This window comes from Lissotriton helveticus, chromosome 1_1 (genome assembly GCF_964261635.1).
Source record: "Lissotriton helveticus chromosome 1_1, aLisHel1.1, whole genome shotgun sequence".
Taxonomy (NCBI): domain Eukaryota; kingdom Metazoa; phylum Chordata; class Amphibia; order Caudata; family Salamandridae; genus Lissotriton; species Lissotriton helveticus.
The window spans coordinates 1738623263-1738911620 of NC_136057.1; the positions used below are offsets into that span (position 1 = coordinate 1738623263).

Consider the following 288358-nt stretch of genomic DNA (forward strand, 5'->3'; position numbering starts at 1 on the left):
AAGTTATGGTTACTGGAAAAGTTACTCAGGGTATATGGCTTCGGCAAATTGGGGTTGCTGATGTGGGAGGAAGTGGGACTAGTTGGGGTTTAGTTAAACCGACAATGCCAGTATGTTTGAGACGCATCGCTAATTCCCGAAGTAAATTAAAACAGTATGACTACAATACTCCGAAATGTCTAGTTACGAATTGTGCACTTCATGACTTTCAGCTCAAACGTATATGGTTATGTATTACTTCACTGTTGCAGAATGGCTAGAAATGATGCACTAAATCTGTTGACGTGGAACGTACGGGGAATTGTTAATCCGAAGAAAACTAGACAAATTTTTGCGAGTCTGGATAGGCACCGCATAGACATTGCATTACTGCAAGAAACACACATAGCTCCAACTATGTACAGAAAGATTGGGTCCAGGTGGGCGGAATCATGCCATTCATCCTCATACTCATCCTACTCTAGGGGAGTTATGACGCTGATCAGGAAGGGGGTTAACTACAAAATTGACAAGTCCGTTTCGGACCCCAATGGTAGATATGTAATCGTGTCCGGGCTATTGCGTGGTCAGTCTATAACACTAGTGAATGTTTACGGACCCAATGTGGACTCCCCCGACTTTTATCAGGAGCTATGGAATAGAATGGTGGAATTCACTAACACGACCATCATCTGGGGTGGGGATTTAAATGTCGCACTGAATGATACCCTTGACCGTTCAGGGACCACCGTAGAACCACACAAGCAAACTAGAGGCAAGATACACGACATGATGAACGCTTTCCCATTGCACGATATCTGGAGAGCCAGGAATCCAGGTATGACTGCTGCCACCCATATTAACGCTATGTACGGTAGCTGGTCGCGGATAGACTACTGGTTGGGGTCTGATAGGACACTGCTATGGACATCCAACATTACTATACTCCCCAGGACTGTATCGGATCATAACCCGATCAGGTTACAGATCCGGGTTCCACACTACACACCCCCACCGTTCAGCTGGCGCTTTAATGCCAAAGCACTTCTAGACCCCCTATATGCGGACAAAATAGCGACGGCTGTCACAGAATTTTTCCAATTCAATGTGGCATCGGTCGAAGACCCGGGCATACTTTGGGAAGCTTTTAAAGTGACACTGAGAGGGGTTTGCATAAGCACCAAAGTGGGGATACTGCGAGACATTAGAGACCAAATAAAGAAATGTGAAGCGACGATAAGGGCGCTTGAAATGGAATATGATAAGACACAAGATGTTAATGTGCTAGGGGAGCTGAGGAGGGCATTCACTGAACACCAAACATATGCAACTGATGAACTGAAACATATCACTAAACGACCCTTGGCCAAACAATATGGGGAGGGAGGAAGACCGGGCAGGATACTTGCCTCGAAAATTTGTGAAGGGAAACCCCCTCAATACGTCACACAGATTAGGGGCGCTGCGGGGACCCCTCTGACACAACCTGAAGAAATACTACAAAACTTTGTAGATAATTACAGCACACTGTACACATCCAAATTAACACCGCCCCAGGCAGAAACATTGGACTACTTAAATGATACAGCCATTGCCTGGCTATCGGATAGACAACGTGAATACCTAGCTATGCCGATTACAACAGAAGAGGTGACAGACATCATTCGCTCATTGCCTAATGGCAAAGCGCCAGGCCCGGATGGTTTTACCTGCGAATTTTATAAAACATACGCCGACATTTTAGCACCACACCTGGTTGCGATGTACGGAAATGCATTTGACCAGGCCACACTCCCACCATCCCTGCGAGAAGCGGTACTAATACCACTACTAAAACCCAACAAAGATCCTGACTGCTGTGACTCCTATCGGCCCCTATCGCTCCTGAACGTAGACTCGAAGATACTGGCCAAATTATTGGCAGTCAGGCTACAGCCCTTGATGACGAATTTGATATTGCCAGACCAAGCCGGGTTCATACCCACTAGGGCAACCTCACACAACACAAGAACGTTGTTCGCACTGTCCCACTACTTATCACCTGACACCAAAGCAGTAGCGGTCATGCTTGACGCTGCCAAAGCATTTGATTCAATTGAATGGCCGTACTTACTTACAATACTCCAACGCATGGGGTTTCCACCACGATTTATACTGTGGGTGCAGCTCCTGTATACCGACCCTGTAGCCAGGGTGCGGGTAAATGGTTATATTTCAAAACCTTTCCGCATTGGCCGTGGCACAAGACAGGGTTGTCCTCTATCCCCATTATTATTCGCGCTCGCGCTGGAACCACTAGCATGCATCATTCGACAATCATATAACCACTCAGCTCTGCATTTCCCGAGTCGCCCGCTACACATTTCTATGTATGCAGATGACATGCTGTTATACATCAGAGATCCAGAACAAAACATGAACCCGATTCTGCGCGAATATATTAAATTTGGTAGACACTCCGGGTTGCAGATTAACTGGGACAAATCAGTAATAATCCCTCTAACGGACACTACGGTTTGTCACACCACAGATTTCCCATTAGATTGGCAAACGGATCCGATCAGATACTTGGGGATTTGGTACAGCAGGAACCCTGAGGAGGTTATCCGCACAAACTATGGCAGAGTACTAGATAAACTGAAAGGGCAGGTGGAACGTTGGATACAGCTACCTCTATCGCTAGCTGACCGCATTGCCATAGTCAAGATGAATGTCCTCCCCAAACTCCTGTACTTGTTTAACAACATACCTATCACACCCCCAAAGGCGGTGTTTAAAAATATAACTTCGATGGTTCTCAAACTCATCTGGGCGGGCAAACAGGCGCGCGTAGATTTGCGCACTTTGACTTTGCCCTATGAAAGGGGCGGCTTCTGTGTTCCTGATTTTTATTTATACTACCTCTGCGCCCAGGCACAGTATATCACATACTGGTATCACACAGTTCCTTATCTCACGCACACAGCGGTGGAGGAAGGGGACGCCTTTCCGACACCCCTCACTGCGGTGCTCACGCACATACGCCCACCGTTACACGCGGCGGACATTAACACAGTGGACACGACAGTGGCAGCGTGGCACTCCATTGGCCGTCTGACGCACAAAACACCTCTCTATGCACCCGCGATGCCACTGCACCACCACCCCCAACTATCTGTCACTAATGAACAAGTAGGTATGGGGCTTCTTAAACAAGCAGGTATTGACAAGTTTGGAGATCTCTATCATGATGGCGGTTTCAGGAATATAGATGACTTATCATACATTAGCAATCAAACTGCCATGTTCCGTTTCACGTACTTTAGGTTGCAAACAGCAATCCGTGATCTGTTCCCGAACTACCCGACTGAACCCCCCTGCTTGGACGCTCTGCAAGGCATCATCACATCTCCCAATTCCACACACCTAGTTTCCCGGCTATACAAACAGATCCAAAGCGAGATCCCGTTCACATCCAATAAGGCATGGGAGCGCTGGAATGAGTCCCTATCGGACCCACTAACTGAAAAAGAATGGTACACCACGTGCACACTGATCAAGCTGCTCACTTCCAATGGCAACTTACGCATTCTGCACCTAAAGTACCTCCATCAATCATACCACACCCCATCACGCTTACACAGGTTTGGGCTGCGGGAGGATGCCAAATGTAAAAGATGTGGGGAACAGGATGCAAACTTCATTCACCTGGCCTGGTCATGCCCGAAAATCCTAGATTATTGGGGGCAAGTGGTTATAATTCTTAAGAAAATGGTGGGAATAGAGTTTGACTGCACTGTAAAACTGTGTCTGCTGGGCCTGCTGCAGGGGGTCAAGGCGGGGAAACGTAAATTCTGTGCAATTTCCTTGTTGTTAGCCAAACGGCAAATATCGCAATGTTGGGGCGGCACAAGAGTTCCGAACACGAAACAGTGGCTAAAAGACCTAGCGCACTGCAAGACTCAATTGCTGACTTATGAAGAAGAGCTACCGGCAAGGTCTAGACCGAAAGATTACTGGTCTTATTTAACGAACTATTTGCAAAATATGGAAGACTCGGACTCTCAGTAAATCCTAATGCTATTCGCATGAGTTAACTCAGGTTTCACATATGACAACATGTGCACTAATTCAATACTACCGAGTATACTGTTAGGACTAAAGTAATGTCTTATTGCTATCATACATGTGGGGAGGAAGGATGCAGGAATGTACTGGTATTTGTTGTATTACCATGTTGAATGGTTGTACTTATTTGTTTTGAAACTCAATAAAAAGAATTTAAAAAAAAAAAAAAAAAAAAAAAAAAAAAAAGAATATATGCATGCACCAGTCTTAGTGTCCAGTAGCCTTTGCTCTGATAACTTTTAGATTCTATCGACATGTACTCCAAACACAAGATACCAGATATGCTATAGGTACATGTCGTCCTGACATCGCAGACTTCTGTCTCCTCTTCTAGTGCAGAAGTCATAGCCCCCAGTTCTCCCCGGTAACACGTCATGGCCCGTTTGCGCACACCACTAGGTAAAAGGTTCCAGCTGCCCAAGTAGCCCCCTCCATGCATCCACCCACTTTTATGACACTTCTGTGACGTTCTCATCACATGTCCACGTGCACGCCCTGTGCACGCCTTCTTTTCACGCCCATGTGTTCTTATCTTACGCTTGTCACTTGTTACGCCTACAGTATGTAATGCAATTATAATGTTTTACTATATATACCATGTACTGTCAATGAGACGTGGCAGCTGCCACTTGTGCCATTCTATTTCAGGCTGTTCCGATCCTGTCCCTTCCCTTGTGCCTGATTAAAGCCTGTTAGACTCAGATACATCGGATCTTGCCTCTTATTTATTGAGCTATCTGTTTTATTAATGTATTCAAAAATAGTACCGGTAATTAATTATTTATTTACCACATAATGGCGCCCGAATAGGGACGAGCCCCTTCCCCACGCGCCGGCGATGTAACGCAGGCCCCCTGACCCTTCTACAGCCGTGACGGAACTCTACCGTGCACGTGCAGATATTTCTGCTTCATCAAGTCTCCCTCAGGCTCACGGAGGAGACGGAGACTGCGGTCCGGCATCCAGACGAGGCGGTGAGGAATGCGGTTCGTCCCGACCAGAGCCCAAGCCGAGAGAGCAAGGTCCGAGGTATCAGGAGGCCCACCTGTAACCGAAGCACCGAGGTCCGAAGCGCATGCGTAGTAACCAGACGTCGTAGCAGTCCAGTCCAAGGCCTTCAAGTTTTGCTTCCCGGTGAGTACCGTTGCTGGGGGAGTATCTAGACAGGTTCATTAGTTTGTTCCTGGTCCGATGGGTTTGGGTACGCAGATCCAGTCCGACGTGTCCACCTAGGTGGATACGGTATGACGTGTCTCTTTATGAGACCGGTATGTTCTGTACTGTTTTAGCAGTGCATCCAGTAATTCTAGTAAGTCCGTTCTCGAGAAATTCAAGTGTTATGTTTTCAGTGTATCAGGTAGTATTCTGTTCGAACTGTTATTAATGTATTTCTATGTCGTGGTATGAGTGATTTGTTTGCCATTTCATTACTGTGAGTATTGTGTTTAGTTTAAGTACGACCCGATTATGCCTCTGTTCTCGAAATTACGTCAGATCAAAACCAGAAAAGGGTTACTCGAAGAATCAGTTCCTGTCCCTCCTAGGGACAGTCCTGGACATTTTATGTATCACAAGCATGGCTTAGATGCCATATTATATCTAGACTTATGGGTGGATTACACCAAGGATCTTGAAGAGAAATATAGATGGCCTGTATCAGGTACATGGGATGCCGAGTGCATCATGCGAGTAGAAGAAGCATTATGGAAAAAGAAAGCCAGACAGTCCCAGAAAGATGCCATCGAGTTATGGCGCAAAGAATCTCATAAAAGAACCGAAAAAGAATTCAGAAAAGCAGAGTTAAGTAGGGAATCCGCAGAAAAAGCCCAAGAAAGGGAATTAATCGAAGAAGGTGAACGAGTTAGAGCAGAACAGTCAGACAGACAGAGAAATGCCCTTATTAAAGGTATGTATCCTCTTCTTGCCGAGGGTTTGCCGAAGGCAACCCCGGAAGCACCCTGTAATTTACCGCCACCATTGGTCCCGATTAAGCTACGTCATAAACCGACTGCAGCTGAAATTTTTCTTTCGTCCTACTTGGACGATACAGTCCCAGAATATGCAAATCCTATTCCGCCTGCTCACCCGCAGCACCCTGTCAATAATGTAATTCCTGCTCCTCCAGCCACTGGTCCCGGGGACCAAGTTAATGTGCCAGTGCCCCCGGACCAGCCCACATTAGGTGTGCCCGTTTTGCCAGCCACTCTACCAGCACGTACAGTATTAACTGACGATTCCAGTTCAGGAGGTGCGGGGGGAGGTGCTCCTATCACCCCGCCTCAAGTAAGACGACTGACACCGCGAGAAGCAGCGTTACAGCGTACGCCAAAAGTGGCTACATACGCAGACCTCAAGCGACTTCTTAATGACTGTATATATGATCCAGTTCCAGGCGAAGACCACATGGTATTATATTCAGTACGTTTAAGACGGGTTGCCAACTTTTTGGCCACCCTGCCTGACATGAAAGAACATCTAGACAGAATATATCATTTTGTCCGTACAGGGGAGAATCCAGGAAGTATCCACGAAGCTATGGCACACAGAAAAGCCGAGATTCAAAATATGATTTTACAGTTCTTGATTAACTGTTTAATAAGAGAGCAAGATCATCCTGATAAAGACCAAGACGAGATGAAAGGCCCGACTAGGTGGAGTGACAATATAGCCGAGGGAAAACACAAGACACTAGGTAGTATAGAAAGTATGTACAAGAAAATACGTAGGGAAATTATAAGTATACACCAAAAGGAGGAAGCAAAAAGAGCAACCGAGAAAGAGAATGACTCTTCCAGTGAAGAGTTAGACAGCGAGAATCCCTCCAGAATAGCGTATGTAGGTAGAACTAGACTTTCCGACCGACATTCACGTCTAGATTACAAGAAAGTTTTTCCTCCTCCCGTACCAGAACAGTGTTCTCTTGAACAAGTATTCCAGGCCACCGATAAAATTCTGAAATCACGAATAGGTTATAGTGAGCTTAGTACAATGCATGAACAAGAACTAGCCCGATCAGCAGTCCGTTGGACTAGTGATTCTACCACGTTTACAGATTAAATAGTGGCCCAAACGTTTCTGAAACTGCCCCCAGCCGAGCAGCGTCTGGTGGGTATGTATATGATCCAACACCTCATTACATTGTATGAGGGTCAGCATTCTGATCCAGGTCCTTTACATGATGTGTTGAACGAGTTACTCTTAAACAGATGGAAAGGTCTAGGTACCGATTTAATTAGTGTCATACTAGAACAGCGCCACAAATACAGAACGTTCCCGAATCCACATTTTGTTCCTGTCCCACCTCCAGTAAGAAAATCATTCTACATAGACAGACAGAATCCGTTACGAGAAGTACATCCAGTTAAGGGAGAGGGGGGTGATCTAGAACGAGTATTTGTTTACACCCCTATCACGAAAATAGAACTTCTGGAAATGAAAAAGTTAATACCCTGTCACGATAAAGATCCAGCAGGGTTCCACCGTGAATTAAAGGACATGCTCCGTATGGGAGAATACACGTATCCTGATATCATTAAAATGTTAAAGGTCCTGTTGCCTGCGGGCATATATGAAAAACTTAAAGAAAAAGAATGGGAGGTGGGAGAGAAAAAGATAGATTGGACCGCATTAGAGACTGAAGATAATACACGAATTCCAGGTACCGGTCTTGGGGAAAAAGCTAAAGCATTGCCCGAGTTACTGATACAAGTCTTGCCAAGATTACTAGCCACGAAAAGGGAAGACTGGGATGCCATCTCAGCATGTAAACAGAAACAAGATGAAGACACTAGTGATTTTTATTCTAGATTTGAGAAATGTTTCATTATTAATAGTGGTCTGAAAACAAGTAGTGAATCGTATCCACATCTTTTTGTTACCAAACTAGTCGAGAATTCTTTACCACAAGTTAAAAATCGAGTACTGAAAGTCGAAAGTACCTGGCAAGCTAATACTCCGTCACAAATGCTCCAGATGCTCCAGTATCACCAGAACAGAATTAGGGAGGAGCAGGAACATGAAAGGAGACGTATGAAAGACACGAAAATGAAAGTACTAGTTGCACAGTCTGTTCCACAAGACAGTCAGAAGAGGGGTCCGAATCAAACTAGTCACCCTGCAGCTCCCGTTAAAGGGACATGCAATTACTGTAAACAGTCAGGTCATTATATAAACGAATGTGCAGTTCTGAAACATAACATAGCTACTGGTAAAACGAAAGAGAGACCACGTCCGCCTAGACAAGAACAAGTTTCACAGAATTTTCAGCTACCGCAGAACGCACAACAGACAGTTACAGTACCGCAGCCTATAGCTGCCACACAGCACGTTACACAGCAGATGTACCAGTATGCACAGTCAGAGTATCCAGATTATCAGCCGTATTCATGAAACAGCCTAGAGAGGGAGGTTGGCTTGCCTCTCATCGAGATTCCTGTAGATCAAGAGGGTCCCTATGTACACAGTCAAGTATTAGGGAAAGACAGAAAGTTTCTGATTGATACAGGGGCAAGTAGGACTACCATCAGTCATGACGAGGTTCCAGGGGCTCCGCTCTCAGGCTCTAGAAATGTTTCCCTTGGATTTTCAGGAAAGCCTATTGTTAATGAAATATCGAAACCAGTTTCCCTAGAAGTTGGTCCATTGTCCCGAACTACAGACTTGTTACTTACGAAATCATGTCCAGAAAACTTACTGGGCATCAAGACACTGAAAGAATTAGGAGCAGTTATATGCTGTTCCCCAGAAGGAGTACGATTGTTTTTAAGAGATTTTAAAGGTCATTATGTATTACGTGATTTCGATCCAAGATTATTGAATGTACCTCTGAGAAGTTGGCCTGATGTGCAGTGCTCACTATTCTAGTGATCACTATATATCAGTCCAAACAACCCTTATTGATGATTGGTTGTAAGTCAACCTTATAGACCAGCTATCCTAGTAGCATGGATACGAGCAGTCTAAGGCTAAGACTCTAGAGGGCGTGTTAAGCCAGCTGTTTTACCATCACATTACCCCTTGAACACCCAGTGAAAGGACACCACACAAGTTGTTATGAAAATAAACAGTGTATTTATTTATAACAAGACTACCCTGGCTCTTTATGAGACAGGGAGCTAAGCACACAACAAAACTCTTACGAAAATACTTTTAAGTTAGCACGTTACACAAATGCCCGAGGGGCACGAAAAACCATATACGCTAAAAGTGGAATGCGAATTACTAGCAGGTAAGTAACAGTTCTAATAGGCTTTGGAATCGCTAGGACTGGACTAGGGAATCGTTAGATTACTACTAGGAGGCCCAGGGGACTCGGGTGCAGAGTGTGCACTCTCACGCGGGATGCGGGACAAAGTCTATGGAAGCTAGAATTCACAAAGTTAGTGTTCACGGGCGAACCCGACCTGGTAGGGAGAAAACGACAGTGGATCCTGACCCTTGGATAGTGAGGCTATGCTGGGGCACCGGAGTGCCGAAGTTACCTAGCCCAGGGGCTGCAGCTGCATAGGTCTGAAAAGACGTCGGGGATCTCGTTGCCGGACCAGGAGCCTGGAAGGAAGAAGTTGCTGGCAGGCGACCAGTGAAGGAAAGTTCGATGGATCCAAGCCTGGATCAAGGAAGAAGAAAACCTGAAAGCAGAGGGGACCAAGTTCTTGAATCACTAGCCAGTGATTAAGTGGGCACCAGGATGGCACCGGGCGAAGTCACCGCAGTCAGGTGAGTGGGCGCTGCTGGGCTCTGCAGTCTCTCGGACCAGGAGGCGTTGTCGGCGACCAGGATGGAGGTGCGAGCTGTCCCACGAAGGATGAAGTCGTTGGCGTCGAAGTTACCCAGGATTGGGCAACAAGCCTTGGCTAATTCAAGCCCACGCGGTGGACTCAAAATGGCGTCTTGAGTGGACCAGGAGGGTCCGGGGTGCTCCTCTTCTGGAAGGGAGCAAGGGCCAGTCTGGAGCAACCAGACCAGCAGCAGAAATGTCGTCGGGCGTCGTCAGGAAGGCCACAAGCCAGCGGGCTAGTAGCCAAACAACGCGGTGAGCAGAAAAAAAGCAGAAGGGCCCCACGCAGATCGTGGAGATGCTGGGGGGCTGCTCTTCGGTGCTGGAGCTGCTCAGGGTGGGGGCTTCTCGGGCCCCAAAGCACTCACCAGGAATTCACTCGGCGGGCTTGCTGTTCAGAAGTCGTGCAGTCTTGAAGATGGCCGGTCCCTCGAGGTCTCGTCACACCCACGAATCTCAGCGTGACTGATGATGCAGGTAGAGGTCAGAGGTGCCAGGGAAGCCGGTTCTCGTCGAGCTGGGCAGTCGGATTCCGGAGGAAGGACTTGCAGCAGACCGCAGTGTTCTGTAGATGGTGCCTGCGGATGCAGGGTGACTACTCCTTAGTCACAAGGGAGAAATCTTAGGAAGAAGTCTTGAGTTCCTTTCGTGGAAAGTAGTTTCAGGATTCAAAGATGATCTGATTTGGAAGGGGGCCAGTCTCTACCTTTATCCTGTAAAAAGGGGCTGGCACGCGACTAAGTCCTGCCCTATGGGTGGGACTAGGAGGGGGGTGGTTACACCCACTTCCTTGGCGGGCTTTTCCCCAGCACAGGGTCTGGAGTGACCCTGGAACTGGTTCCAGCCAGCCTATGCACAGTGAGCACCGGGGTGCCACGTGCAGTCACCTTCCTCTAAAGCCCTGCCTACCTACAATACACAAAACCCTGTCTGGGACGGTGCTGGCACCGCCCCTGGCAGGAAACCCTTTGTCCTTATCTCCTGCTCTGGGAGGACTCCCAGCAGCAGGAGGGCAGACTTGTGTCTCGGTGGCAGCATCCATTTTGTGGATGCTAAGGCTCTGTCTGACTTTTAACCGGGTTATAGGTTACATGCATGTCGTGTCCCTCTAGAAGGGTGGAATGCTAACCCCGTCGCCAGAATTGGCGAGGGGTTAGTATTCCAATTCGTATGACACCTTACTCGACATGTTTTGATAAAGCGATACCAGAGTTGGCACATAACCGCGAGGATTATAATGCACTTAAGAGTATATGGTATGCGATATCCTGGGAACGGCTAAGGGATAGATCCCGAAAGCCGCAGACAGGCTCAGCTCATGCCAGAGCACCATCTCACACGATTCCAAGCACTCTGCCTTCAGGATTGTTAAGGCCTGCCATAGGAGTGACTGATAGGAGATCTGTGTGTCCATTTTAGGGTTAGATATAGGTATACTATATCTAAAGCAAAGGGTGAGTACACCACCTTGCCCCAGCTGTCGTGCAGCCAGTTGTGTCAGTTTTAGTTAGTCAATCCAGGGGAGGCACAATACATGCTTCAGCCCCTGGGAGACTTCTGGGTGCACCTCAGCCCTGGGTACAGGGACTTGGAGAGGGCCCAGTGCCAATTCAGTACCTGAGTACAATTTGGATAGAGAGAACAGCTAGGCTGTGGGTCTGATTAGCAGGCCCACAGCCAGGGAAAGTCGTAAACCAGTGCAGCAAAAAGCAAAAAAATCTGGGTGATCATAGGATTGCAGACCCTACTCTCCTACATGACCCCCCCCCAAACTTTGGGACAATAAACTAACCTTGACCAGGTGAGTCTTCTTGCTCTAAGTGGAAATACCTGGAGAGCCCATCAGCATTGCTGTGATCAGTCCCAGGTCTATGCTCCACTGTAAAATCCATCCCCTGTAGGGAAATGGACCACCTAAGCAGTTTGGGGTTTTCACCCTTCATCTGATTTAGCCACAAGAGGGGCTTATGGTCTGTCTGAATGGTGAAGTGAGTGCCAAACAAGTAGGCCCTCAGCTTCTTCAGGGCCCAGACCACAGCAAAGGCCTCCCTCTCAATAGCTGACCAATTTTTCTCTCTGGGTGTCAACCTTCTACTAATGAAAGCAATAGGCTGATCATTACCATCAAAATTCAGTTGAGACAGAACAGCTCCCACACCCAACTCAGAAGCATCTGTTTGGACAATGAATGGCTTGGAGTAATCTGGACTCTTGAGGATAGGTGCTGTGCACATGGCCTGCTTTAGGTCATTGAATGCTTTCTGACAGCTTGCTGTCCACTGAACTTTCTTTGGCATCTTTTTGCTTGTCAGGTCATTAAGGGGGGTCACTATGGACCCATAATTTCTGACAAACTTCCTATAGCACCCAGTCAGGCCCAAGAAAGCTCGAACCTGAGTCTGGGTGATTGGAGGAGTCCAGTCCTTGATGGCCTGTATCTTACTCTCCAGTGGCTGAACCTGGCCTCCACCTACGAGGTGGCCCAGGTATACAACCTGTGACTGCCCTATCTGGCACTTTGTGGCCTTGATAGTGAGGCCTGCCTTTTGCAGGGCCTCTAACACTTTCCTCAGGTGGACCAGGTGATCCTCCCAGGTGGAGCTAAAGACAGCAATATCGTCAAGATAAGCTGCACAGAAGTCATCCAGCCCAGTGAGGACTTGATTCACCAACCTTTGGAAGGTGGCAGGTGCATTTTTCAGTCCAAAGGGCATTACCACAAATTGATAATGCCCTCCAGGGGTAGAAAATGCTGTCTTAGGTTTGGCTTCCTCAGCTAACCTGATTTGCAAATACCCAGCTGTCAAATCAAATGTGCTTAAGAAGTTGGCAGAAGCCAATCTATCTATAAGCTCATCTGCTCTTGGTATTGGGTGGGCATCAGTCTTAGTGACTGCATTGAGGCCTCTGTAGTCTACGCAAAACCTCATCTCTCTCTTACCACCCTGGGTGTGAGGCTTTGGCACTAGAACTACTGGGCTAGCCCAAGGGCTATCTGAGGGCTCAATGACTCCCAGTTCCAACATTCTCTGCACTTCAGTTTTGATGCAGTCTCTAACATGATCAGGCTGTCTGTAGATTTTACTCTTGACAGGCAGACTGTCTCCAGTGTCAACATCATGGGTACACCAATCAGTTTGGCTGGGTGTCAGAGAGAACATATGTCGAAAGGATTGCAGAACTTGCCTGCAATCCTGTTGCTGATGTTCAGTGAGGCTGCCACAAAAGACAACACCATCAACTGACCCATCATCAGGATTCTGAGTGAGCAGGTCTGGGAGAGGGTCACTCTCTTCCTCCTGTCCCTCATCTGTGGCCATGAGCAAGCTCATGTCCTTCCTGTCAACATATGCCTTGAGCCTGTTAACATGGAGCACTCTGAGAGGGCTCCTGGGAGTTCCAAGGTCCACCAAGTAGGTAACCTCTCCCTTTTGCTCAATGATGGTGTGGGGCCCAGACCATTTGTCTTTCAGAGCTGCTGGGGCCACTGGCTCCAGCACCCACACCTTCTGTCCTGGCTGGTACACAGTCAGTACAGCCTTTTGGTCATGCCAAGCTTTTTGAAGTTCCTGGCTGGCCTCAAGGTTTTTAGATGCCTTTTCCATATACTCAGCCATCCTGGAGCGGAGACCAAGTACATAGTCCACTATGTTGGTTGCAGGCTTTTTGAGAGGCCTCTCCCATCCTTCCTTCACCAAACACAGGGGTCCCCTTACAGGATGCCCATACAGAAGCTCAAAAGGGCTGTAGCCAACCCCCTTCTGTGGGACCTCTCTGTAAGCAAACAAGAGGCAGGGGATCAGGACATCCCATCTTCTCCTAAGAGGTTCAGGTAGTCCATGAATCATCCCTTTCAGGGTCCTGTTGAATCTCTCAACAAGCCCATTGCATTGTGGATGATAGGGTGTGGTGAACTTGTAGTTCACACCACACTCTTGCCACATGGCAGTCAGATATCCTGACATGAAGTTTGTACCTCTGTCAGAAACGACCTCCTTAGGGAAACCCACTCTGGAGAACACTCCAACTAGGGCTCTTGCCACTACAGGGGCTGTAGTGGTCCTAAGGGGAATAGCCTCAGGATACCTGGTGGCATGGTCCACCACCACCAGTATAAACTTGTGTCCTGATGCTGTCTGGGGTTCCATTGGACCAACAATGTCAATCCCCACTCTTTCAAAGGGAACCCCCACCACAGGTAGTGGTATGAGGGGGGCCTTTGTTGTGCCACCTGACTTACCACTGGCTTGGCAAGTGACACATGAGCGACAAAACTCCTTGGTATTCTCATTCATATGGGGCCAGTGAAAGTGTGAGACAAGCCTGTCCCAAGTCTTTGTCTGACCTAAATGACCTGCAAGGGGAATCTCATGGGCCAAGGTGAGAAGGAAACCTCTCAGAGACAAGGGGATGACCAGCCTCCTGGTTGCACCAGGCTTGGGGTCTCTTGACTCAGAGTACAGGAGTCCATCTTCCCAGTATACCCTGTGGGCACCTGTGGCATTCCCTGCAGCCTCAGCAGCAGCCTGCTGTCTGAGGGGTTCAAGGGAAGGGCAGCTCAACTGTTCCTTCCCCAGGTCTGCTCTGGAGGGTCCCCCTGAGCCCAGAAACTCAACTTGATCAAGTTCAAGCTCTTTAGGCTCAGTTTCCCTCAGCTCTTCTAGATCAGCCTCCTCAGAGACTTGATCCTCAACCTGGGGCAAGGGGGAAGGCAAAGCCTTACCCTTACTGCTCTTCTTCTTGGAAGGTGTCTGGTCCATAATTTCAGGATCCAGCACCTGTTCAGTGGGGCATCTTCTGGCCTGTGACCTAGTCACAGCAAGCACATGTGCTGGCAAGCCTAACATCTCCATGTGAGTCCTCTGCTCCACTTCTGACCATTGTGATGACTCCAAATCATTGCCCAACAAACAATCAACTGGGAGGTCTGAACTGACTACAACTTTCTTTTGTCCCTTCACTCCACCCCAGGAGAAAGCCACAATTGCCACACTATGACTAGTAGTGACATTGCTGGCATTGGTCACCAGGAAATCAGTACCTGGCATGATCTGTCCAGGGTCCACAAAGTTAGGTGTCACCATGGTGACACTGGCACAAGTGTCCCTATAGGCCTGAGCCATTTTGCCATTAATCAAAGGTGTCTGCCTGTATTTGCCCAAAGTATTGGGACTTATTTCAGGGGACATATCCATATCCCCTGTACAGACAAGGACAGCCTGAGTGAGTGTGCCAACTAAGTTGTCAGACCCCTCAGTACCCAAGGTTAACCCAACTAATGCCTTGGGAGTGACACTACCACTACTGACTGTACTAGGGGGTGCAGTTGCTTTAGGAGCTGTAGTGGCAGGAGTTTGTCCTCCTCCTCTTTTGGTGCACTCACTAAACCAGTGAGATTTACTTTTGCAGTACTGGCACCACCTTTTTGACTGGCCTTCTTGAGTCTTCTTCTTCTGGGAAGCCTGACCCCCACCCTCTTTGGTTTGTTGGGGACCTGGTGAAGACTTCTGGTCATTTTGATCATTCTTAACATTACCCTTCTGGTCTGCTTTCTTCTGACCACCCTGGTTCTGGTTCTGGTTCTGCTTGATCCTTGTCCTGACCCATTTGTCTGCCTTCTTTCCCAATTCTTGGGGAGAGGTCAGATCTGAATCAACAAGGTGCTGGTGCAGCAACTGGTTCTGACAATTGTTTAAAATTTGTTCTCTCATCATTAGATTATACAATCCTGTGTAATCTGTAACCTTGCTACCCAGCAACCAGCCCTCCAAAGCCTTAGTGGCACAATCCACAAAATCAGACCAGTCCTGAGACTGAGTTTTCTGGGTGTCTCTGAACAGCAACCTGTACTGCTCAGTGGTTAAACCAAACCCATCAACCAGTGTATTCTTCAGGACCTGGTAATTGTTAGCATCCTCCACTCTTGTAGTGAGGAGCTTATCTCTACCTTTACCATCAAAGGAGAGCCACAGTATAGCTGCCCACTGACTCTGGGGAATGCCCTGCACAGTGCAGGCCCTCTCCAGAGCAGCCATCCATTTCTGGATGTCATCCCCTTGCTTAAAGGGGGGCACTATTTTAGTCAGGTGTTTAGTATCTAAACCCTTCTCTCTATCTCTTGGGAGATTGCTGCCACCAGTGGGAGCTAGCCCACTCATCTGCTGCTCTCTTGCCAGGGCAAGCTTCTCTTTGGCCAGGGCAATTTCTTCCCTTTCAATCCTCAGTTCAGCTTGTCTCATCCTAGCTTCATGCTCTTTTCTCTGAGGGGAAGTAAATCTCCTCTGTGGAGGATTCCTTCTTCCCTGAGAAGAGGCATTAGAGTGCAGAGATCTATTGGAGTCCCTAGAAAGAGATCTATCTCTCCTAACTCCAAGGTTAGGCCCACTTCGGGTTAGTACTGGGGGGCCCCCAGATCCTAGCCCAAGCAAGTCTAAGTTGGTCCTAGTTAGCCTTCTGACTACCTCAAGACCCTTGTCTACCTCATCCCCAGAGAGTACCTCCTGATCCTCCTCCTCAACTGCTGAATCAGTGTTGTGGAGATCTGGATCCCCAGAGGTTCCCTCTAAGGCTGGCATGTTCTCATGTAACTGAGAAAGCTTTCTGGCATCATATGTCTCTAAGAGACCTATCAGAAAGGAAGTGGTGGGGTTAGACCCCTGCTTCAGTTTTCTGGAGACACAGATCTGTCTCATCTCATGAAAGCTGAGAGCTGCATATCTTGAAGTGACCTGTGGAGGGTCAACACTGACCAGGGGAGTCTCAGTAGAGTCCCCCTGAGTCGACATGCTTTTCTAGTGAGGTGTAAGTGGTGCACTTACCTACACTATATGTTTGCCTACTGATCCCTTGCTAGAGTTGTAGTTTAGGGTGTGCTAGGCCCTAGGAGCTACAACAGCTGGTTCAGTAGAACTCAGAGTATTCTAAGCTAAGTTATATGTACCTTTAGTACTTATGTGATCTTTCACAAGATATTCTTAGGGCATGTGTGGTAAAACAACAGCAAGCTCAAATCCCAACCGCTGCTCACCAATGTGAGAAGTTGGCCTGATGTGCAGTGCTCACTATTCTAGTGATCACTATATATCAGTCCAAACAACCCTTATTGATGATTGGTTGTAAGTCAACCTTATAGACCAGCTATCCTAGTAGCATGGATACGAGCAGTCTAAGGCTAAGACTCTAGAGGGCGTGTTAAGCCAGCTGTTTTACCATCACATTACCCCTTGAACACCCAGTGAAAGGACACCACACAAGTTGTTATGAAAATAAACAGTGTATTTATTTATAACAAGACTACCCTGGCTCTTTATGAGACAGGGAGCTAAGCACACAACAAAACTCTTACGAAAATACTTTTAAGTTAGCACGTTACACAAATGCCCGAGGGGCACGAAAAACCATATACGCTAAAAGTGGAATGCGAATTACTAGCAGGTAAGTAACAGTTCTAATAGGCTTTGGAATCGCTAGGAATCGTTAGATTACTACTAGGAGGCCCAGGGGACTCGGGTGCAGAGTGTGCACTCTCACGCGGGATGCGGGACAAAGTCTATGGAAGCTAGAATTCACAAAGTTAGTGTTCACGGGCGAACCCGACCTGGTAGGGAGAAAACGACAGTGGATCCTGACCCTTGGATAGTGAGGCTATGCTGGGGCACCGGAGTGCCGAAGTTACCTAGCCCAGGGGCTGCAGCTGCATAGGTCTGAAAAGACGTCGGGGATCTCGTTGCCGGACCAGGAGCCTGGAAGGAAGAAGTTGCTGGCAGGCGACCAGTGAAGGAAAGTTCGATGGATCCAAGCCTGGATCAAGGAAGAAGAAAACCTGAAAGCAGAGGGGACCAAGTTCTTGAATCACTAGCCAGTGATTAAGTGGGCACCAGGATGGCACCGGGCGAAGTCACCGCAGTCAGGTGAGTGGGCGCTGCTGGGCTCTGCAGTCTCTCGGACCAGGAGGCGTTGTCGGCGACCAGGATGGAGGTGCGAGCTGTCCCACGAAGGATGAAGTCGTTGGCGTCGAAGTTACCCAGGATTGGGCAACAAGCCTTGGCTAATTCAAGCCCACGCGGTGGACTCAAAATGGCGTCTTGAGTGGACCAGGAGGGTCCGGGGTGCTCCTCTTCTGGAAGGGAGCAAGGGCCAGTCTGGAGCAACCAGACCAGCAGCAGAAATGTCGTCGGGCGTCGTCAGGAAGGCCACAAGCCAGCGGGCTAGTAGCCAAACAACGCGGTGAGCAGAAAAAAAGCAGAAGGGCCCCACGCAGATCGTGGAGATGCTGGGGGGCTGCTCTTCGGTGCTGGAGCTGCTCAGGGTGGGGGCTTCTCGGGCCCCAAAGCACTCACCAGGAATTCACTCGGCGGGCTTGCTGTTCAGAAGTCGTGCAGTCTTGAAGATGGCCGGTCCCTCGAGGTCTCGTCACACCCACGAATCTCAGCGTGACTGATGATGCAGGTAGAGGTCAGAGGTGCCAGGGAAGCCGGTTCTCGTCGAGCTGGGCAGTCGGATTCCGGAGGAAGGACTTGCAGCAGACCGCAGTGTTCTGTAGATGGTGCCTGCGGATGCAGGGTGACTACTCCTTAGTCACAAGGGAGAAATCTTAGGAAGAAGTCTTGAGTTCCTTTCGTGGAAAGTAGTTTCAGGATTCAAAGATGATCTGATTTGGAAGGGGGCCAGTCTCTACCTTTATCCTGTAAAAAGGGGCTGGCACGCGACTAAGTCCTGCCCTATGGGTGGGACTAGGAGGGGGGTGGTTACACCCACTTCCTTGGCGGGCTTTTCCCCAGCACAGGGTCTGGAGTGACCCTGGAACTGGTTCCAGCCAGCCTATGCACAGTGAGCACCGGGGTGCCACGTGCAGTCACCTTCCTCTAAAGCCCTGCCTACCTACAATACACAAAACCCTGTCCGGGACGGTGCTGGCACCGCCCCTGGCAGGAAACCCTTTGTCCTTATCTCCTGCTCTGGGAGGACTCCCAGCAGCAGGAGGGCAGACTTGTGTCTCGGTGGCAGCATCCATTTTGTGGATGCTAAGGCTCTGTCTGACTTTTAACCGGGTTATAGGTTACATGCATGTCGTGTCCCTCTAGAAGGGTGGAATGCTAACCCCGTCGCCAGAATTGGCGAGGGGTTAGTATTCCAATTCGTATGACACCTTACTCGACATGTTTTGATAAAGCGATACCAGAGTTGGCACATAACCGCGAGGATTATAATGCACTTAAGAGTATATGGTATGCGATATCCTGGGAACGGCTAAGGGATAGATCCCGAAAGCCGCAGACAGGCTCAGCTCATGCCAGAGCACCATCTCACACGATTCCAAGCACTCTGCCTTCAGGATTGTTAAGGCCTGCCATAGGAGTGACTGATAGGAGATCTGTGTGTCCATTTTAGGGTTAGATATAGGTATACTATATCTAAAGCAAAGGGTGAGTACACCACCTTGCCCCAGCTGTCGTGCAGCCAGTTGTGTCAGTTTTAGTTAGTCAATCCAGGGGAGGCACAATACATGCTTCAGCCCCTGGGAGACTTCTGGGTGCACCTCAGCCCTGGGTACAGGGACTTGGAGAGGGCCCAGTGCCAATTCAGTACCTGAGTACAATTTGGATAGAGAGAACAGCTAGGCTGTGGGTCTGATTAGCAGGCCCACAGCCAGGGAAAGTCGTAAACCAGTGCAGCAAAAAGCAAAAAAATCTGGGTGATCATAGGATTGCAGACCCTACTCTCCTACAGTACCACAGCATTTATGGGCGCAAGGTCCAACTGATGTAGGTTGTATGCACATTACACCCTATCGTGTTACCCTGAAGAAAGGTGTTGTATTACCACGAATCCGACAGTACAAATTGCCACCTGAGGCTGTAGCAGCCTTATCCAAAATTATTGACGAGCTTATTGCTCAAGGAGTAGTTGTAGAAACTGACTCCAATGTATGTAATTCTCCTATCATTCCGATTCTGAAACGTACTGATCTCAATGCACCTCCAGTTTATCGACTAGTGATTGACCTTCGAGAACTTAATAAATGTATCATACCCCAGTACCCAGTGGTTCCAGATATTTCTTCCCTTTTGACTGCCATTGATTCCGAAGCTACGTTCTTCACTGTTATTGATCTCAAGAACGCATTCTTTAGTGTCCCCATTCATTCAGACAGCCAATTCCTTTTCGGATTCTGTTTAAATGGAAGGAGCTATAAATTTACACGAGCTCCTCATGGTTTCACAGAAAGTCCTAGTATTTACAGTCAAGCACTTAAAAGACAACTAGACAATATTCATATGCCAACTGACAATGCCCTGCTCCAGTATGTCGATGATCTACTGATCACAGCCCGTTCTGAACGTGACTGCGAACGTGCGTCACTTAGTCTTGTATTTCCTGGCCGAGATGGGGCACAAGGTGTCCCCTTCTAAATTGCAATTCTGTGTCCAGCAAGTGGTCTACCTAGGACACTTACTGTCCAAGAGGGGTAGGCAGTTGACACCTGACCGTATCCAGTTAATAGCACATCTTCCACAGCCCAAGACTCAGAAGGAGGTACGAGCTTTTATCGGCCTCACTTCTTACTGCAGACAATGGATTCCTCAGTACGCATATCTAGCCAAGCCACTGATACAGTTAACGACACAGGAGGCAGCCGTATCGACTGTCCTCCCTTGGACCCAGGAACATACACTTGCTTTTAATGAATTAAAGAAAGCTTTATGCCAAGCACCTGTTCTAGCGACACCGAACTACAGTAAGCCTTTTACACTTTTTGTCACTGAACGTGATGGTACTGCATTATCTGTTCTCACACAAGATCAAGCAGGACAATACAAGCCCTGTGCTTATTTCTCTAGCACATTAGATCCGGTGGCCCAGGCTCTGCCCGCGTGCCTCAAGTCAGTTGCAGCCACAGCTCTAGCGATCAGACAAAGTGATTCCATAGTGTTAGGACACTCCCTGACAGTACAAGTTCCACACTCTGTGGAAGTTCTGTTAAACCGAACACAGACTCAGCACTTGACAATTGCACGTTTAACAGGTTATGAACTGACATTGTTTCAGACACACATAGAAATCAGACGCTGCAACATTTTAAATCCCGCTACACTGTTACCTTCAGTTACTTCAAATCCTGCCACACATGACTGTGTGGAAGTTGTTAACACCATGACGAAGCCAAGACAAGACTTGACAGACATTGCATTACCTGATCCCGACCTGACACTTTATGTGGATGGTTCATGTATGAGAACAAGTACAGGAGAACTAGTCGCCGCATATGCAGTGACTACTGAGACTGAAGTTATAGAAACACATCGTATTGACACCCTGTCTGCTCAAGCAGCAGAGCTCGTCGCTCTGACCCAAGCCTGCATACGAGCGAAGAACCTGAAAGTAAATATATACACAGATTCACGTTATGCATTCGGAGTCGTACACGACTTTGGAGTGCTCTGGCAAGAAAGAGGTTTTATGACTTCTCATGGAACCAAGATTCAGCATGGCCCCATCATTCAAGCTCTGTTAGATGCAATACATTTACCGACAGCTATCGCTATCATGAAGTGCAAAGCACATACGAAAGTCACTGACATCATTTCCCAGGGTAACGACCTGGCAGATCGAACAGCCAAGCTTACAGCTCAGACTCCAGACATTCCAGTTAACATGACGCAGACAGACATTCCAGATCAGACTACTTGTATGACAGTTAAGGACCCCACACAAGACGTACTAGATATACAGTCACATGCTACTCCCGATGAAATCAAGAAATGGTCTGAACAAGGAGGGGTCCAGACAGATCAAGGATGGTTGACGAAGGGAAAAGCCACATGGTTTCTCCCCAACTCTATGGTTCAAGTCATTATTAACACCGCACATAGTCCAGCACACTTGGGAGAAAAAGCCATGATAGACAGTATTCAGAATCTCTGGTTTAACAAGCATTTACGAGCAGCAGCCAAGCAGAAAGTATGTACCTGCATGATCTGTTGTCAGTTCAATCCAGGTAAAGGTGTCCCGGTGGAACAAGGTGGATTCCATCCTCCTGACCACCCTTTTGAAGTCCTCCAGATGGATTATATTCAGATGGATCGATGTCGAGGTTTCAAGTATGTCCTCGTAGTTGTATGCGCTTTGTCCAGGTGGACAGAAGCCTATCCAGTCCCAGATTACACTGCTGCGACCACTGCCAGGCAGTTGGTTCGTGAGTTTTTCCCACGCTATGGATTACCGAGGGTCGTGTATTCGGATAACGGCCAGCCATTCTCATCCGAGCTTATGAAACAAGTATCCCTTCTGTTAGGGTACCAGTGGAAGTTCCACTGTGTACGACATCCCGAAGCAGCTGGTCTCGTAGAAAGACATAATCAGACTCTGAAAATCCGCATTGCCAAAGTATGCGCAGAAAAAGGCGTAAATTGGATGGTAGCCCTGCCAGTCGCTCTTTTTTATATGAGAATGGTCGCTCACTCCCGTTCAGGTCTGTCTCCTTATGAGGTAGTGTTCGGTCGTCCCCCAAACATGTGGGGTACACCTAGACCACGTACAATAATTGATGTTGACAGTAATATGCTGACCGATTACCTGGCTTCCTTGATGTCTGCACTACTCTCTTGTCGTTCACAGGTTGCCGCCGCTTTTCCAGACAACACTCAAGTGAAACCGCACGAGGTCATACCAGGCGACCTCGTATTGATTAGGAACTTTGATCGTTCAAGTCCGCTGGAGCCCCGGTGGAAACAACCAAGACTTGTATTAATGACAACAAGGACGGCGGTCAAGATCGAAGGTCGCAAGGGGTGGTTGCACTCCAGTCATGTGAAGCGATTTCATGGACTTCGGCCAAAAACTGTTTTCAAAGACTGCCCCGTTCTCAAGGACTGCCCAGATACTGACTCTAAACTTCCCCTGTTAGAGAAAACTCCGCAGCAGGAGTATAAAGAAAAACTGAGGTCTAGTAAGTCAGCCAGTTTAATTGTCTAAGTCCCTCTCGGGTGAAACGGTTAGACAGGTTCCTGACATGTATGAGATAGACCCACACAGTGAGAGAGTTAGTCAAAACTCTAAGAGAATACGATACTGTAAGAATGTTCGAAGTCGATGTATTATTACTTTATTACTTTTGTTATTTCTGAGTTTTATGGTTACCTGCATAAGTTATGCCTTACATTTATGTTTTTTCAATTAATTCGCATGTACATTTTTCCTCTAATGCTACAGTAGAGCACACTTTTAGCGACCTGCCTCCTCACGAGTTATCCTATCGTCTTGCCATGCGCAATAATACGTTTATCCGAATGTTACACTATTCACATCAGACTAGCAATGCCACTAATTGTTGGGTGTGTGGTCCACTCCCCCCTTTCCAGACACCGAAGGGAGTTCTGCCACTCTTTCCCTACCCGTTTTCACAAAATGGTTCGTGTGGAGCATGGTCCACGTTAACGTCATCCTCAAATGATATGTCCCTTCTGAATAGAACATGTTTTCCAGACAAGGAAGGTCCTTCCCATAGAACAGGGTTAGATCTAGAAAATGAAGTATATGATCTAGGTAATTATTCCTCGAATTTCATGGTTTTGAATGTTCAGTCCGAAACTACTCCAGATTTGCCTGCTATTTCAGTTCTACCAGTGAAAGGTGAATTCTGTGTCAGAAAGAATGGTTCCGCACATGTAGGTCATAATGATTGTACTACTGTGGTCGAGTATAGTGACAGTGGGAAATCTACTTTCAAAGCCTCACGTCATTCGTATTTTGTATGTGGTCAGACCGCATATGTACGTCTGCCCCTCGATTGGGATGGAACATGTTACCTTGCCTTCCTACTGCCACCAGTTTTCCTAGCCCCATCCGATTATCACAGAAACACACATCTAGTGCATGTTAGACATAGAAGGGAGATCGAGTCTCCGATTGTCGATCAAACTGAAACTGCCTTAGAACAGTATCAAGATTTCAATAAAGGTTTCTTTTTCTTCATAGGTCCTGTCCAGAATAGTAAACTGATACGTAGGCTAACCAGAACCCTTGAAGCAGTAGTGAATGAGACTACTTCTGCTCTAGGTAATTTAACTGAAGAGCAATCTGCTATGAGATTTGTCGTGCTCCAAAATCGTCTCGTCCTTGACGTCATACTGGCCGATAGGGGAGGAGCTTGTAGAGTCATCGGATCTAGTTGCTGCATTTTCATTCCTAATAACGCACCGTCTGTTTATTCAGCTATAACCAGACTTCATATAATTGCCCATCAGTTACACCAGAATCCAGGCACCTGGACATGGTCCGGTTGGCTCTGGAGTATAGTATCTGCCTGGGGATGGAAAGTATTGTCATTCCTGAGTATAGCAGTAATGATCATATTCAGTTGCTGCCTCTGTTTACAATGTGGCCCTGCGATTTGCGGCTTGTGTGCTACCTCTTGTAGTCCTAGTCCTAAGTCCCGTTCCAAGAAAATTCGAGACGAGCAAATGATGCTATATGAACAGATAGATGGTATCATGAATATTGATGTTTCCTGATGGAAACGTAGGGCACAAGGAGGGAATGAGGAAAATTGAATTTTGCCTTGTTATATGTGCCTACGTGTTCCCCATCCTATGATATATGTACATGATCGATATGCATATATCCCCCTATGATCGATTAAAGACGCAATTATAGTTGTGTCCAACGTTAGTATGCCAGTTTCCAGTCCCCGTGAAAGCAACGAGTATTAGGCCTATGTTGCCCACGTTTTACATTATGCACGTTAATTTATCGAATTGTCCCCGTTACTAGGCCTCAAAGGGCCTGAACACCAGATTCAAGCTCCAGTCTCCTGAAACCACTCCGAGGAGCGATGCAGCCCCCACCTGCATCCCTGACCCTTCACTTACTTCCTGCCGCGCAGCGCGGTGCCCGGCCTGGCTCTGCCTGCCTGTCTGCCAAGAATATGTTATGCCTCTAGTTATCAGTTCAGCTCTCCGTCTTCACATTCCTAAGCTAACGAACCGCATAAACAGCTTCAGCTATAGTCTAGTCTTTCTGTCTCGATGTAAGAGAATTAATTAATATCCATAGAAGATTCATAGCACACATAATACATGTAGAATATATGCATGCACCAGTCTTAGTGTCCAGTAGCCTTTGCTCTGATAACTTTTAGATTCTATCGACATGTACTCCAAACACAAGATACCAGATATGCTATAGGTACATGTCGTCCTGACATCGCAGACTTCTGTCTCCTCTTCTAGTGCAGAAGTCATAGCCCCCAGTTCTCCCCGGTAACACGTCATGGCCCGTTTGCGCGCACCACTAGGTAAAAGGTTCCAGCTGCCCAGGTAGCCCCCTCCATGCATCCACCCACTTTTATGACACTTCTGTGACGTTCTCATCACATGTCCACGTGCACGCCCTGTGCACGCCTTCTTTTCACGCCCATGTGTTCTTATCTTACGCTTGTCACTTGTTACGCCTACAGTATGTAATGCAATTATAATGTTTTACTATATATACCATGTACTGTCAATGAGACGTGGCAGCTGCCACTTGTGCCATTCTATTTCAGGCTGTTCCGATCCTGTCCCTTCCCTTGTGCCTGATTAAAGCCTGTTAGACTCAGATACATCGGATCTTGCCTCTTATTTATTGAGCTATCTGTTTTATTAATGTATTCAAAAATAGTACCGGTAATTAATTATTTATTTACCACACCCAGACCTCTCCGACCTTAACCTACATCTACAGTAAAGCTGAGACCCGTGGGTGCGACGAGACACGTGGGACCGGCCATCTTGAACGAACCTGCACTTAGCTTCCAGCACGACTCCCGAGGTAAACTCGACCAAGTGCTTTGGGGATTGAGAAGCCCCAGCCCCGAGCAGCCCCTGCACCGAAGATCAGCCCTCCAGCATCCACGAGATCTGCGTGGGGCCCTGCTGCTTGTTTGCTGCTCGATGTGTTGTCTGGTCACTTGCCGGCTGGCTAGTGGCCTCCTAGACGACGAACCTTTGAATCTTTGCTGCTGGTCTGGTTGCTCCAGACTGGCCCTTGCTCCCTTCCAAAAGAGGGGCACCTCGGACTCTCCTATTCCGCACCAGGCGTCTTTTCCCTTCACCACGTGGGTTGCCTTTGCCAAGTCCTGTTGAGTCCAATCCCGGATCCGACACCGCCGACAGCGAGAGCCTGCGTGGGACAGCTCGTACCTCCATCCTTGTCGTCGAAGACACCTGGTCCACGTGGCTGCAGAGTCAAGCGTCCACTCTTCACCTGATCGCGACGACAGCACCTGGTTCCTTCCTGGTTCCACACCGGTCACTGGCTAGTGACTTTGAACACTGTCCCCTCTGCTTTCAGGTCCTCTTCTTCACCGATCCACCCTTGGATCGCACCGGACATCTTCCTCCTGGTCGCCTGCAGCATCTTTTCTTTCAGGCTCCATTGACTTCAACGCGAGAACCCGACACACTTTGGCACCTATGCACCTGCAGCCCGTGGGTGAGGTAACGAGAGCATTTCGGTGCTCAAGGGTAGTCTAACTGTCCTAGTGTCCAATTCCACAGTCGTTGTTGTCCTAACTAGTCAGGATTGTCCGTACTTACCTTTTTCTTGAACTGTACTGTCCATAGACGTTGTTACGCATCTCGCGTGTGAGTTCACACTCTGCACACGCGTTCCGTGGGCCTCCTATTACTTACCTAGTGTTAGTGTAGCGTGTCCCAACGATCCTACAGCCTCTGGACAGCTCCATTCCTTTTATCGACTTTCACATTCCACTTACTTAGTATATGGTTTGTCGTGCCCCTAAGGCACCATTGTAATTTTGTGCAACTTGTAGTATTTTTCGTAAGAAATTGTCCTGTGCTTAGCCCTCTGACCTCATAAAGAGTTCAGAGGTGTTGTTATTAATAAATAGACGGTTTATTTTCATAACAACCTGTGTGGTGTCCTTTCATCTGGTATTCAAGGGGTTATATTGTGGTAAAACAGCTGGCTTCACATGTCAAAAGAGTTTGGCCTAAGACTGCTTTGTCCATGCTACCATTAGGATAGCTGGTCTATAAGGTTGACTTACAACCAATCACCATAAGGGTTGTTTGGACTGATACAAGGTGATCACTAGAACTAGTGAGCATCATATATCAGGCCAACTTCTCACACTCTTTTCATAAGATTATGGAAACGCCCTATGTCTGCTGGAGGTGAATCCACAGGGTACAGAGATGGTGAAGTCGGATCTGGGATAACAATCGTCCCATTCTGAGTCAGGATTTTGGAAATCTTCCACATTCTGGTCCTTATCTGATGAATCATCATCATCATCAGGCACTGTAACCACATCATGCCCTTCTATCAAAGGCTGTTCTCCCGGCCTTTGAGAAGTTGATGCCACAGAAGTAGAAGGAGGTTGCCGAGGTGGTGGCGGGGGAGGTTGCCTGGTTTCGGAGGTTTGAGATGGGAACCTCTTCTTGCAATCCAACATCAGCTGTAGGTCCTTTATTAGTGAAGACGGCATGGCCACCATACCTTGACCTGATGGTTCCTGAGATGTATCACGAGGAGTGAGGAATATGCTACTTACCAGTATGCATCTGTTCTTGGCATGTAGGGCTGCTGACATTCATATCTGTGCATAGATCGCCGCCTAGTGTTGGGTCCGGATGATTGCACATTGTTGTCCTGGAAGAGTCTTCGAAGTATCACGAGATAGGTGGCTCCTCCCTTGGACTACAATGCGCATGGGCATCCTCTCCATCCTCAGATTGTTTTTCGCCATTGTGGCAGAGATGGAGTGTAGTACAGTAAGAGATGTCCATGCAAAGAGTGAATGCTACAGCTGCGACAGGCACCGGGGAGGTGGGTGGGTGATATGGATGTCAGCAGCCCTACATGCCAAGAACAGATGCATACTGGTAAGTAGCATATTCCGTTCGAGGCATGTGGGCTGCTGAATTCATATCTGTGCATAGAATGTATAGCAGTATCTCCCTTAGCGGTGGTTGCCCGTGCCAGCTGCAGCAGTCTGAAAAAGAGTTTTGAGAACAGCCTGACCTACAGCAGCTTGCTGTTTGGAATGTACATCTACACAATAGTATTTGGTAAGTGCATGTATGGTTGACCATGTGGCTGCTCTACACATTTCGTGGAAAGGAATATTTCCTAGGAAAGCCATGGATGCCCCTAGCTTGCGTGTAGAATGCGCCCTAGGGGGAACTGTTAAGGCGCGTTTTGCTTTTAAATAACATATCTGAATGCACTTAACGATCCATCTGGCTATGCCTGATTTTGAAATAGGGTTACCTTTGTGTTGCGGTGAGAAAGCAACAAACAACTGTTTTGTCTTTCTAAATGCCTTAGTTCTATCTATATAGTATAGCAGAGCTCTCTTGACATCTAGAGTATGCAAGGCTCTTTCAGCTACTGTCTGCGGATTTTGAAAGAACACCGGCAGTTCTATTGTTTGATTTATATGAAAATGGGATACCACTTTTGGCATGAATTTAGGGTTTGTTCTGAGAACAACTCTATATGCATGTACTTGAATGAATGGCTCTTAAATAGTTAGGGCTTGCAGCTCACTAACTCTCCTAAGTGAAGTAATGGCAATAAGGAAAGCCACCTTCCAAGTAAGAAACTGTATCCCGCATGAGTGTAGTGGCTCAAAAGGTGGTCCCATAAGTCTGGTTAAAACGATGTTTAGATTCCAGACTGGTGAAGGTGGGTGTGTTGGAGGAATTACTAGTTTAAGTCCTTCCATAAATGCTTTAATTGCTGGCACTGTAAACAGTGAAAGGTGTTGCCTGTTTTGAAGATATGCTGCTAGCGCGGCTAAATGTATCCTGATGGATGAGTAGGCTAAATTGCAACGTTGTAGGTGCAAGAGAGCGCAAATGATGTTCTATGTAGAAGCATCTAATGGGTTTATATCGTTGTTACGGCAGTAGATGACGAAACGTTTCCACTTTGCTGCATAACATGCCCTGGTAGTGGGTTTTCTTGCCTCTTTGATAATATTCATGCAGTCTGGAGGCAAGTTCAGGTATCCAAACTCTAGGATTTCAGGAGCCAGATCGCCAGGTTCATCTGTTGCGGATCTGGTTGTTGGATTTCTCCATGGCTCTGAGTTAAAAGACTGGGTGTGAGTCGCAGTCTTTGATGAGGCACCACTGACAGTTCGAGGAACGTTGTGTACCATGGTTGCCTTGCCCATATGGGAGCAACAAGGATTAGCGTCAGCCAGTGTTGGCGCATTTTGCGTGCCACTAGAGGTATTAATGGAGCTGGGGGAAAAGCGTACGCAAATTTGCCTGACCAGTTCATCCATATCCCATTGCCCTGCGACCGTGGATGTGGGAACCTGGCGGCAAAGTATTGGCATTTTGCGTTTTCGCATGTGACAAACAGATCCATCTCCCATTGTCCCCACTGCCGGAAGAATGGTTGGAGCACATTGGGGTGAATCTCCCATTCGTGCATCTGTTGACTGTACCTGCTGAGCAGGTCGGCTATTTGTTTGTCCTTGCCTGGGAGGTGTTCCGCCATGAGGAACATGTTCCTTTGAATGGCCCATTTCCACACACTTTGAGCTAGATGCGATAGCTGTGGGGAATGTGTTCCTCCCTGTTTTTGAATACAATACATAGCTGTCATGTTGTCCGTTCGGATCAACACAGTCTTGTTGCACAAGTGTTTTTTGAACGCTATTAGTGCTCGAAAAACCGCCATCAACTCTAGATTGATGTGCATCTTTTGTTGTATTGTCCATTGACCCTGGACTGTGTAATGCAGGACATGGGCTCCCCAGCCTCGCAGGGATGCGTCCGCTGTCATCACTATTTGTGGGACAGGCTCCTGGAACAGTCGTCCTTTGCAAAGGTTTTGTGGATTCCACCAATGCAGAGTTGTATGCCCGACTGGTCACCAACACTAGGTCTTTTAATTGTCCCTGAGCCTGGTTCTACTGCTGTGCTAGGCACTCCTGTAGCGGACGCATGTGTAGTCTGGAATGAGGGACTATGAATATGCACGAGGCCATCATGCCGATTAGTTGCATAAACACTCAAGCTGGCAATGAGTGTTGTGGTTTGAACCTTTGGATTAACGTTTGCATTCCGTTGATCCTTGCTGCATTTGGATATGCCTTTGCTGCTAGCGTATTTACTGTCGCTCCCAGGTACTGTTGGAAGTGGGAGGGTTGCAGGTGTGACTGGGTAGTTCAGCGAGAAGCCTAGACTGTGCAGGAGATGAATGGTCTTTGATGTGTGGCTGGCACATTGCTGGGTCGATGGCGCTTGTATTAGCCAATCGTCCAGATATGGGTATACATGAATGCGTTGTCTCCTGAGATGTGCGGCCATTGTTGCTAGACATTTGGTGAACACCCGTGGAGCTGTCGTTACACCGAATGGTAGGACTTTGAACTGGTAGTGTTGCCCTTGAACAGTAAACCTGAGATACTTTCTGTGAGCAGGGTGTATTGTTATATCAAGGTATGCGTCTTTGAGGTCTAGAGTTGCTAGGAAGTCTCCCTGCCGCAGCAGTGGCAAGACTTGTTGGAGAGTGAGCATGTGAAAATGCTCTGATAAAATGTACTGGTTGAGGGGCCTGTGGTCCAATATTGGTCTGAGAGAACCGTCCTTTTTGGGAATGAGGAAGTATAGTGAATATACTCCTGTTCCTTGATGTTTGAATGGGACTGGTTCTATGGCCCCTTTTTGCAGCATACTGATGACCTCTTGCTGCAATAACGTGATCTGTTCCTTTGACATTGGACGGTGTACGGGTGGTATGTTGGGTGGTGTTGATATGAGTTCTAGGCAATAGTCATGTTGGATAATTTGCCTGACCCACTTGTCTGTAGTGATGTTTAGCCAGACTGGTAGGAACTGTTGCAGTCTTCCCCCGACCAGTGTTGTATGGTCTGGGATAGTGCCAAGAAGTCACTGTTTGGTGTTAGTGGAGGATCTATTTGCATTGCCTCCACGACCTCTGCCCTTGTTATTATTTCCTCGGTATCCACCCCTGTTTGTGTTTTTATTGTATGTGGATTGTGTATTAGTCTTGTATGTGGAGGATTGCTGCGATGTGTTACCTTGCGCTCCTCCTCTATAGTTGGAGCGACGAAAGGAGCCTCTGTGTTGTTGGGACTGAAGATCTCCCATTGACTTTGCAGTCTGTGTCCTTTTTCATTTTGTCCAGAATTGAGTCAACTGCTGGACCAAATAAAAAATCTGGGTTTATTGGCTGGTTAAGAATTGTGGCCTGGACTTCATTTTTAAAACCAGATATGCGAAGCCATGCGTGTCTCCTAAGCAGTACGCTTGTGTTGATAGATCTGGCAGCTGTATCTGCCGCGTCTAGAGCTCACTTAATGGAGGCATTGGTGATGAGCTTTCCCTCCTGTATAAGTTCATCTGCCTGCTCCTTGAAAAGTTCAGGTAAGTGTTGGAGAAGTACTTCTAAACTGTCATAGTGCGCTCTGTCATATCTAGCCAGTAAAGCTCGAGTATTGGCTATTCTCCATGAGTTTGCTGCTTAAGCAGCTACTCTCTTGCCTGATGCTTCTAAAATCTTGGACTCCTTATCAGGAGGAGGAGCCTCTCCAGTAGTTTGGGAATTAGCACGCTTTCGTGCGTTGGATACCACCAATGAGTCTAAAGGCAATTGTCCCCTGATGTAAGTAGGGTCTACTGGTGCAGCCCTATACTTTGTCTCAATTCTAGGGTTGATGACACGTGCCCTAGCCGTGTCTTTGAATATGTCATTTGCGTGCTTGAGGACCCCTTTTAACATTGAAAGTGTTTTGACACTTTTTTGATGTTGCAAGCGTATCAAACAGAAAATCTTCCTCTATAGCATCTGAATGCATATCTACATTATGGTAGAGTGCTGCTTTGTCTATTAATGAGTTGAAAGCCACCGTGTCTTCTGTAGGTGATGGCTTAGCTGGGTATACATTTGTGTCTGTAATGGGTTGAGCGCCATCAGTGTCTGGGTCATCCCCCCCCATGGCTGTGAGTTGGGGTCTACATATGGGTTTTGTGGATATCCAAAGTCCACATCCGCGTCCTGATCTACATCTGGGTTGTAGTCAGAGCGTGCAGGTGAGTATGGTGCATATGGAGTAGCAGGCATAGCTGGAGAGATAGGTTGGAAAAGAATAGGAGAGGTTGCACAGTCTCTTTTCTTTTTGAGTGGTATTTTAGAAAAGTCTTCAGCAGGCACTGGTCTTTTCTTCCTTGTATAAACAGTCACTTTCCCAGTATTTGGGTCAATATATATAGTTTGGACTGATCTTCTGTAGGGGGTTGGATGATCACCTCTTCCACAGTCTTTTGCCTTGGCACCATTGTTTTAGGTTTGACCTTGTTCGGTTCGATGCCTTTATTCGGGTCGACTGTTTTTGGTGCCTGTATCTGCTTTTGAGGCTTTAGTGTCTGTCCGACAGGTTTTGTCGGTGCGACGTCTTTTTACAGGTTGCACCACTTTTTTCGGACAGATTGGTTTTGTCGGTTCGATAACCTTTGTTGGGTGTCCTGACTTGTCCGGCTGTGGAGGTGCCTTCGGAGCCTGTGGCTTTGGCTCGATGCCCTTCTTTGGATGGATGGGCTTCGGTTCGACCGCTCTCTGTTGGTTTCGCTTTAACGACCGCCTTGGGCGTAGTCCTTTTGCCTTCGTAGACAACCTTTTGTCCCTTTTCGGCTGTCGATTTGTTCGAGTCGACGGCCTTTGGCTTCGAAGGTTTATATGGAACGCTGGCCTTAGGCTCGGCGCCCCTTGTGTTTATCACCTTCGGTTCGACGACGTTTGGTCCGAAGACTGTCGTGTCGATGACTTTCGGTTTCGATTGAACCGGCTTTGGATTACGTGTCTTAGAAGGCTATTTTTGTATATTCTTAGCCGGGCGGTATTGCGGGGCTATAGAACCAGTATGTAGATCTTGGCTAAGGCATGTTGGCGATGCCTCGACCTGAGTCTCTGATATTGGTGTAGTGTGTGTGTGTGGGGCGGTGTACTCACGGTTCGCCCCGTTGTCATAGGAGTCGTCTTCGACAGCTACGATGTCTTGGTCGTATCCCTCGACCTCGACAATTTGTTCTTACTCGTTGATATAATATTCAGAGTCGTGCTCGGAGTATTGATCTTCCTCTTGATCAGAGTCTTCGGCGTCAACTAGTTCTTCCTCATCGTCGAAGATATTCTCGGGCTCCGGTGCCGACCTCTGCATTTTTTGCCTTGCCGCCCGATCGTCTTTTTGGACCGGAACTGGGCACAAGCTAGGCAATTATCTTCATTATGATCTGGTGATAAACATTTGTTGCACACAGGATGCTTATCTGTATGCGGGAACTTTGAGTTGCACTGCGGGCAATATTTGAATGGACTTTGTTCCATCGACCGTCGGTCCACGTGGCGTCGAGAAGGCCTAACGGCCCGATTCGACGAACGGAGTGCAAGTAAATTATGAAGAAAGCTTTTCGGTACCGATTGAAAACAATACCGATGAATCCGAAGGCCTTTTGGCCTTTTTGAAAAGTTTATTTCGATTCCGAACTTGGAGTGCTGGAAAGTGCATCCGAACCCAATGGCGGCAAAAACAATCTGAGGATGGAGAGGATGCCCATGCGCACTGTAGTCCAAGGGATGAGCCACCTATCTCGTGATACTTCGAAGACTCTTCCAGGACAACAATGTGCAATCATCCGGACCCAACACTAGGCGGCGATCTATGCACAGATATGAATTCAGCAGCCCACATGCCTCGAACATAGAGTTTCTGGATGATGTCGACCCAGGTAATCATCCGAATCAGAGTCCTGGTACGTCACCTGAAGTTGAGAATGACTATAAGCATCTCCATAGGGACTTTCATCCTAGTCAGAATATTCCTCCTCCAGAATAAGAGGTGGAGGTAATGGCGTTACCCTACGGGGGATATCATTTCCGGAGTAATTAGTCTGTCTGATACAAATTTTTACTTTTTGGATTGTCGACTGTCGTCGACGAAGGAATAGTCAGCGAAAGAACTGTCAGACGGTGGAGTGGCCGTCGACAGTGGGCTGATAGTCGACGGTACAGTCGACGTCAATCATCGTCGCCGTAGTCATCAACATAGTAGTAGTCTTCGTCGCTGGCTACACCATCGTTTGTGTCATCACCGTCAACGTTGTCAGACTCGTCGACGAAACAGAGGTAAGATGTATCGTTGACGAAGTCGTCGACGATGCCGGCGAAGCTCTCGACGACAGGCCCGTCGACGGTGATGAAATTGAAACCAATTGGGTTTTTGACGTTGTCGTCGAACCTCAGGAGTTTGTCATCGACGGACGGATTTTCTTCTCTCCTTTCGCCTCCTGAGGTGTACTTGAAGGTTTCCTAAAGATCTTTTGTTTTTCCGATGAAGAGGTAACAGAAAGGCCTTGGCTTGCCTTTTTTCCAGATGACACCTCAGGAAGAAGTCCCTCTTTCTCCTTTGAATGGGGAGGAGATTTTTTGGGACTAAGCCTTTTAGACCTTTCAGAGGTCTTTTGAGAGGCCTTAGCAGGAGGTTCGGCAGATGTAGAAGGGGAAGACCTACCCCTTTTTGTAGACCTCCTCAAAGATGTTGTTGAGGAGGAATTTTCACTATCACTAGAAAGAACCTCCTTTCGAGACTTCATCTTCTGTAGCCAAGTCAGAAGTCTTCCTTCCGTGTCTCTCAGAGTCTTGGTTGAGAAGGTCCTGCAGATCTTGCACTCAGTGGCCTTGTGATCTGGGTATAAGCAATAAATACAATCTTTATGCTTAATTTCGACATATAGCCTCTTCTTCGAGCAAGTAGCACAGGCTTTGAATAAAGCTTTCTTTTCTGACATCCTGAAGAGAAATAGGTGCAGAAATCCAAAGTTGAAGAGAAAACTGAGCAGAGCTCAGTGGAGACTCCCTTAGCACAACGTGCAGTAGAAAATCTAAGGCTCTGAGGCTCTCTCAGGAGGGTTCTATGGGGTGAGGCTAATCTGATTGGTTGTTGCAAAGTTTTGGTCTCTTTTACAAAAAGAGGTAGATAGGCTACAAAATGAGATGAGGCCTAGGCCTTACTTTCTCTTTTGTACATACTGTTATGGTATTTTCTATTTACCGAGGCTCCCAGGCTGACGACGGGGAATAATACAAAGCATGAGAATCTATGAAAGTTCCAATACTGGGTCAATGATTAAATCCTCCGCAGCAATATTCTCATACACAACCAAAGCAATGTCATCTTGATCTTTCAATTACATGGCAGCTTAGTAAGCTCAGCAGAAAACAGAATGTAAAAGAGGGTCTACAGGGGAAATTTATTTAGAGACCTATTAGCATCCTATCCCCCCCCATCTAACTAGCTACAAAAACACACAAGGGATGCTAAGGGTCTAAGCATGACTATATCTACTTGTTAGAAAGTGAGTGCATGTAAAGACAAAATAGGTGAAAAACTGTGTGGGAATATAATGTGAAAAAATACCCATCAGCCCACCAGGTGGCGGAAACTCATCATCTGGGATTTTGATCAGACTGGTATCTGCTCGGTAGCTCACTTTTAGATATAGTGAGGGATCCTAAAGCAGATCCACCAGTGATGGAAGCCACAAAGTTGTGGTACAGGTGCTGAAGTGGAGAAAGAAGTTGCAGTGATCAAAAAAGTGTAAACCAAATGTGAATCAAAAAAGGTGTGACTTAAAATTGCCTAGTGTGGTGCCAAGAAATAACTTTATTGAGAGAGCCACCACAATGGCAAGGTTAAAAGCAGAGTGTGGATAGTGCCAATAGATACTACATCAATAGATGGAACTGGTCGACATGTTTCAGCCGGAAAAGGCTTTCTTCAGGACCTACTAATATTCAAACACTACTGCAACAAGTGAGGACAGAATACATATTATCTATTCACAAATCAAAAATGTACCATGTAGGAGGAGCTACGCGGGCGTCCTATATGGTCGCATGAGCAGAGAGCTCCCGGGACCCGCGCCGCTCTCTCGCAAATATCCTTATAATATCCTGGTTCTACTGATGGGTTTTTGAAGATCTACTCTTGCTGATCCTGATATCCTTTCAGAAATCGAATTTGGACGTCGGGAGCAGATTCTATGCAGACTTAAGCTATCTGGGCCCACCCCAAGCGTAACCGGGGACTTGGCTGCTTCCTTGGGCCGGGGAGTAATTCAACAACAGCGGCCGGAGGGACGTCTCCCTAGTCGGCCTGATTGTCACTTTCAGTTTCGTTTTCTCCCCGGACCCTCGAGTGATTGCTCTACAGGCGGATCGTCCCCCACGGTGGTGCAACTTCACCGTAGCAGTGCCCGGCCACATCCCCACTTCCTCGGCCTACTGCTAAAGCTGCATTTTCCAGTTTTGGCCCTGAAATTTGGACTTGGTATCCTGCGGGCGTCGGCCATTTTTACCAGGTCAAGAAGGCCCCTTCGGGGCGCTGATCCCAATATGGCCACCAAACCTGAGTCCGAGAAGCACAAGACCAAGACTCCGGTCCGCGGGGGACTCACTCAGACTAATGTCATGGATCGGTAGACACAACCGAAGGGTTCCCCCGGCGGTCCCAGCCGCGCTTTTGCTGACCCCAGGACAGACTCTGTCGAGCCTTCAGAGGTCTCTCTCCAGGACTTGATGAGTGCCATCACGGGAATGAAAGCGGATATGGGACAACAATATGAAGCCCTGGCCTCCAAGATTGATACTGTGGCGGTCGACGTTACACTCATCAGAGCGGACCTCGCCAAAACTAATGAGAGGGTCAAGGCATTGGATTTGAAGACCTCAAGTCTTATCACAGATGTGGCGGACGCGCAGTCGGAGATTGGCAACCTGAAAGCGTCGTACGACTCGATGGCTTGAAGACTGGAAGAGCATGTGTGAGAAGTTGGCCTGATGTGCAGTGCTCACTATTCTAGTGATCACTATATATCAGTCCAAACAACCCTTATTGATGATTGGTTGTAAGTCAACCTTATAGACCAGCTATCCTAGTAGCATGGATACGAGCAGTCTAAGGCTAAGACTCTAGAGGGCGTGTTAAGCCAGCTGTTTTACCATCACATTACCCCTTGAACACCCAGTGAAAGGACACCACACAAGTGTTATGAAAATAAACAGTGTATTTATTAGAATCACAACAACCCTGTACTCTTTATGAGGACAGGGTGCTAGGCACACAACAAAACTCTTACGAAAATACTTAAGTTAGCATGTTATACACAAATGCCCGAGGGGCACGAAAAACCATATACTTTAAAAGTGGAATGCGAATTACTAGCAGGTAAGTAACAGTTCTAATAGGCTTTGGAATCGCTAGGACTGGACTAGGGAATCGTTAGATTACTACTAGGAGACCCAGGGGACTCGGGTGCAGAGTGTGCACTCTCACGCGGGATGCGGGACAAAGTCTATGGAGGCTAGTAAAGGCAAAGTTAGTGTTCACGGGCGAACCCGACCTGGTAGGAAGAAAACGACAGTGGATCCTGACCCTAGGATAGTGAGGCTATGCTGGGACACCGAAGTGCCGAAGTTACCTAGCCCAGGGGCTGCAGCTGCATAGGTCTGAAAAGACGTCGGGGATCTCGTTGCCGGACCAGGAGCCTGGAAGGAAGAAGTTGCTGGCAGGCGACCAGTGAAGAAAAGTTCGATGGATCCAAGCCTGGATCAAGGAAGAAGGAAACCTGAAAGCAGAGGGGACCAAGTTCTTGAATCACTAGCCAGTGATTAAGTGGGCACCAGGATGGCACCGGGCGAAGTCACCGCAGTCAGGTGAGTGGGCGCTGCTGGGCTCTGCAGTCTCTCGGACCAGGAGGCGTTGTCGGCGACCAGGATGGAGGTGCGAGCTGTCCCACGAAGGTTCTTGCTGTCGACGTCGCTGGACCCAGGATTGGGCAACAAGTCTTGGCAAATGCAAGGCCCACGCAGTGGCCCTAAAATGGCGTCTTGAGTGGACCAGGAGGGTCCAGGGTACTTCTCCGATGGAGGGAAGCAAGGGCCAGTCTGGAGCAACCAGACCAGCAGCAGAAATGTCGTCGGGCGTCGTCAGGAAGGCCACAAGCCAGCGGGCTAGTAGCCAAACAACGCGGTGAGCAGCAAAAAGCAGAAGGGCCCCACGCAGATCGTGGAGATGCTGGGGGGCTGCTCTTCGGTGCTGGAGCTGCTCAGGGTGGGGGCTTCTCGGACCCCAAAGCACTCACCAGGAATTCACTCGGCGGGCTTGCTGGAAAGAAGTCGTGCAGTCTTGAAGATGGCCGGTCCCTCGAGGTCTCGTCACACCCACGAATCTCAGCGTGACTGATGATGCAGGTAGAGGTCAGAGGTGCCAGGGAAGCCGGTTCTCGTCGAGCTGGGCAGTCGGATTCCGGAGGAAGGACTTGCAGCAGACCGCAGTGTTCTTAGATGGTGCCTGCGGATGCAGGGTGACTACTCCTTAGTCACAAGGGAGAAATCTTAGGAAGAAGTCTTGAGTTCCTTTCGCAGAAAGTAGTTTCAGGATTCAAAGATGATCTGATTTGGAAGGGGGCCAGTTCCTACCTTTATCCTGTAAAAGGGGGCTGGCACGCGACTAAGTCCTGCCCTATGGGTGGGACTAGGAGGGGGGTGGTTACACCCACTTCCTTGGCGGGCTTTTCCCCAGCACAGGGTCTGGAGTGACCCTGGAACTGGTTCCAGCCAGCCTATGCACAGTGAGCACCGGGGTGCCACGTGCAGTCACCTTCCTCTAAAGCCCTGCCTACCTACAATACACAAAACCCTGTCTGGGACGGTGCTGGCACCGCCCCTGGCAGGAAACCCTTTGTCCTTATCTCCTGCTCTGGGAGGACTCCCAGCAGCAGGAGGGCAGACTTGTGTCTCGGTGGCAGCATCCATTTTGTGGAGCTGAGGCTCTGTTTGACTTTAACCGGGGTTAGGGGTTACATACATGTCGTGTCCCTCTAGAAGGGTGGAATGCTAACCCCGTCGCCAGAATTGGCGAGGGGTTAGTATTCCAATTCGTATGACACCTTACTCGACATGTTTTGATAAAGCGATACCAGAGTTGGCATATAACCGCGAGGATTATAATGCACTTAAGAGTATATGGTATGCGATATCATGGAAACGGCTAAGGGATGGATCCCGAGAGCCGCAGACAGGCTCAGCTCATGCCAGAGCACCATCTCACACGATTCCAAGCACTCTGCCTTCAGGATTGTTAAGGCCTGCCATAGGAGTGACTGATAGGAGATCTGTGTGTCCATTTTAGGGTTAGATATAGGAATACTATATCTAAAGCAAAGGGTGATTACACCACCTCGCCCCAGCTGTCGTGCAGCCAGTTGTGTCAGATTTGGATGGCCAGCCAAGGGTGGCATAATACATGCTGCAGCCCCTGGTAGGCCCTGGGTACACCTATGCCCTGGGTACCTAAGGTACACTGTACAGGGACTGATAAGGTGACTCAGTATCCAATTAGATATGTACCTAGGGTACATGGAATCCATTTTACAGAGAGAGCAGTAGGCCTGAGGTCCTGAATAGCAGGGCCTCAGGTCAACTAAGTCAGAAAACCAGCAAAACACCAGGCAAAAAGTTGGGGGCAACCATAGTCAGGGATCTACCTTCCTACAGCATGAAAATAGGGCCCGGCGCAACAACATTCGCTTGGTGGGAGTGCCGGAAAAACCCGATAGCACTACTGTTGACCTGCTTGTCGAAGATCTGATCCTCAACCATCTGGCCCCGGCTGGACTCACCAAATTCTTCGCTGTTGAGCGTGCATACAGTTTCCCAGGCGGGAAGATTCAACAGCCCCCCCCCCCCCCCCCCCAAGGCCCATCATCACTAGGCTTTTTCACTTTCGTGATAGAGACGCTATCCTGCAAGCCTCCCGAGGTCCGGGCCCCTTGAATATTGACAATTGCACAGTCAACATCTATCCGGACTTTACTCCGCAGGTCCAGCGGCAGAGGATAGGGTTTCAGGGGGTCAAGAGGCGACTACGATATCTTGGATTTAAGTACGCTATGTTGTTTCCGGCTCGACTGCGCTTCGAACATGAGGAACGGACCTTTCTCTTCGATCGACCAGACTGCGCCAGTGACTGGCTTGATTCGCTGCCTAAACGAGACGATCTGAACGGACGCCCCGGTGGAGCAGAGGGGGGCACCTCCGATCGGGAGTGACATTGTGGTTCCTGATGTCCAGTTCCATTTACTTGCTTATCAGCTGAGCTATTCCATTTGTCACATTGTCATACGTGTTGAGCCCGAGGGTGGTTCGGGTGTACGGGGACTCCTCTTCCTCCTCCTGGGTTCTTTGTGTAGTGTAGTTATGAAGGGGCGACAGGCACACTGCATGTTGGGGTGGCTTTCGAGTCGTATGCAGGGATGCAGGGTGGGGGGTGTTGGAACCGGGGGTGGTTGGGGGGTTGGGGAGTGTTAATGTTTTCGTTTTTGTGTTTGTTATTTTCACATGGCATTGTACACGTTGCTTTTATCCTACTGACGCTGGGTGTCTGGGGGGGAGGGCACTGGTCCGCTTCCGGGATGGGGGGTGGTGAGTTGAGGTTGCTGTCCTGGAACGTTAACGGGTTAGGTGATAAGATAAAACGTGGTGTTGTCTCAATTCCTTAGACGCCACTCCCCTGATGTTGTATTGCTGCAGGAGACCCATTTGATAGGGAACGCTTGCCATGCAATTGAATAGGCGTGGCTACAAGTTGGTTGCCCATGCTGGTTTCACTTCTGGCTCTAGAGGGGTGGGCGTTCTGATCCGATCCTCCCTGGCCCTCGAAATAGACAATGTAGCGCTCGATGACAGGGGTCGATATGTTGCAGTCTCGGGGAGTTGGGAGGGCAAAAGGCTCTCTATAGTTAACCTGTATGTCCCCCCGGGTCTGCAAGCTACTACCTATGCCGACCTTGGGCGGCTTTTGCTGAAGCTTCCCGATGGTCTCCTTCTTGGGCGATTCTGGTCGCTTCCCACCCAGGGCCTTACTGAACTCCCAGAGGTGGCTCTCTGAGCTCATGGACACTTTTGGGTTGGTGGATAGTTGGAGGATGCTACATCCTGTGCAATTGCAATACACTTTTCACTCTGGGGTCCACGGTAGTCTTTCCAGACTTGACTACTTATTGCCGTCGGCCCAATCTTCATCAGTGCGAGAAGTTAGTCATCTCCCGAGGGGTATTTTTGATCACTGTCCCTTGTGGCTAAGTGTTGCTGTTAGTGCGGGTGGTGCAGGGAGAGTGGCTCCTATTAATCCCTGGCATTTAAGAAATCCCAAGACACGTTCTGAGCTGGTCAAGGCTATCGATTGCTACTTTGATGTGAATGTGGGGTCTGTTTCCTCCTCTGTCTCACTGTGGGAAGCTTTCAAGACTGTAATTCGGGGTTGTTCACTGTCATCGATTGCAACTGTTAAAAAGGCCAGAAATGGGGAGCTGACGCGCCTTGAAGATGAAATAGGTGTGCTAGAGGGCGCCCTGGGTGGGAATGATACCCCTGCCACTCTTCACTCCCTGGCTCTGAAACAGGCTGATTATAGGGCCCTGGTTACCGATGCTGCTCGGGTTATGTGCAGTGAGCAGCAGGGTAGACTATGATGTGGGTGATAAGGCGGGTAAACTCATTGCGTGGCTGGACAGGAAAGAGAGCGAATCGAGTGGTGCCGTTGATTGAGACGCCGTCTGGGGATTGTGTGTCTGACCCTACTGGAATTGTGGACTGTTTCGTGGACCACTTCAAGACGGTCTATGCCTCTGTGAGCGACAGGGATGAATGTGATTCCCACCTACTGTTACGTGATATCGCTTTACCCAGCCTCTCTGATGAGGATAGATCCTTGATGGACGCTCCCATTACAGTGGATGAGATCGCCGGTGCCATCCGCGCGCTTCGGTCGGGCAAGGCCATGGGGCCCAATGGATTACCCATTGAGCTGTACAAGCTACGGCCGGACACAATGGCGCCTTATTTGAGAGATATGTTTGTCGAGGCTCTTGATAATGGTGTCCTTCCTGCTGATCAGCGTCTGGCCACCATCGTTGTCATTCACAAGGAAGGTAAGCCGCGCGATCGATGTGCCTCGTACCGGCCCATTTCGCTGCTCAATGCCGAACCCAAGATTCTAGCTAAATTGCTTGCTAATCGCCTGGTTAAGGTAGTTGGAGACCTGATCCATCCGGATCAATCCGGTTTCATCCCGCACCGGAATACCGCCCTTAATCTCAGGAGACTCCATGGGGTTCTCGCGAGAGCTGGGACTCTCACGGAGTCGGCCACGGCCATTTTGGCCTCCCTCGACGCTACTATGGCCTTTGACACGATAGAATGGCCGTATCTCTGGGCGGCTCTCGCTAAGTTCGGGTTAGGCCCTCAATTCATCGCCTGGGTGCGGCTTCTTTATGAACGACCACTGGCCCAGGTGGTAGTGAATGGCAGGGTCTCTGGCACTTTCGCGCTCGGACGTGGCACCCGCCAGGGCTGTCCACTGTCACAGTTACTATTCGCCCTTGCTTTGGAGCCGTTGGCGGTGTGGCTTCGCTGGGAGCCCTCCATTAAGGGCATCCGGTGGTCCCCGGACTTTGAAGATTGTGTCTCGCTATACGCTGACGACATTCTTCTGTACCTCACCTCTCCCCGAAAGTCTCTGAATGTGCTTTTCGATGTTCTCACCTCTTTCGGTAAGAACTCGGGGCTTGTCATCAACTGGTCCAAGCCATGCGTTTATGTTTTGGCCGGAGATCTCCCCCCGGTGCCCCGTAGATGTCCAATACAGGTGGCTGAGTCTGGATTTGGGGATTTATGTCTCGCTAAACTCCGATGTCAGTTATGAACGTAATCTTCTGGCCCCTCTCCAGAGGCTCAAACTTGATGTTCTACTATGGCGACGACTTCCCCTTTCCCCATTGGGCCGAGCGGCTGTTTACGATGATGTCGCTTCCCAGATTTCTTTATGCACTGCAGAATTACTATGATCCTATACCTTCAGCGTATTTCCATGCGGTCGAAGGCCTTCAGAGGCGGCTGATCTGGGATGGGCGTGCTCGTATTTCCTTACCCAAGCTCACCTTGCCGTGCTATGATGGTGGCATCGCCCTCCCTGATATCAGACGCTATTACTGGGCTTCACAGCTTAGCGCCGTTAATCACGTGACTTACGCCCCTGGCTATACTCCCGCCTTTTCAATGGATAAGCATCTTTTAGCAGGGCGCTGTATTCCACGAAGCCATTGGGAGACCTGACTGGCCCTACAAGAATTGCTGTGCGAGTGTGGCGAGATGCTACTGCTGCTACGGGATGGAGTGATAGACTGACTCGTATGACCCCGCTGTATGATTGGAGGATCTCTGGTCCAAAGGGCATGTTAAGACTTTTGAGGCGCTTAAGCTGGAATACAAGCTCGATGATAAGGAATACTTCAGGTATATTCAAGTGCGACACGCATTGCTCTCGGTTTTCCCCCCCGGGGACTGAGATTCCTGAATCGTCGCCTTTAGAGGACCGCATCCTAGATGGCTATTTGCCTGACAGTACCATATCCCTGTTATATAAGAAGCTCATCAATAACAGAGCTGACTTGCTCGGGCGTCTCAGGACCTCGTGGACCGCAGATGGCCTTGAACTGGATGACGAGGATTGGCAAATGGCAGTCTCCTCCCCTAAGGAGGTGGCCGTACCCGCTCGTCTCCGGTTTGTCCAGCTGAAGATTCTCCACTGTGTGTATGTAACGGGTCCGCGTCTGGTACGGATGGGTTACTCTCTTGATGGACTATGTAAGCGCGGCTGTGGTATGAGTGGAACTTTTTTGCATATTATTTGGGAGTGTCCTGCTGTTGCTGCTTTCTGGTCCAGAGTGCATGCTATCATGGAAAGGGTCACTGGGGTATCCCTCTTGCCCGGTGTCAGAAGGTGTCTTCTTAATGTCTGGGAACCCACAGACTATAATACGGCTCAGACTCTTTGGGCAATTCTTGGTAACATGGTGGCCAAGAGGGATATTGCGCAACTCTGGGGTTCCCACAGACCACCTACCCGATGTCCCAACAGCATCATCTTTTGGACGACCAGGTTACCCAGAGAGGATTATTAATTTTTTGTGTGGGAGTTGACTTACTCCTTCTGTGGGATGAGTGAGACACAACTTGGTCCTTCTCTAACGTTAATATCACTGCTCTCTCCCGAGTATTTGGAGCATGTGGACCTCATGATCAACATGTCTTGTATATTACATCATTTTTATATATGAATAGTGACTTTATTTTTTATTTTATTATTTATTTATTATTATTTTATTTGAAAGTTTTATATAGCGCGAACAAGATCTTTGCAGATATCAGAGCGCTTTACATAGAGAGAGTACAAGATCCTAATCAGACAGCTAAGTCAGTAAAGCTAACAGCACAAATCGATGTAGATCACAAATACAGATAATACAGATAAACAAAGAGGTCGAGTAGGGAGTAAGGTCTGTGCATATTCTTTAAGAGTCCGAAGTAGTGGTTCAAGTGTAATTAGTACACTTGAACTACTTGGTGGGTTGAGTTGGGTGAGAGTTGTATGGGGTTTGTGCAGAGAAGTTCTTTGATGATGTGCAGTTCTTCTTTGACCTGGATGAGGGTGGCCATGATCTTGTCCAGCGTGGGGTATGCGATGGCGGTGTGAGCGGGGATCAGAGGTGCATGACTGACCCGTGAATTAGGAGGGGGGGTAGGCTGGTGTTCGTGCAGGGCTCCATTGTGTCAGTGTCCATGTACGGGCCGGAGTTAGGGAGGAGAGAGAGTTTGGGCGAGGGCGGTATGGATGAGGTAGAGAGGGGGTTGGTGGAGGGCGGAGAGAGCAGGGTGGAGGCTGGGTGTAAGTTAGTGGTGGTGGGGGTGCAGTAATGGTAGTGAGGACTGAGAGTGGGGGGGGGGGGGGAAGTGGGATTGATGGTGGACCTGTTGAGAGGTGGGGGAGTTAAGTAGAGAGAGGAAGTGTGTTCTGCGTATTTAGTCAGAGGGTAGTGGGGGCTGAGGATGGGTGGGGATAAAGGGTGGGAATTGTCGTTGTGTGTGTCGTTCCGGAGCTGAGCTAGGTTGTGGGTGGGAGCTGTGATGTCAGGGGAGAGAGGAGTGTGGGTGGGAGCTGTGATGTCAGGGGAGCGAGGAGTGTTTATGGAGTGTGTAGAGGTCCGAGGGTTGGTAGAGGCAGAGTTGAGGGTGCTGTCAGGGGAGAGAGGAGTGTGGGTGGGAGCTGTGATGTCAGGGGAGAGAGGAGTGTTAATGGTATGTGTGGAGGTCCGAGGGTTGGTTGAAGGGGAAGGGGTGGTGTTGAGGGTGATGTCAGGGGAGAGAGGAGAGTGGGTGAGAGCTGTTGTGTCAGGGGACAGAGGGGTGTTAATGGTATGTGTGGAGGTCTGAGAGTTGGTAGGAGGGCAAGGGGTGGGGTTGTGGGTGAGAGCAGTGTGGGTGGGAGCTGTGATGTCGGGAAAGATGAGTGTTAATGGTATGTGTGTAGTTCTGAGGATTGGTGCGTGGGGAGGGGGTGTGGTTGCGGGTGAGGGTAGTGGAGTCCGGGGTGAAGGGGATGGCGGTGAATAGAGTCATCGGTGCATTACAGGAAGTTAAGAATTAAAAGTTAAACGGGTGCAGTTTGCCTAAATTTACCGAATACAGGTAGCTGTATTGTGCTGTCAGTATACTGGAGCAAAATACAACAGCAACAGTAAGTCACATGAATCGCAAGTGACATTAGCGAGCAACCAAAAGATATATGCGGTAGCAAATGTTGCAGTACAGGAGTTAAATGTACCAGGTGATACTAGTGAGCACCCATAAGTAAATATGAGGTAGCAGTCGGTGCATTACAGGTTATAATACCAATACATAAAAACAGATAGTTGTGGATTATGAGCACCTAAAAATATATGAGGTAGCAGTCGGTGCGTTACAGGTAAAAACAATTACATGACAACAGGTTATAGGACCAATACATAAGAAACAAATCGTTGTACACTGTGAGCATCCAAGAATATATGTTGTAGCAGTCCGTGCATTACAGGTAAAAAACAATTGCATAAAAACAAAATAGATGTAAAAATGCTGCAATAGAAGGCATACACTATCACAAGAGCATGTCGATATAGGCTAAGTAAGGTGCGCGGTAGTGGAACTTAGTCTATGTGTCCGGTTCTCAGGTCATGCTCCAATAGTGAGATTGACTAGTCCATGATGGCTGCCACTGAGAAAGATCAGTCTAAAGTGGCCGCCAAGAAGGGGAGTCGGAGACAGTAGTCCTCCGTTTGTTGTTCTTGCTTTGAGAGCAGGGAAGGGCCTTCTGGGAGGGAGTCTTATCTCTATTTTGATGGACCTGTGTGGAGGAGTTATGCCGAGGAGCCTCGTGGGCGTCTGGAGGTAAAGGCAGAGATTTATGGTTTCAGTTAGTGACCCCTGCCCTTATGAACAATGGCAGTTTAAAAATGTGAGACGAGTGGAGTAAATAAAATACCTTATGGTTATTTTCAACTCTGTGGCGCCTTAGAGTTGAGATTGCAGTATTATTGCCGATATCTCGCTTTGCAGGCATCCAGGGTCTAGGCAAGAGGTGAAGCAAGCAAGATGCGGTGAACTACTGGCAGGCTGCGTGCAAGACCCCATGCCCGATCCTCGGTCCCCGCCAGCACCGCAAGAAGGCTGTAGGTCCGCAGGCCCGCTCCTATGGCCCTTGCAGCAGCATGAGAGGGGGGCCACCGGGAGTCACGTCTGCCGAAGGAACCTCGCTGTTGCCCGCCAATCCAGAGCTCCTACGCTGCAACCCTTCCCGCCTCGCTAGGCGATGTCGTGTGTCTCCCGCTTTCCTCGCCTTTAGCCTCGGGACTCCACTCTTACCGCATGAGCCCGGGTAGAATCCGCCGAGCAATATGAGGGCAGCTCCCTCGCAGATCCTCACAGGGGGCGTCTCTGCTCCCAGTCAGCGGTCAGGCATCCCCTGCTGGCTCCGGTCAGCGCCCCATCAGCCAGTTCCTGCCGTCCATTGTGGTTGGGGGCCAGCTCAGTCCACCCCACCGAGCCTGAGCGCCCACTCTCCAATGGGCGCCGCAAGAATCCGGGCAGAACCGCCGCGCAGCAAGAGGGCAGCTCTCTCGCAGTCCCTCACGAGGGGCGTCTCTGGTCACAGTCTGGTATCCCCTGCTGGCTCCGGTCAGCGCCCCAGCAGGCTCACAGCGGATGTCTCGATCCCAGTCTGGAATCCCTTGCCGGCTTCAGTCCGCGCCCCAGTAGGCTCACAGCGGGTGTCTCTGGTCCCAATCTGTTCTCCCCTGCAGGCTCCAGTCAGCACCCCTGCAAGCTCCAGGCAGTCAGCCATCCGTTCTAGGCGCCTGCAATGGACAGTAGCAGCCCGGTGTCCGGTAAAGGCTGGGGCGATTAGGTCCTCTCCCGCGCCGATAAGAATATGTTCCAGTTACTTGAGTTACTGTTGTAGTTACATTCAGTTGCGTAACTACGGATACCCGGGATACTGAGTGCTAACAGGGATTAAATCCAAAATTGGAATCCCAAGCACTCGGAGCTCCGACGAGGAGCTCCTACCCGGCGGCCATCTTACTTTACCATTTAATAGACTTATGTTTTCATTTCACGAGTTTGGGGGCTGTTATCCCGACCGAGTATCAAAGAGACAGTTTTCCTTTCCCGGCTCCCGTGGCTGTGCGAGTAGCCAATCATAAAGGAGCAAGCTTGCTCTCCTTTCTGGTCTGCAACAATTGTCCGTAATGTTTGTCAACTTCCGGTTTCCGGCGTTGTGGAAAACCAATCAGTTAAGAGGAGCCCTGTCTCCTATTTGGTTCGTAGTCAAATCTTGAACTCTTATCACTTTCATACTTTTACAAGATTTAGCCGAGATTTAACCTCTATGTGGGCGTCTCTCACCAACCACACACTTGTATTTGGTCACATTCTTTGATTTTGGTTCCATCTCGCCGCGCTAATTACCGGAGGGTTGTAGTTTCACTTCCGATTTTCCAGCTTAGCGGCCAACCAATCATACAAGAGTAGTCGTGTCTCCTCTCTGGTCCGCAGTCTCTTGTTTTATTTCCACCGCGCCACCTACGCCCATACCTTCCCCTCGGCTCAGTTACAGCCGGAGGTACTGTAGGAGAGTAGGGTCTGCTATCCTATGGTCACCCCAAATTTTTGCTTTTTGCTTCACTGGTTTTCGACTACTGAGGCTGTGGGCCTGCTGATCAGACCCCCAGCCTGCTGTTCTCTCACTAAATTAATGACACATGTGCTATAGGCACATACCAATTGGAAATGGACTCCTTGTCAGCCCCTGTAGAATGCACTATAGGTGCACAGGGCATAGGGGCCACTAAGGCCTACCAGGGGCTGCAGCATATCTTTTGCCACCCCTGGCTGGTTCTTAAATTGACACAACTGGCTGATCACTCAGCTGGGGTAAGGTGGTGTACACACCCCTTGCTTAGATATAGTATACCTATGTCTAAACCTATATCTGGACACATGTAAACCTGTGAGCCACTCCTATAGTCAGGCCTCACCAATCCTGGAGGCTGGGTGCCTGGTTTTATGTGAGATGGAGCTCTAGCATGAGCTGAGCCTGTCTGCAGCCGTCGGGAACAAATCCCTAAGCTGTTTCAGGATAATGCCATACCATATACTATTAAGTGCCTTATAACCCTCGCGGTTATTTAGCAACTTTGGTTTGGCTTTATCAAAACATGTCGTGTAAGGTGTCATACGCTTTGGAATACCATCCCCTCGCCAGTTCTGGCGACGGGGATGGCATTCCACCCCTCTAGAGGGGTAAGACATGTTACTTCACTTTAATGCGGTTGATTTCTCCAAAGGCCTTAAGATCCACAAAATGGATGCCTCTGCCACAGACAAATGTCTGGACCCCTGCAGTCGACCGAAACTCGACCAAATGGGTCCTGGACAAAGGGTTTCCTGTCACAGGAGGGTGTCACCGCCCTCCAGACAGGAGATAGTGTATTGTAGCAGGGAGGTTTGAAAGAAACCAGACACTGCCTGGGGCGCACAAGGCTGCCCCTTGCATAATCCGGTTCTGGGGCACTCCAGCCCTCGTGCCAGGGCGGCCTGGATCAAAGGAAGGGGGTGTATCCACCCACTTCCTGGGTCCCACCCATAGGAGGGGACCTAGCAGGTAATCACGCCCACCAGATTCGAATAAGAGTGGGAGTAGTGCCAATGCACATCAGATTTCCTGGAAGAAACATTTGAAACGATATTCTGGACCCTTCGCCCTCCATCTCAACGTGGAAGCCCGAAGAATCTCCCTTGTGGTCAAGGAGTGACCACCCTGCAGCAGCAGGCACCATCCAGCCCTCGACGTCTACTTAGTTGCAGTTCCCGCCGGAACTCGAGCGACTGAGATCGACGAGATCAAGCCTGCCCAGCTTCTAACAGCCCGATCCACAGTCCCTGCAAAGCTGAGACCCGTGGAGGCGACCGGAAGCGTGGGGCACGCCATCTTGAAGTGACCACGAGACGCTGACCGTGCAGCCCACGAGTGACCCTCGAAGCTGTGCACCGGGGTTTGAGAAGCCCCCACCCTGAGCTACTCCTGAGCCGAAGTTCAGCCCTCCACACTCGACGAGTGCTGCGTGGGGCCCTTTGGCACGATTTGGCTCAACGCGTTGGCCCGGTCACTTGCCAGCTGGCTTGTGGTCCCTGTGCCGACGAACTACCTAAGAAGACTCGTGAATCTGGTTGCTCCAGATCCACACCAGCTCCCCTGAAAAGGAGCCCCGACTCTGACCTTCCTGGTCCGAGTGAGAAGCAATCTTCCGATCCTGCGTGGATTGCTCTTACCAAGGCTTGTTTGCTCCAAACTTGAAGCCGACTGCACCGACGGTGAGAGCCTGCGTGGGACAGATCGTGACCTGCTCCTGGACGTCGCAGATGCCCCAGAGCCCACGTGACAGCGGAGAGAAGCTCCTCGACGACCACCTGATTGCGCCCGACATTGCCTGGTTCCGTCCTGGTTCCACCCTGGTCACTGCTGAGTGACCCAGACTCTGTCCCCTCTGCTTTCAGGTACTCTACAACTTGAGTCCACCCTTGGACTCCACCGGACACTTCGTCTTCACCCTGCCTGCAGCCCTTTCAGCTTCAAGCACCAAGAGCCTGCATGTCAAAACCCGACGCCACTTCGACCCTGTGCACCCACTTCCTGTGGGTGAGGTAACTTTGCTCCGCCGGTGTTCCCACACTGGTGCACACCTCTAGGGTCTGTGTGTTAAGTTTTGTTCCTCTAGGTTCAGCGGAAGTGTCCTTAAACTTTAACTCTTTGACTTTTACGCACCATTGGTTAACATTGGTGCATGCGTGCGCTTTCCGCACATCTCCCGAATCTCGAGGGCCATTCCCGACTTCAGCATTGCTTGTCCTGACTGCTCCCAGCGATTCCCTAGGCCCTAGGCCTAACCACTGTTCGAGTGGCCTCTCTTATACCACTTGTTTAGTATATGGTTTGAGTGGCCACCCGCCCTCATCCATAATTGTGCAACTTGTATGTTTAAACAGTGCTTTTTGATTTAACGCTTGTGCCCCTTTATTCATAAAGAATACTGGGGATTGTTTTTAGTAATAAAAACATATATTTTTATAATATATACTTGTGTGGTGTCCTTTCATTTGGTATTACAGGATTGTATGTGGTAAAACAGCTCGCTTAACACGACCTCTTAAGTTAAGCCTTTAGGCTGCTTAGTCCATGCTACCCCTAGGATAGCTTGTCTAATAAGGTTGACTTACAACCAGACACCATAAGGGATTGTTTGGTCAGGTAGTAGGTGGTTCCAGAATTGGAAACATCCCCTACCAGGCCAACTTCTCACATTGGTGAGCAGCGGTGCGGATTTGAGCTTGCTGTTGTTTTACCATTGCAATCTTTATATCAAATTGAAAGATCACATCAAGTACCTCTAGGTACATATAAAATCAAAAGCTTAGCATATTAAGTTCTACTGAACTTAGTAGTTGTAGGTTGAAGGGAGTAGCACACCCCTGACTACAACTCACTAGCAAGGTCCAGTAGGAAAACACTTAGTGTAGGTAAGTGCACCACTTACACCTCACTAGTAACCATGTCTGACACAGGAAAAACCTCAGGGTCTACTCCTGTGACAGTTGACCTTACCCAGGCAACTTTTGGATATGACAAATTAACCCGCAGAGACTTGATTGCCTTGTGCAAAGCAAGAGGGTTAAAAAGGGGCAGAAGCCCCACCTGCCTAATCCTGGTAGAAATCCTAGAACAGGATGACTTAGAGAAGGCTAAAGCAGCTTCCCTAGACACAGGAAATGGAGGGAACCCCCCTGTAGTTGATCCCCCTGAAGAGGAGGATGATGATGACTTGGATGAGGACTCAGATGTTGAGGACTTAGAAGTACAGGATCAGGGTAGCCAGGTTCCAGTTGGTAGGCTTAGCCAGGCCAACTTGGACCTACTGGGGAATGGAGAGGGCCAGCACCTCCCCAGAACCCAACATGTTATTCTCCCAGGCAACAGAAGAGTGAGATCTCCCTCAGGGGACTCTCATCTTTCTAGTGCCTCCAGAGAATCACAGAGAGGCATGAATGCTTCTCAAAAGCTAGAACATAGGGCCAGAATGAGGGCTGTCAAACTCCAGATAGAGAGGGAGGAGGTAGCCTTGGCTCAAGCTAGACTTGCCTTGGCAAGAGAGCAGAAATTAAGTGGCTTAGATGTCACTGGTGGCAGCAATTTTCCAAGAGAAAAAGACAGGGCCTATGATAATAGAAACCTGACCAAAATTGTGCCCCCCTTTAAAGAAGGGGATGACATCCACAAATGGATGACTGCTCTTGAGAGAGCCTGCATGGTACAGCAGGTTCCTGAGAATCAGTGGGCTGCAATTTTGTGGTACTCCTTTTCTGAGAAAGGGAGGGACAGGCTCCTCACAGTTAGACCTGAGGATGCCAAAAACTACTCTGTTTTGAAGAGTGCTCTCATTGAAGGGTATGGCCTAACCACTGAGCAATACAGGTTGTTGTTCAGAGACACCCAGAAAGCACAGACTCAAGACTGGACTGATTTTGTGGAGTGTGCCACTAAGGCTTTGGAGGGTTGGTTGCAGGGAAGTAAAGTTTCAGACTATACAGGATTGTACAATCTTATGATGAGAGAACAGATCCTTAATAACTGTACAAACCAGCTGTTGCATCAATACCTTATTGACTCTGATCTGACCTCTCCCCAAGAATTGGGAAAGAAGGCAGACAAATGGGTCAGAACAAGGATTAAGCAGAAACCCCAGAACCAAGGTGGTGACCAGAAGAAAACAGACCAGAAGGGTGGTAATCAGAATCAGAAAGATAAAGAAAAAGACCAGAAGTCTTCAGGCCCCCAAACTAATAGTAAGGAGGGTGGTTCCCAAAATGGTAACAAGAAGAAGAAGAACAAAGGTCCAAAGACACCTTGGTGTAATACCTGCAAATCAGTTTCACACTGGGGCAGTGAGTGCACCAAGGCAAATCCAGTTCCCACCACTACAGCTCCTAAAGCAACTGCAACCCCAAGTACAGTAAGCAGTGGTGGAACACAGTCCAAGGGTGTAGCTGGGTTGACCCTGGGTATTGAAGTAGGATCTGGCCTAGTCAGAGTCCCTACACAGGCAGTTCTCCTGTATGATGTGGACATTGAGTTGCCCACTGCAGTAAGCCCCACTAACCTGGGCAAATACAGGCAGACTCCCTTAATTAATGAGAAACTGGCTCAAGCATACAGGGACACATGTGCCAGTGTCACCATGGTGACACCTGACTTTGTGGACCCTGGACAGATTGTACTAGGAGAGAGCTACCTAGTAACCAACGCCAGCAACTCCACTACCTCCCATAGTGTGGCAGTTGTGAACTTCTCCTGGGGAGGGGTTGATGGCCTAAAGAAAGTTGTGGTGAGTGCAGACCTACCAGTAGACTGTCTGTTAGGCAATGACCTTGAAAGCTCAGCATGGTCAGAAGTGGAGTACAGGACTCATGCAGAAATGCTAGGGATTTCAGAGCATGTCCTTGCCATGACAAGGGCTCAGGCTAAGAAGTGCCTTCCTGAACCAGTGGTGGATCTTGAGACAATAGACCAGCCACAACCCAAGAGAAGGAGCAAGAGAGGAAAGGCCCAGCCTTCCACCTTGCCCCAGGTTGAGGATCAAGTTTCAGAGGAAACTGATTCTGCAGTCCAAGAGGAGACTGTCTCAGAGGAACTTGAACCTGACCAGGTTGAGTTTCTGGGGACAGGGGGACCCTCAAGGGCAGACCTGAGGCAGGCTCAATTAGATTGCCCTTCCCTTGAACCCCTCAGACAGCAGGCTGCTGCTGAGGCTGCTGGGGATGCTAAAGGTACCCATACTGTGTATTGGGATGAGGGACTCCTTTACTCAGAGGCTAGAGACCCCAAGCCTGGCATGACCAGGAGGTTGGTCATACCTCTGCAGTTTAGGGGATTCCTCCTTACCTTGGCCCATGATATTCCCCTTGCAGGACACTTAGGCCAGAACAAGACGTGGGACAGGCTTGTTCCACACTTTCACTGGCCTCACATGTCAGAGGATGTCAAGGAGTTTTGTCGCTCCTGTGTCACTTGCCAAGCCAGTGGTAAGTCAGGTGGCACAACAAAGGCCCCCCTTATACCACTACCAGTGGTGGGGGTCCCCTTTGAGAGAGTTGGAATTGATATTGTGGGTCCAATGGACCCCCAAACAGCATCTGGGAACAGATTCATACTGGTGGTAGTGGATCATGCCACCAGGTATCCAGAGGCTATTCCCCTAAGGACCACCACAGCACCTGTGGTGGCAAAAGCCCTCATTGCAGTTTTCTCAAGAGTGGGCTTTCCTAAGGAGGTACTATCAGATAGAGGGACGAATTTTATGTCCAGCTATCTAAAAGCAATGTGGAAGGAATGTGGAGTAAACTATAAGTTTACCACCCCATATCATCCACAATGCAATGGGCTTGTGGAGAGATTTAACAAGACCCTTAAAGGCATGATAAAAGGATTACCAGAGAAGCTCAGGCGGAAATGGGACATTCTTTTACCCTGCCTGCTCTTTGCTTACAGAGAGGTCCCACAGAAGGGGGTTGGCTACAGCCCTTTTGAACTTTTGTTTGGCCACCCTGTGAGAGGTCCATTGTGTTTGGTGAAGGAAGGCTGGGAGTTACCTCTCAAAAAGCCCAAACTAGACATAGTGGACTATGTACTTGGTCTCCGCTCCAGGATGGCTGAGTACATGGAAAGAGCATCCAAAAACCTGGAGGCCAGCCAAGAATTACAGAAAGCTTGGCATGACCAAAAGGCTGTACTGGTAGAGTTCCAACCAGGACAGAAGGTATGGGTACTGGAGCCAGTGGCTCCAGCAGCACTCCAGGACAAATGGAGTGGACCCTATCCTATTATTGAGAAGAAGGGGGAAGTCACCTACTTGGTAGACTTTGGAACACCCAGGAGCCCTCACAGGGTAATCCATGTGAATCGCTTGAAAGCATTTGTGGACAGGGAGGACATGAGCTTGCTCATGGCCACAGATGGGGAACAGGAGGAAGAGAGTGACCCTCTCCCAGACCTGCTTTCTCAGAACCTTGATGATGGTTCAGTTGATGGAGTAGCCTTGGCAGGCAGCCTCACTGACCAGCAACAGAGGGACTGCAGACAAGTTTTGCAGGCTCACAGGCAAATGTTTTCACTCACACCCAGCCAAACTGACTGGTGTACCCATGTTGTGGACACTGGTGACAGTCTGCCTGTCAAGAATAAGATCTACAGGCAACCTGATCATGTCAGGGATTGCATCAAGGCTGAGGTGCAAAAGATGTTGGAGCTTGGAGTGATTGAGCCATCAGAGAGCCCATGGGCCAGCCCAGTAGTCCTGGTGCCAAAACCTCACACCCAAGATGGTAAGAGAGAATTGAGGTTTTGCGTGGATTACAGGGGTCTCAATGCTGTCACTAGGACAGATGCTCACCCCATTCCAAGAGCAGATGAGCTCATTGACAGATTGGCTTCTGCCAAGTTTCTGAGCACATTTGATCTGACAGCTGGCTACTGGCAAATCAGACTAGCTGAGGAGTCAAAAGCCAAAACAGCATTCTCTACCCCTAGTGGACATTATCAGTTTGTGGTAATGCCCTTTGGTTTGAAGAATGCACCTGCCACTTTCCAAAGGTTGGTGAACCAAGTCCTTACTGGGTTGGATGACTTTTGTGCAGCTTATCTAGATGATATTGCTGTCTTTAGCTCCACCTGGGAGGATCACCTGATCCACCTGAAGAAAGTTTGAGGCCCTGCAAAAGGCAGGCCTAACTATCAAGGCCACAAAGTGCCAGATAGGGCAGAGTAAGGTTGTATACCTGGGCCACCTAGTAGGTGGAGGCCAGGTTCAGCCACTGGAAAGCAAAATCCAGGCCATACAGGACTGGGCTCCTCCAGTTACCCAGACACAAGTCAGAGCCTTCTTGGGCCTGACTGGGTATTACAGAAGGTTGGGAAAAACTATGGGTCTATAGTGACACCATTAAATGACTTGACATCCAAGAAGATGCCAAAAAGGGTTCAGTGGACAGTTAGCTGTCAGAAGGCATTTGAAGACCTGAAGAAGGCCATGTGCTCTGCACCTATCCTAAAGAGTCCTGACTACTCCAAACAGTTCATTGTTCAGACAGATGCTTCTGAGTTGGGGGTGGGAGCTGTGCTCTCACAACTTAATCAAGATGGTCAAGACCAGCCAATTGCTTTCATTAGCAGGAGGCTAACCCCAAGAGAAAAACGTTGGTCAGCCATTGAGAGGGAGGCCTTTGCTGTGGTTTGGGCATTAAAGAAGTTGAGGTCCTACTTGTTTGGAACTCACTTCCTGGTGCAAACAGACCATAAGCCCCTCTTGTGGCTTAATCCGATGAAGGGTGAAAATCCCAAACTGCTCAGGTGGTCCATTTCCCTACAGGGGATGGACTTTACAGTGGAGCACCGCCCAGGGACTGACCATGGTAATGCAGATGGTCTCTCCAGGTACTTCCACTTAGAACATGAAGACTTATCTGGTCAAGGTTAGTTTAATGTCCCTGCGTTTGGGGGGGGGGGGGGGGGGTTGTGTAGGAGAGTAGGGTCTGCTATCCTATGGTCACCCCAAATTTTTGCTTTTTGCTTCACTGGTTTTCGACTACTGAGGCTGTGGGCCTGCTGATCAGACCCCCAGCCTGCTGTTCTCTCACTAAATTAATGACACATGTGCTATAGGCACATACCAATTGGAAATGGACTCCTTGTCAGCCCCTGTAGAATGCACTATAGGTGCACAGGGCATAGGGGCCACTAAGGCCTACCAGGGGCTGCAGCATATCTTTTGCCACCCCTGGCTGGTTCTTAAATTGACACAACTGGCTGATCACTCAGCTGGGGTAAGGTGGTGTACACACCCCTTGCTTAGATATAGTATACCTATGTCTAAACCTATATCTGGACACATGTAAACCTGTGAGCCACTCCTATAGTCAGGCCTCACCAATCCTGGAGGCTGGGTGCCTGGTTTTATGTGAGATGGAGCTCTAGCATGAGCTGAGCCTGTCTGCAGCCGTCGGGAACAAATCCCTAAGCTGTTTCAGGATAATGCCATACCATATACTATTAAGTGCCTTATAACCCTCGCGGTTATTTAGCAACTTTGGTTTGGCTTTATCAAAACATGTCGTGTAAGGTGTCATACGCTTTGGAATACCATCCCCTCGCCAGTTCTGGCGACGGGGATGGCATTCCACCCCTCTAGAGGGGTAAGACATGTTACTTCACTTTAATGCGGTTGATTTCTCCAAAGGCCTTAAGATCCACAAAATGGATGCCTCTGCCACAGACAAATGTCTGGACCCCTGCAGTCGACCGAAACTCGACCAAATGGGTCCTGGACAAAGGGTTTCCTGTCACAGGAGGGTGTAACCGCCCTCCAGACAGGAGATAGTGTATTGTAGCAGGGAGGTTTGAAAGAGACCAGACACTGCCTGGGGCGCACAAGGCTGCCCCTTGCATAATCCGGCCAAACCGGTTCTGGGGCACTCCAGCCCTCGTGCCAGGGCGGCCTGGATCAAAGGAAGGGGGTGTATCCACCCACTTCCTGGGTCCCACCCATAGGAGGGGACCTAGCAGGTAATCACGCCCACCAGATTCGAATAAGAGTGGGAGCAGTGCCAATGCACATCAGATTTCCTGGAAGAAACATTTGAAACGATATTCTGGACCCTTCGCCCTCCATCTCAACGTGGAAGCCCGAAGAATCTCCCTTGTGGTCAAGGAGTGACCACCCTGAGGCAGCAGGCACCATCCAGCCCTCGACGTCTACTTAGTTGCAGTTCCCGCCGGAACTCGAGCGACTGAGATCGACGAGATCAAGCCTGCCCAGCTTCTAACAGCCCGATCCACAGTCCCTGCAAAGCTGAGACCCGTGGAGGCGACCGGAAGCGTGGGGCACGCCATCTTGAAGTGACCACGAGACGCTGACCGTGCAGCCCACGAGTGACCCTCGAAGCTGTGCACCGGGGTTTGAGAAGCCCCCACCCTGAGCTACTCCTGAGCCGAAGTTCAGCCCTCCACACTCGACGAGTGCTGCGTGGGGCCCTTTGGCACGATTTGGCTCAACGCGTTGGCCCGGTCACTTGCCAGCTGGCTTGTGGTCCCTGTGCCGACGAACTACCTAAGAAGACTCGTGAATCTGGTTGCTCCAGATCCACACCAGCTCCCCTGAAAAGGAGCCCCGACTCTGACCTTCCTGGTCCGAGTGAGAAGCAATCTTCCGATCCTGCGTGGATTGCTCTTACCAAGGCTTGTTTGCTCCAAACTTGAAGCCGACTGCACCGACGGTGAGAGCCTGCGTGGGACAGATCGTGACCTGCTCCTGGACGTCGCAGATGCCCCAGAGCCCACGTGACAGCGGAGAGAAGCTCCTCGACGACCACCTGATTGCGCCCGACATTGCCTGGTTCCGTCCTGGTTCCACCCTGGTCACTGCTGAGTGACCCAGACTCTGTCCCCTCTGCTTTCAGGTACTCTACAACTTGAGTCCACCCTTGGACTCCACCGGACACTTCGTCTTCACCCTGCCTGCAGCCCTTTCAGCTTCAAGCACCAAGAGCCTGCGTGTCAAAACCCGACGCCACTTCGACCCTGTGCACCCACTTCCTGTGGGTGAGGTAACTTTGCTCCGCCGGTGTTCCCACACTGGTGCACACCTCTAGGGTCTGTGTGTTAAGTTTTGTTCCTCTAGGTTCAGCGGAAGTGTCCTTAAACTTTAACTCTTTGACTTTTACGCACCATTGGTTAACATTGGTGCATGCGTGCGCTTTCCGCACATCTCCCGAATCCCGAGGGCCATTCCCGACTTCAGCATTGCTTGTCCTGACTGCTCCCAGCGATTCCCTAGGCCCTAGGCCTAACCACTGTTCGAGTGGCCTCTCTTATACCACTTGTTTAGTATATGGTTTGAGTGGCCACCCGCCCTCATCCATAATTGTGCAACTTGTATGTTTAAACAGTGCTTTTTGATTTAACGCTTGTGCCCCTTTATTCATAAAGAATACTGGGGATTGTTTTTAGTAATAAACACATATATTTTTATAATATATACTTGTGTGGTGTCCTTTCATTTGGTATTACAGGATTGTATGTGGTAAAACAGCTCGCTTAACACGACCTCTTAAGTTAAGCCTTTAGGCTGCTTAGTCCATGCTACCCCTAGGATAGCTTGTCTAATAAGGTTGACTTACAACCAGACACCATAAGGGATTGTTTGGTCAGGTAGTAGGTGGTTCCAGAATTGGAAACATCCCCTACCAGGCCAACTTCTCACAGGTACCGACGGATAGGTGGGTGGCGTTTCCATTCGGCGTCTGTGAACATTGGAAGAATGCCGGTTTGATTTTGTTCATCTGGGGGACTGCTTTTGCATTCTCACTCGTGCAGCAAGGTTTCCCTCATTCCATTCGGAGATTCTTTATCTTCTAGAAGAGTCTGTTACTTAGAGGTTATTGCATCTTTTTTCCACTGTGATATGGATAGTACCTTCCCGCCGGCATTATTTTTATATCTGAGACCTGTTAAGTGCCAGTTGGGAACCCCCTTTATCAAGAGTAGTTCAAATGTTATCTTTTCCATAAATCTGAGAATTAAGCACAGTCGACCATCGGTTCCGTTGGTCTGCTGAGATCGCCATGTCCATCCCACACTAAAGATAGTTAGGGAGACATTGTCATACATATGAGTTGCAATTGCCAACACGTGGGATGAAATTAATGTTTTTCTTCCCTTTTCTCTATCCTTATAGAGCGGGGCCTCTTCAACCTGAGCGAGTGCGAGGTGAGGCTTCTCCTCATCAAACCTTTGGGTGAGTCTTTCCCCCTTTTTTCCTAAAAAACATGGAACACTGGGATGAATGAAGTCTTGATCAAAAGCCTAAATTTGTTTAAAATTGTATGTGCATGCATTTATTATTTTTTACAGGTGACAAACTTTGGGTGACCATGTTATCGCCTTACCGTTAAACACCGATATACGGTAGGTTACACTTACATGGTACATTTTTGATTTGTGGATAGATAATATGTATTCTGTCCTCACTTGTTGCAGTAGTGTTTGAATATTAGTAGGTCCTGAAGAAAGCCTTTTCCGGCTGAAACATGTCGACCAGTTCCATCTATTGATAGTAGTATCTATTGGCACTATCCACACTCTGCTTTTAACCTTGCCATTGTGGTGGCTCTCTCAATAAAGTTATTTCTTGGCACCACGCTAGGCAATTTCAAGTCGCACCTCTTTTTTGATTTACATTTGGTTTACACTTTTTTGATCACTGCAACTTCTTTCTCCACTTCAGCACCTGTACCACAACTTTGTGGCTTCCATCGCTGGTGGATCTGCTTTAGGATCCCTCACTATATCTAAAAGTGAGCTACCGAGCAGATACCAGTCTGATCAAAATCCCAGATGATGAGTTTCCGCCACCTGGTGGGCTGATGGGTATTTTTTCACATTATATTCCCACACAGTTTTTCACCTATTTTGTCTTTACATGCACTCACTTTCTAACAAGTAGATATAGTCATGCTTAGACCCTTAGCATCCCTTGTGTGTTTTTGTAGCTTAGTAAGCTCACCTGCAATTACCACAGTTTAGAATAATTCATTTATACTTTAAGTGCTGCAACATAGAACATCTTTCTTCGAGTTGATACAGGAAGGGACAGATTATAACCTGACAGACTGAATTTAGCAAAGTTTGTATTACAGAATCAAAACAACATTTTCCATCCAAGGATTTATGGCTCTTAAGGGAAAGTGTGCAGGACTTGCCAATCAACCCTTCCTTCAGATTTCTGGGAATCAGTTGGGGAAGGAAATAAAGAACAACCAAAATCAGCCCTCCCTCCTACAAAATCCTTTTACCAGTTTAACACAAACCACTCAGATTCAAGTGCAAGAGACACAGGTGTGAACATTACCTACCCCAGAAACATCAGCAAATAATGGAGACACAGTCACAAGAAACATTTTTTAGTCAACAAAAAAATAATTGTACATAAAATGAGAAAAATCTCATTGCGCAAGGTGCAAGCAGCCGCTTTAACACTAATACATTGCTGTTTTACCATAGGAAACATTACGGAACATTTACAAATATACAAGTCCAGGATTAACAGACAGGCTAAAACTACAGAAGTAGTTGTACAAAAACAAGGAAGTCAGGAGGCAGCTTGGTCAAGTAGCTTAAACTTCACTGTGAAGACAAAAATGGAATTAAAATCAACCTGATGCAAACTTACTAGCCCAGTCAGTCACGGTCACGGTCACCAAACCCCAATGGTAAATTGCTCAGTCCCTCCCACTGAAAGCAACTGATTTCAGTGAAATTTGTTAAATTATGAGCCAGAGTTAATTTTTCAAAGGTGGATTAAAATATTTAAAACCCCTACCTTGTCGACATTACCACAGGCTGCTACCACATTGATCTTTGGCACCAGGAAGAACCAGGGGAGCAAACATACTCCATGGTGTCAAACTAAACTTTCAACCACCCCCCAGCTGCCGCTTTTTTATTAAATATATACGACTCTGGGATCCGTTCGATCTGGCTCTTGCAAAAGCTAAAATGTAGCCAAATAAATTTTATTTAAAAATGCAGAGATGGCTTGCTTTCCTAACAGCTCTGAGGCACTAGAACAAGTGAAAGACACAGAAAAAAACATAAAAGGATGCCATCTGTAACCCCAAAATTTGATTACGTTGCTACTCAATGGGACTTTGGTGAAGTCCTCCTTACTCATATGGAAGCCAGCCACTACAAACTCATTTTTAAATCAATCTTGCCTTTAATGTCCCTCCAACTGTCCCAAATCTCAATAAAAGGAAGTAGTGGATGCTCTTCAATTTTTAAGAGCAGCCTGGTGCTTTGAGAGTTAAATAGATCACCAGGAGCGGGTCTGCGTCACATTAGCCTTTTTCACAAGTGAACTTTAGGTCACAGAAGGTATCAAAAACTCACAACATGCTCATGAGTGTCTTCTAGAACCCTCAAGCTGAGGACTATCAGGATGACACCAAAACGAACGTCAAAGGTCCACCATAATACATGACTTGTCAGCTTTCATTCAGGATTTAGAAGTCCGCTTAAACCGATACCACCTTTTACTGTCCAACAAACTACAACTCCTTCCTGTAGTCCAAAGGTTTTTGCTTTGCAGTCTAATTTTCAAAGTTACCACCTGCATTGCCCTTCAAGGGAGCTGCGTTGTATTGGGCAGGTGGGCGGCTCATACATTCGGAGGATGAAATGCAGACTTGAATGGACTCTTGAGCTCAGGGGCAGTTGCCTCAGAAATCATCCAGCCAGTGAAATAAGCAACAAACAGAACCCACAAACCCTCTGAGATAAGGCCGGGGGTGGTGCAAGAAGTTTAAGCCACTGGACACAATCCCCAAATATTGAACAAATTGTTTTAGCAGACAAAACTGAGGGGGTCAACCCACTTCACTTGCAAAACAAAAAGGATTCCATCTAGTCTGTTGGTGCTGAATGGTGGCGGAGAGGTCTGTAGCTACAATCAATCATGTGAAGACAGCTTTGAATCCCCCCAGACCATCATTTTCCAGTAGACCGGAATAGCTTTTTAAAACACAGCAGCTCTGGCTAAGATTGCCTGGGTACTTACTGCACCCTGGTGTATTCAAAACATACAAGCACATCATTAAGAATGTGTGCTTCGACTCAATATCAGATAAGACATAAGCAATAAACTTTCATTCCAGCATCTGCTCCTTTAACTGCACCACCACTGAAATTAATTCTACTCAACGACTTTTGCGGTGGAAGGAGTGTCAGAAACCAAAATCGGACTGTTACAATCTGCTGACTCTGCACGCAGGAATTTGGTGTGCTTGCCCGTGGCACCTTCCCAATTTCATTGGCACTGGAGCATGTAAACAGTTTTATGGGTGCACCCCTCCTCAGAACACATCTTACAAAACTTACAGTCAAACTGGAAGCTAGCCCCACATTTTTCAGTACACAAGTTCAGACTCACTGACAACCTGCCATTGGCAGGGACAAAAAAAGGCCTCAGAACGAACCGTTGTTGCAATTAAAACAAGCAAGTTTCACTCGCTTGCGAGCACTGCGATTGCTCTTTAGAGATGCTTTCCCCACAGTGGAGGGTTTGGGCAGAAAGTGCACCTACAGATTATTCCACGCACACCACAAGGACATAGAAAGCCTTATTGTCAGTGTTCCCCACACGCTCATAAGTAGGACGCAATTAGCGGTCACAGAACACAAAGGCTCGCAATTTAAAGTGACTAAAACATGCTTCTACAGTTTTGTTACGACAGGACCCTCCCGTCCCAGAAGCCCTCCCCTTCCCTATTAAGCTAATTTGGCCCCCCTCCATGACTCCCTTCCCCAACTGCTTGCTGGGCAGTCCAAGCTTTAATAGCACAGAGAACAAGACTGGTCCCTACTGCAGCATCAAGAACAGGTCCTAAATGAAATGTTGAACATCTAATGGCTGACCTTCAGATGGCTCTCTAGCCCATTATCTCATGCACAGTACCTTCCCCGTCTCTTCTTCACCCACCAAGTTTGGGAAGAAGAAAGCAAGAAAGTAGCAGCCTCGACAGAACAGTCTAAAGGTCCTGTCCCTGATTGCTTCAGATTCTCAGATCCTACGCTTAGTACACTGTTATACTTCAGACATTCTGGTTCACCTTCAGTGCTTCCACTGGATGCGTTTAAAACTAGTCACATGTACCTCCAGACAAACCAGGCACATGCTACACCTCCCTCCCTGGCCCGCACTAGACATACCACCCTAGTATGGCCACTGCTAGACTTACCCTCCCTGGCCCCTGCTACACCTCCCTGAAAGGCCCCTGCTAGACCTCCCACCCCAGCATGGCCCCCACTAGACATATCCTCCATGGCACTTCCCGGTGGACCTCCCATCCCCCCTCCTTCACGGCAGACTGGACACTCACCCCTATGACAGAGGATAGTGTCCACTGCGCCAAGCAAAGGCCATCTTTTCATGAAATTCACTTTGCTTGTTAAATTCCCTGGTTTAAAAATGACATTGAGGTCCTCCTTCACCTCTCTTCCACCTTAAAATTTGCTGAACACGAGGTGAGGAAATGATAGGGGGACGGGAAGTCTTTTGTCCCACACTCCTCCCTAACCCCAATTGGTTGGGCAGTGCGACACATGGATGTGGACGAGCTCTCCCAGAAATCCCTCCCAGGACACACAGGAACCTGCAGGAGAAAAAGAGAAAGAAAATGTGAATTAGCCTCACTTGCTAGCACCAAAGGACCATCCAAAAGCGACAAAGGTGCAGCATGCATTAACATGATAACTGGATAACAACAAAAGCTGCAATACCTCAGACACTCTTAGCTCGCCCCTACCCACATTCCCCTTCATTGTGTGATCGTTGTCCCCCATTTTCCCTGTAGCGGCTAGGAAATTTGATGAACACAGAAACCTAGTAAGAAACAACTTAATAGAAAGAAAAACTTTGCTTGACGAACTAGACTTTAATCTTGCCACTAGCATAATGTAATGCAACAAAACAAAAATGCTTTGTGTACTTCAACTTTTCCTATGTTATATGCTTTGACATTCATTATGTCTGGCTCACACTACATAAAAGTAAAAAAAAAATAAAAAAAAATTCTTTAGATCAAGAATAGTCTTAAGACCTCACACTTACCTAGCATGGTCTGTCCCTTTTGTTAGACCCCGTAGAAGGCCGCCAGCCTCTCTTTCAACAGAGGGGGGAACTGCTCCGAGAACTGCTGCCAATTCTCCTCTCCCACCTGGTCCTTAAAACCATGGAGAATCTAGAATAATAGAGTATGCATTCAGTAACCGCACCAGAGAGAAAGTGCAAATGCAGGGTTGAAAAGGCACATGTACAAGGTCAAAGATGTCACACAGCTCTGAGGGTCTTGGGAAACTAGTAGGCATGTCACCAAAAAGTATCTTTGGTTTTAGGTTAACCCAACTCTAACATCTATTCTAAAATGACAGTAAGTAGTGTTTTGTCAATGACCAAATTAAGTGTAGGAGAAGATCTTTATTTCTTGGAGAACTGCTAGACAGGCAGGATTCTACACAGTCTTTGTAAAGCAGAGTGCAGAAAGTGAGAGCCCTCAGCGTCTGGCAACAGTAACCATTTAACAAAGCTACAACCTACCTTATACTCATTTCTTTAATTTATCCCCCCCCCCCATCGTTTTCCAACTTAGTCTTGCCTTGAACTTTATTCTTTAAATGCCAGAAGTTAAAGATTAGAAAATTGGTATGTGAATAGCATGGTAACCATCAATAGTGCCAACTGTGGTACAGAGCCAATACAACTGCCATGGAGGGTAAGGAGAGCATGGACGATTAAAAACGGCTAAAAGATAGCCAGCAGGAAGCTTCCTAAATGGACAGTGGGGGTGTGGCAGGATCTGTTAGCAAAATAGAAAAAGCTGCTTCGTTACATTTAAGCACCCAGCATGGATTACCCATGGTCACAACTCAACTCTGCTTGTGTATTCAGAAGACTGTCAGCAACTGAGCACTCGAAGTCTAAATGAACCCCGATGAGAACGGTGCTTATGATGGTAGAGCAAAAGCTCATACTGACAAGGGAGACTGAACAACTCACACCAGTTAATATTGAAGTAAAAAGAATAGTTGAGGTCCAAAAGTACAAAACACAGAACTATAAATTGAAATGCAGGGCTTTGATGGCTTGCTGTGAAACATAAGCACGAGACCTCACCGCGGAGGGATGGGTATTTTCACAGATTGCATCAGTGGCAGGCATTAACAAGAAGTGCTCCAGTGAAATAAAGTCAAGCAAACAGACTCCACAAGTCAAGCACAAAGTATTCGCAGCAAACACACAACCCATTGGTTATTCACCTTATAAAACATCTCCCGAAGATCATCCTTCGGGCTCACCCAGGAGGCCACAGCATCACAGAAGAAAATGAAATCCTGAAAAACAAATTGTCAGCTATTCAAAAAAGGTGACATTTTCTTTAGGATATTATGGCTGAACTTTACTCAAATGGCAGCTAAATCACAAATTTAAGATTGTTACAGACTGCAAATCAGTTACTATGTCAAAGCTTTGCTGTGAAATTGCACTTTGTGTATCAAATCTGAGGGGGTTAGATTAAAAAGAAAAGTGAAAGTTAGAGGAAGGAAACAGTAGAAAAGTAAAAATGCAGAGGTATAGGAGGGTTGGTTAGGAATGGAGGAGCTTTGGTAGCAATGGGAAGTGACGAATATAGCAAAAGGGAAAGAAAAAAGGGAAACCTGAAGCAAGATGGCTAAGAAGTAAGGATCACATTAATAGAAAGACTTGGAATGAAGATGGAAAGGAGGGGAATGGAAAGGAATTGGGGAGCAGGTATGCGTAGTGGGACTATGTGAAATGAGAAAGTGAAATCGAATGCGAGAAAAATGGCGAACAAAAATGTATAAAGTTGAAAGAGGGAGCTAGAAAGATGCAATGGGGAAGGGGGAGGAACAGTGGGAGAGTTTCACAGCCGTGAGGGGCACAAGGAAACAGGGTGAATGAAAGTGGAAAAGAATGGAAGGGAAAGTTAAAGGGAATTTAAAAACTGAGGAAAATTGAGGAGAGTCAGGGAAAGGTGCCAATGACAAGTGGACAGAACAGAGAAATGTGAAAGAATGGAGAGAGCAAATGACTGCTAGAGGAGATTGATAAAAAAAGAAAATGAAAGGTGGTGACTAGGAATTCAGAAAGCTTTAGAAATGGCAGGCAATATTAAAAGAAACGCTTAACACATGATTGCAGATGTGAGCCATGCAAATGTATGGTTGCTATCTCCATGGCAAGAAGACCTTCTGAAGATCGGTCTTTCAGTGTGCTGCAACGGGGATTGTGTGTGCATTTGGGAGGTGGGGAGTCAGCAGGGCTCCCCATGGAGGAAAAAAAAAGAAAGCAAAAGCATTTGTACTAAATTGCTCTTGTGTTATTTTGGATGAAAATGTAATTCACGAACGTTTCAGACTGACCTTTAGATAAGCACAAGTATTTCCTGGCATACAGAGACTGCTGGAGATTTGTTTTGAGACCTGATCAGATGTCTCTGCAGCACACAGGTTGATTAGTACTGTGTGATCATCAACTGGGACTGACTGTCCACAAAACGAAAATCTACACATACAGTGCCTAAAACTGGTATCCCACCTATTCCAAAATATTTAATTTGATTATCCAACTGCTCTGGTTAGCTTAGTGAAGTAATTAATGTGCCTGTAGCCGTTTTTGGCCAACTTGCAAGTCATTAAATCAAGGATGAAAGAAAAGGAGTAGGGAGATACTAAAACTTGCTGATTTTAGAGTGCTTTGGAGCTGCATGCCGGTGGAAGTGAAAACCGCAGGTTGGCTCAGTTAACACTGGTGAAAAATAAACTAACCTCCAGTCAAGACCCTGTATCTTTAGCAAGGATGAAACCCCTCAATTCCCAATGTAGATAAATGAAATATATAAACAATATGACAAGACGGGCGGGGGAATTGCATGCATTTTTAGGAGCAACCTCTCCGTTACACAAGTCACCTCCCCCTCCCTTTCCTCCTGTGAACTCCTCTGCCTCGACATCACCAGCGAGGGCAAACAAGTTTGTGCTCTACATCTCATCTATCACCCGCCTGGTGACAATCTCTTATTCACCCAACAACTCATGGATCTTCCAATGCCGGTCGGCAGACCACCCAAGTCTACCTAGGTGACTTCAATCTCCACTGGAACGATAAGAAAGACAGTAGTGAATAGTCTCAAAAGCTTCCTCAATGCGCTTGACCTCACCCAAATATGCGATAGACCAACACACGACAAAGGCTCGATACTCGATCTCATCATTGCCAAAGAGAACACGACACAACTGGAGGCGATCCAACCCTGCGACTGGTCAGACCACCACATTATCACCTTTTTTATCAATGAAAAAGTTAAACTTAACCCGGCTCAACCAATCAAATGCAAAACATGGAAAAGGGACATGAAGAATCTTCACCCCTCAACCCTACCTCCCCACATCGGCAGTCTCCTCGTTCCCCCCTCAGGCGCCTCGGAAGTTCAATCACTGACCGATCACTACCTTGACTCTATGAATACAATAGTCAATGAAGTCGCCCCACTGCAACTGAAGAGACTCCACCAAAATTTCTAACCCTTGGTATGACGATAGACTCAATGACGACAGGCGTTCTATGCGAATGGCAGAGCGCACCTGGAGATCGGACCCTTCAACACTGCACCTCAAAAGGCTTAAGAGCAAGAGAAATGCCTACTTCAGGAAAATAAAGCGCACAAAGTCGGACTTCTTTAGCCGTCAGTTGGACCAAGCAAAAAACAGGCCAAGAAAGCTGTTCGAGCTAATCAAGACCCAAACAAAGTCACAACCCTCACAATCAAACAGCACAACAAGCGACACCCCACACTGTGAAGCCTTCTCTGCTTTCTTTAAGCAAAAGACTGACAATATAAGAAATTACCTCATCATGGATGTGAGCCGACTCCCCAACCACACCAGAATATCAAACACTCAACCTAAAAACAAGGCATCCTGGCTGTACTTCGATACCTACTCGGAAGAAGCAATACACAAACTACTCTGCACCGTGAAGCCCTCTAATCACCTCACAGACCCTCTACCTGCTAATGCTGTAAAAGACTTCATCCCCTTGCTCCTCCCTCTCTGGACCAAAATCATCAACAGTTCCCTACAACAAGGCCTCATTCCAGACTCCCTCAAGGTGGGGCAAGTCACACCTATACTCAAGAAACCTACAGCAGACCCATCTGACCTCAACAATTACCGGCCCATCACCAATATCCCCACCCTGGCCAAACTGCTGGAGAAATGTGTCCAACTCCAGCTAACAAAACACTGACCAATTTGACCTCCTCAATCCTCATCAATCAGGCTTCCGAGCGAAACATAGCACGGAAACAGCTATGACACACATAATTGATGACGCCCTCCAAATTCTTGATCGCAATGAGTCCTGCCTCCTCATCCTTCTTGACCTCTCATCAGCATTTGACACGGTCAAACATGAGAACTTGCTGGAGCTGCTAAGCACTAGAATGGGTCTATCGGGAACTGTTCTCAAATGGTTCTCGTCCTTCCTTCACAACCGGTCTCAGAAGTTCAAGATCGACAATGTGCTATCTACACCTGTGCCTGCAGATCTAGGTGTTCCACAAGGATCCTCCCTCTCCCCCACACTGTTCAACCTCATCATGGAAAGGCTCGCCACCTTGCTCCAAGCTTCCAATGTCCAATTCCATATGTACGCTGACGAGACACAACTTTACCTAAAACTACAATCCCCGGAAGATATCAAACACCTGATTTCCACGCTTATTAACACTCAATCTTGGTTGGCCGATAACCACCTCAAACTAAATGCTCTGAAAACTGAGTTCCTACTCATCTCACCCCCGGCGAAAATTTCCACCACCCAAACCTGGCTCAATAACCTAACAGCATTCAACGTCCAACCTACCATCGTGGATTCGGCGAAATCCCTAGGCATCACACTCGACGCCAAGCTCAACATGCAGCAGCACGTTAGCAAAGCCACAAAAGGAGCTAATTTCCAAATCAACACACTGAGGAAAATTAAACCCTTCCTCCCTGCCGAAGACTTCCGAACTGCCGTACAAGCCTTAGTCATCCCCAGAATAGACTACGGGATTGTGGCCCTCAGCGGACTCCCGCTATCCACAACAGCACCCTTAAGAGCCTCCCTGAACGCTGCCGCGAGACTCATTACTGGCTCAAGAAAACATTCGCATATTTCCCCAGACCTAAAGTCTCTAAAATGGCTGCCATTTGAAGCCAGAATACAACTAAAAATTGCAGTTATGACACACGCGGCCGTGCACCACAATGCACCCAACTACCTCGCGCAAAAGTTGTCTATATCAGGAGGTTCTAGAGCCAATAGAAGTACAAAAAATCTACTCCTGAAACCTTGTAGATTTCGGAAAGAGAAAACATACAAGCGCTCCTTCTCAGGAATGGCACCCAGGATCTGGAATGCGCTCCCTCCTGAAACTAGGCTTATCTCCTCCACTGCACTCTTCAAAAAAGAGGTGAAAACCTTCCTTCTGGCCAAGATCTCCTGAACATTATAGGTACTGGATCAGAGACTGTAGGAAGGTGGCTACCTGACTATGGTTACCCCAGATTTTTTGCCTGTGTTTAGCTCGTTTTTTGACTTAGTTGACCTGGTTACCTGCTAATCAGGGCCCCAGGCCATCTGCTCTCTCTGTAAAATGGATTCCATGTACCCTAGGTACATACCACAATTGGAAATGGACTCCTTGTCAGCCCCTGTATAATGCACTATAGGTGCCCAGGGCATAGGGGCCACCAAGGCCTACCAGGGGCTGCAGCATATCTTTTGCCACCCCTGGCTGGTTCTTAAATTGACACAACTGGCTGATCACTCAGCTGGGGTAAGGTGGTGTAATCACCCCTTGCTTAGATATAGTATACCTATATCTAAACCTATATCTGGACACATATTAACCTGTGAGCCACTCCTATGGAAGGCCTCATCAATCCTGGAGGCAGAGTGCGTGGTTTCATGTGGGATGGAGCTCTAGCATGAGCTGAGCCTGTCTGCAGCTGTCGGGAACAACTCCCTAAGCTGTTTCAGGATAATGCCATACCATATACTCTTAAGTGCCTTATAATCCTCGCGGTTATATAGCAACTCTGGTTTGGCTTTATCTAAACATGTCGTGTAAGGTGTCATACGATTTGGAATACTATCCCCTCGCCAGTTCTGGCGACGGGGATAGCATTCCACCCCTCTAGAGGGGTAAGACATGTTCCTTTACTTTAATGCGGTTAATTTCTCAAAAGGCCTTATATCCACAAAATGGATGCCTCTGCCACAGACAAGAGTCTGGACCCCTGCAGCTGACCGAAACTCAGCCAAATGGGGCCTGGACAAAGGGTTTCCCGTCACAGGAGGGTGTCACCACCCTCCAGACAGGAGATAGTGGATTGTAGCAGGGAGGTCTGAAAGAAACCAGACACTGCCTGGGGCGCACAAGGCTGCCCCTTGCATAATCCGGCCAAACCGGTTCTGGGGCACTCCAGCCCTCGTGCCAGGGCGGCCTGGATCAAAGGAAAGGGGTGTATCCACCCCCTTCCTGGGTCCCACCCATAGGGGGGGACCTAGCAGGTAATCACGCCCCCCAGATTCGAATAAGAGTGGGAGCAGTGCCAATGCACATCAGATTTCCTGGAAGAAACATTCGAAACGAAACTCTGGACCCTTGGACCTCCATCTCAACGTGGAAGCCCGAAGAATCTCCCTTGTGGTCAAGGAGTGACCACCCTGCAGCAGCAGGCACCATCCAGCCCTCGACGTCTACTTGGTTGCAGTTCCCGCCGGAACTCGAGCGACTGAGATCGACGAGATCAAGCTTGCCTGCCTTCCAACAGCCCGATCCACAGTCCCTGCAGAGCTGAGACCCGTGGAGGCGACCGGAAGCGTGGGGCACGCCATCTTGAATTGACCACGAGACGCTGACCGTGCAGCCCACGAGTGACCCTCGAAGCTGTGCACCGGGGTTTGAGAAGCCCCAACCCGGAGCCACTCTTGCACCGAAGCTCACCCCTCTACACTCATCGAGTGCTGCGTGGGGCCCTTCTGCTACTTTTGGCTCAACGCGTTGGCCCGGTCACTTGCCAGCCGGCTAGTGGCCCCTGTGCCGACGAAAACTTGAAACCGACTTGTGAATCTGGTTGCTCCAGATCTGCACCAGCTCCCCTGAAAATGAGCCCCCACTCTGACCTTCCTGGTCCGAGTGAGAAGCAATCTCCCGGTTCCGCGTGGATTGCTTTTGCCAAGTGTTGTTTGCTCCAATCTTGAAGCCGACAGCGCCGACGGTGAGAGCCTGCGTGGGACAGATCGTGACCTGCTCCTGGACGTCGTAGATGCCCCAGAGCCCACGTGACAGCGGAGAGAAGCACCGCGACAGCGACCTGATTGCGCCCGACATTGCCTGGTTCCGTCCTGGTTCCACCCTGGTCACTGCTGAGTGACCCAGACTCTGTCCCCTCTGCTTTCAGGTACTTTTCGACTCGAGTCCACCCTTGGACTCCACCGGACACTTCTCTTTCACCCCGCCTGCAGCCCTTTCAGCTTCAAGCACCAAGAGCCTGCGTGACGAAACCCGACTCAACTTCGACCCTGTGCACCTGCTTCCTGTGGGTGAGGTAACTTTGCTCCGCCGGTGTTCCCACACTGGTGCACACCTCTAGGGTCTGTGTCTTAAGTTTTGTTCCTCTAGGTTCAGCGGAAGTGTCCTTAAACTCTAACTTTGTCATTTTTACGCACCATTGGTTAACATTGGTGCATGCGTGCGCTTTCCGCACTGCTCCCGAATCCCGTGGGCCTCTCCCGACTTCAGCACTGCTTGTCCTGACTGCTCCCAGCGATTCCCTAGGCCCTAGGCCTAACCACTGTTCGATTGGTATCTCTTATACCACTTGTTTAGTATATGGTTTGAGTGGCCACCCGCCCTCATCCATAATTGTGCAACTTGTATGTTTAAACTGCTTTTGATTTAACGCTTGTGCCCCTTTATTCATAAAGAATACTGGGGATTGTTTTTAGTAATAAACACATATATTTTTATAATATATACTTGTGGTGTCCTTTCATTTGATATTACAGGATTGTATGTGGTAAAACAGCTCGCTTAACACGACCTCTTAAGTTAAGCCTTTAGGCTGCTTAGTCCATGCTACCCCTAGGATAGCTTGTCTAACAAGGTTGACTTACAACCTGACACCATAAGGGATTGTTTGGTCTGATAATAGGTGGTTCCAGAATTGGAAACATCACCTATCAGGCCAACTTCTCACAGAGACTCTGCATTGTTTTGTATCACTGTTCACCTGTCCACTGGCTCTATACTTCTACTGGATGGGGACACCCCTACGCTACTCTCTTACTACAGACCAATATATGATTCAATGGGGTTTACTGACTCGCTCTCCCGATGCCCCCACTCAGTGTTCTCTCTATACTACGACATTGGTGTGAACCATCCACACACCCAGGGTGTACCTGAACACCTCTGTAGTGGGATCAATGACTTGTGCCTTCTTATATTACTTGTTTACCTGATTGTATATTGATATGTTCTATGTATGTTATTATTATCTTACCATGGTAGTGACTATTATACTGCTCCCATTTTCTCTGTTCTTTCCTACTGCCCCTACACTGTCTCTGTGAAGCGCTCTGATATCTGTAAGGATCTTGTTCGCGCTATATAAAACTTTGAATAAATAAATAAAATAAATAAGGGTCGTAAAGGTTTAGCCTCAAAGGTACACGGGGACAGGCAGAGAAAACCAGGTCCGCCTACCCCCTTTCCACATTTGAACCCAGGCTTAAGGAAGGATCGTGTAGCTGTTGGGAGAAGGGGGGGGGGTTGAAGAACGAAGATGGGGTGGATGATTCCGATGCCCTGGCAACCAAGGTCTTTATCACCACGCTTTTCACTTCTCATGGTGATGCAATCCCAGTTATCAGCAGACAAGAGGTATAAAAAGACCTTGATGAAGTTGGAGACCGGTTCACGACCTTGGAAGAAATGGATACCAGCAGAGATGAAGAGCTGGAGATGCAGCAAGAGATCCTACGATTAAGGGAGCAACACACTGATTTGCAGGCTCAGGAAAAAAATAAAAAATAAAATAAAAATCGCTAAAGGAGAAAACGTGCGCATCCGGGGAGTATCATTACAAGCCGAAGGGGATGACATAAAAGCGTACGTCCTTGCTCTATTCAGACATGTGTTGGGAGATGAGAGCCCCTCGGGTATACAAAATCGACAGGGTGCATCGTGTGGGACTGCCTAGAAGCAATAAAACTCCCTACCATCTGGCAAGCGAGAAATGCCAACCCAGTGCAGTTCAGGGGCCATATGCTGCTCTTCCAGGATCTTTCCTTAACTACACTATTCAAGCGCAGAGAATTCCGACTGTTTACCACGCACCTTAGAGGAAAAGAGATCTCGAACTCTTGTCTACCTCCTTTTCGCATAATATTTAGACATGAAGACAAGCTTTGGCAGATCAAATCTCTAAAAGAGGCCTGCGAGGTGCTAAGACTCAATACAGAGGCCTCCCAGGAGGACCACAGCAGACGCACGAGGAGGGACACCATGAAAGTCTCTCGTTGGCGCAGGATCGGGGGCACTCCCGCCAACCACAAGCCAGATCGCAAAACGATAGCAAATGAGAGAAGCAGTGATTGAAGCTTTGGCCAGCTCACCAGAGCGTCCAGTTTCCCCCTCACCGGTTACATTGGGGGCCCAGGAGCTCTTGGGCAGGTGTGCGCCGGAGGACAACCCACAGGCAAGTCCGTTCCTTAGTGTCAACCAGGCGATTCGAGAAACCTTTATCAAGCGGACGACAGAAAGAAACTGGTGCACTACTCCCGAAAATCCTTTTACACTTAAACAGTCGTTGCTTGCTGTGTTATAAAATGTTTGTTAGTTTAGGTTGGGAAAAGATTTATTGGGGTTTGTTTGGTATGGGGTCTTATTTGAGTTCACGTTCTCCTCCGCACCAAGGTCTGATAGTATGGTATAGGGGGCACGGTAGGGGCTATGGGGGCCTATTTAGAGCTAGCGATATGCAGGGCATTGTTGGTTACAAGCACTTGTTCCCCATTATACACAACACATGGGTAGGACCCTGAAGATTGTAAAACTCAATGTCCGAGGCCTTCACCATCCGGTAATGAGTTCCGCTATCCTGTCCCCGTTCGAAAATTCAGGGGGGGTAGCCTACAGGAAACACCTCCTGCAGCGAGAAACATCGCATGCACTCCCAAAAGTTTCCCCGCTGTAAGAAAGTGGCTCTATATATATACTGGACCAAAGTAAGGTACAGTGTGTATAGATTCCCCAGTCCCCAGAGGTATAACGGAGGTTAAAATTAGATATAACCTTGCTCTCTAAAGGGGTAGCTTGGTCGAGCAGTAAGGCAGTATCAGAGGACAGTGTAAACCATTTGTTGTACACAGTCAGCAAAAGGTTTCACACACTCAAGAACTGAACTCTAGGCCAATTGTTTTTATATCAAAAGATATAGTTTTATTTTAGAACCAACAGGCATCAAAATATACTTTTCTCAATATGAGTGACTTTAGGTAATTACTTTGCAGAAAGGCAATAGACTTTGTAAGTACAATAGCTACAGTGGTTGCAATAGGCAACACAATTCTAAACACAATTTAACATTGAGCTGAATGGGTTTTTCTACATAAATGCAGTGGATTACTTTAAGGATTATTTTTCTAACCACAGGACTGAATCCTGGATTCAGTCCCGGGACCTACGCTGTAAACAGTTAAGTAAGAGCGTTTTGGATACAGTTGTGATTTTTAAAGAATATAAATGTATTTTCAAAGTTGACACTTAGAAACTTTTCAGTGAATAACAAGTGTTATCCTATGGAAGTAAATTCAAGTCACAGGTAAAGTAGGTTCTCGTTACTTTTGTAATCCAGTACTGGACTCCTAGGTTCAGCACTGGGACCACTACCTAAGACAGGTAAGTAATTACGGTTTGATAGTTGGTACGATTTTTAAAGAATATTTCTAGTTTGCAAAAATCGACAGAAGAAATTTCACAGAAAAACAGTCAATGGTTTCCTTTGGAAGAAAATTCAGGTTACGGGTAAGTACAATTAAGATTATTTATTTATTCAAAGTTTTATATAGCGCGAACAAGATCCTTACAGATATCAGAGCGCTTCACAATGACAGGGTAGGGGCAGTAGGAATGAACAGAGGTAATGGGAGCAATGTAGTAGTCACTAACATGAAAGGATAATAATAAAATACATAAAACATATCAATATACAGTCAGGTAAACAGGTAATATAAACGGCACAAGTCATTGATCCCATTACAGAGGTGTTCAGGTACACCTTGGGTGTGTGGAAGGCTTATACCAGTGTTTTAGTATAGAGAGCGCACTGAGTGGGGGCATCGGGAGGGTGAATCAGTGACCCAATGTGTCTCATATATTGGTCGGTAGCAAGAAAGTAGCGTAGTAGTGTCTCCATCAAGTAGAGGTATAGTGCCAAAGGACAAGGTGAGCATTGATACAAGGCAATGCAGAGTCTCTGATCCGGCACCTATAAGGTTCAGGAGATCTTGGCCAGAAGGATGGTTTTCACCTCTTTCTTGAAGAGTGCAGCGGAGGAGATACGCCTGGTTTCAGGCGGGAGCGCATTCCAGATCCTGGGTGCCATTCCTGAGAAGGAGCGCTTGTAAGTTTTCTTTCCTGAATCTACGGGGTTTCAGGAGTAGATTTTTTGAGCTTCAGATTTTTTGAGCTTACTTTCTCGGTTCAGTACTGGGGTAAAAGGTACAGTACTGGCTTCTCTTCAGATCACATATGAGTAATTCGGAATTCAGCTGATTTTAGATGAAAATTTTAAAGTTTCAAAACTGCACACTTAAGAGATTTCAAGGGCACGTCCTTGTGGTCTTGGGTCACTCAGACACAGGCTGGGCTTGCCGGGCGCAGAGTGGGCTGGATTTGCAGTTCCTGGCTGGCACCAGGGGCATTGCTGTTGGAGCAGAACCACTGCTCGTGGGAGTCCCAGTCTTTCGGAATGTTCATGGCAGGCAGGTCCTCCAGGGTTGTCGAGGTTGCTGTCCGCAGGAGACGCCGGAGTTTCACAGTAGCAGGTTAAAGGAGCAACAGGTCTGTAGGGTTCTGGGGCCAAGTCAGTGGGCGTCGTCCTTTTGTTAGCAGCTGCGCAGCAGGTCTTCTGGTTTCTTGGTCTTGTTGTTGCAATCGTGATCTGAGGAAAGAAGGTTCAGGGTGCCCCCTAATACTAAATTTAGGGGCGTTACAGGTAGGGAAAGGCAGGGACCCATTGGTCCCTGCCCTGGGGTGGGTACACCCTCAAGCCTGCTCCTTTCCTGTTGGAGGGGGGCAGGAGTCCTGCTTCACATCGCCTCTCCCACCTGAGGGGTGGGGTTGGCAAAGGCTGACACACCCCCTTTCCTCACTTAGGGTTTCCCGTCGTTCTTCTCGCCAGAGTGGGGGTCAGAGCCGGTGGGGGCCAGTTGCTGAGTACAGCAAGTGGCCTGGAGAAGCTCACAAAGGCAGTATGCCTTTGAAGCTTCCCCTGCCCATCCTGGGGGAGGATGCTTGGCATCTCTTCCCAGGATGTACATTGTTTCAGGCCCCAAAGAGCGGCAAGGTCTCGACCCAGGGGTCCAGAAACATGTCTGGTGGTGGCAGCCTCGGCAGCCACACTGGGAGTGGGCTAGGTTTCAGGGGGAATCTCTAAGATGCCCTCTGTCATGCATTTTACATTAAATCCCACACGGACATCAGTGCAGGATTAATGTGCTGAGAAGTTTGATATCGAACTTCCCAGTCTTCAGTGAAGCCATCATGGTGCTGTGCAGTTCGTAATGACGACCTTCCAGCACCCTAAACTCTTAATGGCAGCACTGCACTTACAGCGCCCAGGAATGGCCCTGGGTACTGTATGGGCACAGGGCTCATACACCTGTGCCCACACCACTGGCATAGAGCACCCAGCTAGAGGGGTGACTGATGGATGGCAGGGCAGTGAGCTTGTGGGCATGGCACACAGGGATGTGTGCCATGTCGACTCTCCGTTGAGCTCTGTACTTAGACACTCAGCCTGCAAAGGCAGTGTGTGGGTGTCAGGGTACAGGGCCCCCAAGGGAGGCACAATAAGTGCTGCAGCCCTTAGGGGTCTTCTCTGGTCACCATGCCCGGAGCACCTAGGGTACCATTTACTAGGGGCTGACAGGTGGCCAGAGATGCCAATTGGGTTTTAGTTTCAAGACAGGTTTAGGGAAGGAACACAGGCCCTGGGCACCTGGTTGGCAGGAGCCCGGGGGACCCTCAGTCAAAGCACATAAGCAATTCAACCAAAGGTGGGGGCATACTCATGCAAGAAAAATTGCACTCACACACCCAACTATGGTCCTCCACCAGGTCTCAAAAGACTAACGGGGATGCATCCTCTTCAGCGCAAAGTTCAGCGGTAAATTAGTCGCTACACTTGCAGAAATCAGAGGACGATTACTGGCAGTCAGAATACAATGGGAATCTGTCCACTTCACGCTCGCTAGCATATACACTCCTAACACACAACAAGAGCCCTTCATACGCAAAGCCCTCGGAGAAGCTATGGCATCCCCAGATGGAACTATTTTAATAGGTGGGGGCGACTAACCTGGTTATGGATAATGCTCTAGACCGGTTGGGGCAGTGCCACACGCAGACAGGGTATTTTTCGGCAGACAGTTTGCACTGGCTCACAGAATCAAAGACATACGGCGCAGTCACCACCCAGGCATAAGAGACTACACACATTACTCAGCAGCTCACAAAACAAACGTCCACATAGATCACTTTTTGGCTACGCCAGCCTGGCCTTGAGCATTTCTGACCCTACCATCGAGCTGCGCTCTCTCTCGGATCATGCCATGATCACAGTGTCACTACACCAGAACACACACCCTCCTAATCCTGCAGGGTGGCATCCCGCTCAGCAGCACATAAAAACTGTCTTCCTGAATGACATTCTACCACACGAGAAGGAAAACTTCGACAAAATGTTGAAAAAAATCCAGCCACAAAATTACAGAGGGAGCTCTTGTCCTGGATCAGAGCTGGCTGGCGTGGAAATCAAAGTATTGAAATCAGTGCGCCGAGATGGCGCCTGTGTACGTGTCGCAGAGGTCACTTCTGGCACAAGTGACACAGACGGCACGCAGATCCAATAGACATCACACACTGGCGCGAAGAAGTACTGCTCACAAAAAATCTTCCATATCTAATTGTACGCCTGGGGAAATTCTAAGGTAAGGATTTCGCGGCAAGAAGTCTCTATCAGAGTTGAAAAACTAAGTATGCACATCTCGCCACCGAACACTACCTTAAGATGCAACAGCCAAACCCAGGTTAAGATTCAACAGGTCCAAGCCATGCAATCTGTTCATCTAGTCCTCAACAAGTACTAACAGCAGTTAATTCTGACCTCAGGGGGACCTATTTTGTTTAGTTATACTGAGGGGTAACGGGGGAGACAGTAGTCACAGGTGAAAAAGTGCACCTCATGATTCAATAAGGTGGAGTCAGAGAGCACCATTTACTAGCGTGCAGGAGTAATTGCTCTGAAAATTCAGATCCAGTCTGGTTCCTGGGATTATTCTCAGAGGTGAAGAATCTGTTAGGAGTATTCACATTGATCACCATAAAATGAGCGAACCAGCATGGGATGCACAAGGGTGAAAGTAGGGGGACTGACATCTAAAGCAACCACTTAGATAAGCAGATTTCAGGTTCATCACTAGGTGACGGGGTAGAGTTCAGTGGTTCAGGAGTGTTAAAATGAGGGAGTAGCCAATGCTTTTATTTCATGCAATTAAGCTGAATATTTAAAATAGTACACCTTCTCAAATCCTCGCACTCCAATATTAATCATATACTTGAAGCCTGTGGGGAGCAGAGAGCCACTACCACATGGCAGTTTGTTTTCCTACTGTGGTGTACTTTTGGCCACCGCTTAGCTCGATGCGGTTACATTTTAGAAAGATTTCTCAATCAGCAGGTTTTGATGGCATTCTACATGCAAGCAGGTGTAGATAAATGTGGCAAACAATTAACTTTAATGCAACTATATGACTTTGGGAGGTGTTGTACACAGTAGACACATTTTGACTATGGTGTTCATCTGGAGGCCGAATAGGTGATGAGCGATGCTGAAGCCCTATGACAGCTACTTACACCAACACAGCTTGGGTTTGCTTTATCTGTTAAGGAGTACTATTAGGCTACCTATGGGGCTATAATTATACTCCTAACCCAACTCCGCATCCCAGACAGGTTACCATACAAATAAATTCCATACCCAGACAGTCAATCCTTCTTGGGTATGCTACCATACAGGAAATAAATAAGCCAAACTGTCTTTTCTATTGTTGCAAAAATACGTATACGTGATAGGTTTGTTCTCTGCATCAGCCTAGGTTGAACAATGAGGCTGATATAATGCAAAAGGTGCCATGTTAAATTAGTGTGAGGGGTTGTGAGATAAAAAATGTTATTGACTGACTATGAGAAAGGACATTTTACTCAGGCACTGCAGCCCCTGATGAATGAAGCCTTTCAAGAAGTAGCCCACCAGCAATGAAGGACAGGAACTCCCAAATTCATCCTTACCTGCACCACACCACTAGGATTCACTCCGATCATCATGCAGATTCCACGAAATGCAGAGTCCTTCTCCTCGTTGTCTCTGATATTCCTCAAAGATGTACACCTGAGAAAAGTCATGTTTACTTATCGAAAATTAAAGGCACCAAATGCCACCCTTTCTCCCACCACTCCCTGAAGCAGACAAAAATCAGTCTCAAAGCACTCGTTGCAAGATTCACGTCACGCTTTCTTTCGATGTCTGTGTAACAGGTGTGCAGTTTTCAGATTCAACACTTAACGATTGGAAAATATGCTAAGCTTAGCCACAGGGGAAGAAAATAAACCAGCATAGCTCTGCTGCAGAGTGTAGCGGAGTTCCAGGAACAAACATTACCAGAGCATGTTCACAATATTCAGCAGTGTCACCAACATGGTAACTAGTAAACTTTTATTCTAACAGATCAGTAGTAACATCCTAGCTCTTCCATAGTAATCAGCAAATTGGACAATTCAAGCCCCAAGTGGTCTCCAAGAAACCAACCCTTTAAGCCTGCAGTGATTTTTGCCATGCTTCTCTTGTAACTTACCAGGGTCTTATAAACTGCTGCAGCATCGGAGAAACTTCCTGGGGGCACACACACCCCAAACGCCCAATGGTGATTGCTGCATTTAAAATAAAAAATAACATTTTAATAAGGGAAGGGGGAGTTCTGCCATGCCACCCCTCCCACATGTAGCCACATTGACCTCTCCGGTAATCTAAACTACTAAGAAGCACCAATACAGTGTACTGCATTCAAGCCAAGGGTGTTTGATAAAAAGGAGCACGGTTTAAATTGATAAACACAAAATAACAGTAACTTAAGTGTGGTGAAACTGCTGATCCAATAACTGTCCCATGGACACGTCAAAGAAATTGAATATGCTACTTACCAGTATGCATCTGTTCTTGGCATGTAGGGCTGCTAACATTCATATCTTAGCATTAGATCGCCGCCTAGTGTTGGGTCCGGATGATCGCACATTGTTGTCCTGGAAGAGTCTTCGAAGTATCCTGAGATAGGTGGCTCCTCCCCTGGACTACAGTGCGCATGGGCATCGGCTCCATCCCCAGATTGTTTTTCGCCATTGTGGCAGAAGATGGAGTGAAAAGTGTAAAGGATGTCCATGCTAATGATTGAATACAATAGTATATCTGCAGCTGCGACAGGCACCGGGGAGGAGGGTGGGCGATATGAATGTTAGCAGCCCTACATGCCAAGAACAGATGCATACTGGTAAGTAGCATATTCAGTTCGAGGCATGTGGGCTGCTAAATTCATATCTTAGCATAGAATACATAGCAGTCCCTCCATTAGCGGCGGTTGCCCGTGCCAGCTGCAGAAACCTGAAAAAGTGTCTTGAGAACAGCCTGTCCTACAGCAGCTTGCTGCTTGGAATGCACATCAACACAGTAGTGTTTTGTAAAGGTATGTGGTGTAACCCACGTGGCTGCTCTGCAAATGTCCTCTAAAGGAATGTTCCCTAGGAAAGCCATGGATGCCCCCAATTTGCGTGTGGAGTGCGCCCTTGGGGGTATCGTTAACGTGCGCTTGGCCTTTTGATAACAGATTTGGATGCACTTAACAATCCACCTGGCTATTCCTGTTTTGGAAATAGGGTTGCCTTTGTGTTGTGGTGAGAAGGCAACAAAAAGTTGTTTTGTTTTCCTAAAGTGTTGTGTTCTGTCTATGTAGTACATTAACGCCCTCCGTACGTCTAACGTATGGAGCATTCTTTCCGCTACCGTTTGTGGGTTTTGGAAGAATGCCGGCAAGTCAATAGTTTGGTTGAGATGAAACTGTGACACCACCTTCGGAAGGAATTTGGGGTTAGTACGTAGCACTACCCTATTTGGATGAATCTGAATGAATGGCTCTTGGATTGTGAGCGCTTGTAGCTCACTAACACGCCTCAGTGACGTAATAGCAATTAGGAAAGCCACTTTCCACGTTAGGAACTGGAGTTCACACGAGTGCAGTGGCTCAAATGGTGGTCCCATCAGTCTGGTGAGGACCACATTGAGGTTCCACACCGGAGCTGGCGGTGTTCTTGGGGGAATGACTCGTTTCAGGCCTTCAAGGAAAGCTTTAATAGCAGGCACCCTGAAAACAGAGAGATGCTGCCTATTTTGAAGATAAGCTGCGATGGCGGATAGATGTATCCGAATAGAAGTGAACGCTAGATTGCACTTGTAAAGATGTAGCAGATAGCAAATGATGTTAGGGATAGATGCATCTAGCGGGTTGATGTCATTGGCTGTACAGTAAATGACAAAACGCTTCCATTTTGCAGCATAGCATGCTCTGGTAGTTGGCTTCCTTGCCTCCTTGATGATGTTCATGCATTCTGGAGGTAGGTTAAGGTATCCAAACTCTAGGACTTCAGGAGCCAGATCGCCAGGTTGAGCTGTTGCGGATCTGGATGCTGAATTTCTCCATGGTTCTGCGTCAAGAGTCTGGGCGTGAGGCGCAGTCTTTGATGCGGCACCACTGAGAGTTCGAGGAACGTGGTGTACCATGCTTGGCGCGCCCACGTTGGAGCAACCAGGATGAGAGTCATCGCGTGCTGCCTTAGCTTTCTTGCCACCAGCGGTATCAGAGGGGCTGGCGGAAAAGCGTACGCAAATTTGCCTGACCAGTTCATCCATATCGCATTCCCCTGCGACTGTGGGTGAGGGAACCTGGCGGCAAAGTGTTGGCATTTTGCGTTTTCTTTTGTTGCAAACAGGTCTATCTCCGGATGACCCCACTGCTGGAAGTACGGGAGGAGTACTGACGGATGTAACTCCCACTCGTGCATTTGATGGCTGTATCTGCTGAGCAGATCCGCCATCTGATTGTCCTTGCCCGGGAGGTGTTCTGCCATGAGGAAGATGTTCCTCTGAATGGCCCACCGCCACATGCCCTGAGCCAGATGACAGCTGTGGCGAGTGGGTGCCCCCCTGTTTTTGAATGTAGTACATCGCGGTCATGTTGTCCGTCCGGACTAACACTACCTTGTTGCACAGATGTACAATGAAGGACTTGAGCGCCATGAAGATTGCCATCAGTTCCAGATAGTTGATGTGCATCTTCTGTTGCTGCGTCGTCCATAGTCCCTACACGGTGTAAGTGAGCAGATGAGCTCCCCATCCCTGGAGAGATGCGTCCGTTGTCAGGATAATCTGTGGCACTGGCTCCTGGAACAGTCGGCCTTTGCAAAGGTTGTGTGGAGTCCACCAATGCAGAGAGTCGTATGCCCGACTGGTAACCAACACTAGGTCTGTTAATTGTCCCTGAGCCTGTGTCCACTGATTTGCTAAGCACTCCTGGAGCGGGCGCATATGTAACCGTGCGTGAGGGACTATGAAGATGCAGGAGGCCATCATGCCTATCAACTGCATGAACACTCTCGCTGGAAATGAGTGTTGTGGTCTGAACTTCTGGATTAGAGACTGCATGCTGTCTATCCCGACTTGGTTTGGGTGAGCCATGGCCGTCAGGGTATTGATCGTCGCACCCAGAAACTGCCGGACATGTGCCGGCTGAAGATGCGACTTTGGGTAGTTCAACGAGAAGCCCAGATCGTGAAGGAAGTGAATGGTAGTCGACATGTCCGCGGCACACTGGCTTGGCTTGAACGAGCCAGTCGTCTAGGTAGGGGTAGACATGGATGTTCTGCCTCCTGAGGTGCGCCGCCACTGTCGCCAGACACTTGGTAAACACTCTTGGGGCTGTGGTCACTCCGAAGGGTAGGACCTTGAACTGATAATGTTTGCCTTGGATAGTGAATCTGAGGTATTTTCTGTGGGACGGGTGTAGTGGAATGTGGAAATAAGCATCCTTGAGGTCTAAGGTTGCTAAGAAGTCCCCTTGTTTTAGCAAGGGAAGAATCTGTTGCAGTGTAAGCATATGGAAATGTTCTGATAGTATATACAGGTTGAGGGGACGCAGATCTAGAATGGGTCTGAGAGATCCGTCCTTCTTTGGAATAAGGAAGTACAGGGAATATACCCCTGTGCCCTCCTCCTCCACCGGCACGAGCTCGATAGCGCCTTTTTGCAGCATCACCACTACTTCCTGCTGCAATAAGTGCAAATGCTCTGCGGACATAGGCCGTTGCCTTGGTGGAATGTTGGGTGGAGTGGACTTTAACTCTAGACAATAACCGTACTGGACAAGTTGTCGCACCCACCTGTCTGTGGTGATGTTTCTCCAGACGGGCAGGAACTGCTGTAGTCTCCCCCCCGACAGGTGTTAGGTGGTCGGGGGGCAGTGACAGAGAGTCACTGTTTGTTTGGGGCAGAGGAGCGGGAGTTGTTGTTTCCTTTTCCACGTCCTCTGGTACTGTTTCCTCGGTAACCCCCTTTGTTTTGCTTGGGGTACGAGGATTGTGCTCCACCTCTGGAGAATTGTGACTGTTGACCCATCTGTCCTCTGGTGACTCCACGTGCACCTGAGCGACGAAAATTGTTGCCACGAAACTGTTGTGATTAAAGGGCCCCCATAGACTTAGCAGTTTCGGTGTCTTTCTTAATTTTTTCTAGTGTGGTGTCCACATCTGGACCAAACAGTCTATAAGGATTGACTGGCTGATTAAGAATGGTTGTCTGAATGTCAGGTTTAAACCCCGATATGCGGAGCCACGCCTGTCGTCTGAGCATGACGCTAGTGTTAATGGCCCTAGCTGCTGTGTCTGCGGCATCTAGTGCACACTTTATGGCTGCGTTGGAGATCAGTTTTCCCTCTTCTATAAGCAGTTTGGTGCCCTCTTGAAACTGCGAAGGCAGGTGTTCTAAAACCCGCTCTAGGGTGTCGTAATGCGCCCTATCATAACGTGCCAAGAGAGCTTGCGTATTTGCAATACGCCAAAAATTGGCAGCCTGTGCAGCTACTCTTTTGCCTCCTGCCTCTAGCACTTTGGACTCCTTATCCGGGGGAGGAGCTTCACCCGTTGTTTGGGAGTTGGCCCTTTTGCGGGCATTTGCGACCACCAGGGAGTCAAGCGGCAACTGTCCCCGAATGTATGCAGGGTCTGCAGGTGCTGGTCTGTACTTTTTTTCGATACGTGGATTGACCACTCTCGCCCTGGTAGGTTCCTTAAAGATGTCCGCAGCATGTTTGAGGACCCCTTTGAGCATAGGCAGTGTCTTTACTGTCCGTTCAGAGACTGAAAAAGTGTCAAATAGAAAGTCTTCTTCTACTGGGTCAGCATGCATGTCCACATCATGATTAGCAGCTGCCCGTTCAATGAGTGCATGAAAACCTGCAGAATCTTCTGTTGGGGATGCACGTGCAGTGAAAGGCTGTGGGTCTTGCCCCACATCTTGGGTGCCTTGGTCACCAATGTCATCATATGAATCCGGTTGTGCATCTGGTTCATTGATGGGGAAAGTGTATTGGTCATCTTCAACATATCCTTCACCCTCAGAGTGTTCTGGGGAAGGAGTTGGGCTCCTTCTTGGAGGAGGCTGGATAGGTTCCATGAGGCCTGAAGCGTCTTCAGGAAGCCTTTTTTTCTTTAGGGGGATGACATAGGAGTCCACTGGCTGTGAAGTGATCCTCCTCTTGTAAAGGGTCAATTTGCCCGTGTCTGCGTCGATAAAACGCTCCGAATCCTCTTCAGAGTCGAGTACCCGACTCGAAAGTGCCCCTGCCGTCGAAGAATCCGACTTCTTTGGCGTCGATTTTGTTGAAAAGGCCTTCGGCGTCTCTTTTGGCGGCAGAAGGAAGAGAAGTTTACCCGCAGGCTTCACCGGAATGTCCATCGGCTTCTGTGGCGATGGCATCGGAGCCGGCGTAGCAGAGGCCTTCTCCCTGATTCTCTGTAGTGAAGCGGCGACGAGGGACGCGTCACTTACAGCGGCCCTTGGCGCCGACGAGGTCTTGACCTTGCCCTCGGATCCGACGTCCTGTTGGCCCTTCTGAGTCTTGGACGACGATGCCGCAGCCGCCGACCCAGAGTCCTTGGACCGATGCGCAGATGTACCAGCTTTCGATCCGTGTGACTTTGTCGGCTCCGTCTCCACCACGCGTCCGACTAACGGAGTCCCAGTCGGAACCGGAGCCGTTTCGCTGGCTGTTGCGGGCTTTGACGGCGCCGCAGCGGTTGACCCGTGCCGACCACCCTTCTTAGAGGATCCCTCCTCTGTCGCCGATTTTGACACTGTGGAATCGACAGATTTCTTCGACTTCTGTGGACCGGAGGTCGACGGAGTCGATGAAGCAGCGTGTTTGGTCGTTTTAGTTGGTACGGCCGCCATTTTAGGTGTGCTCGAATCCATAAGTTTCGGTTTCGATTTTGGGTCGGCCATTTTAGGTGTAGTCGATACCGTAGGTTTCGGTTTCGATAAGGGCTGCCCAGCAAGTTTGTCCGTGGCCGGGCCGAAAGGCGGGGCCGTGGATTGCGGTACGGGGTCTAGGGTAAGGCCGACAGGCGATCCCGTGACCCGATCCCGATCTTCGTAACCTTCGGGGCATAGCTCGTCCCCTGAGCTATCTTCCGCGGCCCCATAAACCTCTTCGACGTCCCCTACCTCTTCGACATATTCAAGGCCTTGACCCCCGACTCCGTCGTCGTGTTCCGGATCTGCCTCGACCTCCGTCTCGGGCGGGGAGATTTGAAGATGATGGCTCTGGTCCTCGTCTTCTTGGTCGCCGAAGATGTTTTCTGGATCTGGGGCCGCTTGTCTGGCTTCAAGGCGCACCGCGCGCCGAATCTTGAGTGTTTTCTTGGACCTGAACCTTGCGCAGGCCCTGCAGTTGCCGTCGTCATGGTCTGGCGAAAGGCATTTGTTACAGACCGGGTGCAGGTCTATATGTGGGTATTTGGACCCACAGAGCGGACAGAGCTGACACGGACTCCGCTCCATGCTGTAAAGTTGCAGTCGTGTCGCGATGAGAAGGCCCCGATGTCCGAAGAGTGCAAGCACTCTGCTGATTCCGACTCCAAGAGACGCCCCGATGTCCGAAGAGTGCAAGCACTCTGCTGATTCCGACTCCAAGAGACGGAAGAACTCGAGACCGCACGCAAACAATACCGACGCAAAGAATACAAGGCCTTTTGGCCGTTTAAAGTTAGTTTTTCTCGGTTCCGACAGAGAGACGTCGAGACCGCATCCGAACCCAATGGCGGAAAAAAACAATCTGGGGATGGAGCCGATGCCCATGCGCACTGTAGTCCAGGGGAGGAGCCACCTATCTCAGGATACTTCGAAGACTCTTCCAGGACAACAATGTGCGATCATCCGGACCCAACACTAGGCGGCGATCTAATGCTAAGATATGAATTTAGCAGCCCACATGCCTCGAACATGTCTGTTTCTGTAGCCCTCAACTGACGTCAGGGATGTTAAAAGCTTTATTAGTACTATTATAATAAATACCGTGCATTGTGTTTGTTAACCTTTCTTAAACATCATAACACCACCAAGAGCGTTCAGATATGAATGCAACTTTTATGATGGAGTAAAAAAAAGTCACAATTTCCTTTGACTGAAGTACTTTTTCAGACACCAAAGTTACTGCAACCAAAAGGTTGGGAGTTGGCCTCAAATTGGACAAGTTAAAAAGTACGAGTTACTTACCTTCGGTAACGATGTATCTGGTAGAAACGATTCTAGCCGCAGATTCCTTCAGGTAGAATTATCCCCAGGCGTGAGACTGGATCCGGAAACTTTTTTGCCACAGCATCCCTGCGCGCCGGGGGCGGGGCGACACAATGTGACCCCGCCCAGGCGTCGTACAGGCACGTGACATCAGCGAGGTTACTTAAGACCCGCCCCGGCACGCCTGCGTCAGTTCTTCGGAGAACGTTTCCACACCACAACGCGGAATCACCAGATAAAAAACTGTGAAGCATGGGAACAGTGTGCGAAGAGCAGAAAAATTGGAAGAAGCGGTAACTAACACACAGAATAATGGCAACACCGTTGAACCCAAAGACAGGAAAGAAGAAAGAGCAAGCAGAGCCCTGCGCAGTCACTCTGTCAGCCCATAGACAACCTCCCACTCCCGTGCCCCAGATGCAAGGTTCATGCGTAAAGTCATGGTACCCGTAAAAAACCTACCACCCCATCCAGAGAAAACGGGACCAGTCCCAAGACAGACAGGGACAATAACCCTCCAAGCCACCGTAACAGAGGGCAAGCACCCATGAGGGACAAGGCAAGACATGGCCAGATGAGCCTTAATCAGGGGATATCACTGGAAGGAAGGGAGGGAAGGACAGGGATAGAAGCAATCTCCACCAAACCTGGAGTAGCCAGAGCAGCAGGGCACCAGAGCATCGGAACCCCATCCTCCAAGAAGCAAGGAGGAATGAACCGCCCCCAGACAGAGCCACCCGTCAAGAACAAGGAAGGCACTCACAGGAGACACAGCTTCCCAAAGGGGAAAGGGGAAAGGGGAAAGGGGAAAGGGGAAAGGGGAAAGGGGAAAGGGGAAAGGGGAAAGGGGAAAGGGGAAAGGGGAAAGGGGAAAGGGGAAAGGGGAAAGGGGAAAGGGGAAAGGGGAAAGGGGAAAGGGGAAAGGGGAAAGGGGAAAGGGGAAAGGGGAAAGGGGAAAGGGGAAAGGGGAAAGGGGTACACAAATGCCATGGAGAACAGGCACCCGAAGGCCACCAGAACCCTCCAGCAGAGCGCAAGCCATATGACCTAGGGTACGATAAGCCCCAACATGGGAACCCTCTTTGGAAGAACTTCTACAGCAGAGGAACAAACAAAAGAGCCACGGGGGGAAAAAAACACCTTGTGAAAGGTTTGACAAGCAGCCCAAGCAAGCAGAAGGCCGAACGTCAGGGCTAAGTCTGTGCAACAACTCCAACACATACACATATTCAAGAAAGGGGCCGCCCAGCAGCCAACAATGCCAAGGTCCCAAGAAACACCCAAGGGCCAGAAAACTCACTCCACAGCCAGAACAAGCGGCCTAAGAAGGTCCAGAATCAACCCGACTCAGGAATCACTGAGGAGGGGACGATGGATGATAAGGCGGAGGAAGAGGAGGACGACGGAGCACTGACAAGAGCCTCTGGATGGCGGAGTCGGCCGGGGCATGGAAGGAGTAGTTTCTGTCCTGTAACTTCAGTTCTGTAGTAGGGGTATCTCTGTTATAGTCATAATCTAGTGAATAGTCCCGCCCATGTGCGTGGACCCCGGAGCAATCAAAAATAATCTTAGTGTCAAAAAATGCAGAAATGCATAGACACTTAAGAGAAAATTTTAAAGACAGATAATGCAGCCTAAAAAGGATACACTGTCCAGTACTTCAACTAGAAATTCCACCATAAAATCCACAAAACAGCACAAGCCTGTACAGATTTCCATTGCTTTAATAGCAAAACTCCCTCAGGAATGATAGAGAGAAGAACCTGGACAGACAAGCCCCATAGGCTGCCATTATGTGGCTCAAAACAGGATACTGTGCCTTTAAGAGAATCTTCCAGAACCTTCTCCCAGTATCCCAGAATGCATAGCAGGTCCAACTTACTTTCAGTTCTTTTTGAAGGCGTAACACGCCAGACCTGTAGCATTCCTTAAAGGAATATGTCTCTCTCACTCTCCACCGGGGAGGAGGGAGGGCGCTTATGACTATAACAGAGATACCCCTACTACAGAACTGGAGTTACAGGACAGAAACTACTCCTTCTGTAGTAGGGGATCTCTGTGTATAGTCATAATCTAGTGACTAGAATGGCAAGCCCATCCCCACACCAAAGCGGCGGTGGAGAAAAGAGAAGCAACACCACTATAGTGCGAACAGATTTCGCAGCGAAGCCTGTCCAACCTGAGCATCTGCCCTAGCATCAGTGTCCAGGCAGTAATGCTTAGCAAAGGTATGAACCGACTTCCAAGTGGCCGCCTTGCAGATCTCTGCAATCGGAACATTACGGAGCAATGCTGTCGTGGCAGCCTTGCCCCTGGTGGAATGAGCCTTAGGCTTACCTCCTAAGGTCTTATTAGCTTTTTGGTAACACAACTGTATGCAGGACACAATCCACCTAGAGGTAGACTGCTTAGAGGTCGCAAGACCCGTCCTGACTGATCCATAATTGATGAACAATTGGTCTGACCTACGAATATCTCTGGTCTTGTCCAGATAGAATTTCAGCACCCTCCTAACATCCAGGGAATGCAAAGACCTTTCCGCTGGAGATGAAGGATTCTGAAAAAACGTAGGTAAAGTGATAGTCTGATTGATATGAAAATCAGAAACAACCTTAGGAAGAAACTTAGGGTGAATACGCATAACAACCTTAGCAGCATGAAATACAGTATAAGGTTCTTGGCAACACAACGCCTGAATTTCACTCACCCTGCGGGCCGATGTAATGGCCACGAGGAACGCCGCCTTCCAGGACAGGTGCTGCAACGAAGCCTTATGAATTGGTTCAAAAGGCTCCTTCATCAACCTGGACAGCACCACATTCAAGTCCCATGAAGGCGAAGGAAGCCTGACAGGAGGGAATACTTTCTTCAAGCCTTCCAGAAAATCTTTGATCACAGGGATCTGGAAGAAGGAAGTCTGTGAAGGGCATTTCCTGTAGGCAGTCAAAGCAGCCAGATGAACCTTAATGGAATGGACATTAAGGCCAGACTGCGCCAGATGTAGCAGATATGCAAGGAAGATGTCATCCTTCCATGTCGTAGGGTCATAGTTCTTAGACTTGCACCAGATGCAAAACCTCTTCCACTTGTAAGCATAAGAAGTCCTAGTGGAAGGTCGCTTAGCCTCCTTCAGTATGTCCATACAATCCTCTGGGAGATTCAGATGGCCATATTGCACTATTTCAGGAGCCATGCCGCCAAACTCAAAGACGAGAGGTTGGGGTGCAACATCCGCCCCCGAGCTTCGTGAGAAGGTCCGGCCTGCACGGCAGCTTCATGTGAGGAAGGAGAGACCGGTGAAGCAGGTCCGTGAACCACCACTGCCTGGGCCATTCCGGGGCAATCAGAATCATCTTCGCCCTGGATTGGGACAGCTTGATGAGAACCGCCGGGATCAGGGGAATGGGTGGAAAAGCGTACAGAAAGCTGTTAGACCAGTTGATCCATAACACGTTCCCCCAGCGTCCCTGGCTGGTAGTACCTGGAGGCGAAGTCTCGGCATTTGCTGTTTTCGGCGGTGGCGAACAGATCTACGTCTGGAGTTCCCCACCTTGCGAAGACTTCTCCTAGTACTTCGTCGTTTATGACCCATTCGTGGTTTTCCTGAATCAGCCTGCTCAGCTCGTCCGCCTGAACATTCTGCACACCTGGCAGATGAGCGGCCGTCATCGAGAGACCTCGAGCCAGAAGCCAATGCTAGATCGCCTGCGCCTCCTGAGACAGAGTGCGCGATCTCGAGCCTCCCTGCTTGTTGAGGTAATACATCGTGGTCGTATTGTCCGTCTGTACAAGCAGAGAGTTGGTCCGGAAGGACGGTCGAAAGGCCTTCAGTGCCAAGTGAACAGCCCTGAGTTCCAGGAAATTGATGTGGTACGTGGACTCCGACGGGGACCACGTCCCTTGAATCTGCAGGTCTCCGGAGTGCGCTCCCCATCCCAGGAGAGAAGCATCCGTCACGATAGTCTGTGTGGGAATGTCCTTGTGGAAGGGAACCCCTCTGAGGAGATTTTCCGCTGAACACCACCACTTCAGAGACTGAAGAGCATGTATAGACAGTCGTATCCTGTCGTCCTAAGATCCTCTCCTCCCACTGATCTTCCAAGCACTCCTGCAGCGGTCTCATGTGCAGCCGCTCATGTGGCGTCAGGAAGATGCAAGAGGCCATCGATCCCAGCAAAGAAGACACCGTCCTCACTGTCGGGGATGGAGTAGACATGAGAGCCTGAGCCTTCCGAAGGAGTGATAAACGTCGCTCTTCCGAAGGAGACACGCTTGCTGACAGCGTATCGATGGAGGCTCCCAAGTACTGGATGCACTGGACCGGAGTTGGAACAGACTTGGACATGTTGATGTGCAACCCCAGTTTGTTCAAGAGAACGCACATCTTCTGGAAGTGTGCTTGAGCTTCCGAGAAGGAGGAGGCCTTGATCAACCAATCGTCCAGGTATGGGTAGACAAACACCTTGTTCTTCCTTAGGTGTGCCGCTACCACTGCCATGCACTTCGAGAATGTCCTGGGCGCAGACTTCAGCCCGAACGGAAGTACCGTGTACTGATAGTGATTGGTGCCGACTTGAAATCGCAGGAACTTCCTGTGTTTGTGTGCAATGGGCACATGGAAGTATGCATCCTTTAGGTCGATGGCGCAAAGCCAGTCCCCCTGTTGCAGCTGAGGATAAATCTGATGCAACGACAGCATGCAAAACTTTTCTCTGCGAATCCACTTGTTTGCCTGTCGCAAGTCCAGAATGGGCCTGAACTCGTTCTTGTCCTCCTTGCGGACCAGAAAGAACCGAGAGTACAGACCTCTTCCTGTTTGAGAAGGAGGTACATCTTCTATAGCCCTTTTCCTTAACAGGATGTCGGCCTCCGCCTGAAGCTCGCGCAGTTGATACTGCGAGCTGACCGGAGGAATCGATGGAGGAGGGCTGGTGAAACGAAGACTGTATCCATTGCAAACAATATTCAGCACCCACTTGTCCGGAGTAATTTTTCTCCACTCTGCCAGAAAAAATTGAACGCTTCCCCCCACCGGAGCGGGTAACGGACGAAGGGGAAGTAACCGCTCAGGGTCGAGACCCAGCCGGGCCCTTGTTCGCAGTGGAGGACTGCTGTGCACCTCTACCCCTCTGACGTTTTTGGAAGGGTCTTCTGTACTGCTGCTGTTGTTGCTGCTGCTGATGTTGCCCAGGAGACTGTCCCCTTCCTCGACCCTGCGAACCGAACCGTCGTTGGAACTGGCGGTAGGGTTTCTTTTCTTTGGGCTTCTCCAAGCCCACCGCCGTCAGGGTTTCAGCCTCGGCCTTCATCCTGGCCATTTCGTCATCTGCGTGTTTCCCAAAGAGGGTGTCTCCGGAAAACGGCAGATTTGCCACTCGTTGTTGCGCTTCAGGCTTAAGCGACGTCAACCGGAGCCAAGCATGGCGTCTCTGATTGATACCGTGGCAGTATCCATGCGCGGCCAGCAGGGAGATATCCGCCGCGGCGCTGATGGCCTGGTTAGAAACCAGCATCCCTTCCTGGACGATCTCCATGAAGCCCTCTCTCCGTTCGCGCGGAACGAGGTCCGCAAACTGTTCCATGGAGTCCCACAGGGCACGGTCGTATCGTCCCAACAACGCCGAGTCACTGAGGCCTTCATCGTTGTGGAGGACGTCCCACACGCCTTCCGTCCAGCAGAGTCAATCCAGCGGCTCTCCTTATCCGGAGGCACAGTGGAGGCAGGAGAGGTGGCATGAAGCTTCTGAGCCGCCGTCACAATCACCGAATCCGGTGCCGGGTCCTTTCGCAAGAAAGCCGGGTCCGACTCTGGAGCCCTGTATTTCTTGACGAGCCTGGAAGGCACAGCTTTCACCACCGCCGGCGTAAGGAAGAGCTGTTCAGCCGGCTCAAGTAGTCCTGGCACCAAAGGCAGTAGGGGGCGAGACAGGTGTTTCTTATGCAATGTCTCAAAGATCACAGAAGTTGAGGGCGTAGGTGCCGTAACCTTGATCCCCAACTTCGCCGCCCCGCGCAGGAGAACCTCCTGGAACGTGCCAATGTCATCTATCGGGGACACCCTCGTCTCCGGTGAATCTGACAACGTAGGTGAGTAGGAACGGGTCCCAGAGGCAGAGCGGGACCTGGACCTATGCCTCCTATGGCGATGCCTGGATCTCGAGGAGGATCCGTGTCCACTCCTAGACCTATACAGAAAAGGGGGTGGTGATGAACAGAGTGTCTGAATTAAGCAGACCACTCTTACCCAGTCCAAAGATCAGGGCTTGATCCATCACCGTTATTTATCTCACTGCCCCATCCCAGCTCAGAACCTGGCTATATGCAAATTAGTCTGTCCCTGGCCCAGTGCATCATGGGAACAGGGCAGACCAAACTACCAAGCCAATTCTTCACCAGAAAGGAGACAAGCTACCGGGGACCGGTTTCTGGCATTTCAGCCTCTTCGGCCCGGCTTGCTTGAATCCTGATGGAGCAGTGAGAAAGGGACTCATGTCTGAGTATACCCTGCCACACCTATAGTGGCCAAAAACGATTCAGAAAAGGGGGTGGTGATGAACAGAGTGTCTGAATTAAGCAGACCACTCTTACCCAGTCCAAAGATCAGGGCTTGATCCATCACCGTTATTTATCTCACTGCCCCATCCCAGCTCAGAACCTGGCTATATGCAAATTAGTCTGTCCCTGGCCCAGTGCATCATGATTTTTGAATCGTTTTGGCCACCACAAGTGTGGAAGGGTATGCTCAGATGTGAGTCCCTTGCTCACTGCACCATCAGGATTCAAGCAAGCCGGGCCGAAGACGGCTGTAATGCCAGAAACCGGTCCCCGGAAGCTTGTTTCCTTTCCAGTAAAGAATTGGCTTGGTAGTTTGGTCTGCCCTGTTCCCATGATGCACTGGGCCAGGGTCAGACTAATTTGCATGTAGCCAGGTTCTGACCTGGGATGGTGCAGTGAGCTAAAAAACGGTGATGGATCAAGCCCTGATCTTTTGACTGGGTAGGAGTGTTCTGCTTAATTCAGATACTCTGTCCATCACCACCCCCCTTTTTGAATCGTTTTGGCCACCACAAGTGTGGAAGGGTATGCTCAGATGTGAGTCCCTTGCTCACTGCACCATCAGGATTCAAGCAAGCCGGGCCGAAGACGGCTGTAATGCCAGAAACCGGTCCCCGGAAGCTTGTTTCCTTTCCAGTAAAGAATTGGCTTGGTAGTTTGGTCTGCCCTGTTCCCATGATGCACTGGGCCAGGGTCAGACTAATTTGCATGTAGCCAGGTTCTGACCTGGGATGGTGCAGTGAGCTAAAAAACGGTGATGGATCAAGCCCTGATCTTTTGACTGGGTAGGAGTGTTCTGCTTAATTCAGATACTCTGTCCATCACCACCCCCCTTTTTGAATCACTCCTAGACCTGTCCCTTCTCCCTGAGCGTGACCTCGATCTTTTGGGTCTGGGACGCTCCGCCGGCCTCCCCGGGTCGGACGCCCTGGGCTTAGGAGGAACCTTCGACTTAGGCGTCTTCTTCGGAGGTGTCGGAAGCTTGGGCATTGACACCGATCTCGGTGGAACCGGGGGAGGAGGAGTAGCCGGCACCGGAGCCTGCGGAGCCAGTAGAGGAGGCAATGGAGGAGGAGGGGTCGAAGCCCTCGGAGGCGGGCCCCTAGGCAAAGGAGGCAGAGAACGCGGTGCAGCAGGCTTCTTCGGGGTATACACCTCGGAGCACGCCGTGCCCGGCGAGCCACCATCCTGTCCAGACTGCGGGGAGCCCCCCACAGTCCTGGGCCTGTCCTTACGACCTCCTGACGTCGAAGATCGGTGCCCAGACGTCGACCGTGGTTGCTTCGACGGCGAGCGGCCCTTCGGCGTCGACCGTTACACACTCTTCGGCGTCGACCGGCTTCTATGCCTCGACGTCAACCCCGACCAGATGGACGAACCTCTAAACCTCGACGACTGGCGATGACGCCTCGACGTCGACCTCTTCGATCGCCTCGACGTCGACCTCTTCGATCGCCTCGACGTCGACCTCTTCGATCGCCTCGACGTCGACCTCATCGGCGCCCGAGACCTCTTCAGTCTCGACAGCGACCTAGACGACGAGGATCCCCTCGACGACGAAGATGTCCTTGCCTTCGACGGCGAACGGCGGTGTCGCCTCGACGGCGAGCGCCGACGCGGGGCCCTCCGATGCTGTCCACTCGACGCCGACATCGACACCGGGTTCGACGGCGGCCTGTAAACGTCCCTTGACGTCGACGGGCGACGTTTTCTCAACCCAGAGCCCTGGGGAGACCGGGAACTGGCCGTGGACCTTCCTCTCGACGTCGTGGTCATAGCAACTGATCCAGACGGAGACCTTGGACGTTTGCTGGACTTCCTGCCCCGGGGGAGCCCCCCAGAGGCCTCAGCATGGGCAGCAGAAGCCCATCCAGACCCACCTTGAGCCTTCACTCTTCTTTCTTCAAGTCCCTGAAGTCTGATCTTCCTCCTGTCCTTCAGGGTCCTGCCAGAGAAGCCTCTACAGATCACACACTCCTCTGGGATGTGGGAAGAGGGAAGGCAGAGGATACACACCTCATGGGGGTCTGACTTGGCCTTATTCCTGGAGCACTCTGGGCATTTGTCAAATAATGCAGGCATTATGGACAACAAAAGAGTGCAGAAACCCAAGAAGAAAGTCACCAAAGTACTTTAAAAGTACACAAAATCGAAATTAGTGAAAAAACACCAACAAAACCCTTGAAAAGGGAGAGCTCAATGCTCCAGGGTCCTGCTTGCAGGAGCCGGAAAAAAGAACTGACAGTAAGTTGGACCTGCTATGCATTCTGGGATACTGGGAGAAGGTTCTGGAAGATTCTCTTAAAGGCACAGTATCCTGTTTTGAGCCACATAATGGCAGCCTATGGGGCTTGTCTGTCCAGGTTCTTCTCTATCATTCCTGAGGGAGTTTTGCTATTAAAGCAATGGAAATCTGTACAGGCTTGTGCTGTTTTGTGGATTTTATGGTGGAATTTCTAGTTGAAGTACTGGACAGTGTAGCCTTTTTAGGCTGCATTATCTGTCTTTAAAATTTTCTCTTAAGTGTCTATGCATTTCTGCATTTTTTGACACTAAGATTATTTTTGATTGCTCCGGGATCCACGCACATGGGCGGGACTATTCACTAGATTATGACTATACACAGAGATCCCCTACTACAGAACAACAGGTTGCCATCAAACGGAAGATCAATGAGTCGCTCCTGAATATTCTCAGGGAATACTCCATCCCAAAGCCAAGCATGGCGACTGAAAGGGACCGAGGTAGTCATGGCCCGGCCCAACACCTCTGAGATGTCCAGGGCGGAACAGAGAATAAACACCGGCAGCTCCCTACCATCCAATGCACGATGCCTCAAGTCCACTTGACCACTCTCCGGGGACGTCGCGGATCCCAGACATTCAGCTGAGTCCCACAAACAAGAGGAGGCTCGAGCCAGCACACACAGGTATTCAGAGCCCGCAGGGCAGCGCTGGTCGAGGCAAACATGTTGCGCCCCCAAGAGTCCAGCCAGCGGGCCTCTCAGGACGGCGGGTCAACAGTGGCAGCAGGGAGGGAAAAGCAGTCAGCAAAAGGGGACTGGAGACCGAGGGGTGGAGGGAAAGGCATTCCAGGTCACGCGGCATCGGGAGATGCCGGTGCATAAGATGCGGAGGCACCGGGTCCGCCGAGGCAGGACGCCACCAAGCCCCTGTCAAGGAAGAAAGGAGGGAACCTTCAAAAGGGGAGCAAGATCTCCCTCCCACCAGAGCCCTGGTGGTGGACCTCCAATAGCTGGTCCGCTGGAAAACTAGTCCCGGGTCACCCATACGCAGGAAGCCCACAGCCGTGGACACCGCTTGAGCGAAGGCCGCACCCGCCTCCATAGGGCCCCGTAGCGGGGAAAGCAGCTCCTTTGTGGGCGACAGCTGCAAACTAAGGCGGCCGTCCCAGAGGACAAGCGGGGCAGGCAAGGGCCAAACCTGGAAATTAGAAGGAGCCGACGAATGAGGGACCTGCCGCTCTTCCGACAAACACCTCTGCCTCCGGAAGGGCGGGGAGTCGTCCTTAGACGCCTGTGAAAAAAATACCACACGGCGACCAGTCTCAGAGGAGGATGACACCAATATTCAGGCTGCCTCCAGAGAAGAAGCGTCGAAGACAAATCCGCAGCATGACCCCTGCGGAGCCGTAGAGTCCACTGCCCAAGCCGGAGTGCCAGCACCATCCGGGGTCGCTGGACAAGGTTTCTCCCAGTCGCCCCACACCGGAGCAGGGGCTGGAGCCAGGGATGGAGCCAGACCGGAGCGGGGCTGGGCTGGAGCCAGACCGGAGCGGGGCTGGAGCCAGACCGGAGCGGGGCTGGAGCCAGACCGGAGCGGGGCTGGAGCCAGACCGGAGCGGGGCTGGAGCCAGACCGGAGCGGGGCTGGAGCCGAACCAGCCCCGGGGCGGCGCCGACCAGACCTCCACCGAGGTAGCCCTCCGTGTGGGGAAACGAGACTGGCCTGGGGAGTGACACGAAGCCCTCCGCGGCCAAGAATGAGGCATAGATCGCTCGGCAACCCATGAGGCGGTGCCAGGGACGATACCACCTTCAACTCGCCCCCCCCGTCGAGACGGCCGCCTGCAGGGAAGGACGAGAGGGGCCCGGAGAGGGGTCCTCACCCAGCCTCGACCCGGAGCAGGGCGAGGAGGGTTCCACGACCCCTGTGGCTCCGCACGGTCCAGCTGCTGCCGGCGCCGTAGCGGCGTCACCTTGGCCTTAGACAGGAGCACCCTGTCAAGGGACCGAGAGGGGCTCGGGGATGCGACCCGAGCCCCGGCGAGTTCCCGCGACACCACAGGGACTCCCGCAAGAGTTTGCGGCGAGGAAGAGACGCCGTGGCCTGTAGAAGGTGCCCCAAAGGAGCCGCACCCCAATAGCCCCACACCCTCCAGGCCTGGATCCGAACCAGTCGGCGCCGGGGCCGTCGGCGCAGCCGTGTGGGCCTTGCGCAAGTCTAGGGGTCCACCGACGCCCCAGGAGGGGAAGACGGCAGCGAGGCCTGCAAAGCCGCTGCGCATGTCTCCATCTGGACTCTCGACGCCCCAACACCAGATAACAGTGGATAGGACGACACGCGGGGACGCATCACCCGTGGAGAGTCCACGTCCCGGGTTGGCCGGAACCCAGCCCCCGGGGACAAACTGCAACACTTACCCACCGGGGAGCGACGCTCACGTGACATCGGAGAAGGGCGAGGACGACGACCACGGCCGAACCTGAAGCCGTCCGCCGAAGCAGACCGAGGGGAGGATGTCGACCTGGAAAGACGCGTCAAGAGAAGTTTCATGTGGCGCTCCCGCCGCAACTTCGGCTTCAACTGTTGACGGTGGTGCCATGATTCTTCCCCAGACATAAGATTTCACTAAATGTAGAAGTTTTGAAGCACAAAGGCATGAAATAATAATAATAATCCACATTTGTATAGCGCACAATCACCTGTAAGGGTCTCTAGGCGCTGGGGGCCATCGGGAAGATTAAGCAAGCTATTGCCCAGAGTCACATGGTGCTGGGCTAACCTGCGGCCGGAGCTCGAACCCTGATCCCCAGATTCCAGCGTCAGTCGCCCTGGCCGCGGCGCCACACCTCTCCTGTTCCACCAAAGAAATGGAGAAAAAAGGGCCCGAAACAGGCCCGTAGCAAGAACCGGATCCGCGTTGCACGAGGAAAAGGAAATAAACTGACGTAGGCGCGCCGGGGCGGGTCTTAAGTGACCTCGCTGACGTCACATGCGCCGACGACGCCTGGAAGGAGTCGCGAGATGTCACCCCGCACCCAGGGATGCTGTGACAAAAAAGTTTCTGGATGCAGTCTCACGCCTGGGGTAATTCTACCTGAAGAAATCTGCAGCTAGTAGTCTATCAGATACAGTTTTCACAAGCAAACTCACTGTTCTCTTAAGAATACAGAGAGCAAAGGACTGGAGGCCATCATGAGGTTTATTTCAGCTTGTCACCCACCTGTGTTCTCCAGGAGCGTTTTGGGAGTGTTTGGCCGATTGATTATCTCCACCAAGTTGTTCAGTACCATCTGCACATACGGCTGCATTTCAGCACCTGAGCAGAGTAATGAAAAATATGGAAAGGTCACGCCTTCAGGCAAAACAGCAATTTTATAGAGAAGATCCATCAGTCCAGCAATATTTTAAAGGGTTTAAAATTGTATAAACATGACTACTTAAATACAAAGCACACACCACCTTTATGGAGTGACTAAAAGCCTAGGGAAAAGGGAGTCTTCAAAAACTGAAGTCGTTTGACTGAAATGGAATTCCAGAGGCAGGGATCTACGCAGGTAACACCCGTCCTCCTTTGAACCTCTGAATTGAGGACCAGACAGGTGGTCATGGTCTCTAATTCACACTGTTTACACTAAGGTTCAGTGGTGTATTGGTTTTACCAGGTATTGTGGTACCAGATTTAAGCATCTTTAATTATGCATTTAGTTAATAAAATCCCACTTCGGATTAAAACCTTTTAAAACCTTTATTGAACTTTCACTATGATGCGCTGTTTACATTAAAGATTTAAAAAAATAAATCCGAGAATGCAGCAATATTGCCTCCTCACCGCCATCCTCTCGCCCCCCCCACCCCCCACTGAAACTGATCTTTCTTGCCTCTCACAAGTAGGTAAGGAGTTTACTGATCAAGCAGCATAAACTGAACTCCACCCTGCCAAGTCTTCAAACATGTAGTACATTTTGTAGAGGAATGAATATCGGCACAGTGTGTTTTGACTGGACTACTCACCCATTTGCATGCAGATCTCGCCAATGGCCCAGGTGGCATTATTGCAGACTGAGATGAACTCTGGATTTAAGTTTGTACCCAAGATTGGCATAAACTCCGCTGGAAGGGGGGGGGGGGCAATGGAGGGAGGAAAGAAGGAAGAGAAAAAAAGTGAGGTTTTCTATTTTCTGACCATCTAAAACGAATAGTTTTCTTACCTGTCGGTGTAGTTTTGCAGCTTGAAGATCTTTCTGGATTCACTATGCTGTGCATTATTCCGCGGTCTTGTGGTTGGGTCCGGATTCGTAGTCTTTTCTTTGTTTTTTTTTTTTTTTTCTCTTTGCCCAGGTGGGCGTCGGCGTCACACCCCCTTTGGGTGTATTTCCGGTGACGTCGGCATGCTTCCTGCGGAAGCTCCCACTCTTGGGCGCCATCTTCGGGTTCTTTTTTTTTCCGTGTTTCTTTCGTTTCCGAAGTAATGGCAATGTTCTTCTTAGTTTGTATTTACCGCTTTGTATTTTCAAAGTCTATTCTTTAGTTAACCACCTCTTCTCTCTCCAGCCTCATCTTTCTGGCGGAGGTGGGTGGGTTCGCTAGTGAATCCAGAAAGATCTTCAAGCTGCAAAACTACACCGACAGGTAAGAAAACTATTCGTTTTGCAGCGTGAATCTTTCTGGATTCACTATGCTGTGCATAGATTTTGTAGCGGTTTCTCATCTCTGTGGCGGCTGGGTGGAAGATGAGCGTTGGGTGTTGAATATGTGCTGTAGCACCTTCTGTCCCACTTGAGCTTCCTTGTTCATTTGTATGTCCACACAGTAGTGCTTCGTGAACGTGTGCACCGAAGCCCATGTTGCCGCCAGGCATATGTCCTCTATGGGTGTGTTAGCCAGGAAGGCTATTGTAGCGCCCTTCTTCCTGGTGGAGTGGGCACGTGTCCCCTCAGCCAGTTCCTGTCCTGCCCGTTTGTGGCAGAGTTGGATTGTTTGTGCGATCCATCGTGCAATGGTCCTTTTGGTTACTGCTTTGCCCATGAAGCTGTTTGCGAAGGACACAAAAAACTGTTTCGTTTTCCTGTGCCCCTTTGTCCTTTCAATGTAGTGCATGACTGCCCTTCTGGCGTCCAGGGTGTGCAGAGCTCTCTCTGCGCTGGTTGTGGGTTTTTGGAAAAAACTCGGTATCTGTATAGACTGGTTCATGTGAAAATTGGATACCACCTTCGGCATGAAGTGTGGGTCAGTCCTCATCACAACTCTATCGTTGTGTATTTGTATGTATGGTTCTTGTAGCGTCAGCGCTTGAAGCTCGCTTACTCTGCGTAAGGACGTTATCGCAACCAGGAAGGCTGTTTTCATAGTTAGCATCTTTAGGGAGGCCTTGTGAAGTGGTTCAAAGGGCTCTTTCATGAGTTCCGTTAGGACTGTGTTCAAGTTCCATGCAGGTGGCGGCACCCGCTTGGGTGGTGCGATCCTTTTCGCTCCTTCTAGGAATCTCTTCACCACCTGTGATGTGAAGAAGCTCCTGCACGTTTCTCCCCTTGTGTAGGCTACTATCGCTGCCAAGTGAACTCTTAACGAGGATGAGCTAAGGTTCTTCTCCAGTAAGTGCGTCAGGTACCTTAGCACTGTGGAGTCCCTCTTCATCTTATTGTGGAGTCTTTCCTGTCTGCACCATATTGTGAATCTTTTCCATTTCGCAACGTAGCACTTTCGAGTGCTGGGCCTTCGTGCCTCCCGAAGTACCCTCAGGGTGCTTTCTGGTAGTCTCAAATGTGCGAACTCTATGTCCTCAGGAGCCACGCTACTAGGCTCATGCTCTCTGGCTCTGGATGCAGTACCTCTCCGTTCTGCATGGACAGTAGATCTTTCCTCCTGCTGAATCTGTGGGGTGCACACTGTGTCATCTCCATGATCTGCGAGTACCAGGTCTGCCTCGCCCACTGCGGTGCGACCAGTATCAGTGTCATGTTGCTCGCTCTGCACTTGCTCAGTACTCTGTGCATCAGTGGTATCGGGGGAAAGGCGTAGGCAAATGTCCTTGACCAATCTATCCATAGGGCATTCCCCAGTGTCCCCTCCTCGGGCTGCCTGGATGCGAAGTTTTGGCATTTTGCATTCTGGCGTGTGGCAAACAGGTCCACCGATGGTGTCCCCCACCTGTCGAACAGGTATCTTGTCTCCTGAGCATTGAGCTCCCACTCGTGGGATGCCGATGTCTGCCTGCTGAGCCAATCGGCTTGTATGTTGTCCTTCCCTGGTAGGTGTATGGCTAGCAGGTCTATCTTGAGAGGGATGGCCCATCTCCATATCTCCTGCGCCAGCGTTGAAAGCGGTGCGGACTGTGTGCCCCCCTGCTTGTTGATGTAGAACATCGCAGTGGTGTTGTCTGTTTGTATCAATACCCTGTGCTTGTACAGTCTTGTTTGAAAGGCCTTCAGTGCAAGGAAGATTGTCTTCAATTCTAAGTAATTGATGTGCTTTGTGGCATCCGTCGGTGTCCACAGTCCCCTCACCTTGAGCTCCTCCATGTGAGCGCCCCATCCCTTCAGGGATGCGTCTGTGGTGATGGTCACTGTTGGCGTTGGGGGCGTTAGAGGCTTTCCCCTTGCTATGTTCTCCATGGTCCACCATGTCATCTCCTTCTGCACTGCGTGCGTTACAACCACTAGATCCTCCCAACTGCCTGTAGCTTGTGACCATTGCTCCTGTAGCCATTCTTGAATGGGTCTCATGTGGAGTCGTACATTCGGTACCAGGTGGATGCATGATGCCATCATCCCCATGATCTTGCTCGCCGTCCTCACTGTCCGAGCTTGTCCCTTCCGGTAGAGGCGAGTTTCCTTCACCAGCGCCCTCGCCCTCTTCTCGCTGGGGAACACCTTGCCCTGTAAGGTGTTGATCTGTGCTCCCAGGAAGATCTTCACTTGTTCCGGCTCCATTGATGATTTCTTCCAATGGATGGAGAACCCCAGGTTTATGAGCGTGCTGGTCACTGTATGTGCGTGCAGCTTGCATTTCTGGTATGAGTTTGCTTTCACCAGCCAGTCGTCCAGGTAAGGGTATACATGTATTCCCTGCCTTCTTAGGTGCGCTGCGACTGCTGCGAGGCACTTTGTGAAAACTCTTGGTGCCGATTTTAGACCGAAGGCCAGTGTCGTGAACTGGTAGTGGCTTTCTCCGACGGTGAACCTGAGCATGTGCTTGTGCTTCCTGTTCATTGGGATGTGCAGGTATGCGTCTTTGAGGTCTATAGTGACCATGAAGTCCCCGGTCTGCAACTGTGGGAGCACCTCTTGCAGGGAGGTCATTTTGAATTTTTGCGTTCTTATGAATTTGTTCACGAACCGTAAATCGAGAATGGGCCTCATTGTCTCGTCTACTTTTGGTACCAGGAAGTATGTTGAGTATACTCCTGTGTTTCTTTCCTTGAAGGGTACCCTTTCTATGGCCTGCTTCTGCAGGAGTTCTTTTGCTTCTTCCTGAAGGCACTGCAGCTGCTTGCTTGCTAGCGGCTTTCTTCTTGGTTTTCTGTTTGTTGGCCTCGCCTCCAACTCTATGCAGTATCCGAATTGGATAATGTTGAGGATCCATTTGTCTGATGTGATTCCTCTCCACTCCTGGAGGTGGAATCTTAATCTTCCTCCCACTGGTGTCCTGTGGTCGTAGGTGTCTAGTTTGTCTTGACCCATCTGTACGTGCTGCCCCCTGGGATCTTTTTTGTGGGTGGGCACACGGATTTTTTTGAAGTCACTTGGAGGTGGGCTGCTGGCCCCCTCTTCTATTTTGTCCCCGTCCATTTCTCCCTCGAAAGGACTGGCCTCTTTGTTGGTACTGCCAGGGCTGTTTCTGATGGCCCTGCTGACCCTGCGAGTCTGCCTGGTGCGTTTGCTGGAAAGCCTGGTGTGATGTACCTGGCTGGTTTCCGCCTCTTCCGCCGGGCCTCCGTGACGGGGTGCCCCTCTTGTTCCCTCTGAACTGCAATGCTCCCATGGATCTTGCTGTTTCGTTATCCTTCTTAAGTTGGCTGAGTTGCTCATCAACTGTTTGTCCGAAAAGCGTACTGCCGTTGAATGGTGTGTTCAGGATGCTGTGTTGCACCTCCGGTTTGAAACCGGATATCCTGAGCCAGGCGTGTCTCCTTTCCGTGACGCCCATCATCATGAGCCTGCTGGCGGTGTCTGCCCCATCCAGGGCCGTCTTAAGGCAAGAATTTGCAGCATTCTTCCCCTCTTCAATTAGCTTTTCGGCTTTCTGCTTGGCATCCTGGGGCAAGTCCTTCACCAACTGCCCCAGTCCCTCCATGATTTGGTACATGTGTCTGTTTACCAGGGCGTTGGAATTAGCCATGCGCCAGTGGGTCGCGGCATTCCGTTCGATCCTTCTGCCCACCAGATCCATCCTTTTGCTCTCTTTATCCGGTGGCGGGCCCGAGGTAGTGGGTACGTTAGCCCTCCTCCTTGCTGTGGCCGTGATAATGGAGTCTGCGGAGACCGTGCCCTGAATGTAGGCCGGGTCCTTTGCGGCATGCTTGTACTTCTTCTCAGTTCTGGGAGTTACTGCCTTGCATGTTGCGGGCTCCCTGAAAGCTTCCTTCCCCTGAGCCAAGACGCTCTCGAGCATCGGGAGGAACTGGCTCCTCGTTTGTGTTGGGAGCAATGTTTCCAGAAGGAAGTCTGCTTTCTGCTTCTCTTCGTCGAGCTTGAGCTTGAAAGCTGCTGCGGCAGATTGTATCACCGCGTTGTAGGCCCCGATGTCGTCCGGCGGCGAGGGCCTCGAGGGGTAGGTGTCGACCACCTCCTCCGGGCTGTCGGTGTCGACATCGATGTAATCTACCTCCTGAAGGTCATAGGGCGCCGACTCTGTGTCTGTCCTGCCCTCATCTTCCTCCCCATAGCTGTAGCTCTCGTGGGGATTCTCGTACTCCTCCTGGTCGTCGAACACCTCGACGTCCTGGTCTTGCTCGGTGACTTCGGCGACCTCTTCTTCTTCCTCCTCGACCGCCTCCAGCACTGGTGGCTTGGTCTTGTGAGGGATCGTGAAGGCCTTCATCCTTGCGTCGAAATCTTTTTTCCGCTGCATGAAGTTCTCCATTTCTGCCTCGAGGCGCCTTCTTTTCTTTTCCATCTCGGCCGCGTGTTCCGCGTCGGATGGTTCCGCCGCTCTCTTCGACGGATGGCTCGTCGCCGTGCCTCTCGGAGTCGAAGTTTTCGACGTCGAACCGGATATCGGGTCTCTGGTCGTCGTCGACAGTTTCGGGTCTTTCTCCCTCGTCGATCGATCCTTTTCGGGGACGATTTTCGACGTCTTCTGCTGATCAGCAGCTCTCGGCGCCGGGGACTCCTTCTCTGAGGATCCGCTGGGCCTGGGAGTAGTCGCGGACGCCGCCTTTTTTGGCGTCGGCGCTTTCGGGGTCTTGCCCTCGATTTTTCGAGACTCAGAGTCTCTCGGGTTCTTGGGGGCCGAAGAGTCTCCTACCTTGTCAGAAGTCTTCGTGTAATCGGTCTCTACGACCGTGTAGCTGTCGTCTTCGGCGGCAGCGTTGTCTTCTTCCTCGGAGGACATCCCCAGCTCGTAGAGCGACGGGGTCGGGGCCTTCCCCTGCAGGGCGGCGTGTGCTACCCTCTGCCTCTCTCTCACACGAAGGGTCTTCGGGGTGAAGGCGGAACAGGCGTTGCAGTCTCCGCTTTCGTGGTCCACCGGTAGGCAAAGGTTGCATACCGGGTGCTGGTCCTTCTGCGCGTACTTGTGGTGGCAGTTACGGCAGAACTTGAACGGCGTGTTGTCCATCCTCGAGCGTCCAGGGCCTCTCTGGTCGCGTGTTCGTCGACGGTCGTCGAAGATCTGGATGGAAAACGCCTTATCTTTGCTTGTCTTTCGTCGGTGAAGTCCCCTGGAGTCTTCAGATGACTTCTCCTCGTCTTTTCTGTATTTTCTTTCTTCTTTCTCCAAAAATGTCTGGAGCCCAAACGGGAACGATCCAGACCCGACCGCGGAAAAAAAGAATCTGAAGATGGCGCCCAAGAGTGGGAGCTTCCGCAGGAAGCATGCCGACGTCACCGGAAATACACCCAAAGGGGGTGTGACGCCGACGCCCACCTGGGCAAAGAGAAAAAAAAAAAAAAAGACTACGAATCCGGACCCAACCACAAGACCGCGGAATAATGCACAGCATAGTGAATCCAGAAAGATTCACGCTGCAAAATTTAAATTTCTAGTTAATAAAATTGCTGTGCCCAACAGCAGAAGCTTCCCAGAGATCAAACATTAACTCCAATAATTCTGCATCTTAAACGTGAGCAATAAGAGCTTCAGAAACCTTACAAAAGACATAGCTTAGACTGCCACTATTCCGCAGCTGGTCCAAAAGACATCTGGGACATTTTGAACATGCTGTGGTTCTCCAGACAGAGGTTTTAAAACCTCAATTTCTAAAAGGAGTCACATACTTGCTCTCCTGCAGACCTTCCTTACCGAGCTGTTGCATGAAACATCTCTCTACCTCTGGATCAGACAGTATGAATAAATTAATCACTGTGCAATCAATGTTCATGGACTCTGCATCACATCCAGAGAGAAAAGCACCAAGAAACTAGCTGGCTGCTGCTCACAAAAGCAGTCACAAGAGGGACAGGAACAGCAGACTACTGCTAGTGGCAGAACACAAGTGGAATCACACTGAAGGGAAAGCACTCACCGATACAAGGCTTGACATGCAGGAAGCAGGCTTTTGTGAGATCGCCTAATAGCGCAAATGAACTTTGCCGCACTTCTGGCATGGTGTCCTAAAAGAAACAAAGGGATGAGAGAAACAATGAGCAGACGTAACGCAGGAACAAGGAATCTAAAGGCCACAGGGATTCTGCCTCAAGGCCTTCCTTCCCACACAACAGCACAAGGCTGTACTGTGGTAAGAAATTAAAAAGAAGAAAGCTTTAAAAAGTACATATTCTTTTGAAGGAAATATGATAAAAACGTTTTAAGAGATGGTCTTTTTGAAATGCCAAATCTCGGCGCAAACTAAAGGCACAAACCTTCCTACATGTAACAATCTGGAATCCAGCAAGTTGCAACCACTGCACTCACCTGCATGCACTGAAAGAGCAGGGTCATGATGTTGCTCCGGGCCACAAGCTGTTCCACGTGGCCACCCAGGCCCTCAGCTAAGCCACTGAGGAGATCAAGAGCCACAATCATGAAGTCCTTATCAGGGGCCTCATACTGCTCTGGGTGCTGGCTATACATCTGCAGGAGATATGAATTCCACAAGAAAGGCATAAAACATTAGAACCTGTACAGTAGTCTGTGACTAGAAGCACTCCCTCAACCCAAAACCATCCCACCCGCTTCCCAAATCCACAGCAACTGTTGATTAGCGAGGTCCCAGTTTCAACTCACGCAGAGTTGGACTGGTTTATTAAATGTTTAATGGATGGAGAGCTAGTCCGAATAACCAATCTTTGAACTGGCAGCACCACCTCCTGCTAAGTCACAGACACTTTCCAGCCCTGCGCTTTTGATTAACGAAAATTGTTGATGAGTTAGTCCGATTGCTTTGACGGTCCTAATTAGTCTAACATAGGACAGCAATTGTGTTTGTTAGAAGATCAGGACTAGAAACAGTGTCCCAGAAGAGTTAGCGATTAAATGGTTGGCCTGCTGTGATATTCACACAGGACTAGCTCAAAGACCAGACAAAATGACGCAATAGAGACCCAACTTCCTTGGGGACAAAGCATTTTCTCACACTGTTGCATCAAGTCAATCACCTTAAAACAGAGGCGGCCAGACCAGCCCTTCCTAGAAAACTCTTGAAGCCTTCCCCCTTCACAGATATTTGTTGCTTATTCTTTCAATAACTTCCATCCCTAAAGATATCCGATGCCACTGGGCGACGTTTTTACGGAAATCTCGTGGAATCTAGTAGCCCTTTCCCACCGTACACTGGAATCACATACAGCATAGTTCTGCCATAAGGAACCTTACTCGCCAGAACCTTCTTAGTACATACCATGGCTTGTGCAAGTGTCTTCTGCACGAGTGTGACACATCGCTGGTAAACAGGCTCACAATATGGCAGGAATCCACTCTGAAGGGCAGTTGCCACAGAAGACAAACACTGCGAAGAGAGCAAATGCAGAACAGCAGACACTCAGAAAACATGAACCACACTTATTTGGTTGAAGTTGCGCTTCAGGTCATGCTGAGTACATAGGCTGGATCTAACATCTCCAATTCACTGAATGAACGTTTCCATTCATTACATATACTACTACTGGCATCATATACAAAATCCAAACAGAAGGTAAAGGAGAAAAACTGTACCCTGTTGAACGCCATCATATACTTTCCCAGCACCCAACAAGCAACACACACACCCGATAGAAAATTTAAACAAAAAAAACCCCGCACTATTCCCTGGTTTAGACAATGTGAATAAGGAAAATTATAGTGAGTCACATGACAAAGGTCTGCATCATGTCCAGAGAGCAGTGTGCACCCTGGTAATCGCAGCCCTAATACCATTCAATGGCAACTCCTGACCCTCTACACATAAGCAAATCCACCTGTAACACATTCTATCTAAATGAATAAATATCAGTTTAGGACCGCACACCTGCTCCCCCAAATATCTCCAGACTTTAAACTATCACTCACTTCCAAAAGGGGGAAGAGATCTTTGTCTTCGTCTTTCAGGTCATTCCATTTCTGGATGAGAGGCGGCATCAGTTTTTGGATGTACTCCTGTGGCAAAATGTGACAGAGGTAGAGGTCAGAGCAGAGAATAAGAACTTGAACTGAATAGGAAGACTCATGAATGGTGCATCAGGACTGAAGGAGATAAGAGTGCACAGCATGGGGCCCACCCACTGAGCAGAGTACAGCAAGGCGGGACTGAACAGGGAAGCAGAGTTCAAACAGAGGATTGGAAACAAGCAGAGGAGGACCATGGCCTGGCACAGATTATGGCCGGCGAAAGAATAGAGCTCTAGGCACTAAACCAGAGAACAGTGAATGCAACGTTTTAAACATCAGTGCAGTTTAATAAAGTTCTAGTTTTAGAAAGAACACAGTACTAACCTCACACCACAGAAAAGGCCAACAAGCATTTGCAAATCAAAAAAAACCTACACGAAGAATTGGTTTGGTCAAGGATTTTTTCAGCCATGTTGTACAGCAGCACCATGCTTTGCAGCATGGCTAGAAGTTAAGGAAAAAAACAACACTGGAAGTGGGAGGTTGGTGAGCATGGCAAGACAAAGGGATGGAGTGTGGTTAGCATGACAACACGGATAAAGGGATTGAGGGTCCTCATCAGGGCAACTCGGACAACAGGTGGGAGTAAAGCAATACAGAAAACAGGAGGGAAGGTGGGAGCAGGGCAACACAGAAAGGGAGGAGGGCAGATGGTGCAAGCCAACACAGACAGTGAAGAAACACAGAAGGGGGTGCGGGAGGAGAAGAGTACATGAGGGAGCCAAGTGAAAGGCGCACTCAGGTAGAGAACTTAAAGAAAAAGTTGGCGCCATTTTTTTTTTAATGAGCAATGGAAGGAAATACGTAATGGATCCATGCCCCCGGGGGAAGGGGCGTTTAGTGGCAATTAAGTCAGCCATGGGTAAGCACTAGATGGAGTCTAAGCCCACAGACCGAAAACAAAAGGCCTTGAAGATATAGAGGATGCAGGTATAGGGGAGAACCAACAATGGACCGGTCAGACCATAACGATTAGTATGAAGGTACTGAGCTGAACCCAGGGAGGCAAGCAATGACTTTGGACCAAAGACAACAGGGTGTGGGTTCAGACCTACACCAGCAGAAGCACTAATGCCAAAATAATCTTTAGAGAAGCACAAGCAATCCAGGGACTAAACCTTTGATGGTACTAGAAGTCCAGTCTAGGATGGTGGCAAAATTCAAAGCAATGCTCTGGCAAGAACAGCAATCTTTAATTGAGCTTGAACATATTGCAAATGCTAAGGCTTCTGTAGGGTGATCTGCAGCCCACAGCAGTCAACCCACAGGAACTGGAATGATTTTCCTTGAGAAAATTAGTTTCGACAACTGCAAGGGGCTGTCTCTTATGTAAAGTGGCAAGACAGTTGCAAGGGAGAAGGACAGCTTCCACAATGTTAAATCCAGCACCATCCAAACCACAGCAATAAAAATCAGAGTACATATGAACAGTCTTGAATGGGGCAGTTTGAGTAACAAGAGCATAGGGTCACAGAGACTAAGGACAGATTCCTCTAGATAAGCTCCAGGGAATAGAATGAAAAGGAGCAGAGAGAAGGGAAGCGGGGTTCAGGCGTAAGAGGGTGTAGGATTGCAGGGACTGTACTTGGATGCATTGGGACTACAAAGTCGAAAGAAAATCAGAAACAAGGACAACTAAACAAAGAATGCAAGGAAAAAAATGCAGCAGAGTGGGGGTATACCAAAGGACCAGGCTTCAGTAAAATATGAATGGAGGCAACACAGGGAAAGAAAGCCTGGCTAAGGGAACACTGTACAACAACATGCACTGCAATCAATAAGGCACTTTGGTTGTGGGGCAGTCTGACGATCACAACAGAAGCAAGTACTCACTGGCTGGTTTAAATGGTGTCCCACGGAGTCAGCAAGGGTGCCGATGGCATCGTAGAGGATCAGCAAGTTTTTGTGCTGGTACTTGCCGAAAGCAAAAACTAATGTATCCAGGATGAAGCTGAGATAGGGAACAAGCTCTGTGCAAGCCTCCTCCTCCAAGGTTGCAAAGGCACTGCGATTAGATAAGAGGAGTGTTACCGCCAATAAAGCAACAGGATGCAAGCATGACAATGCAAGTGCTCAAGGCTACACAGCTAAAGATCAGGCCAGCATACAAGCCTTTACTGGAGGGGTCTGGTGTCAAACACTAAGTATATGATTAAGTGTATGAGCATTATACAGAACAGGTGACTTCAACCAGTGAATCGCAAGATACCAGTAGCTCCAAAACACCTTCGATGTAGTTTGCAGCCATGAGTTTATTCTTAAGTAAGCACAGGGTCAAATTTTCTTTTAATGTAAAAGGAAGGCTGCATTTACTTTACATGGTCAGGCTGCAGACAGACTGAAAATGAGCAGTTCTCAGGCAGATTTATGGGCCAGGCAGGGTCACAGAGGTGAAGAAATGAAGTATGTCAACTCAATATTGGAGCGCGAGAACAAAATGATGCTTCTGAATGGTAGAAAATGTAATGAAGTTAACTTAATGATTAACTTTTAATTTTATCCCATCTCAAAGTGTTGCATTCACAAGCAGCAGACCTTTTGCTACAAGTGGACAGCAGGCACTGTGCCATATTCATAACAGAAAAAGCTATTTTTTCAAATAGCAGAAATTTAAAGTGAAGACATTGTTTTCTATGAAACATTAAGCATCAAGGTATTTCTCCACTTGCAATTAAGCCAAGTAAGTCGTAATGTTGAATAGAGCCTGCTTACTTAAAATTCCTCCCATTTAAAACAAAGGTATTTTTCAGTTTTAAATATGGCACCATGTCTACAGCCCACTAGGAGCAAGATACACAAGTTACTACTTGTGTAACAATATATCTGTAAGAGACATTAGTTAGTGATAGATTCCCTACCTTAGACTATCCCCCAGGTGTCAGACTGAATCCGGAAAGTTTTCTGCTTAGCCGTACCCCTGCGCGCCAGTAGGTAGAGTCTTGCGGCTCCGCGCTCGTCACTGGTGTCGTAAGCGCCGGGATGATGTCACAGAGGCTACTTATGATCCACCATGCACGCTGACGTCAGTTCTGCACACGCCTCCGCGCCGAAACGCAGAACCATGCAAGACACTGACCATTGGTGCATAAAACTAGGGCCCTAAAATGCGATGACCTTAACCCTAGTAATCAGTTCGCAGAACGGGGAGGATGGGTGGGGCGGTAAGGAATCTATCACTAACTAGTGATAGATTCCTTACCTTGGAATAGATACTTCAGCAATACCAACCCCAGTGGAGGGTCTGCGAACAAGATTACACCAAAAAGTCACGGAGCACCGAACGGCCAAAGAAGCAGTCTCTCCGTACCGGACGGTCATGGCAGTAGTGCTTGATAAACGTGTGCAGCGAGGCCCACGTAGCTGCTTGACAAATGTCCTGCAAGGGAACGCAACATCCCAAGGCAGTATTAGCTGCTGTTGCCCTGGTCGACTGGGCAAGCTGCCTCACAGGAGTTTCCTTCTTGGCTTTGATGCACAGAACGACCCACCGGGAAATGGTCCGTTTGTGCACAACCCGACATTTTTGGGCGCCCACGAAGAGAACAAAGAGTTGATCATCCACCGGAACGGTTGTGTACGCTGCAGATAGAAAGCAAGCGCACGTTTTGGGTCCAGACGGTGGAGCCTCTCCTCCTCCATGGAAGGATGTGGAAAGAAAGTGGGCAAAGTGATGGTCTGCCCGATGCGGATGGGCATGTCAACCTTTGGCAAGAAAGAAGGACGGGTCCTTAGAACCACCTTGTCCGGATGAACTGAAAGGAAAGGAGGTTTGGAAGAAAGAGCCTGAAGCTCATTCACTCTCCTGGCAGAGGTGATAGCAACCAGGAAAGCAGTCTTTAGAGTGAGAAGACGTAAGGGACAGTTATAAAGAGGCTCAAAGGGAGCGCACATCAGAAAAGTCAAGACAAGATTTAAGTCCCATTGAGGCATTATGAAAGGCATGGGAGGAAACGTGTGTGTAATGCCTTTGAGAAAGTGGTGAACAACCGGAGACTTAAAAAGAGAAGGCTGCAATACACATGGCGGTGGTGTTGTCCGTGAACACCTGCACTACACTTCCCCGGACGGAGGGAAGGAATGCCTTCAGTGCAAGCCGGATCGGCCGCAGCTCCGGAAGGTTGATATGGAGCCGGAAATCGCCGGAGACCAGAGGCCTCTGATCTCCGCCTCTCCCGTGTGGCCTCCCCATCCCAGGAGGGACGCATCCATCACCACTGTGTGCTCCGGTTGGGGAAGAGAGAGGGATCTGCCACTGACCCAAACGCGGTTCGTAAGCCACCACTGCAACGGTCGTGCAGCGCCCTCCGAGATCTGGACGGAATCAAACAGTTTTCCCTGATGCTGTGCCCACTGGATCTTCAGGTTCCACTGCAGAGCCGCATATGCCATCTGGCATGTGTCACCAGCAGGATACAGGAGGCCATCAGGCCCAGAAGCCGAGGGTCAGAGGCTGAATGAGCGGAATCATAGCCAGAATATCCCGGACACGCTGCTCGGGAGGATAAACCTGAAACAGTGTCGAATCCAGAACCGCTCCGATGAAGGGGAGCCTCTGAGAGGGACTCAGGTGCAAACACAGCACATTGATGGAGAACCCCAGCAAATGCAGGAGGTCGGCCGTAGTCTGGAGGTGGGAGACTACTGCCTGGGGCGAGCCCGCCTTCAACAGCCAGTCGTCGAGGTAGGGGAAGACCGACACCCCTGACCTGCGCAGGTGAGCTGCGACCACCGCCATCACCTTCATGAACACCTGAGGGCCACTGGTAAGGTCGAAGGGGAGCACGGCAAACTGAAAATGCTCCTGGCCTATCATGAACCGCAAGTAACGCTGGTGGGCTGGCAGGACGGGGATGTGAAAATCAGTGTCCTGCAAGTCCAACGCTACCATCCAGGGTCCATGGCAGTCAAGACCTGAGTCAGAGACAGCATCTTGAACTTCTGCTTCCGGAGGAAGTGATTCACGTCCCCGAGGTCCAAGATGGGGCGCAAGCCCCCCCTTTTCCATTTTGGGAACCAGAAAGTTGGGAGAACAACCACCACTTCCTACTTCCTGATCGGGAACGTACACGATGGCCCCCTTGGCCAGGAGGGCCGTGACTTCCTGACAGAAGAGCCAAATGATCCCCCGACATGCGGTGGCACCGAGGTGGCATGGCTGGAGGGGAGGACAGAAAGGGGAGCGAGTAACCTAGACAGATTATCTGCAGCACCCACTTGTCCAATGTAACTCTGCAAGTTATGATGAGATAAAATCTCATCTAGTTGCGCACAGTTCACCTGGTGTGATCCTACACCTTAAGCATTTATACAATGTCAACTCAAAATGTAATAATCAGTTATTTAATTTCATATACTGATTCTTTCGATCATTCACAAAATAAAACATTCCATATTTTTATGCAGTCGTGATTTCACAATATATCACATTATTTATCTTGATGCAATATGTTCTGTATCAACAATTCATAGTATAACCATTCATAATACATGACATTTCACATTTATTTACTAATGCCCAATGCATTTCGGCACCAGTTAGTGCCTTCATCAGGGGCTGATCTGAAATGAAAAATAAAAACAACAAGACTATAAGTATACCCTAAAAGGAACTCTGTCGAGGCCTGAATGACCAGACTCTCAGACGTGGGGTGAGTGGTCAAGAAGGCAGAATCACCAGGCGCCGGACGATGACGCCTAGCGACGTTCTTATCCACTGGTGCCTCCAGAGGCCGGCCACAACCAAGTACCCAAGAGGACTTCCGTAAGGGCCTCATTGAAAGGGAGCAGCACCTCAGACTACGTAGACGCCGTCTGGAGCACCTCCATAAGCAGGTTGGTCTTAAAGGGCCAACATAGGAAGGTCGAAACGGAAGGCCTCCGCAGAGCACCATAGCATAAGAAGCACCCTCCTCCATAGTAGGCAGAGGCGCGGCAAACCCTGGGTAAGAAGACACATCAAGGTCATCCACCCAATCCTGCTAGTAGTCACACTGCCACGCAAGTGGGTCCTCATGGCCATCCCAATCGTAGTCTGGCTGGGGTAGAATGAGCCAGCCACGGCGGTAGGGACGGACCCGGAGACTGGGTCAGCGGCGGCACCGGTAGCGACACCAGCCAGGCCCGCATCACAACGTGGATCCCAGGCCGGAATAAAATGGTCCGGGAACTGGGGCAGGGGCGGGATAAATGGCACCCAGTGCGGCACCTGTGGCAGAGCTGGGGCTGGAGCCAAGGGCGGGGCCAGAGCCAGCAGTGCTGCACCTTGTGGCACCGAGGCCGTAGCAGAGGGCGCTGGATCCTGTGACTCCAGGGCTGGCGACAGAGGCTGTGCCGCCGGGCCAACAGGATCTGGACACGGGACCGCGGGGCCCAAAGGCGCACAAAGGTCTCAAAAAAGTGGTCAAAAAATGGCCGAGGTACGTGCTCAATCCGGATCTGCGCTTTCGGCGCAGAAAAATAAAGAACTGACGTCAGCGCGCATGGTGGCGCCTAAGTAGCCTCTGTGACATCATCCCGGTGCTTATGACGCCAGTAACGGGAGCGGAGCCACACGATGCCACCTACTGGCACACAGGGGTACTGCTAAGCAGAAAACTTTCTGGATGCAGTCTGACGCCTAGGGAATATTCTAAGGTAAGGAATCTATCACTAACGTGTCTTTTAGATGCTTGGTGTTTATAAATGTGACGCTTGGAAATGGGAGAAAATTTAAATGATGAGCTTTCTGGAATCCATATAAGATGCTTGGTGTTTATAAATGTGACGCTTGGAAATGGGAGAAATTGTAAATGATGAGCTTGATGGAATCCATACAAAACGCTAACTCTGCTAGATACAGCGCCATATTTATAAGTGAAAAATGTTGCCACCATATTAGATTGGAGAAATTTAAAATGCAGAAAATGTTAACTTAATCTGAACATTTTTGCATAACATTTTTCGCAATTTATAATGTTGCCTAATGGTGTTATACATGTAACGGGTTCAATGTGATCAGGTATGTCCTGTGCCATAAGTATATTTGACTGTCACCCGTAGACACATCCCACTCATATGCACACAAGTTCATTCGTCTAAGGACACATGTGAATCCTATTATAGTGCCCATGTCAAAGTATTTTGTTCAAACCATAGCATCTGGCTCTATCGACAGTAGGCTTACAGTTAATTAAGCTGGGTGTGGGGGCGCCTGGTAACAATGAACAAGTTGCTGAGCATTCAGTAGCTTCCAATGAGTTTCACTGATCAGAAGTAGCTCTCACAACAGAAAAGTTTGGAGACACCTGCTATAGAACGTTAATGACTGCAGGCAACACCTTGTGTGTAAAGCATAGGTTTATATATACCTCGCTATATTACACCAGTATACTCTGTGTGCTAAATTTAGCCACCTCCTGCAGCACCCACTTCTTACACCTCGTGGTCAAGCACAAACCATTTCTTCAAAAGCTCAGCCACAGACCCTAGCACCCAGTGCCCCATCACGTACAGTATTTACTAATCCTGTAACAACCCTCCAAACAATAGAGTATCATGCTACAAAATATTAATCATTTGGACATTCAGTAGGAAAATTAAAAATTACATTAACAATAAAGTGATAAAAGACACCTTCAAAGGTGCTTGGAAAGCATGCAAACAGAAAACTTGGAAGCTTCAAGTGAAAAAAGAAGCCTGGAAAACAACTAACTAAAACAAGAAAACAAAAAACGGATCCACTCCATAATGTGATGCCACTAAAGAACCAGATAAAACTTGGAATGGAAACAAAAGTTCATTGTAACACCGCTTACACTATCAACTAGACTGCAAATTCCTAAAAAAAAAAAAGAGCTGAGAGAAGTTTGGTAATGGGATTAGGACGTGGTCATGGGGTGAGGTTAGGGCACGGAACAGAGTTGGGCAAATCAACATGTGTTGAAGAATCAAGATCCTCCATGCAATATTTACAGATTTAAAGGGATGTCCTAAAATGACAATTCAAGAAATGCCATATGGAGAGACCTACCCTGAAACATTTGCTACGATCTCCATATTTGAATAAAGTTATTGATGAAGTAACACACTGCTCTCGGTAAGAAAAAAAAACGTTATTGAAGGAAGAGCTACAGGGGATAATTGAACAAGAAATTCATAAGTGCATACTGAAGCAGTGTTAGGCAAGGGGGGCTGCAAAGAAAACTGGTTTGCCAACTTAGTGACACACCCTTCAGATTTCTCTTTTAATACGCAGAATACGTTGAAATGTCAAAATAACTTCTGTAACAATGCTCAGATATTACTAAAACCCACTTGACTACTCAGGCAGTTTGTGAATGATTTACTAGGTTTGTACCAACTTCCACCAAAGACCCCCCCCCCATCTCTCCCACAAACCTACCTGCAAGCCGCCTCTTGAACCCTCTTGTTGCTGTCCAGTATTCGCTTCAGCAGCTCGGTCATCAAGGGCTTCAGGTACAGGTCTGGGGGCTGGCTCACCACCCAATGGGCATATCGGCTAAGGGTCCAGCAGGCAATTGAGCGCACGAGGGCCTTCTTATCGGACAGGCACTGGATGAGATGCGGGATTAGCTCAGGGAGATAGGGCACCATGCCCTGCATGCAGCCTGGATAAACCATAGACAGAAGTTACGGTTTGAGTAATTAGAGCTCAAACAAAAAGCATACAAATGACCTGGGCTGTTCATGGAGTAATGCACAAACAGCACATGCAACCCACCAGAAGCCATATACTGGAACTTATGGCACCAAACTTGCAGAAGCTCCTTTTTAAGCCAAAACTTTGTCACTAAAGTGATATCCTGGTATTAGTAAGGATAGGCATTACAACCCCTTACCACCCTCCACCTCAGGCAGCAGCCTAGCAGACAGGTCAGCGTTCCTTGGATCAGACAGTATGAATACAATAACCCCTCATTTAGTCAGGCTAGATCAATTGCATCACTTCCAAGGCCAACCCTTACTGCAGAAAAACAGCTCCTGGTACTAGATTGAAACTTATATTAAGCAACCGTAATTTGGAGAGAAAAAAAGCGACCCTTGGGAAGTGTTAAAATATATGTATTTGGTAGTTAGATGAAAGTCTAGATTTGGTGACTTGCTATATCAATATTTTCAATTTAGTAGAAATCCCACGCAGCAGGGTTACTACCATAGACCAATGCAAAGGTCTCTGACCATCTTTGTATATTTGTAACTTCATAAACCTGGGAGGGGAAAGTAAACAGGCAAGGAACTGAAGGAACGCAATTAAATGATGTTTTTCCAAAAAGATACAAGTTTAACAAGCACATCATGCCCAGAGTATTTTTGATAGATGCCTTTAATGAATGAATAAAACATTTCTTCAAACCACTTTACATTGACCTGCAGCTTCCTTAAAGCAGTTTCTATAAAAACGGCTGAAGTGCTTACATTTAAGAATGTGTAACAAAAATATTGTTTTGAATCATGCTGAAAAACTGATTGCCAGACATATTGGTTAAATGTTAATCTTTGATACCATATATAGACAAACTGCAACTGAAAGAAGCAAATAGTGATGCACAAACATGGATAGTATTTTCTTTTTTCCAACTTCATTTGCAGAGCACAAGCGGGCACCCACCAACAATGGTGTGAAAGGGATTGCCTCCAGAAAAGGGTCCTTTAGAGCAGGAATTGAAAAGCAAGGTCTTAAATGCCTTACAAAAGCCCAAAAGATGTGATTCAAGCAGCAACAAGTGCCAGTGCTTGGAAGCCAGGAAAGAGTAGGAGTGACCTCACCACTGGGAAAAAGTTTTCAGAAGAACGAGGAGCACGAGACTGTATCAGAGTGGCCATGCCAGTAAGTACATTGCTTTGGGGTGTAAGATGAATATCTTCAGACTGAACAAGGCTTTAGAAGGACAATGTTTAAAGTCATGGTTTGAAACTACAATTCAGTTTGTGTTGCTATACCACCGGGCCCATTTGAGGGAGGCTGCTCCTACAGCAAGGAATATAGATTGGACAGCAATGTTCACTGTATCCATACTAAGGTTGCACAGCAGACCTACCTTCAGCAATAGCCCCAAGGACAAGAATGCCAGACTCCTTGATGACCCACTCAGGGTGGAAGAGCAGACCCTTGAGGAGTGGGAGGAGGTGGGGCAGCAAGTCTTCCCGAAAGACATTAGCAAGAACATCAAGTGCAGCAGCCGAGCACTTTCCTGCATTAAGAAAGAATATAATCACTGTAAGGACACCAATCAAACGTTTAGTCATATTAAACAGACTGATCAATACAAACTAGATTGCCAATTCGATCCTAGAAATCAGTCACATCTTGAAATTACCTAGCAAACTGTATTTTTCCCTGCTGCTTTTTGGGCCCTTGGATTCAACAATTGCTGGATGCGATAGCCATGGTAAAATACTCACAACAAAGCTAAGGTGAACAAAGTTCAAACTGGGGATTGGCTGCTGTCGTTTATTTAAGATTCAGCAAAGAGCTTAACACGTGCATTTCTAATAGCGGAGAAGTTGGCATCAAAACATCTTAGAGGGAACCATGTCTACACAAAGGGGGACACAGCATTTCACTGGCACGTCGGATTCTGTCCAATACTTTCATTACATGGGCACAGCAGTTGCCCATGCACTAAGTAACCCACTAGCCACATTAAACTGCATATTTGGGAGATGTATAAAGATTAACTCAGTCAACCGTGGCCATATAGTGCCTACCCAGCACCTACTCAGGTTCCAGTCCGAGAGAGTATCATCATCGTCGTCTTCATCATCCCCGTCTTCGTCATCTGCAGTGCGATCCTCCTCGTGCTGCAAGGTGACCGTTCTTGATTTGTGGAAGCGTGGCTTGATGTCCTGCTCGCTATCTGGGACAGTCTCATCTTCTTCAACGTCCCCCTGAACAAAAAGTAGAGCTGGCAATAATTAGTACAAAATACAAGCTATTTAACCTTCTCAACTCAACCTTGCAGAATCCAACATGTCAGAATACTGTGGCTGCAATCAGTTTGCACAAGAACAGAGACACTAATCAGGGAAATCTATGTAGAAGACTGCCTGCACATTTCCAAGGAATATTGTAGCACCTGGAGGATCTTACTTAGCACCTTGCTTTGCTACTCCTACCTCTACAGCCCCCAAAACCTGAACACACTTCACAGGGAGAAGAGAAGGTGTTAAATGTAAAGCAGCAGAGGGCTGGGTACAGCTCCCACCTCAGCCACAATATCAAAGGATTACTGCAGCTCCTTGAATCAGACAGTATGAATACAGTGACCACATCATGAGTCGGGTCAAGGTTTATGCATCACTTTCAAGGAGCTTACAGTACGTGTAGCCAAGGGACCATAGCATAATAGGAAGGACAGTTAGCAACCCAGATTTCCAGTCTCCATATAAAATCAAAAGTACCCAATTATTAACAAAACAACCAATAAAGTACTACACTGCCCCCTGCCAAACATCTCTAAAAGCAATCTAAGAGACTCCTTCACCCACCCTCTTGGTCTTACTTTACTATTCAGCATAAAGTCACACAAACATTTGCTGCACTGAGTTTCTTCAAACCTTCTAATAACGCCTGCCACCAAAAAGATACATCACAAAGAACCAGACATCTACATATTGAGATCACAATAAAGCACACAAAAAAGCAATCACAAATTTAGAAGTACCTTTCACAAGATGTCCATCTGAAAATATTTCATACCATCCCCTACCCCGGTTTACCAAGGACATGTCACACTATTAGACACGGAGGGCATAAGATTAGAACAGAAAAAAAGATGGCCACACAGGACGACATACCTTTAACAAGATGATGTCTATCTCAGAGTACTTCATGCCGTTCACGAGAATGGGAATTAGCCTGTGAAAGTAAAAGGTCTGGTGTGAAAGTGTGATACACACATCCAAAGACAACGGACATGTAATGACTAAATCACATGCTGGAAAAATGACCTGAAATTGATGAATGCGAGGCATGTGCTTTAAAAGCCTACTTCCACCTGCTTCCCCCTTCACACACATCCATCTATTACGCTCTTTGGGGTCTCTACATGCTGAAGAGTTTGCAACACATGCCATGACTACACAAATACACCACAAGCCGCAGCAGACAAACTTCAGTTCATGCACTGGAAAAATGGATACAGGTATGGTGCCCAACTTTTACGCTTGCACTTAACCTTAATCTACTTCGAGACTAGGGGTTCATGGGGGGTGTGCGTGCGTGTGTGTATCCGTTAAAGGCTTAATTGTATAAAGGTGGTTATGGATCTGCATCCTTTCTAATGTTGAGGAAAATGATATTTTGCCTGACCAAAATGTCCACTACGTACACCCTATGTTACATTCATGTCACCCATGCATATTCCTCGTAGTGGCCTGAATCACTAGGCCTCTGCAAACATGTCCTGCAAGTCGAGTCATCAAGTCTCCCAAACATTAAGCTAACATGAAGGCCCATGTTTTTGCATTTTGCATTGTGCACTTTTAAAATAAATATCGTACTGAACCTTTTATTTTGTGGTTGAGCCTGAAACCACTTTCTGAAATATTGTTTTCATGACTCCTGGCACACTGAAAACTGCAGTCACGTCAGCAAGAAGCCTGCCAAGACAGTGTTATGAATAACAGTTATCTGTTTTCAGTACAGAGTGGCATCCCTGCCCGGTGAGGAAAAGCAAACAGAACCCGTCCGCGACCGATAAGGCCTAGCCCTCTGTCTCAGCCCCCATGCAATGAACGGAGAAATATATGCTTTTTCTGATTCTTAGTGGTGAACAACCTTTTGCTTCAGACAATACATCCCCTATCATATCAGATTGTACAAGATGTGCTTTTCGCCCTGACACAAGAGATTTCTCTGCTAGGCTGGAAGTCAGCTCTCCTCCCAGTTACACGTCAATTGCACGCCATGCTCAAAGTTGCACAATTAGGGCAGAGTTCCAGCTGTCATGCAAACTCCTCCTCTAAGTACCCACCCACCTATGACACCTACCTATCACCTACCTATGACTCATCAAGTGTACACCCTCATACACGCCCACATGCTCTTATCTCTTTCTTTCTTGCTCTGCCTGGAGCGCTCCTCCCTATGTACAAGGAGTAAAATGTATATATTCTGTTCATTGTTATTAAATGTTGGATTACTCTTCCTGAACCTCAGTGGTGATGGAACATATTCTCCCTTTGACTCGAGTTATTGGAATAAAGCCCATTTTAACTTGGACACCACGGATCCTGTCTCTCATTTGATGCATGATACTTTGTTAATGCCTAGAAATTCTGCCAGGGTAATATTTTATTTACCACATTAATTGGCGCCCTTGAACAGGGACATGTCCCTTTCCCCACTCGCCGGAGTTTGTAGGTCTAGTCTTTGCCCCCTTCCACAGCCGTGACGGACTTTAAAGTGTACACGCCATTGGGATTTCCCGCTACTCCCTCAGGCCCAGGAGGAGGACGGACTGCGACAAGGCATCCATGTGAGGCGGTGAGGAACGCGGATCGTCTCAAACCAGAGCCCAGCCCGTGAGAGAGCAAGGTCCGAGGTCTCCAGAGGTCCACCTGCTCCAAGGCGCATGCGTAGAAGTTCGAGGCCTTCAAGTTTCAAGTCCTGCTTCCCGGTGAGTACCACTATGGGGAATGCATCAAGTTTCAAGACGGGCCCATGGTAAACGTGGGAACGGTAAAGACGTGTCTCATTTTTGAGACCGGTATGGTTGTACTGTATTTCAGTGCATAACGTTTTTCAAGTACATGTTTAGCTCTCTGTATCAGTTTAGGTTGTAACTGTTTTAGTGTTTAATATTTGTTTGTGTGTGAATGATTGTTGATTGTTTCAGTCTATTTTTGTGAATATTGGTTTCAAACATGCCACTGTTTTCAAAGTTACGTCAGATAGGGACCAGAAAAGGTATACTAGAAGAGTCAGTTAACATCCCGCCTAGAGACACACCTGGTCATTATATGTATAATAAGCATGGATTAGACGCCATTTTGTTTTTAGATTTATGGGTAAACTATACAAAGGACCTGGAGGAAAAGTATAGATGGCCAATCTCGGGAACATGGGATCCTGAATGTATTATGAGGGTGGAGGAAGCGCTATGGAAAAGGAAGTCAAGACCCTCTCAGAAAGATGCCATCGAATTGTGGCGCAAAGAGTCACATAGGAGAACAGAGAAAGAATTGAATAAAGCAGATAGAACTAGACAAGCTGGGGAAAAAGCCAGAGAAAAGGAACTGCGGGAGGAGGGGGAACGTGTCAAAACAGAACAGACTGATAGGGAAAGAAACGCCGTTGTTAATGGTATTTATCCCGTTCTGTCAGAAGAACTAGCTAAAGTGACCACCTCAGAAAGATCCAGTAGGCCGCGAACGCCACCACCTATACCATATAGAGTACATAGAATAAAGCCGACAGCATCAGATGCGTTCATTTCCTCGTATCTAGACGAGTCCCTTCCAGACTACGTTAATGCAGGTTTTCCTCCACCCCCACCAGCAGATCAACTCCAGCAACTTCAGCAGCAGCCCGTAAAAGATGACGTAGGTCCCGGGGCAGTGGGAGGGGTGCCTACTGTAGATGCAGCCATTCCATTTTGTGTATATGATCCAGAACCAGGAAAGGGTTCAATGGTCGTTAATTCACGTAGACTAAGACAAGCTGTTGCATATCTAGAGACATTACCAGACATGAAAGATCACCTAGATAGCATGTATCGTTTTATTAGAACGGGGGAGGGACCAGATAGTATAGCACAAGCCATGGCACAAAGAAAGGTAGGGGTTAAGAATCATATCTTACGTTTTATTATTAACTGCCTGATCAGGGAACAAGACGAAGGAGACGGAGATGTAAAGCCAGGTTTGATAGAATGGAGTGATCACATAGATGCCGGTAGACATGAGAAACAGGGACAGATAGATGCCATGTACAAGAAAATACGAAAAGGAAATAATAGAAAGGCACAGAAAAGAGTCTGAGGAGAATGGTGAGTTATCAACAGAAGTAGATGAGCCAAAAGACAAAATGAATTATGTAGGAAAAGCGCGACAGTTTGACAGACCCAAGTGCCTTGATTACTGTAAACAAGGGCCAGCTATAAAAGAAAGGTATTCCCTTGAAGCATTATTCCAGGCTACTGAAAAAGCACTGAAACGATGGATAGGGAGTGAGAGACCTCCCACACAACACGAAATAGAGTTGGCCCGGTCAGCCACCCAGTGGGTGTCCAATGCCAATATATATATAGCAGTGATATAGTGGCTCAGACCTTCTTAAGCCTTCCACCGAACGAACAGCGTTTGGCTGGTATTTACATGGTCCAACACTTGATAACGTTGTATGAAAGTCAGCATTCTGATCCTGGTCACTTGCATAAATTACTAGACGACATTTTACTAGATAGATGGACAGGTTTAGGTACTGAATTAATTAATGTAATCCTGGATCAACGACATAAGTACATAGATTCTCTGACCACATGCATGCCTCCAGTCTTACACCATGACAGACATAACGTACACATAGACAGACAGAACCCCCTACTAGAGGTTCATCCCGTCAAGAATGCGGCCAATGAGTTACAACGGGTGTATGTTTACACCCCCTTAACGAAATTAGAGATTCTTGAAATGAAAAAGATGTTGCCTTGTCATGATAAAGACCCAGGGGGATTTCACCGTGAATTAAAAGACATCCTCCGCATAGGAGATTATACATACGCTGACATTCTGAAGCTATTAAAAGTACTGTTACCTGCAGGGATTTATGAAAAGCTTAAGGAAAAAGACTGGGAAGTGGGTGAGAAAAAGTTAAGTTGGGATGCATTGGAAACAGAAGAGAAGGGCAGGCTCCCAGGAGTTGGTCTTGGAGAAAGAGCTAGAGAACTACCTGAATTTCTGATACAAGTTTTGCCAAGATTATTGATTACTAAAAAGGAAGACTGGGATGCCATTTCAGCATGTAAACAAAAGCAAGACGAGGACACAAGTGATTTCTATTCTAGATTTGAGAAATGCTTCACTATTAATAGTGGCCTTAAGCCAGGTAGCGAGTCATTTCCACATCTTTTTGTGAGCAAATTAGTTGAGAATTCCTTACCCCAGATCAAGAATAGAGTACTGAAGGTTGAGAGTACTTGGCAAGCAAACAGCCCTTCACAAATGTTACAGATGCTACAGTATCATCAGAACAGAATTAGGGAAGAGCAGGATCATGAAAAGAGACGCATGAAAGAGACCAAAATGAAGGTGCTGGTTGCCCAGACGGTACCGGCGACTTCAAACAAACATAACACGACACCAGTTAAAGGGAACTGTAATTATTGCAAACAACCAGGTCACTTTGTAAAGGACTGCACTGTCCTGAAACACAACATTGCTACAGGCAAGACAAAAGAGCGACAGTACACTCCTAGACAGAATAACACTCAACAGAACACGCAACAGACAGTAGCGAATTATCCTCCACCACCGCCTGTTAATGCCACACCACAAATGTATCAGTACACACAGTCTGACTATCCAGAATATCAACAGTTCTCATGAAACAGCCTCGAGAGGGAAGTAGGCTTGCCCCTTATTGAGGTTCCTGTAGATCAAGAGGGTCCGTATGTACATAGTCGTGTTCTAGGTCAGGATCGAAAGTTTCTGATTGACACAGGGGCGAGCAGAACTACCATCAGTCATGACGAGGTTCCAGGGGCACCTCTCTCAGGCTCAGAATGTTTCCCTGGGATTTTCAGGAAAGCCTATTGTTAATGAAGTATCAAAACCAGTTTCCCTAGGGGTTGGTCCACTGTCACGTACCACTGACCTGTTACTTACTAAGTCATGTCCAGAAAACTTACTTGGTATGAAGACATTAAAAGATCTAGGAGCAGTTATCTGCTGTTCTCCAGAAGGAGTACGCCTGTTCTTACGTGATTTTAAGGGACATTATGTACTGACTGATTTTGACCACAGACTCAAGAATGTGCCACAGACACTATGGGCACAAGGACCGACTGACGTAGGTTACATGGACATAACGCCGCACCATGTCACACTCAAAGCAGGAGTGGTACTTCCACGTATTAGACAATACAAGTTACCACCTGACGCCGAAACAGCCGTATTGAAATTAGTTGACGAACTTATTGCACGAGGAGTAGTGGTAGAGACAGTCTCTAATGTATGTAACTCGCCTGTCATTCCTATCCTTAAAAGATCTGATCCTAGTGTACTGCCAGTGTACCGATTGATTATTGACCTACGAGAATTGAACAAATGTGTAGTACCACAATATCCAGTGGTGCCAGACATTTCTTCATTATTGACTGCTATCGATTCAGAGGCTACTTACTTTACTGTTATCGATTTGAAAAATGCTTTCTTTAGTGTTCCCATCCATCCCGAATGCCAGTACCTGTTTGGATTTTCATTAAAAGGTCGTAGCTTTGTCTTTACAAGAGCTCCACAAGGTTTTACAGAAAGCCCTAGTATATACAGTCAAGCATTAAAAAGACAGCTAGACAGTGTTCACATGCCTACTGACACTGCCCTACTCCAGTACGTAGATGACATCCTAATTACAGCACGTTCAGAAATAAAATGCGAAAATGCTTCATTGACAGTTTTACATTTTCTGGCAGACAAGGGGCACAAGGTGTCGCCTTCGAAGTTGCAATTCTGTGAAAAGCAAGTGGTGTATCTTGGACACTTGCTTTCCAAAGAGGGGAGACAGCTAACACAAGCACGTATACAGCTCATTGCTAACCTTTCACAGCCCAAGACACAAAAGGAAGTACGTGCCTTTATTGGCCTCACTTCATACTGTAGGCAATGGATTCCCCAGTATGCCTTTCTAGCCAAACCACTCATACAGTTAACTACACAGGAGGCAGGGGGGACTGTCCTCCCTTGGACACAAGAACACACCTTGGCATTTGAGGAATTAAAAAGAGCTTTATGTCAAGCGCCAGTGTTAGCGACTCCATGTTACAGCAAACCTTTTATGCTTTTTGTAACTGAAAGAGAAGGAACAGCGTTATCTGTTCTCACACAAGATCAAGCAGGAAAACACAAGCCTTGCGCTTATTTTTCCAGTACACTAGACCCTGTGGCCCAGGCTCTGCCATCATGCCTGAAATCAGTTGCAGCAACAGCCCTAGCCATAAGACAAAGTGATTCAATAGTATTGGGCCACCCTCTGACAGTACAGGTTCCACATGCAGTGGAGGTTCTCTTAAACAGAACACAGACACAACACTTGACTGTAGCAAGACTGACAGGATATGAACTGACATTATTCCAGCCACACAGAGATCAGACGTTGTAACATTCTGAATCCTGCAACACTTTTGCCCTCAAGTACAGTAAATGCACCACCACATGACTGTGTGGAACTAATGAATATAGTGACGAAACCAAGACAAGACCTGACAGATATTGCACTTTCAGAACCAGACTTAACGCTCTATGTAGATGGATCATGCATGAGAACGAGTGCAGGAGAGTTAGTAGCAGCCTATGCTGTGACCACTGCTACAGAGGTCATAGAGACACAGAAAATAGACACATTGTCAGCACAAGCAGCAGAGCTCATCGCTCTGACACAAGCCTGCATAAGAGCTAAGCACTTGAAAGTAAACATTTATACTGATTCACAATATGCCTTTGGCGTTGTTCATGATTTCGGGCTACTATGGAGGGAGAGAGGTTTCCTGACCTCCCATGGGACCAAGATCCAGCACGGCCAGCTTATTCAGGCCCTGTTAGAAGCCATACATTTGCCTACAGCCATTTCTATCCTGAAGTGCAAAGCTCACACCAAAGTTACAGACACCATTTCCCAGGGTAATGACCTGGCAGACCGAACAGCTAAACTTACAGCCCAGACACCAACAGACACGACAAGGACAGAGGTACCATTACTGACAACAAGTATGACAGTCAGGGATCCCACACAAGATGTACTTGACATACAGACACATGCCACCACAGATGAGATAAAGAAATGGACTGAACAAGGAGGGGTCCAGACTGACCAAGGTTGGATGACTAAGGGAAAAAGCTCATGGTTTCTCCCAGATTCTATGGTACAAGTAATCATAAATACAGCCCATAGTCCAGCACACTTAGGAGAAAAAGCAATGTTGGACAGCTTACAGAACATCTGGTTTAACAAGCACATGCGTGCAGCAGCGAAGCAGAAAGTACGAACATGTATGATCTGTTGTCAGTTCAATCCAGGTAAAGGCATCCCGGTGGAACAAGGCGGATTTCATCCTCCTGACCACCCTTTTGAGGTTCTCCAGATGGATTATATCCAAATGGACAGATGTAGAGGTTACAAGTATGTCTTGGTAGTAGTGTGCGCACTATCTAGATGGACAGAAGCTTATCCAGTTCCAGATTATACTGCTGTAACAACAGCCAGACAGTTAGTGCGCGAGTACTTCCCCAGGTATGGATTACCTCGGGTGATCTATTCAGACAACGGCCAGCCATTCTCTTCTGAATTAATGAAACAAGTGTCTCTTCTGTTAGGTTATACATGGAAGTTCCATTGTGTCCGACACCCAGAAGCAGCAGGCCTTGTAGAAAGACATAATCAGACCCTCAAGACAAAATTAGCAAAGGTCTGTGCAGAAAAAGGCGTGGATTGGATGGTAGCCTTGCCGGTTGCCCTCTTTTACATGCGTATGGTAGCACATTCCAGAACAGGCCTATCTCCGTATGAAGTGGTTTTCGGTAGACCGCCAAATATGTGGGGTACGCCTATGCCCAGAAAGATAACTGATGTTGACAGTAACATGCTGACTGATTACCTGGCTTCCTTGATGTCTGCACTACTCTCTTGTCGTTCACAGGTTGCTGCCGCCTTCCCTGACAACACCCAGGTCCAGGAACACGCCATAGTCCCAGGGGACTTTGTGTGCATCCGGAATTTTGATAGTTCCAGCCCCCTCGAGCCGCGCTGGAAGACCCCAAAATTGGTGCTTCTTACCACGAGGACCGCGTTGAAAGTGGAGGGACGCAAGGGCTGGATCCATGCCCATCACGTTAAGCGGTATTTTGGACAATGTGGAACATTTGCAAAGAACATTGACTTTAATGACAATACAGACTTTGTGCCGCCTTTGCTTGAAAAGACCCCTCAGCAAGAGTATAGGTCTAAATTAAGATCTAGTAAGTCAGACGTAGTTTAATTGTTTAAGCCCACCCGGTGGTGAATCGGTTAGACTAGTTTCTGACATGTATAAGATCACATATGAGAATAGCAAGAAGAGAGATAAAAAGGAAAAATACTGCAAGACATTACGCAGTAGATGTATTGTTACCTTGATCATTATTTTTATTCTGTGCATTGTTATAATCTGTGTCAGTTTATTGCTACATGTTTTCTTTCCCATTTCTTCACATATATACTCTTCCAGTAACAGTACCATAGAGCATACATTTAGTGTATTGCCACCTCATGAATTGTCATATCGACTTGCCTTGCGTAACAATACTTTTATTCAAATGTTACACCATTCTCACCAGACCAGCAATGCAACTGATTGCTGGGTATGTGGCCAACTACCCCCTTATCAGAAAACAAAGGGAGTTCTGCCGAAATAATTTCTCGAATTTTCTGAACAAAACGCCCATTGGATAACATGGCAAATCGCACCTCCGCACAAAACATGCTTTTTCCACCACTTCCACAGCTCAGATCCTTTTCAAATTTGGCATCACAGTAGTCCAAGCGATGCCCTAAATCCTCACCAAAAAGCAACCAAATCCCTCCACTGGAACGGGTACGAATTTCCGCTCAAAAACACGCCCCCCCGCAAACGCCAAACAACGCCAAAATCCCTCAACACCTTGTTAAACAGCATGTTAAAACAAACACTGCCTTCTCAATACAAGATATCAACTCTTTGGCAGCTGAAGCACAATCTTTCCCCAATGACTGCTGTACATGGGAAAGTCATGAACTCATCTCTCCACGTTATCACATAACACGTACGCACATCTTCAAAACGTTTTCTCCAAACACTTGAAAGAGATCCAGCTCTCTCCTGCCTAACGTAATGTCAACATACTCTGCACAAACCATATCCACATGGCGCTATTCACAAGCCATATTTACAAGAAACTCAACAAGATATAATAATGACATGCTTTTCATAAACCATATTTACAAGGAGCTATTTACAAGGAACTTCACTCTCAGAAGGACTTTCTTCTTTCATAACGTCACGCCATACCTATTTCATTTGCGGTCAGACAGCTTATGTACATCTGCCCTTAGACTGGGGTGGGACTTGTTATATAGCATTCCTATTGCCACCTGTTTCCTTGGCCCCATCCCATTATCACAGAGATTCACAACTAGAACATGTTAGACAAACTCAACTAATACGCGAGTTAACAAGAACCCTTGAAGCAGTAGTGAATGTGACTGCATCTGCCCTGGCGAACTTGACCCAGCAGCAGTCCGCCATGATACTATCTCTGTCCGCAGTGTGGCCTGGCGATTTGCAGCCTGTGTGCAACTGCTTGCGTTCCCCATCCACATGTACAAAGGATAAAGATGAAGAACTGATTCTGTATGATCAGCTATACGGTCTCATGAATATAGATGTATCCTAAAGGGTTATGTAGGAGACAAGGAGGGAATGAGGAAAATGATATTTTGCCTGACCAAAATGTCCACTACATACACCCTATGTTACATTCATGTGCAGGTCACCCATGCATATTTCTCGTAGTGGCCTGAATCACTAGGCCTCTGCAAACATGTCCTGCAAGTCATCAATCTCCCAAACATTAAGCTAACATGAAGGCCCATGTTTTTGCATTTTGCATTGTGCACTTTTAAAATAAATATTGTACTGAACCTTTTATTTTGTGGTTGAGCCTGAAACCACTTTCTGAAATATTGTTTTCAGGACTCCTGGCACACTGAAAACTGCAGTCACGTCAGCAAGAAGCCTGCCAAGACAGTGTTATGAATAACAGTTATCTGTTTTCAGTACAGAGTGGCATCCCTGCCCCGTGAGGAAAAGCAAACAGAACCCGTCCGCGACAGATAAGGCCTAGCCCTCTGTCTCAGCCCCCATGCAATGAACGGAGAAATATATGCTTTTTCTGATTCTTAGTGGTGAACAACATTTTGCTTCAGACAATACATCCCCTATCATATCAGATTGTACAAGATGTGCTTTTCGCCCTGACACAAGAGATTTCTCTGCTAGGCTGGAAGTCAGCTCTCCTCCCAGTTACACGTCAATTGCACGCCATGCTCAAAGTTGCACAATTAGGGCAGAGTTCCAGCTGGTCATGCAAACTCCTCCTCTAAGTACCCACTTACCTATGACACCTACCTATCACCTACCTATGACTCATCAAGTGTACACCCTCATGCACCCTCATACACGCCCACATGCTCTTATCTCTTTCTTTCTTGCTCTGCCTGGAGCGCTCCTCCCTATGTACAAGGAGTAAAATGTATATATTCTGTTCATTGTTATTAAATGTTAGATTACTCTTCCTGAACCTCAGTGGTGATGGAACATATTCTCCCTTTGACTCGAGTTATTGGAATAAAGCCCATTTTAACTTGGACACCACGGATCCTGTCTCTCATTTGATGCATGATACTTTGTTAATGCCTAGAAATTCTGCCAGGGTAATATTTTATTTACCACAATGTTGTAATCCTAATGGTGCAGTAGACCCTAAATGATGCTCTTAATGCCTTAATACAAGCTTTTCCAACGAGCAGCTCGTGAGCTACTAGTCGCTTTCGAGATACCTGCAAGTAACTCTCCTGTGTGCAATCCAGCTCACTAATTTAAGTTACTACTTGGTTTAATATATTTGACCCAAAGTTGACAAGTGTCTACGAGACAAATCTATCTTTTCAGAACTTATGGTGAAATTTGGAAAAGAGCGGTTGTAGTTCCAGAATATATTTTAAGCATTTGAGTGATAAAGAACAAGTTACTTACCTTTGGTAATTATGTATCTGTAGGAGACATATATTCGTTATAGATTCCTTACCTTAGAATTATCGCCAAGCGTCCAACTGTATCTGGAGAATTTTTCTTCAGCAATACCCCTGCACGTCAGTAGGTAGTGCTGGTCAAAAGTGCATTAGTGCGAGAACGTGCCCTCTTTCTGCATGGTATGCCCCCACTTTTTGCTGATATTCTTTGACTGAGTGCGCCCTGGGCTCCTGCTAATCAGGTACCCAGGGCCGATGTTACTTCCCTAAAATGGCATTGACGCCTAAATCCAATTGGCATTGCTGGCCACAGGTCAGCCCATGTTAAACGGTACCACAGGTACTCAAGGCACTGTGACCAGAGAAGGCCTCTAAGGGCTGCATAACTTATTGTACCACCCTTAGAGGTCCTGTACCACTACACTCTCAAAGTGCCCTTGCAGGCTGCGTGCTTTGGTGAAAAACAAAAGTGAAGAGTAGACATGGCACACATCCCTGTATTCTTGAAAAATCGTACGAATTACCAAAATGCATTTACTTACCTGGTTGCAGGAAATGTCCCAGTGCTGAATCTAAGTATCCAGCACAGAGTTAGAAAAGTAATGTGAAAAGTAACTTACCTGTAATTCATTGAAAAAGCCTATTCATTTCAATGAACTGTATTTGCTAAGTATTGCAACTTACTGCATCCCCTGTAAATCAAAGTACAATTCCTATTGCATTTGCAATCTGTTCTACATTCAGCAACTTATTACTGTATTTAATGCTTACCTGTGCCAGGCTTGCTTGGTTCTAAAAATAAATTAGTATATATATATATATATATATATATATATATATATATATATATATATTTTTTTTTTTTTACACAAAAACAATTGGTCTAGAGTTCAGTCTGTGTGTGAATTCATTTGCTGACTGAGTGTGTGCATCAAATGCTTAACACGGTCTTCTGATACGGTCTTACTGCTCGACCCCAAATAGAGAGTAAGGTTCTATCTACCTTTAACCTCTGGGGTCACCTGGACTCTTGACAGACAGACAGACAGACAGACAGACAGACAGATCTATATATCTATATATAGATATATTAGATATATTAGATATATTAGATATATTAGATATATTAGATATATTAGATATATTAGATATATTAGATATATTAGATATATTAGATATATTAGATATATTAGATATATTAGATATATTAGATATATTAGATATATTAGATATATTAGATATATTAGATATATTAGATATATTAGATAGCCAGTTTCCTACAGTAAAGGGTGTCCCTAACTCTAGAAGTCAGTTCGCAGAGCAGGGAGGATGGGTGGGGCAGGAAGGAATCTTTAACTAATATAGGTCTTACAGTTACATCGTTACCGAAGGGAAGTAACGAATAGTTTTCTTACCTGTCGGTGTAGTTTTGCAGCTTGAAGATCTTTCTGGATTCACTATGCTGTGCATTATTCCGCGGTCTTGTGGTTGGGTCCGGATTCGTAGTCTTTTCTTTGTTTTTTTTTTTTTTTTTTCTCTTTGCCCAGGTGGGCGTCGGCGTCACACCCCCTTTGGGTGTATTTCCGGTGACGTCGGCATGCTTCCTGCGGAAGCTCCCACTCTTGGGCGCCATCTTCGGGTTCTTTTTTTCCGTGTTTCTTTCGTTTCCGAAGTAATGGCAATGTTCTTCTTAGTTTGTATTTACCGCTTTGTATTTTCAAAGTCTATTCTTTAGTTAACCACCTCTTCTCTCTCCAGCCTCATCTTTCTGGCGGAGGTGGGTGGGTTCGCTAGTGAATCCAGAAAGATCTTCAAGCTGCAAAACTACACCGACAGGTAAGAAAACTATTCGTTTTGCAGCGTGAATCTTTCTGGATTCACTATGCTGTGCATAGATTTTGTAGCGGTTTCTCATCTCTGTGGCGGCTGGGTGGAAGATGAGCGTTGGGTGTTGAATATGTGCTGTAGCACCTTCTGTCCCACTTGAGCTTCCTTGTTCATTTGTATGTCCACACAGTAGTGCTTCGTGAACGTGTGCACCGAAGCCCATGTTGCCGCCAGGCATATGTCCTCTATGGGTGTGTTAGCCAGGAAGGCTATTGTAGCGCCCTTCTTCCTGGTGGAGTGGGCACGTGTCCCCTCAGCCAGTTCCTGTCCTGCCCGTTTGTGGCAGAGTTGGATTGTTTGTGCGATCCATCGTGCAATGGTCCTTTTGGTTACTGCTTTGCCCATGAAGCTGTTTGCGAAGGACACAAAAAACTGTTTCGTTTTCCTGTGCCCCTTTGTCCTTTCAATGTAGTGCATGACTGCCCTTCTGGCGTCCAGGGTGTGCAGAGCTCTCTCTGCGCTGGTTGTGGGTTTTTGGAAAAAACTCGGTATCTGTATAGACTGGTTCATGTGAAAATTGGATACCACCTTCGGCATGAAGTGTGGGTCAGTCCTCATCACAACTCTATCGTTGTGTATTTGTATGTATGGTTCTTGTAGCGTCAGCGCTTGAAGCTCGCTTACTCTGCGTAAGGACGTTATCGCAACCAGGAAGGCTGTTTTCATAGTTAGCATCTTTAGGGAGGCCTTGTGAAGTGGTTCAAAGGGCTCTTTCATGAGTTCCGTTAGGACTGTGTTCAAGTTCCATGCAGGTGGCGGCACCCGCTTGGGTGGTGCGATCCTTTTCGCTCCTTCTAGGAATCTCTTCACCACCTGTGATGTGAAGAAGCTCCTGCACGTTTCTCCCCTTGTGTAGGCTACTATCGCTGCCAAGTGAACTCTTAACGAGGATGAGCTAAGGTTCTTCTCCAGTAAGTGCGTCAGGTACCTTAGCACTGTGGAGTCCCTCTTCATCTTATTGTGGAGTCTTTCCTGTCTGCACCATATTGTGAATCTTTTCCATTTCGCAACGTAGCACTTTCGAGTGCTGGGCCTTCGTGCCTCCCGAAGTACCCTCAGGGTGCTTTCTGGTAGTCTCAAATGTGCGAACTCTATGTCCTCAGGAGCCACGCTACTAGGCTCATGCTCTCTGGCTCTGGATGCAGTACCTCTCCGTTCTGCATGGACAGTAGATCTTTCCTCCTGCTGAATCTGTGGGGTGCACACTGTGTCATCTCCATGATCTGCGAGTACCAGGTCTGCCTCGCCCACTGCGGTGCGACCAGTATCAGTGTCATGTTGCTCGCTCTGCACTTGCTCAGTACTCTGTGCATCAGTGGTATCGGGGGAAAGGCGTAGGCAAATGTCCTTGACCAATCTATCCATAGGGCATTCCCCAGTGTCCCCTCCTCGGGCTGCCTGGATGCGAAGTTTTGGCATTTTGCATTCTGGCGTGTGGCAAACAGGTCCACCGATGGTGTCCCCCACCTGTCGAACAGGTATCTTGTCTCCTGAGCATTGAGCTCCCACTCGTGGGATGCCGATGTCTGCCTGCTGAGCCAATCGGCTTGTATGTTGTCCTTCCCTGGTAGGTGTATGGCTAGCAGGTCTATCTTGAGAGGGATGGCCCATCTCCATATCTCCTGCGCCAGCGTTGAAAGCGGTGCGGACTGTGTGCCCCCCTGCTTGTTGATGTAGAACATCGCAGTGGTGTTGTCTGTTTGTATCAATACCCTGTGCTTGTACAGTCTTGTTTGAAAGGCCTTCAGTGCAAGGAAGATTGTCTTCAATTCTAAGTAATTGATGTGCTTTGTGGCATCCGTCGGTGTCCACAGTCCCCTCACCTTGAGCTCCTCCATGTGAGCGCCCCATCCCTTCAGGGATGCGTCTGTGGTGATGGTCACTGTTGGCGTTGGGGGCGTTAGAGGCTTTCCCCTTGCTATGTTCTCCATGGTCCACCATGTCATCTCCTTCTGCACTGCGTGCGTTACAACCACTAGATCCTCCCAACTGCCTGTAGCTTGTGACCATTGCTCCTGTAGCCATTCTTGAATGGGTCTCATGTGGAGTCGTACATTCGGTACCAGGTGGATGCATGATGCCATCATCCCCATGATCTTGCTCGCCGTCCTCACTGTCCGAGCTTGTCCCTTCCGGTAGAGGCGAGTTTCCTTCACCAGCGCCCTCGCCCTCTTCTCGCTGGGGAACACCTTGCCCTGTAAGGTGTTGATCTGTGCTCCCAGGAAGATCTTCACTTGTTCCGGCTCCATTGATGATTTCTTCCAATGGATGGAGAACCCCAGGTTTATGAGCGTGCTGGTCACTGTATGTGCGTGCAGCTTGCATTTCTGGTATGAGTTTGCTTTCACCAGCCAGTCGTCCAGGTAAGGGTATACATGTATTCCCTGCCTTCTTAGGTGCGCTGCGACTGCTGCGAGGCACTTTGTGAAAACTCTTGGTGCCGATTTTAGACCGAAGGCCAGTGTCGTGAACTGGTAGTGGCTTTCTCCGACGGTGAACCTGAGCATGTGCTTGTGCTTCCTGTTCATTGGGATGTGCAGGTATGCGTCTTTGAGGTCTATAGTGACCATGAAGTCCCCGGTCTGCAACTGTGGGAGCACCTCTTGCAGGGAGGTCATTTTGAATTTTTGCGTTCTTATGAATTTGTTCACGAACCGTAAATCGAGAATGGGCCTCATTGTCTCGTCTACTTTTGGTACCAGGAAGTATGTTGAGTATACTCCTGTGTTTCTTTCCTTGAAGGGTACCCTTTCTATGGCCTGCTTCTGCAGGAGTTCTTTTGCTTCTTCCTGAAGGCACTGCAGCTGCTTGCTTGCTAGCGGCTTTCTTCTTGGTTTTCTGTTTGTTGGCCTCGCCTCCAACTCTATGCAGCTCCAAAAATGTCTGGAGCCCAAACGGGAACGATCCAGACCCGACCGCGGAAAAAAAGAATCTGAAGATGGCGCCCAAGAGTGGGAGCTTCCGCAGGAAGCATGCCGACGTCACCGGAAATACACCCAAAGGGGGTGTGACGCCGACGCCCACCTGGGCAAAGAGAAAAAAAAAAAAAAAAAACAAAGAAAAGACTACGAATCCGGACCCAACCACAAGACCGCGGAATAATGCACAGCATAGTGAATCCAGAAAGATTCACGCTGCAAAACTTGTTACTCTGAAAGAGACTGTTATAGATTCCTTACCTTTGAATAGATACGCCAGCAATACCATCTCCGGAAGAGGGTCTGCTAACTAAGTGACACCAGAAAATCCTGGAAGACAGAACGGGCAAAGTAGCCGTCCCTTCGGACTGGACTATCCAGGCAGTAATGTCAGGTGAACATGTGTATAAGCCCACGTGGCCGCCTGGCAGATATCGAGGAGTGGGACTCCCCGCGACAAAGCAGTGGTTGCTGCCACAGCTCTAGTGGAACTAGCGCGCAGCCCCAATGGAGGTTCCTTTTTAGCCAAAGCGTAACAAATCTTGATACAAAAGACCACCCATCGAAAGATAGTACGCTTTTGCACAGCCCTACCTTTTTTGACACTGACACAGACAACAAGGAGGTGAAAGTCCACCCAGAACTCCTTTGTGCAGTCAAGGAAGACAACGCACATTTTGGGTCCAGAAGGTGGAGTCTCCTCCTCCTTGGAAGGGTGCGGAAGCGAGAAAAAAGGTGGGCAGAGTAATAGTCTGCCCGATTTGAAAGGGAGTGAATACTTTAGGCAGGAATGACGGTCTCGTTCGAAGCACCACTTTGTCCAGATGGACTGAAAAGATAGGAGGCTTAGAAAAAAAAAAGAGCCTTAAGCTAGCTCACTCTGCGAGCTGAAGTGACGGCAACGAGAAAGGCAGTCTTCAGAGTGAGAAGCCTGAGAGGTCAATTGTGAAGAGGCTCGAAGGAGCACACAAGTTACGTCCAGACAAGATTCAAGTCCCATTGAGGCATTATGGAAGAAGATGAAGGAAGGAGGAATAATGCCTTTTAAGAACCGACTTACAATAGGGGACTAGAATAAAGAGGGCTGATCTGGCAGCCGAAGAAAAGCATAAATGGCTGCCAGGTAGCCCTTTACAGTGCCCAGAGCAGAGCGCTGCTGGGGTAAAGAAAGAAGGAACAAAAACCTCAGCAAGAGGGGCAGAAAGGGGCTCCACGGCCTTTGCTGTGCACAATGCCACAAACTTATTCCATCGACAGGCGTATAGTGTCTTAGTGGAGGGACGCCTGGCTTACAAGCTAACATGACAGACTTCAGAAGGAAGGTCAAAAGCTGTCAACTGTTTCCGCTCAATATTTACGCAAGGAGGTGGTGAGTGGACAGGTTCGGGTGGAGGACCATCCCCTGCTGTTGCGACAGAATAGCCTCTCGAAGGGGCAGTGTGGAGTACGGGGTAACAGACCCTTCGTGCCCAGTCCGGTGCTACAAGAATGACTTGGGCTCGGTCTCGCTTTATCTTCAGCACTCAGGGCAGCAGTGGTACATGCGGAAAAGCCTACAGGAGGCCACAGCTCCATTCGTGACGAAATGCGTTGCAGAGCGAGTGCCACCTTGGAAACTCCAACACGTAGAACCACTGACATTGCACATTCTCTTCTGTGGCGAACAGATCTAACAAAGGCCCTCCCCGCTGCTGAGACCATGCACCACCTCTGAGCGCAGACACTATTTGTGATCCCCTAGGCACCTGCGGCGGAGTTCTTCCCCCATGGCATTCAGAGAACCTGCCAGGTGTTGAACCTCCAGGGTTATGTCCTGGTTTGAGCCATGTCTAAAGGCGAAGAGACTCTTGACAAAGGGTCCATGACCCCACCCGCCTTGTTTGTTGCAGTACCACATGGAGGTGATGTTGTCCATGAACACCTGCACTGCCTACCCCTTGAGGGAGGAAAGGAAGGTCTTTAAGTGCCAAGTAAATTGCACAGAGCTCCAACAGGATGATATGGAGACCAGACTCCTCGGATATCCGCCTCTCCTAGGTGGCTGCCCCATCCCAGAAGTGATGCATCGGTCACCACCGTGAAGTCTGGTTGGGTAAGGGTTCAGCCTCTGACCCAATCTTGGTTCGTCAACCACCACTGCAGCTGTTGCCCAGTTCCCTCCGAGATCTGGACGCAGCCAGCAAGATTACTCTGATGCTGCGTCCACTAGAACTTCAGGCCCCACTGCAGAGCCAGCATACGCCATCTAGTATGATCCACCAGCAGTATGCAGCAGGCCATGAGGCCCAGAAGTTTCAGGGTCATTCTTACCGAAATCCGGGATAGAGGTTGAAACATCGGTATCATAGCCCGAATATCCCGGAAACACTGCTTGTGAGGATATGCCCGAAACTGCACTGTGTTCAGAACTGCCCAGATGAAAGGGAACGACTGATAGGGAGCCAGGTGTGACTTTGGCATGTTGATAGTGATCTTTAGAAAATGCTGGAGGTCCGCCATAGTGTGGAGGTGGGAGACAACCGCCTGGGGCAAACAAGTCTTCAACAGCCAGTCGTCTAGATAGAAGACAAACACCATCATCACTTTCGGGAATAACCGAAGAGCACTGGTAAACCTTTCAGTTTCCGGGTTCGAGATAGGACGCATGCCTTTGTCCTACTTGTGTACCAGAAAGTAGCAGGAATAGCGACCACGGCCTACTCCTGGCACAGGTACCCTCTCAATAGCTCCCTTGGCCAAGATATCCGAGACTTATTGGCAGAGAAGCACCAAATCCTCAGACATGTGATTGAGAGACAGTGGCATCGGACTATCTGCAAAATCCACCTGTCTGACATGGATTGCCAGTGGGGGAGGGGATGGTGAATCAGCTTGCGTGGGCCAGTGGCTGGACTGGGTCGAACGTGGTGAGGAGCCCCTTCTATAGCCACGGAAGGGACGATAGGCAGACTGTGGGGGACAGGAGGATACAGCAAGGCCTAAGGATCTGTCCGTAAGTCAGAGAATCCTTAAAACGCTTGAGAGCAGAGTGCCTTTTCACCAAAAAGGCGACAGCCACCGAAGGACAGGTCCAACAAGGTTGCTTGAACATTCCCCTGAAAAACCAGACGTCCTTAACAAGGCGTAGCGTTGATGGGCTACCGACATGGAAATCGTTCTGCCCAGTAAGTCAGCGGTATCCAGTCCACAGCAGATAGTCAATTTGGCTGCATCTCTCCCATCCTTCACTGCCTGGGAGAGAATGCCTTGGGCCTCCTCAGGGCACTAGGGTAGCACCTGCGCAACCGTATCCCAGACTGTATGGGTATAGCAGCCCATGAGGCATGCAGTATTCACATACCGCAGCGCCATGCGGGAGGAAGAGACCGCTTCCCAAGATGATCCAGCTTCTTGGATTCCCTATCCTGGGGGTGCGGAAAGGAATGAGCATCTGGATGAAAAAGCTTGGACCACCAAGCTCTCGGGGAGGGTGTTGGGAGAGGAAAATGGGATCGCCCGGAGCCGTGCGGTGGCAGCAGGAATTAGTCTGTTCCACAGGAGCCCCTGTGCTGGGCTTGGACCAAGTGCCCAGAAGGACGTCCTTGAGGGCTTCATTAAAGGGCAAGAGGGGTTCCGAAGAAGTTGTCGCCGGTTGAAGCACCTCTGTCCCACTGTAGGGAGCTCCAGGACCAAAGCCTCTGCTGCCCTATGCACCAAAACTGCATAGAACGCTCTCTCCTCCATAGCCAAGGTAGCGGGAGATAGTATGCTAAGGTCTAGGGAGGTATCCAGACCACTAACATCAACCAGTTACTCTCTCCAGCCCGGCTTACCAGCCGATCTGTGAAAGAGTCCAACGACCCCTCCTAGTCCTCATCAGCACCCTCAGGGCGGTGGGGAACACCTGGGATGAGCAAGGGCACAAAAGTACAATCCGGCGTCTGATTCAATGTCCGCTGTAGTCGATCCAGCTTCGGGTCCATCACGGAGACGAGGACGGGGACAGTGTCTGCCGGCAGCACGGCCAACGCTGGGGGCAAATAGTCAATGAGATCCGCACCGGGGAAGGTAGAGTAAGGTCAACTGGCATGGATCCGGATCCAGGCCTGGATCCATGGGGACCCTGCGGCGCCGGAGCCGCCGGCATCGAAGGCCCAGGTCCCCCAACTGGCTCCACGGGGTCCAAAGAAGTGTCAGCTGAGGCGGGCTGCCCAAAGATGGAATGGAGGGCTCCGTAAAATGCACAAAGTTGGTCAGGGGGACGCACTGGCTCCCGGAAACGGGGTGAGCACAGTGTCACTCCTGAATCAGGCAACTGAGACGGGCCTTAGAGCGACGATGGTCCAGTTCCCGCGTCAGCCAACCGATGGGGAGAAGGCAAAGAGCAACAGTGTTTCTTCACCTTCGTGTGCTTTGACTTACCCGAGGAGTGCAAAGAGGTGGACGAGGTGTAGTGGCTCTTCAACCCATCTCGAGACCTTCCATCGAGCGAGAGCGACACAGAGCAGACTGCCGGACCTCCAAAAGCTTTCAGGACTGCTCCGCAAAGACTTCAGATTCATGGCCAGACAGTCAGAGCACGACTTCAGGTCGTGGTCGCGCTCCAGGCACCAGAGACACACGAAGCTTGAATCCAGCCTGACAATGAGACATCCGCTGCGCACCAGGACTCGAGAAAAAGAAGTCGACAAAAGTCGAATAAAAATGTCAAGAAATGACTATGGGGCAAGCTCTCTCCGGATCTGCGCTAGGCTGGGATGTTGTGTCGGCACCGATGCGGTGTCAAGTAGGCACTGCGATGTCACCCCGGCAAAGGAGACGCCGAATGCGGAGTCGACTGACGCCACCTACCGACGTGCAGGGGTATTGCTGAAGAAAAATTCTCCAGATCCAGTCTGACAATGGGGGTAATTCGGAGTTAAGGAATCTACAACTAATAGGCTTTCAGATTCTTGCGGCATTGGAATGCTTACAACTAAGGCTATGTGTTGCATTACCCAGCTTGAGGAATTCCAAATTAACCAAGCCTTTTTGACATTACAACTGGCAACAATGCCCAACACATTCACTGCTGGTTATGTTGCATGGGATGGCCAGGAAGGTAATCTTGTCAAATGCGGTCACTATAACAACACTACTGCCATTAGCATCCAAGGATTATTTTTCTTTGCGCGCAAGTTGCTCTTTTTACGAAAAAGGTTGTCAACCCTTGCTACTTAGTACCATGCATATCGCAAGATTCCCAGGTCATATTGGTTGGGGTCAAGGACAGCAGGTTATGGTTACAGTGTTAAATGAGCCCCCCTACAATACAAACCCTTTGGATACCAGTTTACAGTACACAAGTATGGATCTGTAAAAAAGGATTTCCTGCCACTGAGGCAAGCTGTGTATCGAGCAAATTCAAACCTGTATACATAATTCCTGACGCAAAACCTTCACTATTAGGCTGCACGTTTCAAGGAAATACAGTGAGCTCTCAACTCAAGTTGTAGCACTGACAGGGTTCCACTATAAAAATGTCTACACAAGTAGAACAATTAACCGTTGGAAGGCTCCCAGATTACTCCCCGATTATATGAAAATACATGCAGAGGCCAAGAAAACAAGATTGAGGATTGCTTTCAAAATAAAAAAAGGTACACATAAAACTGCAACACCAAATAAAGTTTGGGTCAACTACAGTGCAGCTTAAGGAATCATTTAATAGACAAAGTATTTGACGCACACCAATTTTTTTGTTTGTTTTAAAGAAAGCCACCTAAATGCACTGCTGGTACACGTCCTTGCACTATTGCCGATTTACGACGGAGGAATCACAAGAATTTATAGACCAAGGCTTGCAAACCATACTTCTCATAAAAGTAATATCGGTGTCCTTGTTAACAAATATACATGCATATTGCTGCTTTTGGAGGAAAAAATAAAATAAAAACCCACACAAACGTTCCTCCTGCCTTGGGCAGGAGTACATTTCCAATTTTTTCCAGCATGCCTAGGAAATTGATCATAGCTACATTGCAGGCAGTAACAAGTATTGTTTCTGGACATTTTCAAGCAGGAAAAATCTGTTCTTTTGTTCTTGCAATCCGGGTGCAAGTATCTTGGTGCAAGAACAGCCCACTCATGACTAAGCAGAGTGGAATGCATAACGGAATTCCGCTCCTCCCAATTCCAAATCGCAGTCTGTAGAGGTTTACAGATTTACTGAAAGGTGGTAAAAATTAGAACCTTGCTGGAATCTAAACCCAATATTACCCATCGCATTTTCAGAGAAGCTATTTGCTAGTTTTTATATAATGGGAAAGCAGTCGTAATTTGGAATCTGTGCATAGCAGCAAAAGGGACAAGTGGATTTATTATTATTACAGTATAGGTAGATTTTAGAAGCGTCCTGTTCCACGGCCAAATAAATATTTGATAACATTCCATACCCTTAGTCTATAGTAAGTAATATACTGGCTGAAACTTTTACAAAAGTAGCTTATAATGCATGGTGCCAGTGGGTCCTCGACTTGGGAGGCAGAGCACAAGGCTCAGAACTTTAACCACTTTATTTAATGTGTACATGACATGATCCAAAAGCAGCAATCATTTGATCATGTGGGTTTTCTGTATTCCAACAGAGATGATACCCAAATCCTTTAAAGGAACCTTTCGCTTACAGCCTCATACTTCAAAAGTGTTTTCCCAAGGTTCATAAATGGATGGGTGCCCCATGGCTCACATTGAATATATTGGCAAAACCAAAATAATGATCACTGATGCCAATTTGAAAGCAATACCCCACTGACAATTTAGCTAGTCAGAGTTCAGGCCCGGTCAAGTGATAAAAAGCAAGTAGGTAAAAATGAATCCCAATTTACAAAAAGGACTTTAAAGTGTGATCTGGGGTTTCCTTACGTACTTTTCAAAGGAGGGAACTTCACCAGATTATCACCTTTCTTTCCCCTGAGAACAGAAAAGCTTCTGTATCTGCTCTCTGAGGACCCGAAAGGGGTTATTGTAACACCCTGTATCTGGGCACTGAAATCACACTAATGTGCCAGTCTTAAGCAACTAAACACCAAGTGGCTAGTCTTGCTGTGCTGGGACCCCCACCTGGGTCACTTCACCACTTTAAGTCTTATGCAGGCTGCAGAGTCAAACCGACATCCCCACACCATTAAGCACACAGTCAACATGGCACACTGCCAATCTTTCCAACTAAAACACACTGCCTTTTTAGATGTGTTCCACAGACCAACTAGTACTCTATATACATAGATTTCACAGAGCACACCCCAATGCTTGTGCTTTTTGTCCATACTACCTTATTTAATCAGTTACCACCAAACCTAAAATCTTATTTAGGGCCACCAGTGCTTCAGGAAAACACATAACCTGGTTGTTTAACACCTGACTCAATTTTGTCAACCTCCAAGAGAATCTTTGGGTTAAAGTGAACTTAATTAGGTCTAAATGTATCATCTTGAACAACATACAGGACACTAGGTCTACATGGTCTCTCACTGATCACTCATGTCCATTCCAGATCTTTCAGAATTAGTAGTTACTAATGTTCACTCCAGCTAGGCTACTGCAAGAACATACAAACCCTTTTATATTCAACATTCTCATTGTGCCGCAGAGTCTAGCCCAACTAAAATTGTACAACCCAGTTAATGCTTAGGCTGCAAAAACATGCAGTCAACATGCATGTACAGACTCCGTGCTTTTTTTAAATGTAAATACCCAATTTCTATGTAGGAACCAGCTTTACCCTCCCAAACTTAATTTCCCTTGCATTGTTGGTTGCATGCTTTCTGTGATGCTTGCTTCTAACTGCTTTTGATCATTTTTCTGCCAACTTCACAGGGCAAGAGCGAGAACGTCTACATCTTTTAGTGTCTTTAGAGCATCCTTAACAATTCCAAACAGTATGGTTTTGTACACAGATGTGTAAATCATATCTTAATTAAATCCCTTCAATTTCTGTTTGCATTGGAAATACGAATAATGTAGCTTGGTCAATTTTATTTCTTTGCAACTACTGTACCAGTCCAGAAAACGGAACGCAGATACTCACTGAACAAGGTGCCCAGACAAAACCTCCTTGCAGATGGGCTGTTCAGCCAGCGTGAGCCAGAATTCACAAGCTTCCAGTGCCACGTTCTCATCATTGTCTTGGGTCCTCTGCAGCATATACTGAGAAGAAGAAAAAACAAGCATTTGCAATGCAGTAGGTCTCGCATTTGCGAGAGTTAGAGCTATTGATGTAAATGACAATGTCTTTTACCTATGTGTTTTGGTTTGGAGTGGATGTGGGGGAAAAAAATGGAGTACTTGGCGCTTTTTGTAAACAAAAAACTATGAAAGGGGAGAATTAAACTAGTGCACACAGTGGATTCCTAGGACCGGCTGGCCTCCGGTGATCTGTTTGTGTTAAACTCCCTAAATAACAGACCGAGCGAGCCACAGAACCAGACAGAGCGAGCCAGAGGGTGGCTCAGTCTTGTTAAGCAATAATACAGTCACAGGATTTACTTCACTTCTCTTGCAGTTTTTATATAGTGCAAACTCGACTCCTAGGTCAAAATTGGATCACTTTACATGAGCACCAGTTACATTACACAAGGACACATTCATTTTTGGGAGGTCTGGGGAGATCAAGTGATTTGCCCAGAATCACATTATGTTGAGCCCTGTTGCCCTCATGGTTGACTGCACGTTTCAATGTACACATTGTTAGAAAGTTATCGTAAACGAGCCCCCTGCCATCCAAAGCTGTCAAAAAGAAAAGCATGCCTGCCGAAGCTGAAAAGAGGCAGTATGTGCTGTGGGTGGTCTTTGGAGCAGGACCTAAGTAAGGATTTAAAGAGGAAGGAAAATGGCCAATTTGAGGAGCGGGCCAGGGCGACAGCCTGCATCTTAAAAGGACGGTGAGCTGCCGACAAGAGGCGCACGGCCGCCATTGTTAAAGTGTGGAAGGGCGCACTGTAGAAATACAAAGTAAATAAGGTTTTAAAAGTTGTCAGGCAAGCCACACAGCGCAAAAGAATGTCATGGTCAACAAAGCATGGTGTGGCGCATTCTAACAAAAATAAATTGAATGTCCGTAGTAAGTTATAAAAAAATGTTTTTCACTATATTTAAAGGTAAAGCGCAATGCCATGGGGTGCGGCAGGTACTTTTTGTAAATCTAAAGGCGGTGTTTGCTTTTTGTAAATATAAAGCATCAGTAGTAGCACCCAAATAAGTGCCCATCAGTAGTAAATTGTAAACAAGAGGTTGCAGATTGCAGGAAAGCATAGTGCATGTGAGAGGAGAAAGTGATTTAAAAAAATGGTGCCCACAGACTTAATGAAACCTGCAGAGTAACATCACAAGTAAATAGGTGGCTGGTGGCTCTAGAACTACTAGAAGCACAAACAATCTTCTGCTGAAGCCTCGAAGATTTCGGAAGGAAAAAACCTATAAACGCTCCTTTTCAGGAATGGCACCCAGGATCTGGAACTCACTCCCTAGTGAAACCAGGCTCATCTCCTCCAACAAACTTTTAAAGAAAGAAGTAAAAGCGATCCTCATGGCTAAATACACATGATCTATTATTCTGTATTTCTCATGATTCCGCTCTGTACTACCTGCCTGACCCCTTGGTCTATTTGTATTACTTGTATTATCGACTTACTTGATTGTATACGTTCCCACTTTGTATATTTTATATTGTTGACGCACCTGTTTGACTTTGCACACTCTACCTACACCACCTTAACCCTACTCTCGTACTACTGATGCACCTGTGTGACTATACACCCTGCACACACCTACCTCAACTATGCCTTTATGCTATCTCCAAAAGCATTTTAAGCACGCTTAAACAAGTATATGCTCCTTATTTTTGTACTGTTATACTATTGGCGCAACTGTTTGACTATGCTCCTTGGACCGACACTACCTCACCTGTGACCTACCCCTTGTATTTTGACCTACCTATGTAACTATGCACCTTGTACCTAATTACCTCAATTACTACTCTATCACCCCCTTGTACTTGTAAAGCGCTCTGATATCTGCTAAGATCTTGTTCGCGCTATATAAAAACTTTCAAAATAAAAATAAAAAATAAATAAAAATAGGCCAGTCTCATGGGAGGTTACAAAAGTAGAAAAGGAGGTACTAAGGAGAGACTACCAAGCCAAAGTATGAATCAAAAGCAAGCATTTAGAAAGGACAGTAACAGGAGCCAATTGAAAAGATGGGTGGAGCTTCAAGACCATACCCGAATACAGCATGTATCAGACAGCGCAAGCGCTGCCTAAGCGGGACCTTAAAAAGGTGTAGGATAAAAGTACAGGGCCGGACTGGGAAACACAACCAGCCCTGGTAAAGTGCTCGCCAACCCCCACCTCTCCCCACTTGGGGTTGACGTTGGAGGTGCCGCCGATCTCTTTGCCGGGGCCGGGTTTCGGCCGATTTTGGTACAGTGCCGATTTTGCAGCCATGCTGCAAAAACAGCCCCCAGGGGCCCAAAACCGGACCCCACCCGTGCGGCGCACCGGGGGATTGCCCGGTGCCCGCTATGGCCAGACCGGCCCTGGCTATGCAAAGAAACGTTCAAAGGAGGCAGGTAGACTACACAACAGCATAGGGAAGACAAAGTGAGGAGTTAGTCAGAGAAAAGGTTCACATGGAGAGTAAGCGGGAAGGAGAAAAGGCATACAAGGAATGCACAGCAGAAACAGCAGCAGGCTTAAGCCACATAAGGAGATTACATTTGGCCATAAAAAAGCAAATTACTAATTAGAGAATTAGTAAAAGAAAGGTAGCAAACGAAAGATGATCCCACAGTGCAGAACAAAACAAAATTAAGGTTTCGGATTTCCAGACCCAAGGCAGGAAAATAATGCATAGTCTGTGAACCTAGAATAGGCTTATGCTGAAAAGGCAAGTCTACTAAACAAAGAAATGCTGTTTTGTTCTCGGGAACGCAGTGACTCATTGTCAAGTATCAACATGAAGATTCTCTTAAAAATGATAATGCTACTCATACACCTGCCTAGCCTGGATTTCAGAAGAACGCTGCTTGGCCAAGCATGGGTGAAGCATGGTAAATGTGGAAAGAGAATCCTCAAACAGAAAAGTGGTCAGGACAAGAAATCAATGGGCGTGGAAGCCCTGAGGTAAACAACCTGAAATTAGTGGAGAAGCCAGACCGGCATAATGTACTTGGAAACAATGCTTAAGCTCTTACAAAATGATCCAGCCCCTATTCAGTTCTGGAAGTTGATAGAGGGGCGTAGTTTGCAGCCAGGGCAACCTCTCTGGACCTTCAAGATAAACTTAGGATCCATACTTTGCAAACCACGTCCAGAAAGCTACAAAAGCCAACATGTCCACCATGGACAGTGCAAGGGGTGTGCGTTTTTAAAAGTTATTTATAAGAGTTTCTGCTGTTTCAAGATTAAACCAATTTAAGCATCACCAACTTAGGGCAGTCGTACAGCTTCATAAACGTCCCATCCAGGACATCGGAAAAGTGGGCCCAAGAGTCTCCTCTGGGGGACACTGGAGTGATGCAGTCACTCTAGATGAAAGATGTGATCAATCCACAAAAACATGAAATTCAGTCCTTGGTGGATGTAGGAAGCTGGCTTTGTACATGTAATACCACCAAGTGGTTATATCATGCAGAGTCTAGAGATTCCCCTAGAAGTGTATAGGGCCCCATTTGTGGTAGTGTGGGCAAGAGGCCTAACATATAGGAGTTCAAGGCATTTGTTACGCACATTAATAAATGACAAACAATTTAAAAATGATACACCACAATTTTAGAAAACTAAGCTTCATTCAGGATTTGTTTTAAGACCAAGATGTTCGCGAAAAAAGTAAGAACGTTTTTCAGGAATAAGTGGACACAATGCAATGTTCAAGCGTTAACCTATAGAGGAAAACAAGAATGCGGTTTCACTCTTCAGATCAACACCATGCAAGGTTCAGATTGGCACCAAAACTGCACAACCAGTGGCACAGGGGCAGTCCAGTGCAGAGGTCAGATGTGATCAGTGCCCAATAATAACCAGTGGAGACTAAGATGTGTGGGGGGATTTGGGGCATGAGACTCCATGATGCACTGCTCATGGGTGAGTATTGCGGTGCAGGGGGGGGGTCCCATCTCCTGGAGTTAAGGTAAGTACAAGGGGGCCCACAAGGCAAAACCAAAATACACCCTCAGCAGCACAGGGGCAGCTGGGTGCAGAGTGCCAACACAGCATCAAGCACACACTGCAGTTTAATGGGAGGGATAGAGGTTGAAGAAAGGCTGCAGGATCAGGCGAGGAGGCCTAACTGAGAAAACCCATAGATGCCCAGACGGTCCTAAGGGACATAGGGACACGGTCAGGATCCCCAAGGCCCAGGGGCTTCGGGTGAAGGGGTGTCCTTAGGCATCCGAAAACCGCTCACTGGGCAGGTCCTGGTCAGGGGACTCTTCGAGCTGAGGCTGTCAGCAGCAAGGGGCAGTCCAGCAGGGCCAGCCCATGGTGGACTTGTGCTCAGAAGCATGTGGAACCTTCACAGGACCAGTGGGCCACTTGGACTGACTGTAGGCGTCTGGTGCAGAGGTGGACCTGGAGGAGAGTTCACTGTTCCTCAGGGCAGAGTCCTTTACTATGTAGACTGTTTCTTCTGGACAGGTCTGATGTCCCCTGGAGACTTAGAATCTTTATCCAGGGCAGGCAGTCCTCCAAGGGCTTCGGAGGTCGCTGGGCCTGCAGGACAAGTCGTCTTTTTGTAGCAGAGGCGAAAGGCAGCAAACAAGCCGGCAGGACTGGTGAGGTGTTGGTCACTAGTCCTTCTCTCGTGCGGGTCTTCGATGTCTGGGCTTCTTATGTATTCATAGATCTGATTTCAGGGTCTGGGGATGCCAACTAAATACTATATTTAGGTGCATTAAGGAGGAGTAAAAGGTGGGGACCTGGGGTGTCTACACCCACTGTGCCACTCTCCTGTGAGAGGGGGCATAGCCCTAGCCCAGACTTGATTAGTCACACCATCTTCAAGATGGCAGGCACTGAAAAATGTGCTTTACTTCGCCTCCAGCACCTGAGGGGTGGAGTTGGCGAAAGGGGGAACCTCTCCTATAAGTTATCCCGCCAGTCCTCCCGTCCAAAACTGGAGGTTTAAACCAGGGGCTGCCATCTGCTGCTGTCAGCAGAGGCTGAGGTCGCGTTACAGAGGCTGAGGTCGCGTTACAGAGGCTGAGGTCGCGTTACAGAGGCTGAGGTCGCGTTACAGAGGCTGAGGTCGCGTTACAGAGGCGGCAAGCCTTTGAAGCTTCCCTCTCGAGCATTGTGCTCATCCTAGGTGAGGAGGTGAAACCCCCTGTGCCCAGGATGTGCTTTGCTTCTGGCCACAGGGGTCCAGAAACAGGTCTAGTGGCAGGTTGCCTGAAGCCAGTCAGACCACACCAGGGTTGGTAGGTTTTCAGGAGGCACCTCTGAGGTGCCCTCTAAGTTTCAATAAATCAAACACTGCCATCAGTGTGAGTTTGAGAGGAGTTGTTTAGTATCAAACACTCATGGGTTCATTGGGTCATCATGGTGCAGGGGAACTCGAGTTGTCGAGTTTCCAACCCATGTACTTTCTATGCCTTCCCTGGCACTTACAATATTAAGAATAGACCTAAATACTGTAGGGGCTTATCTGCTCATAACATTACGCCCACACCTGATATAGTGCACGCTGCAATAAGACTTTTAAGGCCTACTAGAGGGGTGACTTACCCATACCTTAGGTAGTGCTGCTTTGACATGGCACACAGGCAGTGTGCCATGTTGACTCTGTCGCACCATGACATACAGGCTAAAGTGGCAGTTAGCATGGCCCTGGTGAGGGGTCCCTAGGGGATCATCTTCAGCCCAAATGCTCAGGTACCAGGGTACAATCTACTAGGGACTTACAGGAGTACCTGAAGTTGCCAGTCGTGGTACAGTTTTAGGGAAAGAACACTAGTACTGGGAACCTGGAAAGCATGATCCCAGTACACTTCAGTGAAAGTTCCATCAAAAGCCAGGCAAAAAGTGTTTTTGGGGGTGGTGGGTTTACTGCAATAGAAACCCATTTACTCAGTGGAGAAATGTGCCTCCATCAGAGAAACGAGCCACAGTTCGAGAGAGGGGGCTGCACAGTGTCCACCTTGAAATGTGAGGTACTGCAGGACCTACAAAGCAGCTGCCCAATCCTTATGCAGAAGGCCGAACTAGAAACTTCGATGAGCAGATCTGATCTTCTTGGACACAGCAACCAGAATTATTCCAGCCTTACTGGCCATAAAGGTACTGACCGCTTCTCCCCTGCCAGCATTTTGAGAATCTCTGAACAAGGGACTAGACAGGTGTAATGCCTTCTTGTGTGAGAAACGCCACCAATTCAATTCATAAAGAAGTCTTGAGATGCTACATAGGACTTGAGGCAAACCCAGTGTACAGTCCTGTGGCTAGATCTTGTAAAGTGAAAGGGCATTACCTGAATTGAAGACCTTTGCTCAACGTATGCTCCTTGTGAAACATACCATAAGAACAAAGACAGAGGGTAGGGAGAGCAAGAAGAGACAATTGAGCTACAAACTTTGGTGACAACAATACACAACTACAGAGATTAAATGCGGAATGCAGACAATTCAGTCTCTCTGATGAGTACATCTTGCGGAGGATTGGCACACAGGTTTCTCCTTGTATTGCAGCACACTATGGCAGAATTATAAATGAAGGCCGCAACTACAACAAAAACACAAATGGACTTTATTTTTTTCTGGTTTGTCAGGGCTAAAGAACTACCCACACTTCAAGAGGAATAGGCCACTCTTCACTCCCATCAGTCAAAATGTGTCGACCTCCGCCCACTTACTTCGGAAAACCTACTCTCCTGTCTGACATATATGCAAGAGAAGCTAGGGAAATCAGTGTTTGCTTTTGAGTAGTTATGAAAATGCAATATATAGATTAAGTAAAACTGCCCTCCGCATGACAGGAGCGAATTGTGAATATTCACCTGTATAATGCTGTGCATGTGGGGGATCAGTCGGTCTATCCGGACCTCCAAGAGCATCACCAGGGCCCTGCAAACATTCTTCCGCACCTCTGGATCTTCATCAACCGCCAAGGCAAACAAGTGCTAGAGAAGGAAGAGAATCAAAAATATCGTCAGTAGCCTCTTTCGCAGGAAGGCAAACTGAAGACGCAAGCTTTCTTAGCACACCAAAACAAGATAATCCAAAAGCTAACCTTGGACTGGGAAAAACGTTAGATTTATATAGTCAACAACCCCCAAAATAATGTTTCAACTACTCCAACCCCCAATTTGCCCTAAATATCAAGAATACAAATGCAGTCAACTACAGAAAAAGATTCCAAAACATTCCTCGATCATTCAAGATAAAATGACTAACTAATAAAGTCCACGAAAGTTTAATTACACAGGGAACGCTCTTCCAGCCTTGACATCCCAATCAGGCAGACTCCTAATAAGCTACTCACCTCAATAAATGTGTCAATATTGTCCATCAAAGCTTGGGCCCGATCCATGATGAATTGGTTCACACATGCAACAGCGTGGGATCTACTCATAATGGAAGAAAGAACAAGGACAGCAAGTCAGAACCACCACTAAAGCAAAACAAATCTAGATAAAGTAATTCACAGCCTTGAATAAACTAGGGAACAGCCAACACTCAAGTTCAGTCCCAGCAAAAAAAAGTGTGAATATTGCCATTGAAAGCTGTTGGCTATAGATGGGATAAGAAGAGTGCCAACACCTATTAGAACAGAGGTCTTCAAACATTTGAAGGTTGAGCCCCCCCCAGCTGATTTTTTTTAGATGTTGGGAAACCCAGCACCTGACAGAAATTTCCGGAATCGACCGCCATGCGCACATTCCGGGCATATCCAGCAAATGATGTTCAATACAATAAGAGTGTTTAGTAGACTGCAGGTTTGTGAGTGAGTGTGGTGAAATACCAGAGGCTTATTACGCAGCCTAAAACACCACTTTCCAAGATAAAATGTTCATAAATTCTTCATAGATGTTTCCTTTTGTAATTTAGGACGAAAACCTTAATGGGGCACAATATGCCTATACTTGTGTACAGGGGTGAGTGAGGTGACCATATGAATTTGGGTGCGCATGTTAGTGCAGTGTGGGACGAATTAATGTATGGTTAGTGGTGGGCTTATTGGAGTGAGATTGCAGATTGAGCAGTGAGGAGGACAGGTGAGTAAAGTGTCATGACATTGTGAGTGCAGAGTGATCACTGTGAGTGGAGGGTAAGTGGGTGAATGGTGTGAGTGCAGGATGTATGTTACAACGCATGCTTTTACAACGCCTGCCATTACGATGCAGGTTTTACAACGCAAGTCGTTACAACTACTTGCGTTGGGGGGCACTGGATAGTGAAGAGTTTAATTTACTATTCCAACTCCAGTCCCTGTGGATATTAGGGAAGGTGTTGGATAGTAATTCAATCAATCAAAGCATTTGTATAGCGCGCTACTCACCCGGAGGGTCTCAAGGCGCTTGGGGAGGGGGGGTCCGCTACTGCTCGAACAGCCAGGTCTTGAGCTGCTTCCTGAAGGCGAGGTGGTCCTGGGTCAGGCGGAGGTGGGTCGGGAGGGAGTTCCAGGTCTTGGCGGCGAGGTAGGAGAAGGACCTTCCCACTGTGGTGACTCTTCGGATGCGGGGGACGGCGGCGAGAGCCTGGCCGGTCGATCGGAGCTGGCGTTTGGGAGCGTAGAAATTGAGGCGGCTGTTGAGGTATCCTGGTCCTTGGTTGTGCAGGGCTTTGTGTGCGTGGGTGAGGAGACGGAAGGTGATTCTCTTGTTGACCGGGAGCCAGTGCAGGTCTCGCAGGTGTCCTGAGACGTGGTTGCGACGGGGGATGTCCAGGATGAGCCTTGCTGAGGCGTTCTGGATCCGCTGGAGTCTCTTCTGGAGTTTGGCGGTGGTTCCGGCGTAGAGGGCGTTGCCGTAGTCCAGTCGGCTGTTGACGAGGGTCTGGGTGACCGTCTTCCTGGTCTCGGTGGGGATCCACCGGAAGACCTTGCGTAGCATGCGTAGGATGTTGAAGCACGACGAGGAGACGGCGTTGACTTGTCTGGTCATGGAGAGGGATGAGTCCAGGATGAAGCCCAGGTTGCGTGCGTGGTCTGTTGGTTTGGGTGCGCTGCCCAGGGCGGGGGGCCACCAGGAGTCGTCCTAGGCGGAGGGTGAGGATCCCAGGATGAGGACTTCCGTCTTGTCCGAGTTCAGTTTCAGGCGGCTGTTCTTCATCCATTCGGCTACCTCCTTCATCCCTTCGTGTAGGTTGGCTCTGGCGGTGGCGGGGTCGTTGGTGAGGGAGAGGATCAGCTGGGTGTCGTCGGCGTAGGAGATGATGAACAAGTTACTTACCTTCGGTAACGATATATCTGTAAGAAACAGTAGTTAGTATTAGATTCCTTACCTTAGAATATCCCCAGGCGTCAGTCTGGATCCGGAAACTTTTGCGTAGCAGTACCCCTGCGCGTCGGTAGGCGTCGTCTGCAGGCGTCCCCTGCGGCTCCGCGTCGTCGGCGTCGTGCGCCGTGATGACGTCGCTGGAGTATATAGACGCCGCCTCCGCGCGCTGACGTCAGTTCTTTGCACACAGCTTTTCCGCGCCAGAACACGCAGAGCCATGTGAGAACTAACACTGGTGCCATTTGAAACTAGGGCCCTGAAAGGGATGTCCTTAACCCTAGGTATCAGTTCGCAGAACGGGGAGGATGGGTGGGGCGGTAAGGAATCTAATACTAACTACTGTTTCTTACAGATATATCGTTACCGAAGGTAAGTAACTTGTTCATCTGAAAGAAACAGGTTAGTATTAGATTCCTTACCTTAGAATAGATACCCCAGCAATACCAACCCCGGTGGTGGGTCTGCGAACCAATACAAACCTACACCAGAAAGTCCTGGAGGACCGAACGGCCAAAGAAGCCATCCCTCCGGACTTGACTGTCCAGGCAGTAGTGCCTCGCAAAGGTGTGCAGCGAGGCCCACGTGGCCGCCTGGCAAATGTCCTGCAAAGGGACTCCCCGGCCCAGGGCAGTAGTAGCCGCCGTGGCCCGAGTGGAATGGGCCCTCAGCCCAACAGGAGGCTCCTTCCGAGCCAAAGAGTAGCATGCTTTGATGCACAGGACGACCCACCTAGAGATGGTTCGTTTCTGCACCGTCCTTCCCTTCTTCTCACCCACGTAGCCAACAAACAGTTGGTCATCCACCCGGAACTGGCGTGTGCGATCCATGTAAAACGAAAGCGCACGTTTTGGGTCCAGACGATGGAGCCGCTCTTCATCCTTTGAAGGATGCGGAGGCGGGAAGAAGGAGGGCAAGGTGATGGACTGCCCAATGTGAAAAGCAGAGACTACCTTGGGCAGGAAAGAAGGTCTAGTCCGAAGGACCACCTTATCAGGATGAACAGACAAGAAAGGAGGTTTAACAGAAAGAGCCTGGAGCTCACTCACTCTCCTGGCAGAGGTGATGGCCACCAGGAAGGCCGTCTTTAAAGTGAGAAGACGGAGAGGACAGGAATGAAGAGGCTCAAAGGGAGCGCACATCAGGAAAGTCAAGACCAGGTTCAAGTCCCACTGAGGCATCACGAACGGAGTTGGAGGATACATGTGCGTGATGCCCTTCAAGAATCTTAACACAATAGGGGACTTGAATAAAGATGGCTGATCAGGTAGCCTCAAGAAGGCGGAAAGGGCAGAAAGATAGCCCTTGATAGTGCCCAGAGCAGAGCCCTGCTGGGCAAGGGAAAGGAGGAAGAGGAGAACCTCAGACAGAGGGGCAGAAAGGGGATCCACAGCCTTTGCTGTGCACCATGCCACAAATCTGTTCCACCGGCAGGCGTATACCGACTTCGTGGAGGGACGCCTGGCTGCCAGAATTACATCACAGACTTCAGGAGGCAAGTCAAATGGCCTCAGCTGCCGCCGCTCAATCTCCAAGCATGGAGGTGGAGACTGGACAGGTTCGGGTGGAGGACCGTCCCCTGCTGCTGCGACAGAAGGTCCTCCTGAAGGGGCAGGCGGATCGAGGGACCGACTGTCATGCTGAGTAGCTCGGGATACCAGTATCTTCAAGCCCAGTCCGGAGCCACAAGGATAACTTGGGCCCGGTCGCGCCTGATCTTCTTCAGCACTCTGGGCAGAAGTGGTATAGGCGGAAAGGCGTACAACAGACCGCAACTCCACTCGCGCCGAAAGGCGTCGCCGAGCGAGTGCCGTCTTGGAAACTCCAACGCGCAGAACTGATGACATTGCGCGTTCTCTTCTGTGGCGAATAGATCTAACCAAGGCTCTCCCCATTGCTGAAAGAGGCCTCTCGCCACGTCCGAGTTCAGACGCCATTCGTGATCCACCGAGCACCGACGGCTGAGTTCGTCCGCCCTGGCGTTCAGAGAACCTGCCAGGTGTTGAACCGTCAGAGTCACGCCCTGACGTTCCAGCCATTGCCAGAGACGCAGAGCCTCCTGGCAAAGGGTCCACGACCCCACACCGCCCTGTTTGTTGCAGTACCACATGGCGGTGGTGTTGTCCGTGAACACCTGCACTACACTCCCGTTGACAAAGGGGAGGAATGCCTTCAGTGCTAGGCGAATCGCCCGCAGCTCCAACATGTTGATATGGAGCCGGGACTCCGCCGGAGACCAGATGCCTCTGATCTCCGCCTCTCCCAAGTGGCCACCCCAGCCCTGGAGGGACGCGTCCGTCACAACCACGTGCTCCGGTTGGGGAAGGGAGAGGGATCTGCCTCTGACCCAATCGCGGTCCGTAAGCCACCACTGCAACTGTCTCGCAGTGCCCTCCGAGATCAGGACATGGTCGGATAGGTTGCCCTGATGCTGGGCCCACTGAAACTTCAGGTCCCACTGCAGAGCCCGCATCCGCCACCTGGCGTGATGCACCAGTAGGATGCAGGAGGCCATCAGCCCCAGAAGCCGCAGCGTCAACCTGACCGAAACCCGGGATAACGGCTGAAAGATGGGAATCAGAGCCTGAATATCCCGGACCCGCCGTTCCGGGGGATAAACCCGAAACTGCGCCGAGTCGAGAACCGCTCCGATGAAAAGGAGCTTTTGAGAGGGACACAGGTGTGATTTCGGCACATTGATGGAAAACCCCAGCTCGTGCAGGAGGTCTGCCGTCATCTGAAGGTGGTGGACGACTGTCCGGGGCGAGCCCGCCTTCAACAACCAGTCGTCGAGGTAGGGGAAGACCGAAACCCCTAACCGGCGCAGATGAGCTGCGACCACCGCCATCACTTTCGTGAACACCCGTGGGGCGCTGGTAAGGCCGAAGGGGAGCACGATAAACTGAAAGTGCTCGTGGCCTACCGTGAACCGCAGGTAACGCCGGTGGGCCGGCAGGACGGGGATGTGAAAATACGCATCCTGCAAGTCCAACGCTACCATCCAGTCTTGTGGGTCTAGAGCAGCCAAGACCTGAGCCAAAGTCAACATCTTGAACTTCTCCTTCCGGAGGAAGCCGTTGACGTTCCGTAGGTCCAAGATAGGACGCAGGCCTCCTTTGTCCTTCTTGGGCACCAGAAAGTAGTGGGAGTAGCAACCACACCCTACTTCTGGCCCAGGAACGCGCTCGATGGCCCCCTTGGCCAAGAGGGCCGTAACTTCCTCCTGCAGAAGTGTCAAGTGGTCCCCCGACACACGGTGGTTCTGCGGTGGCATGGCTGGAGGAGTGGACTCGAAGGGGAGGGCGTAGCCCCTTCGAACGAGCTGCAGCACCCACCTGTCCGATGTTATCGCGCGCCAGCGGGAGTGGTGATGGCGAACCCTGCCACCCACTGGCGTCACGTGAGCCCGAAAGCTCGGACTAGGAAGGCTTGGATGCAGCAGCGGGGGGAGGCGTGGACTGACCTCGCCGCTGGCCTCTACCGCCACCACGGCGGAAACCACGGCCGCCACCGCGCTGGGGAGCGTTCTGCGGCGCGTGGCTGGCAGCACGTGTGGGACCGCCCCTCCCTTGGCCACGAAAGGGGCGAAACTAACCCGTCTGCTGGCGCTGGGTCGAAAGACCCAAGGACTTGGCCGTGACCCTGGAGTCCTTGAAGCGCTCCAGCGCGTGGTCCGCTTTGTCACCAAACAGGCGACTGCCATCAAATGGCATGTCCATGAGTGTATTTTGGACGTCTGGCGAGAAGTTGGCAGATCTCAGCCAAGCATGGCGACGAATCGCCACCGTCGTGGACATAGCCCGTCCCAGCGAGTCGGTCGTGTCCAGACCACAACGGATCGAGTACCGCACCGCATCCCGGCCTTCAACGAAGGCCCGGGTGAGCTTGTCCCGCACTTCCTGGGGGCATTGCGGCAAACACTCCTCGACCGTATCCCACAGGGAGTGGGTGTAGCGGCCCAAGAGGCACGCGGTATTACAAGACCGCAGTCCAGCGCTCAAAGAGGAAAAGACCTTTTTACCAAATTGGTCATACCGCTTTGATTCCCGATCGGGCGGAGCCGACGGGAACGCGGACTGCGAAGTGGAGGCCTGGATCACCAGACTCTCCGGGGAGGGATGGGTGGATAGGAAGGCAGGGTCGTCCGAGCACGGACGGTGACGCCTGGCAACGTTCCGGTCAACCGGTGCACCGGAAGCGGGCCTGGACCAGGTGCCCAAAAGGACATCCGTCAGGGCCTCATTAAACGGCAGCAGAGGCTCCTGGGGGCATGACTGCGGTTTAAACACTTCGGTCAGAATGTTCGGCTTGACCTTCGCGACAGGGAGCCCAAGGCTCAAGGCCTTGGCAGCCCTCATCAGGACCACCGAATAGGCAGCACCTGCCTCAGACGCCACAGGGGTCGGGGAGACAAACCCAGGGTTGGGCGACTCGTCCAGACCACTGGCATCACCCAGATCACCTACCCAGTCCACATCATACTGGCAGGCACGGGATAAAGGGTCCTCAGACCCCTCCCAACCCTCTCCATACTCGTCCTCATCGCCGTATTCTGGATCGACGATATAGACCTCGGGGTCAATGGGCCCCATCGGCGCCGAATCCGGCGTCGGACGACGCCGGTCCGACTCCGCGTCAGGAGTCAGAGGGGGAATGGGGGTGGCGCCGGGGACCCGACGCCGGCCGGAACCGACGGCGGAGTCGCTGCACCGCGCGGAGGCGGTACCACGGGTTGGCCCAAAGGAACCGACGCCAGAGAGGCCGGTAGACCAGCCGGCGACGAACCTGAGGGGCCCAGCAGCGCCGAGGCCGGAGCCACCGGCGGCGTCGAGGCAGGAGCACCCGAACCGCTCGGGCCCCCAGACGGGACCGACGGGCCCGCAGGCACCGTAGGCCCCGCCGGAGGAGACCTCGCCCTCATAGCGATGAGGAAGGCCTCGATCTCCTCACGCGACGCGCCTTCCCCAGGGACCGACGGGTATGGGGGCAGACGGCGTCGGCAACCCACGCGGGGCCACCCGAGCCCCCGGCCGCATCACGCGGGCGTCGGGGGGAGTCGGGGGTACGATGACGACGCCCCGACTTCTTACGCTTACCTGACAAACCGGAGGAATGGTGGCGACTCCCGGAGCGCTCATGGCGGCTCCGCGATCGTTCCTTCGACCGCTCCCTCGACCTCCGACCGGACCGGGACCGCTCTCGACGCGGGGCCGACACACGGAGCTCGAGAAGCTTGCGGGACCGCTCCCGCCTAGCTTTACCAGTCAAGGCCCGACAGTCGACGCAGGACTCCACGTCGTGGTCCGCGCCCAGACACCGGAGGCAGAGTCGATGGTGGTCGGTGACCGACATCAGGCGGTCGCACTCGTCGCAACCCTTGAAACCGGGCATCCTACCGGCACCGTAGAAGATTAAGTAGTTAACAATAAACTTGGTCAAAGACCGGAGTACTGCTCTTCGGATCTGCGCTAACTGGCGCGGAAAAAAGAAGAACTGACGTCAGCGCGCGGAGGCGGCGTCTATATACTCCAGCGACGTCATCACGGCGCACGACGCCGACGACGCGGGGACGCCTGCAGACGACGCCTACCGACGCGCAGGGGTACTGCTACGCAAAAGTTTCCGGATCCAGACTGACGCCTGGGGATATTCTAAGGTAAGGAATCTAATACTAACCTGTTTCTTTCAGATGTTGAGGTTGTGCTGTCGTGCGATGGCTGCGAGGGGACTCATGTAGACGTTGAAGAGGGTTGGGCTGAGCGAGGAGCCTTGAGGAACGCCGCAGATGACTTCGGTGGCTTCTGATCTGAACGGTGGGAGGCGGACTCTGTGTCCTTCCGGCGAGGAAGGAGATGGTCCACTGCAGCGCCTTCTCCCGGATTCCGACATTGCTGAGGCGCTGTACTAGGGTACCGTGGCAGACGGTGTCGAAGGCCGCGGAGAGGTCTAGGAGGATGAGGGCCGCTGTTTCTCCGTTGTCGAGCAGGGCTCGGATGTCATCGGTGGCTGCGATCAGGGCGGTCTTGGTGCTGTGGTTGGTCCTGAAGCCAGACTGCGAGAGGTCGAGGGATCCGTTCGTCTCGAGGAAGGCGGCCAGCTGCTTGTTGACGGTCTTCTCGATGACTTTTGCGGGGAACGGGAGCAGCGAGATGGGTCGGTAGTTCTTGAGGTCGGAGGGGTCGGCTGATGGCTTCTTTAGTAGGGCGCTGAGTTCAGCGTGCTTCCAGCTCTCCGGGAAGGTAGCGGTGTCGAAGGAGGTGTTGATGATGTCCCGCAGGTGGGGTGCGATGACAGCGTCGGCCTTGTTGAAGACGTGGTGAGGGCAGGGGTCTGTCGGAGATCCGGAGTGGATGGTGTTCATCGTGCGGATGGTGTCTTCGGTGCTGATCGGGGTCCAGGCGCGGAGGGTGGTGGTGGGCGGTGGTTCGGTCGTGGCGTGCGTCGGTTGAGTGCTGAAGCTGTTGTGTATGTCCGTGATCTTGTCGTGGAAGTATGAGGCGAGGGAGTTGCAGAGGTCCTGCGAAGGGGTGATGTCGTTGTTTCCGGCGTTGGGGTTGGAGAGCTCCTTGTTGTGTGCGTTGTTGTCCAGTCGTTCCTTGAATGCAGTTTTCTTGGTGGTGTGGATCAGTTGGTGGTGTTTTCGGGTGGCGAGCTTGAGGGTAGTCATGTTGTCCGATGTTGGGTCTCTGCGCCAGGCTCTCTCAAGGGCTCTGCAGTTCTTCTTCGAGTTCTTGAGTTCGTCGGTGAACCATGGGGCTTTTTTGCTGCCGGGTCTGTTAGGCGGGGTCCTCAGAGGGGCGAGGTCGTCTGCGCAGTCGCTGATCCACATCGTGAGGTTGGTGGCCGCTTGGCTGGGGTTCGCTGCGCTGGTGGGTGGGTTCCTGCTCAGGGAAGTTGCGAGTTGATCGGCTGTGATCTTGTTCCAGCTTCTGCGTGCAACCTGTTGCTGGTGGTGATGGATCGTGGTCCTTTTGAAGCTGAAGTGGACGCAGCTGTGGTCCGTCCAGTGGAGTCCGGTGGCGTGGCTGAAGGCGATGTCCTTGCTGGAGGAGAAGACGGGGTCGAGAGTGTGTCCGGAATTAAACTATTCCCTATCCTAGAGCGCCCTCCAGCGCAATTTGTTGTAATGACTTGCGTTGTAAAAGTTGCGTCGTAATGGTAGTGCGTTGTAAAAGTTGCGTTGTAAAGGATGTGTCCCGTGAGTGCATGGTGATAAGTGTGATTGCAGGGTGAGCGGGTGAATGGTGTGCGTGCATGGTGATCAGTATGAGAGCATTGTGATTGCTGTGAGTGCAGAGTGATCACTATGAGTGGAGGGTAAGTGGGTGAATGTTGTGAGCGCTTGGTGATCAGTGTGAGCGCATGGTGATCACTGAGTGCAGAGTGATCACCGTGAGTGGAGGGAGTGGGTGAATGGTGTGAGTGCATCGGGATCAGTGTGAGTGCTGGGTGAGGGTGAAAGTGAGGGACGAGAATGAGGAGTGAGTGGTCTGAATGCAGGGTGCATTACCAGACACTTGAAGTAACTCAGCATGTTATTGACTGCAGCGAAGGGTTTCAAATGTGTTAAACTATTGCTATTATGGCAGTAACCAGGGATCAGGGTGGAGGAAATAAATAACGTGCTGATCCCTCAACAAACTTCCAGTCTCATGATTAGGGTTGCCAGCTCATTTTGATGTCACAGATGGTATAAAAATAAGCAGTCACCTAAAATTGTATTTTCAGCACTTGTCTGTGCAGACTTTGAACAGCAAATATAAATTGAAAGAACTTTTAATTGTTTTCTAGAGCTGCCTGAATGATCCATGACTGATAATAAAAGGGAATAAAGACAGAAAAGTAACATTAAAAATGAATACATACTTATTTATAACCATATTTAGCAATTTGCAGGCTGTTTAAACACATGGTTGGCTGGCATTTTGCGCACCTGCCAGTTTAATTTTAAAAGAAACTTTCAGGGACGTTTTAGGGATTTTGGGGGCTCTGGGCGAAATGTATTTTGGGGGCCCCTGTTCGGACCAGCTTTGATTTTATGATCCAGTCTCAGCTCTTTCATGCCTTCTTTGTTCAAATACTAAATGTGTGTACATCTAATATTCAGGGATAATGGTGTGTGTTTTCAGTATGTAAACACAACAGCAGTTCACTAATATTACTGCAAATAATCTCGGTCACACCCTCCCATTTCTCATATGCGAGGACCTGTATTGAGCTATAATAAACTTTTTTAATGGATGTTGCATGACAAACACATTTTGTCTGCAAAATGTCTAATAGACTCTTACACATTAAAAATGAATGATAGTAAAACGCTATTTACAACATTGTGTTAAAAAAATTATTCAAGGTAATGAGGGCAAGACTCTGCAAGAGCTGGCTCTTTCAACAACCCTCCCTCCCCCCCCCCCCCCCCCCAACCCCCTTTGAAAGGCTGGGGCCCTGGCCCAGAGCCCGCTTTGCCCATGCTTAAAACTTCTATGGAAACTATCTCCTTTCTGGGAAGAGCTAACTCTCACAGGAGGGGGTTAATTCCTACAGTTGAAATGCTTCAGCTGCAGTGGGAGGCAAGGGGTCTCCTCTGCTAAAACTGAAAGGGTGTCTGTTTTCTTTCGGGTTTTAGCAGAGGAGACCGACCCCTTGCCTCCCACTGCAGCTCGAGCAGGTCAGCGACTAATTAACCCCCTCCTGGGAGAGTTATCAAGACACAAGAATAGGTAGATTTCCCCTCCCTCCCCCCTCCAACCATCCCGGAGTAAATGCTAAGAAGGCTTGGAACGGACGTAGTAAACAGACGACTGGAGTGGAGTTCGCGCCCCCCCCTGGGCTGGTGTCGCGCCGCCCCAGGGGGGGCGCGCCCCACAGATTGAGGAACTCTGTATTAGAAGAATGAAAAAACAATGGTGTCCTTTCCCCTACAAAAACATGGATCCGGGTATTTCAAAGGGATGGATCTCTGCATAACGCAGCAGGTGAACAGATGTGTTAGTGTAGGAAGATGGCTCTGTATATACTATACCAAAGTAAGGTATAGTGTGCATAGAGTCAAGTGAATCCCCAAAGGTATAGCAGAGGCTAAAGTAGAGAATACCTCACTCGCTTTTGTGGTAGTGTGTAGGAGAGTGACTGTATATATTGTACCAAGTAAGGTACAGTGTGTACAGAGACCACAGTCCCCAGATGTTTGGCAGAGGCTAAAGTTAGATATAACATTACTCTCTAAAGTGGTAGCTTGGTTGAGCAGTAAGGCAGTATCAGAGGACAGTGTAAAGCATTTGTTGTACACACTCAGTCAGCAAAAGGTTTCCCACACAAGAACTGAACTCTAGGCCAATTGTTTTGTATCAAATGATAGTTCCCTATGGGGAGAGGCGCCACGGAGTCAAAGAGGTTACGATATTCCGGTGGCCTCACTGGGCTTCCGTTATCTAGGAATCTTTATCACTATCAACCCCACACTTTTGACAGAAACCTGCTTGAACTGTCAAATCCCTGGGCATCAGCATTGATAAGAATCTTACTCTCATCCCTCACATTAAAAATGCTGCAAAAGGTGCTCTCTTCTCCACCTTAAAAAAATCAAACCTTTCATTCCAGTGGATGACTTCAAAATCGTTGTCCAATCTCTTGTACTTTCCAGAATTGACTATGGCAACGCCACCCTTCTAGGCACCCCAAAAGTCCACCTTGCCCCGATTAAATCGGTTCTCAACCTGGCTGCCAGACTTGTCTCCGATTGTAAACGATTTGATCACATTTCTCCTATCCTCAAAAACCTCAACTGGCTCCCGATTGAAGGTAGATCCACCTTCAAGATGGCATGTATTACTCACAAAGCCCGTCACCAAAACACCCCCTCTTACCTCTGACAAACTATAAAAAGCTGGTTGCTCCAGGTTCTTGAGAAGCAATAACTCCCTTGTCCTCATTCCCCCCCGAGACTCACATGTAAAAAGACTCAATCACTTGCTTTCTCTGGTAATGCCCCTACGATTTGGAACTCTCTCCCCAAAGATCTCCGCTGCAACCCCTCCTACACTCTCTTCAATAAAAGACTCAAGGTGCTTCTTCCCAACAAATATTGGGGTACCTAACGTTGCTATAATGATTCAGTCCTCTTTATTCTCCTCATCCCACCCCTTCTCTCTCCGTTTCCTATTTTCTCTCCCCCTCTCCCTCTACCCTTTTCTCTCCTATCTTTCAACCGTACCCATCTCCCTTAACTATCCCATAATTACTCTTTCCTCAATTCCCTCGTCTAACTGAAATGCCTTATCCCATGCTAGTTTTTTATTTTTTATTTATTCACTTTGTAATTTTGTTTCAAGATGTTTTACCTGTCTGTAAAGCGCTCTGATACTCCTGGGTCTAGTAGCGCTATATAAAACCTTTTTAAATAAATTAAAAAAATAAACCGCTGCAGAGGTTTCGCTTAGATGTCAAACATTGGAAAACGCTTCCCCATACCTTGTTAGGACGTGCATCCTTATTTAAAATGCTTGCTCTACTGTGGTTTCTGTATGTGTTATAAAACACGCCCAACCAGGTACCGGATTCCTATTTTTCGCAGATTGATGCAACGATACGGGATTTATTGTGGGACAACAGATCTCCCCGCATTGCCATGGCCAAGCTTACTATGGGATGGTACGATGGAGGGATAGGTCTGGCGGATGGCCGCCTCTACTATCAGGCCTCACAACTGCCTGCCATCAACCAGTGGGTCTTTGGGCGCCATGAGAACCCCAGCTATCGCACTGGCTATTGGGGAAAGGGGGCTACAATAGAGCACTGTATACGAACCACAAGAAATGTTTGACCGGTTCTACGGGGCGTACGGTAGAGGCGTGGCATGGAGCGCAGAGGCGTATGGGATGGCAGGGCCGCCTTACAAATGCTACCCCCCTATGGGAACCAGATATTATGGGTCGACTCGGTACCTGTGCTGGCTTTTGAAAGTGGGATATGATCGGGATCGCCACGGTGGGCGATCTGGGTTTAATGTGCTGAGAAGTTTGATATCAAACTTGTCATTCTTCAGTGCAGCCATTATGATGCTGTGGAGTTCGTAATGACAACCTCCCAGGCACCACATACTCTTAATGGCATCACTGCACTTAGTGCCCAGGAATGGCCCTGGGTACTGTAGGGGCACAGGGCTCATGCACCTGTGCCCCCACCACTGGCATAGGGCACCCAGCTAGAGGGGTGACTGATGTATGCCAGGCCAGTGGGTTTGTGGGCATTACACACAGGGATGTGTGCCATGTTGACTGTTTAGTTCTGCACCAGGACACTCAGCCTACAAAGGTAGTGTGTGTCAGGGTGCAAGGCCCCTAAGGGTGGCACAATAAGAGCTGCAGCCCTTAGGGGTCTTCTCTGGTCACAATGCCTAGGGTACCATTTACCAGGGGCGGACATGTCACCAGAGATGCCAATTGGGTTTTAGCTTCAACACAGTTTTAGGGAAGGAGCACAGGCCCTGTGCACCTGATTGGCAGGAGCCCAGGGCACATTCAGTCAAAGTGCATCAGCAATTCAGCAAAAAGTGGGGGCAAACCATGCAAGAAAGATGGCACTCACACACAGTGTGGTTGAACCGTCAGGCTTATCAGTGGGTAGTGTTAAGCATTTGTTGTACACACTCAGACAAAAAATGATTACACACAAAGAATGAATCCCGGCCAATGTCTGTAAAAAGTTATTTTAATTGCTAGAACCACAACAGACTCAGTAGCAGTAAGTTATCTTCATACAATTTTACTTTGAGAAATACAGTAAAGACTGGATTCTATGTCAGGACCGGAGGCGAGGATTATGCATAACTTTCTTCACTTTTTAATAACAGCAGATTCAAAGTCAACAAATGAAAAAATACTAGCCACACTACAACTCCCACGAGCCCCTTGGAAGGAGTCTGTGGAACCTGACAAGGGGTTTCCCGATCCGAGGAGGGTGGTACGGTTGAGACGAGGTCCTCGGCTAGAGGGGATTATGGCATGCCTTGGTGCCCCAGATCAGCAGCTTCTGGCTCCTTCAAAGGGGACACCACCATGTGACATGTTCAAGCCAGAGGGGAAATATCACTCGAGAAACTCAATGTAGCTCCCAGACCCTAAGGTGGCGGTACGTGTGGAATGAAAAATAAATGCACCAGCTGATAGACAATGAGGTACGGTTTCAGCCCTGGATAAGGCCCAGTCCTCCACTGAAAAAAAGATTTCTGGGGAAGGTTTGCGCCGGGCCAGAAGAGGTTTGAAGAGGTTGCGTGGCAGGGGGGGGTTGCTCCTCCGGCCGTGGCTTCCAGTCAGGCTCCTACAGAGGCCAGGCCTGCAAAACAGCTGGAATGATGGCAGACAGGGACCTTCTACCCTAACAGAGGAACCGGAAGAGGCAGAGTCAACTGGGCCAGAGGCGGAGCTTATGCCCCAGGAGGTTTTAATGGTAACAAAATAGCCTCTCTTTCCCTCAAGAGTTCGAATGGAGACTAAAGTTGTTCGCCCACAGACAGGAAGAAATCATGTCAGACCTGTGCGTCCTGGAAACAGTAAGGGGCTATCGCATAGAATACTACAGAACTCCGACATCCAGATTGCGACCTTTAGTTTCTCAGAGGCAGATATGGGGCTGATCGACTCAGAGGTGCAGGATCTTCTCTCCAAGGGAGCGAATCAGATCCATCTTGCACCCTCGAGGTTTATTGTGCAATCTCTTTCTGGGAGAAAAGGAGGAACAAGGGTTTCGACCAGTAATATACCCAAGAAACTTTGAGTAACTAGTTTAGGACCACTTCAAAATGGAGGGTTTCCACCCCCTAAGTGATCTGCAATTACAGAACAACTGGATGGTGCGTGTAGACTTCAAGGAAGCACATCTGAAAGTTCCCATTTCTTCACCTAAGCGCTGGTTCCTTCAATTCACCTCGAGGGACCAGGTGTTTGAGTTCCAGTCTCCACCTTCTGGCCTTTCCACTGCACCGTGGTGCTTTACAAACTGATCAAGCCAGTGGTGGAGATCCTCCAGACAAATGGCATACGGTTGATCTACCTCGACGATCTTCTCCTGATGGACCAATCGCGATCGCAGCTAGTGTCCCATTTGAGAACAAATGCAATACTCCAGGAGTTGGAGTTTGTGACCAACGAGCAGAAGTCGGAATGGACTCATTCTCAGAACTTGGATTCCACAACAGAACTTGGATTCCACAACAGCCACAATCTGCCTAATGGAGGTGAAGATACAAAAGATAAAGAAGGAGCTGACCACAGTCCTACACAGGGACAGGATCTCCCTCAGGCAGTTATAGCCAGGATTTTTGGCTTATTATAGTCTTCGATCCAAGCCATATTCCCAGGCCTGCTGCACTATTGAGCATTGCAGCGACTGAAAGCAGCTCATCTCCGGAAAGGAATACCATACTCCAAACTGATCTCGCCGACAGACGAGGCCAGGACGGAATTGCAATGAATCACATGGAAGCATGGAAAGGGAGGGCGATCTTCGGGTCCCTCCCAGACTTGGTGATCGAGTCAGATGCCAGCTGTCTGGGCAGCCAGATGTGGGGGATGTCTCCATGGGAGGTAGATGGACAGAGGGTGAAATGGGCCTACACAATTGTGTGGAACTCACACGACCTCAGTCCAGTACATCAACCAACTGGGGAGTACCAGAAAGAGGGCAGTCTCAGAGATGGCCAAGGACTTCTGTACTACTGCTTTCAACGACAGATCTCGGTGACAGCAGAATAACTGCAGGGGTCTCTGAATACAGTAGCGGACTGGAACTTCAGACTCTTCAGGGACGCCAGCGATTGGCAACCAAATCCAGTAGTCTTACGGGCCCTGATGGACCAGTGGGGTCTCCGCTCGGTAGACCTGTTTGCATCCAGACTGAACGCATAGATTCCTCTTTATGTTAGTTTGAAACCGGACCTGGGGGCCGTGGCAATGAATGCTTTTCAGTAGAATTTGACAAGGGGGCACGCTTATGCGCTCCCTCCTTTTCTCCTAATACCCACAGTAGCAGCTCAAGTCAGACGGCGTCTGATTCTGGCGACACAGACATGGCGTTCTAAGGCATGGTTCCCCTTCCTCCTGAAACTCTTATGGATGGCACCACTTCGACTTCCATCGTTTCCAGAGGTCCAACGGGACTCCTAGGGCTGCCTGCATCCTATGGTGATACAAGGCCATCTACATCTCATGGCGTGGAGGATTTCAGGTGACTGACAAAAGGGAAGACTTTCGGATGACTCTGGGGACCGCCAAGCGATACAGATCGGCTTGGAGACGATGGGTTCATAGATGTGTGGAGACACACCTAGATCCCGTGGGTGCGCATATTACAGATATCCTGAATTTTCTAGCAGAGCTAGCTGGCTCCGGCCTAGCTTACTGCACAGTCCCTTCCTTACACTGCCATTTTGGCAAGTAACGTACCCATGAAGAACACCCCAGTTGGAGATCACCCATGGGTGTGCAAACTGCTGAAGGGTATTCGGATGTCTCGCCCCCCCCAGAGCCTAGATATTCAGGCCTGTGGGTCGTGAACCTGGTGCTGCCCCTTTTGATAGGCTGGCAAGTTAACCAATATCTTTCCAGAAATAAGTCTTTGCGAAGCGGACTATGCTCCTCGGTCTTGTTTCTTGCAAGAGTATCTTATGTCAGAGCCCTAGACATCACAGCACGAGTATTTACCCCAGAAAGGGTGACATTTATCTCTAGGAGGACCAACTCTAATACCAGGTAGGTAAATTATCCTGCTTTTGAAACTGCCCCCAAGCTTTGTGTAGTAAGGTGTCTTTACAGCTACAAAGAGTTGACGTGGAGGATAGACCTCCAGGTGAAAGACAATTACTGATTGCACTTCAGAAACCATTCATGGCCATATCTTCTCCTTCCATTGCCGGGTGGGTAAGATGGATTATGGCAGAAGCCAAATTTTCTGCCATACACCACTAGGAAAGCAATGGCCTCCAAAGCCGTTCAGGTGGGAGATAGGTTGGAAGATATTAGGAATGCGACTGATTGGTCTTCAGAATCCACCTTTAAGAGGTTTTACTTCAAACCAATCCAAGAGCCACATTGCTGGTAGTAAGCATGCTTTGAACATGCATAATCCCCGCCTCCGGTCCAGACATAGAATGAGAAATTTCCTAGCTGTAGTAAAGGAAACTTTAAATTCTATTAAGGACGCAGAGGCCAGGATTATCCCACCCAGATCATATTGAGAATATTCTACCCGCCGAATGGTCTGCGTTACAGGAAGTAAATATTGGAACCACTGGTGATTTATAGGAGGCATCATTCTGATGTTCAATAGGTTTGTACTGGTTTTACTATGTTTCATATGTTCTTTATGGCGTTCATGACAGGTAACGCATGTTGGAATCAAGCTTTTGAGTAGATGTTCTGAATTGCTTATCATGCGTAGATTGCATTTCATGGAGATGTGAATAATGATCCTTTGAATGAATGAATGAGCTTAAGTGTTTTATTCCTAGGCTCGGATTCCAAAACGGAGTGACGTCGCATAACTTCCGCAGCATGAAAGACGAAGGACTCGAACAACACGGATATATATGTTGGGACGGACTGTACTACTATTGGCTCGTGGTTACCATGGACGTCTCCCAAGGATTCATCCGAGTTGTAGTGTGGACAGTTTTTCAATTTGTTAACTTTGAACATGCTATTAATAAAAAGCGAAGTTATACACAATCCTTGCCTCCGCATCCTTAATAGAATTAAAAGTTTCCTTCACTACAGCTAGAAAATTTCTAATTTGTAGAACATTCAGATTACTTTTTTAATGTAGGAAACAATTTGTGTACTGTTAAAAAATGCTTGTAAATACTTTTAGACTACTGTTCTAGTTTGGTATGAAACAATCCTAGCAGTTTACTCCACACCGGACATTTGCAAGTAGGTTAACTCTTGTGCAAGCAGTAGGTTACTTTTTGTGCAGTACAAGACTGTTCAACCCTTAAAAGAATTTTCATAGAAAACCACCATCAGGGCTCGACAAATCCACTCGCCCGCTCACATTTGCGAGGGGGAATGGATGAGGACGAGCTATTTTTAGGTCCTACTCGCCCTTTCCGGCAAGTAGGAAGACAAACTAACTCTTGTCCTCGGTCTTTGAAAACGGAGCAAAAGTGACAAGGTAACAAGATTTAAAGGCATTTTTATTGCTCACAAAGGGACTGAGCAATGAAGGTGCCTTTAAATGTTGTTAACTTGTCACGTTTGCTCAGTTTTCAAAGACAGAGGTCAAGTAGGTTGCAGTTGGTTCGAGGGGATTTTCCAAGTTACTAGACCTGCAGGACTAGTACAATTTTTCAGATTTGTTGAGCCCCGACCATTTAGTCCAATGGGGAAACACGAAGTGTTAGGTTTGCAGGTAAGGAAATGGTTTCTGAGTTGGAGTTTGAGGGTAGAACCAAGGTTCCCCAAGGTTCAAGTTGGCACTCAAGGGCTAGCATCAGCTGCACTAGGGCAGCCGGGTGCCAATGTTAAATAGGGAAGCTTGGTTGGGGACTGCTCAAAGGCAGGCCACTGTCTCAGGAGCCAAGCCCCTAGGGTTAAGGTCCGGGCAAAGGGAGAGGGGTCCAGGTTAGCACCAAGTCCACACCACCAGTGGCGTGGCAGGCCAGGTGCAGGGTGCTCAGGTGGTGTCGGGAGACCAATGCTTTCCAATGGAGGACGTCTGTCAAGGAAAAGGACTGTAGGCTGGAGCCAGAAGATTGTTTGTAGGGAACAAACGACAGGAGGTGAAGTTGTTGCTGGAGACGATCGGTCGAGCACCTCAGTTCTAAGGAGCTGCGGGTACAGGGGTGTTGTCGCGTGTCAGATTCTCACCAGTTCCGGTGACCCTTCAGGGTGAGGCTGCAGGTTCAGAGGAGAAGGCAGTCTAGGTCAGCCAACACTAGCACTCAGGTCAGGATCTTCGGGGGTGGGGGGGTCTCGCTGGGGTGTTGGGCGACTCGGGCTTTGGGTGTCTGGTGCAGCGTGGTGAAGACTCGCGGATCTGGCTGCATATGGAGACCTTCTTTGGGTTGGTGTTGGACAAATACGGGGTCCACAGGCAATAAGAGTTCTTTTAGAAAGCAGGTTAGGTCCCCAGAGTTCTTGGGAGGCTGCTCGCTACAGGACACGGGCTTCGCTCGCAAGAGACAAGTCGGTAGGGCTGGGACCAAAGCAGTTGCCCTCTTCTGCAGTACAGCTCTTCGGTCCTCCTTGTCCTGTCAAATCTGTAGACGGTAAAGGGGCACCCCCAAATATTTGATTTAGGGGCGTAATAGGGGTGTGCAGGTTGGGACCAATGGGTCCCTACCCTGGGGTGTCTACACTCCTTAGTATTCCACCCTCCAGTGAAGGGAGGGGGCGGGGCATGGCAGGGTGGGGTGGGGGTGTTGAGGTGAGGGATCTGAGGGTGGCAAAATACATGCTACGGCCCTCAGAGGAACTCTTTGCAAGGCCTTGGTACAAGGATACCTTTTACAAGGTACAAAGGTACAGTTTTAAGAAAGAACACAGGTGCTGGTGACTGGTTAGCTGGATCCCAGCACAATCAAGTTGGCATCAGGCAAAAAGTTAGGTGGTAACCATGCAAAAAGGGGCACTTTCTAACAGTTTTCCAATACCATCTTCCAGATGGTGTGGTGTATACATAGCCTGGCACTTAGAGACCAAGGACTGTCAAGCAAACTGACCTGAACTTGTAGCGACACAATGGATTGGAGAAGCGGTCATAAGCTGAAGTTTCCTTAAACTCAAAATCAGTCTACCAGCGGTCTGCCTCTTGTGTAGGCAATCCAGCAAGCTCCAGAAAGAAGCTAAACCAGCGAGATTTACCAGAATGCAAGTTATTACATAGAAGCAGTACAGAATAGATTGTTTTCTATAGGGAACAAAAAGACAGTCAACCATGGGAAACAAAAGGACATGGACGAAGTGCTGAAACTTTTCAGACATTCACAACCCAGTCACAGATCTGGGTTGAATCAGCGTTCTTTAGTTCACTTTGCCACCTCAGTTCAGACCCAGCTATATGCAAATCAGTCTTGATCATGTGCCTTATGGGAACAGTCCAGCCCGAACTTCCAAGCCAGCTCTTCCCTGAACCGGAAACCAGCATTCTGTGACCGGTTTCGGGGTAACACCCATCATCAGCCAGGCTAGCTTGAATCCAGTGGCAAAGTGAGGAAGGGACCCACGTCTGGGCATACCCTGTCAACTTAGGGAGAACAAGGCAAACACAAGGAGATGGTGGACAGAGCACTGAAACTTTTCAGACACTCACCCCCAGTCAACCACAGCAGCTGCCAGACAACTAGGCGCTTTGCAGAAAAACCTTCAGAATTAGTTACAAAAAGAATCCATCTTGGCCTCTGTGTGCCCAGTTCAGGACTTACTTGGATCTGCATCATAGCTAAGCAAAAAGTCAAACGAAGCACCTAAATGTACTCAAGTTGAATAAAGTAGTAACAAATAGTTTTCCTGTCGGTGTAGTTTTGCAGCTTGGAGACTTTCTGGATTCACTATGCTGTGCATTATTCCGCGGTCTAGTGGTTGGGTCCGGAATCGTAGTTTTTTTTCGTGGCCAAGGTGGGCGTCGACGTCCCACCATTTGGTGTCCTCCCGTGACAGAGTGCTTCCCCCGGAAGCTCCCACCTTTGGGCGCCATCTTCGGATTCTTTTTTTCTTGTTTTGTGCCATCTTTGTTTATCCTTTACTTTTTTGAAGGTTTTTTTTCTCCTAGATCTTTTTTAAATCCACTGTTCCTTCTGGCAGAGGTGGGTGGTTGCGCTAGTGATTCCATAAAGTCTTCAAGCTGCAAAACTACACCGAAAGGAAAGAAACTATTCGTTATGCAGCGTGAATCTTTCTGGATTCACTATGCTGTGCATAGACTTAGCGGTTTGCTAAGTTTGTGGCGGCTAGGTGGAAGATGAGTGTTGGTTGTTGAATATATGTTGAAGCACCTTTTGTACTACTTGTGCTTCCTTGTTGATCTGTATATCCACGCAGTAGTGCTTGGTGAACATGTGCATTGAAGCCCATGTTGCCGCAAGGCATATGGCTTGGATGGGTGTGTTTGCTAAGAAAGCTATTGTTGCTCCCTTTTTTTTTCTTGTAGAGTGGGCTTGTGCCGCTCCTTGTAGTTCTTGACCTGCCCGTTTGTAGCAGAATTGTATTGTCTGGCAGAATTGTATTGTCTGTGCATTCCATCACGCGATGGTGCTTTTTGTTACCGGTTTTCCCAAGAAACTGCTTGCGAAAGACAAATTGCTCTGTTGTCCTACAATCTTTAGTTCTCTCAATGTAATGCATCACTGCCCTTCTAGCGTCCAGAGTGTGCAGTGCTCTTTCTGCGCTTGTGGATGGTTTCAGAAAGAATTTTGGTATCAGTATTGTCTAGCTTAAGTGGAACCTTGACACCACCTTTGGCAAAAAGCGCGGGGCCGTTCTCATTACCACCTTGTCATTGTGAATTTGAATGTAGGATTCTTGCAGTGTTAGCGCTTGCAGCTCGCTTACCCTGCGTAGCAAGGTGATTGCTACCAGAAATACTGTTTTTATGGTGAGCATATGTAGAGAGGCCTTGTGAATGGGTTCGAAGGTCGCCTGCATAAGCTGGGCGAGTACTGCATTGAGGTTCCACGCTGGTGGTGGTACCTTTGGGGGGGGGGGGGGCGATCCTTTTGGCTCCTTCCAGGAATTTTTTACTACCCGAGATGTAAAGAAACTTTTTCCCGTTTCCCCTCTAGTGTAGGCTACTATTGCTGCTAGGTGTACCTTCAGCGAGGTGTAGCTTAGGTTGCTCTTTAGCAAGTGTGTTCAATATCTTAGCACTGTTGATTTCCTGGTGAGTTTCTTCTGTAGCTTTTCCTTGATGCACTATTGGGTGAACCTTTTCCATTTTGCTACGGCTTCTTCTGGGCTTTCGGCGTCGAAGTCCTGCCAATCCAGGTCCTCTGCCACTAAGGAAGTCGATTACAAGTTAGTTTCTCGATCTTCCTCGCCTTCTCCCTCTTAATACAGGCCCTCGTTGTCCTGTTCTGCTGGCTCTAGAGTTTTCGGCGGGTAGACTGCGTCAAACTCCTCCACGACTTCTGCTTCGACAACCATCAAGTGCTTCGAAGGGATGGTGTATCGGCTCATCCGTTCGTTGAAATCCTTCTATCTCTGGAGGATACTGTCCATTTCGGCCTCAAGCCTTCTTTTCTTCCTCTCCATTTCGGCCACTTGTTCGGAGTCGAGAGTTTCGGCATTTCTCTTCGATGTCGAAGTCACCTTTGGCTCCTTTTTCTTCTGCGTCGAGCGCGCCTTTTCGGGGCATACTTCGACGACCTAGATTTTCTTGTGCTTTTGCCGGCTGGGAGTCCTTTTCGAAGGATCGGCTGGGCTGTTTATTCGTGGACGCAGCTGTGGCTGCTGATTGCTGTGACACCAGTGCTCCTTTCAAGGACTTTGGCTCCCTTTTTCGTGAGTCTGTCGGGGTCGACATCTTATCTCTTTTGTCGACTTATCGGTCCCTGTGACCGTGTAGTCATCTGGTCCCTCGGCGATGTTGTCCTCTTCCCCACTGGAGAGGCCCAAGTCCAGGAGCCACGGGGTTGTCCTTTCCCCCTGCATGGTGTACTTCGCTATCCTCTGTCTCTCCCTCACTTGGAGGGTGTTGGGGTGAATGCCGAGCAGGCGTTGAAATCCTTGCTTTCGAAGTCGATTGGCAGGCAGAGGTTGCAGACCGGATGCTAGTCCTTTTGCACGTATTTGTGGTGGCAACTACGGCAAAATTTGAATGGGGTTTTGTCTATACCCGCACTCAAGGGGCCCCCTGTGTGTGCATTCTCCGTTGGACGTCGAATTTCTTCTTCTTCCTCTCCTTCGTTGTCTCGCCTCTCTGTTCCTGGTTGCGAGATATAAACTTCAACTTTTCGTTGATTTTCTTGTTGATTTTTTCCTCTTTCCAAAACTCTGATACTCCTCGGTGACGATCCAGACCCAACGCGGAAAAAAAGATTCTGAAGATGGCGCCCAAATGTGGGAGCTTCTGGGGGAAGCACGCAGACGTCACGGGAGTACACCAAATTGTGGGACGTCAACACCCACCTGGGCCACGAGAAAAAAAAAATTAAGATTCCGGACCCAGCCACTAGACCGCGGAATAATGCACAGCATAGTGAATCCAGAAAGATTCACGCTGCAAAACTTCACTTGCTTATGGTGAAGATTTAGCTACAGTTGTTGCAGCTGAAGTCCTAACAAGGAAGTGCGAGACATCAAGCCACAGGCAGCTGACAGGGTTTCATTTGCTCCCTGTCAGGAATCTCCCAAACAATGAGCTACAGAAAGTAAAACAGTGCAGTTTCGCAGGAGGCAATTACAGTTCGCAAAATGTCGAGCAAGGCATTTGGTGGTTAATGAAGCAGTTGTGTCACTGTAGGGGGCGTGGCAACATTTTCCAACACTGCAATGGTTTGTTACTCCCCTCAAACTCTAAGTTCACAAGTTTTAAATCAAAGTATGAAACGTGGCAAGACTGCACTTTGCATACCCCTCTTTCAGACCAACAGGTGATACTCACCTGATCTTAGCACTGCAGTGCTTAAAAAACTGTAGAAATTTTGGAATCATGATATTGAGTGGTCGGTTCAGGGCATCACTGTCCAGTAGTTCAGATGAATCTTCACAAATCTTCTGCAAGGCTCCAAAAGCTCCCTTTGAAAAAGGAACAATTAACAAGGCACTCAGATGCAGGGACTGTGCTAGAACACCGAACAATCATGAGGCCATGGCAAAGAAAATCCAAAGGGGTAACCTGGCGTAAGGTTTCTCTGAAGCATAAGACAATCCCACCTTTAATTTGACAAAACTATCAACCCTTTGGGAGAAGTTGATCAGGTGTTCAAGAATTAAATCCTTATACAGTCTTATTTTACCACTATGCCTGAAAAGGTTTGATGGGCTGCTAGTCAAGTGCTCAATGCTGGGCAGGACATTAACAAAAGTGGGTTTAATGCAGCATCTGCTCATCTGCATCTGATCCATACTTATTCCTGGCAGCGAATGATATTGCATTGTGCACTATAAAATACTTCATTACATTGCAATCAACTGTCAACCGGCAACCTTTTATTAACTCCAAGCAGAAAGGTTTGCAGTTGTTACAACTGCCCAGCATGTAGCCTGCACAAGCAAAAGGCAGCACAACCGTTTTCCACATCATTACCCCTCCATCTTACCTCACATGTGTTGTAGTCCTCAGAGTTCAACAAGTTGCAGAGCTGAGGCAATAGCTCAGGCCAGGATTGAAGCTCACCTTTCGAGGCAATTGTAGTGATGAGAATTCCTGGTGGGAGACAAGAAGAGACACTTAAGCAAACAGGTCAAGCTGCAAACCACCACCATAGTAATGCTGCCAGGTTAAGCACTTTTGAACCCATATTCACAGTGCATTTAAAAAAACAAGGCATAGCTAATAGGTCTAGCCTTTGGGACCTTATGAGTCTAGCCAGAACTTTCGGCATTGTTGTAGAGCATTGTGGCTGCTGTGCATCATGTTGAAAAGTTATAATAAAAAGTGTTAAGCATTTTTGTGACCTTTATACAAACCAAGACGACATATACACAACTGAACAACCCGATTAAAAAAAGATTTTAACATAAACATGTCTTCTAGTTTTTGTTGTACATGCACTGCTGGCAACTTCTTCCTGACTGTTCTCATGCTTGTTAGAATTTTTTTTGCTATGGGGGAGCGGGCATAAATAACGGGGCAGTGGAGGTTGCAAAACAGTAATTTAATTATAACACAAGCAGCGGACGGATAAGGGGAGAATCAACAGATGACAGATTCCAAGGGCAAACGGGTGTGATGCCCAGGTACGTGAATGATGTTTGGTACTCAGGTGGTGCCACTAAAATGGTGTGGATTGAGTTGTATGTGGGGTGTATTTATGTCGCATTGAGTAGAGGAATTATGTGGCGTGTAACTGTCACTGAGTGGTATTATGTGGAGTGTATTTATGTTGCACTGAATAGAACTTATGTGACTTGTAATTATGAGGCACTGGGTGGTATTATGTGCAGTGTATGTTGCATGCAGTAGAGTAATTATGTGGCAGTGAGTGGCATTTGGTGTGTATGTTGCATTGAGTGCAGTGTAATTATGTAGCATGTAATTATGTGGCAGTGAGTGGTATTATGTGAAGTATTTATGTTGCATTGAGTAGTGGAAATATGTGGCATATGATTATGTGGCACTGAGTGGTATTATGCGGAGTGTATGTTGCATCCAGTAGAGTGTAATTATGTGGTGTGTAATTATGTGGCAGTGAGTGGTATTATGTGGAGTGTATTTATGTTTATTATTAAGTTTTATATAGCGCTGGCCATGTTTTTTGTTCGTGTGTTTTCAGCGGGATGAGTAGTAGGGCGTTAGAGCTTCTGAGGGACCTGGTCTGACCGGCTTTTTTGAGTTTGGAAGGCAGGTCTTCCAGTTTGCCTGTGTGAAGGGCTTTGTGTGTGAGGCAGGCTGTTCTGAAACTAGCACGCATTTCCACTGGGAGCCATTTTAGTTCTGCGTGCGGGTGGGATGTGGTCGAATTTAAGTCCAGGATTTTGGATAGAAGAGGTAAGTTAAAGACCGGTCCGAAGTTATTCAGATCTTGTGTGTCAGGGCTGTTTTTTTCAGCAGTGGTCTGACTTGTCCGATTTTGAGGCATTGAGTGGAGTGTAATTTTGTAACGTTTAATTATGTGGCACAGAGTGGTATTATGTAGAGTACATTTATGTTGCATTGAGTAGAGTGTAATCATGTGGTGTGTATTTATTTGGTACTGAATGGTATTATGTGCAGTGTATTTATGTTGCATTGAGTAGAGTGTAAATATGTGGCGTGTAATTATGTGGCACTGACTGGTATTATGTGGAGTGTATCTTGCATCCAGTAGAGTAATTATGTGGCACTGAGTGGCATTATTTGGTGTGTATGTTGCATTGAGTGCAGTGTGATTATGTAGCATATAAATATGTGGCAGTGAGTGGTATTATGTGGAGTGTATTTGGAAGCGGCCATTTAACACATGCTTAAATATAAAGGATGCTGGTTTCAGGTTCAGGGAGGACCTGGCCTTTCGATCTGGATTGTTCCCATGAGGCACAGAGTCAAGTCTGATTTGCATATGGCTGAGTCCAAACTGGGGTGGCGTAGTGGGCAAAAGAACAGTGGATTTAACTCAGATCTTTTGACTGGGGGGGAGAATGTTCGCATTGTCAGAATTCCGTCCATCATTTGTTTGCTGTAAATATAAAGAACAGCAAAACATGCAGTCAGCCAAATCAAACTTTTTCAAACCTGTCGGTTAAATTTACAGCTGTGACATGACCCTGTCTAGCAGCCTCCAAGTCATATAACAGTTCTTTAGTGTTCTTTAATGTTTGCTTGAGTCTTCTTTCTGTTCGAAACTGCCAATAGCCGACACGTTTAGGTTGGTAAACACAAAAATGTAAATTTAAGCAGTGGTATATTTTTTTAGGAAGGTTTACACTTAACGCTACCCCCTCGTGCCTTATGGACTCCAGCCGCTGGTAGTCTGATGATGCTAGAAAGTGGCTAGGATTACAAATGTGAACAAATGACAGGCCCAGGAGAGTCCGTCACTGGTGATTTGCTTAAGGGTTGTCAGCATTTCATGTTGAGGAGGATGAGAGAGCAAGTGTAAGGCGGGTGAGGATCAAAGGAAGGAAGAGAAGTTTAATGTTTTTGCAAGTGGGGGGAGGTGTGCTGTGTTTTCCTGCTGGAAATCGTAAACTCGCTGATGCGAAAGGGAAAGCGCTCACGCCAGAGAACTGTAACATAATCTTGGAATGCAGCCTGGAATGTAGCTGGCACACTGCATGCCTCAGCTTACTCCGCTCGCTCCCGAGACACATAGGCTAGGGGAGTAAACATTTAAAGAAAAGGCTGGACATACCTACGCCTTTGGCCATTTGCGTGCTTTCCTTTGTGAAAGCCAGACGCAATGGCCAATCAAATGTGTGGGTGTAAACAATCCACACAGAAAAGTTGCAAGGAAGTTGGGAGTTCTTACAAGAAGCCTCCCAGAAGCGCCAGGCTCGACCTAAATACCCAATACCTAAAAACTGCAAATACAGATCCAGCAGGGATGAAAAACTAGTATAAAACAATGGCTCAGTTATTTAGCCTCAGATATAAAGTTAAATTAGTGCGAGGCACCGAGAAATTCTGGAACATTTTTCTTCGAGAAATTAAGAGTACCTCAGAAATATGGGGGGCATCCATGAAAAGGCTCCACTTTCAACTTTACACTTAAGGTATTTACTTTCTGAACAGACTAAACAAATGTAAGAATGTAGGGTCTCTGCCCCACTTGCTCTTTTCAGTTTTGATGTCCATACCATTTTCCCATCACGCCAGGCTATGTATCATGACAGGTTCCCTATTTTCTCACATGTAAGGTCAAGCCCTTTTGCTAGTACGAGCCCGCGAGTACAGTCAGACAAAAGTGATTAGAGAGGAGTGGCTTCGCGTAAATAACAATATGAAGGAGACATACGACTTAGCCGAGCTACAGCTGCACTTTCTGGTCTTTTAGTCATTCCGCATTCGTTTGGATGCTCATGTACATTGTCTAGCTAAAAATTCAGGCATAATCTGTGTGAAATGTCCAAAACATGCAGGAAATACAAAAAAACAAATACTGCCTACATCTCAGTTGGTAATCATAACAAAATGGTGTACAATATCCCAAAAAGACAAACATGAAAAGTTATACACTAACCACCCACTACACAACTAGTCTGAGCAACATAATTCTCTACCCCCCCCCTGAAATCTGACAAGACTCCCATAAGCCACAAAGGCTAGAAATCCACTGCACTCACCAATGGTGGCTCTGATGAGCGAGGAGGCATCACCAATGTTATTCAAACACTCTTGCTTAATGAATTCCGCTACCGGAGGTGGGAAGCTTTGGTAATGCGCCTTCACATTATTTTTTAATATCAGCCCACTAAGGGAGCGCGTGGGCTCGTCTGTATAGAAAAAAAAAGTTTGCACATGCATCACTGTTTATGACAATCTGCTCCTAACTGGAGAGGCACCACAGGTATAAGAACAAGCAAAGGTACTTTAGCACCCTTTAAATGTTTGCTATTCAAGAGTTTTGTGCTGGTATGCTTACCACAGTCTCAACTGGAGCCACAGGGGAGATACAGGGAAAAGGCCGTCCCCCACTCATATCATTATCTGCACCAATGGCCTTCCCTTACGACTTCTGTGGTCATTGACCCAAATTAAATTCTGCTCTTTTCATGGATACACTACAGGTGCTCGTCAACCTTCTAGCTTTGTGTGCTAATCCCAGTCACTGATTTTGGTACTAAAAACAACTGCATGTATGTGCTAATGTGTGACGCCCTCACTTAATCATACGCCCTCACTCTGCCCTTCTACCTGAAAAAAGGGGGAGGGGGGTTGACAGTGCCTCACGGGAGCAACACCCAGGGGAGGATCTGGCAGGCTGGTACTCGCCTGGATCCTCACTTATCATCATCAGCTACTGTCAACCATGAAAGTAAAGGGGAGTAAAAATTGTGCAGTGAAAACAAATAGTGCAACTACTATTAAGTGACCCTCTGTAGGTATGATAGAACCCCAGGAATTCCAGTTCTATACTACCTGAATATTTAAAAAGAACAGAGCTAAACTAGCTATTTTACCTTTATTCTGTGCTGTTTGCTCATCCTATTAAAAACAAGAAACCAACATGTTTCATCACCTCTATCTATATTACCGGTAATTTCATCAGGGTTTTGACGGGTCAGCGTGAATATTGCACTGCTGGATTCTCCCTTTATTGTACCAGGTGGCCTTTTTTAATGAGCCTACCCGGCCCCCGTAGAAGAATCTGGTGTACACCACAGTGCTGTTAGTGTATTCCGATGTCCGCCTGCCGGTCGGATTTCGGTATCGAGCTACGGTCTGGCTTCCGCTCACCCCGCTTACCAACAAAATGTACTGCCCATTTTAAAACAGGTGGCCATGTACAAATTACACAATCGGTGTAGCACTGGGAGAGCTGCGCAAGTTCTACTCACAAAAACGATACAACGGTCAGAGTAAACAGTTTTACACAAAAAGGATAGCAGACACGCATATTACACAGGACAAAGACCCAGCTGATGTGCATGCTAGAGAACAGACCGTAGGGGTAGCAGCAGTACTGTCTTTCACATCCCAATAGTGAGGACATTTTGAAAACCACAGTACTACCTGAAAGTCTAAGAAAATACCCATCTCCAGATAACCCACTAGTCTGCCCATCGTCCAGGTGGCAGACAATCATCCTGCCCTGCTAGCTACAATGTACTCTTAGCCAAGTCTACCTCTCCAAACTTTCATCGTAGGTCAGACTTACCTTCAGACTTCAGCCGGGTCAGGACAAAAATCAAATAGTTGTTGAAGTCAGGGAATTGGTTTAACTGCTTTAATTTCTGCAAAGTTTTGGGTTAAGGACATGTTGATACACTAATGTAGGCGATCACATCAGAGGACCGCAAGTGCCAACACAACATCAAAAGCAGGAAGACATTTAGATTTCAGCAGTTAACATCAGCATTGCCTGTCAAGCAGGTTCCTAATTTTCACATAAGTTGGTTAGTCAAGTATTTCTATCAACAGCACGTTCAGGGTACCTAAAAGGGAGTGTCTTGGATCTGGTCACTAACAGTACAAACACTAGCCCAGGGGTCTCCAAACCGGTCCTGGAGGGCCGGATCCATGCCAGATTTTTAAAATTACTACATGTATCTCAATGGGGGTATCCAAAAAATCTGGCGTGGATCCGGCCCTCCAGGACCGGTTTGGAGACCCCTGCACTAGCCTAACAATTCAAGCATGTCCAAAATGCTTGAAAATGTGCAGCTAGACAGAGTACCTCACATAAGCAGACACTGGAACGTGTTCAATGACCCCCAAATTCTAGTACAAAGCAATTAACACAGTGGCATGCTTATAAACAGCTGGCAAATGACAAGCAGAGGCAAGAAACAGTGCATCCACAGTGCCAGCAGCTCTAGTGAACATTCAAATTAAGAACCGTGTACAAATGTTTTGCCTGCTTTCAAACTGTAACAGCATTGGCAAAGTGAATAAGTCTGCACAGGTTAACAGCCTTTTCAATGCAGCGTTTGTTTGGTCATAATTTTTACAAAACGTTATTGCTGAGGGAACTTACAAAGCCCTTGTCAATCTTAATTTTTTGGTCTCTCAAAGAACTATTGCAATAGTAGAGCTTGGTACTGAAGGCAACTACTTGTGTGTGGATGTGCTCCTTGTGAAATGGCAGAATGTTGTCATTCTCAGCATAGTTAGCCAGTAGCTGAAGTGGGCTGACCCATTGCCCATGTCCGGTTTGCTGTAGTGGGTAGAAGAAAAGAAATAAACAGACCAGGGAATGAAGAGCGTTGACTGGAGGCACATATAATCTATACATATTAGATCGAATAAACGTTTCATCATAAGATCTTAACTGCGCCATAAGCATCAGTAAGTCCTATAGGTCTAGCGTCTGGGACTCTTGGCTTTGCCAGGGTCATTTGGCATGGTTATACAGACACAGTCACATCAATTTGTAGGTGCCAGTATGTCTTCCTAGGAAAGTAAACTTTTATGCAGGGGCCAGCAGCAATTTGCTTCCTAGTCCTGCACGGTGTATGGGGAGAAGCACAACCGCTTGCAATACGAGGACGACAGCAACAGAGCAAGGTGGTGGAAGAGTGTATTGGAGGAGGAAGGAGCAGTACATGCGATAGCTGGAAAACATATGCTTTCTCATTCCAAAGTTATACCCGTGGAATATACTTAGGGGTCAATCTTAAACACGATTGCCATCCGGTGTTAAGACCAAACAGTGTCTTCTGTTGCAAGCTATATACTATGCTATTGAAAATTAAATTTTGCCAAATAAAACATTATTTGGTAAGAGTGCAGTAATGAACCTAAACTCTGTGAAAGGTCAAATCCTGACCTCACCTATATTAGAGGCAGTATGGCTCTGGAGGATAGTGTAAAGCACTGAATTTCCAGGCTTTATGCAATTCAGATGGAATGTTTCTTCTAAAATGCAATGATAAAACACATCCAGACACGGTCATGGGTGTGAGAAGTTGGCCTGGCACATGCTGTCCACTAGTTATAGTGGGCACCTTCCACCATTCCAAACAACCCTTATTGATGATTAGGTTAAAGACAACCTTTATTGAAGGCTATCCTAGTGGTAGCTATGGAGAGCGGCCTTCAAGTCTAAGTCTCAAAGGAATATAAAGCAGCTTGTTTTACCAGTCTAGAACTTCCTTCCTGAATGACCAAATGCAGGAGAACCACAGAAGGTATGTGTGTGTGAATGAATATATATATATATATATATATATATATATATATATATATATATATATATATATATATATATATATATATATATATATAACACTCTAACCTCTTTATGAGATTAGAGAACAAAGCACACAGTATTACAGTACGACAACAACGTTGTCCGGATTGAACATCAACAAGCCTTAGCAACTGCAACCCACACGGTCAGAGAAAAGATGCTTCGGTGAGGACCAGCAAGGTCCTGGGGACTCCCCAAGCGATGAAGAGTTAGGACATGTCTGGAGCAACCAGGTAAGCCCACGGAAAGATGCCTTCACAGGGACCCACAGGCCAATGGACCAGGGATCGCGAAGGGACCTCGAGAGGAATCACAAAATACCAGCCCACAGAACACTCGAGGAGTGTTGACCCGTAATCTTCAGTGGAAACACTGCTCGGGGTCTGGACTACAAGTAGCCCAAAGCACAGCTTCAGGGGTCGCCGGAAAGCAGATGCTTCTGGAAATGGACACGGTGCCCAGGGGTCTGGCTTTCAGGTCCCCACGAGGGATACCGGTCCCAGGTTTGCTTAGCACACTAGTCGACCTCGGGTACGCTTGGAAACCCACCTCCTGTGTTGCAAAAGTCTTCGGAGTACTCAGGAGCTTTGGAGTTGCAAACCGGTCAGATGCGTCTTTGGTGCCTGCTTAGGAGGGGAATAACTGCTTTACTCCAAGGGAGATTCTTCAGTCATCTAGCGCAGTGTACATCGTCGAAGTACTTGGTTTCTGTGAGAAAGTGGCTCTATATATAAACTGGACCAGAATAAGGTACAGTGTGTATAGAGTCCACAAACCCCAGAGGTATAACAGAGGTTAAAGCCAGGTGTGACCTTACTCTCTAAAGTGGTAGCTTGGTCGAGCAGCAAGGCAGTACCAGAGGACAGTGTAAAGCATTTGTTGTACACACTCAGTCAGAAAAAGGTTTCACACAGACTGAACTCCAGGCCAATTGTTTTTATATCAAAGATATAGTGGTTATATTTCTAGAACCTACAGGTATCAAAATATACTGTTCCCAATACGAGAGGTCTCAGATGAGTACTTTTCAGAAAGGCAATAAACTTTGTAAACATAATAGGTACAGGGGTTGCAGTAGGCAACACAATTCAACACAATTTACCATTGAGCTCAATGGATCTTCTTATATAAACACAGTTGATTACTTTGGTAATTCCAGGACTGGCTCCTAGATTCAGTCCTGGGGTCTAAGCTGAAAACAGTTTAGTAAAAACGTTTTAGGTATTGCAGTGATTTTTCAGGAATATAAAGCTATTTTAAAAGTTCACACTTAGAAACTTTTCAGCAGAAATCTGGCAATGTTATCCAATGGAAGAAAATTCAGGTTGCAGGTAAAGTACGATCTCGTTACTTTGGTAATCCAGTACTGGTTTCCTGGGTCCAGCACTGGGGTCTCAACTTAAAATAGGTAAGCAATTTCGTTTCAGTATTTCGTATGATTTTTAAAGAATATTTCAAGTTTTCAAAAGTAGACACTGAAGAAATTTTCATAGAAAAACAGATAATGGATGCCTATGGAGAAAATTCAGATTACTAGTAAACCTGATAGGGATTACTTTTGAGGTTCAGTACTGGGCTACAAGGTACAGCACTGGCTTCTCTCCTGATCACAGGTGAGTACTTCGGAGTTCGGAAGATTTTATATGAATATTTTAAGTTTTCAAAAGTAGACACTTAGAAGATTTTTCGAGTCAAACCAGTCAATGTTATTCAATGGCAGGTAAGTGAGTTACCGGTTTCCAGGTGAGTACTCGACTGGTGAAGTTGTGGTTCTGGGCATAGACTCAGTGATCCCATCCCCCAGGGTCAAGTAGGTACAGTTGGTTCACCCTCAGCGGCGCAGGGGCGGCTGGGTGCAGAGGTAGTTAGGCCCAATGTTATCCAATGAGGGACAGGGGGCCTCCGGTTGATGGATGCTGGCTAGCAGGCCACGCGGCTGTGGGAGCTGGGCTTCTGTTCACTTGTTCAGGGAAAAGGGGTAAGCAGGATAGGGCAAAGGGGGAAGCAGGATAGGGCAAAGGTGGCACAGCCAGCGGTACTCGGGCGGCTGGGTGCTTTTGAGCAGTCGGGCGCTCAATGTTATCCAATGGAAATGTTAAAAAGGGAAGAAAGGCTGCAGGCTCAGGGGTGGAGACTCTCCAGGGGCGACCAGCACGTCAAGAGGTAAGTTGGGATCTTAGAGCACAGGTAGGTACCCCAAAGGGAGGCACAGGGGGCTGCCGGGCGCCAGGTGCAGGGGTGTCTTTGGGTGTCGGAAAAGCTTACCCTCAAGCTGGTCGCGGTTGGGGGGGGGGCCTGGTTCTGAGTCTGCAGGCAGCGTCTGGTTCGTCGAGGAGGGTCTTTGGGCAATGGACTTCGTGTCCCAGTCGCCGGGGGGACGTCCTCGTGGTCTTGGATCACTCGGGCATAGGCCGGGCTCGGCGGGTGCAGAGTGGGCTGGTCCGGAGCTTCCTGGCTGGCACCAGGGGGGTTGTTGCAGCAGAGCCTCTGCTGATGGGAGTCCCAGTCTTTAAGAGGGTCAAGGCAGGCAGGTCCTCTGGGTGTCCCAAAGTTGCTGTCTGCGGAAGTCGCCGGGATTTAGGCAGGAGCAGATTCCAGGATCGACAGGCCGGTAGGGCTGGGGCCAAGTCAGTTGTTGTCGTCCTGTTGGCAGCTGCGCGGCGGGTCTTCTTCCTCTTGGTCTTCTTTCTTCTTTTCTTATCGGGATCTGCGGAAGGAAGGTTCAAGGAGCCCCTAAATACTGAATTTAGGGGCGTTACAGGTAGGGCCAGGGCAGGGACCAATAGGTCCCTGTCCTGGGGTGGGTACACCCCCCTAGCCTGCTCCTCTCCTGTGCGAGGGGGGCAGGAGCCTGGCTGTGATTGGGCAGGGCTCCCCAGTCGTGCTTCACCTAGTCTCCCCCACCTGAGGGGTAGGGTTGGCACAGGCTGCGACACCCCCCCACCCTTCCTGACGTAGTTTTTCCCGACAATCTTCCCGCCAAAGTGGGGGTCAGGACTGATGGGGGCCAGTTGCTGGGTTCAGCAAATGGTCTGGAGAAGCTCACAGAGGCGGCATGCCTTTGAAGCTCCCCCCTGCCCATCCTGGGGGAGGAGACCTAGCACCTCGCCCAGGATGTACATTGTTGCCGGCCAAAGAGAGCGGGGGCTCTACACCCAGGGGTCCAGCAACATGTCTGCTGTGTGGCAGCCTCTGCAGCCACTCAGGCCAGACGTGGATTGTGGTTCGGTTTCAGGGGGCATCTCTAAGATGCCCTCTGTGGTGCATTTCTCATTAAATCCCACACTGGCATTAGTGTGGGTTTAATGTGCTAAGAAGTTTGATACTAAACTTGTCAGTCTTCAGTGTAGCCATTATGGTGTTGTGGAGTTCGTAATGTCGACTTCCCAGCACCATATACTCTCAATGGCATCACTGCACTTAGTGCCCAGGAATGGCCCTGGGTACTGTAGGGGCACAGGGCTCATGCACCTGTGCTCACACCACTGGCATAGGGCACCCAGCTAGAGGGGTGACTGATGTATGACAGGGCAGTGGGTTTGTGGGCATGGCACACAGGAATGTGTGCCATGTCGACTGTTTAGTTCTCTACTTAGGCACTCAGCCTGCAAAGGCAGTGTGTCGGTGCCAGGGCACAGGGCCCCTAAGGGTGGCACAATAAGTGCTGCAGCCCTTAGGGGTCTTCTCTGGTCACCATGCCCTGGGTACATAAGGTACCATTTACTAGGGGCAGACAGGTGGCCAGAAATGCCAATTGGGTTTCAGTTTTAACACAGTTTTAGGGAAGGAACACAGGTCCTGGGTACCTGGTTGGCAGGAGCCCAGGGCACACTCAGTCAAAGCACATCAGTCAGAAAAAAGTGGGGGCATACCAATGCAAGAAAGATGGCACTTTCTCAGTTTCAGTAGCAGAGTTTTGTGCAGTTAAGTCTAACGTCCTGTGGCCAGGGGGTTCCTACTTTATACCCAAGGAAGAACAATAGTTACTTACCTGTAATCTGTGGTTCTCCAGTATTGGTGTCTTTCATAGATTCACATGCCTGAATCATTCCCTGTCGTCGGAGTGGGAGTCCCACGGTACATAAAAAGCAATAATATGCCATAAATATGTTGTAAATACCAATAAAAACAAACCAGGAAGTAAAGTAGCCAAGCTACAGTAAGAAAAAAACTTCCACATCTATGACTATCCTAGTCATTTTGTATAGTCCAAACTGCAGCCAATCAGGCGCCAGCACCCACCAGAATGTTCTCCCCAGAGGCTCAGGCTCTCAGATTTTCTCGCAAGGAGTGTAGGTAACCAAAATAGCCTAAAAGCCTCTGAGGGGAGGTGGGCGGGTTGCATGTGAATCTATGAAAGACACCAATACTGGAGAACCACAGATTACAGGTAAGTAACTATTGTTCTTCTCCAGTATTAGGGGTGTCTTTCATAGATTCACATGTCTGAATCAGAGTAGCTAGCAGTACAAATCCGTGCTAGGCAGACGCCAATGGTTGTAAAGCTTGTCAGCATATAAGAAATAAAATAGTGTAAACTGAAAATACACATCAGTTAAGCATAGGAGAATGCAATCATGCAAACATGTGTAAAAAGCATAACATATGAAGCGTCTGACAGCAGTAATGGAGGTGGGAAACAGAGGCTCACCTTATTTGAAAAGATTTCGTATAACTGCACGACCCACAGAAGTATCAGCTTCGCTGATTGCCTCCAGACAGTAATGCTTGGTAAATGTATGGCGACTGGCCCAAGTAGCCGCTCTACAGATCTGCTGAATAGGAACTCCAGCAAATAAAGCCGTAGACGATGACATTGCTCTTGTGGAATGAGCTCTAGGAGCTGCTTGCAACGGTCGTCCTGCTTGCATATGGCAAAAGGCAATGGCAGAAGATATCCATCTTGCAATAGTCTGTTTTGAAACTGCCTGCCCTTTATGAATAGCACCGTAGGTGATAAACAGTTGGTCAGAAGAGCGTAAGGCGGATGTCCTCTGCAGATAGAATTTAAGACATCTCTTAACATCCAGCGTATGCAAAGCCCTTTCCGCCGGTGCTTGCGGGTTAGGAACAAATGACTTCAGAATTATAGGTTCGTTAAGGTGAAAATCCGAAGGTACCATGGGAATGTACTTCGGATTAGTACGGAGTATTACAGAGTCACTTGTAAACTGCAGGAAAGGATGGTGAACTGTAAAGGCCTGAAGATCACTGACTCTTCTGGAGGATGTTAAAGCCAGCAACAGTGCTACCTTCCACGAGAGATATTTGAGATCGGCCTTGTGGATGGGTTCGAAAGGATGACGCATAAGTTGTGCAAGGACAACGTTAAGATGCCACACCGGAGGTGGTCGTCGTACTGGAGGGAACATCCTAAAGAGTCCTTTAAAGAATTGTTGTATAATCCTCGCAGAGTATAAGGAATTAGTACCATCCTGCCGATATCTAGAGATCGCCGCCAGGAAAACTTTCAGGGTTGCGTGAGACAGGCCTGATTTTGCTAAATGTAGGAAGAAAGGTAGAATCTCTTCCGGCGTTGCTGAAAAAGGGTGAACCCCGTTTGCGTGACACCAGATGCAGAAACGCTTCCATTTTAGACTATGTCTTTATGGTAGCAGGTGCCCTTGCCCTGGCCAGAACCTCCTTGCATTCCTCTGGGATGTTTAGGTGGGCGAACTCACGGTACTCATGCGCCAAGCTGCTAAAGTGGAGTGGTGTGGCTCACTGGTTAGAGGCGGCAGACCTGGGAGCAGAAGTCGGCCCGGGACCAGGGTTCAATTCCCGACCCTGGACCAGGGTCAGCGGACTCGACAATTCTCGCCTCGGTGCCTACTCTAACCTGGGGTCCCACTCGGCAACTCTGGGCATTAGTTTGCCTAATCTCCACAACGGCCCCATCAACGCCGGGGATGCCTGGTTCCACCTTGGGGATTCCCAGTAGGGACCATCCCACAGGGAAAGCCAGGACGGGTTCCCCAGCGGTATACAGCGCCGGGACGCCCCTTTGCTGGGGCAGCTGTGCGCTTTACAAATATACGACATTTAACATTTAATCGGAGTGATGTTGGATCTGGATGATAGACCTGACCGTTCTGCATGCTGAGTAAGTTCGGGATTGGATTCAACTGAATCGGTTCGCACTCTGACAGAAGAAGAAGTTCTGTAAACCAATACTGGCGCGGCCATCTGGGGGCAATCAGGATCAATCTGCACGGTTCCTTTTTCATTTTCCACAGAACCCTGGGGACTAGTGGAATCGGTGGAAAAGCGTACGCATATGTCAGAGACCAATCTATCGAAAACGCATTCCCCTGAGAGTCTTTGTGGGGATGCCAGCTTGCAAAGAATTGGCATTTGCTGTTGGACTTTGTCGCAAATAGATCTAGGTCTGGACAACCCCACAGGCGAAAGATGCGTTCCACTGTCTGCTGATGTAGCTCCCACTCGTGAGTGGAGACTGTCGCCCTGCCGAGTGTGTCTGCCAAGACATGCTCTATTCCTGGAACATGCACTGCGTGAAGATTTACATTGTGCTTTAAGGCCCATGCCCATAATTCTTGGGCTTCCTGGGAGAGAAGAGATCGAGTTCCTCCCTGCTTGTTGACGTAATGCATGCTTGTTGTGTTGTCTGTTCTTATCAACACATTGGAATCCTGAATGATTGCATGAAACGCCTTGAGTGCTAGAAATATGGCTCTCAGCTCCAGACGGTTGATGTGCCATCGCTTTTGTGGAGCAGTCCACTTGCCGCTGATTGTGAGACCTTGAAGATGCGCTCCCCAGCCCTCGAAAGACGCATCCGTCGTGATGGTGAGGCTTGGTGACTCTTGAAGAAAAGCACACCCCTGCCGGAGAGGTCGTTTTTGTGTCCACCAGCGTAGAGAGTTTTGCATTAGCGGTGTGATCCTGATAAGATCTTCGAACGTTCCAGAGACCAGTAACCACTGCAGGGTTAGCTCTTCCTGGAGAGGTCTCATTCTGTGGCGACAGTTCGGTAGTAATGGGATGCAAGAAGATACCATCCCCAGAAAGGACTTGTATAGCCGAACAGAAACTGACTTTTTTTTATAACAGATTCTGCGCCATGTTTTTTATCTTCATTTGTCTCTCTTCCGAGACAAAGGCTTGGAGTTTCTGGGTGCCCAATGTTGTTCCCAAGAAAGCTTGTCTTTGAGAAGGTCTCAATTGGGATTTTTCGAGATTGATGGAAAGGCCCAGAGATTGGAACAGGTGTAGACACTGTTGTAGATGAGATTGCACGACTTCGAGAATTGGCCTTTATAAGGCAGACGTCTAAGTATGGGAAAATTTGGATTCCCTCCAGCCGGAGGGGCGCCGCTACTGGAGCCAGAACCTTGGTAAAAACTCTTGCCGCTGACCGTAGTCCGAAAGGAAGAACTCTGAATTGGTAATCCCTGCCAGCCACCCTGAAGCGCAGGAATTTTCTGTGGCGAGGTAGAATGGGAATATGGAAATATGCATCTTGGAGATCTAAGGTGACCATGTAATCTCCCGCTGCCAATAGATGTAATATTTCCTGGAGCGATAGCATCCTGAAAGTTAATTTTCTTAAGTACTTGTTTAGAGCGCGAGGATCTAGAATCGGGCGCCAATCTCCGTTTTTCTTCCTTGTTAGAAAAAATCTGGAGTAAAACCCCATTCCCCTCATCTTCTGAGGTACGCTCTCGATCGCTCCTTTTTGCATCATCAATCTGATTTGGGCAAATAGCTCCTTCAGGTGAGCTGGGGGTGGTCCTTTCGGGGAAACATTTGGAGGAAATTTCTCGAATTCTAGGGCATGACCCCTGGCCACAATATCCAGGACCCATTTGTCTGATGTTATTGACTGCCAATTTGAGTAAAATGTGGATATTCGTCCTCCAATTCTTTCTTGAGAGCAGGGCAGTGGTGGTGGCAGGTGAAAAGTCTCATTGGCGCTTATCTTTTCAACGGTAATTCGCTTTTCCCCTGTTCTGGGCATAAGTGGGCTTTCTCTGGCCGTAAGATTGATAGCGTTGAGTATGGTATCGTTGATTGTTTTGTCTGTAAGAGGATTGTTGGTTATATCCCCCTCTGATAGAGGACGATCCTCGTCCTCTCGCTCCTCGAAAGGGCGGCTTGCGGAATTGAAGGGTACCTTAGGATTTTGCTGTTTCAGTATCCTTCTTTATTGTTTGTAAGGCGTCCTCCACCTGAGGGCCTAACAGATATTCGCCATCATATGGCAAGTCCAGCACCTTATTTTGGACTTCTTGTCTTAAGGAAGTAGACCGTAGCCAACCCGGTCTACGAAGAACCGCAGCTCCCGCTAGCTGACGAAAGCCCGTTGAGGCTACATCCACTGCTGAATCAATAATCTCTTCTGAGATTCTTTGACCTTCCTGTAGTATCTTGAGCGCTTCAGCCTTAGAAGGTTCAGGTAGGAGATCAATAAATGGTGCAATGTCCGACCACATCTGTCGGTCATACCTTCCTAAGATGGCCAATGAATTTGCCACTCGAACTGTCGTAGCCGCCATAGTGGAGACACGTTTCCTTATCGAATCTAGGCGTTTGCCATCTCTGTCTGGCGGGGCTGTAAGCGGAAAAGAAGGGTTCCGAGCCCTCTTTTGAGCTGCCTGGACAATCACAGAGTCAAGTTTCGGCTGTCCGATAAGGCAGGCAGGAGATTTGTCCGGTGCTCTGTATTTCTTTTCCAAACGTGACAGGAATGGATGCCGGGGTTGCCATGACTTTTATACCCTCCTGCCAAATAAAGTCAATGATGGGTATAGACTTAATCCGTTTCCTGGGCTGATCCTTAAAGTCATATAGGAAACAGTCTTGTTCCTTATGCTCCATATTGATATGAAAACGTTTAGTTGCACGTTCCATTAAAAGGTGGAAGCTAACCACATTCACTGGTGGTGAAATTGAGACTGCTTGATGCGAAGGGGAAGGTGTTTGAACCCGATATTCATCCCACTCCGACTCATCCTGTACCTCTCCTTCTCTTTGCTCCTCCTCATCCGAAGACTGAGGATCTACTTCCTCCACCTGACACTGCGAAGTAGATGAAGCAGGATTTGTTGGTTGCAAAACTGGCACCGGTACTTCAGTGGCCGGAGTAGCAGGCACTGAGCCCGTAGTTTCAGAAGGTGGAAACCTTCTATAATAATCGTCCAACATGTATTGAAGGTTGGTCAGTAAAGCAACTGGTACTTGCGCGACAGGTAAACTGTCCATCTGGGGCGCCATCTGTACAGGCATCCTCCTGTTAGTCTTCTTGCAACTTGATATTCAGCTCAGAAGGACTAGTGGCCGCTCCGAATGTATGAACCACGTCATCCTCACTGTCTGAGTCTAAAAGTCGGTCAGGCACCTGCGATGATGGCTTTGGTGTAAAGAACACAGACGACGGTGCCCATACCTGCAACGCAGTGCAAGATGACAATTGCGGCGTCGACAGTGTTTTCCGCTGCTTCAGTAGCAGACATCAAAGGCTCCGTCGACGGGACGGACTTCGTCGACAGGATGTTAGTCGTCGACGGTACAACCTTCGTTGACGTCTCCGTCGACGGTGGCAACTTCTTCGGCAGAATGGAGCTCGCCGACGAAACCGTCTATGGCATCTTCTTCGTCGACGGCAGAGCCGACGACGAGGTGTCGACGACGGCCGTCGTCGACGAGATTGGTCTTACCGTTACATAGACCATGGTAGGGGAAGAAGCTGTCGTCGTCATAATCATCGATGGTTTAGGAAATGAGAAGGTCATCGTCGACGTGGATGATGCGTCGACGGAGGTCTGCGTCGACGAGAAAACAGAAGAAGGCGTCGTCGACGATAAAGAAGTTTCCTGAGGTTAAATCTTGTCAGTTGTCTGAGGCAAACTCTTGGTGGACCATTTTTCAGGTATAGAAGAAACCTCCAAGCCCTTGCCTGAGGGGGCAACCTTAGAAGTGGAAGGCCTGTCAGAACCGTTAGAAAGTTGATGCTTCTTAGCAACTTTAGCCCCAGGAGATGGCAATACCTCAGACGCAGGCCTCTTTTTAGACGCTGAAGTGGAACCAGAGGCAATACTGCCAACCTCAGACACAGGATTATCAGAATCCTTAAGCCTTTGTAGCCACAAAAGCAACCGACCCTCTCGGCCTCTGAGAGTCTTTTGAGAAAAGGTTCTGCAGATCTTACAGTCCTTGACTTGATGATCTGGATAGAGGCAATAAATACATTTCTTGTGGGGGTCCTCTTTAAAAAGCCGGAGCTTACCACAAGATTCACAGGCTCTAAACAGAGACTTCTTTGAAGACATTCTTGAAGAAATGATCCAAAAGGAAGATAAGTTGAAAGAACTGAGCAGAGCTCAGGGAGACTCCCTTCACACGACGTGCGGTAGAAAATCTGAGAGCCTGAGCCTCTGGGGAGAACATTCTGGTGGGTGCTGGCGCCTGATTGGCTGTAGTTTGGACTATACAAAATGACTAGGATAGTCATAGATGTGGAAGTTTATTTCTTACTGTAGCTTGGCTACTTTACTTCCTGGTTTGTTTTTATTGGTATTTACTACATATTTATGGCATATTATTGCATTTTATGTACCGTGGGACTCCCACTCCGACGACTGGGAATGATTCAGGCATGTGAATCTATGAAAGACACGCCTAATACTGGAGAAGGGGGAGGACAAACTCTGGGACCCACCTATGGGAGGGTCAAGACAGAAGGGTGGCTACACCCATATCCTTTGTCCATTTTCACGCCAGAGCAGAGGCTGGTAGCCCCTGCAACCAGTTTGAGCTGGACTATGCACAGGGACACTAAATGTGCCCCCAATGCAGACAAAGCACTCCTGAAGTGCACACGCCCATCCCCAATACACTGAAGCCTGTCTGGCAGGTGGTTACACCTCCTTGTGAAAGGAAACCTATTATCCAGCCCTCCCCAAGTTTCATCCAGCAGCAGAGGGCAGACTTGTGGCTGTGGCTGGCAGCATCCATCTTGTGTTTGCCAGGGTCAAGAAAGCTGGTACCGGGTGTACCAGTGCTGTCATATTTCTCCCTCTAGGAGGGTGGAACCATACCTCCCACACTAGTTACTGGTGTGGAGGTATGATTCCAAGGTGTTTGACACCAAACACAACCGTTTTCTGTGCAGCCGTTTTAAAGTTAGCAATTACTGTGAGGTTATAATGCATTTAAGAGTATATGGTATGGCTGCATCACAGAACAACCCCGTAGAATAGATTCTTAAGTCTGCAGAGGCGCTCTGCTCATGCATAGGCACCCTCTCACATAAAACCCAGCACCCTGCCTTCAGGATTGATAAGGCCTGCCATAGGGGTGACAGATATATTGTATATATGTGCAGTGATAAGGTAGATATAGTGAACCTATATTTAAGTAAGAGGTGCATGCACCACCTTACACAGGCTGCAGTAGCTGACCTGTTGTGTCTATTTGAGTGGCCTGTCAGAGGTGGCATAATACATGCTGCAGCCCCTGGGAGGCATCTGGGGTACCTGTGCCCTCGGTATATAGTATACCATATACTAGGGACTTATAAGGCTAGCCCAGAATCCAATCTGGAGTGTACCTAAAGTACATGCAATCAGTTTATAAGAGAAAGCAGCTAGATTGGGGTCCTGAATAGCAGGATCCCAGCCACACTAAGTCGGAAACAGTGAAACATCAGCAAAAAGTGGGGGTAACTATAAGTAGCAGATCCTACTCTCCTACAATGGGCCCTTCCCTAACTCAATACTAATACAGTAATTACATTGCACACCTACAAAGATAAGCATACACACACAGTGTATAGATTACACAGTGGCAGAAGCCACTGTGCATCATGGTACAGCCACACTGCAATGCAAAAAAAGTTACGTTTTACTTGCTAGATTGCATTTAGCTGTTAATAGGTAAAACTCTTATGGTTTACCACTGGTTTGGCTTTCTGATCACTCATTTGCTTGCTTATTCGATGGCTTGCTTTTCTCCCTTCCCTAGAGAATACTCTTTACCAACCTTTCGATCAGCAGACTTGTATCCTTCCACAGACGATCTACGCAGATACCAGGACGATGGTTACTCCGTCGTACTGGTACTACTGGATTTATCGGCAGCGTTCGATACTATCTCTCATAACATCTTGATCGAACGACTGTCTGTGAGTGGAATCGGCGGTAGGGCACTGGACTGGATTAAAAGCTTCCTCTCCAACCGCACCCAATGTGTCACCATGGGTGAGTTTAGGTCGGAAGAGGTTAAGATTACCAAGGGGGTCCCACAGGGATCGTGTTTGCGCCCGACCCTGTTTACCACCTATGTGGCTCCCCTGGCAGAAATAACTAGAGCATTTGGCTTCTGTCCATTGTCCTATGCGGACGATACACAGCTGCTCTTCCCTTTTAAACAACTAACGCCAGAGATTACACAATCTTTCTCCGAGGGTATGAAGGCAATAGCGAGTTGGATGTCTTCCAACTTTCTTCAATGTAATGTTGGGAAGACAGAGGTGATGCTTTTTGGTAAGGCCAGGATCCAATGGTCCCCTGACTGGTGGCCACTGGACTTAGGCCCAGTTCCTGAACCCAAATCAATAGTCAAGAACCTGGGGGTTCGACTGGAACCAGAGTTGACCTTGAAACAGCATGTTAACATCACTGTGGGATCCTGTTTTCATGTGATAGGTCTCCTCCGCAGGATTTTTCCATTTCTTCCCGATACCCACAGGAGAACCTTAGTCCAGGCTTTAGTGATCAGCCGCCTTGACTATTGTAATGGGCTTCTAGCAGGTGCAAATGAAGAGGTATTGGATCGTCTGCAGGTGGTGCAGAATACAGCAGCCAGGTTGGTGCTAAATGCCCCCCCTAGATCTCCATCGAAACCCTTATTACATAAACTTCACTGGCTGCCTATACGTCTTCGAGTGAAGTTTAAGACCTGCTGTGTCATTCATAAGGGACTACATGATTTAGGACCAGAATACTTGGCAAGGAAATTTGTTCCATATGTTCCTGCCCGTTCTCTGAGGTCCAGTGATCAGGGTGTTACTCCCTTCTTCCACTCTTTTTTTTAATGTAAACGTTATACCCACGCACATTTGTTGCTTCCACCCACCCATTTCCAATTGCCACCACAACTGCTCCACTGTTACACCCCAGCCGTCGGGGTAAGTGAAATATTTATTTTTATATTTCTTGGAGGGTCTGGGAAACTCCTATTCACTGCAGGGCTGCTCCACCTTCATAAATGTGCTACTGCACAAGTGAAAAAAATAATGTTTTATATACCAGTCCAAGAAGCCGCCACTATCTTGAATCAAAAATAAAATAGAAGGGCGTAACTTATGCACACCTACTGAATGACAAAGCCACAGATGCTTAAAAACATTGGAAAACAAGCAAGCCAGAACGGTGAGACCTATTGGCTTTCCTCGCCTATGGCTGAGCTATCCCCTGCTCAGATGAATAAGCTCCAACCTTATGCAGACAAGAATAGATTGCACTTATTTTTCCACACAGAGATACCAAACGCAGACTGAAGAGTGAGACCCCCGTCAATAGTTAGACTGCAGAACTAGCCCCACAAAAGATGGCTGCCAGTAGCACAGACTCCCACTCATTTTTTTTTTTAAAAGCCAATTGGTGATGGTATGTTCCAGACACCGCAAGGCCTCAAATTTCCACAGAGGGAAGAGAAGTAGAAAATGATTTGCTCAAAGTTAAGTGGGGATTCTTTATGATTAAAGCCTAGCAACATCTTTCCTTCGGAAGTTTTGCACCACCAAAAATCATCAGCCTGGCTTAGAGATGTACCTCTTGCTTGATATAGAGTGCTTTGTAAAGGAGCCATGCAAGCTTGAATTGTTAATTTGAGGGCTACTCAAATGAAGTTTAATACATGATTTGTGTGGTTATACTTTTTGGAACTAGATGCAAGAGAATCCAGATTGAAGGTGGAAGTGAATGGGCAGAAAGGTATTTTTGGGTGCTCTGATGAGTAGAAGATTGCCCATAATCAATTTAAGTGATCACAAAGGCTTGAATTACAGCACAGAAATGTATTCTATTCAGCATGGGATTCTTAAGAAAAATGCTGTCGTAGCCCAGGCCACTGGACTTAAGCGATTGTGTGGCGATTTTCACATAATTGTAGATATGCTACATTTACCACATATCCACCACCTGTCCCATTATGTGAAGATTAACAAAAAATTGGCTTCTAGTTAGTAAAAATGCAGCAATGCGTTGCTATTCAGATGATGGCCCTTTGGAAAGGTAGACTGTGTAGGAAACTGTGCTTTTGTTTGTGGTCCCCCACTTTTTGCCTGGTATTTGATGCACCTTTGACTGAAGTGTGCTGGGTTCCTGCTAACCTGTTCCCCAGTGCTAGTGTTCGTTCCCTAAAACAAGTTTGCTGGTCAAGTGATTCCCAATTGTTCAGTTCAGTTACCTTTATTCGGCACTTCAAAAGATACCATAAAAGAGCATAAAAGTTAAACATACATTCTCATTATTTAAAAAAGACAGGTTAAAAAGAGATGTAAAAAAGTCTTAAAATGGGGCGACACGCTCATTAATAGGGTTTACTAGAGTCTGGGGCTAAGTTACCGATTGTTAAAGTCCACCGCTTCTCGTGTGTTCCTTAGTCTCATTGCCATCTTGATGAAGCTTATTATACATATTAAGGTGTGGGGATCTGAAGCTTCTTGCAAAAAAAGTAAAGCTGCTTTCGCCTGTACCAGCTTCTTTTTTTTCAGAATCCCTACTAAGAACTTACGCCTGGGGACTGAATAAAAGGAGCACAATAAAACAAAATGAAGGGTATCCTGTGGAGACCTAGTGTCGCAGCCGCAGGTACCCTTCAACTCCACTGATCTTGTAAAACCAGAGGGGACGGCGAGTAGACGGTGTAGGAGATTTAGTCTGAAACGAGTCATAAAAAATCTTTCCTGCGCATTGTACATCACCGCCAGGTATGGTTCCATTCTGCATGATTTTTTCAGCAGGCAATGCGCCATGACAGTCGGTTTCCCCTTTTGCTTGAGTGCCCTTTTTGCAGACACCCAGTCGGTAAAAAGTTTTTTGACCTGAGTCCTGTTCTGATTAGTCATGGACTCCGGGTCCGAAAAGGAATTCTTGCAGCCAATTGTTTCCAAGGAGTCTTTTACGTACTTCAACCACGGGATCTGTCCCCCTCTGTCCCGGCTCAAGCAGTCTTTGATAATTTGTCGGCTAAAGTTAGCCTCTGGATTGATCCAGATTTTGATCCAAGCCAGAAGTGGTCTAATCATTATTCTGTCTTCAATGTATGATTCCCCCAGTTCGTTATGTGTGATGTACGAGGGGGTACTCTGGGGAACCTTTAGTAACCTTTTGAAGAACTTATTTTCCTCTGCTTGGATCTGGCACAGATGGTTGGTCTTAAAACCCCATACTTCAGCCCCGTAAGATGCTTTGGAGCAAACAATTGATCGATACAGGTTAAGTATCTGCTCCAGCGACCATCTGCCAAGTCTCCTCCCGTAGGCCATTATGGCACCCATTGATGCCACCAGTTTAGTTGCGTGCTTTTCAATGAGACCTTTGAATTCCAATTTCTCATCAAAAAGGACTCCTAGGTAGGAAAAAGACTTCACCCTTCCCAGCCTATGGGAACCTATCTTGTGTACAAAGTCCCTTTTGAAGTTTGTGCCTATTGACAGAACATACGATTTTTCCAGGTTTGCTGCAAGGTCAAGCGAGTTCATGAAGTTGACAAAACCATCAATCAATTTTTGGAGTCCCAAGGGGGTGCGGGCCAACAGCACAGCGTCGTCCGCATATAAGAGAACAGGCACCGGGCGCTGGCCTATTTGGGGGGAGCCCACGCTCAGCTTCACTAGCTCTTTATCCAGATTGTTAATATATAATGAAAACAGAAATGGGGCTAATATACAGCCCTGGCGCACTCCGCTAGTGCAGGAGAATGGTTTTGTCTTCAATCCTTCTTGTGTGTATCTCACTGAGGCTGTGGTCTCCCAGTGTAGGGCTTTTAATGTGTCGACTAGCCCCTGATCCACCCCTGGACTTGTCATCAGGGACCATAGTTTTTGTCTGTTGACGCGATCAAAGGCCGCCGAGAGGTCCATAAACCCCATGTGGGTAACCCCTTTACTGGCAATGGTGTACTTAGCCGTGAGGAGGTATACGTTTAGACATTGGTCTGTTGTTGATCTCCCTTCTCTGAACCCATATTGCGTGTCAGTTAGTATGTCATTGTCCTCTGCCCAAGTTTGTAGGCGGCATAGGATGACACGCCCCAGGACCTTGGCCGTTACGTCTATTAACGATATGGGACGGTAACATTGTGGGTCATCCAGATTCCCCTTTTTGTAATTTAAGTGATCACAAAGGCTTGAATTACAGCACAGAAATGTATTCTATTCAGCATGGGATTCTTAAGAAAAATGCGGTCGTAGCCAAGGCCACTGGACTTAAGCGATTGTGTGGCGATTTTCACATAATTGTAGATATGCTACATTTACCACATATCCACCACCTGTCCCATTATGTGAAGATTAACAAAAAATTGGCTTCTAGTTAGTAAAAATGAAGCAACGCGTTGCTATGCAGTGGATGGCCCTTTGGAAAGGTCGTCTGTGTAGGAAACTGTGCTTTTGTTTGTGGTCCCCCACTTTTTGCCTGGTATTTGATGCACCTTTGACTGAAGTGTGCTGGGTTCCTGCTAACCTGTTACCCAGTGCCAGTGTTCGTTCCTTAAAACAAGTTTGCTGGTCAAGCGATCCCCAATTGACCAGACCAGTAGCACCTTTTAGTCCCTAATACATGGTACCCCTGGTATCTAGGGCATGAGTACTAGGAGGGCCCTCAGGAGCTCAACGTATACTGTGGCACTCTAAAGGACCCAGCACCCAACTCATGCAGACTGTCGCTGCAGGCTACGTGACAAGGTGCTCTAAAAGGTGATCGCATAACACGGCACACACCCCATGTGCCAGGTCCGCCAACACTGCACGTAATATTTGTATGTCACCCCTACAGTAGGCCTTACAGCCCTAATGCAGGGTGCATTATTACATGCGAGAACATCTGCATGAGCAGATATGACCCTATGCTGGCCAGTTCAACTACCGACAGCAAAAGTGAACAGGGAAGCCATCCTAAGGTATGCACTGGTCAAAACTAGATTCCCAGCCACATAATGGCTTCACTGAAAACTATGTTGTTTGGTATTAAACACGTATTAATATTAATACACTGATTCCAGTGATGGATTTATTAATACATGCACCCAGATGGTACCTTAGAAGTACTCCCTGAACCCGAGTTACCATCTAGTGTGCTGGCTGGTCCAGGAAAGCCTGCGACCACAGACTATTTTGATCCCTGAAGATGAGAGCCCATGCTCTCAGAGGCCAGAAACAATGACTGCTCTAGAGAGGGGCATTTACACCACTTCCAGGAAGGATAGTATATCAGCATATAAAAGCAGGAGGCTTTAAAGGTCTCTGCCGCCTTGGCTATGGGATGCAAGGCTTCCACAGGTAGAGGAGATGCCATCCCTTGCCCTGGGCCCAATTCGCACCAGGACAGACGGGAACATTAGCTCTGCAGGAGGCGTGTTGCACTCCCAGGCTGGACACACCTCTAGGATGAACAGTCTGAAGTGAACACGAAGTTAGGAATTCCTCCATCTTGTATGTGGTGGAATTAGACGTTCTGGGACAGGGTGATGCCCGATTCCTTGATTACTACACCTCACTTACCTTAAACGCCCCTAAATTGAGCATGTTAGGGACCCACTGATACCAGGACATCAGATTCGATGTACCAAAAGAAGTTGACTGGAAAGTTTGCTGACCCGAGAACCAAGGAGTACGACTGACTGCTAAACCTTGCCAGCTTGCCTGCTGCACTTCACCCTCGTGGAGAAACTGAAACACCATGCCGATGTGCAGTCTCCAAGAAACCTGGAGGGCTTCCAGTGCTTTGAAAATCACCGAAGAAACTCCCTTGGAGTACAGGAGCTACTCCCCTGCAGACGTAGGCACCAAAAGAAGCAAGGACTGGTTTACAGGCCTGCCGCTTACCGGACTATTGGCGTTGCAACCGCTCAGGAAGAGGTCCCGTGTTCCTGCAGGTCAGTTTTGTCCTCCTTTTAAGTGTTAATACTCCCGGACCGCCCGGAGCCACACAGTACCAATATCTGGGATGCCGGACCCTGTGCATCAGCCAAGGCGTGTGTCCAGACTGGACACCAACGCAGAGGAAAACAGACCTACACGTTGAGGGACTTCAGGGACCGTAAGGCCAACACCATGAGTGGCCCAGCTGTCCTCTTCACCCTTCAGCAGAAACAAAGACCAACAGTGAGCCTCAGACTGCCACCACGAGACACCTCTGCACTGCGCCTCACAACCTAAGTCCGAGGGAGGCTGAACCCACCCTTGAGTTTGCACAGACTGGACATCGTTGTCACAAGCGGCCTCTTTTTGCAGGCCCTCCTCAAACATGAGTGACTGAAGAACACATCCGGACGTCAAAAAACAACACTGCACCCAAGCCCCAAAGCCAGAAAATAAATAGAACAACAGTGTCCTTAGGTGCCCAAGCATCTCAAGGGTCAAGCCCCCCGTTGTGCGTTCCTCCCGACTGGCCCCTCAGTCCCAGCTTGCAGCCTCTTTCTGACCAGACTGTTCCCCGGTTAACTGAATGGGACAACACCATAACACCTCTGCACCCACATGCCTCATGGCCTCCCAAGGGGACCTATTGGTGTGGCCTTGGACCTTGCCCCATACTCCCATTAAGCTCAGGACAGTCCCATAGGCTGCAGTTTTCAGAATGATGGACAATGCAACAATATATGTGGAACACACTGCACAAAAGGATACGTCTTGAACCACACGTTGAGTGGCAGTGTTGGGAGACTGTGAATCCTTTAGCAGCTGAAGCACTTGCTGTAGGCCCTGCTCGTCAGGCTGCCAATCCATTGCGAAAATAAGTACTGCAAAAAAGTGAAGAAAAACATTTCTGGGCTCCCAACATAAATTCCAGGTTAGAATAGCAAACTTTCCAAACTGATTTGAAATTCTTCTGTTTACCAAATCATGTTCTCTTTGGAGTACAAATGCTATTGATCCAGAAGTTTTGAGAAAGCTTAAAATATGCCTTAAAGACATCTTAAACATTGCATAGCGAACTACAAACACACAGGATAAACTCAGAATAAATAATATTTCAACTGCTGTACCATGTACTAAACTAGACTCCAGCCTTTTTGTTGAATGTTTTCCATCTGTCTGTTTAGTTTTGGGGGTTTGAAATTGTGATAACTTGTTGCGCATGGGTTTAATATGCAGTGCATTTTTTTATTTTGTTAACCTCTGATTAAAATTTTTCTTCTAAACATTGAACATTCATGTCTGGATTTCAAGTCATTGAAGGTAAATCAAATTAAGGGGTAGTTAAGGCAGCGGAATCAATGAGATACTATACTCCAGTTTAAGTTTTTTATTATTGGTCACTTTAAACCCATTCTAACAGCAGATGCAAATAAAGCACTATACAAAAACTACCAACAACTCAAAAAGACAGTTTGCCGTTTTGGCTGGATTGAACACTAGCAAAGCAGACCAAGTTGTATCCCTCCATCATCACAAGCACGATTAGTTTGGTTGATATCAACATGCAGTGACGTTCAAAGATTTTTTTCACTGAAACAGATTCACCTCATTTTCAATAAACAAAATAGACCTGTACAGGAGTTATACTAGGTAACAGTCAAAGGACATCAACAGACAAGCCTTGAAAGAAGGCAGTGTTTCTGGTTGGAGAAACATCTGAGCAAGCAACAACCTAAGGTGAGATCAACCAACAGGACATAAGTTGTAAGGGAAAACACCGCAGTTAACTCCTGAAGGGGAAAAAACCTCAACTGCACATCAGAACAATTTCTCTGAAAAGTATTAGAAGTCTGCTCCATCTAACTGAACACCATCTGGCAATCGCAGAGCAGATGAAGCATTTGCAAGCATAGCCTCATCGCTGATTTAACAATGATGAGTTGTTCCCAAAGAGACCAGTATGCCAGCCTGACAGATTCCCACCATACGGAGAGAGCTACAAACTACATCGCCGAGGGCCACCCTGTACCCGTGGGAGGGAGTACTGAATCAAACACAATCTGTGAAAAACAGAAAAAGAGTAAGTTTACTTGAAACACCATTTTTTCCCATTGAACTGTCTCAGCATCTGTTAATACCAAACAGACATTTCTACTACTCTAGGCTGATGATACTCAGCTGATGGGGTCACTTAATCAAGTGGACAACTCAGGCATGGCATCATGCTTGGGAAAGGTTTCTAGCTGGATGGATAGCTTGTTTGTCTTAGGTCATTAAGTTTCAGAGTTGATGCTCCTGGGTAATTATAGCACATAGAATAGACTCCTCCTGGCCTAGTTGTCTTGGCTCCCCTCCTTCCCCCAAAGACCAAATTAAGAGTCTTGGAGTGTAGGTGGACCAAAATCTTGCTTTTAAGAAGCAAGCACGCAAGGTGGCAGCTTGCTGTTATGGGATCTTAAGAGTACTAAGAAAGATCCTCCCCTAGCTTCCTTTTTCTGCCAAAAGAGTGCTTATCCAGGCATTAATTCTGTCTCGTCTGGACTACGCAAATGCGCTTTACTAGGAGCCCCACTTTTTACCATTAAAAAAAATGCAGATTGTGCAACATTGTGCAGCACGTCTGCTCACAAATACATCCAAACGCGTCTCAGCCAAACCTGCGCTTACCTCGCTCCATTAGCTACAGATTCAAGAAAGAATCCAATTTAAGGCGATGTGCATCACCCACAAAGCCTTATCAGGTAAAGGTCCACCGATCATCAGATCCATCATTCAGCCTTATCGTGCCTTTAGGTCTCTAAGATCTGATAACAAGCAGTTGGCTGGAGTCCCTAAAATAAGGAAATCACGAAGCGGAGGACGCCGCTTCGCATACAAGGCTGCCAAACTGTGGAATGACTTACACCTCTGGATTCGCCTTGAACCAAACTTTCTGATCTTCTGAAAGCATCTAAACACCTTTTAGTTCCCTTTACTCTTTTCGATTTTGAAGTTGCCCTGCATTTAGTGCTGGGAGGCTCCCGGGTAACCATGCGCTCTAGAAATGTCTTTTTCATTCATTCATATGTACCCATTGTATCCATTGAGAGGCTTCCGCATACATGAGGTTCAGTTGAAGGAAGGACACTTCCATTTTAATGTCTTGTAACACACGTTGCTCTGCTCGGCCTTCGACCACTCTGCATCTTAGGACACTGAACTAAGGGTACTGACTGCAGGTTTGATTTGGCGTTATAAACGTATAGCCATGAGTGATGCAGAGTGTAGGGCCAAGGTGTGGGTACAAGATGGGTGCCAGTTTTAGTAGATATCCAAGAAATTTGCCCCACGTTGGGCTTGTCGAAAGGATCATCCTGTTAAAGCACCCCACCACTTAAAACAGAAAGTCAGACATTACTGTTTAACAGACAGTCAAAACTGGTTGGGTGCTTAATCAGCTATCAAATACCAGTATATCCAGAGATGCCGCTGCTTGGGTACTGCAAAGCAAGTCTGGACACACGAGACTAGTTTATCAGTTAAGAAGAAAAAACTAGCATATCAGTAAAATGCGCAAGATTATAGGTCCTGAAATGTCATACTATCCCAGTCTTTATATACGAATTGCAGAAGCAACAAGCAAACAAAGCATGGTCAATATGTGGCCAGACTGAAGGTGAACTAGTGGTGCTGGATGGTCTCTAAACAACTGGAGATGGCAGAGGGGCAATGTATGGAAAGGCTGGAAAGATTCAACAGGATAGTGGTGCACTATTGGAAAATTACCTTGGAGGATCAAGAGATCACCTATCTGTAAGAGGTCTTAGCTGGTAACCCAAGCAGACTCCCAGACAACTTGTCACTACAAAGTGTTGCGCAGCAGCAACTAAGCAGATTACCAAATTATGGCACAAAACAAAATTGCCTTTAGCTGTGCCAAGACCTACTGGCTTTACCAATTCTGAGTTACAATAGGAAATAAGCATTTGCAATGCAATAGGTCTCGCATTTACATGAGTTTGAGCTATTGGCATTGTAAATGACAATTACTTTTATGTTTTTGTTTTTAAAACGTAAATAAAAGGCCTCGTCATTTACAATGCCAATAGCTCTAAATCTCGCAAATGCGCGACCTATTGCATTGCAAATGCTTGTTTGTTGTGGCAGTAAGAAATGCTGCCTTTTTATTGGTGCATGGTCCCTCTTTTATGCGCTTGGTTCCCCTTCCAGGCGATTTCATTCAGTGTTTAATTTGGTTTTCGATCCCAACTCCTGGCAGTGTGCGCGATGGCCCCTCCTCCTGTGTTCCTCCTAAACAGTCATAGCACACAACAGTAGTGTTATTTCACTCATTCACAATGTAACGTCTGTTCTTTAATATGTGGGAAATGGGCAAAATGTGCCCCTTGTGCCACGAGGAGCCATGAAAGGTTATACGTTCTGACATTCAAAATATTGCACCTATAATACGAGTCAGCAGCTTCCATAAATCTGGAGAGGCGCCAGGGAGCTAGAAAAGTTGTTTCCAGTCACTTGTGCCCACCGTGAAATTTGACTTGCGAGCAGTGAGAACATAAAGTAAACCCACCACGAAATGTAGAGTGCACTGCGCACTTAGGAGTCCAGAAAACTCCCCAAAGCAGTAAAGAATATAAAGTGCAGAAGCTGCCGTGTTCAAGTGACTTCCCGTGCTGGGGTATACACCAAGCCCAGTGCAATGCCGCAGCCTGCGATCTTGGCGCTGCCGGCCCCTTAATGTCTTTGGTAGGCGCCGTTCTCGCATGGTATCTATCACTTTTGTAACTCCTAATTGAACTCTGTTTTATTGTGCAACCTAGACAGCCCTAAAACTAATGCTACCGAATTAGAGACTGGCCTTACAAGCTCTTGTAGGGTATCCCATGGTGAAGGCATGTTGGCTTTTTAAAAATGAAGGATATGCTGTGGTGACAAAGGACACGGATTTTCCAGCCGCTGCTTGAGTGTAGCGCTATATTTACACAAAGCTATTTTCATAACTACAACTGGTTTCTGTCTATATTATATATTCAGCCACACAGAGGCTGGTCTCTGGATAAATTCACGCATCCACCTAACCACATCCGTCTGCCCAAGTATTCATTTGCCCAAGCATTCATTCAACCAGCCAAGCTGTAGATAAAATAGCTCAGTGGGTAGGTTTACAGCTAATCTGAGCAGTTTTTGGGCTTCCAAGTGACCAGCCTGACTCCAGCTCCAGCGGACTCGTTTTTTCAAACATTTTAGGGAGAAAAAATGAGGAGAAGTGTTCTACCTAATGAAAGTAAACCTATTCAGGCGTGAAGACATAGTTTAATCTGTTATTTGCATAAATGTCAGTGTTACATTGCAATTCATCGACATGGAGTTCAGATAGACATTGAAAGTGGGATGTGTAGATTACTGTATGGGTGTGCTGCACACGAAAACTTCACTTGTTTTCGGACATGCCCGGAACTGGGATAGTTTCCCCTAAGATAACTGTGTGGCACTGACACTCCATGTGCATTACACGTTATGTACTGGTCATGGATTCACGAGTGCACAACTGCCTGCAGTAATATCAGATTGCAATAGCTGCTGTGAATGTAAGGCTTGTCTCACCTACAATGCCAGGGAATCTTTGATGCACTAGTTGAAAGGACCACCAACGCCTCCGGGCAGCACTTCATAACATCCAAATGTGTCTTACAACTGCAAGTGTTCTGCGAATGGCATGCGGCCTTATTTAGTACAAACAAAAAGGATCTCTTTGGGGGAAAAATTTCATAAAAGAAAACGGGAAAGCCAAGCAAACGCCTGAGGTCCACTCCATGTAAAAACAAGCACTCGTTCTGAGCCGGTTCACTATCGGCTGCAGTTGGGTCCTGTTTGTACTCAGATAATTGGTTCAGTCCTGCGGAAATACAGGGGACAATGTGTATTATTCTCATTCTGTGCCCCCATAAGACAGACCTATTGTCTTTGCAAATGCTTGTTTTATTGGAAGCATATCCTACGAAAAAAATAAAACATGCACCCATATGAACATGGCCACTTATGGTTGCAATAAAAATTGCATATCTAAAAAATATTGATGTTGCTGTTTTACTAGCATTTAAGAAACTGCCTACCAAGCTGCTTCATGCATTTTAGTATCATTGCTTGTGACAGTCAGGAATAAATCACAACTTAACCAAGCACTCAAATCACATGCCACTACAATGTTACTTAAACACTTTACAGCAAGATCCTAAAAAGCAGATGGAAATATAAATCCAAATTTAACTGGGTTGCCTAGTGCAGGAAAATAAAAACCTTACATTTATGTGAAAATAAATAAAAATGCACACTTTGAACAAGCTTTGTCACTAAAGCTAAAGGAACTATGTTCAGGCAGATTTGAACAATGTGCACCAACGGGTTGAAGAATCAAAATGATTAAATTGCCCAATGGATGAAGCCTTCTGACCAAATGGCCCTTTATGTATGTATATTATGCATTATCAGAAAAACAAAATAGTCTGGTGAAACAGATGAAACTGACGCAGGGGCCATGCCTAAATAAACTACTGTGATTACCAAGACCCTGTGCATCCATCTCAAGAAGGGTCATTGGGCACGAACAAATGGTATCAGTTGGAAGAAAGACATGGACACTGCAAGTGCTGAGGGTTGCTACACACCATATAACAAGGGGACAGACTTGTGAACTAGACGCTTGCAAAGAGCCTTCCTGTAGGTGCATGATTGGCTCTCAGCATGAGCTGCAGAACAAGGCAGGCAGTGGGCGTGGCATCCTGCATTTCAGGCGCTTGTAAGTGCCAGGTTTCGAAATAGAACAAGCCAACACAACCTAAGCTACCTTAAGTACTTCTCATTGCGGAAGCTTCTTTGGGGTTTAGTATCGTATGAGCCGCACTCAGCATGTAAAGTAATTACGTAATTTCTCTCGATTTCCACGCACACATTTGCACTCACCTAGCACAATGAGGCTGCTGTCATTTTTAGCAACCCACTTATTATGCACGATAATTGTGCATTGTACTCTTGTGCAAGACGGTGAGGGTACATTCTTAAGGCCATGAAAGGATGCATTCAAAAGCCAGGTGATGGTGGCTACACGACAGGCAGCGGGTGGAGCACTGCAACGCCTGCACTTGTAAATACAGCCAAACCCAAAAGAACCTGACAGAAACATGCCAAGCTCGGCCAGTCAATGACCTGTGTGGCAGCTCATCACAGCGGCTGGTTTTCCTTGCTATCAGCACGTCTATCCAGACAAGCTCTCACCAGGGGGATAGATAAACACCCTCCCTCACACCTCAGCAAGGAGTCCATCCTTAGATTTGGAAAATTGGAACAAATACCTACTCTTACTGTGGTAAATAGCTGTCAGATCGCAAAAGAAGCCAGCATTTGCAAAGCAGACCTGTCTGGCCGGTTCGGTCAGATGGAAGCGGAAACTAATTCTCGGCTGTCCTGCAGTCCGCCCCGGGGCACAAGCATGCATCCACTTCTGTCATTACAGCCGATTGCAGCAAAAAGACAGAAGTGGATGCCTGCTTGTGCCCAGGGGGGACTGCCATAAAAAAAAACAAGCGCGCTGCGCCTCGCGCTGGGAGCAGGGGGGAGAGAGAAGGGGGGCCTGCGCCGGTTTCCCTTACGGGAACGAGCACTGACACCATATGTTTGCAAGTTAATTACAAGCATATGGTGTCAGCACTCGAGCCCGCAAGGGAATAGCCACATGTGTACGCGTTGCCATTGAAGACAATGGAACGCGTGCACTGTTGTGGCTTAAAAGGGGGACCGATGGCATTAGGTCACTCCTATGCAGCGCATACGCGTTGCGTAGGTGAGACCTAAAAAGTGGCCACTTGCTGAAAAGGAACAGCAACAATGATTCCATTTGCAGACGCTGAACAACCTTACAGTGACTTATCGCGAGAATGAATATGCACACGTGGCATTACATGCCCATCATCTTTTTTCTCTCATCCAAGATTGTGGATGCTAGTCTTGGAGCAGTACACTAAAAATGAAGTAGTGTGTAAAAGCCACCCTTTATGAAAGTAGCAACTTAGGTCCTAGCTTTTGGCTGCTAATGGACACCTATTGGCTTGGACAATGCTTTTTACTGAGGCTATGCTGCACAGGCCATAAAAACCACATTTAAAATAAAAGAACACAAAAATACAACGGATGCGTCCTTGTAATTGGCTTACTACCCCCGACGGGGCGGCGAGTCTCTTTGCGGCGGGTAGCACACTATTCCGGGACCCAAGGTTAGACCAGTGGTTGTGAATAGTAACGTGCTCTCAAGAAAACTTGCATCCATGTACTCCAGTTCCTTTGTGATATATTATTGCCAGTTAGGTGTGATCATTAGTGGGGGCTATGTGGTTTCAGGTGAATGGTTGGTGGGATTGATAGGCTTGGAGATTATTTTTTTGTATAACTTTATTTTGCATTTAGGTATACATAAAGCAGTACACTGGGACAAGTGAAATAATTTGGCAAGCATAAAGCAAATGTAATACATACTGTCGTGGGCTCAATCGATGTCACAGGATGACGGTACGTTTCATATACCAAGCCTTTCAACTCAGAACATGTGCTCTATGATAATAATACTTATCCCGGGATTACATAAACGATGCTTGTAACCCAGACAAGAAAATACATAAACTGCATGAACATCAAAAAGTAGGTCTATTATTTTGTGTATTTGACTATTGACATGCCCATTGGGATGGCCTAACCCACCCCGGATGGGACTATGCCCTGTTCCTTCTGCGTGGGGACCCCATATATCTGTGTGTCTGGAAGTGGGTGGGATTGCTGTTGCGTATGGGCCGCTGTATGTGGAACAAGAAGCCATGCTCTTTAGCCATCCCTTCACCGAAGGTGCAGCTCTGCCACCCCAATAAATGGATACTTCTCTTTTAGCCAGTAAAACTAATAGTGAGTTGCTAGGGGGAACTGCGCTACATACCCCAGCAGTGCAATCTCAGGCAAGGGAATCATGGGCACCTTAACCATGCCACTCACTATCTTAGGAACGTCTATCCAGAATGTATGTATGCGCGGACAGGTCCAAGCGAAGTCTGCTTGTGGCGCATTGCATCTCGCGCAGTGGTGCGGGTGCTATGCCAGGGAGTCTGGAAGGGGTAATGTAAATCATACGAAGAAACTTAAAGTGAATCAGTTTGTGGCGGCTATTAAGGGAAACATTGTGCGTAACTGCACGGCAAGCTGCCCACTGTTTATCTGTTATTGGATTACCCAAGTCAGTCTCCCAAGCACTGCGTATTTTGTCATCGTTAATCGGTACGATGGCAGCGCATGCCTTGTAGATCTGAGACACAAGATGTACCCCTCTCTCGCTGCCTGAAGGAAGGAGGTTCTAGAGGGTGATCAGGGAGTGTAGCTCGCAGGGCAGAACGGATTCTCAAAAGCACGAATCTGTCCATGAATGTGGGGCGTCAGGGAACAAGGACTCTGTCGGACAAAAAATATGACCATCCGGAAACAAATCGCCCATTATCGCAATGCCGAATTTAGCGCAGGTCTTCTGTACGAGCTTTTTGCTAGTAATAGGTAGCCATATAGGGTTCAGGAGTGGGAGAGCAGAAGAATAAAGCTATGGTGTGTGTGTGTGATCCGACGTAACTTCAAGGAGGAGACAGTGAGGTGAGGACAAAGGAGACATACAAGGCTTGTATGGAAATCTACTAAGGTGCACTGTCACTTGGTAGATGGTGGGGTGGGGGGGTGGGGGGGGGGGGGGGGTTCAGCTTGTTGTTCAGGACAAGAAGCTTCCATTCTGTGAGACCAGCATTTTTCTCCAATTTCTGATCACTATCGGTGTTTTTTCATAACCAGATGCAAATGGTTCACACCTTTGTGCCTCCGTTGTGGGTGCTCCAGACCTGAGATTATCCAGGTGTGAGGGGCATCACCCCACACAAAGGCTGTGTCTATAGAACTGCATAGAGGTGCTTGAAAAGGAAGCCACCCCAAACCAGTTCTATTGCTTGCTCCTCTTGTTTTGATACTTTTAAAATCCTTGTCGCCATCATATCTCAGAACTACAAATAAACCACAACCCCCTCAGCCCCTAAATGTGTACAGTCCACCCACAGGCACTACATTCTGTCAGAGGAGCCCGCAGACATCAATCCTCATTAAAAAAAAAAAAAAAAGATAAGCAAACTGATAATGAAGTAGTAAATAAAATCATATTTAACACCAATCCCATGTTCTATACAAGCTCACTCACTCCGCTATAAAATAGCAGCTGAAACCTCAGGTGTATTAAAAATGTTCTATAATTGCAGAAATGCAATTAAAGTGTATGTCGGTAACAGAGCTAGAAAAGTTGTGCCAGGCCCAAGTAAATGTACAAAATTTAGTCTGAATGGTGTTTGCCTGCAAACTAAACAAAACTAAATACAACTTGCGATGGGTCAAATACCACATTTTCTAAAGATAAACATAACTGTTTGGAAAATAAATTATTCCACAGGATAATGTGTCCTGTGTAATGGTCCAGTTTGTTGCACATTGGGTTTGTTATTACTTTAAAAACATTGGTTTTTATAGCGGTCCATTGATGATAAAGGCACCCATCAAAAAGTAGGTCTTTCTTTTAAAATTGATTTACAGCTCTCCAGACCACAAACTGGTTCTTTCGGATTGGAGGAGTTATCTCATAATGTCCCACTGGTGTTAAGGAAAAGGACCTGGCAACCAAGGCATGGGGAGAGCCACCAAATAATTAAAAAAAGAACATTACAGATTAAAAGGTTTTAGACAACTGACTGGGCACGAAAGACCAATAACGCTACTGACCGGTGCTAATATGGTCTCTCCTAGGCTGAGATGTCAAATAGGTTAATATTAAAACAAGTGTCAATAGTTATCCGCATGTGCATTAATACCCAAATACCTGCCGGTTTGTTTACTCCAAGCAAGGATGATTTCAAATGGCTTAACCCGCATCGGTAAAAGTTTGAAAATACTGTTGCAGTCATTTTAATGCCTGCATTCAAAATTATTCCACCACAAAATGACCCGCTTCGTAATGATCTTCTGCTTCTGGTGCCGGTGAAACTTGAGCCAGAGGGGCTGGCTACAGAGAAAGACCTGAGCCCTCAGCCCCTGTCCAGAACCCACCAGTCCTCCTGTGGTGCCCCTGTCCAAAACACCCAAGTCCTCCTGTGGCACCTCCATCCTGGGGTAAGAGCTGCCGGGCCTAGGCAGTCCAGACACTTTCCATATATTCCCAACTTTCCTACCCACCGATAGAAAATCAGAAAGTATGAGATATTTTGAGCGAGAGGATGATGGCCTCGCAGCCTGCTATCCAGAGATTAAAATGGTCATGCCATAGACCAGAGGTCCTCAAACTGGGGGGCCTTAGCTCTGATCCTGGGGGAGGGGGTGGGGGGCATTAGGTAGCAGGATCTGGTAAAAAACAGCATTATGCTGATAGGAGTGCTTTGTTTAAAGCTAAAAGAAAATTATTAGCAGTCAGCAACTTTAATGGGCCATTTTTAAAAGGTTTAACATAACTAATGTTTAAAAAAGTTATATATACTTAAACATTGCATATAGAATATAATATTTGTGAAATTCGGAAGATGGGACCAATGATTTTTTTGTTGTTTTAATACTGGGTGTGTGTGGGGGGGGGGGGGGGGGGGGGGGGGGGGGGGGGGGAGAGAAGCATAAAAAAGTTTGATGACCACTGCCATAGACTAAGGAGGGCTCTGATCACACCTCTCTACTATTAACTACTGCAAACTAAAGAATCAGGAGTAAATGTAAGAATGCTTTCCTTGAAAGCACAGGACTCATCCCATTAGGCAACAACAAGCAATGGATTAACCGCTAACCTTGTGTTTCCAGAGCAGGGTGCTGCATATGGATCCACTGGCTGTCACAGAGTCCCCATGGCAGAGAAATTGAGTAGGAATGTAATGGAGTGGGTGGTGGCAGATGACGTAAGACTGTCTTTTTAGGTCTCACCTACAGATAACATTTAGCCGTCTGTTGCCAAAAGACCTCCTAGTGTGCCTGCTGCGTACTGCGGATTGGCTTTCTTGCTTCAGATTTCATGGCTTTCCTTTCTCGTCTTCCATTTGTCCCTCTCTGGGTGCATAGCCTCTTCACTATCCTTTTGAACTTGTGCATAATGTAAGAAATTGGTTCACTAGCAGGAGTGTGTTACAATCCACCTCAAGGAATAAATCACACCTTGTCAGGATGAACCCCTCAAAGTCACTACTTTAACCAGTCTAACCCTCACTCTCATAACCATAGCATAGAGCAGACAAGCTTAACTTAGGACAAAGTGCAAAGTATTTCTACAATACCAAAACCGTAATAAAGTCAATTAAAAAAACAAAAATCCCAAACCAAATTAGAAAAATAGAGCAAAATTTAACAAGCGGGGAAGATCAATAATGAATAGGGGGGGGGGGGAGCAGGAGAAGTTTTAAATTTCGAAGTAAAAAAAATGGCACCACAATGCACCAATGGTAGCGGCAGACCAGGACATAGGCTTGATTTCAGGCTGACCGTGAATTAGCACCTTGTCAAATAGTTTACCTTCGACTTGGTCTTTTAAGTGCCAATCCACCACAAGAGTACACTTCTAAATCCCCCAAGACTTCAGAGGAGAGAACAGCAGGCTCTAGTTCAGGCTCAAATATCACTTTGGCAGCTGGGTACTTCCAGGAAAAGATCTCTTGCAGCTTTTCGTCTCGCTGTAGCTGCACAGGTCAGCCAACCGGCCATTGGAGTCGACTTCCATTCTGGAGTACAAGAGAAAGCCAGTCCAGTACTTCAGGGCTATGCTCGGATCACCAACAGCAGTTACAAACCTCCTTATCTTCTGCCCGTCCAGAAAATTATCTGAAGAGGGTGCCAAGAGATGTCATTTTTATGCCTGCTACTAGCTTGTGGATGGGGGTGACAATGTGGCTAAAGTTCCCAGGCCTTGACCTACCCCTGCTGAAAAAAGCTGGGCTTGACCCCGCCGATTTCTCCAACTTTCGGCCAAATTCCTTACTGCCAGGGATGGGAACAATCGCAGAGAAATGGGTCAACCGGCAGCTCTCGTCCTTCTTGGAAACCAACGAGCTGTTGCGGCACTCCCAAACTGGCTTTCGGCCCGGTCAGGGTACTGACTCGGCGCTGATTGCTATGGTAGAAGAGGGCAGGTGCATCTTAGATTCAGGAGGATCAGCAGCTCTGGTCCTCCTGGATCTGAGTGCCGCATTTGACACGGTGGATCACAAGATCTTGATCCACCGGCTGGAAGAGCTGGGAGTAAGAGAGTTGGCCTCACCTGGCTGACGTCATTCTTGAGTGAGCGAACATATCATGTGTGCGAGGGCAATAGAAGATCAGTGCCCACCCCCCTTCAGTGTGGTGTCCCGCAGGGCTCATCGCTGAGCCCTACGCTTTTTAACGTCTATATGGCCCCACTGGAGGGGGAGGTCGCACCCTTTGGAGTGAAACTCGCAACATATGCGGATGACACCCAATTGATTGTTTCGCTATCGCTCGCAGAGAGCCACGGAGAAAAGTTTGCCGCCTGCCTTACCAACATCATGGCATGGATGGCAGACTCGAGACTCAAGCTTAATGGCTCTAAAATAGAGGTGATGCTTCTGGGAAATCTCTGTACCTCCCTCCCCAAATGTATGTGGCCTTCTTGTCTAGGGGACCCCCCGACCCCGAAAGAATCCATAAAAAGTCTTGGCGTCTGGTTAGAACCGGAGCTGTCAATGCACACTCAGGCGAAAAAAACTGCAGGGAGCTGTTACGGTCTGCTCTGTTTAATACGGAAAGCCATGCCCCTTCTCCCCCCAGACTCCAGAAAATTACTAGTACAGGGCCTTATTCTGTCAAGACTAGATTATAACAACGCCCTCTTCTTGGCAGCGCCAGAGTACACTCTGAACGTGCTCCAGAGGGCACAGAATGCAGCCGCCAGACTGCTGACGAATACAGCCAGAAGAGCATCAGCTAAACCGGCCTTGAAAGCGCTTCATTGGCTGCCCATAAGAGCGAGAGTGAAATTCAAAGCGCTCTGTACCGTGTTCAGAGTCCTCCAAGGGACAGGTCCTCCGATCCTAAAAGACCTGATCCGCCCCTACAAATCATCAAGAACGCTCCGCTCTGGCGAGGAGAACCTGGTGGTAATCCCGAGAGCAAAAAGAGCAAGGACTGGGGGACGTCGTTTTTCAATAAATGCTGGACAGCTGTGGAACTCCCTCCCAACAGCAATGAGGAAAGAACCCAGCTTGGCCAGATTTCGAAAAACTCTGAAAACTTTTCTTTTCCCCCATAACGACTAACATCTCAGGGTGCTGATCAGAGGAGTTCTGTCTGAGTGTACATTTAGCGCTGGGACGCTCAAGGGCAGCCATGCGCTTTAGAAATCCATTTTCAGTTCATTTCATTTCATTTCCCATGATGACCTCAAGACAGTAGTCCAATCCCTAGTTCTCTCTAAAATCGACTACGGGAACGCCATCTTTCCAGGGACCCCAAAAGCTCACCTAGCCCCTCTACGGGCAGTGCTGAACATGTCAGTTCGACTTGTATCTGGAGTAAGAAGATTAGAACACATCACTTCAACTCTCTCAAATGGCTTCCCATGGAAGGGAGATGTATTTACAAGCTGGCCTGCATCACACACAAAACCCTCCACTCTCCGCCCCCCAACTACCTGAACAACAAACTGGTAATAGCAGGTCAATCCAGAACATTGAGAAGCTTCAACTCACTCCTTCTCATTCCTCCGAAAATGAAAAAGAAAACCACCCAATACCGATCATTTTCTGGCAACGCTCCCAGGATATGGAACACTCTCCCTGGAGTCCTCAGATGCAACCCCTCCTTCTCCTGTTTCAAAGGGGACCTGAAACTTCATCTCCTTAACAAATACTTTCCTGACCAACGTCAACTAACCCAGACTTCAATACCGGAGTTGACTCCCATTCAAGGATAGTTGATGAACGGACGAGGCTAATCACCTTTTCCTTTTTACTGTTCTCTCCCTCTCCGTTGCACTGTTATTTATTTTTCATGCGGTATTCTTTATCCTTGGTTTGCTTATTCACTGACAGCCTTCTATGTAATGTAATTGTCCTTTTGTTTTTCACAGTGTGTATGTAAAGCGCTCTGATACCTACGGGTCAAGCTAGCGCTATATAAAACTTTTTAAATAAATAAATAAAAAATAAAATAAGCAAGCAGAGATTTGTTCCCCTTACTACAAATAGGCACAAAATGCCATTCATTGGGGCATTTTCAGCCGTATGAAATTTGGAGTCCACTTCTTTGTTCCGGGTATGGCAGAGCAGGTCCAGTCCTCGAGGGCTCACCTCAGATTGCAGACCGCAGGTTCAGTACAGATCTGATTTTCTTTAGGTCCTTTAAGGACCTAAAACAGATACCAGATGTAGACATGGCACACGCTTGTGGGAAGGAATGACCCTCTGGGGAGACACTTACCATTGGGGTAAAAGGTCCTGAGAAAAATGTACAAATATTGGACACTCAAGACAGCCTGAGTCTTCGGCCACACTAAACTGGGCTCCGAAGGCTGGGGGTGCATGTAGGGAGTTTATGATGATCTAAAGTCAAAATCCAGTTTTTGGTAGACACTGTACCCACAATAAATCCAAAGACAGCAGCCTGGAAGGACAGTGGATCCACAAACACGGTCTTGGAATGGAGTTCTCTCCTTTTTAAGTGTCCCTAAGTTTTACATGAGGCTCAGACCTGTCTTGCAGGATGAGACACTGTGCAGTCAAAGAGGCGGTTTGCCAGTCTGGATAACAATAGGTGCTACAGTCCAGTAGTGGCACTTAACACTCAGGCTATTCTAGGGACGTTACATGTACCAATTAGACACAGGTCAAATTAGCCGTGTTTAAAGTAGGAGCAGAGGCACTTTACTGGTGGTTAGCCAGGAGATGGGGAAGTGCATAGCTACAAAGCTAGCAAAAACATAAGCTCAGCAAGAGACAAAATATCAAAGAAGCCCATGCAGAAAAACATATTTTGTAACACTGAATTCTACATGAAGTCTCCAAGTTCACATTGGAACCATCCAGCTCAGTCTAGAAGAGTTTCTTCCACTGTACCAGAAGCTGTGTTGGGTTTTGATCCAGAGGTTGAGATTCTTGTAGTAGTGTGTTTAATTTGCAGAGCACAGCACGACTTGAGACAGCTTGCCGTCCTCTTTTTTTGTCTGACCTACTAAAGAGTATAGCTTCTTTGCCACCATTTTGACTGGCTGATTTGTAGCCTTCTACTGTCCACTTTTAAGGAACTGTTTTTTTCTTTTTCGTTAAGCACTTCATTATAGTTTCCCTGTGAAATACTTCCCCATGGTCGGTACTGCTCTCACCCTCACGTGCAGCTTTCTGGTGAGCTTCGCTCGGAACTCATGTGCAGGTCATTGAATAATGTGGGCAGAAGTACTATGCACAACGTGTATCATAACTCCTATGTTTTTGTTGCCAATGCCATACAGCATGTGCAAAACAGAATTGGCAAAGCCAATAGGCCCAAAAGATGGGATGTAATGACTTCAACAATATATGTTATTTTTATATTTTGTTCAGACTGAGTGAAAAATATAGCAGGCCATTTATAACAATTTAGAATACTGACATTAACATAGTTTTGAAATACCTTAAGATATGTTTTATTTTTCCTGCAGCAATTTGAAATGTTTGAGCATCCCAAAAAATGAATAAAAAATGGTAAGGTGGAACAGAAGGGCATGGTGGGGTAGTAGAGTAGTGTATTTTGGGGAACAACAGTGGAGCAAGAAGCGTGGTGGGGTTAAAAAGTGAATGCTACTGAGTGGCAGCAGCAAAGGGCCCGGCTCTTTGTGCAGTTGCACAAAGAGCAACAAAAAGCTTGGGGTGACTGTCAGCCTTTGTTTTCCCAGTTTTTTTATGAAAAACACTGTGGGAGCTGCAATGCACTAACCCAGATGTCTCCAAAGAGTTTATTGGGAGCAACTGGTAGCTCAAACGCCTTCAGAGTAGCTCACAGCTTGAGTTAATTTCTAAATAAGCACAGGGTCACATGTTCAGTTTAAAACTAAGGAAAGGATGTTTATTTTGCATTATCTTCATGCAGCAGATAGCAGGACTAGATAATGAGCAATGCTCAGTCAGATTTATGACCCAAGGCACTGAGAAGTACTGAAGCACCAAGAAACTTAACTCTTCAATAAAAGTCCTTGTAAACAGTACTGGAGTATGAGAACAAAATGTTTCGTGAATGCTTTTAAACAGGAGAAATGCAAAATAAGAAGTTATCTTAATGGTTAAGTTAACTCATTTTAATAGTCTCCCACTTCAAATGGTCATATTTATAAACAGCAGGTCTCTTGCTTCTAAAGGCAGTCCTTAACTACTCTGCAAATGGCAAAGGGTATGTCCTGTGCCACAGGTAAATTGGCTCTCAGTCACACTTACACATATATCCCATTCATACATCCCCAAAGACCACTGACACATGGCAACCATGTTATAGCTCCCCTGGTAACAGTATTTTTTCAAGTCAGTGTCTGGCTCTATGGACATTAGCCTTAAAGTCAATGAAGCTGGGCTTGGGGAGTCTAGTAACAATGTCTTCAGTAGCTCAAGAGGATGATGATGAAGTAGCCCACTTCAGAAAAGGGTTGGGACTCCTGTCATAGCCAGAACTAACTTTATTAAAAAATAAAAGTTAAAAAAAAAATGGAAAAAAGCCACATTATTTTGTCTCAAAAAGCACACATTGCCATAGTAGTCCCAGACACTGGAGAAAATAGAGTGGATGTGCGCACTCTGAAAGGCCAGAGTGCAGTTACTCAAAGTAGTTAGCCAATGCTGAAAGCCCATTTCCCCGTGCTGTAATGGGCAGAAGAAAAATTTGAATATCTACAAATTAAGAGGGTTGGCTGAATTATATATATATATATATATATATATATATATATATATATATATATATATATATATATATATATATATATATATACACACACACATACATACATACACACACACACACCAAAATCAAAAGTTCTTGGGTACTGCCAGACTTTAAAGGAAGTTAGCCATGTGACAAAGCCAACCAATGGTAAATTATGAGCTAGCCAAAGCCCACTGTGAGCTCTGTTTTGTAAACAGGCCCTTGAGATCTAAAAGATCAAAGGTCTCCTTTACAAACGATGGCCCTGATTATAAGACATCCCTGTTATTCCCAGGATTTTTGAATCAGTTGCCACTCCAATTTCCACCTTTTCCCCTCATCTCCGGTGTTTCACACTGGGTTTTAGTATGCCCTCCTAAAAAAAGCCTGCGGTTACTAGACCCGTGGGAATGCACCGGTCAATCATAATTAGGGCCTAAATGGGAGAACGTTTACAGAAGACCTACACAAGACCAACAACCGTCAAAATCTGCACGTGTTTTTGGTCGTGCAAAAACCAGACGTCAAAATATTGGGTAATTTCTGAAACCACAATACTGAGCTACCAAACCAAGATGCGCAGCCTGCAAATCACCTTTTTCCAATCCCAGCAGAGCTCCTCCTCAGATGTAATCAGTCACTACTGCCGGTCTAAACAGCTTGAGTTCTTCCTGCCATTACATACACGCTCAAGTTTAGATACATTTAAGTAAGGGGTAGAATAGGATCCAAACATCTATGAACAATACATTTGAGTAGCGTGTTCAATTTGGTTATTTAACTGTTGAACTTCCGGCCCATATCCCTGCTCCCGGTGAAGGTCATCGAGAAAATCGTCAACGTGCAACTGGCCCGCCACCTGGAACACAACAAGATCTTGGACCTGTCCCAGTCCGGGTTCAGACCAAACCACAGCTCCGAGACAGCCCTCACCGCCGCCACAGAAGACACCAGGCGCCAACTAGACAACGGCGAAACATCAGCCCTCATCCTCCTGGACCTGTCCGACGCCTTCGACACAGTCTGCCATCGCACTCTTAAGACACGCCCCCTAGAAGCCGAAATCTAAGAGAAGGCCCTAGACTGGACCACGTCCTTCCTCTCCGGCATAAACCAGAGCGTCCGCCTCCCGATCCGAGGCCACCGACATCTGCGGCGTACCCCAGGGCTCATCCCTCAGCCCAATGCTGTTCAGCATCTACATGGCCCCCCCTCGCACATGTGGCCCGCCAACACGACCTCAACATCACCTCCTACACCAACGACACCCAGCTCATCCTCTCCCTCACCAAGGACCCGCACACTGCCAACATCAACCACCACGAGAGAATGAAGGCCGTCACCGACTGGATGCAGAATAGCCGTCTGAAGCTAAACTCGGACAAGACGGAGGTACTCATCCTCGGACCCACCCCCTCAGCCTGGGACGACTCCTGGTAGCCGACCACACTGGGAGCAGCACTGACACCCACCGGCCATGCACGCAACCTAGGATTCATCCTAGACTCATCCCTCTCCATGTCTAAACAGGTCACCACCGTCTCCTCCTCCTGCTACAATATCCTCCGCATGCTCCACAGGATCTACAAGTGGATCCCGACCGAAACAAGAACGGTGACACAGGCCCTCGTCAGCAGCAGACTGGACTACGGCAACGCACTCTACACAGGAATCCCAGCCAAACACCTACGATGACTACAACACATCCAAAACGCCTCCGCCAGACTGATCGTCAACGTCCCCGCCGCAACCACATCACACCCCACCTGAGAGACCCACACTGGCTCTCCGTCAACAAGAGGATCACCTTCAAGCTCCTCACCCACGAACACAGAGCACTCCACAACGCCGGACCAGCCTACCTGAACAGCAAACTCAACTTCTACACCCCGACACGCCAGCTCCGCTCCACCAGCCTCGCCGATGTCCCCCGCATCCAACGAACAACCTCCGGCACCAGATCCTTCTCCTACCTCCCCGCCAAGACCTGGAACACCCTCCCTACCCACCTACGGCAGACCCAAGACCTACTCGCCTTCAGAAGACTCCTCAATACCTGGCTCTTCGAGCAGTAGCTGAACCCCTCTCCCCTCAGCACGCTTTACAAGTACTCTGATTGAACCAATAGGCACCCCCCCAAATTAACTTGGGTCCAAGCCACTGGGTTGACCCCAGGTGAAACTCTTTCCTAGAACCTGTAAGCAGGCAGTACACGACGACGACTGTTGCTGCACAATTGCAAAACTGGGCATTAACTTATAGGTATTCTCGCCATGTCTAACATAAGCCAAGCTTCGCCTCTCATGGTGGCACCACCTCATAATCCCGGGCTCCACCTGACCCTCACATTTCACCAACACCATCTGCCACGACGCAAAGCAAACAACACCCCACGACAACAAGTAATACGGAGGATGCCATCCTCCTCCAGGTCATAGGACACTCCGGAAGCAACACCTGACCCTTCGAATTAAACTACGGTGCATATATTAGAAACAGTCTTACCCACAGTGAGCGAGATGTTTATTCTACCTGAGAATCGTTATCCTATGACTTAACATAATTCGACTTTCCACAGAAGCCCGGTATAATTGATGGTCTCGAGACTTGACCCAAAAGCCTCCATCAGCTCCTCAACCAACCCAGTAGCTCAAAGACACAACCAGTAGGCCCCACGACTACCGTTCCACCAAAACCCCTGTACGTAAGTCTCCGCACCAACTCCCGAAGGGCCTCCGAGAAACAGCATCCTGCTTTGGGTCCCGACCCAGATGCACACGCAATACACCAATCTCTGTCTCCCAACTTGGTGCCCTAGGTTCAATAACCGTGACGGTCAAAAACTCCACCGCAAACCAACTTTCCTCCTCCGGACCACAACACCAAACCACAGGCCACCAAAGCGAAGCCCGCACGTCCCTCCCTGTACCCTTTTTTACGCTTCAAACCCCCCCTTGGGTCCAGACACGCTTCTCGACCTACATCGCTCAACTTACTGCTTATAATTGAACAAGCCATTAGCCCCCTATATTTTTATTTACATCTAGATGGCTCTTGGCCGACCCGGATCCCACCCGGCCTTCCCCGGTACCTGCTGGGCCTCAGGCGGGAACTCTCTGCCTCCGCCGGCCGCGCGCACACAGGAAGGAGGGTCAAGCGCGTTCCGAACACTTTTGCCCTCGCGTGGCCACCGTAGTTCAGACGTTCAAATTTTCGATTGTCCAATCAGAAAAGATCGTCTAACCATACAGCCACCCACGTCTACAGCGTGCCTCTCAGGAAACGAGTACTGATTCATCTGACAAATATAAAAGAAGGACAACGGGAAAGATTCGCTATCTGGCAACACAATAATCTGGCGGTCATCTTGGACTCTATAGCAAGAACTTTAAAGTTCAGTAAATACTACTTAAAGATTACTAAGTAACTACTACAGTTAAACTGACGAGTTTAATAAAAATGGTATTATCGACGTACTCAACCATTCTTAAATTTACATAACGTACTGTTAACTAAATCTATACCTCAATAACTAAATACATATTTTAGGAGAAGCTATCTTTCTTAAGCGAGTATGTAGATGCATTTTACATTTATGTTGCTATTTATATATAGATTTCTAAAAAATACTGCGAGTAGAAATTGTTTTAAGATGGCCGTCGATTTATTTCGACAAAGGGAAAATACTTTGCAATAGTCCGTCTTCTCTCCTATTTTCAATATAGTCGTATAGCCGACACCACCCATCTAAGATGGCCGCCTCCTGTTTTAACTTTGGGTTGGGAATGTAACATTTCCTAAGTATTCAAGACAGAATGTATATTTTTTAGCTGCTGAAAAGGAAAGTTTAAATTGGGTTAAGCACAGAAAGACAAGGCTTATGCATCGCTATTTTCACTTTATTTGAATAGCAGTAGTTTCACAGTTTATGCCTTTGTTGCCTTTAATAACTTGAAAACTACACTTCCAAGAGAAGTTTGGAATCAAAGCAACAAGTGTCCATATGTACACTAATCACGTAATAGAAAATGGTATAACCATCAAGGAATACACCACTTCCTTTTCGCCTTTCTTCATTGAGGATCTCAGCCGGTCTATTGAACATAATTTTTCGGGTCTGTGCCTACAAAAGAACAGCATAAAATCGGTTATCCTGGGAGGAGGAGCCAAGATGGCGACCGGAGCGGACGCGTAGGCTCCCGGCTCCGCCAGCCCTTGAGCCCCGTCACATACATGCCAACATTTAAGGACCAGGCAGTGGGAGATTTAAAAGAAAAAATCGGGAGAATGAAAATTCCCCATTGACTTCTGTTGTAGAAAATGCAATTTCAGGCGGGAGACGGCCAAAATAAAGCCATTTTTGGCTTTTAAAATCGGTAGTCTCCCGCCTGAATCGGGTCTGTTGGCATGTATGCCGTCACGCTATCCTGTCTACCATCCTGCCCGACCCGTCGACTGCTTTGACGGGGGCGAAGCGCTGCATTCGCCCGTGATCCGCCGGACTCTCGGCTCGTCCGGAAGGCTTAGATAGCCGGGTGCCCGTCCCGACGCCATTGCCCCAGCGCTCCTCGCCGCTCACTACCGGACCTCGGCATAGTGGGGACGAGAAACCTGCCTGCAGAGCGCCCGCATCCTGACAGTGGCGGCTTTCCCTGGAGCATGGTCGACGGCATCCCGGATGCCGCAGAGTGCCACACATTGTGATCGGCAAGCACTGCAGGGATGACCGCACGGCACTCCGGCTCCTTTGTTTCGTGCTGAGAGGGGGTGACTCTAATTCATTGCGGGACTCTCCTGAATCTGGCTGACCGCCCGTTTGCCCTGAATCTGCTGACGGGGGCTCCTCACTGGCGACGCTATATTTTAACTCGCAGCGGTGGGAGACGGAGTGACTGCTGCCCCGTGTCGCACCCCCCAGGCTCCTGCTACTGGCTTGTGGGCGCCATGGATGTCCCCGCTGATTTGTGGGACGGGGGTGGCCGTCCGCCATTGCCCCTTGCTCGTGATATCGTGGCTGTGCCGGGGATCGCCTTGCCTGCTCCCACCGGTGTTATGGGCAGTGGGGGCGCGCTGCCTACTCTGTCTTATGGAGATGTCCTGTCGGCCCTGTGTGACCTGCGGGCGACGCTACTGCGAGGGTCCCAGGGGTTCAGTGACACGCTCGACGACATTGCCTTGGACCTGGCGAAGATTCGGAAGGGCTGCTCTCGTCAACCGCTGATCGCTCCCTTGATGATTCCTGCTAATGACACTGTGTTGCCAAGTGTTTCCAGTTGGACTGAGTTTAGTTCTGCCGTGACTGGCGTTTGCGGACGATCGCACATCGACTCTGCCTGTGATACATTGTTCCCACAATTGGCTGCGGTTTCATCGCCTTCGCTGGTATTACCGGAGATGGGACTGCTGTCTGTTCTACTCCTGGCCCCCTTGAAAACTATCTCGTCAGAGCCTCCGCCTTTCCCACTGTTGTATCTGCTTTCTCTGAGTACTTTTGTGACTCTTTTTGTTGTGAGCGATACATTCGTGGATGTGTGGCGCCGTCCATTTTGTATTCGTGAGTCTACCCCCTCCTTTTTGTTTCCATCTTATTCCTTTGTTGTGGAGGGGATCGACACTCATGGAGGGCTATGTACTGGAGGGCGTCTGAAATCGGGCCAGGGTTAGGCGGTCTCTTTGCTGTACTGTTCTCTTACCTGATGGGGGTTGGGTTCGAGATGTTGTAGGGGGGCTGTGTGACCGCACGCAGAGCGCGCCTTGATTTTCCAGCTGGTTGGATGTTATTGGTTATGGCTCAGCTCTCGCTCGCAGTGCATCCATTCTACCATAGCACTCTTGTCTGCGGCGTAGTCGGCGCTACAACAGGTTATCCTGGTACCTAGCGAGCCGCCGGCTCTGTTGAAATAGTTTTGGGTGCCTGACTTGCCGGCCATGTTCCGTGGGACGGGGGGTTGCCTGTACAGGGTGGCGTCCATTTTATTTCTCTTTGTCTCTGCACTGCCTGGGGCGGCCATCTTCCTCTTTGTTCTGGCTGGGGCGGGTTTCGGGCGGGTACCATGGTGTGGTTATCGTTTGCGACTTATATAGGGCTAGGGGGTTCCGGTTGTTCACTTGCATTGGCCTATTTTCTGTGGTTTATAACTGTGGCGCCTTTTTGGCGCGTTTCAACGCTTCAGCTCCTCACGTTTACTTTGCTTCTTGTCTATCCTGACACCTTCGACTGTGGTTTGGAGCTGCTCATATCCTGTTGTCTACTCTACATTTGGGGTGGTTTTTCTAGATCCGGTTTGCGCTCTTGTGTACCGCGTTTGTAACCCCCTTGTTTTTTCGGCCTTTGTCCTTTTTCGATTCTAATGGCGTATGGGTCCTTTTTGGCTGGGTGTCCGGGAGTTCTGTTGTATTGGCTCCTCCCCCCCCCTCTTTAATGGGAGTTCTGGGACTGTCCTTCCTTGCTCCCTTTATCACTTGTGAAGGTTTTTTCTTTACCTTTTCTCCTCTTCATGAGTGAGAATCTTTATTTCTTTTCGTTTCTTTCTTCTCTTCTCTATATTTCGGGTTCTTTAGAGGGCGACAGGCACTTTACCGGGGGGGGGTAGGCCGTAGCCTCCGGATTGTTGTAGGGTGGGGGGATGGATTTAGTTTTTCTTTTTAGTTTCTATGGGCCTTGTTTTTTCTATCGTTTCTGCGCTTTCTTGTTCTTTTTCTGCTCTGGGTCTGACATGGGATTAGTGGGGAGTGGGTGGCGCCGTAGGTGGTGCATAAATGTGTACTGATACTCCTGTTGTTTTGCATTGTACTGCCATACCATGGGGTGTTTATCTCTACTGTTGCTTTTAAATATACTGCCTACCCGAGTTGTGAAGCTACTGTACGGACTCAGCTCTTCTTGAATCTATTCTTCACTGATTTCTATTTAGATCGTATTTAAAAAACTTAAACCTCATTGCTCCTATCCTTGGCGACCTATTCCCGTATAGTGTGACTGCTACTAATTGATGCTGTATTGTCTGATGCCGCTGGGGAATTGCATTGTTTCCATCTGTGCCTACAGTATCGTGGCCGGCCTGCTGGTTGTAGGCCCGTATTTGTTCTCCTTTTCACGCACAATAAAGGTTTTTGAAAAAAAAAAAAAAATATAAATAAATAAAAAAAAATCGGTTATCCTATTCCCAATTGTCAAGTATACTGTTTCCGAAGGACAAACTGTTCACATGTATGACAAAAGAAGGGGAGAGAGGTAATTAATACCAAACCCTTCTCCCATCACAAGTAAACACACATCAAAGGGGTTCAACTATTATCATTAGTATACTGCCTTTTGTCTACACCAGAGGTCTTCAAACTTTTTGATGCAGAGACCCCCGTGTCAAAATCTTTTCGGCGTTAGGACCCCCTCCTGACAAAAAATTATAGAACTTGGTACTCCTCATCATTGACAACTATAAACAACCATAAACGCCCCCAATTCTAACAATTTTTACAGTGGGGAAATAATATTAAACAGTGTTTAGCAAAGCAAAGGTCAATGATCATAAGGGTGTGTGTAGTGTTGCGCTCTAGTCATTACGCGGCTGCGTGATGACGTAGAACCTAACTGCCATTTTGTGTAGAGAGCACCCAGTCCGAGCACGGAGCGGACGTGTTCCCGACGCTCTCCTGGTGGAATAAAATTAAAGCTCATTACAGGCCTGCAACTCGAGTCAGGCTCATCTTTTGGGGCAACTAGCATCATTACAGTGGCGACGAGGCCGGGACCGGCGAAAAAAAAAAAGTTGTGAAACTTGAGACCAATATACGCCGAACCACGGTACCCAACTGGAGACCCACCATAAGGGTGACCATGAGAGAGAACCAGCCCCAGGCAGGCAACACCATAGGGGAGCACGGAAGAGGACAGTGCCGCAGCAGGAGGGCAGCCCCCGCGCACGGAAGCCGCCCCCAGTTGGGTGAATACGCCTAGATCGAGAGGCAGAGGACACACATACCCCACCACGTGGGCAGAGACAGAGGTCTCGACTGGCAGCCTAGACACGCACAACCCACGGATCAGGGAAGCACGCGGAGAAAAGGGGGATTTGTCCGCAGTGAGTACTATACCACACTGAGAGGGAGAAACCGGGGGAGTGAGCCTCCCATCAGGCACAACACCATCAGGCTCGAAGAACACGCCCAGTCAGCCCGAGGCCCTGGCTGAGCACGCGCTGCACAGTGAGGGGGCGATTCTGGGCCTCAACAAAACCGAGCACATCAGCACAGGCTAAGTGCCTCGGGCAGTCCCAGAGGGCAAGAAGTACTACCAGAGAGGCGAGTGGAAATGTGTGCCCAGGCATCCTCGCTCACTACGCCAGTCCCATTCCTACCCAAACCAGGGGATTTCTTGATGAAGTGGGAGGATTGGAGGGAATACTTTATGAACTATCTGGAAGCCCTAAAGGATGAGAACGGGGAGGCATTTCCCAGCAAGAGGAGGAAGAGAATAATACTCCATAACCTAGGCCTGGAAGGCATCAGAGTTTTCCAAAATCTAGTCCCCACACCGCGACAGGCAGCAGATGACGACGTGTTCCAACACGCGATAGACAACCTAAACAACCACTATAGACTGGCGGTGTGCACGTCCATAGACAGGTACAACTTCCAACAGAGGACGCAAGCAGCGGGAGAGTCCATAGATGAGTACGTAGCAGCATTAAAGAAATTAGCGGTCACGTGTAAGTTTGGCACCTTACACGACGAATTCATCAAAGACCAAATAGTCATGCACACCACAAACACAGCATTCCAAGACAAACTGTGGTTAAATGGGGATGCGACCCTAAAGGAAGCCATAGCCATGGTAAAGAAGGCAGAACTATCCAAAAGGTGCGCAGACGCGGCAAAAAGGGAGACAGCCACGAGGCCCATGGTTAACAGAGTCACCGAAGCAGAACCACCGTAGAGGGGCAAAGCAGCAGCGGTGGACGGGAAGACACAAGCCAAGTGGACACCTCGACCAGCACAGGTGAAGAAACCCACCAAGGAGACAAGAATGCGTGCTATAAGTGCGGCAGTCCATCCCATGCGGCATACGACAAACGTTGCCCGGCTTTCCGTGCCAAATGCATGTTCTGTGGAATTGTAGGGCACTTTGAGAAAGTATGTCGCCGCAAGCAGAACAGACCTACAGTCAAGTACGTAGCCCAGGAGTTAGGAGCGGAAGAAGAAGAAGAAGAGGAGGACAACATGCTGTGCATCGAAGAACACATACTGGGCATCAAGTGCACCCGCTCCAAGAAACCGCAATGTGACCTAGTCTTAGGGGGAGTACCGATCAAGATGGTGGCAGACTCAGGATCCCCGTATACCATAATACAATGTACGGTGTGGAATGAACTCTTCAAACACAGCCTAGGACCTCACCTAGAACCTCCAGACATTCGGCCAGTCACATTCACGGTAGAGCCCATCCCTATGGTTGGATATCGAGTCCTGAAATTCGAGTTTAAAGATCGCAGTGCAGAATGCAAGCTATATGTGGCTGAAAAGGGTCCTTCAGTTCTAGAATGGGTAGACAAAGGCGACCTAGGCATACAGCCGAACCCGGGTGGTACTACCCAAGTTCTGATGACCAGCCCGGAACAATAGCCTGACGTCACCAGAATGAAGGAAGAATTCCCCACAGTGTTCGGAGTGAGAGTCAGAAAATTGACAAAATGTACGCACAAGATTGACCTCAAGGCCGACGCCAAACCGGTGTCCCACAAGGTGAGAAATATACCGCTGGCAATCAGAGAGGTGGTGCAACAGGAATTACAGAGGCTGGAAGACAATGGCATCATCGAGCCGATAAATAGTGCGGAGTGGCTGGCCCCGCTGGTGGTGGCGAGGAAACCCAATGGCAAGGTCCGCTTGTGCGTGGATCTGAGGGAATTGAACAAGATCATAATAGTTGAGAAGTTCCCACTACCAAGAATAGACGAAATGCTAGCAAAAACAAAGGAGATAAGATGGTTTTCCAGCATCGACCTCACCTCGGCCTACCATCAGATAGCTCTCCACCACACGAGCCGCAAGCTGACATCCTTCATAACGCCCTTCGGATGCTACCAGTTCCGCCGGATGCCGTTCGGGCTGACGTCTGCGCCGGCTGTATTCCAGAAGCTTATGCACAAACTGTTCAAGAATGTAGACGGAGTACAGTACTTCCAGGATGACATCTTGGTGATGGGCAAGGATCAAGCAGACCATGACAGAAAGCTGTCGGAGGTATTGCAGGTCTTGGAACGAAACAGGCTCACAGCAGAATGGGAGAAGTGCCGATTTGGAATGTCGTCGGTTACCTACATGGGCAATGAGATCAGGATGGCTGAGTATTATATTAAATTCGTGCAGCACTTCGCCACCAAGACACACCACCAGCGCCAACTCCTACGAGACAAAACATCCTTCGGGTGGATGGATGAGGCACAAGGGGAGTTTCAGAGGATCAAGGAGGACATTAGCAAGGCAGTCCCTCTACAGGGATTCGATCAGCAAGGGAAATCTATACTAACAACAGACGCAAGTGAAAAAGGACTGGGAGCAGTCCTTATGCAGGAGATGAAGAACGGGGAGATGGCTACTATCAGTTTCGCATCCAGGTCACTATCACCCACGGAGCAGAAGTTCAGCGTAATAGAAAAAGAGATGTTAGCCGCGGTATGGGGCATGGGGAAGTTCCGCCAATTCCTATGGGGTGCGAGATTCAGGCTCAAGACAGACCATAAACCACTGGTCAAAGTACTCACGTCCAGTGGACAAGCGAATGCTATCCCACACATTGCCAAGATGACTCTGAAGTTTTTGGACTACAGGTATGACGTCGAGTACATCCCGGGGGCAAGGAACAAAGTAGCCGACTATCTCAACCGAGCTTCAGCCGTGGAGGAGGCCCTGCAGTACTCCGAAGAGGATGATGTCAGTGTCGCGTTCATGGAAGATCATGAAAAAATCATAAGCGGGCAAGAGTGGAAGAAAGCCTATGAGGACGATTCCGACATCATGGAAGTCAAGCACTTCATACTGCAAGGATGGCCGGAAAAGAGACACATGAAAACAGAGCACAGGAAGTTCTTCGAGGTGCGGGACGAGTTATCCATCGGAGACCAAGCGACCTTCCTGTTCAGAGGTGATAAAGTAGTTCCTCCCGTGTCACTGGTGCCGCACTTACTTGCCATTCTACATGAAGGGCACCTGGGCATTGTGAAAACGAAGCTGAGAGAAAAGCAGATGGACTGGTGGCCGGCAATGGATAGCCTGATCGAAAAACATGTTCGGGAATGTGAACAATGCCAAAGGGCGGACAAATTGCGAACGTTGATGCGCCCTTCGCTGGGGAAGTTCGACAACCCATCAAATCCATGGGAAGAGTTGTCGATAGACATCCTAGGCCCAGTGCTGGATGCACAGGGATTACCGAAATATGTAGTGGTACTCATAGACAGGTATTCCAAGTGGCCAGAAATAGACATCCAAGAGGAAATGGACACTGAGATGGTAATGAAGTTCCTTACCGCCACCTTCCTCCGAGAAGGCATTCCTCGCTCCAGTCTGAGTGACAATGGACCCCAGTTCACGTTGGAAAAATGGAACAACTATATGGAACGAAATGGCATCAAGATTAAACACACATCCGTATATCATCCGGCCGGCAATGGCTTAGCCGAAAGGTTTAACCGAGTCATCATGGGTTCCGTACAATCTGCAATAGGAGCGGGTAAGGACTGGGAAAAGGAAGTGAGGAGTACGTTGTGGGCCTACAGAATCACCCCTACTTGCACAAGATATAGTCCCCTCCAAATCCTGAGAGGGCACAACCCTTTCACTAAGGACAATCTTGCGTGGAAGGAACGTACCATCACAAGCAAATGGTCCCCTGCGGTAGTCCACCACAACTTGGAAAGAGCACAAAGAATATATACAGAACACTTCAACAAAAGGCGTAATGTGAAAGAGACATTGTTAGAAAGTGGAGTGAGTCAAACTAGCCCAGTTGAGAAGAAAGGTGGACAGCAAGTTCAGTGCGCCCTTGCAAGTAAAGGAAGTGTATAACAGGGCCGCATTGCTTAGCGACGGAAACATTTCGTCCCTAGACCGTATGTCCAAGTGCAACAAGATACTGCAGTGGACCAGAGAAGAAGAATCGCAGGCTAAGAACAATCAGGTTCAACCAAATGACATCGTCCTTTCAGGGGAAGATGAGATGAACTCCGGAGTAGTGGAAAGAGAAGAAGAGTCGGAAAGTGGGACAACCCCGTCGACGTAGAACATCCTGGAAGCTCAGGCGAAACTCCGAGGATAGAAAGTCCCCTGGGAGCTGGAAGAAGGGGAGCACGAATGCCTGGTGAAAGTACCGAGAGTCCCTCCACTACCCCGGTAAGACGCACACGTGCAGGGAGAACTGTGATAAGACCTGCCAAATACCGAGACTATGATATGGGGGGGGTGAATGGCCTAGCCGGCAGATAGACTTTGAGATCTTCTTTTCATTTGTTTGCTAATATATAAAGAAGGGAGATATGTAGTGTTGCGCTCTAGTCATTACGCTGCTGCGTGATGACGTAGAGCGTAACCGCCATTTTGTGTAGAGAGCGCCCAGTCCGAGCACAGGGTGGACGTGTTCCCGGCGCTCTTCTGGTGGAATAAAATTAAAGCTCATTACAGACCTGCAACTCGAGTCGGGCTGATCTTTTGGGGCAACTAGCATCATTACAGTGTGGTCAAAGCTGTGGCTAAAAACAGGGCAGTTAATCAACAGGGAGGGATGAGGATTGCGAAGTGTCCGTTTCTATCCCCGAAAATAGTCAATTGTAAATCAACAAAAAAGGACACTAGTTACACTGCTTGACTTTTGGTTCTGTGCGAATTAGGAGACCCTCAGAGAAGTCAATGTATGCTTGGAGGTTGCGGTATATTGGTTTCATCCGCCCCACATTGACATTCATGCAGTTATCATCGGGTTATTCCTGTTAGTGGGTACTGCTAGCCTCATCCAGAGGCACCTCCAGTCTCGAGTGCAGTGTCCAGAGACAAAAGGACTTCCCAAAAAAAGGGTTAAAAATGAAAAATTGATGCCCTGAAAAACTTTATTATTGGGCAAGCTTTCATTTAGATAAAATAGTGAAATACTCGATTGTTGGCCGAGTTACTAGGCCATTTAGTATTATTTAATTGAGGTTGTCGACATGTTTCAGCTCTATTGGGCCAGGCGGTCTGTAGAGCTTTCGTCAGGACTTACAAAAAAAGAAATTTAAACAAACAATATAGACATATACACAATAATACCGCACTCCGGCCTTGTGCTGACTCTGCCTCCGGGGGCAGAGTCAGCACAAGGCCGGAGTGCGGTCCACATGCGGCTCTGCAGCGACTAAAAGGCATCCCCGAGGAAGCAGAGTTCACATTTACGTCAGATCGTAAAGAGTACAATACCCATGCAAATGCCATGAGTTTCTGGAATTACCGCACAACTCGTGTGAGTAGTATTATTGTGTATATGTCTATATTGTTTGTTTAAATTTCTTTTTTTGTAAGTCCTGACGAAAGCTCTACAGACCGCCTGGCCCAATAGAGCTGAAACATGTCGACAACCTCAATTAAATAATACTAAATGGCCTAGTAACTCGGCCAACAATCGAGTATTTCACTATTTTATCTAAATGAAAGCTTGCCCAATAATAAAGTTTTTCAGGGCATCAATTTTTCATTTTTAACCCTTTTTTTGGGAAGTCCTTTTGTCTCTGGACACTGCACTCGAGACTGGAGGTGCCTCTGGATGAGGCTAGCAGTACCCACTAACAGGAATAACCCGATGATAACTGCATGAATGTCAATGTGGGGCGGATGAAACCAATATACCGCAACCTCCAAGCATACATTGACTTCTCTGAGGGTCTCCCAATTTGCACAGAACCAAAAGTCAAGCAGTGTAACTAGTGTCCTTTTTTGTTGATTTACAATTAAAAACAGGGCAAACAAAGCAAACACAAGGAGATGATAGAAGGAGCGCTGAAACTTTTCAGACACACCCCCAGTCACAGATCTGGGTTGAATCCATCATCATTCTTTAGCTCACTTCACCACTTCAGTTCAGACCCACCTATTTGCAAATCAGTCTTAACCCTGTGCCTCATGGGAACAGTCCAGCCCGAACTACCAAACCAGTTCTTCCTTGAACTGGAAACAAGCATCTTGGGACCGGTTTCTGGATAACACCCTTCATCAGCCAGGCTAGCTTGAATCCAGTGGCAAAGTGAGCAAGGGACCCACGTCTGGGCATACCCTGCCAACTTAGGGCGAACAAAGCAAACACAAGGAGATGATGGACGGAGCACTGAAACTTTTCAGACACTCACCCCTAGTCACAGATCTGGGTGGAATCCATCATCATTCTTTAGCTCACTTCGCCACCTCAGTTCAGACCCTGCTATTTGCAAATCAGTCATGACCCTGTGCCTCATGGGAACAGTCCCGTCCGAACTGCCAAGACAGTTCTTCCCTGAACCGGAAACAAGCATCCTGGGACCGGTTTCTGGGTAACACCCTTCATCAGCCAGGCTAGCTTGAATCCAGTGGCAAAGTGAGCAAGGGACCCACGTCTGGGCATACCTTGCCGACTTAGGGCGAACAATGCAAACACAAGGAGATGATGGACGGATCGCGGAAACTTTTCAGACACTCACCCCCAGTCACAGATCTGGGTTGAATCCATCATCATTCTTTAGCTCACTTCGCCACCTCAGTTCAGACCCAGCTATTTGCAAATCAGTCTTGACCCTGTGCCTCATGGGAACAGTGCAGCCCGAACTGCCAAGCCAACGTTATGCCTGCTGTGTGGAGGCGTAAGGTTTTGTCGTTGCCTCAGGTTTACATGGTTTTGTAAATCTGGGCCAGCATCAAAATCCATGGGCGATGCTTGGGAACACCCACCGCAATGCCCATGGAACGCCTACTTGACACAGAATAGGGCAACACAGTGACTTGCACTGCTTTGCCTTACTCTATATCTATGAGGCCATGCAAAGTCACGCTGGTTGACTTTGCGTCACCACATAGATAAAATTGAGACGCTTGCGCTGCCGTAGATTAAAAAAAAGTGACGCTCCAGCAACACAAGCGTCCCATAAATATGCCCCAAAATATTTTGTTCGTTTCTTAGAACTTTCACAATTAGGTAGCTACATATAAAATAATGGATAGCTTAAATGAAAAAGACATTTTAAAAATATGTTATTCAGTGGGAAATGCACTGTAGTACATTATGAAATCTCTATTAGTTAATGCACTGCAGAGGTTGGTGTCTGTAACCAGAGGGCCACAGATTTAGATTTGTTTTGTGCTGTGGAGAATAGAGATGTGTAATTGTTTGTGCTACAAGGTCACAGCCTGTGACAGAAAGCACTGTAAATGCGTAAGTCATTATTTTATAATATTTTAGGATAAAATGGAGCTTTCAAAATGTAGATTTTAGTGATACCAGCACATAAGTAATGCAATGTTTGATTTACATAACTGTCCCTTCAACCCTCCTCAGGGGTACTAAGAGCTGTGTAAATACAGTTGCAATTAAAAGCACACACTTTACAGCCCAGGTATTAACTCTTCCTACTAACACTGAAAAATAAACAAATCTTTGCAATTACAATGCTTCGAATGAATAGTGCTCCCAAGCACCTTTTACATTTGCAGATTAACTCATAGCTGCGTTTGAATTTCATTCAGCCAAGCAGGCACCCTGGTGTGAAGGATTGTTTTACCTGTCTGCCCGACCTCTTCTTTTCACAGCAAAGGAGACTCAATTAACTTCAGCAAGTAACTTCAGCCGAAGCATTTTACAGATCAGAATGAAGCGTCCCGGACGGTTGTCTTTTTCCAAAAGGAAAAGCACATTTTGGATTCCAGGCAGAAGTGAGGCCTGGAAATATGCGACCCCTTTCCACGACTCCAGGGCGCCATGTGGGTCGCGTCCCACAGATTGTAGACCTCTGATCAACACAGAGATAACTCTGGGAAACGCAAGGTCCTCACCCACATCAAGATGTGTGTGGCAGCTTCATCATCGGACTTCCCACACCCTACACCCAAATTAGTCCAAGGTGGGCCATACCACACAGAGTGTGGGAGCGAGGATTTTTTTTTTAAAGTTCTTTAAAGTGGAGTATATATTCCACGTCAACCAGAGATGTAGTAACAATAAATTAAAACTAGCTAGAGCCAGATTAATAAAGTGTATGTTAATAAAGAAGTATGCAAAAAAGTTATTGATGGAATGCTTGAATTAATCTCAGCCACTAGTAAATTCTTAGGCCACACACCCAGTCCATAAACATTCTGCACATCATGCCACCTCAATTTGGACGCAGCCATATGCAAATCAGTCTTAAAGTTACTCCAATGGTAATAATCTGGCCCAAACTGCCAGGCCAGGACTCCCTGAAACGCCGCACAAACAACCCAAAAGCAGTTTTGCCATTATTAGGGTTCATCAGATGGGTATACCTTGGTTCCAGTGGAACAATGTTCAAGGAACCCATCAGGGGCACCTTACTCCAGTTTATTCATTTGAAGGGCCCAATGATCTATTAAACCGGCAAAACATATTAAAAGTACTGTACGGCTTTGATGAATTATACAAACTAAATTAAAATGACTTACGTGTTCAGTTTATGGTTGATGAACTCACTAAAAAAGCACAAACCAATACTGTTTGGCATACGCAATGCATAACTAAAAACATGAGGGCAAGAAAAATGGATCTTGAATCCTTGGGCATTCAGATAAAGACCTCTGCTAAATCTAGATACTTCACATGCAAAGAAGTATATGCTGCGCGGCATTTGGGGAGAGGCAACTTTTCGGAGTACGGTTTACCTTGATGAAAGTGTGACAATAGGGAGATGTCCTCGCTCCCCCGCCAGTTCAAGCGCTGTGACGAGTAAACTCGGTTACTCAGTGGGAGTAAGTTCCTCCCCCTACAGACCTGACCATTATATCAGGGTCAGATTACGCTCTACTCTACAAAGAAGGAGATAGAGATAGCTCCGGAAGGGATCTTTCTTACAGTCCTGATGAAAGCCGGGAACTTCTTTTTATCCATCAGAAAATGTTGACATCTAGCAGAGTCGAGGGGTAGGTGGGTCATTATTTACCACCATACCACCATCCACTGGTCTTGGATTGACCTTTTAATTAGACCAGGGAATCCAACATTAACAAGCATTAAAAATGCAATAGGTTCTCGCATTTGTTTAAGTTCGAGAGTTTGGCTTTGCTAATGGTATTGCATTTTAGCTATGTGTTATTGAGTGTATGGATGTGAGGTGTAGTGGAAATATGTGTTTTGGATTTTAATTGTTAGCTGTGTAGCAGTGTGAAGAATAGAGTTAGAAGGAGAAGAATATGTGAAGTTTTGGGAAGGAGAGTGAGGAGAAGAAAAGCATGAGGGATAATGAAGGAAAGTGAGGAGGAGAGTAGCATGAGGCAAAAGAAAGGAAAGTGAAGAGAGGAGTATGAGGCAGAAGGAAGAGAGTGAGGAGGATGAGGGTAAGAAGCAGACAGTGCAGGGTGAGACCATAGGGGCAGATGGCAGTGGGTGAGCGCACGGGGTAGGCACTTCTGAATCTTGACGGAATAACAATAGTGATCTACTTGTGAGATTAGCTTGTGCTAATGTGCTTAGAACAATGACCAGTGAGCTATTGTTGGCGTGAGAGAAACCTTTAGTTAGAGTTAGTAAAGCAAAGAAAAAGATATTCACTCCTGCCCTTTTTGAAGCCTCTGAAAATGGAGTACCTGAAAAAACGGTGCTGCCCCTGACCCCCGAGTGCTCTGGGCGTAACGGGAACTCCAAGGGGGTGTCGGGGAGGGAGAGGAAGACGTCCGCGCTTTGAAGGAGGGGGCGCAGACTCACCTTGTTCGTGGAACGTTGTTTTGTGCATGGGAAATCTTTTCTTTTGTCTGATGTAGTATTTGCGGTGGCCGCCGGGTGGTGGAAACGGAGAGAGGCATTTGCAGGTTGAAAAATGCAGCTTTGGTTGAGTGCCCGTTCCTCTTTCCTGCTCTGCCGGCGAGTAAACTTTGGTGCGGGGAGACAAGCAGGACCTTGTGGCACCTCTCGCTCGTTGGTTTGTGCTGGGGTAGTCCGTTTTGATGTTTGTCTCTTTTCTGCTCTATTGCGTGGAGGGTTGAAGGCTTTGCTTGTGGGAAATTTGTTCCTATGAGAAAAATCATTTATTTTGGCCTGCTGCAGTGCTCGCGATGGCCGCCGCTTGGTGGAAATGGAAGTAGGCTATTTTGTTTAGAAATGCAGTTTTGGTGTGTGCCCGTTTCTCGTCACTGCTCTGCCAGCGAGAATCTCGGATGCGGGCACGAGCAGGACCTTGTGGCTGGTGGTGTCTCCTGCTCATTGTTTTTGGCTGGGTTTGCGGTGTTTAAATTCTCCCATTTGGCACTTTGTTGGCTAACAGGCTGAAAGTCTTTGCAGGATGAAAGCTGCTATATTAGAATGACGGCACTCGCGAGTCACATTTAAACATTAAAGGGCGGGTGCCGCGATAGCTTCAGAAGTAAAGCAATCGGTATAAAGTGTTTCTTTTTTTCCAACTGCTTTACATTGCAGCTATCGCGGCACCCATGCTTTAGCTTTACATGTTAAATTATCCCTTTTGGCGCTCTGTTGGGTAACTGGCTGAAAGGCTTTGGAAGATGAAAGCCGCTGTATTAGAATGACGGTACTCGCGATTTACATTTAAACATCAAAGAGCGGGTGCCTCAATAGCTGCAGAAGTAAAGCAATCGGAAATAAGTGGTGTGCACGTCACACCTGTGTGGGCACAATCATAGCTCCTCCCACGGCCTATCGGTGTCTATTACGCGCTTGGTGCGCGTAATAGACACTAATAGGCCATGGGAGGAGCTATGCGTGTGCTTCGGCCAATTGCGTGCAGTCTTTTACAATAAGACGCACGCAAAGGCCAATTGGGGAGCTGAAAAGGAAACGCACAAGCGTGTGCGATTCCTAGGTGACTGCCGTTTTTCGATTACTAAATGCCTCGCTGCTGCGCAGTGCAATGCTAGGCGCGAGACCTGAAAAGGATTACTTAGGAGATTCTATGGTCTATTTTTAATCTTGTTCTGCATTGATCCCACACATTGTACCTTTATTTTGTGTTGTGTACGTCTTCCCCTCCCTATTGCTCCACCTCCAGCATTGGCTTGTGTTGAGGTGTGTTAGCAGCCCTATGATGAAGCATGTCACAGATTTCTGTGGGTGAGGACAGTATTAACACACATGTGGGTTTCCCCCCTCTCCTTTTTTCTTTGCAACCGAAAGTTTTGTAGCCCCACTACTCCTTGTGAGTTAAGGTATCTTTTGGAGGTCGAAGTGGGGCATCTCCTCCAACCCCCTTATTTTGTGTGTTACTGGCATCCTGCTCCTAAACTGCAAACAACAATTGTGCAGCACTTTTAAGGGCCCATCAATCGCTTACAATGTAATAGGACACCATATTAAAGCTGCTAATCATTATCTTATTGGAAGACAAATCATGCTGGCTAGATCACCAGAACCAATATCCGGTTCTTACTGTCTCACTTCATACCAAGTGAAAAGAGAATAATGGGTAGTGCCCCATAAGAAGATCTCATGTTCTGTTCTTGGAATATTACCGTGCTTGTCTGGCACATAGAAACAGCAGGAAACAATTTATTGGCATTTTAGCTAACTTTCAAACTATCTGATTACAAAAGACATGCAACCTTCAACCCTGTACGCTGGAAAACCTCCACACTTACCATATTCCTGCAAAAAAAGAATGTATTTATTTATTTAAGGTTTTATAGAGTGCAAACGTGACCCGTTAGGGTATCAGAGCACTTTACAGAGATAACACGTTGTGTACAGTTTTGCACAGGCTAAAAAAAGCAGGATAAGGATAGAGGGAAGTGACTACATTCAGGCATAACATGGGTATATACAATAATCAGAGGGGCGACAAGTCAGCCAAATGCAGTGAAAACCAGCAATTACATATGAGGGGTGACACGTCAGCGAAATGTAGAGAGAGTCCATAATTACATAAGAGGGAATAATACATCAGTACAAAGAATAGGAGCAACCAAGCAGACAATAGATTTTTTCAGGATAACCAGAGCAATGCTGCAGAGAAGAGTGTGCAGTAAAATAGAATAATGGGAGGGGACGTGGCCAAGCCGTTGACCGCAATGGCTACACAGTGTTGAAGCTCCAGTGCCCGATGCCCTAACCAAGCTCGAAACAGTGTGACCTGACCGCTACCCGCGCTGTAATTACTGCAGTGGGTCTCTGGAATGCGGTGTGACTCCTTCTGAAGCCCAGACACGCGATACGTCAGGCATTTCTGTGCACCCAGAAACACGAGCGGTGATATCGGGGAGAGCGGAGTGGAGGCCCGGCCCGCCTCGGAGGCCCCCCCATAGAGACAGGGTCTGCGGGTGAGCCTGAAGCTGGAGCGGCGGAGCTCCACGGGTCTTCCCCGCCTCTCATGAGGTGCAGACAGCAGCGGGAGTGGAAGGAGCCCGCCAGAAATGGGGGAAAAAAATAAATAAAAACTGGCCTTGAGTGAGCTGATCGCGCTGGAGGATGGGTGAGTGAGGGGGAGGAGAGGCGGCAAGCTAGGCCCAGTCACCGCTTACCTTCTATACACCAGTGTTGATAACTGCGGTGGACCTCTGCCTGTTCTCCCGGGCCACCCTGCCCCCTTCCCCCCGTTTCTCCCTTGGAATCTGCTTAGCCCCCCTGACGCTGCTAGAATGGCGTGACTTTCAGGAGGAAAAAGTATTAGCACTACGCCACAGACGCTGGGCCAGAGACCGGTGCCGGAGACACGGGCCATCGGGGAACTTTGGTGTGCCCTACCTCCCATTATTACAACTGCTATGCACGCCTGCTTTGTGGGCTAGTGGAACAACTGGGTTGATCCTCTGCCCTGACCCCGCTAAATCATACAGAGGACCCCCGCAGGCTGAGAGAAGATCAGTGCCCCTTCCCACCCCCGCCACCAGACTGACAGGGTTGATGTTGCCATGATTATCTGGGGAGAGGATTGGGGTATATTTGTGACGTGCTTGCAGCCGGCCATGGGCTCTGTCCCGAACAGGGTCCTGATGGAGTTGGTGCCCCCCCCTATTCTGTTGAACCCCCGGTGAGAGCCTCACGTGAGGCATATACTGAAGGGACACTGGTACAAACAAATTGATTTACCTGTGCCTTGGCATACTGCCCTGGTGCTGACACCTACAGTCTGCCACTCCTGCCATGACGAACAAGAAGAAGGGTCAGGGAGATCCCAAGATTACAGTTGATAAGCTGGTCACCTCTGAGCGACCCGACCATGATCCGGAGAGGGGGGATGGCCCGGAACATGCCGAGCCCCTGCCTCCCCTAGATGGGGCTGCTGCTATAGTGGCGGAACTCCGAGCAGGGTTCCATGGCATAAACACAAGATTTGATACACTGACATCCAGGCTCAACAGGATGGGGGAACAGCTGGATGGACACTACACCAGACTCGACGAGGTGGAACAGCGATTATCTGTCCAGGAGGATCAGACCAGAGACACGACGCAATGCCTTGAACGGATGGAGAGGCTGCTAAAAACAGTGGCAATTAAGAACGAGGACCTTGAGGCCTGATCACACAGAAATAATATCCGCATCATGGGTCTTGCAGAATCCATAAATATACGCTGCCCAGAACCCTTCCTTGAGAATATGCTACAGGAACTGTTTGGCGCTGAGAACTTCTCCGGAAAATTTGTGGTTGACCGGGCGCATCAACCTTTGGACAACGGCCTCCTCCCGGGAGCTCCCCGCGCTCCATTATAGCACACCTGCTCAACTATAGAGATCAAGACACAATCCTCCAACATGCCCGGGAGAACTCCCCTGTGCAATACCAGGGAGCTGTGCTTTCCTTCTACCCTGATCATACCCTGGCAGTCCAGGATGCCCGGCGGAAGTTCCTGAATGCTAAATGTCAACTTCAAACATTGGGACTCATATATGCTATGCTCTATCCAGCTAAACTGAGAGTGCTGGTGGACGGCAAATCCAGATTCTTTGAAAACACCACGGAGGCCCTGGACTTCTGCAAGCAGCGCCAGGACACAACTCGTAGGAGCCTGGTGCAGTCCTCGGACATTCCTCCCGGATGGACAGCTGGCTGCGAGCGCAGAACTTTTTACCGCAGACTGAGGATTTTTGTCACATCACTCATGTCTCGTTTAAGTTCTCTACGTATGATGCCAAACTGCCGATTTCGTAATGATGGCATTTCTATATATTTAGGAAATGTTATACTGTTTCTATTTTTCTAACTTGCTAAATGATTACACTGTTTGTGGTATGGGCATCTGACGTCCGAGGCGTTGCCCGCCTCCCTAGGATGACTCAGATCCAAATTCTATTGTGGCTTTTCTTTTCTCTCTTTTTTTCAGGTAGATTGGGGCGGGACATTGTTCTTGGGGCTTTTGAGCCCAGGTGTGGGTGGCCATGGTATTTGAGGTGTTTACTTAATGTGATATGTTTTGATTTACTGTATTGGTTTTTTATATATCCTCCCTGTTGTATGCCCCCCTGGAGGTCTCCACCATCTGATACTCACGCCGGGTATTATTAACACCAGCTATGCGGGTACAAATCCTGCTATCTATGGATGTGGCTATAGCTCCCGCGGTAGATGTTAATCTCATCACTTGGAACGTACGTGGCTAAATAATCCAAGGGAATGCAACTAGTGTTGGCATATCTTCGACGACATAATGTAAAATTGGTATTCCTACAGGAGACTCGCCTCCCTGTGCAGCCCCTCCCCCTTTGCATCCTCCTGCGGACCGCATAGATTCTCTGCGAGTTATAGTTCGTACTCCAGAAGGGTCTGTCTTCTTATTCATCACTTCCTCCCATTTACACACATGGAGACTGTAGCTGACACACAGGGCAGGTATTTACTGGTGTTAGGCACACTATTAGACAAGGTGGTGCTTTTTCTCAATATATATGCGCTTAACGTGGACGACCCTAGTTTCTTTGAAAACCTACATGTCTTGCTCAACCAATACGAATACGACACAATATTCCTTGGGGGAGACCTGAACCTTTGGCTTGATCTTACTCAAGATTTCTCTAATACTCGCGCCAACACAAAAATACACTCCCTTAGAGTAATGCAAGACCACATTCCCTCAATGGGCTTACGTGATCTCTGGCGAACACACCATCCCGTGGTATACCTTTCACTCCAGACCACACTCCGCACGCACACGTATAGATTATTTGCTCACGGACTCGCTGGGATGTAAATGGACCAAGGACATAAACACGTTACCACACACTTTGTCGGATCATGCACCAGTACTCCTTTATTTACATATCTGGCACTTGGCTGGGTGGGAACGTAGATGGTCGTTTCCAGCTTCGGCGTTGCTGGACGAGGTATTCCGGTTGGAGATACAGGAGGCCATTACTGAGTTTTCCCCCCTGAATATGGGTATGGAGACTAAATACTCAACATTGTGAGATGCCTGTAAAGCTTACATTCGGGACATTAGCATTTATAATCAGGCAGGCGTCCTGCAATCGCTGCGCGGGAATCTTGCTAAAGTAGAAACTGAACTAACGTTACTAGATACTGCGCAGCTCGAGGAGGGAACACAGAATAAACGTACTGCCCTCCTTTTGGAGTTTAATAAGCATGCTGACAGGGAGACGTCGTTGCTTAGCAAATTTTATACAGCTCGTTGATACGGGGAAGGAGAACACTCTGGAAAGACCTTGGGACGGTTAGTGGGCCCCCCTAGGGCCTTGGGGGACATAGTGGCGATACGGCGAGCAGATGACACCGTGGCTACTGAAGACACTGGCATATTAGTAGAACCAGTCACATATTATCGATCCCTCTACTCTACAACACTAGCCAAGGACTTTTCTCAGCACTTAGACTATTTAGACGAGGTTGCAATGGTTTGGCTCACTACAGGGCAAGCAGACTTTCTGGCTGACCCCTTCATGGTTGAGGAAATCACGCTTGCTATAGATGTCCTGGCCGGCTCTAATGACCCAGGACTCGGTGGACTATAGGGGATTTTTATAAGACCTTCAAAGTGAGTCTGGCGCCACAGCTCCTGGAGGTTTATGCGGAGGCCCTGCAAGCTGGAACGCTCCCCCCTTCTATGAGGGAGGCAGCCATCTCGCTGATACTAAAGCCAGGTAAGAAACCAACGGACTGTACCTCCATCTCCCTAATCAATTTTGATAGTAAAATCCTTGCCAAAATGTTATCCTCTAGGTTGTCGTTGGTATTAGAGCAAATTATTTTCAGTGCAATCGGGCCTTATTCCGCATACGACCTTGTCATGTAGCTCCTGAATATCCTTATACCGTGTTAAGTTAGCATAGGCGCATTAGAGGTTTAAACGCCATTTTTCCTTTTTGTAACTTCTGCACACGACACTTAATTGTTGACTTAGCTTTCAACCTAGTAGTTCGCTGTGGTTTATATGAGAATAATATGTTATTGCTCTGATATCAGCTTTGCTTAATAAACTATGTCTGCACAGAGAGTGCTGAAGCTTCAGGAACAACACGATACAGAATTGTTATGAGGTCTGATCTCCACGCCTTCATAGTCATAACATAAGTGCAGCTTCTGCCAACTCTGGGCTTGAGGCGGGATTTATATTGCTTTGCTTGGGGCACAATAACACACTTGATGCGGTTCACATGAAGAGAGAGCTGGTGTATGCTGATGTGATTCCTTCATGCTAGGAAACTAAGGTATGGGCCCGCACTGATTCAACCCAAAGAGACCTTCTTAGCTAATAATATAATATGTGTGTTAGGGAGGGTGAGAAATAAGTGTTGTTAACTCTTATTCATTTACAGCATGTTACCATGCTGTCACCATTCGCTTTTTATGGATTAGTAACTATGCTGGTAATTTTGCTACTGATAATATGTTTACTTGTATTATCTAAGATACTGCGCCTGAGAAGACGGCATTAGTAAATAAACATTTCAAATGCACATGTGTTCTTCTTTACTCCATGTTCTGGTTTGTAATGATTATATAACGAAAGAGTGTTCATGAGTTCCACGTATCCTGAGGTACTGTAAGTTCATGTTCTGGTTTGTCTAAACATTGGGAGTTTGATAAGACCAATGAGACACTGTAGCTAGCTCGGTAAGGGGTAAGTTGGGTACTAAGGTGAGTTTTGGGTCACCCTAATTCGCCGAGGTTCCGATCCTCTGTGCACAGTTCTGTGTGAGAACAGAAACCCTGCGACATGGCGCCCAACGTTTTCGGTGGTCTTATATCATGACACTCGAGTAGTATATCGTTCGAACCTTAACCCCTTCACATCCATTTCCGGAAAACGGGGTGTCACAGTACCTATCGCTTACAAGTCACACTTGTACACTTCGGCTGAATTGCGGTTTCCCACTGTGGAAAAGGTTTTAACAGCTGTACAGATGGCGATTCTTAAAGAACGTGCTCTGTCACAAGGGAAACGCATGTTGGTGGTAACACCTTGTCCTCACTTGGAGGCAGTCACGAAAGCCAGTGTACCAAATTCAAAAGCTTTGCACCCTCGGTGGTTTCAATGGGCTGCGTCCTTGACGTCCACGGATGTCACGTTTATTTTTGACGCCTCATTACGGTCGCAGGAGTACTTGCAGTATGAATTCGTTCATCCTGCTCCTCTAGCTATGCGGCCCTTGGAGGACTTCCATTGCATCATTTACACTGATGGGTCGGCGCAGGTTGCGCATGGCTCTAAACATGCCTACGTTTCCGCATGCGCCATTGTGGTCGGTGCTATGTTGAACGATGAGTTCATTTCCAGTGAGGTGCACACACTGCCCCTGGGCGATTGCACCGCACAATTGGCAGAGCTTCGTGCTCTTTTACTAGCGTTGGAGTACGCGGATCCAAGTGTTACTACTCTCATTGTAAGTGATTCTTACTACTGTGTCCAGTCTTACAATGAAAACTTGTTCTTTTGGATTCAGAATGAGTTTCGTGATTCCAAGGGTAGCACAATAAAACATAGAATGATCTGGGTTCGAGTGGCGGAACTTAAGGATAAGTTACCACTCGTTTACGTAATTCATACTCTTGGCCACCAGCGCGTGGGAGTTCCCGCTGTCGGTAATTCGCTTGCTGATGAAGCGGCGAAATCAGCAGTATCTACATACTTAGTTGCGGCAGTTACTAGATCCAAAACCAAGATTGATAGTGACATCTTGGCGGCCGTTGCTGCCTCTGAGAAGGGAAGTAAACATCCTGCGGGGTTCCCTTCGAAGTACAAATACCACTTAAGTCCCGAAAAGGTTCCTTTTGTGACAATTCCTGGTGTTGGGGAACGGCTGATTCCCAACTCGGATCGCAGGGCAGACTTGATTACAGCGGTGCATGAAGGTATGGCGTCTGCGCATGCGGGCGTCTCAGCCACTGTAACTCAATTACAACAACGTTTCTGGTGGCGGGGACTGTACAAACAGACGCGTGATTATGTCCTTCTTTGTGACATTTGCCAGCAGATTAAACCTTCAACTGCTACGCGTCTGCCACAGACACAGTTGTACATTTCTAATAAACCACTCGGTTGTGTTTATTTAGATCACTGCGGTCCCTTTTCATCTGATACTGCGTATAAGTACATCTTAGTAGCAGTTGACTCATGCACACGCTTTGTGTGGGTGTGGCCCCATCGCAGCGCTGATTCACGGACTGTCATTAAAGATTTGCGTGTCTTTATAGGGATTTTTGCCTGTGGTACCTTCCATTCGGATCAGGGTCCGGCTTTCGCCTCTAAGGCGTACAAGGATGCCATGACTTCGATGGGGGTCCAAGTCAAGTTTTCGTCTCCGTACAGACCTGAGGGTAACAGTGTAGTGGAGCGAATGAACCGTGATTTAAAGCAATCTTTGACAGCTCGAGTTATAGGCACTGGCAGAAACTGGCTTACCCACCTCAATGGCGTGCAGCGTGCTCTTAATAATCTCCCTAGAAGGTCTCTGGGTGGGCGGACCCCATACGAAATGCTCTTTGGCATCAAGATGTACGTCCCTGACCTTGACGGTCTAGACTGTGTGGTTTGCGCCACTTCCTTTGACGCAGATGAACATTGCAATGTTTTACAGAATCTACAAAAGACCAGAGACAGTCTTGCAAAGGAACATTTGCCCTCCACGTTGGATGATGCGTTGCAGATCCCGGTAGTGGGCTGGCTACCCCAAGTTGGAGAATTGGTTCGAGAGAAGATCGATAACAAGAAAGAATTTGGTCCTTCCTATCGAGCTCCGGTTCCGGTCCTTGGAGTGAAGGGCACAAGAACAGTCATTTTACCACCACTTCCTGGTCGTAAGGAAAACAGGTTTATTTCCATTGACAATGTCAAGATACACAGAGTGGACGATTCTTCTTAGCATGACACCGGCTGTTTCCTGTCCTTCCATTGTGAGAAATTCAGTTATGCCCACTGCTTCTAATATTGAACCTGAAGTGGCCATAGAGTTACCTGCTATTTCCAGTCCTTTGTTAAATACTTTACCCGGAACTAATAATGATGAGTTAGACTATACTTACCCAGCTGATTTGTCCATACCTGACCTGCAAGCACGTTTAGCCACGGAATCCAGATTTTCATTTGACTCTGTTTCCCTTTCCTCAAAGAAACCCTCTCGTTTTGCAGTTTATGCCAGCTTGTTTAAAAAACATTTTTTGATTCCCCCGTGGACATACATCTGGCTGGTCCTTTTTTCAGTTTACCTTTTTATGTCAATTGGTTTTGTGTTTTATTTTTTTCGACTGGTCAATGGACACTATGTCGAGGAAAGAACATGCATTACACATCTAAATGGAACTTTGGCCCCGCTTTCCTCGTCACATTCTACACACAGAGTGAAAAGAGACTTGACTTTGGTTAACATCACAGCATGGCCAGTCCTTGATGGAATTGTGTGGGATGCGGTTAGGTTTCAAATTCATGGCCCAACGGAAGTCGTTAATGTTCCTAATATTCTTAGAGTAAATATGGGGGATGTGGTGAAACAAAACATTCGTTCTGATGACTGGGATGTTAATGCAGTAGAAAGTTTATTTTCTGATTTGCAATACTATGCTGCCTTTGATGCTGAAGATTTATATTTAGAATCTGCTAATTATGGTGATTTATTTTGCTACCAACATTATGGCAATCACTTCTTACACAAAACATCTTCCCGAAGGGATACTGTTAATTTTACACAGTGGGAACATTGCCCAGCGCCTATACAAGGCAGTTCTGAAACATTTCTGAAAAAGTATACCTATTTCACTGATTTTAACCAGTCCAATCCCGAGTCCTTTTATTTTAAATTTCTAAAAAAGCCAATGTCCAAGGTTAGACTTACCGATACTAAATTGTTGTATTCGAAGGCCTTCCTTGATCAATTAGTTACTGGAGGCTACGAGTTATGGAAAGAAACGATAGACCTTAAATCAGTTTGGGGTTCAAGAGCCTGGCAGGTTCAAGGCACTGAGGCTTTGCACCGTGCATGTCTCATACCAAATCGTATGTTGTTTTTGAATGAAACAATTTCCCAGACCACATGCTTTGGATTGGCTACTTCTAAAAAATTAAACACCCCTACTATCCCAGATTTAGAGGAATATGATGGTTGGAGTAATTTTACTCAGTTGTCGATTAGAGAATTACAGGCCCTACTTCTTAATTCTTCCTTTAACATTTCCGGTATGGATCCAAAAGGTTGGCTGCTTTGGCACCGTAGTGCTGATTCTTGCCAACATCGATTTTTAGGTTTATCTGACGGTTTTAAAACTGTTAGATCAGATCCCCGTTTTGACATGGTCCACACTGTCACAACTTATTCTGTAGGCAAATTATGTCAAAATTGGCTGAAACATTCAACTTTACCTGCAGTTAAAAGTCACCTTTCCAAACTGAATGCAGACGTGGATTTAAATGATTTCATTAAAGGCCCGGCTAGTGGCAGGTCGAAAAGGTGGATATATGCTGTTTACAATGAAATTTGGAAAACATCACAGATTGAGGCTGCTACACACCTTAGGGCAATTGATCAGGCAAATCTTGAGAAAGTACTTGCAGTTGTTGACAATAGTATTGTGAGAAGTTGGCCTGATGTGCAGTGTTCACTATTCTAGTGATCACTATATATCAGTCCAAACAACCCTTATTGATGATTGGTTGTAAGTCAACCTTATAGACCAGCTATCCTAGTAGCATGGATACGAGCAGTCTAAGGCTAAGACTCTAGAGGGCGTGTTAAGCCAGCTGTTTTACCATCACATTACCCCTTGAACACCCAGTGAAAGGACACCACACAAGTGTTATGAAAATAAACAGTGTATTTATTAGAATCACAACAACCCTGTACTCTTTATGAGGACAGGGTGCTAAGCACACAACAAAACTCTTACGAAAATACTTTTAAGTTAGCACGTTACACAAATGCCCGAGGGGCACGAAAAACCATATACTTTCAAAGTGGAATGCGAATTACTAGCAGGTAAGTAACAGTTCTAATAGGCTTTGGAATCGCTAGGACTGGACTAGGGAATCGTTAGATTACTACTAGGAGGCCCAGGGGACTCGGGTGCAGAGTGCGCACTCTCACGCGGGATGCGGGACAAAGTCTATGGAAGCTAGAATTCACAAAGATAGTGTTCACGGGCGAACCCGACCTGGTAGGAAGAAAACGACAGTGGATCCTGACCCTTGGATAGTGAGGCTATGCTGGGACACCGGAGTGCCGAAGTTACCTAGCCCAGGGGCTGCAGCTGCATAGGTCTGAAAAGACGTCGGGGATCTCGTTGCCGGACCAGGAGCCTGGAAGGAAGAAGTTGCTGGCAGGCGACCAGTGAAGAAAAGTTCGATGGATCCAAGCCTGGATCAAGGAAGAAGGAAACCTGAAAGCAGAGGGGACCAAGTTCTTGAATCACTAGCCAGTGATTAAGTGGGCACCAGGATGGCACCGGGCGAAGTCACCGCAGTCAGGTGAGTGGGCGCTGCTGGGCTCTGCAGTCTCTCGGACCAGGAGGCGTTGTCGGCGACCAGGATGGAGGTGCGAGCTGTCCCACGAAGGATGAAGTCGTTGGCGTCGAAGTTACCCAGGATTGGGCAACAAGCCTTGGCTAATTCAAGCCCACGCGGTGGACTCAAAATGGCGTCTTGAGTGGACCAGGAGGGTCCGGGGTGCTCCTCTTCTGGAAGGGAGCAAGGGCCAGTCTGGAGCAACCAGACCAGCAGCAGAAATGTCGTCGGGCGTCGTCGGGAAGGCCACAAGCCAACGGGCTAGTAGCCAAACAACGCGGTGAGCAGCAGAAGGCAGAAGGGCCCCACGCCGATCGTGGAGATGCTGGGGGGCTGCTCTTCGGTGCTGGAGCTGCTCAGGGTGGGGGCTTCTCGGACCCCAAAGCACTCACCAGGAAATTACTCGGTGGGCTTGCTGTGCAGAAGTCGTGCAGTCTTGGCGATGGCCGGTCCCTCGAGGTCTCGTCGCACCCACGGTTCTCAGCTGTGCTGTAGAGGTGGGTAGAGGTCAGAGGTGCCAGGGAAGCCGGGTCTCGTCGAGCTGGGCAGTCGGATTCCGGAGGAAGGACGTGCAGCAGACCGCAGTGTTCTTAGATGGTGCCTGCGGATGCAGGGTGACTACTCCTTAGCCACAAGGGAGAATCTTGAGGAAGAAATCGTGAAGTCCTTTCGTGGAAAGTGGTATCTTGATTCCAAAGATGATCTGATTTGGAAGGGGGCCAGTCTCTACCTTTATCTGGGAAAAGGGGCTGGCACGCGACTAGGTCCTGCCCTATGGGTGGGACCAGGAGGGGGGTGGTTACACCCACTTCCTTGGCGGGCTTTTCCCCAGCACAGGGTCTGGAGTGACCCTGGAACTGGTTCCAGCCAGCCTATGCACAGTGAGCACCGGGGTGCCACGTGCAGTCACCTTCCTCTAAAGCCCTGCCTACCTACAATACACAAAACCCTGTCTGGGACGGTGCTGGCACCGCCCCTGGCAGGAAACCCTTTGTCCTTATCTCCTGCTCTGGGAGGACTCCCAGCAGCAGGAGGGCAGACTTGTGTCTCGGTGGCAGCATCCATTTTGTGGATGCTAAGGCTCTGTCTGACTTTTAACCGGGTTATAGGTTACAGGCATGTCGTGTCCCTCTAGAAGGGTGGAGTGCTAACCCCGTCGCCAGAATTGGCGAGGGGTTAGTATTCCAATTCGTATGACACCTTACTCGACATGTTTTGATAAAGCGATACCAGAGTTGGCACATAACCGCGAGGATTATAATGCACTTAAGAGTATATGGTATGCGATATCATGGAAACGGCTAAGGGATGGATCCCGAAAGCCGCAGACAGGCTCAGCTCATGCTAGAGCACCATCTCACACGATTCCAAGCACTCTGCCTTCAGGATTGTTAAGGCCTGCTATAGGAGTGACTGATAGGAGATCTGTGTGTCCATTTTTAGGGTTAGATATAGGTATACTATACCTAAAGCAAAGGGTGATTACACCACCTTGCCCCAGCTGTCAAGCAGCCAGTTGTGTCAGATTTGGATGGCCAGCCAGGGGTGGCATAATACATGCTGCAGCCCCTGGTAGGCCCTGGGTACACCTATGCCCTGGGTACCTAAGGTACACTGTACAGGGACTGATAAGGTGGCTCAGTATCCAATTTAGATATGTACCTAAGGTACATGGAATCCATTTTACAGAGAGAGCAGTGGGCCTGAGGTCCTGAATAGCAGGGCCTCAGGTCAACTAAGTCAGAAAACCAGCAAAACACCAGGCAAAAAAGTTGGGGGCAACCATAGTCAGGGATTTACCTTCCTACATAACCCCCCCCAAACGAAAGGAGATAAGGCTATCCTTGTCCAGGTAAGCCTATATTGCCTAAGTGGCCATTTAAGGAAGTACCAGCACTGGCATGGTTACCCCCTATGTCATGGTCCACTAAGCAATCCCTCACCCTAAGGGTGTCTGAGGGTCTCCACCATAGGGAATCTCTACCTGTGGTGTGTTTTGTCAAAGAAAAAGGCTGGTGCTGAAATGGAGTACTGAAGTGAGGCTCCACTAACTTTGGGCTCAGCTTCCTCCAATCATCATCCACCATAGAGGCCTTTCTTTCCAAGACTGAGTTGTTTTGGGCTCTCAGGGTCAACCTCTGGCTACCTACAGCTGGAGGTTGGGTCCCTCTGTTTGGCTTACTGGAGGGACAGGTCAGGTCTGGGGCCCTCAGGTCCCAAGTTTGGCTGTGCCCAACAGTGTCCATCTGTGGGAGGTCCCTAACTAATTTTAAGGGGGATCCCTCAGGAGTATGTTTTATTTTCACTTGGCTAGGACTACTAGCTTCAGTGCCCTTAATCTGCTGATTGGGAAATTCTTTTGGACAGGGGGCCCCTTGGGGTCCAACACTGGCCTCCCTGACCTCTACAGCCCTGGGCTGACTGAGGCAGGGTAGAGAGGGGCAGGTTACCTGCTCCAGACTGGGTCCCACCTTGGAAGGGTCCACTGACATCAGGGGTTCTGCCAGGCTAGGCCTGACTACCTCTGTGGCAGTTTCTTCACAAGGGGTCAGATCAGTTCCCTGAGGAGGCTGATCCTTTCCTAAAGTCTGGTGGGAGGGAGATTTATCTTCCTCCTCAATGCTCTCTGTCTGAGTGGAGTGATCCATAGTTTCAGGCTTCACAACACTGTCATCTGTCTGAGTTTGAGCTGTGGCCATCACAACTCTCCCAACCTTTTCAGGAGGGGGCTCAGTTTGGGTGTGGGCTGTTACCATGACAGCCTTGACAACCTGTTCTGGGAAGGAAGTTGTCTGAGATTGGGTTGTGACTGGCACAACCCTCCTGACCTGTTCAGGGAGGACATCTTGGACTGGGGCTGTGGCTATCACTGCCCCACTAACCTTACCATGGGTATTTACCATTTTAGAATGGGTTTCTTGCTCAACTTCAGCCCAGGCTGAGAGCTCTAAATCATTCCCCAGTAGGCAATCTACAGGCAAGTTTGGTGACACTGCCACTCTCTTGTGGCCAGTGACACCTCCCCAGCTGAGATTGACCACTGCCATGGGATGATCTCTCTGTACTCCATCAATATTGGTCACCTGGTATGTGGCACCAGGTAAAAGTTGCCTTGAGGGGACTAGACTCTCAGTCACCATAGTGATGCTAGCCCCTGTATCTCTATAGGCCTCAACTTTTATACCATTGATGAGGGGCTCCTGTCTGTACTTGCCCAAAGTGTTGGGACAAGTTGTGAAGTTGGCAAACCCCATGCCAGTCTCACAGACAAGAGTATCTAAGTTTGGGGACCTGGTTAGGCCAGAGTCCCCAGGAACTCCCAAAGTAAATGCACCCAAATTCTTGGGGGCACTCCCACCACCTGGGGGATTACTACTAGTAGTAACAGGAGGTTTGGGAATGTTACTTGGGGGTATGTTTTCCTTATTGTTATTCTTGGGGCAACTGCTGTCAGTTTTTAAATGACCCACCTGTTTACAGGGATAACAATAAGGTTTCTTCTGGTTGTTGGAAGGATTCTGGGACCCACCCCCCTCAGAGGATTTTTGGGGCCCTGATGTGGTTTGATCTGTAGATTTATTCCCACCCTTCTCTTGAGGCTTGGTTGATTCCTTTTTCTGGTCACCACCTTGGTTCTTGGGCCTAATCCTGGTTCTGACCCATTTGTCTGCCCTCTTACCCAATTCTTGTGGAGAGGTCAGATCAGAGTCTACCAGGTGCTGGTGTAATAACTGGTTCTGACAATTATTTAAGACTTGCTCTCTCATAATTAGATTATACAATCCCTTGAAATCAGTAACCTTACTACCCAGTAGCCAGCCTTCCAAAGCCTTAGTGGCACAATCAACAAAGTCTGACCAGTCCTGAGACTGAGTTTTCTGGGTGTCTCTGAACAGCAACCTGTACTGCTCAGTGGTTAAACCAAACCCATCAACCAGTGCATTTTTCAGGACCTGGTAATTGTTAGCATCCTCCACTCTTGTAGTGAGGAGCTTATCTCTACCTTTACCATCAAAGGAGAGCCACAGTATAGCTGCCCACTGACTCTGGGGAATGTTCTGCACAGTGCAGGCCCTCTCCAGAGCAGCCATCCATTTCTGGATATCATCCCCTTGCTTAAAGGGGGGCACTATTTTAGTCAGGTGTTTAGTATCTAAACCCTTCTCTCTATCTCTTGGGAGATTGCTGCCACCAGTGGGAGCTAGCCCACTCATCTGCTGCTCTCTTGCCAGGGCAAGCTTCTCTTTGGCCAGGGCAATTTCTTCCCTTTCAATCCTCAGTTCAGCTAGTCTCATCCTAGCCTCATGCTCCCTTCTCTGAGGGGAAGTAAATCTCCTCTGTGGAGGATTCCTTCTCCCCTGAGAAGAGGCATTAGAGTGCAGAGATCTATTGGAGTCCCTAGAAAGAGATCTATCTCTCCTAACTCCAAGGTTAGGCCCACTTCGGGTTAGTACTGGGGGGCCCCCAGATCCTAGCCCAAGTAAGTCTAAGTTGGTCCTAGTTAGCCTTCTGACTACCTCAAGACCTTTGTCTACCTCATCCCCAGAGAGTACCTCCTGATCCTCCTCCTCAACTGCTGAATCAGTGTTGGGGAGGTCTGGATCCCCAGAGGTTCCCTCTAAGGCTGGCATGCTCTCATGTAACTGAGAGAGCTTTCTGGCATCATATGTCTCTAAGAGACCTATCAGAAAGGGAAGGGTGGGGTTAGACCCCTGCTTCAGTTTCCTGGAGACACAGAGTTGCCTCATCTCCTGAAAATTGAGAGCTGCATATCTTGAAGTGACCTGTGGAGGGTCAACACTGACCAGGGGAGTCTCAGTAGAGTCCCCCTGAGTCGACATGCTTTTCTAGTGAGGTGTAAGTGGTGCACTTACCTACACTATATGTTTGCCTACTGATCCCTTGCTAGAGTTGTAGTTTAGGGTGTGCTAGGCCCTAGGAGCTACAACAGCTGGTTCAGTAGAACTCAGAGTATTCTAAGCTAAGTTATATGTACCTTTAGTACTTATGTGATCTTTCACAAGATATTCTTAGGGCATGTGTGGTAAAACAACAGCAAGCTCAAATCCCAACCGCTGCTCACCAATGTGAGAAGTTGGCCTGATGTGCAGTGTTCACTATTCTAGTGATCACTATATATCAGTCCAAACAACCCTTATTGATGATTGGTTGTAAGTCAACCTTATAGACCAGCTATCCTAGTAGCATGGATACGAGCAGTCTAAGGCTAAGACTCTAGAGGGCGTGTTAAGCCAGCTGTTTTACCATCACATTACCCCTTGAACACCCAGTGAAAGGACACCACACAAGTGTTATGAAAATAAACAGTGTATTTATTAGAATCACAACAACCCTGTACTCTTTATGAGGACAGGGTGCTAAGCACACAACAAAACTCTTACGAAAATACTTTTAAGTTAGCACGTTACACAAATGCCCGAGGGGCACGAAAAACCATATACTTTCAAAGTGGAATGCGAATTACTAGCAGGTAAGTAACAGTTCTAATAGGCTTTGGAATCGCTAGGACTGGACTAGGGAATCGTTAGATTACTACTAGGAGGCCCAGGGGACTCGGGTGCAGAGTGCGCACTCTCACGCGGGATGCGGGACAAAGTCTATGGAAGCTAGAATTCACAAAGATAGTGTTCACGGGCGAACCCGACCTGGTAGGAAGAAAACGACAGTGGATCCTGACCCTTGGATAGTGAGGCTATGCTGGGACACCGGAGTGCCGAAGTTACCTAGCCCAGGGGCTGCAGCTGCATAGGTCTGAAAAGACGTCGGGGATCTCGTTGCCGGACCAGGAGCCTGGAAGGAAGAAGTTGCTGGCAGGCGACCAGTGAAGAAAAGTTCGATGGATCCAAGCCTGGATCAAGGAAGAAGGAAACCTGAAAGCAGAGGGGACCAAGTTCTTGAATCACTAGCCAGTGATTAAGTGGGCACCAGGATGGCACCGGGCGAAGTCACCGCAGTCAGGTGAGTGGGCGCTGCTGGGCTCTGCAGTCTCTCGGACCAGGAGGCGTTGTCGGCGACCAGGATGGAGGTGCGAGCTGTCCCACGAAGGATGAAGTCGTTGGCGTCGAAGTTACCCAGGATTGGGCAACAAGCCTTGGCTAATTCAAGCCCACGCGGTGGACTCAAAATGGCGTCTTGAGTGGACCAGGAGGGTCCGGGGTGCTCCTCTTCTGGAAGGGAGCAAGGGCCAGTCTGGAGCAACCAGACCAGCAGCAGAAATGTCGTCGGGCGTCGTCGGGAAGGCCACAAGCCAACGGGCTAGTAGCCAAACAACGCGGTGAGCAGCAGAAGGCAGAAGGGCCCCACGCCGATCGTGGAGATGCTGGGGGGCTGCTCTTCGGTGCTGGAGCTGCTCAGGGTGGGGGCTTCTCGGACCCCAAAGCACTCACCAGGAAATTACTCGGTGGGCTTGCTGTGCAGAAGTCGTGCAGTCTTGGCGATGGCCGGTCCCTCGAGGTCTCGTCGCACCCACGGTTCTCAGCTGTGCTGTAGAGGTGGGTAGAGGTCAGAGGTGCCAGGGAAGCCGGGTCTCGTCGAGCTGGGCAGTCGGATTCCGGAGGAAGGACGTGCAGCAGACCGCAGTGTTCTTAGATGGTGCCTGCGGATGCAGGGTGACTACTCCTTAGCCACAAGGGAGAATCTTGAGGAAGAAATCGTGAAGTCCTTTCGTGGAAAGTGGTATCTTGATTCCAAAGATGATCTGATTTGGAAGGGGGCCAGTCTCTACCTTTATCTGGGAAAAGGGGCTGGCACGCGACTAGGTCCTGCCCTATGGGTGGGACCAGGAGGGGGGTGGTTACACCCACTTCCTTGGCGGGCTTTTCCCCAGCACAGGGTCTGGAGTGACCCTGGAACTGGTTCCAGCCAGCCTATGCACAGTGAGCACCGGGGTGCCACGTGCAGTCACCTTCCTCTAAATCCCTGCCTACCTACAATACACAAAACCCTGTCTGGGACGGTGCTGGCACCGCCCCTGGCAGGAAACCCTTTGTCCTTATCTCCTGCTCTGGGAGGACTCCCAGCAGCAGGAGGGCAGACTTGTGTCTCGGTGGCAGCATCCATTTTGTGGATGCTAAGGCTCTGTCTGACTTTTAACCGGGTTATAGGTTACAGGCATGTCGTGTCCCTCTAGAAGGGTGGAGTGCTAACCCCGTCGCCAGAATTGGCGAGGGGTTAGTATTCCAATTCGTATGACACCTTACTCGACATGTTTTGATAAAGCGATACCAGAGTTGGCACATAACCGCGAGGATTATAATGCACTTAAGAGTATATGGTATGCGATATCATGGAAACGGCTAAGGGATGGATCCCGAAAGCCGCAGACAGGCTCAGCTCATGCTAGAGCACCATCTCACACGATTCCAAGCACTCTGCCTTCAGGATTGTTAAGGCCTGCTATAGGAGTGACTGATAGGAGATCTGTGTGTCCATTTTTAGGGTTAGATATAGGTATACTATACCTAAAGCAAAGGGTGATTACACCACCTTGCCCCAGCTGTCAAGCAGCCAGTTGTGTCAGATTTGGATGGCCAGCCAGGGGTGGCATAATACATGCTGCAGCCCCTGGTAGGCCCTGGGTACACCTATGCCCTGGGTACCTAAGGTACACTGTACAGGGACTGATAAGGTGGCTCAGTATCCAATTTAGATATGTACCTAAGGTACATGGAATCCATTTTACAGAGAGAGCAGTGGGCCTGAGGTCCTGAATAGCAGGGCCTCAGGTCAACTAAGTCAGAAAACCAGCAAAACACCAGGCAAAAAAGTTGGGGGCAACCATAGTCAGGGATTTACCTTCCTACAAGTATTAACATGCTTTCCTCCCGAATTTACACATTAGATAATATTGTGTCATCCGTTGTGGATATTGTGCATGATGAAGTGTCAATGTTATACCATGGTCAAAATCAATTAAGGTCCATCATGCAATTTGCATGGACCCTTCAGACCCTGAAGAACAGTAAGGTTCCCTGGACGTACATCAACGTTTCTTCTCTATTTGCCCCGTTTAATTTGACTGACAAACAACGCTTACTTTCAATGCGTGATGCTTCCTTTTCTATGTTACATATTGAAAGGTTAGAATCTTTGCCTTTTTCCGTGGCGGAGGCCACTGCTGCAACGTGGCTTATCCACGGTTTGATAACGCTGCCTTTTGCTTTATATAAATTTACAAATTGTATGAAATATGTACCCATTGGTCGTTATGAACCATTAGGTAGCGGTTTCCTTCATGAAGTCTGGTCACTTCCATACACTTACAGATGCTTAAAAGATGATCAAGAGGTTTATCTGAATGGTGAGGAGTGTACTGAGACACAAGATCATTCATTAATGTGTAGACACATACAGTTACATGGTTCTTGCAACCAACACCGACCGAATTTAGCTTGTGTATTACAAGGCACACCAGTTCCTGCTATCATCCCCACGTTTACTTTATTCGAAAATGGTAGTTATTTGCTTCTGAATAATGAGGACTGTTGTGGGTTAATAAAAGGCATACCTTTTATCGTAACAGTAAGTGAACGTGTTATTTGCTGCAGAAATGTTCTGTATCCTCCCACACATGAACATAGGGAGTATTCCATCTGGCCCCAGATACCAACCTTGAGAGCAGAATTCAGCGGCATGGCAAGAATAAGGGCTCTTTTGTCCCAAAAAGAGGTGGCCTTGAGTTTGGCTCGTGAAACTTTCGTGCTTCACATAGCCAACACCCGTACAGAGGTTCAGGCCCTTCTGAATACTGATTTGCCTTTGCATTTCAGTGAGATGGTTCGTACTATCTTTAACGCGTCCTCCACAAAGGGCCTAGCACATTTTTTTAAAACTGTTAGCAGTGGTCTCGTGACTTCCTTTGAAAAGATTTTTGGAGTCATCCCTGCTTTCTTTCATTCTATCTTTTCTACTTTATTTGGTGGATTCCCAGTTTTACTTGCGTTAGCTGCGGGCGCTCTAGTAGTGTTTTGCTTCTTTAAATATGGATGTCCTTCCTGTGCAAGGTCCCGCCCAGCAGCTTCTGACGCTGTTCCGCAACCAGATGCTTGAATATTATGGCACACTACCGTTGGCGATATTGAGCACGGCATATGGATTATCGTTTCGATTCTCCTACTTCACCTGTGTCCAGCCTGTGTTTCACTGCTTGACCTGTGATTTCGATTGGGCCATTGATTTGTGTCTCTGCGGACCGGTTTCTCCTGACGTCGACTTTAATCAGCTGATGAGTCCTATCATTACTCACGAGTTGGTTTGTCCTGGCGAAAGGATTATGGCCTTAGCAGTGATGCATGGACTAATGGGTCCCTGGGATATACTGGCGGCTGCACAGGATTTCTTGGAACTGAGCTTTCTTGAAAACCCACCAAGCTGTCCTCTGATGGTAATAGAGGATCCGGTGCTGGGAGAGCACGTATGTTCTTTTCCACTTTTAAGTTGGATGGCTGAACTGTTTTTGGATGAAGACAGTGATTTCCTATTGGAGGCTGTTGCAGCTTATTTTGCATACACAGTTATGTCCTAGACCTTTTCGTGTTTGACATGCTGAGTATTAGCATATCATTGACGTTTATTGATTTATCTGTCAAGTTTTTTTTATTATTCGCTTGCCTATTGGCTTGAGCCACTATAGACTTTTGGGCTATTTTTTAGCATTACATTTTATTACAAATTTTTCAACTTTTTTAATGTTTCCTTTGAGAACCATGCTCATATAATGTTGCACTCTGCTCTCATGGGATGGCACTTCTGTTATTTTATTTAGTCCGTTCTCGGATCATGGGGGGGTGTCATGTAGCTCCTGAATATCCTTATACCGTGTTAAGTTAGCATAGGCGCATTAGAGGTTTAAACTCCATTTTTCCTTTTTGTAACTTCTGCACACGACACTTAATTGTTGACTTAGCTTTCAACCTAGTAGTTCGCTGTGGTTTATATGAGAATAATATGTTATTGCTCTGATATCAGCTTTGCTTAATAAACTATGTCTGCACAGAGAGTGCTGAAGCTTCAGGAACAACACGATACAGAATTGTTATGAGGTCTGATCTCCACGCCTTCATAGTCATAACATAAGTGCAGCTTCTGCCAACTCTGGGCTTGAGGCGGGATTTATTTTGCTTTGCTTGGGGCACAATAACACACTTGATGCAGTTCACATGAAGAGAGAGCTGGTGTATGCTGATGTGATTCCTTCATGCTAGGAAACTAAGGTATGGGCCCGCCCTGATTCAACCCAAAGAGACCTTCTTAGCTAATAATATAATATGTGTGTTAGGGAGGGTGAGAAATAAGTGTTGTTAACTCTTATTCATTTACAGCATGTTACCATGCTGTCACCATTCGCTTTTTATGGATTAGTAACTATGCTGGTAATTTTGCTACTGATAATATGTTTACTTGTATTATCTAAGATACTGCGCCTGAGAAGACGGCATTAGTAAATAAACATTTCAAATGCACATGTGTTCTTCTTTACTTCATGTTCTGGTTTGTAATGATTATATAACGAAAGAGTGTTCATGAGTTCCACGTATTCTGAGGTACTGTAAGTTCATGTTCTGGTTTGTCTAAACATTGGGAGTTTGATAAGACCAATGAGACACTGTAGCTAGCTCGGTAAGGGGTAAGTTGGGTACTAAGGTGAGTTTTGGGTCACCCTAATTCGCCGAGGTTCCGATCCTCTGTGCACAGTTCTGTGTGAGAACAGAAACCCTGCGACAACCTTAAACTTATGAACTGTTTTCTCTGTCATAAACCGCATTGAACCAACTACTCCTGCTGCAGCCGGGACAGCATCCTGACATACTTTTTCTTCATCCCTTACATGCCCCATCGTCACGGCCGAACTACGGAGACAACCTACCAGACCCTGGGAAGTGGAGACGAAGTCCTCACGAGGGAGCCAAGGGATATCAAGCACAACGGATTCCGCCAAGTTTGCAGCAGAAAGACTTACCAGTCGACAAAAACGTGTCTTTGGCAAAATAAAACCCTATCTAACTAGACCTGGCCTCCGACCTGTTACTTCTACCCCGCCACACTCTACTTAATGAGTGGAAAGATAGGATCAATGTGCCTTGCTTTATGATCAAACTTTATCTTTTGGAAGAAACTGATAAGAAAATGCCTGATTTGATTCCTATCTTTTCTGTTGTAGCCAGTCGTATCGTACAATCCTTCATGAGTGAGGGAAATATTATGAAACATCCGCAAGAAAAAAGTTTGATTTTGTCTCAAATAAAGTTTACGCTCGCAATTCATGACTTCATTTTTCTTTTTAAGGCTGTTCAGAAAGGACATGAATGTACAGATCTGTTGGAAAGATTAGAATTCCAAGTAGAATTTCTGCCCCAAATTTCTTTCGATTTAGTCAGAGCATCTGCTTTGTTTTTTGTAGTCTTGATTGATGCCTGGAAGAACTTGGGCCCAGATTTAGGTGGCTAAATACCTGTCGGTAACGCCGAAATTCGGTAAATTTCAGCATTACCGACCGGTATTTAGCCATTCCTAATGTAGGTAAGGAATCGGTAAATACCGATTCCTTAATACCGATCCCTTATTGCTCTTGCATTTAAGGAATCGGTAATACCGATTCCTTAAATACAATGTAGGAAGCACATTAAAGAGTGCTTTTGAGCCTTAAGAAATTGGTAATTACCACCAACTTCAAGTTGGTGGTAATTACCGATTTCCCTTAAAAAAGCACTTTATTGCTACATCCATACCCTTAGGGCATGTATGTGCGCCACATGTGCACACATGCACATTTCAGGGGTGCAACAGGGTGTCCTTTGGACACCCTGGCACCCTTGAAATACCAAAACACACAAGATGATGGATGGAATGTTACACAATGGCAAAACATTCAACCCTAGTCACAGATCTGGGTTTAATCCATCATTATTTTGCTCACCAAGCCACCCCAGTTCAGACATGGCCATATGCAAATCAGTCTTGACCCTGTGCCTCATGGGAACAGTCCAGACCGAACTGCCAAGCCTTGTCTTCCCTGGACCGGAATCAAGCATCTTAGGACCGGTTTCTGGCTATCAGCCTTCATCAGTCAGGATAGCTTGAATCCAGTGGCTTAGTGAGCACAGGACCCACGTCTGGGCATACCCTTCCCACATAGGGTGTACAGCAAAACACACAAGATGATGGACGGAATGTTGCACAATGGCAAAACATTCACTTCCAGTCACAGATCTGGGTTTAATCCATCGTTATTTTGCTCAACAAATCACCCCAGTTCAGACATGGCCATATGCAAATCAGTCTTGACCCTGCGCCTCATGGGAACAGTCCAGACCGAACTGCCAAGCCATGTCTTCCCTGGACCGGAATCAAGCATCCCAGGACCGGTTTCTGGCTATCAGCCTTCATCAGCCAGGATAGCTTGACTCCAGTGGCTTAGTGAGCACGGGACCCACGTCTGGGCATACCCTTCCCACATAAGGTGAACAGCAAAACACACAAGATGATGGACGGAATGTTGCACAATGGCAACAAATTCCCCCCAGTCACATATCTGGGTTTAATCCATCGTTATTTTGCTCACCAAGCCACCCCAGTTCAGACATGGCCATATGCAAATCAGTCTTGACCCTGTGCCTCAGGGGAAAAGTCCAGACCGAACTGTCAAGCCATGTCTTCCCTGGACAGGAATCAAGCATTCTAGGACCGGTTTCTGGCTATCAGCCTTAATCAGCCAGAATAGCTTGACTCCAGTGGCTTAGTGAGCACGGGACCCACGTCTGGGCATTTCCTTCCCACACATGGCATGGTGTGCAAAAAAACAATGGATTTAGGCCCAGATCTCTGTACTGGGGTGAATGTATGACATTGTTCTGCATTCTGTCCATCACCTGTTGTTTTTGCAATTGTCACCCCGAGTGGGACGGGTATGCTCAGACGTGAGTCCCATGCTCTCCATGCCACTGGAATCAAGCTACCCAGGCTGAAGAGGGCTGAAAGCCCGAAACCGGTCCTTGGATGCTTGTTTCCAGTTCAGGGAGGACCTGGCTTGGCAGTTCGGGCTGGACTGTTCCCATGGGGCACAGGGTCAAGACTGATTTGCATATGGCTGGGTTTAAACTTGAATGGCATGGGGAGCAAACAAGCGATGGATTTAGGCCCAGATCTCTGTACTGGGGTGAATTCTGCATTCTGTCCATCACCTGTTGTTTTTGCATTTGTCACCCCGAGTGGGACTGGTATGTTCAGACGTGAGTCCCGTGCTCTCCATGACACTGGAATCAAGCTATCCATGCTGATGAGGGCTGAAAGCCCGAACAGGTCCTTGGATGCTTGTTTCCAGTCCAGGGAGGACCTGGCTTGGCAGTTCGGGCTGGACTGTTCCCATGGGGCACAGGGTCAAGACTGATTTACATATGGCTGGGTTCAAACTGGAATGGCATGGTGAACAAAAAAACAATGGATTTAGGCCCAGATCTCTGTACTGGGGTGAATTCGGCATTCTGTCCATCACCTGTTGTTTTTGCATTTGTCACCCCGAGTGGGACTGGTATGCTCAGACGTGAGTCCCGTGCTCTCCATGCCACTGGAATCAAGCTATCCATGCTGATGAGGGCTGAAAGCCCAAACCGGTCCTTGGATGCTTGTTTCCAGTCCAGGGAGGACCTGGCTAGGCAGTTCGGGCTGGACTGTTCCCATGGGGCAGAGGGTCAAGACTGATTTGCATATGGCTGGGTTCAAACTGGAATGGCATGGTGAGCAAAACAACGATGGATTTAAGCCCAGATCTCTGTACTGGGGTGAATGTATGACATTGTTCTGCATTCTGTCCATCACCTGTTGTTTTTGCATTTGACACCCCGAGTGGGACGGGTATGCTCAGACGTGAATCCCGTGCTCTCCATGCCACTGGAATCAAGCTATCCAGGCTGATGAGGGCTGAAAGCCCGAAACCGGTCCTTGGATGCTTGTTTCCAGTCCAGGGAGGACCTGGCTTGGCAGTTCGGGCTGAACTGTTCCCATGGGGCACAGGGTCAAGACTGATTTTCATATGGCTGGGTTCAAACTGGAATGGCATGGTGAGCAAAAAAACTATGTATTTAGGCTCAGATCTCAGTACTGGGGTGAATGTATGACATTGTTCTGCATTCTGTCCATCACCTGTTGTTTTTGCATTTGTCACCCCGAGTGGGGCGTATATGCTCAGACGTGAGTCTTGTGCTCTCCATGCCACTGGAATCAAGCTATCCAGGCTGATGAGGGCTGAAAGCCCAAAACCGGTCCTTGGATGCTTGTTTTTCAGTCCAGGGAGGACCTGTCTTGGCAGTTCGGGCTGGACTGTTCCCATGGGGCACAGGGTCAAGAGTGATTTGCATATGGCTGGGTTCAAACTGAAATGGCATGGTGAACAAAAGAACGATGGATTTAGGCCCAGATCTCTGTACTGGGGTGAATGTATGACATTGTTCTGCATTCTGTCTATCACCTATTGTTTTTGCACATGTCACCCTGAGTGGGACGGGTATGCTCAGACGTGAGTCCCGTGCTCTCTTTGCCACTGGAATCAAGCTATCCAGGCTGATGAGCGCTGAAAGCTCGAAACCGGTCCTTGGATGCTTGTATCCAGTCCAGGGAGGACCTGGCTTGGCAGTTCGGGCTGGACTATTCCCATGGGGCACAGGGTCAAGACTGATTTGCATATGGCTGGGTTCAAACTGGAATGGCATGGTGAGCAAAAAAACAATGGATTTAGGCCCAGATCTCTGCACTGGGGTGAATGTATGACATTGTTCTGCATTCTGTCCATCACCTGTTGTTTTTAGCCTTGAAATACCTCCCGGTATTACCAATTCGGTAATACCGAATCGCTAATACTGAATGTCTTCACATTCATTCCTATGGGCCTCCAAGCCCGTAGAAATGAATGCGTAGGTATTCCTTATTACCGAATCTCAATTACCGATTCGGTAATAAGGAATATTAAGGATTCAGTATTTTTTACCGAATCTTTACCTACATAGGAAATAACGATTTCTTGATAGCGAATCGGTAAAATTCGCTATTAAGAAATTGGTATTTCTGATTTACCTACCACTTGCTCTTGGCCCTTAAAGATTGGAATGCGGATTCAATAACAGAATCTGCAGAATCAGGGATGCCATTTAAAGGTGTTTGTCTCTTTCCACGCACGCACGCACCCGCCTCCCAGCTGCTCCTCCCTCCCACTGAGTGGCAAGGCTCTCTCTGCCGATTGAAGCGCTGTGACCGTCCTGACTTCATCAGAAACGGTCGCTCCCCCAAGGCCCCTGGTGCTTGTGGTTTCAGCTGTGCCACGCTACTTCCTGACCAACGCTGTGCTGCTCTGTTGACTGCTTTGCTGCCTGGGTATCGTAGCGCCGCTCTGCTGCCCTGAATTGATTGCATCTCACTGTGCCTGCTCGCATTTGACTGTCGACATCACCCTACCTCCAACATTTGCCCGCTTTGCTAGCGCTCGCATTACCAAATTGTTTAATTAAAATTGTGCCCCATTTCGCTAGCACCTCCCTGCCCATAGCGCTATTTACTTATATTCCCCAACCGGTTCCGGTTTCACTTGTGCCGCCATTTGTGTTGTTGCTTTGCCTCGGAGCCCGCCCTCTCCACGCACGCACCCGCCTCCCAGCTGCTCCTCCCTCGCCCCTCCCCCTCCCCTATCAATATATGACAGATGTATTTGCGCGCAGTGGTCGAGCCCCATGTGCGCCAAAGGTGCGCCAAAGGTAAGCCCGTCTACGCCCGTCTGCGCCTGGACCGCGCCCAGCGTCATACCCCCTGGTCCTCGCAAAACCCACCCCACCCGCTTAACGTACGACGCCGCCTCCCTCCTAGCCCTCAACCCCGAACGCTCTCCACAATGCTGCACAGCTACCCCAGGACACACCCATGGACCATTAGCCTGCCACTCCTGCAAATTCTCCTGAATCAAGACCCACACCAAATGCACCTCCCCCAAACACAGCTCCGACTCTAACCACCTGAAGTGCATCCTGCTGAACACCCGATCGGTCCACAGACACGCCATTGAACTATGGAACCTACTCGACACTACATCACCGGACCTCGCCTTCCTTACTGAAACATGGATGAACGCCTCATCAGCACCCGACGTCGCCATAGCCATCCCGGAGAATTACAAGATCATACGAAAAGACCGCACCTTCCAAACAGGAGGAGGCATCGCCATCGTCCATAAGAACACCATCCGCATCACAACCAGTCCTGACGATAACCTGACGACCGCCGAACACCTTCATTTCCAGATCCACACCGACCCCAGGACCACACTTAGAGGCACCCTCATCTACAGACCACCAGGAACCCGCACGCAATTCAACGAAGACATCACTGACTTCATCAGCCCACATGCCCTCACATCAGAGAACTACATCCTTCTAGGAGACCTCAACTTCCACCTGGAAAAGAAGAACGACAGCAACACCACCACCCTTCTGGACAACCTGGCCAATCTCGGACTTAAACAACTTGTTGACACCCCTACCCACTTAGCCGGACACACGCTCGACCCTATCTTCACCTCCAGCAAACACATCTCCTTCGATCACACCTCAACTCTCCACTGGACGGACCACAGCTGTGTCCACTTCAGCTACAAGAAGACCACAACTCACAACCCCTCACATCCCATCCCTCGAAGATACTGGAACAAAATCACCACCGAACAACTCACCACATCGCTTAACCAAAACCCCCCTGCCATTTCATCGGACCCAAACGAAGCCGCCACCAAACTCACACAATGGATCACCCACAGGGCTGATGAATTAGCACCCCTGAAAAACCACCAGGTCAAATCAGGCAGCAAAAAAGCCCCCTGGTTCAACGAGGACCTCAAGAAATCCAAGAAGTTATGTTGCACCCTCGAGAAATCCTGGAGAAAAAACCCAACCACTGACAACCTGACCACCTTCAAGGACGCCACTCGCAAACACCACCAATTGATCCGATCCACCAAGAAATCAGCATTCAAGGATCGACTCGACAACAACGGCCACAACAGCAAGGAACTATTCAACATCGTCAAAGAATTCACCAACCCCACCGCCGGCACCAACGACATCACTCCCTCCCAAGACCTCTGCGACTCTTTATCCTCTTTCTTCCACAACAAAATCGCCGACATACACAACAGCTTTGAAAACCAATCCGAAGAACAGTCCACTCCAACCACTTCTGAACCAAAAGAGCACTCTCACAACCTTCGCGCCTGGAACGCAACCACTACTGAAGACACCACCCGCCTGATGAACTCCATCCACTCAGGTTCTCCAACGGACCCATGTCCCCATCACATCTTCAACAAAGCAGACTCCATCATCGCACCCCATCTTCGCGATATCATCAATTGTTCCTTCAACTCCGCTACCTTCCCGGAAAGCTGGAAACATGCCGAACTCAGCGCCCTTCTGAAGAAACCCACAGCAGACCCCTCCAAACTCAAGAACTACCGCCCCATCTCACTCCTCCCATTCCCTGCCAAAGTCATTGAGAAAGCCGTCAATAATCAGCTCGCCGCCTTCCTCGAATCCAACAATTCCCTCGACCCCTCACAGTCCGGCTTCCGAGCCAAACATAGCACTGAAACCGCCCTCATCGCAGCCACAGACGACATCCGAACGCTACTGGACAACGGAGAAACAGTTGCCCTCATCCTACTTGACCTCTCCGCCGCCTTCGACACAGTTTGTCATAGCACCCTCATACAACGCCTCAACAACGTCGGAATACAAGGAAAAGCTTTGGACTGGATCCTCTCGTTCCTCGCCGGAAGAACCCAGAGAGTCCGCCTCCCCCCATTCAAATCAGAGGCCACCAAAGTCATCTGCGGCGTACCACAAGGATCATCTCTCAGTCCCACCCTCTTCAACGTTTACATGAGTCCCCTAGCATCCATCGCGCGACAACATAACCTCAACATCATCTCCTACGCAGACGACAACCAGCTGTTCCTCTCCCTCACCAAAGACCCAAACACCGCCAAAACCAATCTACACGAAGGAATGAAAGACGTAGCCGAATTGATGAAGAACAGTCATTTAAAACTGAACTCGGACAAAACGGAAGTCCTTATCTTAGGATCATCCCCCTCTGCCTGGGACGACTCATGGTGGCCACCGGCCCTGGGAACAACACCCACACCTACAGATCACGCACGTAACCTGGGCTTCATCCTTGACTCCTCCCTCTCGATGACCAGACAAGTCAACGCCGTCTCATCATCATGCTTCAACATCCTACGCATGCTCAAAAAAATCTTCCGCTGGGTCCCCGCCGAAACTAGGAAGACAGTCACCCACGCACTGGTTACCAGCCGACTGGACTATGGAAATACCCTTTATGCCGGAATCACAGCCAAACTACAGAAAAAACTCCAACGCATCCAAAAAGCCTCAGCCAGACTCATACTGGACATCCCCCGTCAAGCTCACATTTCCGGTCACCTGAAGGAACTTTTTTTTTTTTTTTTTTTGTTCCAAGACCTTTATTAAACACATGCGTTAGAGAACAACACAGCTGTAAGTCCACATCCTTAATATTTAAGGCCGGCAGCGTACTGTTTCAAGTGAGCAGTGGGCTGTCACGCCCTGGCGCTGTAGCTTAACGTTATCACACAGCAAGTCGCCTACAACCACTGAGGGCCGGCCGCGTGTAGTATGCTATTTGTCTCAGTGTTTTTACTCTATACATTATAAACAGTAAACAGTAATTCAACTCAACTGGATCATTCCACTACTGCTCTCCTCAACCTGAGTATATCGTTGCGGTATTACAAACGTGACACCAAATGTGCTAGTACACACTACCAAGAAACCATAGCTGCATTTTGAAATCACCTGGGACACACTTAATCCGCACTATGCGCATTCAAGTACGTGGTTAGAAACGTCCAATAGTTCTTCGGCCTAGATCTAGCTGGCAAAAGTTCTTCGTATGTACAAAGAGTGTCTTGACAATAAACCAAATCTCTCAGCCATTGTTTAGTTGATGGTGATTTCTTGCTCTCCCAATGCATTGACACCTGCCGTTTAGCCAGTAATAGTGCCACTGCACAGAATCGGCGTTTCGGCGATGTCACTGCACCCAGTAGTCCCAGTAAGCAGCAGCGTGCCGTGCAGTCCACAGTGACTCCCACCATTTCAGATAATATAGATACCAACTCAGTCCAGTATTGTTGTATCTTTGGACATTGCCAGGCTAAGTGTATGAAGTCGGCTGAATCATATCCGCATCTTTTACAGTTTGCATCTACACGCAGGCCGAATTTGTGTAGCCTAGTCGGGGTGTAGTACACCTGATGAATGTATTTGAAGTGGATAATTCGTAGGTTGCCGTTTGGTGTGAGTAATCTCGTCAGTGTGCATGTGGCCTCCCATTCTTTATCCGTAAGTGGTGTTTCTAGTACCATGTCCCATCTTTCCCGTGCTTGTGTAGCCTTGTGACCTATTTCTGACTGCATTTGTGCATAAAGTCGTGATACTAGATGCCTAGTGTTGGGCAAAGTCAGGACTAGCTGTAGTGCCTCCAATGCAGGCGGTTCTGCCGGGAACGTGGTAAAGTGTTGTCTGATCGCGGCCCTCAGTCTGTGTATTGTGAAGTTGAAGAGTAAAGAGGGGTTCTGTACGAAGTCCAAATCTTGGTCAGACAAGAACACACCATCCCTGTACAAGTCCCCCATGGTCACCATTCCTACCTGTTTTAGCAAATTCATGCCTACTGATTCTGTGGTGACAGAGAGATTGGGATGGTGATGTAGCGGCAACGCCGGTGCGTAGAGTGGAAGTTTGTCCGCCAGTTTACCCAATCGTCTCCAGGCCGCATTTGTAGCGTCAATAGTGTTAATGTCTTTACCATGTAGTGGAGGCCTATTGTGAGTGACGATAGCGTCGAGTGGAATCGGACTGGCATCCCCCTCCTCCACCGCCACGTGAGTTAGATAAGGAGTCGGGTGATACCAGTGATTTGCGTAATGCGCCTGTGCGCAAAGGTAATATAGCAGTAGATCCGGAACTCCCCAACCCCTGCTTGCGTGTGGCAGTGTCAGTATCGACAGTGTAACGCGTGCCTGTTTACCCGCCCAGATTAGCTGTAACACTAGTTTTGTCATTCTATTAAATACTTGCTTTGGCAGTGGTATCGGTATATTGTTGAATAGGTACAGGAGCTTAGGTAGTACCACCATCTTAACAATCGCAATGCGGTCAGCCAATGACAGTGGAAGCTGGATCCACCTCTTGACCCTGTCCTCCAGATTGTCTATGGCTCTGCCGTAGTTCGTTCTGATCACCAGCTCCGGGTCGCGATGGAACCAAATTCCTAGATAGCGCACTGGGTCCGTGTGCCATTCGAGCGGATATTCACTCGTGTACAGCGTTGTCGTGTCTGTTAGTGGGAATAGCAGGGACTTGTCCCAGTTTATCTGTAAGCCAGAGAAACCTCTGAATTTAATGTACAGCCTAAGTAGTGGATCCAGGTTTTTGGCCGGGTCACGCACATATAAAAGCATATCGTCGGCGTATAGCGAGATATGCAGTGGCCTGCTGGGGAACTGGAGCGCAAGGTGATGGCCTCTCTGCCTGACCAAACACGCTAGGGGTTCTAGTGCAATGGCAAAAAGGAGGGGGGAGAGTGGACATCCCTGTCTCGTCCCGCGTTCTATATTAAAAGCATTTGAGACATAGCCATTTATTTTGACTCTGGCGACAGGCCGAGTGTACAATAGTCAAATCCACTGTGTGATTATAGGGGGGAATCCCATTCTCTGAAGTATAGTTAACAAATATGACCACTCAATGGAGTCGAAAGCCTTTGCTGCGTCCAGCATCACTGCCACCGCTTTAGTTGAGGGCGCGAGGTAGTGAGAAACTGCAAACAGCGACCTAGTGTTGTGTGCCGTATTTCTCGAGGGGATGAACCCAGATTGGTCCGGAAGTACTAGTTTATTCATGAGCGGTTGCAGCCTTGTGGCTAGTATTTTGGCAAGGATCTTTGAATCCACATTTAGTAACGACAACGGTCTATACGAGGCGCAGTCCGTTTCATCTTTGCCCGGTTTGAGTAAGGCAATAAGCATGGCTTCCCGCAGTGTGGCCGGCAATATCTGTGCCTCGTGTGCGTCTCCGTACATGGCAACCAGACGAGGGGCCAGGAGATCAGCGTATTTCTTGTAGAATTCACTAGTGAATCCGTCTGGCCCTGGCACCTTGCCGCCCGGCAGGGACCGGATCGCCTCAGTAACGTCCTCTACCGTGACAGGTAGGGCCAGGTATTGCCTCTGCGCGTCCGATAGCCATGCAATGGCAATATCATCCAAGTAGTCCAGAGTTTCTTGTGTTGTGGCCACTGGACATGACTTATACAGCTCTCCATAATTTTGAACAAAGCATTGCAAAATGCCCTGTTGATCCATGTACAATACACCATCCCCGCCCCTCACCTGTGTGATGACAGTGGACTTCCGGCCCGCACAAATTTTAGCCGCTAACACCTTCCCAGGTCTCCCTCCCTCCCCGTATGCTCTTGCAATTTGCTTTTTACTAAGGTATTTGATTTCGTCCGCCGCAAATTGGCCGTGTTCTGACAGTGTGTCTCTTATTTCGCTAAGTGTGGACTGTTGGTGTGAGACTTCGTATTGTTTCTCCAGTGCCTGTAATTTAGTTTCGCATCTGGATATTTGTGTTCTAATGTCCCGCAATATCCCTGCGGTCGTGCTAATACACACACCACGTATAGTGGCTTTGAACGCTTCCCACAATAGGCCCGCGTCGTCTGTGGAGTCCTCATTGAGAAGAAAAAATTCCCGAATCGCTTTCTCGATTGTGTCTGCGTAGATCGTGTCTGTGAGCGCAGCTGCATTAAATTTCCAACTACATGGAGGAGGTGTGTAATTGGGGATGTTCAGGGATATCTTAACCGGGTTGTGGTCCGATAGTGTTTTAGGCAGATGTGTTATCGCGCTGGTCCACAATAGTGTATCTTCAGATCCCAACCAGTAATCTATACGCGACCAGCTGCCTTGCACTATCGATGTGTGCGTGGCCTCTGTCGCTAAAGGGTGCCACGCTCTCCATATGTCTTTGATGTTTAAGTCATTTATTATATCGTGCAGTTTGTCGCGGGCCCTTGTGTGATGTTCGACCGTGTTCCCCGACCTGTCCATGTTGTCATTGAGTGCAATGTTAAAGTCCCCACCCCACAACAGAGTATGCGTGTCTTCGGGACAAAGCTGTTGCCAGATCTCATGAAAGAACTCCGGGTCATCCGTGTTGGGGCCATAGGTGTTGACTAACGTCACCCGTCTGCCCCTCACCCTACCCTTTAGTATGACGTAGCGACCATTTGCATCTTCCTTAACAGCATCAACAGTGAAGTGTGTGCCTTTACGCACCAGGATGGAAACCCCTCTAGCATAGGAAGAATATTTGGAGGAGTATATTGACTCAGCCCATCTCCTCCCAACCTGGGTGTGCATATGTGGGGCAGCATGTGTCTCTTGAAACATTACTAAGTCTATGTGCCATCTGTCAAGTGACGCGAATATTTGGCGAATTTTCTTGGGATTGGTGTAACCTCTAATGTTCCATGTTAAAAGATTAAGTTGTTTGGCACCTATATCTGTTACAGCTGTGTGTAACTATAGTGTGCTCCAGATTTGTAACCATGTGAGGTACAGCCTCACGTCTGCACAATGCAATGTCTCAATTTATCATTAGCATCACAATAAGAGCAATGTATACAACATACCCGGAAGTAGGCAGTGCATCTCAAGTAGTTTGATCCATAACTAGTAACTTCAGACCCCCCCAGCCGCCCCCCACCCACAACAGCAGCCCAAACCTGCTGAGGCCATACCCCGTACAAACAAACCCATTGCATCAAACTGTGTTGGGGAACTCCCATGTGGGGGTCCGCCTGAGCAACACGTCTCCATCCGAACTAACGGACGTGGACGGACTACATTAATAACTCTCTACTCATGTCTGTGAGCGAGCAGTGGGTGGTTGCCTAACATTTAGATACAATATAAACAGCAACCTGTCAGCCCCACTAGCTGCAAGTGACCTTTACTAGCCATGTACCTTGCGACTGCGTTGGAGGGGTGGACCCAACATGAACAATTGCTGCACGAAGAAGTACAGGTGATGTCAAGTGACCGAAGGTCGACTGCTCGCGTGCGAGTGCAATATGTACGGTGGGAAGCAGACCCGTACCTTCAATACAGCATTGACACATTTGAGCACGCCCCCCACTCTTCACCCTCTCTGTGCCTGAGTCCCAGGTGATGTCCAGTATGAGGCGTACACACCTGAAGGAACTTCACTGGCTCCCCGCCAAAAAGAGAATAACGTTCCGCCTCCTCACCCACGCACACAAGGCCCTCTACGACCTAGGACCCGAATGCCTCAACACACGACTGTCCTTCTACACACCCACCCGCCAACTACGATCATCCAATCAAGCCCTCGCCGCAATTCCGCGCATCCACAGATCCACCATGGGAGGAAGATCCTTCTCCTACCTAGCAGCCAAAACCTGGAATTCTCTCCCCACTCAACTCCGCCTTACACAAAACCACCTCTCCTTCAGAAAGCAGATTAAAACCTGGCTATTCGATAAATAATGCACCCACCATCCCTCAAGCGCCTTGAGACCCTCTGGGTGAGTAGTGCGCTATACAAATTCCGGAACTTGAACTTGAACTTTTTGGTTCACAATTGGAAGACAACATTCACAAACTGTTTAAAGAAAGGAAATATTCCTTTTCATTCAGAAAATATCAGAATAAAGCATCCAACTTTTCAAAAAGATCTTCCTTCTGCCTATGTAGAAGACAGCAAATTGGAGATCAGGGTTCAAGATTTCTGAACAGGCCCTTTGGAGGAAAGTTTTGCAAGAGACAAAAATCAAAAGCCAGATCAGAGGATTTTCACTCCTGGCTATTCCAGTTCTTGGGTAGACGTTGGCCAAAATTTTCAGGTTAGTGAAAGAATTCTTCACTTTCTTTCAGAGTAGGAATAGTGCACTTCGGAATTATGGGTCTTGGACATAGTCAACAGATGATACAGGACAGAGTTTGCCTTTCCCTGTAGAAAATTGAGTTTCTCTTGTTTTTTTTTAACTCTTTTTATTGAATAACAAGAAAACGGACATTCATGTTTACAGTCAGATGGGATAAGTCATGATTTCACATAGACATACATACATAATTCTGCAGTACATTATGATACTTAGAATTATTTTGTTACATCATCTACGGCATATCTGGATCTGTGAGAGAGGGAACAGTTGCAGTAGTCCCCCCCACTTTTTTGCCTGGTGTATGATGCAACTTTGACTGAAGTGCACTGGGTTCCGGCTAACCAGGTCTCCAGTGCAAGTATTTTTTCTCCAAAACAAGATAACTAGGCAATTGATCCCCAATTGACCAGGCCTTCAGCACCTCTGTAAGTCCCTAGCAAGTGGTACCCCTGGTACCTAGGGCATAGGTACTAAAGAGGGTCCATAAAAGCTGCAGCATATATTGTGCCACTTTAAGGGACCTAGTACCAAACCCATGCAGACTGCCACTGCAGGCTGAGTGACAAGGTGCTGTATAAAGTGAAAACACAACATGGCACACACCCTGTGTGCCAGGATACCTAATACTGCATACAATATTTGTAAGTCAGCCCTACAGCAGGTCTTACAGCCCTAAGGCAGAGTGAATTATAACACATATCTGCATGAGCTGATAGGCTCCTGTGCTGGCCAGTTCAATTACTGACAGTACAGTGAACAGGGAAACCGTCTTAAGGTATATACTGGGCACTGGTCAAAACAAGTTTGCCTAGCTACAAAATGGCTTCACTGAGACCTATGGTGTTTGATTTTTTTTTGTAAAACCGTTTTTATTGCAGAACTATATCATACATAGATCATACATTTTCGAGCGTCTTGCATGGTCATACTTAAGCCTTAGATCTTGGTTAGGTAATCCATATACACAGCCAGTAAGCCCACAACCCGGGGGTCGGGCGGCGTAATCGTTGAATCACCCTCCATATCTCCCTCTAGTCAACGTTGATCCACCGTGCAATGCCTCTTACCATCTGCTTTTAATCTTTTCTCCCCCCCCCCAACCCCCCAAAACCCTCCTCCCCCTCTCCATCTAGTTCTCCGAACTCCCTCCCTCCCCTCAACTCCCTATGCCTATCCCTACGCCTGGACTTGCTGTTAATGTGTGCGAATGAGCATTTTCAAGAGCTAGCTGTGGTGACCAGTGGGTGTGCCCCTGCTGCGTCAGTGGGAACTTCTTTGTCAGAGTCGGAGTGTTCCTCTCCTTCCTCTAGTGTACTGTCTCGCAGTGCTTGCACTAGCGCCTCCCATGCTGTTGCCGCTTCCAATGCCCTGTCGTCAGCTCTGCGGCGGGCTAATTGGTATCTAAGGGTGCTCTCGCTCAACATCCATTTGAGGCATTCAGTGAACCACTTTTGGTGCGTGGGTCCCTTTTTTGATTTCCAATTTCTAGTTATTTCCCTTTTAGCCAGCAGTAACCCCATATCTATAAACTTGCTCGTAATTCTGTTCTTGGGTGTGTGCAGGAACCAATGCAGCACTCCCACCGCTTTAGTGTATTGTAGTTCTCTATCCGTTGCCTTGTTCAATGTCTCCCCAATCTCCTGCCAATAATCTTGGCGATGTGGGCAGTTCCATAACATGTGTCCTATATCTGCCCCTGCTGCGTTGCATCTAGGGCAGGCCGCGTCTTCCACCCCAAAATATTTTCCGATTTTCCCTGGGGTGAGGTAGGCTCTGTGAAGTATATAAAAATGTATCAACTGGAAGCGGGCGTTCCTCGTACTCTTCATTGCTCGCCTCACCAGTTGCATCCACGTCGTGTCAGGGATCTCCATCTGGTACCGCCATGCCCCCCTCATCTTTAGGTCGGACCAACGTGTCCAACACTATTCTGCGTCTGCCCGTGCCCCACAGGAACGATATTAGCAACGATCGCAGCTGTCGAAATAGAGAACCAGGAATCCACACCGGTAACGTGCGGAAGTTGTATAGGAGGCGTGGCAAAACTATCATTTTCACCAATGAGATGCGGCCCGTCACGGAGAGCGGAAGAGTGGCCCAAAAGGACATGCTCCCTCTCAGCGCTCGGATACAACGTCCCACATTGCCCTCTAGCATGTCCGATGCCTTGTGGTAAATATACACTCCTAAGTATTTTAAGCAGGTGGGCTCCCAGTTGAGTGACGGGCGGTTAGCCGGTCGCTCTGCTCCCCTTCTCAATGGGAATAAGCAGGATTTAGCCCAGTTAACCTTTAGACCTGATATTTCCCCAAACAGTTCAAGAAGCCTTTCTGCGCCCTGTAGTGCTTCGTCTGCATCTTCTAGAAAGAGCAAGAGGTCATCCGCGTACAACAATACAGTCTGCGGGATTCCTCTATGTATCAGGCCCTTATAATGGCGACCCGTCCGTGCTTCCGCTGCAAACGGTTCCATCGCTAAAGCGAACAGCAAGGGGGACAACGAGCACCCCTGCCTAGTTCCGCGACATACTTGATATATTTTTTTTTTTTTTAATATTTTGTGTTCTCATTACGCAACAGTTTAAAGTAAGGAAGATTTCAGGGACCCTTCTCAACTTCGGGCAACTCTGAGAGAGGGAACCCCTTACATCCATTTACTTGAAGGAGAAGGATTCTTGTTTCGGATTTGGGATGAGCTAGCCATTATGGCTTCTCTTACAAGCCTTCCTTAATGTTGTTGCGGTAGCGTAATCATTGGACATTGCAGTGGAGTATAATGAGGAATCCAAATATATTACTTCCACAATATAGTATACCTTATATAAACACATCACAATTTTAAATTTTAAATCACCCCTTATGAAACTCTTCCCAAATGTCCCAGAATTTATATTTTTTAGAGCTAAACTTCTTATTTTTATCAAGGTTATACACTTTCAAAATTGACGCCAGCCATTCATTATGGGTCGGTGGAGCTGGGTTTATCCATTTTACACAAATCTCCCTCCTTGCCAAAAGAATCATAATGAAAATTAAGTTCTCTTGAGCTTTAGACAAGGGGCTTACTACATTTATGTTGGTGATCCCAAAAATAACTAAGTTCATACTTACAGAAAGTTGTCTTCCCAATACCCCTTTTAAGGTATTACCCACATCTTTCCAGAAATTATCAAGACTGGGACATCGCCAAAACATATGTAGGTCATCAGCCATCTGTAAGGCACATTTTGGACAGCTCTTCACTGTGGCTCCGTTCATTTTGGATAGCCTTTTCGGAGTCCAGTAGGCTCTGTGTATAGTGAGCAAATGACTTCTTTTGAGAGCAGCAGACGTTACAATCGACCAGCATTTGTTCATAGATACTTGCCATAAGTTGCTTGTATCCAGCGTCGGCAGGTCTTTTCCCCAGATCCTCTCTGGAATTCGGAAATCATCCTCCCCAGCCGAAATTAGGGCCCAGTACCAAAAGGATGTTTCTTTCAAAAATGGATTTCTCGTCTGCATCTTTATTTCCAGGGAGATGTTACCTTTCCTAGTTTCTTTGAGGGTCTTACTCCAACTCAATAGTTGGTAATATTTGAATTTCGAGAGAGTGGAGTTTGTACATTGAGATAATATTTCCCATTCAAGAAGTTTATTTTGAAACAGGAGCTGTCCCCATTCTGTTATTCCGGCAGATATTAGAGGGATCGCTAAACTGTCCTTAAGGCAGTCTGGTGTCGTCTGGGAATCCCAAATCGGGGCCTTATCGCTATAGAAGGGGATATCTACTGTAGATCTAACACAATACCACAATCTAGCGGCTGATTTCAGGACCTTCAATTTAATTTTTTTGAAGAACTTCGGGTGGCCGAATTTATACAAAAAGTGGCTGGTGTTATTCGTTAGATTTTGTAGGAATAGTGGATAGTTTTCGTAAGGGCCCAACAACACTCTACTACTTTTAAATTGGAAGGCTCTGCAGTATTCTAGGAGGTCTGGACTAGCTATACCTCCCTGCTCTTTATTTCTCCTTAGTTTGTGCCAAGCAATTCTTGGTTTCTTTGAAGACCATATAAAACTGGATAAATCTCCCTGCATCTTTTTTATCTTTTCTCTATTAAACTCGAGCGGGATAGTGTTAAATATAAAGGTAAATTTTGGCAAAATTGCCATTTTTATTATGTTAGATTTACCCAAGAATGTTAAAGGCAAACCACTCCAAACTTTCAAGAGTTTTTTTACTTCGAGCTCTACCCTATGGAAGTTTATTTGGGTTATTCTATCAATATCTTTTACTAGGTCGATACCCAAGTATCTTATTTTTTCTTTACAGAAAGGGGAAACAAAATTTTCATTCCAGCTTATAATTTCGGTTTTAGTTTGATTTATCTGGTAACCAGATATCCTCCCAAAAGTTGTTAGGGTCTCTTCTGTTGTTTTAAGAGCCTCTTCTAGTTCTGAAGTAAAAATCATGAGATCGTCTGCATAAAGAGCTACTTTCTTATGCCACCCTTGATAACAAAATGGGGAGATTGAAGGGAGATTCCTAAGACATTCTGCGATCGGCTCAATATAGAAGTTATAGAAGTTAAAAAGCAAGGGGGAGAGGGGACACCCTTGGCGTGTTCCTCTACCTATTAAGATATTATTTGTTAGGTTGCCATTAATTAAGACTTTAGCTCTAGGAGAGTTGTAGATGTTTTTTACAACTTTTACGATGTTATCCCCCAACTTATTTATTTATTTATTTATTCAAAGTTTTATATAGCGCGAACAAGATCCTTACAGATATCAGAGCGCTTCACAATGACAGGGTAGGGGCAGTGGGAATGAACAGAGGTAATGGGAGCAATGTAGTAGTCACTAACATGAAATGACAATAATAAAATACATAAAACATATCAATATACAGTCAGGTAAGCAGGTAATATAACGGCATAAGTCATTGATCCCATTACAGAGGTGTTCAGGTACACCTTGGGTGTGTGGCAGGCTTATACCAGAGATTTAGTATAGAGAGCGCACTGAGTGAGGGCATCGGGAGGGTGAAACAGTGACCCAATGTGTCTCATATATTGGTCGGTAGGCAGAAAGTAGTGTAGTAGTGTCACCATCAAGTAGAGGTATAGTGCCAAAGGACAAGGTGAGCATTGATACAAGGCAATGTAGAGTCTCTGATCCACCACCTATACGGTTCAGGAGATCTTGGCCAGAAGGATGGTTTTCACCTCTTTCTTGAAGAGTGCAGCGGAGGAGATACGCCTAGTTTCAGGCGGGAGCGCATTCCAGATCTTGGGTGCCATTCCTGAGAAGGAGCGCTTGTAGGTTTTCTCTTTCCTGAATCTACGGGGTTTCAGGAGTAGATTTTTTGAGCTTCTATTGGACCTCGAACCTCCTGATATGGACAATTTTTGAGCGAGGTAGTTGGGTGCATTGTGGTGCACGGCCGCGTGTGTCATAACTGCAATTTTTAGTTGTATTCTGGCTTCAAAAGGCAGCCATTTTAGGGACTTTAAATCTGGGGAAATGTGCGAATGTTTTCTTGAGCCAGTAATGAGTCTTGCGGCAGCGTTCAGGGAGGCTCTTAAGGGAGCTGTTGTGGATAGCGGGAGTCCACTGAGGGTCACAATTCCGTAGTCGATTCGAGGGATGACTAACGCTTGTACAGCAGTTTGGAAGTCTTCAGTCGGGAGGAAGGGTTTGATTTTCCTCAGTGTGTTGATTTGGAAATTAGCTGCTTTTGTGGCTTTGCTGATGTGTTGCTGCATGTTGAGCTTGGCGTCCAGTGTGATGCCTAGGGATTTCGCTGAGTCCACGATGGTGGGTTGGACATTGAGTGCTGTTAGGTTGCTGAGCCATGTTTGGGTGGTGGAAATTTTCGCCGGGGGTGAGATGAGAAGGAACTCAGTTTTCAGAGCATTTAGTTTGAGGTGATTATCGGCTAGCCAAGATTGAGTGTTAATAAGCGTGGAATTCAGATGTTTGATATCTTCCGGAGATTGAAGCTTTAGGTACAGTTGTGTGTCGTCGGCGTACATATGGAATTGGACATTAGAGGCTTGGAGCAAGGTGGCGAGCGGTTCCATGATGAGGTTGAACAAAGTGGGGGAGAGGGAGGATCCTTGTGGAACACCTAGATCTACAGGCACAGGTGAAGATAGCACATTATCGATCTTGAACTTCTGAGACCGGTTGTGTAGGAAGGACGAAAACCATTTGAGAACCGTTCCCGATAGACCCATTCTAGTGCTTAGCAGCTCCATCAGGTTCTCATGTTTGACCGTGTCAAATGCTGACGAGAGGTCAAGAAGGATGAGGAGACAGGACTCATTGCGATCAAGAATTTGGAGGGCGTCATCAATTATGTGTGTCATAGCTGTTTCCGTGCTATGTTTCGCTCGGAATCCTGATTGATGAGAATTGAGGAGGTCAAATTGGTCAATGTGTCTTGTTAGTTGGAGTTGGACACATTTCTCCAGCAGTTTGGCCAGGGTGGGGATATTGGTGATTGGTCGGTAATTGTTTAGGTCAGTCGGATCAGCTGTAGGTTTCTTGACTATAGGTGTGACTTGCCCCACCTTGAGGGAGTCTGGAATGAGGCCTTGTTGCAGGGAGCAGTTGATGATTTTGGTCCAGAGAGGAAGGAGCAAGGGGATGAAGTCTTTTACAGCATTAGCAGGTAGAGGGTCTGTGTGGTGGTTGGAGGGCTTCAAGGTGCAGAGCAGTTTGTGTATTGTTTCTTCCGTGTAGGTATCGAAGTACTGCCAGGAAGCCATGTTTTTAGGTTGAGTGTTAGCCATTCTTGTGTGGTTGGGGAATCGGCTTAAATCCATGATGAGGTCATTTCTTATGTTGTCAGTCTTTAGCTTAAAGAAAGCAGAGAAGTCTTCACAGTGTGGGGTGTCGCTTGTTGTGCTACTTGATTGTAGGGGTTGTGCCTTTGTTTGGGTTTTGATTAGTTCGAAGAGTTTTCTTGGCCTGTTTTTTGCTTGGTCCAATTGGCGGCTGAAGAAGTCCAACTTTGTGCGCTTTATTTTCCTGAAGTAGGCATTTCTCTTGTTTTTGAGCCTTTTGAGGTGCAGTGCTGAGGGGTCCGCTCTCCAGGTGCGCTCTGCCATTCGCATCGAACGCCTGTCGTCATTGAGTCTGTCGTCATACCAGGGGTTAGAAGTTTTGGTGGAGACTCTCTTCAGTTGCAGTGGGGCGACTTCATTGACTAATGTATTCATAGATTCAAGGTAGTGGTCAGTCAGTGATTGAACATCCGAGGCACCTGAAGGGGGAAGGAGGAGATTGCCGATGTGGGGAGGCAGAGTAGAGGCGTTGAGATTCTTCGTGTCCCTTTTCCATGTTTTGGATTTGATTGGTTGAGCCGGGTTAGGTTTAACTTTTTCATTGATAAAGAAGGTGATAATGTGGTGATCTGACCAGTCGCAGGGTAGAATCGTCTCCAGTTGTGTACAATTCTCTTTGGCAATGATGAGATCAAGTATCGCGCCTTTGTCGTGTGTTGGTCTATCGCATATTTGGGTGAGGTCAAGTGCATTAAGGAAAGTTTTGAGACTATTCACCACTGTGTCTTTCTGGTCGTTCCAGTGGAGATTGAAGTCACCCAAGTAGACTTGGGTGGTCTGCCGACCGGCATTGGAAGTGATCATGTCCATGAGTTGTTGGGTGAATATGAGATTGTCACCAGGCGGGTGATAGATGAGATGTAGAGCACACACTTGTTTGCCCTCGCTGGTAATGTCGAGCAGAGGATTTCACAGGAGGAGACGGAGGGGGAGGTGACTTTAGTAACGGAGAGGTTGCTTTTAAAAATGCATGCAATTCCCCCGCCCGTCTTGTCTGAAGACCTGTCTAACCTAATGATGTGATAGTTGGGGGGGACTAGTATGTCCATAATCGGGGTAGAGGCTTCAGTGAGCCAAGTTTCTGTTAGAATGGCTAGGTCCAGATCCCTAGCTGAGAAGAGATCTGCGATGAACTTAAACTTCTTTAATACCTCACTTAAGTAGCACCAATTAACTCTGTCAAACGCTTTGGCAGCGTCAATCGTGATTATTGATAGTGGAATTTTCTCTACGATGGCGATGTCAATTGCCCCAATCAACTCTTGTGTGAGGTCTTGAAGGTGTCTTCCTGCCACGAAGCCCTTCTGGTTAGAATTTATTAATGACCCCGCGATTTTCCCTAGTCTTTTTGCCAAAATTTGGGTGAAGATCTTATAATCACAATTTAGGATGGATATTGGGCGATAAGATTCACATCTTTTCGGGTTTTTACCTGGTTTCAAAATGACAGAGATGGTTGCATCATTCCATGACTCAGGGATTCTATCGTTGTTTATAAAAATCTTATTAAATAGCGCTGTTAATTGGGGAGCCAGAATGTCTTTTAGCCTTATGTAGAATTCATTTGGAAGGGCATCAGGACCTGCTGCTTTACCTCTTTTTAGTTTTTTTATAGCTTGATCTACCTCCTCTATTTTTATTTCGCTATTTAAAATTTCTTTTTCTTCAGGGGTTAGAACTGGGATGTTCTGTGCATCTAGAAATTTGGTTATTTCCTCAATTTTAGGATTACAGTCCTCCGTATAAAGGTTGGAAAAGAAGGCTGAAAATTCTTCCTTTATTACTTTTTCTTCTGACCCATTTTGAGAACTGTCTGTTGGATTTATACTATTTATTTTATTTCTAGCTTGATCTGTTTTAAGCTTCTACGCAAGCATTTTTCCGCAACCCTCTCCATATTCATAATGGGCAAGTTTACTACTTTCCCATCTTTCCTTGATTTTACCTTCTAGTAATGTCGATAAATTTTCCTTCAGTTTAAGCCTTTCCTTAATTATGTCTTGGCATCTCGGGGATGATGTATCTATCAAGATCTGTCGATCCAATGTTTTTATATTCTCTTCTATTCTCTGAATCTCTTTTTTTGCCTCCCTTGATTTATATATAGTTAGGCCACAGATCTTGCCCCTTATTACTGCCTTATATGCCTCCCAGACCGTTTGGGATTAGGCACTCCCATTATTGGCCTGGAAATATAGATCAGTCTCCTGTATAAGTTGTTCAATTAATACAGGGTCTAGGAGAACTGAGCGATCCAGTGTCCATCTCGGAATCGTTATGTCGCTAGTTATTTTTAGTGTCACTTGGACAGCCGAATGGTCTGAGAGGTGCGCGGGAAGGTGAATCACATTGTCAATTTTTTCTACTAGCCCCTGATCTATTAAGAAGTAATCGATTCTCGATTGTATACCAAGCTTTTTATTATCAAAGGTGTACCTATCCTGTTTGATGCCCTTCTCTTTCCATACGTCAGTAAGGCTTAAGTCTCTTTTATATACTCCCAACCATTCTCTAATTTTTGGCAGGCTATCCTGTTTTCCTCTAGGGTTTCGATCTGCTTTGGGATCTAGAATGATATTGAAGTCTCCGCCCAAAATCACAGTAAAATTTACCGAGATCAATTGGGAGTATAAGGATTGTAGTGGGGTGGGATCGTCTGTGTTAGGTCCGTAGTACCCAGCTAAAATAAACGTGTTATTAAGTATACTAATCTTAGCTAGAGCCCATCTCCCCTTAGAGTCTGTCTCAGATGTTAAGATTCTTGCTTTCAAAGATTTTTTTATGAGGATAACAACCCCTTTTATAACGCAATGTTGGTCAGTACATACATAATCATCGACCCAGTGGAGAGTTTTAATTATCTCCTCCCATTCTTTTTTAAGTAAGTGTGTCTCTTGTAAGATTAAAATTTCGCTATCAATAGATTTTAGATATTCAAAGATTTTCCGTCTCCTGCTCTTAGTTCTTAACCCATTAACATTCCAAGAAGTTATTTTTATATTCTTTAGGTTCCTTCCCATCTCTATCTGTTAAGCAGTTGAATTCCATTATTAACCCAAAGATGAGGACTTTTAAAATATTTTTCCCTACTTTGCTCCCATCCCCCGTGTGTTCCCCCCCCCTCCTCCCTTCTTAAGTGTACAAAAGACCAATTGTGGTTGTGGTTGTGGTTATGGTTATATAAAATAAACAGAAAAAAAAGAAAGAAGAAGGCACGGGGAGACACACTCCCTCCCTGGGAAAGCTTCCCTTTCCTTGGGGCCTTAATTATAGCCCACTTTGAACCCCGTGCCTGGTTCATAAAAAGAGCTATTTTGAGGTTGCTACTGCTATAACTGTTACAAAGTTCTACTGCTTAATTTTTGAGTGTTTAAAGTGTGTATAGGTGTTTTCAAACTAGGAATGGGATTGTATTTGAATTTGATCACGCATCAGCACTAAAAGAGAGTCGACTTCTAGAGGATCCTTGATGTTGTACATCTTATTCCTCCACATAATCCTGAGTGAGGCTGGGAACTTCATTTGTACTGTTGCCCCGAGAGATTGTAGTTCGGGCATTTTTTGACCTAGCTCCCATTGCCTATCTTGAGTCACTTTCGCAATGTCGGATCTAATCCTAAAAGACCAGTCATCTCTGGTGTATGCCCCACTTTTTAAAGCTTCACTCAGAATCCTCTCTTTTAGATTGTATGACCTAATGTTCACCAGAATCTTTCTTGGATTCTTTCTTTCTTTAGGTTTCCAAAAAGGGTCACGATGTACCCGCTGAATATCGTTTTCCAGGTCTAGGGTTTTACTCCATGGGAAGTGTTCTTCTATTAGCGATAATATATATTTCTTTATATCTGGCCCTTCCCGTCCTTCCGGGACATTAAGAAATCTCAAATTGGACCTTCTGGACTGGTTTTCTAGTGACTCAAGTTTTTCCTCTATGTTTTTGTCCTTTGCCTTCAAGTCTCTAATACTCCGTTCTGTTACTTCAACTCTCTTAGTCAGGCCCACAGCTTCTGCCTCCACTGTGGAGACTCTCTCATTTAACGCTAGAAGTTTTGAGTCCAAGGATTCAAATCTATCATGTAATTTGATTTGATTTTCCTCTGATATTTTAAATCTGGATGTCATCTCCTCAAACATCCTTTCCATTAAGACCTCCATACTGTTTTTAGATTCGCTCTGAGAGTTTACAGATTTAGAGTTAGTATTAGGTTCAGAAATAGGAACAGAGATAGTTACGGTATTTTCTGAAATTGAAGAGGAGAACAAAGCTGGACAACTAAGAGCAGGTGCAGATACGGATTCAGAAGAGTCCAAAGATGTGTTTAGTGCTAGACTCAAGCTCTGGCCGGGGGATAGCCTCCGAGTTAAGTCCTGAGCTAAGGCTGGCTTCAAAGGCCCTTCATGCTCCTGATTTTCTTGCTCCCTCCTGGAGACCTCTGCCAGGGAGTTACTAGCGTCACTCGGGTCATTCAATAAAACATCTGTTAATACTGATGAGGGAGAGCTTTCCATAGCGAGTTTAGATTGTGCCTTCTCCTGTACTTTGAAATAGGATCTCAAAGAGGGTGTAATTTTTATTTTGGAGTTTTTATCACCTAGTTCCAACTTCCCTTCTATCGGACCCTTTTTATTTAATGGTTTCCCTTTTTGTATTTTCAGTGCCTTCCGTGAAACTCTCTTTGTAATTCGTGGGATTACAGGTGGTTTAAGGACCGAAGGAGTTGTTTTCTTAAGAAATTGCCTGTTCCTTAGACAATAAGAGGATTTTTCCTGCTGTTCAGGTTCAGGTTCAGGTTCCGGTGTAAGTACTTTGTCCCCTTTGGTATCAATTTTACCTGTTCTATGGGAACTAGGTGAGACCCGGGTCTGCACTAACGATTCAGAAGATGAAGAAACGTTGGCTGAGCTTTCTTTCTCCCTCTCCACTTTTACTCCAAAAAGCCTCCCTTTGATAGTATATTGGCCCTGAAAATGAAAGGGGTGTGATAATGATGTTTTATCTTCCAAGAGTCCTGCAGGGTAATCCACCAGAATAACTTTGTTGGGACTACTTAGTTTGCTCAGGATTCTTAGACTAGGAGTGTCAGCCAGGTGTATTATGTTATTAAGCTGGGGCCAATACAGTTTAGTTAAAGACTCCAAACAGGGCAATTGCGCCTTGAACCTATTATTTCCCCGGACTTCAAAGCTGTCGTAATCCCCAAGGAGTCGAGCCCGACTTCTGAGCAGCTCAACCCCCCTCGCCTTACCTCTAACGAAAATTGAAAATCGGCTTACTGCTCTCCTGCAGTTTTGCCGAGCGTGCACTGCTGCCTCCCACTTGCTGGCGTCTGCTCCTGTGTAGAGTGCCGATTCATCGATGGAATGAAACTGCCTCGAAGTACGAGAACTCAATACTTCTGCTTCTGCCTCTGCTTCAGCAGTGAGGGCGGGGGCTTGGGCGCCGAGGGGAATCACCATGGGGAGACAGAAGACCGAAGACCAAAGAAGCAGCGCAGAAGGAAACCTCGCCTCTCAACAACAACTTACACCGTGCAAGAAAGGTGAGTTTTCTGTAGCACGCGCTGCTCCTCTCAGAGACTCGGAGGTTTTTGCGTGACGTGCATGGAAAATTAGGCATATCCCAGTACCGTGAGAGAAACTCGGGGGCTTTGTCGTGACTTGGCTAGCAAGTCATTTTTTGGTTCTTAACCTTCAACAGCTTTCAGTAGCAGAAGCGCCCTCCTCATACAGATTCATCCCGTAACTCAGGCACGGAGCTCCCGACCGGTCTCAACAGACCGCCATCTTTCCCCGCTGCCGACATACTTGATATTGGTGCGAAATGAGGGAGCCTATCCGGACTCGGGCTGTCGCGGATGTGTACAGTACTTTGGTCCACCCGATATAATTATCGCCAAGACCAAAGCGCCTCATCACCCTATACAGATAGCCCCATTCCAAGCTGTCAAACGCCTTTTCAATATCAACTGATAGCACCAAGGGAAAGCTCACATCTGGCAACGGGTCATCCATCAGTCGTATTAGTCGACGTATGTTGACGGTAGTGTTTTGCGTGGGGATGAAGCCGGATTGGTCGCTATGAATCAGCTCCGTCATGTGGCTCAACAATCTAGTGGCTAATATCGTGCTCAGGATTTTGTAATCCGTTGTCAGCATGGATAGAGGGCGATAGGAGGCCGGTTTGGTCCCGTCCCTCCCAGGTTTCAACAGGGGGATTATCAAGGCCTCGCACATAGATTGGGGCAACCTCCCTCTAGATTTAGCCTCATTGTAAACTACCTGGAGCCGTGGAGCTAATTGCTCCAGGTATTTGCTATAAAATTCAATGGGTAGACCGTCCACGCCTGGGGTCTTATTTCGGGCCATCTTCTTCACCGCACTCCCTATCTCCCCGAGCGTTATGTCTTTGCCCAGGTCATCCGATTGTTCTTGGTCCAACTGCGGCAATTGCAGTCCTTCCAAAAAGGTGTCGATCTCACTGTCTCGGCCTTTCAGTCTGCTTTCATAAAGCGACTCGTAATATGATCGAAAATTATCCAGGATCCCTGTTTGGGTATCACAAATACGGCCCCCTTCTTCCTCGATGGCCAAGATTGGGTGGCTTCGCCTAGTTGGATTAGCCAGCCAAGCGAGCATCGTCCCCGCCTTGTCCCCCTCAGCATGCGCCCTCGTCAGGTAAGTTTTGTGATCGAAGCTTTGGAGCCGCTCCATTTCTGCAGCCACTGCTTCCCTGGCCTCACTAACAGTTACCTGCAGCTCGGGGTGGTTTGGGCGTGCTAGCTCTACTGTCCGTAACGCCCCCTCTGCCTTGTCTAAGTCCTCTAATAGAGATTTGCGGGCTCCTGCGTACTTCCCGATACAGTGGCCCCTAATCACCACCTTAAAGGCAGTCCACTCCATCGCTCTATTGGGCGCGAAGCCTTCGTTCTCCTCGAAGTATTGTGTAATTCTCTCTCCTAGCGCTTCCTTAAACACCGGGTCATCTAGTGTGTCTGGCCGTAGTTGCCATGTCGGGATCCTCGAGGTCTCCGTTATCGAGTTTAGCGTCAATAACAGAGGATTATGGTCAGATAGCGTACGGGTTAAGTACTCTGCGTTTGCCACCGTGGATATCACGAGCGGGGAACACAAAACCGTGTCCAATCGGACATGGAGGTCGTGCAGGCTAGAGTAATACGAGTAATCCCGCACGGTAGGGTGTCGCGTTCTCCAAGCGTCTATTAACTCCCATCTTTCTCGCCATTCAAGCCTACGCTTCGCCAACCGATGTACCGGCGACGTCCCCAACGGCGGGTGGGACCTGTCCAGAACAGTGTCCTCCACTGAGTTGAAGTCGCCCCCCATAATTATGGGGCCTGTTAAGTAGCTCACCAGCGCGCCAGAGAGCCTTGTCAGGAAGGCCGCCTGGTCCACATTGGGTGCGTATACGCTGCAAAGCACTATGTCCCGACCCCGAAGTTTCCCCTCTATGGCTACAAACCTGCCCTCTGGGTCTACCACCTGCTTAGTCATCTGGAAAGGAACCCCCGCTCGGATCCAAATTAGCGCGCCTCTAGCAAAGGCAGAGTACGTGGTGTTATACAATTGCCCTCTCCACCTACGTTGCAGCGCAATACCCTCTTGTTTGGTTAGGTGTGTTTCCTGCAGCAGCGCAATCTGCACCCCTCTACAGACCCAATAA

At 47.9% G+C, this 288358-nt stretch overlaps 1 protein-coding gene and 1 non-coding gene across 3 annotated transcripts; both read right to left on the bottom strand.

Annotated features, from left to right (window-relative positions):
- Positions 1-60387: 60387 nt before the first annotated feature.
- Positions 60388-222953, bottom strand: TNPO2 (transportin 2). 2 transcript variants are annotated; one of them, XM_078689212.1, is made up of 25 exons: positions 222754-222953; positions 202452-202564; positions 181541-181616; positions 180006-180155; positions 176342-176448; positions 175684-175817; positions 152136-152217; positions 151651-151773; positions 144689-144807; positions 120652-120712; positions 119574-119742; positions 118893-119045; positions 117236-117461; positions 110689-110860; positions 108757-108843; positions 108110-108217; positions 107185-107343; positions 106796-106883; positions 100123-100221; positions 99332-99427; positions 80272-80347; positions 79709-79808; positions 65316-65390; positions 64111-64240; positions 60388-63652 (listed from the first exon to the last, which is right to left on the bottom strand). In XM_078689212.1, the coding sequence occupies exons 2-24, from the start codon at positions 202548-202550 to the stop codon at positions 64133-64135; spliced, it is 2667 nt and encodes an 888-aa protein (XP_078545338.1). In that variant the 5' UTR covers positions 202551-202564; positions 222754-222953; the 3' UTR covers positions 60388-63652; positions 64111-64132. The 2 variants fall into 2 exon arrangements, with proteins under 2 accessions (XP_078545338.1, XP_078545339.1); XM_078689213.1 differs by lacking the exon at positions 222754-222953 and adding an exon at positions 214278-214299.
- On the bottom strand, positions 106603-106671 carry LOC144781079 (small nucleolar RNA SNORD41). Its single transcript, XR_013600869.1, has one exon. It is a non-coding gene; the product is annotated as a small nucleolar RNA SNORD41 (small nucleolar RNA).
- Positions 222954-288358: the final 65405 nt, after the last annotated feature.

What these genes read in the sequence shown, in the direction of transcription:
- TNPO2 (XM_078689212.1), bottom strand. Translation starts at nt 202,550, where the DNA reads ATGGATTGGCAGCCTGACGAGCAGGGCCTACAGCAAGTGCTTCAGCTG. An exon ending in ATCTCTTCCCCCTTTTGGAA is followed by an intron (nt 108,218 to 108,756) that starts GTGAGTGATAGT and finishes CTCTCTTCGCAG; the next exon opens with TGTTTGTCTTCTGTGGCAAC. An exon ending in AACGCTCCTGGAGAACACAG is followed by an intron (nt 80,348 to 99,331) that starts GTGGGTGACAAG and finishes TTTTAAATGCAG; the next exon opens with CAATCACCATTGGGCGTTTG.